At 39.3% G+C, this 288,358-nt stretch overlaps 1 protein-coding gene and 2 pseudogenes across 3 annotated transcripts; 2 read left to right on the top strand and 1 right to left on the bottom strand.

The window, feature by feature from the left end:
* Positions 1 to 133,234: 133,234 nt before the first annotated feature.
* Positions 133,235 to 287,287, top strand: CTTNBP2 (cortactin binding protein 2). 3 transcript variants are annotated; one of them, XM_068549358.1, is made up of 23 exons: positions 133,235 to 133,329; positions 144,860 to 144,967; positions 192,964 to 193,188; positions 207,394 to 209,023; positions 214,495 to 214,698; positions 216,128 to 216,227; positions 223,625 to 223,775; positions 226,826 to 227,077; positions 236,824 to 236,941; positions 240,358 to 240,633; positions 243,246 to 243,341; positions 244,565 to 244,644; positions 261,406 to 261,492; positions 261,570 to 261,669; positions 271,510 to 271,662; positions 271,834 to 272,021; positions 275,323 to 275,501; positions 277,782 to 277,981; positions 278,339 to 278,521; positions 281,613 to 281,676; positions 282,681 to 282,813; positions 283,856 to 283,957; positions 287,068 to 287,287. In XM_068549358.1, the coding sequence occupies exons 1-23, from the start codon at positions 133,249 to 133,251 to the stop codon at positions 287,266 to 287,268; spliced, it is 4,911 nt and encodes a 1,636-aa protein (XP_068405459.1). In that variant the 5' UTR covers positions 133,235 to 133,248; the 3' UTR covers positions 287,269 to 287,287. The 3 variants fall into 3 exon arrangements, with proteins under 3 accessions (XP_068405459.1, XP_068405460.1, XP_068405461.1); XM_068549360.1 differs by lacking the exons at positions 133,235 to 133,329; positions 144,860 to 144,967; positions 192,964 to 193,188 and having other exon boundaries at positions 208,787 to 208,860; XM_068549359.1 differs by lacking the exons at positions 278,339 to 278,521; positions 281,613 to 281,676; positions 282,681 to 282,813; positions 283,856 to 283,957; positions 287,068 to 287,287 and having other exon boundaries at positions 277,720 to 277,802.
* On the top strand, positions 259,502 to 260,158 carry LOC137768527 (hypoxanthine-guanine phosphoribosyltransferase pseudogene; annotated as a pseudogene).
* LOC137768927 (U6 spliceosomal RNA) lies at positions 273,706 to 273,768 on the bottom strand (annotated as a pseudogene).
* Positions 287,288 to 288,358: the final 1,071 nt, after the last annotated feature.

Raw genomic sequence — 288,358 nt, 5'->3', positions numbered from 1 at the left:
GTGTGGACAAAGGGAGACAGGGAGGAATGGGCAGTGACAATATGAATACACTCTACCATGGGAGACAAATGGTTTAAAAAATGAGTTCTGCATTGATCGTGTGGATGTATGTTCATATGGAGAAGAAAGAGGAAGAAGACTTGACCTCAGCTGAACAGAGAAATAGAGTCTAATGTTCTATTCCTAATTCTTGTATATAGAAGTGAGAGAGAAGGTCCAAAAGGTCTCAGGGACCATTGGCTACAAATGAACCTGATAAGCAGTGATTTTAAGGCTAAGCAGATCAGCAAAGAATGCTGTTACAGCATTTATGCTTCTGAGATAGAACTGGCTGACAAGTTAGAGAATAATATTTATGAGAATGAAAACAGTTGGAATTGGGAATACATGGAAAACTCAGGATTTACAGAACCCATAGTCTGAAGAATACTTTAAATGATCTTAAACCTCACTAACCTAGCATAGAACTCTAGACTCCCAAGTCGAAAGGTCTCTTAAAAGTCCTTAAGTCTAATAATACCCAATGCTTGAATTTTCTCTGTAACATGCAGCCTCTATTTAAACATTTCCTGTGACCATCCTTTCCAAATCCTTTTCGAATAGCTGTCTTCCTTGTTCTTGTCATTATAATGTATCCCATGTATCCACACTGCCTTTGGGTGAGCTAGCAAGTAAAAGCCACCCAAAGATGATAAACCCAGGAATGCTCCTTCCCTTCCTGCTGATGAACCATTCCTGCGCAGGGCCGGCTTCACAGGGTCTTGTGCTTAGCAGGGTCCCAAGCCTGACTTAATACTCTACAGATGCCATCTTGAAATTCTTAATAATTTTTTAACAAGTGACTCTGCATTTTCATTTTGTTTTTAAATGTATTTCTTTCTTTATTTATTTATGGCTGAGTTGGGTCTTCGTTGCTGCGCGTGGGGTTTCTCTAGTTGCGGTGCGCGGGCTTCTCATTGCAGTGGCTTCTCTTGTTTGCAGAGCACGGGCTCTAGGCGTGCAGGCTTCAATAGTTGTGGCTCGCGGGCCCTAGAGCACAGGCTCAGTAGTTGTGGCGCACCGGCCTAGTTGCTCCGCGGCATGTGGGATCTTCCCAGACCAGGGATCGAACCCGTGTCCCCTGTGTTGGCAGGTGGTTTCCCAACCACTGTGCCACCAGGGAAGCCCCAGGGCTTAAAATGTTAAGTTCTATACTGTTTTAATAAACACTGGGGTATTTTGGATCCTTTTTTTATACTTTTCAGTTAAGACTAGGGGTTTTGATTTTAAAGGGTTCAGTTCAGAAGGGAAGATTCTTATCTTCTTTAATGAGTTGCAGAAACATGCCAAATAACATCCTGAGGCTATTGAAATTAAAGTTTCTAAGCCTGAAAGGGTCAAAAAAAAACCCAGGAGTATTTTGATTTAGCTGAGATTTTTTTGTTTGATGTTGCCCGGAGTTACACATTTTATAACTAAATGCCCTTTCTTTCCCTCCTAAGCTTTTCATCTTCAAAGATTCAGCAGCATGTAATTATTCCAGTACTAATTTTTCTGTCTGCCAGTAAAGAGCTGTTCATTTAAAAATATATTTTAAAAGGACCTGAATCCATTGTGAATTTAGTGACCATACTTTAATCGTATAACTGCAGATGATAAATCTGTATTCAGAGAAGGAGTCCTGTGACTGATAAGATAGAAACTAGTAACACAGGTCCCATGAATATTGTTATTCTCTCTCTCTCTCTCTCTCTCTCTCTGTCACACACACACACACACACACACACACGCACACACACACACACACACACACACAGTACAGAGTGCATTTCAAACTCGTTCCTGGAATATTTTCTAAGCCTGCATTCACAAGCACCCTTCAAAGAGTTAGATGTGTTGATTTCATTTAGTGAAAGTGAGAAGCGACTTAACATTTGTAGAGCCCATCTATATTCCAAAATCTGTTGAGCTTTGTTGGTTTTTTATTTTGTTTTTGTTTTGGGGGTTTTTAACTAACTTTACATTGTTCTTCAAATTTGACTCAAAGATGGGTATGATACAAGTGGTCTACAGTAGACCATTGGCAGTACATGAATTTGTGAGTTCTAGTGATCCTTAGGGTAACCATAAAGTAAACAAAAACAAAAGTAAAACTCAAAATTTCTGGACACTAATTTCTGTATTCATGTTTTATTCTATCAGGTTCTATGAAAAATAGAAAATTGAAACATGTGACAGATACATTCTCTAATCTTGATACTGAGCCTCAAGTTCTTCTTTCCTCCCTATCCTTTCTTGCATTCTTAATGTAGATTTCTTCGATAAAATGAGAGGTGACAATAAACTGCTTTCCTCAATGTCTCTAAGGTAATTCATTAAAACTTTCGTGCTTATTTGCTAAGTGCACACTCCCAACCTATAGTTACAGATTGTCATTTTGACCTCATGCAGCCATGAAATGAGGAATCCATATTTGTCATTATATATTTTTGACTAATTTTTACCCAAGATACTACAGCCAGTGTATCCAGGTTTTGCAGAGTCTGAGTCATTCATGAAATGCCTTTATAATATTGGGTACTTACTCAAAACATCTCTAGACCTCATTTTGTGGAAGTTAGCTTGGTGTTTTAGCACACAGGTCTGGTCCCATGTATACCTGGCTTTGAATCTGAACCTTTCTCTTATGTCATTTTGGGCAAGTTTCTTTGCTTCTCTACTCACATTTTTTAAGTGGAAACAAAAATAGTACATAAATTATTTGATGGCTATGAGGATTAAGTGAAATAATGCAGGCAAAGCACATGGTGCTGATTAAAATATTAGTTCCTATTCTTATTACATCATTCCAGATCAGTTTATGAGCAAGAAGGTGAGCTCATTACTTCATAGCCATATTTTATTTTGATCTTACAATGATATTCCCCAACTTATCAGCCACTTTAATTATGAGAATTGTATTTAAATGACTTCTGACTATGTTTGAAAAGCAAATTTACTCTTAATGGTAACTACTTCCTTACATTAAAAAATATAGAAAACAAAATGTTGTGAATTTTAATGGACTCGACATAGGCATTTTGAGGAATGATTCAAATACACTCTTCAAGTCCAAGCATCTTTAAGAAAGAAATAATTGTGATATTCAGGAGGCAGGAAGTAGATGTCTCCTTTAGTGAATTAAATCCTGCAGACGTTCACTAAGCATCTGTGTTTTGGCCAGATCCCCAACTTCCTACAGCAGCATGCAAAATCCTGGAAGGTGGAGTCCAGGTCTTTTTCAGCATTTCATCCCCAGCATTTAGATATGGAGAAGAGAACGTAAGGACTTGATTTAAAGGTATTTTTCTATTTGGACAGAAAGAGAAAGCACCAGCAGTTACTTAGAGATCTGATGGGGTGATAAAGGAAACTGGAACAAAGGAGCAATGTCTCTGACCTACTGTCAGCAGAGCCTACCTTCCAGGGGTGCACCCGGCAGTGGTGATGAACTTCAAAGTTTATTGTAACAGTGGCTTAAATCTTGGGTGGGCCGGCCATGTGAGAAGTGTGGGATATGTTTGACAGACTGGCTTAAAGGAGTAATGAACTCACAGAGTTGACATCATTTGAACCATGCATCAAGCTAACCACTTTCTATCAACCCAGAAAGTTTTACTGAGCACGTACTAATTGCCCAGCACTGTACATGACCCTATGAGAGATAGAAAAGAAGTATAACTCATGGCCATCACCTTCAGCAGTGCACAGTTTTTTGCCTTTATTATCTTCTCTATCAGGGAACTGTACTTTCTCCCCACTAACAGGCTGTTGTCAAGTGCGATGAGGATATTTCTAGCCCACTCACTCGCAGTTGAAAGGACTTTTCTCTGAAGGTCCCTATCCTTTCACTCAGTTGTCCTTAACTTCCCAGCTTCACAGCTGCAAAATACCCCTGAGACTTCAGTGACTTCCCATAGGGACCAACTAAACTAACTAATAGGAAAGATGAAAAGTGGGAATGGGAGAAGACATACCACACGTACCATGCATTAATCTGAAAGTGTTTTATAATCCAACTCTCTTTGACTTTAGATATTCCATCTGTGCTTTACAATAAATGTTTATAAACATAAAATTAATACTATAAAGTTAATGAACATTAACATTCAAGAGAATGCTAAGCCCGTGGAGAAATCTGAGTTAGATTGAGCTGTGCCACCATTAAAGAACATTAAAAGCACTTGGGTTGCTTTCCATGTAGTAGCTGTAATTGAAATACTGCTTCCAATCTGTAGTACTTTTCAGTCCCCAAGTGAAAATAAACATGGCACAAGGAAAAATAAGATCACTAGCATAGCAAAAGAAATTAGAGTGATTATTAGTATATTAATTGAATACCAGATGGAAAAGCAAAACAAACAATAGCCTGCCAGGCTCCACAGGAAATATCTTCTAAATATTTTAGAAGAAAATTTAAAACAACATGTGGTGGTGAGGTATATGGATAATATATTTTCTGCTACCCTGAGCTTGATAGTGACCAAAATAGACCATGAATTATACCACTAGGAGATGTGAAGTTAGAAATTGTAGAGAAGTCCACCAGCAATTTAATTGGGAGTGACCTTTACAGGTAACAAAATACATACTAAGTTTTGGGGTAAGTGTTGTTAGTTTAATTATCTGGGAAGAGAGTGTGTATGTGTATGCATGCTTGTTAACTTCTGTTGTCTTTCTAGCCATGTGTAAAGGCCATACACTGTGGCCCCAGTGGCCCTGGGTGAAGATCAATGCAGTTCCAGTGGCTCAGAAGCCTGTGGGTAGATTTGCCCTTGGCTGGCGTGGTGGGAGACTTCAGGGTGCTTCCTGTGAGCTGTCTGTATTAAAGCCACTCACATTTGAAGCCTATGAAATGCAAGGTGTGTAACAACTCACAATTTAGCACCTATCATGAACATTGCTTGAGTCAGCTGGGTGCTAGAAAATGTGTCCAAATACATGAAAGCATTTGTTCCCTTGTTCATTTCCGTAGGGAACAATTCTTTTCTGATTTCCTCATGTATTATTGTCTAAAATGTAAAAACATTTCTGTATAATGAACACTCCAGAATGTGTTATGTCCCTACAGATGTCTTACTTATTTTAAAATGGGCCTTCAAATGTCCAAGTTGACATATTTATTCTTTGTTAAATACAGTTATTCATCAAACTCTCTTGAACACATGCTATGTGTCAGGTGTGGTTGGGCACAAAGATGGATAAAGGTCTCTTCTCTGCCTTGATGGAGCTCCTGGCTGAGAGGGACCTTCATCAATCACTGTGTTACAGTAGGGTAGGAGTAGTAATACAGGTATGGAAGATGTGCTGTGGGGCCATAGGTGAGAGAACATTTAACTCTGCCTGAGAAGGTCAGGGAAAGCCTCAAGGAATGACCTTGAAGGCCAAGTAAGAATTCTCTTGGGAAAGAGAAAATTTCTTTCAAAAGAGAGAAACTAGTTGGTACATTCTTTTGCGTAGTATACGTTCATCCTTCGGACCGTGTCTTTCCTAGTTGTGTGCTGGAAATCCATCCCTTACCTGAGGCTTCCAAGCTGGACTAGTTTTTCTCCTAGGCTACCTTTTAACCATTAGTCATAGCTCTCATCACTGTTTTAATTATTTGCTTTTCCATACCCCTTCTAGATATTACTGTTCGAGTGTCAAAATTCATCATTGTGGAATCCCTAGCCCGATGTCTGGCATATAGCAGGCACTCCCAGAATATTAAATAAAACAATGAATATCTGGGATAATCTAACATGACATCAATGTAGGGGACATGGTAGTCTGAGCCAGGTTGCAGTGGGTCTTAAGGGTGCTTCTAAGTGAGGTTACAGATGTCATCATGTGCCGGGCAGCAGGGATTCAGTGACTGCTTTGAGCAGTGGAATGACATGGTGCCTCTGGTGGCAGGTGGGATGTGGATTGTATGGGAGTGACTGGCAGCTGGGAGACGCGTCCCTGATCTGCTTCCCAGAGTGGAACAGACGAGGTGGGTAGAGATTGGAGTGCACTGCCCTGCAGTCTGGTTATGGCCTGGGGGGTGGAAGTGGTGGGGGCAGTAGGGGCCGAATTCTGAAGAGTGACATCCTATGGGATTTCCAAGTTAGTCACCAAGCTGGCATCTGAATCTAGGTTCCTGGGTTCCAGAGCGTGGAGTGGAGCATAGGAAGGCCAGGAACAGGAGGGGACCTGAAAGAATCCGCTGTGCTGAGCAGCATGCAGCCCCCATGGACATTTACTGGATGCCACCAGCCATTAAGGGTGGTGGAAGATGGGTGGGTCCAGAGAAAAGGGAGAACTCAAAAAAGACTGGTTTGGGTAACGTGGTGAGTGCTGATGACTGAACACGTTACAGAGGGAAAGGGGAGGAGCAGAGCTTGCAGAGCAGCAATCAGAATGTACAGCTGTTGGGGGTGGGTTGGAACAGGTGGCAGGTAATAAACGGATTTTGTTGAGTTCCAGTTGGGGCACTTAGAGGAAAATCAAGATTTTGCATTGTGTTTTAAAGCTATCTGTGAGAATCATTTTATTTTACTTGTAAAAGTAACTTTTTATGAGCAGGAGTGCCTTATTTGTGTTCCTAGTTTTAAGAGAGTTTGTTCAAACATTTTATACCAATTTAGTTAATTAGAACCAGACCAGGGAGGTCTGAGCCAGTGGTGTGAGAATTTTCAGGTTGGTAAGTAAGATCAGCGTCCTAGGGCAAATGATTTATATATTTAAGTAAACGTTTCTCTACAATAAATATTTTCTATGTAATTTCCTGGCAGTCATAGTCTCACGATTATAAATCAGCAGAACTTGGAACCACCTACACAAACTGTTCAGTTTAAGAAGAAAGAAAATAGATTGGAACCTAATCTTATAATGATAAGTTATAGAGTAGGTATAACTTTAAGATACATTTTATGGTAACTGGTACATATTCTCAGATCTTCTCTCTTATCTGTGCAAAGAAAGGTTAATTGTTAAGCCAGTGCTTTGAGTTTTCAAAGTTATGTGCATCAAGAGCTTTGTAAACTATCTCTTAATGTTTTTGCCAAAATAATAATGGCCTATGGATTTGAATTGGATTTTTTACTGTTTTGATCATTAGCTAGTCAAAGATATTTGGGGCCGATCATACTCTACCCTTACTGAATGAAATATTCTGTTATTCTATTTCTTTTTTCTTGTGGTGGTTTTTTTTTTTTTGTTTTGTTTTGTTTTTTCCTTGGCTTAAAATAGGAGTACTCGTTCTTGTGCCAAAGAGTATGAAAAGTCCCAGGAAGAATTTGGCATTTTTTCCTAGAGTATACATTTTACTTGAGGAACTTGTCAGTTGTGAAATGGGGGAGGCTAATTAATTTAACACATTTTTGTATTAAAATAAATATGCTATATTATGCTAGAATAAAAAAACATGAGAATTTATACATATTAAAAAAGAACAACACACAAAACTTCAAATAGCTATTGAGCTGGCTGCCAGCATTTTCAACTTCTCACTCCATCTCTGCGTGAGGTTTCATACTTTCTAAAGCTGGTCTTGCAGATGGGGGCATTTATACCCATCATTCTGGGTGCTGTTTTAAACAGACTTCAAGAAGATGTCATAACAGAATCAAGAGCCCAGAAATAAACCCATGCATGTATGGTCAGCTAATATTTGGCAAAGGAGCCAAGAATACTCAATGGAGAAAAGACAGTCTCTTCAATAAATGATGATGGGAAAATCGGATATTCACATGCAAAAGAATGAAACTAGACCCCTATCTTACACCACTCACAAAAACTAACTCAAAATGGATTAAACACTTAAATGTAAGACCTAAAACCATAATACTCCTAGAAGAAAATGTATAGAAACAGCTTATTGACATGGGTCTTGGCAATGACTTTTTGGATATAATATCTAAAGCACAAGCAGCAAAATAAAAAATAAACAAGTAGAACTATATCAAAGTAAAAAGCTTCTGCATCACAGAAGAAACAATCAAAAAATGAAATGGCGTCCTATGGAACAGGAGAAAATATTTGCAAAGCATGCTCATAAGGAGTTAATATCCAAAATATATGACACTCATTCAATTCAATACTAAAAAACACAAATAATCCAATTGAAAAATGGGCAAAGACCTGAATAGATAATTTCCAGTGAAGATATTCAAGTGCCCAACAGGTACATGAAAAGGTATTCAACATCACTAATCATCAAGAAAATGCAAATCAAAACCACAGTGAGATATCACCTCACACCTGTTAGAATATCTGTCATCAAAAAGACAAGAGATAACAAGTATTGGTGGAGAAGAGGGAACCCTTGTGCTTTGTTGGGAGGAATGTGAGTTGGTATAGCCACCATGGGAGTTCCTTAAAAAAAAAAAAAAAAAAGTAGAACCATGTAATCCAGCAATTCCACTTTTGGGTAAATATCCGAAGGAAACAAAAATCACTATCCTGAAGAGATATCTGCTTCCCTGTGTTCACTGCAGCATTATTTACAATAGCCAAGACATGGGAACAACCTAAGTGTTCATCGACAGATGTACGGATAAAGAAAATGTGGTGTATATATACAATGGAATATTATTCAGCCTCAAAAAAAGAAGAAAATCCTGCCATTTTTACAACATAGATGGACCTTGAGAGCATTGTGCTAAGTGAAAAAATTCAAGCAGAGAAAGACAAATACTATATGATCTCACTTATATGTGGAATCTAAAAAAAACCAAATTCATAGAAGCAGAGATCAAACCAGTGATTGCCAGAGGTGGTGCTCAGTCGGGGGGTCGTGGGGGGCAGGATTGTGGGGGAATGAGTAAAGGTGGCCAAAAGGGACAAACTTCCAGTTATAGGTTCTGAGATGTAATGTAAAGCATGATGAGTATGATTAAAATACTGTATTATTTTTTTGAAAATTGCTAATGGTGAATCTTAAAAGTTCTCATTACAAGGAAAACAAATCTGTGACTATGTGAGGTAATGGATATTAACCAAACTTGTGGTAATCATTTTGCAATATATACATTTATCAAATCATTTTGTTATACACCTTAAACATACAATTTTGTTTATCATTATATCTCATTAAAACTAGAAATAAAGATGTCAAACAGCCCAAAGTAGTGCTTTTTACTATGTTCACCATCTCACCCCTATCACACCCTCCTCATAGGATCTGAGCACCTATAAAATGACTGTTTACTTCACCACATAACAATTATTTCATGTCTCTCCAAAGTGTGAGTGCCCTGAGAGCAGGCTTCTCTCCCTAATTATTTCTATATCCACAGCTCCTAGCTCCTGTCATAGAGTATTTGATGTATGTGTTGAAGGAATGAACGCATGAATGAGTTTTAGGGACTCTCCAGGACAGACCATAATTCATACACTCATACACACAGCACTCTGACAGTGACCCTGGGGTTACCCTCATGGTTAGTCTGGGGTGGAACTTATCATTACCATGAGGTGATACACTAGGCTTCAGAGTTACAAGAGAACAGCTCTTGTCATGGGGCAGGAACAAGGAGAGCCTCCTGGAAAATCAAATCTTCAATAACTGAAGGAACTAGATTTGTTGCATTAAAGGAGTGTATGAACTGCAGACTCACTGGAAGGAGAGACCCAGTCCATGATCATCCACCCTCTGGCAGCTAAGACCAAGGGCAGAAAAATAGTACAGTGAAAATAATGTGCTTCAGAGGCTCTGTCTACTGACCACAACTGAATTAACCTCCTGCAGTCAGCACATTGTCATTATTCCAGTAACTCGTTAGGACCAAAGACACTGCATCATTCAGATCATAAGAATATTAGTCCATCTTTGCCACAGCGCATTTTATCCAGCATCCAGGCATGGTCTGAAAATTAGTGCATTTTTTTTAACTGGTGAAGAATGAATTGACAATGAAAATAAAGTGAGTTTTGCACATGGAAGATCAACCTAACCTGCCACCTACGGGGCAGGTGACTATGTCTAAGCTTGAAAGAGGAGAGGATTCATCCATTCAACAAACACTGAAGTGCTATGTATGTGCCAAGCACTGTTCCAAGCAAAAAAAAAAAAAAAAAAAAAAAAGCCAAATGAAACGTGAGTAATATACCAAATAAATATCAAAATATTTGCTTTCCAATAACATGTCTATTTAAGAAATTCAAAGTCTGAACAACTTTATACTTTGTCATTTGCTCCTTTATAATAGATATTATATGGTAGGTGTTCAGTAAGTGATGTGGTAGTCTATATCTCCCTGAAGAGTGAAGGGGAACTATCTATTCTGTACTTGTCTGATGAAAGATCTGAGGCATCAGTGCAGTAATAGAATGGTAACTTTCACATTCCTACTGCAAACTTAAGTTTCAGGCAATGTGAGGATGGACCATGGGCTTGGTATGCCCCTGTTAGTACCCTATTTCTACCACTTACCACTGGTATGACCCTTGGGCAATGTACTTCAGCTCTCGGTGACTTAGTTTCCTCGTTAGTAAGCAGAAATAATCTGTTTATTATCGCACCTACCGTCCTACAATCATTACGATGAAGTGAGATGATCTGTATACAATGTTTAGAGCAGTACTTGGCACCCGAGTTATAAAGGCAAACTATCATGTGCCTGTAATCATAGTAGACACCAGAAACATAAGACTAAATAGATTTTTTAAAAATACCTTTCTTGGAAGTGGATTTATAAAAACTAACAAATAGACAATATTTTGGGATGGGACGTTAAGTCCAGAATGGTTGATCAAAGAGCTAAAATCCACAAACATTATTGGGCATTCACCATGTCCTCAGAACTGTGCTAGATGCTAAGGAGGATAGAAATGGCCCCGAAGCTCATTTCTGTCCTGCAGAAATTTACATTTTATTTAGGGCATCAAGGCTGTAACAGATGGAAATAATTAAATAGTAAAAGACTGATAAAACCGTTTAAGGCCACGATAAAAGAAATGTCACAATATAGTATTATATTAAAATAAATAATTAAAATATATTCGTATTTTAGGACTTCCCTGGTGGCACAGTGGTTAAGAATCCACCTGCCAATGCAGGGGACACGGGTTCGAGTCCTGGTCCGTGACGATCCCACATGCCACAGAGCAACTAAGCCCATGTGCCACAACCACTGAGCCTGTGCTCTAGAGCCTGGGAGCCACAACTACTGAGCCCATGTGCCACAACTACTAAGCCTGTGTGCCTAGAGCCCATGCTCTTTAACAAGAGAAGCCACCGCAATGAGAAGCCCCCACACCACAACAAAGAGTAGCCCCGGCTCGCCGCAACTAGAGAAAGCCCGTGTGCAGCAACAAAAACCCAATGCAGCCAAAAATAAAACTAAATAAATTTATTTTAAAAAAAAAAAGAATTTATGTTTTCTCCCCTGTGGTACAATTAGGCAGTGGCTCTGGCTGATTCATAAGCAGCTCATTTTAGGGAAAACTGTGTGTTCAAGGGAATATTCCTGATGTGACAAGAAAGATTTAGTCTTTATTGGACTCACTAGCCTTGAAATGCCCTTGTTATTGACCAAATGAGAAAATGTTTGCTTCCCGACTGCAGATCCTAATGGTCCTTCACTATATTTATTTCCCACTTCTCTAACATATGTTGAAAGTTTTGAAGCCAGTAAGAACACTAGTATACAATGTATTTACAATTCAGAATTCTTAAACTAAAAGGATATAACTGCTGAATAACTATAGAAGGTAGCTTACAAGATGTTAGTTATGAACTGAATTATGCCTCCCCCTCAGTTCATATGTTGAACCCCCAGTGTGACCATATCTGGAGATAGAGTCTTTATGAGGTGATTAAAGTTAACTGAGATCATAAGGGTGGAGCCCTAATCTCATAGGATTGGTGGCTTTACAAGAAGAGGAAGATCTCTCTCTCTCTCTCTCTCTCTCCCACCGCCCCTTCCTCCCCCTGTTCCACTCTCCCCCTCTCCCTCCCTCTCTCTGTCTCTCCTTGCCATGTGAGGACAAAGCAAGAAGGCAGAAGGCAGCCATCTGCAAGCCAAGAAGAGAGAGCCTTCACTAGAAACTCACTATGTTGGCGCTCTGATCTTGTATTTCCAGCCTCCAGAACTGTGAGAAATAAATGTCTGTTGCCTAAGCCACCCAAGCTATGATATTTCATTATGGCAGCCTGAACTGGCTAATACAGTGTTAAACAAAATTACTTCTGACCTGCACTATTTTCTCTCATTTTCATTTTTTTGATACATTCTTTTGTCTAGTAACAAGGCCTCTCAGCTGAGAGTATGGACGGTGGTATGAGAATTTTTCTGGTTTGGTTTTATTCCAGACTGTCTTAAGGAAGGCAAGAAGCTACATTTCAATTGACCTCTAGAATGTTATTTGCAGTACAATTTCTAGGCTGCATAAACCTGTATTCACTGGTGAAACCTGATTCTTGTTTCTGGCAACATTTGCAAAATTGCTCCAGGTGCCGGGCGAGTTCTTTCATCCAAGGAGAAGAGGAATTTCACAGGTTTCATTTTACATGTGAAACTTAATTCATGCCTCTAAAAACTATAAAATACGGAGACTAAAGATAGTCCGTCAAGGGTATGAAATGTGAATGAACTGCAGCAGAAACCAAATTTGTAAAAGAAGAGAAAATGGGCTGAACCAGAAGCCTTCAGCTTATTTAAATTCTCTGTATTACATTCCCAGACATCTGCCTGGACAACAGAATGAAATTCATGATTATGGAAATGGGAAGGATGCGAGTGTGGGGCATGCTCTTCTGGGTGCTTTCAGCGAGGAGTTGTCACAGGTTTAATTGACCTTTTCTCTGGCTGTGGACTGTCACAGCACTGTCAGAGTGACTTCTGACGGGAAGCCACAGGAACCTTTGTGGAGGAGGGGCAGGGCTCTGTCCAAAGATAAACAGCCCTGAGGCTGCAGGCCTTGCCCACCCTCACCTTTAACACGTTTCAATTCACTTCATTACACACAATTTGATCGACACAGGGTGACTTTTCAAGTTTGGATTTAGGTTGTTTCTGAAATTTACAACAGGTCGATAGTGTGTTATTTCCATCCTTGAAAAGCAGAGCAGAGCAGAGCAAAGAGACGCAACAGGGCTCTGGCTTCCAGCCCAGGGAGGTGTTCCTGATGGAGGGTTTTAGGTTAAGGTCAATCAGGATGTGACAAAAGGTGGGTGTTTTTCCAGTTATGAAATTTAGTCCATCAATGAAGCTCCCATTGTACCACGAGATTGAAACAGTCCCTTACACTGAGGTTGTATCTAATTCTGGGCCCTTATTTAGTGTTAAAGCATAATCTGAGGGGCTTGTATCTGATAAAGGTGGTCCTTTACAGGTAGTCTTTTATTAGTGTTTAGGTTTATCTTTCCCACCGGATTTTCAGTAGAGGCCATTCAGGAACCCATTCTGAGGTCTGGGTTTCCCTAGTTTCATCATCATGACCGGCTCAAGGGCACAGGTCTCGCTTCTGTGCTGTGCCCGTGAAGCGTGAGGCTGTGCAAAGCTTGGTGGCCCTTTGTAGCCCTTCATCACCTCCCCTCTGCGCCTAGGCACACAGGAACTATTCCCCTGCTCCACGGACGGGGCTGTGCAGGCCTGTGTGCCAAGGGTATTTGTACTCAGAGGTCTTGCTGCTTCTCTGATTCTACATTGAAAGGCATTGGTCCCCTGTGAATTCAGATCACCCCGAACCAACGCAGTATGTCTTCTCACTCTGCCTTATCTCTGGATTTACAGTTCATAATCCCACTCCTAATTCTCATCCCCAGCTCCCCAGGATACCTATTCATTATGTGCTTCCTCTCTGACTATCTTCCTTCCCCGCAGTTCTGCAAAACAACCAGTCTTAATACCCATGGTTTTTCTATTTGCTGAATCTTTTCAGGGTCGAGTCCCCTTTGTCAAAGGCTTTTCCTCTATATTTTGTAAAAGCACCCTTCCCTACAGCATAGATGCCTCATGATTTAGCTGATAAATTATTGCCTTGCTTCATTATCCTGCTTTATGTTCATTATTTCAAACAGATAATTCTGATGCCACCTACCATAGTAACTGCAATCAATTTTCCAAGTTTCCTCTAAAATGCCACTCCATTTTCTGGGAAAAGAACAAAACAAGGGCTGGGCCTCAGCACAACTGTGACATCGATTACGTTCATCTTCAGTATTCCTAATCTGTCTCCTGTACTCTCTCCCTCTCCATTAAATTTCCCAAGTGCTCATTAAGATCCGGGTCCCTCTCCTCTTGTGGTTCCTCTCCTCTTCCCACCAGTGGGTCAGTAGACAGGGAAACGCCTCCTTTATCCAGAGCCCTTGGGTAGTGATGTGCTTCACATAAGCATAAATTTTCCAGGCTATTGAAGCTTAACTTAGGTGGAAAATTTCCTGTAATGGCTTTGAATAGACAGTTTCTCAACCTCCTTTACATTGTTTCCTATCTTTGAAAACATGAATTCAAATTCTTGTCTCTTTCTCATGCGGTATCTTGAATCAATAATCATTCATTCAACAAGCATATATAGAGCATCCATCATTACGTGAGAGGCTCAGAGATACAAAGATGAAGGCAGTAGTAATGCTCTTGCCGTTTCAAGAGCTTAAGGTCAAATTAGGATGAGGATACGGAAGACAAATTGCTACAGTCCAGAGCAAAAGAGACTGTATGAGGGAAGTGAACAGGGCATGGATGGGGCATCGAGGGGACACAGAGGAATAGCAGCAACTCTGCCAAAACGGATGATGAGGTGCCAGGATAGGCTTCTGAGAGGGCTAGTAATCTATTGTTAAGGACTCTGCCCTCCTCAGAGAGTCCAGGCTGGTCTGCATTTTGAGTTCTCCTGTCTGGCTGTTAAGGGGGTTCCGTTTCTCCTACTGCAGCTAGACTGTCAGCTGTCACATCTTGCTCCTAGCCGACTCTTCCCGTCTTAATTTGCATTTCTAATCATCTGTGAGCTGGGAAGCCTTATAACCAAGCCCCTTAAAACCAGGGCTCCCTTGGAGTAAATAGGCTCTCAGCAAGGCTCCCGGGGGCTCTGTCAGGATAATGGGCAAGAGGGTTGTTTGACTGCTTGTTTTGATTAGACTATTTTGATTGCTTTGTGCTTCTTTCCTGGTTCTGGTTGGCTTGGAGGTTTGGTAGATAAGTAACCTCTAAATAAAATGAGTCATTATGGATTCATGTCAGGAGGAGAAGGGATTTTAATATAAAGGAATTATTAATATCTCTCTATAATGGGCATCTACCATGTGCCAGATTCTTTACCTTTATTATTTATTTAACCCTCACAATAGCCCTGCAATATAAGTAAAATGATCCCCATTTTATGAAAAAAGAAACTAATACTCAGAGACTACACAATTTACTGCCCTTTGTGATGTTAGACAAATTTCCTGGTCTCGCTGTCCCTCATATCCTTCGCCTGTAAAATGGGAACAGTACTACTGTGTATCTCTAAGAGTTGTGAGGGTTAAAGAGGTGAATAAGTGTAATTATAACTAAAGTGCCTGATATATAGTAGAATTCAGTGGTAGCTGCTGTTATGTCATGTTGTTGTTATTAAAGTCATATAGGCATTGTACTTAGAAGCAGAACCAAATTCTAAAGTCCATCCCACAGCAGGTTCTCTGATACCAGGGAGAATTACTTTATAGCAGTGATTTTGCTCAGCATGGCTCAGACTACATTTGGAGGCTGCCACGTGCCCTGTCTCTGAGCCATAGGAGGACAGGGACGGGGTTATACTCTTACCCTGGCTGTCCTTATCACTGACTCCCCGAGACCCACTCCAAGGGCAATGAATTGTGACATTTTAAGAGAAGGTTGTAAGGAATGACTTCATGCTACTTTTGAAGTCTGTCTCAAGGTCAAGTTTTGTTTTGAAAAAGCAGAAGAAGTACCAAAGCCTCGATCACCACAGCTTTTCCCCTCTTAGGGAGATATTGTCCCAGAGATTTCTTATACTACTTTGGAACTTAAAGATGCATCATTCCAAGCAGAAAATTTCTTCATGTTGGCCCCTTTTATTAGAAAATAACCTCCCACCATGATGTGCTAACTGATCACATTCATGACTGAGACTGACAGATTAAGAACAAACAGCATGTTTCCAGTCATCTCAAATTTCTCTCTTTAGAACTGACTGTTTACGGTATGGACAGAACTTGGAATAATCATTTGCATGGATTTTACTTGGTTGTTCACTTTCATTTCTTGAAACTTAAAAAAGGAATGTTAGCATGAAATACACCATTCCACGAGGAGAATGCTTTCTTCCACTGTGTTGTTTTCCAATGTAAAAAAAAAAAAAAAAAAAAAAAGAAGAGTGTCTAGAAGTTCTTTGAAACATAGTCATTTGAAATTTCAATAAAATCCTGATTTGAGATGGGAGAACGATGATTACTTTCTCCTCTCTTTTCAAAAACTCCCGTAACAAAAATTAAAGGTCTCTCAATATGATATAAAATATGATTCTCATCAAAGAGCACTTATTAGCTATAATAATTCTTGCATGATTCTATGCAAAGATGTTACCGTGCATATAGCCCTTGACAAGTATTCATTAAATTGAATTAAATCTTGTTACCCTGCCCTATCTATCTCTGCTTTCTAGAAACCTGGTATAAATTAAGGAAACTCTGAATACAGCTAACAAACATGACATGAATATCAACATTTACATTATGAATTTAACATGGAGTCAGTGTGTTCCCACAGCACTGAGTTGCAGAGATTCATGGAATTTGTCTTATTTAAGCATTCAGTAATATCACTCCCCCCCCACCTTTTTTTTATAGTCTGTGAGGAATTCTAAGATGAAATGGGACTTAAAGCCATACCTGAATGAAGCAAGGAACGCCCCTTGGCAAACAGGATGAAAGGCAAGTGTTGGAGGTAAAGAAAGCTGGGCTGTCAATACAAATCAAAAAAACCCTTTGTATGTTTTATCCTTCTCACTACAAATACCAATTTTATCTGGGGGCGGGGGGGGGGGGGTGGTTGGTGAATCGGTATGTTATTTGGTGGGCAAGGACCAAAGTAATTTTCACAAGGATTCAGCCACCTGTAGAAGACAACTGACTATTCCTAAAGGTCCGGGGAAGTAGAATCTGACCTTTCTGATGGGCTACTTTGATACGTGGCCACACACTTTTTTTCTGGGTTATGGGACTGCTTGATGTTAGATGCCGGTAGACTTGGGAGGTAAGAGAATATAGGGCAGAGGAAGCAAAGAGGCGTTTTGCGTTGGAGAATGCCTTATGCCAAACTTTAGGAGTCCATTTCCCTGCAGCATTTGCTGCAGAAGGAAGGATGCTTCCGTGGAGGGAGATGCCGCCAAGAAAGGGGTGCCCCAGGCTGCACCTCTGCCAGTCACTTCCGCGGCAGCTTGAGCCGTGATAGGGAACTGGTTGGGGGTGGGGTGGGGCCAGGAACGCCTCAAAGCCAGCCAAGAGGAAGAAACTTAAAGCAGGGTGTGTTTTTTTCAGTTTCCTGCTAATCACCTGCTTTGTTGAAGGCAAGCTGGGCTGGGGACCCAGTTCTGCAGATTTGTGATTTAGTGAGTAGAACAGTATCATTAGCGTAGCTGAGGAATGGTGCCTCTTGCACTAACTCGAAACATTAGTCAGCAAACACCAAGAGCTTAGGAACATGAGATGAAACCAGGTCCCTTTCACCTTAAATAACACCAGGCTGAGCAGGCAGAAACGTGGGGATCTCTGGACCGAAGGGACGGTTGCTGGAGGCAGCAGAAGTGATCAGGTAAAGAAGAGCAGATGATGGACAGTCGGCTCCCTTTGTTAGTCGCTGATCTTCTCACTGCCTGATCTGTGTGACCGGATGACCTGGGTACACAGCGCTGCCCCCTAAGCCCCATCAGGACCCTGCCTTTGTAATGACTCATCAGAAACATCACCCTCAGCCAAATTATTTAGAGTGCAAGGAACCACTTTTGTACAGGTGAGAAATCCCAAGGTATCCTACTGCCAACCGGTCAGCGCGTTACAGGTTCAGGTCGGCACTGTTAGATGATAGCGTGGTTATTTTTAGCCCATTGTGCTCTTCTGCCCTTGAGCAATCATTCTGAGCTTGAGAATGTGAGGAAAGCAGACTTTCTGCCGGCACGTTCTCCTGGGTGGCAGGCTTTAGCTGTCTTCCCAGTCCTTCTCCAGCAACTTAGGTTGGATGCTCGCCTGGTCCTCATGCCCTCAAGTCTCTAGATACAGTTTCTTTTCTAGGAACTGAACTTAATTCAGCTTTGTAATCTAGTCACTTCCAACTCCTGCTTTAATCAACTCAGTACTCTTCCTTCTGCACTCATTAGTCTCCTTTCATCATCCACTTCTTTTTTCTGATCTGTTTCACTTTTGGCCTCATGGTTTCATTTCCCTCCCAAAACCTTTCTTGTTCCCAAAAAAAAAGAGCACACCCATGACACACATGACATTGGAGGGGTGGAGTGGTCATCACAGTGACAGCGGCGGGTAAGAGGAATAAACAAGTTCTTGGTATTTGAGTGTTAAGCATTGTGAGAGAGATGTTAACAGAATCCAAGAACTACAAAACTGGAAAAGACTTTTTTAACCACAGTCAAATATTTGACTTGTTATTTTGAACATCTCCCAAAGATCGTTTAGCTTGTGCTTAAACCTCTTACGTGACTGGGAATTCATTACCTTTAATAAGTTTATGTGATATTTGGGAGCTTTGGCAAAATAGTCTTTCATAGAGAGAGCTGAAACTTGTCTCCTTGTGGCTCCCGTTTTTTGATCTTTGAAGGTTAAGTAAGTGTGGGATCCTAAAGAGGGGACAGGATTTCTTTCCCTACTAATTGGGTACAGAAGTTAGAACCTTCTTTGGGAAAAATATAGGAAAAAATAAATAAGGGCCAACTTGTGAGGAAAGGAACTGAGGGGCTCTTGGTAATCTAGCCCAGGTTCCTAATATAGGCTACCTGTTACCGTAGGTACATGCTATTAAAATTGCTGCTGCAATGAATGTTTGTGTCCCCCCAGATTCATATGTTGACACTTTAATCCCCAATGTGATGGTATTTGGAAATCTATATTAGAGATGGATTTCTCTCATGCAGCAAAAGCCCAGAGGTGATGCAGGTATACGTTGCTGGCATTGGTACTGCGGCCCATGGATGTCAGGGCAACGTCTCTGCTACTCTTCTGGCCTTTCCATGATGGTCTCAAGATGGATGCTGAAGCTCCAGCTGCTTCTTCTGTGTTTCAGGCAGAAAAGAAACAAAAGGGGAGTGCTGCTTACATAGGGAAGCAGAGTTTCCTCAGATACCCTTGGCCGACATCCTTTGGACTAGAATTATGTCCACAGCCATGCTGAGTTGCAGAAGAAGCTAGGAAATGAATTTTTTAGCTGGAGCCATTGCTATCCTCTAAAAATAGGGTCTGTTAATGAGAAAGAGAAGAAAAGGCTATTGGGTAGGCAACTAGCAGTGTTTGCCAAAGTGTATCAACAGATCTGTGTCCTCCCTGGTTAAAACCCCATGCAGTGTTAACTACAAATGTCAGGACTCTTGCAGCCAACAGAATTTGGCTCTGGCTAGTTTAAGCAGAGAAGGGTTTATTAAAGGATGCTAGGTAGCTCACAGACTTCTCTGGGAGGGCCAGAAAAACAAGCTTGTATATAATCAGCCACCCATGTAACAAGTATGAAAAATGCACAATGGCCTCATAGGATTGTTTTTTTGCTAAAAGGACCGTGTGGCCTAACCCACTAGGACCAGACACCAGAAACTCTACCATGGCTGTCACAAAAGAACCAGGCCCCCTTGTCCCTGCCTGCTTAGAGAGCACTCTTTCCACACTCACGTCCACATCCAGGTCTCTCCCACCTGGGACTGCATGGGGATCTGGTGGTTACATGGCTGCATCCTCGCCACTGAGCATCTGGGAAACATAGGTCCAAACTTTCCAGCCTCTCTAGTACAGGAAGACTAACTAGTAATGGGTTGGATGGGTGTTGAGTGAGATAATCTCTAGTATCTATCACTGTTTTTGAAATAGAGGCAGGTAGGAATCACATGGTCACTAATTGACCAATAGTTTCCCATGGCTTTGAAGGGAGATTTGATCGGGGAAAAAAAAAAACAAAACGGCATTGTCTGGTTCCAAAAAAGACTGGCTTCCTGTGAAAGAAAGAGAATGACACAATCTTTTAATTTCTGTTTTTTCTCTGCATTTCACGGTACGTTTTTGTAAAGATAACAGATGGGATTCCTATATACATTAAGGAGAAAAAAAAGAACTCTTCATCTGCTAGTGTTTTAAATAAGGGAAATACATAGTATTTACTGCTACCCTTTGAAGACCCTTTGAAGATTTTAATTAGCACTGAACGTTTTATTCCATCTACTTAAATGAGTAGGCCACATGGTCACAAGGCCTCTCATTTCAGTCTGGTGAACCAATTCATTGGGTCTCCTTGGTTGGAACTAGTAGAAAAATCCTCAACTCAAAAGACCCCATAAATTACCCAAAAGTTATCTTCACTTTAAAAAGATTTATAATAAAAGAGCATATATGTATATACATGTGTAGATTCAAAAATTCAAAAGAAGCGATTCAATACTGTCTGTTTGACTTCAACCCAATCTCCCACAGTGCAGTGATTCCTGATATGTCTGTTTTTTTGAAATTTTATGGCACTTTATATCTCATAGAACACTTTCACATATTGTTTTATGATTCTCTCTACCCTGTGAGATAAAACAGAGTAGATCATATTTTCTTTAATTAAAGATAAGAAAATGAAGGCACAGAGAGCTCCAATGATTTGCCCCAGGTCACAAAGTTCCAAAGAGACTTGCCTGACCCTGTAATCTAAATCTTTTCGTTTCTATCCTGGTACTCTAGCCAGCAATGAAAGCTTAATTATCAAAGGGAGACTCTTTCCTTCTTTAGGAAGATTATTTTGTATCAGTTGGGCTTTACAGAGGATAGATCTGAAATGTAATGCATGTTACAAAAGCAACTTCAGTAATATGGCAGTATGACGGGATGCTTCTGACCATTGGGAGGAGACAGATGTGGGAATGAATTCCACATCAGCTTCCTTTTAGCTGAGTGATCTTGAGCAAGTAACTACTTAATCTCTATGAGGATGAATATTCTCCTCCAAGTAGGATATAAATAAAACTTACTCATATATATACGCAGCACACATTCTATGTTCCCTGGAAAATCAAATCACTCTATTATTGGACTCTTTGAATAAATTGAGGTCCATTTGTTTATTTTAAGAATATTAAACATCTACCCTGAGAGGACTACTGTTCTAGACACTGGAGATACAAAGATTAATAAAACCAATTCCTGCCTTTATGGCACCAAAAAGGTGTGGTGGGGACAGGGGAGGCTAGAATGTCTCTGTAGGTGATTTATTCCTTGAGCTAAGTCTTGAAAACTTGACTACATAAGTCTCCGTGGGCCAGAGTTCTGGAGCCATTATCTTATCTAGGTCAGTTTACAGGATAAAGGAAAAACTGAAACATAAAGCCGCCTGATAAAAATATTAAAATGACTTTTCATTTGGGTTGAGTTAGACTTTTAACTACTTCAAAAGTATTTTTGGTCTATCATGTTGTTTGTAGTACACACTTAGGGAAGTCGGATATTAATTCCATTATATTGATGAAGGAACTGAAGAAGTTAAGGCTTCTTCAAAGTTATTCGAATACTTCAAGGTAAGAGTCAGTTCAAGCACTGAGCTAGATGCTCAGGACGTAAATGTAAACATGACAAAATCCCTACTTCTATAGAGCTTTGGATTTCACCATTGGACTCACAGGTAGACATGTTGATTAACCAGATTTGTTATAATTTAGGGGCAGTTAATTCATATATAACTGATTATGTATATCAGTGGTCATTTAAAATTTTTCCAATTTTAATGTCAAATACATTGGAAGAACCAAAGTACATTTTATTTCTTAGGCCTTTAAAGTACTTTCTTGAGAATGCAGATTATTGGTTTGCATTTTTGACCTTCATCTTTATTGAGGTATAATTTATCTATAGTAAAAGACACTGATCTCAAGTGTTCGTTCAATGCATTTTGACAAATCTATGTACCTGGATTGAAATCACCCAAATCAAGGTACAGGACACTTCCTGCACCCCAAAAAGTTTCCTCATGGTCCTTTCCAATCACTGCCCCATCCATATCCCTGTCCTGAGACCATCACCGTTCAGATTTCTAGCTAAGGATCATATATTAGTTTTGCCTCTTTTTGAATTTCACTTAAATGGAACCATAGAATATGAATTCTTTTGTTCAACATAATGTCTATGAGATTCAGCCATGTTATTGCTCATATCAGTAATTCCTTTTTAATGCTGAGTCACGTTCTGTTACATGAATATGTACCTTACATCTATTGTCTTGTTGATGAGCATTTGGGTTGTTTCCAGTTTGGAGTTGTTATGAATGAGGCAGCCATGAACATTCTCATACAAGTCTCTTTTGTTGAAATATGTATCCATTTCTTTTGGAGATATATATATATATATATATATATATATATATATATATATGCTGGGTCTAATGTGGTTTAAATAAAAGGAGTATTGCTAATAATACTATCATATAGCTGGCTCTCAATTAGCTGTACTAATATGCTTATATATATCAAAGAGTATTGTAGGTAGTCCAAAGCAGCCAAAAAATAATTCTAGATTTGAGTCTGGAATTTTCTCATTGTGTTTGTGTTCTCTAACCGCGCCCAAGCTTCGACGTCATCTTGCATTTTATTTCGTTTGAAAATAAGTTGGCCCAAGATCAAAATTTGTCAAGGATAATATATATAGATGCATGAGAGTTGGCTATCATTTCATTTATCCCAAATAACTAATAACTATCTGCTACACTACCTAAATTTTCTGTTTGTACACTAGAAAAGAGAAGTTATCAGATTTTAATTTAGCTAAAATGGAAAGATTTATCCCAATCAGACTTTTAACAAGATAGTACCCATCTTTTTTTCCTCCCAAGGAGAGAAGTATAGTGTTTTTAGCTTGAAATGTTTATTTACTTGTTTCTACCCTTTTCTACATTTTGTCTATAGACACCCTATGTTTTCCAACCCAAACTGATCCTTTCATCCTATATTCAACAAGTAACTTTTGAGCATTTACTATGAGCAAGGCTCTGTAGAACATCCTGAAAATAAAGCATTGATGTAAGATGGCTCAAATCTCTTCCATCATGGAGCTTGCAATCTAATGGAAATAGGTGTTAAACAACTAATTACACAATCATTTATCAAAATAAAATTGTAATGGGCTTTAAAAAATATATGGTGTAAAAGAGCATGTAACAGGGCTGTGAAATAAGACCTAAGACTTGGGCAGGAGTCACCTTTCATGTCTTCATCCTCACGTAATGAGAAGCCACTGAAGTAATCGGAGGAACGGCATGATTGGAATCGAATTTGAAAAGTTTACTCTGACTGCAGGGCAAAAACTATGAAGTAGATGGTGACTTTCATTCCCTTTCTGGACATCACGCTTTCCTTGCCACAGTCTACCACACCCAAGACCAGGCACGATTATCTTCATGCTGCTATCTGGGCTTGCCCTTCCAGACCTACCCTGATTATTCTGCATCAGAGCCCGTCCAGGTGAAGGGACCTAAAGTAATAAACAGCTTTAAGCTAAGGCTCCAGTGGCAGAGAGTAGGTTACGATGTTACCACTATCCCCTCCCTCTTTCCTCTGCTCCAAATATGGAACATCTTATGGAAAAACCCAAACGAACTTTTTGGCCAACCCAATATAATAGGAACCTTCTTTTCTAAGTACAAAGGAGTGAAGAAACGGGAAGTTTTAGTCATCCAGGTCAGCTCAGGTGGAAAGATAATTTGACTATGGGTGGTCAGGATGTTCATCATGCCATATATTCTATCAGAATAACTAGATAAGTCATTTAATCTGCATTCTATGATCCTGGAATATGTTTCTTTCTCATTTCAAGAAGGTTCTAGTGGCAGGATCAGTTTCCATAGTGGATTCTCATCGTAGCAGCTGGCTACCCACTTTTTTTACCACATCCAAAGCATGCGGTACATTTCAGAGCATGTACAAACTCCATCTGTCATGCAGCGTAAGGGTATCTGCTTTCCCTCATTCCTGGAGTGGGGTGAGCAGAGCCCATGATTTTTTTTATTTATTTATTTATTTTATTTATTTATTTTTGGCTGTGATGGGTCTTCATTACTGCGCGCGGGCTTTCTCTAGTTGCAGCGAGCGGGGGCTACTCTTCGTTGCTGTGCGCGGGCTTCTCATTGCAGTGGCTTCTCTTCTTGCGGAGCACAGGCTCTAGGCATGCGGACTTCAGTAGTTGTGGTGCATGGGCTCAGTGGTTGTGGCCCACGGGCTTAGTTGCTCCACAGCATGTGGGATCTTCCTGGACCAGGGATCGAACCCATGTCCCCTGCATTGGCAGGCGGATTCTTAACCACTGAGCCACCAGGGAAGCCCAGAGCCCATGATTTTATTTGCAGTCTCATTTTCTGTCTGGATTTTTTTTTTTTTTTTTTTGTCTTCAAGAATTTTGCAATGATTTATCTAGTTAAGCTAATCCTTAGTAATCTTGGAAAGATGAAGACTAAGTAAGCAGAGAGAGAGATGGTCAGTGAGAAATCTACCCCAACAGTGCCACAATCCTGCCTTTTAAAAGAGTGACAACGGCTGAGAATTTCAGCCACCAAGGACCAAGAGGGAGAAGGGAGGGAATCTTTGTTGAGCAAGTCCTTGCACTGCCCTTCAAAGCTGCTGCTGCCACCCCTACAGGAAAGCCATTGAGATGTGCACCAATTAGGCCCCTGTGATCTGGGAGGAAAGCTCTCCAGCGCACCCCTGGCAGGAGAGGATATTGCAGGCACAGCCCTTTAGGCCAATATAGAGCCGTAGCCTCATTTCTCCCTGGGGCCTGGGAGAGTGATGCATTCTAGAGAATGATGCCAGAAACAGGCCGGAGCTAGAGAAGTAGCATCCACCTCCAGCAGCAGCTTTTGGCTTATTTGTTAGAGACCCTATCCAAGGGGAGGCATGATTCACTTCTGAGCAGCTTGAACTAATATCACTGTTTCTCTCTAGCTTATATATCAACTTCACGTTAGAATTAGAGGAGATGATCTTTCCTTCTTTCTCTAGCAAGCCAATCACAACAGTCCTGCCAGTGCCTGGGCATTCTCAGCATGATAAAATGTCTAAGAATGGAGAGGATGCACCTTGCATTCTGAGAAGTTGTGAAGTTTCCAGATGGTGCTGGGGAGGAGGTGCAGAGAATAGCAACCCTTGGCTTCTAGCAGGAGACTGTTCACCTGCAGTACATGGAACATCATCCAGGAAAAGGCAGGCATCCCCTAATTGGATTGAGCAGGCCATTAGTGACCCACTCACTGGTAAATTAAAGGAAAACAAATGTACGTGCTAATCTGTTACCAATGAAATTTAATAAATAGCCTCTCCACTTTACCACCTTTGAATTAGAGGTGGAAGTCACAGAAGTGAAAATAGCACACTTGTCAAAACACCCAGTGATTTAGTGTTTGGAGCAATATAAATGAGGCTGAGAAAGGAAATTGCTAGGGCAGCAGTTCAGAAAATCACACTATTTGCTGCTCTTCTATCCCTGATATAACAAACTTTCTTAGCAAGGGCTAGTAGAATAGATTTATCCTTAGGTCTTAGTAGAGGGAAGTATGTTGGCATCAGATCACCTGCATTTAATTCTATAAGAGAAAACCATTCATACATTATATAATTTATTATTTAATTTATTCATGTATTGACTATGATTATTATTGATTAGTCACTTGTTGATTCAAGTATCTGTTATGCTTACTAGACACTATGCAGTATCTGGATACAAGGATTAACCCTCATGGACTTTCTACTAGGTAGCAGTTCTTAAACTTTAACCTGCATCAGAATCACTTGGAGAGATTCTAATTGAGTAGGCCTATGGTGGGGCCTGAGAATTTGCATTTCTAACAAATTCACAAGTGATGCTGCTATTGTTGATTGGGAATCACACTTTGAGAAGCACTGGTGCAGAGTGCTGGGCTGCCCATTAAAATCACCCAGGGAGCAATTAAAAATCTTGATACTCAGGCTTCACCCCAGACAACACAAACCAAAATATCTTGAGTGGGACCCAAGCATCCAAATTTAAAGGCTCTCTAAACCAACAGTCTTGTGGGAGAGACAAACAAACGAGAAAACCAACCATAAGTTATAGAGGAATCAAAGAGAAGGCAGTGGTAGAGAATGGAAATGGGAGCCTCAGATGATGAGGAAAGACCATTCTGATGACCTGAAGAAAAAGAAAACAAAAATGTAATGAACCATAGAATGAATATTTCAGGTGGAAGAACTAGCATGTGCAAAGGCCCTAAGACTGGAGAAAGTTTGTACATTTAATGGATTAAGAAAGAGCTAGCATGGGGTTGGATCATATTGAGTGAATGGTAGAGTTGTCAAGTTGTAGTTGTAAAGCAGTAATGTAGAGACTTGTAGGCCAAGACCAAGCTTTTAGGAAGAATAAGAAGCTATTACCTAATCAGATTTGCATTTAAAAGGTCACTCTAGCTACTGAAAATAGATTGAAAGGGGATGAGAGGAAGGAGGGAGACTAATTAGGACTTTATGAAAGTTCACCAGGCACAAGGTGACGCTGGCCTGGATAGGGTGGCAGTAGAGATGGAGAATGGGTAGATTATAATTTATGTTAGGGATAGAATGAATAGAATTTGCTAAGAGACAGAAAGTAGAGAATGAGAGTTAAAATAAGAATGATTGACAGATTTCTTGGTTTGGCAGCTGAGAAAATGGTGATACCATTTATTTGTATGGGGATGGGATATATTTTAGGGGAAAAACCAAATTTTCTCTTTTGAACATATTAAATATGTTTCCTGAGAGATAATCAGCTGGAAGTATTAAATAAGCATTCTTCTATCTGAGCCTGGAACAGAGAGGGGAGTTTGAAAATGGAAAAAAAAATTGTAAGTCTTCTGTTGTTATAGCCATGGGATTGGGTGATAGAGAGTAGAGAAGGGGGGTGGGGTGAGGCTAAACCCTGTGGGATCCATTTTATTAATGGGTGAACAGAGGAAAAGGAGTCAGTCAAGGAGACTGAAAAGGAGAAGCATGATGGCTAAGAGGTAAACCAGGCAAACATGGAATCAGAAACCAAGATAAGCCATGTATCCAGAAATAAGGACATGATCAGCTTGTCAGATGCTGGTAAGAAGTCAAGGAAGAGGAGGAGAGAAAAGTGCCCGTTGGATTTTACAACATGGAGATCACTGGTGCTTTTGATAAATTTTTTCAGTGGTAGAATGCAGGGAAAAGGAGAATTGTAATGGGTTGAAGAGTTACTTGAAGGTGGGGAAATGGAAACAGCATGAACAGGCCTTTAAAAAAATTCTGTTTGGGGAATTCCCTGGCAGTCCAGTGGTTAGGACTCCAGGCTTTCATTGCCGAGGGCCCGGGTTCAATCCCTGGTCAAGGAACTAAGGTCCTACAAGCTGCGCGGTGCAGCAAAAAAAAAAGTAAATAAAATAAAATAAAAATTCTGTCTGTAAAGAATAAAGATCTGGGTTGTCAGCTAGAGAGGAACATAAGTTAGTTTACAATTTTGTTTCAGATGGTAGATGCAAGAGAATTTATGTACTTATGGGGAAGATGCAGTTAACCAGGAGAAATTAGTGATGCTGGAGAGAGGAATAACAGAGTAAAAAAGTTTAAGAAAGCAAAGGAGGAGGGACTCAGAGAACATGATGATCTTTTAGTTTTTGTGAGCAGAGAAACTTTTTCATCATAATAGGAAAAAAGGGAGGCAAAGATCAATGCCAACCTGGGTAAGTTTATTAAACTGATCATGGGAAGATAAGGGAGCTTCCTTGTGAGGGCTCCTGTTTTTCTCAATGGAAGTATGAAAAAAGTGAGGTATTAGAGAAAGATGTGAAATAATAAACTCCAAGTATGGGAAAGATGCTTACATTGAGGGTGAACAAAATTCCTATTGTAAGGTGAGAAACATAGTCATCAAACTCCTCTTAGAGCACTGTATTTGGTAGAAAATGCTTGGGGAACAGAATGAGCTCTTCAAAAACTGAATGCTACAGGGCTATGCATTAGAAAAAGGGAGAATTTTATGTGGTTCCAGAGAAGGGAAGAATGGAAAGAGAGACTGCAGCCAAGATGAGGGCAGAAGGCTGTTTGTGCTGTGTGAACTGTTCCTGTGATTCCTAACCCCCTACCCTACCCTAAAGCTCTAGTAGAGACTGTTGAACTCATGTGTATGGGTTCCTTCTGGAGACAGAAGAGCCTGAGGCAGCCAATTCCTTAAAAATATGAGTTCTCAGGGATGAACATAAATTGTGGGGAGAATTTGGACATCTCTAGGAATAGATGGGGTTTAAAACAATCTTTTCTAGATCTCCATATCTTGATATCAGATGATATTTATGTTTCAAACCAAGGATGCAAGAAGGAAGGACGAGTGAAAGTCATACCCTGGATGGAGTGTAAAGTGAAGTGCATCTCCCACACTGGGTCTTGGGAATACTTTCAATCTTTTCTCCTATTTCTGAGTTCTGAAATCCACCATGGAGTGCCTCTTCTACCTTCACCTTCAACGCCAGTAAGATTTCTGCCAAGTTCTGAAGGAAGCATTATTACCCAAAAAACTTCCTTTCATTTTGTGGGATTCTGAACTTCTCATCTTAGATTTACTGGAGAAGCCTCAGAATATAGAAATGATGTCAATAGGATGAGAAACTTACAAGGAGAAAAACAAGGGAACTCAACCTGCCAACCACCAAAAAGTCACACCCAAATCAATGGTGTGAATGGGTCCCATTCATATTCCATTTTGGATATCCAGGCAAAACCAATGTATAAATATACTAAGTGAAATGGGTCAAATGAATTATTCAATATCCTAGTACTTGCCTGTTCAGGGTTTTTAAGACAGCAGATCATTTTGTTGATACAGACAGTAGGAAAAGGAAAACTTTCAATAATTACTTGCCCTTTGCTGGCAATGAAGTACCTAGAATTTTCTACTGCTGTGAATGCTCCCTTTTTTTTTTTTCCTCATCCGAGCTTTCCACTTCTCTACTCTACTGGTATGATAACTATTCCTTTCAGATTTGGAGTCAAGACCTAAATGTGATCTCAGCTGTTTGTTTTATTCAGTTGCTTGACCCACAAGGAATAAAACTCCACAAATGACTCCAATAGTCACATAGCTTTATCTACATCCTCACACAAACCCCATATTCCAGCCATACTGAAACACTGGCTATTTCCTAAACATAAAAGGAGTAGGACATGAAAGGGATTCCTCCCCACCTCCCCGTCTTGCCCCCTGCCACCTTCCATGATCACTCTTATTTGTCCTTTAGACATGGTTCGTGGCTCAGATTCTCCTAGTTACCTTCCCTTGTCCTCTTATACCCCTTCCAGTTAGATTATCCTTTGTATTTCTATAATATCTTATAGTGTCTATGACAGCATTTCTTCCACTGTTAAAAGACATTATTTTCCATATCTTCTACTAGACTATGTACTCTTTGAAAGCAGATACTATGGATTGTTCATTTTTTCACAAATCTACTCCCTGGTATATACTCTATATGCAAATATCACAATAAATAAATAAGAACCATGAATTAGCTAGGATAGTGAATAAGGAAAATTGATTTGTATATTATTAGAACATGCCAATAGCAAGCTTTTTCAGTATGTTCTTAGCCTAGAATTAAATGCTCAGATACTGTAATTAACTAGTACTCTTCTTCAAGAAAAGAAGGGATATAGTTACTTTCATGGAAAACAGATGCCTGGCATGTAAAGGTAACAAATGTCTTCTATAGACCCTTATTGTCTTCCAGGTAAAGATCTCAGTGGGGCAGTCAATGACATCTAAAATCTGGTTCTTACTTGCTTCTCTATTATTTTCTTATTACTCTCTTGTTTCCTCTGCCTGGACAACCCTTCCTTCATTCTTCAACTAACTCCTATTTGTCCTTCAAGACAACTCAGGAAATCTTCCTGGATAGCGTGAGCTCTGTGACGCCCTATGTGCTCCCCATAAACTATGAGTGTACCTCATAAGCATAGCCCTTATCACACTTGCTTAGGAGCAATATTAAACCCAATGATAACTCTCATAGCCAATTTTAGTAATTGTGCTGAAGGAAACATGTAAACTTGATATCATAAGCAAAACAGAATATTAGCTATTTTTGTAAGCCTTGTTTCCATGGAAATAACCATCAACATGGCAGGAGGGATTCATTATGACTATATTTGATATAGTTCAACAAACTGGTATTTCTCTCCCATTTCTTTCTCTGAAAAGATTCAGGATTTACTTAGCAATCGACTCCTTACATGATAATTGATAGAATTATTACTTGACCTTGATGGAATGAGAAACTATTGCTGCCCATGGATACAGTAGCTTTCATTTTCTGCCATGACTCCTAGACACAATTGCTATTTACTTTAGACTGTAATTTAAGAAAAAAAACTCTAATGTTAATATTGAGGTGCTGATTAGATATTACTTCAATCCCTGCTGCTTAGAAAAGAATATCTTAGGTCAGAAAAGGGATGTTTAAGTCTGGTTCCTGTTTCCTAATATAAATTGATCTGCTTCATGTCAGTAAAACCTCTTGACATTTTATAGTCATGGCACTAAATCACTAACGCATCAATGTCAAATGAAAAAGCTACTGAAAGTAATGCTATTAAATGATGATTTTTAGGTCCTGTCACCAACTTTGACATGTATTCTTGATAAGGCATTGGATTTATATGGTAATGGCTGTATTTCACCAGTCCCACCTAATACATCTGCTGCAGTCTATAGCGGAAAGTTATTAAACCTCCAAGGACCCTTTGACTGAGAGAAGTTTTGAAATAAATCGGTGAAAATGAGCGCAGCCTACTTTCTGAGTGTGGCGCATCATGGCTCTTTGACAGAATGAGCACAGCGTTTGCTTGTTTTTAACCCAATAATATCCTTTAATTTGTTCTGCAGGTTGTGGAAAGCAGTTTGATAGACCACAGGAAATCTACTCAGCTATTTCATGCACAGAACAGGCATGAAAGTGCTAAAAGGGAACAAGGGCATCTTCACGAGTCCATTGCCCTTCTTTTTCAAAAATGAGGCTTTCCTTTTTCCCTTTTAACACCAAATCTAGATTTCTCTAAGGAGTTTTACATAACATCAGTGCCAATTAGTCTGATGTGACTGTCCTTATACATATTTGTTCTATATTATTATTATTACTGAACTCATAAATCAAAAAATGTTTAAAATTCAAGGATGTGAATGAATAAGTAGCTATATTTTGTCCCACCAGCTCTGAAGTACTTCTAAAGAACACAAGTAATTCTTTACGAAGTTATTCAACCCTGGGACCTAAAGATAGCTGGAGCTAATTCACCTCCTCTTACGGTACCCTGCCTTTCCTCCGCCCCCAAGCTTGGCCTACATGCTGCACTCAGTAGCTGTACCTCTTTGCTCTGTACCTCTGCTTCAGGAGAGCACAACTTGACCCGGGCTAAGACACAACTTCCTCAGACTCTTGATAATTATTTTGATGTTGAAATGCTTTGTAAAGTCACAAAAGGAGGGTTTTACAATGTTTTTCTCTGTGGAGATTTCAAAAAAGGATCGTCACAGGACTGTCTTTGTGGTTCCTTGCCTGAGAAAGGAAGGGCCTAAACGCAGATGCAGATTTTTTTTTTTTTTTTTTTTTTTTTTACAATTTCTGACACTTCTAGTAGTACACTGGTAAAAACTTTGTAGCCTTTGCTTGTTTATCCAGAGACATCCTGCTAGAAAGTCACACTCTCGTCATCCTTTGTAAGTCATCTCAAAATGTAGAGCAACATTCCCTTCGATGTGAAGAAGGAGCTCTTCCCCAGAAGAGTGGATTATTTTAGGTTCAGGGTCACAAACAGTAACAAACAGTAACTCGATTAAATTCATTTTCTTATTCCCCATGACATGATAGAAAATATACTTAATTCTTGGTTTAGAGTTACGTGCCTGAGTTCAAAGAATTTCAATGCCATAGGTAGATTCTTAGTTCAAAAGTAGTTTAGCCAAGGGTCAGGTTTCCTGAGGTTACAACACAGACACTATTAAGATGTGAAGGAAACCAGTTTAGCAAAACACGAACATAATTTGAAGCATGGTTTATGAAAGCAGCTTTGCTGGAGAGCTCTATCTGGTGTGGGTAGAAGCTGGATGCCTGTAAACAGGTGGCTGGAAGTTTCTGTGGGTGATCCATGAATCAGGCAGGGATCACGGTGGGGATGGCCAGTCTGGAAAGAAGGCTCAGCAGCCTCAGGAAGAACGAGGCTTTGCAAGGGAGCCCCGAGTCAAGGCAGGACTCATCAAGCTGTAAAAGAGGTTATTTTAGGAACAAGCAAAACTTAGTTATTTGGAAACAGGCAGAGCCTCCTCAGACTGAAAGCACCAGGCTTGAGACATCCACTGCTGTCCCCAGTGGCATAGCTGCAACCTCCACCCAGGACACTTTGTCCCACTGCATGGGGTGAGGGCTTCCTGGAGCAGTGGCAGGTTACAGTTTATTCTGTTTCCCCCACCTGGAGTTCCACAGTCCTCAAGCTCTGGGTTTAAATACAGAAACTCTAGTTCAGGCAGAGAGTGAAATGTGAATGAAGCTCTGGTAGCAGTTATGACATGGGGGTCCTGGAGATGGCTGGGAAGTTGGGCACCAGGGACCATAGTGCAAGGGGAGCCTAGAGACAAAGATGGGGGTTGGGCCCCACATGCAGGGTTGACAGATAAAATACAGGACACCCAGTTAAACTTGAATTTTAGAGAAACAATGAATAATTTTTAAGTATAAGTATATCCCAAATATTGGACAGAACATACTTATGTCTTTAAAAAGTCCATTGTTTAAAATTCACATTTAATTGGGAGTCCTGTACATGTTTTTATTTGCTAAATCTGGCAACCCTACTCATATGCCATACTAGGGAATGGACCTATCCTATAGGTAGTGAAGCATTAGTGCATTTTATTTTATATTTTATTTTTATTTTTTGGCCACACCACACAGCACGTGGGATCTTAGTTCCCTGACCAGGGATCTAACCCACGCCCCCTGCAGTGGAAGCATCGAGTCTTAACCACTGGACCGCACTTAACCACTTCCCACTAATGTGGCCGCACCATGTCCCACGTTAGTGGATATTAAACATGGGTATATCATGATGAAATCTGTGTCATATACAGAGCTTTCTGTCACTAGGGTGGAAGGTGGACTCATGTTAACATAGAGGGTCTTGGAGCGGGGAAGGGGAGTGAAGGACTTTGTCACAAAAACATAAACCAAAAAATATGCATTTTGGATCAGACCAGTCATCTACTCAGTCCAGCATTCTGTCTGCCAGTAGCACCAAGCAGTGGTTTGTAAAAAAGAATGACGTGGTTAAAAAAAACATCAGTCTCAAGTCTGGAGACCTAGCTCTCAGCCTTTATGGAGGCCACTTGACTTGTACAGATTACTTAACCTCCAAGCATCTGAGAGACTTCTATATACAGGTCTGATTCTATTCTCAAATATTAGGGATATTTCCCCAAAGCCCCTAACACATTACAGTTTCGTGGTCTAAAGACACAAATGAGATAAGGCTAGAAGAAAATTATTTATCTTCACTCTCAGAATCCTCTTTGTCTCCAAAATCAAATCTCTTCTTCTCTCTTCTTTGCTTTTATTCTGACTCTGCACCCAGTGTCTGTGTCTCCCCGTCTCCCCTCTCTGCTTCATAATTGATTCCCTTCTCTTTGCTCCTGCATTGGAAGTCCATTTTCTCTTTACTTCATGTAACTTAAGACTCTGTATATGCTTTTTCCCTACTGAAAATGCCATTTTACTCCTCCTTCTCCACCAAAGCTGCTCGGTCTCTTTGTTCTGCTTAAAACTCATTTTTTGTACAAAGTGTTTCTTAACCATCCTCACCTGGTTATAATATTGGTCTGCTCACATACTCATCTCAGGATGTGATGTCCCTCACACAGCATGTAACTGTGAATCCCTCTAGGTGACTGCATTTTCTTCAATAGCTATTACTTGTGTCTTCATGTATCTTTGTCCCTTGCAGGCCAAATGGTCCTCCTCTCCCCAGCCACTGGGTAGGGGCTCATGTGCTCCTTCCTGTTTGCCTTCCCATAATACGTGTTACAGAGCTGTAGACTGTGGGCACCGAATAAACATTGCTGAGCCCCTAAGAGCAATGGTTCGTTTACTGCATAAAAAAATGTACCTGCTTGAATGGGTTAAACAAATCCTAATGTAGTCCAAAGCACAGTTTTCCTTTGATGCTGACTTGGAAAGAGGACATATTAGCAAAATGAGAAAGAGAAGCTTAGGCCAAAGATGAAATGGCCGAGAACAAAAGCATGACAATAAGCTGAAACATTGGGAAAATGAAATATCAATTTTTGTTTCTCCTAAAGAGGATTTAAAAAGCTTGCATAAAATTTCAATGCTTCAGACATAGTGTTGAGAGAGAGAGAGAGCTATATGAGAAACATTAAACTGTAGGTGGAAAAATGAAACTTGTTCTGAGGTGATTTTAATTTCAAATTCAAGGGATTCAACAAACAAATGATGTTAGTATATTTTTTAAGTGGTACTCTTAGATTTTTTTCTCTGGCCATAAATAATATATCTAGAAGAAACAAAAAAATATCATTGCATTATTTGGGTTTTTCTGAATATCCAGAATGTCTGCTGTGATCGAACCAGGAAGACAGAAACCACTTTGAATATTTAGAACAGATGAAATTAAATACAGGGAATTGGTTACACAGAGGATAAGACTGAAAGGGACCAGTGAGGCAACCTAGGGCTTAATGACCTCAGGAAGGCTCTCACCCCTAGACTGAAGGGACAAAGGGAAGTCACAGTGTTAGCAGAGCCCAGGGCTGGCACTATCCAGAGGACACTGGGACTGTGAGGGCCTGTCCAGTGGGAACCGGGGCCATGAAACCAAAGTGGCATCTGTCCAACCTGTACTCAAAGCAGAGTGGGGAGGGTGGAGAAATGCTCTGGCTTCTTCCTTCCTCTTGCCCTCCAACCTCCTGCCGGATTCTCTATTGCCCTAACCCATCTGTAAATCAGCAGACACAGAAGCCTAGCTAATGTTTCCGTATCTGGGACACAGAGCTGAGCAGGAAATGGTGGGAAATTGATCTGAGAACAAACAGGTCTTGAACTGACATACAGGTTTCTTGTGTAGTCTCTCTTGATTCATGACTAATTTGTTTATTAATTTACTTCATTTCTTGTTTCTCAGAGGATTAGAGACAGAATCATCAACTATTATTTTTCCCCTATTTTCATATGGCATCACAGAGACACACCTTAAAATCATAAAGGGAAATAAAGAAAAGAAACAGAAATGCAGTCATTTATAAGTAAAGCACAATGACCTTGAAAGTAAAGCTTCTTTGCATAAAGGAAGCTTCAGCATGTGTTAGCTTGAGTATAGGCAGTTACTTCCAGTTGAAGATATAGCTGTAGATCTTTCATCCTCTAGCCGTTTCTATACAGAATGTTTAGAATGTTTCATTTCTCTGAGTTTGTGTGAGTGCATGTGTATCAAGAGAGGGGTGGAAAAGCATCTGGCTTTCAAAAACAAGGGAAAAATGAATTTCTGGGGAGACATGAACAATTTGATATAAGTGTGACTTTGTTGATAAGATTTTTTATGCTGTTTTCATTAAACATCAATAAAGCATGAAGTCCCCAAAAGAAAACCTTCTGGTTAAGTACATTTCCATTTTACACTGGAGAAAAGAAAACCTATCATGTATGAGACTTGAGACCTCACGTAAGAGAGGGGGCCTCTGTAATTAGGGCCTACAAAGGTCTATTCACATCATGTTGTGGTTTACAATTGTGCCTTTAACTGCTCTGCACAGATCATTAGAAAAAGTCACATTGCCAACTGAGGATGCGGTGTTGAGCAGGAGAGCCTCCCTAAGTGCCGCAGGAGTTGATTCCCAGTGTCCAGACTAGCATACAGTGGGGAGGAGAAAGAACAGAGCAGAAGCTAAAGTCAAGTTTTAATCACTTGTTGGAACCATTTTCATGAAGAATTCCACATAAAAAATATTCATTTATTCCTAAGATGGTGAAAGTTGACATTATTGGGGAAAAATATTCTGCAAATGTTCATTAAACCAAGACATTGTTTAATGCACAATAGCTACTCAATAAATGGTGCTGATTAATATTGCAGACAGAGAGATCAGGAATAATGAGAAATAATAGTATAGCACCAAATTTATTGATTAGGACACCAAACACTTCACCAGTGTGTGTAGGGAAGAGGAGCAGGGTGCAATCTAAGATTTCAAGGAGGGAATAGATGGTACGATGATAGACTGGAGGCCATTTGTTCTAAAAGTGTGTTTAGGTAAGGAAGGAGAAAAGAGAACAGTAGTCAAATGCTAGTAGCAGGATCAAGAGATGTTTTTCTTTTCCCTTTAGCTTGGGAAACCAGTGCATATTTGAAGGCAGAGTTGAAAGATCCCACAGAAAAAGAGAGAATGAGAGAGTGAATAATTGAAAGATCAAAACCCTGGGTAAGCTAAAAGAGGTGGTATCAGAGAGGATTAAAGACACAGGTTTCAAGGATTCTAAGAGTTGGCCTTGGAAAGATGTGAAAGCACTTTTTTTTTTCTGATAGTGATGAAAAGGGAAAAGAATAAGCTTATAGCAGATAACGTTTCAGAACAGAGCTCATCACCTTGGTGAGACTTGGCCTCATCAAGAGATTGGAGATTGGACATAATGATCAGGAGATGGCAGGGCTGTGGGTCAGAACCAGGTACAGAGAGAGGGATGAAGTCTATACAGGACAGTAGAGCATGGTACCCAACTGATGGTGACAAAAAGAAGGTAACGGTCCAGCACACGGCTACTGTAAGGGATGTAGCAAGGGAGAGAAGATTGGAATTCAGGTATATAGAGAACACTAGTGGAGAGTCTGGGGGCAGGTGCACATGGCAATGTACTTGCCAGCATTGGGGTGTCTAGACAAGGTTTTAGCAATGGGATGGTGGTTTAGACAGAGCTTTAATAATCAGGGCTAGTAAGGAGGAGAAGTGATTGCTGAGTAAGACAGTGTCCACCATGGACAGAAGGACAAAGCAGAAGTTCAATTAGTCAAACTAGCCATAAAGTCAGAGTGGGATCAACAGCACATTCATTTACCTTGGTGCACTGTTGCTTGAGCGACAGCCTCTGACTTGATTTGGGATCTATTCCAGAGCCTCAGGTAGGGCTGAGCTGGGATCACATGAACTTTCATGAGCGTAGAGGGGAAGACAGAGTCAGAAGAAGCAGGAGTAGAAGGCTTTCCTTCGGTCAGAAAAGCAAGAGTAGATGCCAACTGTCAAGACCTAGAGAGGTGGTGGGATTCAATTTTGAGACCAGATAAGATCTAGAAAATCTCTTTCAGTGAGAGAGCACAAGCAGTCTCTCAGAGAGGCCTGAAAGGATTGTCAAATAGCAGAGACAGTTGGCATAAGATGCATGAATTTATAGTGGGCCAAACTCACCCTCCTTTCATGGAATAAAATAAATCATTTTATCCTCATAAAGCCTCCCCTCATAATCTTTTTAAGAAATTTATTGGCGTCAGTTTAAACCCTTTAGTTAGCTTTGCATCTACTTTGATTCAATATTAAGAAATATTTCAGTCCTGGAATGATTCTTCTAATATTCTCGGTACAATGCGTCATGTCACTGAACAACAAAAACCAAACTGTTTAGATTTTCATTTTGTAAACAAGTGAAATGTATCCTTATTTCCTAATATTCAGGTTCTCAACCTAAAGTATGCTCTTTTTTTCTTTCAAAAACTAAATTCCATTTGGGAAAGGGCAAGAGCTTGATGCCTAAAAACAAAGCATAAAGAGTAATGTGCTAACATGGAAATAGAGTGGAAAGAAATTAGTGTAAAAGAAATCAGATGTTAAATAAGAGAAGAATGCTGAGTGCTCGCAGCCTCACAGTTTGAGGAACAGTTGGCTGGAGTGTGTCTTCTAGCTGATTGATTTGAATGTCACAGGAATGGAATTAAATTATTTGCAGGCTCAATGGCTCATCACTCAGTTGTAGCAAGAAATAAAATTGGTTGGGTATGAATTCTTCACAAAGTTGTGCCAGTTATTACAATAGGACATGATCTTATGATCATTTCCTTTCCAGCAGACAGTGGTATTGTGCTCAACCAGTTTGGCCTTCACGGAAATCAAGCAATTTGATCTTATTATTTTAGTTAATTGATGACAAAAACTAGTGACTGCTATGCCACTAATTGGCTAATATTTATTAAAAACAAAACCAAAGCAGACAGGAAAATAACTAACTCAGTCATGTTGAATGTTATATACATCCATCCTACATCTTAATTTCCTTGTCATTAAATAAGTGAATTGACACTTTGTCAAAACATCAGTGAAGTCCTTTAAAATCTTTTTGTAAAAGTCTGTGTAAAAATGCCAAAAATTGTTGTTAGGAGAAACCCACAGTTTTGACTCTCCTTCAGAGTTTTCAATAACAACGCTTTGTACTTAGGTCAAAATTTTCTTCTAAGGAATTGAAGAGCTGATGAATAACAATTTGCCTATTTCACAGAGAAGAATGAACATATGAAGTTACTTCTTTCTCATACCAACCCAATTAACTAGATTTATTGTTTGAGAAATAAACCAAGGGAATATTAAGAATAAAGATGAGTATTAAATTTAATTTAAGCTCTCATTCTGTGGTAAATGTCAGTTATTCCTTTTTAAGGGACATCAACAGACAGATAATGGAAGCCAGTATGTCACCAAAGGCCTTTTTGTCCCACTCATTAAATGCTCTAAAGATATATATTTTCCAGACTGCAAGTTTTAGTGATTAATATGTTTACATTAAAAACAGGCCTATTTTGTTGCAGAAATAATATATACATCATAGAACGACTGACTATGTGAGTAGGAAATATTAACTTGAATATAATTCTGACAATTTTAAGTTGGTTTTGGTATTGTTCCTATCTCTGGCTTCTCTGAAAGGTAGTTATACTTTATTTTTTTAATATGATATGAACATTCTGTTCCATTACTTAAATACCTTTATGGTTTCCTCTTACCTATCAGACAAAGTCTAAAAATATTTAACTTTAGATTCTTCATGGTCTGTCTACCACCTACCTTTCTAGCATCGATTCATGCCACTACCCTCCACAGACACTGTGGTTGTTTCCAATATCCATTCTCCCCTTCTCCATTATTAATAGAACCTTGAGTTCTAGCTGGCACCACCTAGCCATCTTCCAATCATAGCAGCTAAACCTATATCTTAACTAATATAGATATCACATTTTTAAGACAGAAAAGGTGTACATAGAGAAAAAAGCCCTGAATTTTTAACCCAAAACTTACCCACATCCTCCTTATTACCTTGCCCCAGGATCAGATTGTAGTCTTGTTTCTTTCCCACCAAAACTCAAGAAGCCATTAGACTTCTTCTTGTTATAACAATACATGGACAGTATTTCAAAATAAAGTGATTCATGAGTGTGAGGCAGCTGCACGTTAGTTCACCTCCAGCACATACACAATATATGAAGTAACAAAGTCAACAGAATCGCTAGAACTTTGGCTTATAGTCAATGGAGACTAAAATTGGATCCATTACTGACATAAAGACTGCAAGTCCTCAGAAACTAAAATATCCACTAGTGTGGATCAGCAGTGTTAAAAGGGAAAAAATCAGTGGGCACCACGGAATTGTCATTACAACTGAAGACTTTTTCAGCCACTCCTGGTAAAAATTCACCAATACCATAGCACCGTGGGATTATTCTCTAGCTTTATCTGCATATTTTTCAGTTGTCTGTACATATGTTTATATTTAAGGTAAACATTTAGAAAAATTTTTATAGTTCTTAACCAATCTTCTTATATTTATCAAGTCCAGAACTGAAAGACCCTCCCCCATTAGATGACATTAAGAAAATGTACCTGGCAGTCTCCCAAGGCAATAGAAACAAAAGCAAAAATAAACGAATGAACCTAATCAAACTTATAAGCTTTTGCACAGCAAAGGAAACCATGAACAAAACAAAGTGTACCAGAGTTTGCAATGCCTCCATATGCTTAGTAGAAGCAAAGCAAATTCTTTCCAGAAGAATGCCTCCTCAATCCAGACCTTAAAGTATTCCCATGTATAATATTACAGTGAATAGAACTCATAGTAAAAAACAAAGTTCTAAAACATAATAGCACCATGATTAAGAATTAGCAAAAAAAGAACATCAGAACTAAACATTTTTAGACTTCAGATATTAAAATTATTGGACAAAGCACATAAAATAAGTGTATTTAATATGCTTAAGACATAATAGAGAACTGAAACTGTAAGCTTATTTTTTTTTAAAAAGCAGTCATTTGAAGAAATCAAATATAACTTTTCAAAATGAAATACAAAGTCATCAAAATTGTAAAACGTGATGGACAATTACAGTAAATATGACTTAGCTATAATGGCAAATTACAAACCAGATGATAGATCCTAAAAATTTTCCTAGAATGCAGCACAGAGAGAGAGAGAGGGATTAAAAACTATGAAGGAGAAGTTGAAACATGGAGGACAACTGCCTAAAATATCTCCTATTGGAGCTCTAATAGGAGAGAGTAAAAAACGAGGAAGAGAAAATATTTTAAAACATAATGATTGAGCACTTTGCAGAATTGAAAATGCATCTATCTTTAGATTGTATAAACCTAATGAATTCAAAACAGGGCAAATAAAAAGAAATTCCATTTCAAAACATATCACAGTGAAATCCAAAGAGAAAATAAAAGATCTTACCAACAGAGAGAAAAGACATGCTAGCTAAAAGGAAATAATTAACCTAATGGCCTGCCTTCTCGATAGCAAAAATGGAAGGCAAAAGACAAGGGAATTAGTAGCATTAATTTGCTGAGAGAAAATAACTCTTAATTTAGAACTGTATACTCAAACACTCAAAAAGTAGAGTTAAAGAAACACATTTTTAGAAGAACAAAAACTGAGAGTTTAATACCAGTAGAATCTCAGTAAAGCAAAAATCTAAAGGATGGATTTTATAAAGATAAAAATATTTTCCCAGAGAAAAGGTCTCAGATGCAAGGACTAATAAAGAAAAAGCTTTAAATGAGAATAAATCTAAACAAATACTGAACAAAGCAAAAATAGTTATGTTCAATTTGGAGAATAAAAATAATTGAAAGTTGCAAAGAACCATGAATTGTCAAACTGGATTTAAGAAAATAGTCCAGCTCTAGCTGTATATAAGAGCCATACCTAAAACATAAAGGCACAGACAAGTTGGAAAGGATGAAAAAAAGATATACCTGAAAAATGCTAATTAAATGAAAGCTGGTGAAGTTGATTTATACTACACAAATACAAGTTAAGGCAAAAAGCATTACTAGAGATAGAGAAGTTCACTGTATAATGATCAAACTTTCAGTTCACCAGAAAGATATAACACTTCCAAGCTTTTAGGCACTAATAATATTGATAATATATCTTGAATTCTATTATGAAACTAGTAAAATAATTATACCACTAATAAAATAAAATTATAAAAATAACTTGTCACTCAAAAAATCAGTGGATTAATATTCATAAATAAGACTGTCCCTAAGTGCCTTTTCACAGGTTATCCATATCTGCTTTGGTCCTCAAAGTTATTGAGCCTCACAAGATGAGTTGTGGACTGTTGTCTCTTTTTCTATGCCAGGATTAGAATGCTCTCCCTCAAATGTTTGCTAGAATTTATCTCTAAAACTCTCTGTACGTGGCATCTTCCTTCTGTGAAGATTTTTTAAACTATTTAATGGTTTTAATAGTTATAGAGGTACTCACAATTTCTGTTTTGTCTTGAGCCAATTTAGATAAATTGTATTATTTTATGAAAAGAACCATTTCTTCAGAGTTTTCAAAATTTGGGGAATCAGAACATTTTAAAAAATCTCTGCAGTATCTGCAGTTTTCATCCTTTAAAGTGTTTCTTTGAACCCTATCTCTTGTTTTCTTGATCAGACTGTCCAGAGAGCTGTCAATTTTTTGATCTCTTCAAAAACCAATTTTTAGCTTTCATGTCTTTTTCTAGTTCATTATTTTTACTTTATTTTTACTCTTTTCTTCTACTTTCTTTGAATTTATTCTGTTATTCTTTACCAGCTTTTTAAGATAGATGCCTAGTTCATTAATCTTTTCTCATAAAAAATTTCAATCTAAAAATTTCCCACTGCATACCACACACCGATATTTCCAAAGTTTCAAGTTATAATATTTTCTTTATTATGCAATTCTAAGTAACTTTTAATTTCCAATTTGTTTTTTTCTTTAAAACGTGAGCTATTAAAATGTTTTTTTAATTTCCCAAATTATCTTTGTTTTGTTCTGTATGTACATATGTGATTGTGAAATTTATTTTTCTTTTTTCATTTCAGTTTAATTGTGGTCAGAGGTGGAATTTCATGTGAAATCAATTCTTTGGAAATTACTCTAACTTCCTATATGGCCAAAGCATTGTTGTATTTTGGTAAATGTTCCTTGTAGCTTGAAAAGAACTAGGTTCAGGATTTTCTATGTATTCATTAGATCAGTGTTTACCAAACTTCCTGTATGATAAGAGTCATCTGAGGCTCTTTTTAAAAATACAACTTTCTGAGTCTCTCTTCTGGAAATTCTCATTCAGTAGGTTTGATCAGAGAGGTTTGGGAAATCCTACAGTAAGCCAAGCAATTTTGTTGTTCCATTCAAATTTTTCTTATTTGTACTGATCTATGTCAATTTGATCTATCACTTATTGAGAGAGCTGTGTTCAAATATGTCAGTATGATGGTGGTTTTTTTTATTTTTACTTTTAATTTTGTCAATTTTAAATATACACTTTACACACACACACACACACACACACACACACACACACGCACACACACACACACCCCTTCTGTAGGTCTATTAAATTCTCTTCAGCTTCTATGTCCTCAGTTTGTAAAATACAGAAGCAGAAATAGTAATTATTTGAAAGAATCTTAGGACAAATAAATGGAAAATGCATGTAAACAAAGTGCCTGGTCTGCTCCTGTAACTGCTATTAGTTCATGGCAGTTACTTTCTATCAGGTTGCTTTCAACACTAGAATTATCTGCCAGGTATGTTCATTTAGTCCATATTACAGACAGTCTGTTTTATCCTGAGATCAAACCACCCATCAAAACTCCACGTGCGTGGACTATATTACCTTCCCTTCCCACAAACATGTCAATAACTATTTTCCCTGAATTAAGATGAGAGATTATGCTGTTGGCTTCCCTTAGGACACACTCCCGGGCAAGGCTTACTGTGCTTGTCCTGAGGACGTTGTCCACATCTTCCACCAGTGGCCCCAACACAAAGACCCCAGAGAGAATACTTTAGGAGCTGTTAAGCAGAATCTGTGATCCTCCTGAGGACCCTTGGTGCCTTTTTCTTGACCTTCAGGTATACTGAAAACAATTTAACTGTCTCTGTTTACATTATTATTTTGTCATTCCTAAAGCTCAGAACTAAGTTTGTGGCTTGGTGATAAGCAGCTAAGTGGAAATTTGTAAACTACTTAGGCATAATATAGTCTCCCTAACACTTTCCCCAGTCCGTTTAAATTTTTACGATAATTGAGATTTTTCCTGTCTTATTGCCTTACTTCTTAATTTTTGCTTTGCTAATTTGTTGCATGTATTTGCCATTAGCACCTAAAGTCTTTGTGGAATAAGCAGAGATATAAGCACATACACAGGTACATAAATGATAAATACACATAATGTGCAGATAGATGCATAACTGTGTACATATGTATGAATTTAATTTATAGACCAAATGGAGAAGATGGCTGGACCTGAGGCCTTCATGCCAGTATCAAAACCCTGTACTAGAAAAGACAAACCATAGAGCTGTTACATATAATATTTATATTATTCAAAGAGATAGAAAAGAAGTGCCTCCCTTAATTCAGTGGTATATTAATACAACTATAGTTTTTAGAGCAAGGTTAAAAACTTACAGGATTTATGAGTTTTCTTCTTCTATAGGTATTGCTTCTAGAGTCGTAGAAGGATTATGTCACTCTTTGTATTGAAGACTTACTTATGGCTCTGTGTTTAGCCAAAATGTCATTTTAAAAAGAAATGGCTTATTTTCAGAATAGTATCTTGTTTGCATAAATATATCTACTGGGAAAAAAGGAAGAAATCTTACGTGCTTCACTAGAGTCTGCATTATTCTGGCAGTTTCTCTAAATGCATTCTTGGAGAACCATGTAGCCTGCTTCTCTTATTCCAAGTCTAAGATACTCTCCTCTGAAACATCCTGTTGGTGATTATGTAGGCCCAGCTGTTTAGAGTGGTTTACTGGATATGTTTGTAAAACAATTGAAACTTTCATCATGCCTCCTAATCTCCTGTCTTCTTAACATTAAAACCACCCTTTGTAATTTCCTTGTTTTTCTCACATTGACTGGATCTGAAGGGAACATTTATTTATGCCATAGCAAACACAGCTTAACTGGTATTTTGGCTGACAGAACAGCTTTGTTTCTTTGCTCGTATAGCCTCTTCTTCTGACAGCAGAACTTGGGGAGCTAGCCTTCTTAGCAAACTGCCTTTGCAATGCCAGGGGAAGACAGAGACATCCTGTTATTACAGGAATACAAAATTGGTTGAGGGTTACTTCATTTTTCATTTATTGACTTAAGGAGAAAATGGCCCAATGTAATATTACTTCAGAAATCAATAGAGATTGCACTGTAGTCAGCTTTCAAAAAATAAAAATAAAATTCAAAAACCAATTCTTTCATCTGGTAGTGGTGGCTTTAGGGCACTATAAATTGTCTTCCAGGATCTTCATAGGGTCCACAAAGACTGAGAAGGGTAATGAAGCATGTCTGTCCAGAGGGAGGCTAGATAAACATGGTTTAAGATTAAATTGTTTCCTAGCAAAACAAGAGTTATTAGATCACCTCTTGCAGAATCAATCATTTTTATAAATACAAATACAGAACAGATAAAACGTTGGACGTTCTTCTTCAACTAGAAACAGTATGGTTTGCAATTTCTGTTGAAAAGGGTCTTGATTTTAAAACAAACAAAAAATTAAAACCCAACAACCAAATGAAAACTGTGAAGGCTCTTCTCCACTTAGATAATTCTGTTTCAGATACTTCTGGAGTATTTATGGGAAACAATATTCTGTTTTGAAAGTCCATTGTTGGGCTATTTTTCGTCTTGTTTATAACTCCCTCATGGCATTGTTCAGATTACTGTCCCTAGAACAAAAGAGATGTAACACCATTTTTAAAATGACAGTATCTCCCTAATTCCCTGTTATGCCCTTAACAATACACATCATTCTCTGTATTCTATAATTTTGAGCAGAAAATTATGATAAAGGAGTTAATGGTCTTTGTAGCACCTGACAAATATAAGTCTTAAGTGGCACTTGAAGCCAGTTAAACCCCCTTCAGTCTTCTTTGTAAGCTGTACCGTCCTGGCAAAATGAGGGGGAAGGGAAAATGAGACGAAGCCTCTGTGTCTTTCTAAAGAGTGTATGAGTCGACCTTACAGCCAGAGAGCAGAGCTGTGGGTTCGTTTAGTCCCTCTGTTCTCCCATAACTACACTGCAAGCTTGTTATCACATTTGTCATGTGGTTGATGAGTGTCTGTCTTTATACCAGAGGCACTTAATAGGTTTCTGTAGGAAGGCAAATCACTCGGGAGATGGATTACATTAATTTAGGGGTTTGCAAGCTTGGCCCTGTCCCGACTCTTTCCCTGTGTAATCTTGAGCCTCAAATTCTCCAAAGATAGGGAAACTAATCCTTACCAGCTGCTTATGAGGAGGGGAAGATCAAATGTATAAAGTAATTTGAGCTCCTCATTAACAAAAATCATCTATCAATGTATAATACTCATTATGAAAAAGAATTAGCCTGTCCACAATTTGCTTTCATTTTGCTTTCCATTAATTGTATCGTGTATAGTCGACCAGGACTCCACAAGGAAATGCAATTAGCATTGTCAATGTTAATGATGACTGAGGGTTGACAGGGAGCCAGATGTCTATAAGGAATTCAGAAAAAAAACCTCACTGACTCTAATAAACTTATGATCTAATTTAAAGAAAGTAACAATCGCTCAATTTCACTGAAATGTTAAACGTTAAAGAGCTGACTTATAATGTGATCAAAAACAAGAAGTCAAGATGATAAAGGAGTGAAAAATGTATACACAAGGCAAAGTTAAAGAAATCAAATATTTGACAGGAAAAGTGGAGAACTGAGACTGAACTAGTAATAATGGTTTGCAGGCTTGTAATGAGTCCATGTTTTGGGGCCAAGTTAAGCAATTCTGGGCTTTTTTTCTCTTGGTTCTCTCTTCCCATGCTTACTCTTTTGAATAGGCCCAAGCCACTCCTTTCATTTATTCATTTATGTACTTCTTTCATATACTTTTTATTATCTACTATATATAAAAACTATGCTAGGTGTGTGGGTGATAGAAAAATACACATGACATAGTCACCTGTTCTCAAAGAAAACAGTGTCTCAGTAGGAAGAATAAGACATAAACACAAATCCCTCCTATTTAAGAAAGTATGAGAAAAACTAATGCAAGAGAGAAAGGAAAGGAAAAAAGTTCATTTCCAGCTAGTATGATCAGGGAAGCCTTTGAAGAAAGTTGTTTCCATCTGACGCATGCTTATTTCCCATCACTACTGAAAAACTCATTACTTCTTATACAGATAAATTGAGTAATGCCGAAATTAAGATAAATTGGTATGACAACACCAAGTTTCAGATTATCTCTATTTCTTCCAAGCAGCAAAAACATTCTGTCCTCTTGGCTGGTCTCTGTTTTGTGAAGTCAGTCTTCAGCTCCCCTAGACATGTCCTAATAAACAAGTGTCACTTCTTGCACACTGGCTTGGGTCGCTATCCTAATAGACCTGGATGCTTTAATGACTTCTTGCTCCCTACTGGATCTTGTTTGGGAATTAACATAGAAGGTTAATGTTACTGGCCACCTGCATTTATCATTTCTTAGGGTTGTGTTGGAAAACTAAATGACCAAGTCAGATTATGACAATGATGGTAAAACAAAGGAGATTATTTAGCCACTAAGCCTCTGGATGAGAGCAGGACTTGATAAAACAAAGACCCCCAAAGGATGGTGACTCAGACTGCATATCAAATATCTAGGGATTACAATTTTTTTCCCTTTTAAAAAGTCTGTCTTACTCTTTTTAACAGGAAGAAATGGTAAGTGAAATAAACCAGTACAATGATTTTTCCAGAATAACAATAACATGGTTTCTTTGGACCTTGTTCGTGACCTCACTGAACACTCATGTCAATAAACTGAGAGACAGAGTTTTCTCATAGAAAAAAGTATACAGTGTGCCCAGAAATAAACCCATGCATATGTAGTTAACTAATCTTTGACAAGAGCACCAAGAGTACACAATGGAGAAAAGATAGTTTCTTCAATAAACAGTGTTGGAAAAACTGGATATCTACATGCAAAAGAAGGAAATTGAACCCTTATCTTACATTATACACAAAAATCAATTCAAAATGAATTAAACCTTAAGTGTAGGACCTGAAACCATAAAACTCCTAGAAGAAAACATAAGGAAAAATCTCCTAGATAATGATTGTCTTAGGTATGATTTTTTTGGATATGCAAAAGTACAGGCAACAGAAACAAAAATCAACAAGTGGGACTACAACAAACTAAAAAGCTTCTGTACAGCAAAGGAAACAATCAGAAAAATGAAAAGACAACCTATGAAATAGGAGAAAACATCTACATACTATGTATCTGATAAGGGGTTAATATCTAAAATATACAAGAAACGCATACAGCTCAATAGCAAAAAAACAAATAGCCTGATTTAAAAATGGGAAAGGGACCTGAATAGACATCTTTCCAAAGAAGATATACAAATGGCCAATAGGGGCTTCCCTGGTGGTGCAGTGGTTGAGAATCTGCCTGCCAATGCAGGGGACACAGGTTCGAGCCCTGGTCTGGGAAGATTCCACATGCTGCGGAACAACTGGGCCCATGAGCCACAGCTACTGAGCCTGCGCTCCGCAACAAGAGAGGCCGCGACAGTGAGAGGCCCGCGCACCGCAATGAAGAGTGGCCCCCGCTCGCCACAACTAGAGAAAGCCCTCGCACAGAAACGAAGACCCAACACAGCCAAAACTAAATAAATAAATTTATTTTTTAAAAAAAAGAAATGGCCAATAGATAGATGAAAAAGTGCTCAATGTTGCTAATCATCAGGGAAATGTAAATCTAAACCACAGTGAGATATCACCTTACACCTGTTAGGATAGCTATTATCATAAGACATAAATGGTGGTGGTGGTGTGGAGAAAAGGAGAAATGTGTACACTGTTGGTGAGAATGTAAATTGGTACAGTAATTATGAAAAACAATCTGGAGGCTCCTCACCTCAAAAAATTAAAAATAGTTCTATCATTTGATCCAGCAATTTCACTTCTGGATATGTATCTGAAGGAAATGAGATCACTATCTCAAAGAGCTATCTGCACTCCTGTGTTCATTGCAGCATTATTCACAATAGCCAAGACATGGACACAGCCTAAATGTGTCAAAAGATGAATGGGTAAAGAAAATGTGGTATGTGTATACAATGGAATATTATTTAGCCATAAAAAGAAGAAAATCCTGCCATTGTGACCACATGGATGAACCTGGAGGGTATTATGCTAGATGAAATAAACCAGACACAAAAGGACAAATACTGTATTGATATTATCTCACTTATATGTGGAATCTAAAAAAGCTGAGCTCCAACATAGCAATTAGCAGAGACATGCAAATCAAAACTACAACGAGGGATCACCTGGCACTGGTGTGAATAACCATTATCAAAAATCAACAATGAAAAAATAGTGTAGAGGGCATGGAGAAAAGTAAACCCTTTTATGGTGATGGTGGGATGTAATGGTAACAGCCGTTACAGAGAACATTATGGAAGTGCGTTTAGCAGGTAAAAATAGAGCTACCATGTGATCTGGCAGTGCTACCCCAAGACTATATGCAGAGAATAGCGGAATTCATAATGACACATGCACCCAAGCGTGTACTGCAGCACCATTTACAGTACCCAAGATGTGGAGATATACATAATGTCCATGGAAAGATGAACAGATAAAAAAGATGTGATACATGTACACAATGTTATATGACACTGCCATGTAAATGAATGAAATAATGCCATTTGCAGGAACATAGAGGAAACTGGAGATAATCATACTAAGTAAAGTAAATCAGAATCAGAAAGACAAATATTATATGATATCACTTAGAGTTGGAATCTAAAAATATACACCACTGAAATAATTTAGAAAACATAAACAGATTCAGGGGCTTAAAAAGCAAACATATGGTTACTAAGTGGATAAAAGGGGATAAGGGATAAATTAGAAGGATGGGATTAACAAATAAAAACTATTTCATATAAAACATATTCAACTAGGATTTATGTATACCAAGGAAGGGCTATCAACACTCTCTAATAACCTATATGGGAAGAGAAGCGGGACATGCATAGATATATGTATATGTATAAATGAAAATGATTCTGTATACCTGCAACATACACAGCATTGTATATCCATGTTACTCCAATAAAAACTAAAAATTACTCTAAAAAAATAAATAAATAAATAAAAATAAATTAAAAAGCTGAACTCATAGAACTAGAGAGTAGAATGGTGGCTACCAAGGCCTGGGGTGGAGAAAATAGACAGATGTTGGTCGAAGGGTATAAACTTTCACTTATAAGATGAATAAGCTCTAAGGATCTAATGTATAGCATGGTGACTATAGTTAATAATACTATATTCTAGAGTTGAAATTTGCTGAGAGTAGATCTTAAGTATTCCCACAACAAAAAAAAAAAAAAGTTTTTTAAACGGTAGCTATGTGAGGTGATAGATGAGTTCTGTAACTTGATTGTGGTAATCATTTTACAATGTATATGCATATTAAATCATCATGTACACTTTAAAGTAAAGCACATTGTACAACCTAACCATATTTAATTTGTATTTGCCAATCATACCTCAATAAAGCTGGAAATAAAAAGAAAAAAATATACAATGTGATCTGAAAGGTGCTACCAAAAAAAGGCAGAAGGGCAGAGATAATCATGAAATAAGACAAATCACTCTATTTGAACAGGATTTTTTTCTATGGAAGAGTCATTCCTCTTCTTTCTGAAGTTGATATTTCTTCTCTTTGAAGAAAATGAGAAATTTTTGGTATGTTGAAGCTAAAGAGTTACTATTTATTGAGTGCCTACTTCATACTAAGCACTTTATATGCTTTATTTAATCCTTACATCTACTGTGCAGTATTATCTTCATTTTACAGGAGAGGAAATAGAGGCCCGAGAATGGGTGTCTTGAATCAGGGTATCATCTGATTAGTAAGTGCTTGAGGCACTATTCACACGCAGAACTATCTCACTTGAAATTTGTACATGTTCCTGTAGGTCATAGTGCCACAGAGACCCTTCAGGATAATGGCTGTACCTTAATACTTGGGAGTTAAATGTGATCATAGTGGAAGGTAAATTTAAAAATCAAAGAAAATCATGCAGTCCTCCAAAAGTAGAAATAAAACCAAGAGAATGGCTTGCTAGCATACAATTAAAATTTGATGGTTATTAGTACATTGCACATTATTTTTCTAAAGTCTGTTGAAAATGTCGAAGTATAGAGTTCACATCCTCCTATGCTCTTTCGTGGCCTTATGTATTTATTCTGGAGTCCTTCCAGGAACAGTCACTAAAAGAGCTCTGGTGTTTGTGACGTTTCTGAGGAGTTTGGCAAGGCTCGAGTTCATGAACTGTCTGTTTTTCAGCTGTCCTTGCTCTGCTGACCTATTCTTAACTGGCTTTCGACTTTCCTGCCTCAAGTTCCATTTTCTTCATGACACAGGCTTGACTTTACACAAATCACTTAACCTTTTACAATTTCCACTTCAAAAGAAAGAATGGAAATCATCTTCAAAGTTTCTGCAGCTCTAACATTTGGTAAATTAGAACTTAAAGTTCTCTTTATATTTTTATAGAACAGATATTTATGTGTTAATTTTGGTTGGCTAACCAGTTATTTTGAAAATTATCAGTGAAATTCCAGCAACCATGGAACAACTGTGAAGATTCTCAAATAGGTTATTCATCTATTGTGAAAAAAAAGAGATTATTCAATGGATGTAAACTCAGTTTATTATTTAAAAACTAGCTTGCATAACTATTGAATACATAATATTTGGTTAAAAATAAGCCACTGTTTAAGTCTATAGAGATTTAACTGAACACAAATCTATTTTTTGTGGATTAAAGACAGCACACTCCAAACTGCAGTATTATGTAATCTAAATATAAAACCAAGCAGTTAAGAAAAATAATATGAGAAAGTCTTTATAATCTTTATGTAAGGTTTTTGTTTTTCTTCCTTTCTTTTTTTTGTATTTTGCTTATCCTTCTCAATGAAATAAATATTAACAACATCTTATACGTGTATGGTCTCTATGGTTTGCAAAACACTTCCATATGCAGTGGAGTTATATCTTATGTGGGGATTATGTCCTGAAGTCATTTCATAAAGTAAAAATCACATATGGATAAAATTACCCATGAAAATCTTAGCCCATAAAGAATAGCATGCATGGTTTTATACTTTTAAAATATATATATGTATGAAGGTAATATCTATAGTGTGATTATACAGTAAAATATAGTATACACAATTCATTTCTCTAAGTATTAATTGCATAAAAGAGGCACATAGTTATGTATTTCAATTTCATGGGAGAATGAACATTATTTGTATAACATAAACTCAAACATGGCACTGCTCCACTGTATGAATTTCACAAGATGTGTAGCCCTTAGGTAAGCTACAGATTATTATACACCTATATAGAGGAAAATAAGGCTTGGAGTAGTTTTAAAGCTTGTCTAAAGCCTCAAAGCTAATAAGTGAAAGCTACAATTCAAATCTTTAAAACTTAGAAGCAGTTGTCTGTCTACTACCTCATAATTGGCTCCGTATTTATTTTACTTTCTGGCTGAAGTATACAAACTTTTTTTTCAGGTTTATAAACTGAATTTTTCATGTTTTTTTCACTACAATTTATTTTCTCAGAAAAAGTTCTCTTCTTCAAATCATCCATTTCACTGATAATTCAGGTTAAGAAAAGGTCAAAAAATGCTATTATATTTGATACGAAAAGTCTGTTAGTTAGATTTAATCTGGCTCACCTATGAACTGACATTCTAAGTTTGCTATTAGGCTACTTTATTATTTGTTTTAATTTTTATTTATTTATTTATATTTTTGGCTGCATTGGGTCTTTGTTGCTGCCGTGTGCGGGCTTCTCATTGCGGTGGCTTCTCTTGTTGCAGAGCACGAGCTCTAGGTGCGCGGGCTTCAGTAGTTGTGGCACGCGGGCTTAGTTGCTGCACGTATTAGGCTACTTTAAATGTGTGAGACTTTATTGGGGAAAATTTTTTGTCAGTTATATCTCCACTTCTGAGGCAAGAGTGGGTAAAGTAGATATTTAACTTCAAATAAAGAGGTCACTATTTCCTCTCCTCAGCTCTGGCCCAAAAGTGAATTTTAAAATTTCCAAGAAAATATGGGTCGGCTGATATGAATAACGGTGATTAACATCTTGATTCTTATCTGTTGATACATAAAGATTCATTTCAGGAGAAACTTTTTGTTTAAGCTTTATACTGAACCCCCTACAATGCCATTTGCTTTCTTGGTCATTTGCTTACTTCCATTGTTCTTTCTCTTGGAAATAACAGCAGTTTGTATGCTTTGGAGGTACACACTGAGATATGGCTTATGAGAACAACCAACTTTGGTCTGCCCAAAGGCTGAGACATAGAGTTATAAACTTTGACTGCAATTCGTATCAATTAATAGTCTGGATTCACAACTAAGTAAAGTCACACCCTAACCTCCTTAGTCATTATCTCCCGCATAGGAAATAGCATAGTGGCAGATTTGAAATGTAGACGAAATAGATAATGCAGTTGTGAATGTATTAAGGTGGAAGTTATAAATACATTTATTAATTGACTCTGTGTTGGAAATCAAGAAATTGTGTTTATGGAATTTTTCTTGTTCAAACATCTTGTATGTTGCTTTTCCAAAGCAGAGCAAACACCTTTTGGAAGTAAGCCCTTGCTATCCTTTCAGTTCTTTCTCTTTTTAAATGTTATCTTTCTGCACATTGAACCACACAGATATTTTTAGACTTAATAATTATCTCAGCCTATTATTTTTCAGAAGAGAAGCTGAGGTCTCTCAGTGGTAAATGACCTCTCCAGGAACATTCAGAATTGAGACTAGAATGAAATTATTATTAATTTATTGATTCATGAAAAGGTAATGAGAATCTACAGTGTGCCAGGAATTTTTGCTCTTTTTTTACCACACTGCTCCTAGGACAGTTAGGTAGGATTACAGTTTTATTGGAAATGTGAAATGATAAGTGAATGGTGTAATTTGAGCTAGTGTATGAGAGAGTTCAGGTTTTGATCAATGTGAGAGACTTGCTAAGGGTGATTCCCCAGAATAAAATTCCCAGGAGCTGCCTTTCACACGGCCTGGCTGAAACTGGGCAAGGATAGATGGTAAGAAAGGAGATCTGGGACAAGTAAACCTTAACTGTCTCACTGCGTATTTTCTTTGGAAGAAAAGAGACATTTTCCCCAAAAAAGTTGGCAAATAACAGAAAAAGAGAAAAACATACAATGAGGCACAGGAATTGTAGATTGTGTCCTGTTAGGGCCAGCTTCATGGACATGTGATTTGTGCAGCCTCACAGGACCTGGAATTTAGAAGGCCCCCGTGCATAATTTCATCTTGAAATTCTGCACGGGCCATCTTGAAATTCTCAATAATTTTTCAACAGGAGGTTCCAGATTTCCATTTTTACTGGGCCCAGCAAATTATGCAGCCTTCCCTGCTCTTATTTCTCTTTGCAGGGTCTGTTCTGCCTCACTCCTCCACAACTCTGGCGTTCCTCACCCTTTCCTGCTCTCTTTGACATGGGCTCCACTGCCAGGACCTGCTTCTTGTATCCAAACTCATCCCTAATTTAGATCAGGTTTGCATAATAAATTCTCCCTCTGGAATTCAACTTCAGGTAGACTCATTTGGAAAAATGGAATACTGAATATACAGCTGCCTTTTTCTATTTAATACTATTTTGAGGATATGTTTTTATATCAGTAAATACGTCTGTCCTGTTCTTTTTTTACACCAGTAAAATCCATATGTAACCCAGATGATGTGCCCATTGGGGGGTTCCCTAACCCCGAGAGATCTGGTTAAATTTGGTCCAAACCCCAATTCCACAGTCCTGTGAGAGAACTCCCATGGTTTCTTCTAGCTCCTGTGCATACTTCTTCAGGATCCTCATCTGCATATGTCTTTGTGCTGTATTAGTCCAGGACAAAGGTCTGGCTACTTTACCAGTTTCACAAGGTATCTGATAACATACATTTTGTGATTTGTGTGTGCATTTTGCTAAAGATTTGAGGAGACTAGGGCTGAGGGGTGAAGTTCTTGAAATGGAATAAACAGTTGTTTGCAATCTAGCTGTTCTTTGTTCTCCTTCTCTCTCATCTCCCTTCTTTCTCCAAAGTAACAAGTACATTTTTGCGCTTGCTTTACAATAAAAATATTCATCAGTATCAATATTCTGTTAAGGTCTTACATTCTACCTGAAGTACTTTCCCCATCAAACATAGTTCCCATCCTAAGAGAAATGTTTGTTAAAAACGTCTTATAAAAACACTTTAAATTGTTAGCAGTAGTTTTTCCAGAGAGGTGAAAATGCATTTTTCCTTATGACTTACATTTTATGATTTTTGGAATTTTTATACAAAATTGGCAAAAAATGACCTACATTTTTCAAACTGGGCATGAATATGTATTTCAGACGTTAACTGCCTTATTCTGAAGTCCTTTGTTTTCTTTTTTCTTTCTCTTCTAAAAATATTTGTTAGTTATGAAAGAAGCTTCTTTCTGTGGGTCACAGAGAGACTTATTCTTTATTTTCTCTTAAGAAAAGTGTAAATGAATTTCTGCATTTTTCAATATTAGACATTTGGTGGGAAAATATATTATAGTTCAAAGCAATATTAGAAAACCCTTAACCCGTCAGTTCCCATCAATAACATGTGTATTCATTAAATATTTTTCCTAAATACCATATTTTGAAGGGATGCTTTCATGAGTTGACAGTGTATTTTCAATTCACTGATCACCTTGGCACTGATTTATTTAGACCCTATCGATACATGCTACTTAATTACAAATATGCATTTGATAATGTATGGGTTTGATTTCATTATGCAAATAACTTTCCCAATGCAGTTGTTTATGAGAATCAAGCACTCTGTTGAGAGTCAGAAAGAATGATTTATAAACTGTTCCGCACTAACCAGTACTTCATGCATGGACAGTCATTTCCTTCTCTTAATTGGAAACTAACCAATTAGCCTACATATAATTAGTTTGCACGTCAAGCAAATGAGCTATTGAATAAAAACACCATATAATGTAGGACCAATTAAGGGTCAATCTGCTGGAGTAAACAAGCTCATAACCAGGCCCCTCCACTCCAAAGAAAAAGGAGAAATAAAATATTGTTTAAAATACAGTTATAAATTCATACTAGCCTTATGCCATATCTAAAAACTAACTTAAATCATAGGCTTAAAATTAGCAAGCTTTTTTTAAAAAGCATAAGAGAAAATCTTTGTGAACATGGGTTAGGCAAAGATTTTGTAGATATAACACAAAAAACACAAGCCACAAAAGAATATATTAAAAAATTGGAATTTGTCAAATATTTTTAAATTCTGCTCTTTGAAAGACAATGAAAAGATAAGCCATAGATTAGGAGAAAGTATTTGCAAATGATATAGTTGATAATGGAGTAGAATCTAGAATGTATAAAGAATCTAAAATCCCAACAATAAGAAAACAACCCAAATTTTAAATAATGGGCAAAAGTTTCAAGCAGATACTTCACAAGAAAACAGACAAACAAAACAAAACAAAAAAAAGAAAAAAGCATACAGAATGCAAATAAGCACATGAAAAGACGTTCAACCTCATGAGTCATTAGGAAATGCAAATTAAAACCACAGTGAGCTACTACTATATACCGTAAGAATGGTTATATCACTTATCTATGACCCAAGCAAAAATTATCAAGATAATTATAACTGGTGCTATACTGCAAGAGGGAGAAACATATAGAATTTTTCTACCCACATGAAATAGAACCTCCAAACCTCTAACCCAGAGTTTTTAATTAGGAACCTAAGTACCCCTACAGGATGAATGACTGGACTTTGAGAAGCCTATAAACGTCCTGAAGTTATAAATAAAATAGTATGTGCATACCTGTATATGTATTTTGAGGGGAAAGGAAACAAGGATATCATTAAGTTTTCAATGAGGTCATTTTAACAAAAATGGCAACAACAACCAAAAAGATTAAGAACTCACCCTAACCAATAGCCTAATTGAGCCAAACAACCCAGAGAGCTGAATGCGGCAACCACGAAACCACTGAAGAGGGAGAGGTGTTGATAAAAATAAGGTCCCTTGGAAGATAAACTCACAGTTGAAAATTATAAAGCACACAAGGAAATCCCTGCCATTTCAAATAGTCAAAAGATTCATACACTGGAAGGACTCACAAATGATAAAATGTAAGATACCATACTGCATTTAAAATAAGTATGTTCAAATTTCTCAGAGAGATATAGAAGTGAGTAGCATCCTGGAAACAAGAATATAAAGTTATAAAACAAGAGCATGAATATATGAAAAAAGACCAACTATAAATAATAGAAATAGAAAAAAAAATGGTTACTGAAAGTAAAACAGGATCTTAGATAAAATAAAAAGTAAACTAGACATAGGAAAATAAAAGTAGGCCTTAAAAGATAGGACAGAAGGAATCTCTCAGAATACAACATAGGAAGAGAAGGAGATGGAAAATATGAGACATTAAAGAAAACGGAGGATAGATTGAGAAGTTCCAAAATACAGGTAAGAATACAAGAGAAGAGATAATGGAATGAAAAAATATCTGCAAAAATGATATCTGAAATTTTTTCAAGAATTAAGGAAAGGCATGAATCCTCAGATTGAAAGAAATCTTATCAAATGTTGAACAAGGTAAATAAATTTTTTCAAAAATACACTACTAGACATATCACAGTGAAATTTCAAACTATCAAGTAAATATAAAATGAAAATATGGGGCTTCCCTGGTGGCGCAGTGGTTAAGAATCCGCCTGCCAATGCAGGGGACACGGGTTCGTGCCCCGGTCCGGGAAGATCCCACATGCCGCGGAGCGGCAAGGCCCGTGAGCCACAACTACTGAGCCTGCGCATCTGGAGCCTGTGCTCCACAACGGGAAAGGGCGTGACACTGAGAGGCCCGTGCACCGTGATGAAGAGTGGCCCCCGCTCTCCGCAACTGGAGAAAGCCCTCTCACAGAAACAAAGACCCAACACAGCCATAAATTAATTAATTAATTAATTAAAATGAAAATATGAAATTTAAATATGAAAAGCTACTAGAGAGAAATTATAGACTACCTATAATGCAATGACACTAGACTGAACACAGGCTTCTTATTAGCAGAAATAAATAAACGTCCAAAGATAACGAAATAATATACTCAAAGTGCTAAGGGAGACTAATTCTTATTCAAGACCAAGTGCAAAATAAATACATTTTCAGGCACATAAAGACTAAGACCTCTCACTGGAAGAATTAGTAGCAAAAATAACAACAACAACAAAATGAATTCAAAAAGAAGATGCAAAGAGCAACAGTGGACAAAGAAATTATTTAAAGATGTAAATTCAAATAAATATTAACCAGGAAAAAATATACTGACAATAATTTATGAAGGATGAAAATGGGCCTTAACTGCAATTCTAGGTTACCCTCACGCCAGTTGCGAGGAGGTAGTTTTGTAGGACACTAGAATTCCTTGTCTTGTTTTGCAGAAGGCTAGAAATACTTATTAACTTGAGGCTTTTTTACAAAACAAGGGAGTAGCTCACATTACACTCATGTAATTTGTGAATACTTGATTTGAGGAAGAATTTTTTGTACAGTGATTTCTAAAAATGCCTTTATTTTTTCCTTTAGAAAATAGTAATCTCTTTCCAAGTGAAAGAAACAGTTGATCTATGGAAAGTAAGATATTAGTTGAGGTACACACACAGAATATGTCATTTCAGTTATCTTCTGGATTTTCCAAGTGCACAGGATGGTGTTGTTTTCAATATTTATTAAATGAGCTGTCTCCTAGCATTAAATAGAAGTTACTTAATCAGAATATATATGGATTAATCACCAAAATGCTATTAAAAGTCATTTCCAGGGCTTCCCTTCTGGAGCAGTGGTTAAGAATCTGCCTGCCAATGCAGGGGACACGGGTTCAAGCCCTGGTCCGAGAAGATCCCACATGCTGCAGAGCAACTAAGCCCATGCGCCACAACTACCGAGCCTGTGCTCTAGAGCCCGCATGCCACAACTACTGAAGCCCGCGTGCCTGGAGCCCGTGCTCCGCAACAAGAGAAACCACCGCAATGAGAAGCCCGCACACCGCAACAAAGAGTAGCCCCCGCTCGCCGCAACTAGAGAAAGCCCGTGTGCAGCAATGAAGACCCAATGCAGCCATAAATAAATAAATAAATAAAAACATATTAAAAACAATCATTTCCAGATACAAAAATTAGTTTTAATGGTTTGTTTACATAAATAGGAAACAGTAAATAATTCTGCATGAAAGTTCTGCACTGTAAATTATTACCATGATCTGTGGTCAGTGTTGCTAGGTACATAAAGAATGCTATGGCAGCATAGCCCACATGGGACAGGGTTGGGGAGATTCCTGGATATGAGGACATGTGGACCTGGTGCTGAACCATATAGGAAAGCAGAAGCCAGGCCTGGGGAGAGGGGAGTTGTTCTGTGAAAGAGGAAAAATATATCAAAATAGGTTTAAGTGGAAATTCCCAGGGCATTACTGAGGAGAGGGAGCAATTGTCTTCCATCATTTTACTCTTAACAGAAGGGAAATTGACCCTTTCTGGAACTTGTTTGCATGTCAGGGAAGCATTACTAACCTCTTACTTTTAACCTTGCTTTGCTCCTAGTGGTTTCCTCCTCTCCCATCCTCACTTCCACTTAAAGCAACTTAACCAACTTGTGATTTATAACTGACATCTCACAACTTACCTGCTTTGTATAGAGCTTTGGACTAATTAACTGATCAGGGAGAAGAAAGGAAAAAATAAAAACACAACTGTGATTCCTAGTATAACTTCTAGGGAAAAAAAACTATCTGTCTTTGTCCTGTATTGATTATCTATCAAAGGGAATATGCCTGACCAGAGTTTAGAACTGTGTATCCCTGAGAACCTAACTTTTATACCACGTGCTCTATCCCTAGAATTCAATGGTTGTAGTGAAAAAGCAAAATAAATACGACTGTCCTTTAAACTTCTTTGGATAGAATGGGCACCATCCCAGGTATAAAAGATAATTTTTTTATAAACCAGGATGGTTTTAGTAATTAAAAAATGGAAAATAAAATCTTTACCCATGTGTATAAAAAAGCACAATGATAACCTCCCTAGTCTATTTTGGAATCCAATAAGAAATGTAACACTTTTTTTCATGTGCAGACAGTAGAAGACAAATCATTAAGCTGATGGTTGGATGCCACTCAAAATGCATTTTGGTTTCTGTGGGATGACAAGAAGACTGGCATCCAGGGAGGGACTGTTAACTATATACGAGTCCACCGTCTAATACGTGAAGCCCTTGGGACCGGATGTGTTTTGAAATGTGGAGTTTTGTCAATATTAGAAAGGTAAAATGGGCAGATAGCAGACACTGTTACCAAACTTGGGTCTGCTTGCCCACCATACAGCAAAGGTAACCTACTGACACCAGGTTGTGGTGAAGGAAAGTACAGCATTTATTTGCAGGGCATCAAGCAAGGAGAAAGGGCAACTCATGCTCAAAATATCCAAACTCCCCTATGGCTTTCAAGGGAAGGTTTTTAAAGGCAACATTTGCATTGAGTGTTGCAGCTCATGGACTTTCTTCTCATTGGTTGGTGTTGAGGTAACAGAGTGATGTTTTGGTAACCTTAACCATCAACCTTCTGGTTCCACCCGGTCTAGAGTCTGTGTGCTTGTGGTCAGCATGTGGTCAGGATCCTCCATCTGAATGGGGGGTCTTAGTTCCTGCAGAAAAACTCAAAGATATGCATCAGATTGTTACATATATTCCTTGAGGAGGAACTAGGACTCTGTTTCATTGCTGAACTGTTGTTTAGACTAACATTACTTTTCTTGCTTAACTGCTTTGCGTTCCCTCACTTCCCTTATTAGTAATTGCTTGAGTCTGCTATTTGGAACTCAGGGAAGGCCTAAAAGACTAAAGTCATTTTCTACAAACAAGAAATGGGGGGAAATGAAGGGGCTTTTATATCCGGGAGGGCCCCACAGGGCCCTGCTCAGTTTCAATCCCCCCTTTCCTTTGACACGCCTCAATCTTGAGGGGAACAAGGACATAACAAGAAAAGGAATGAAGTTTTGGATAAAGAGGTTAATCATAAAGTCGGCAGAGGAACTCGGTTTTAGGAAGACAGTTTCAACACCTTCTTCCAAATCAAGAGTGGCACCCCCAAATTAAACATATTCATATTTCTGCTAAGAAATATATAGATAATTCACACTGAGTGGAATAATTTAAGACTATAAACAGCTTTGTATCCATTCAGAGCTGATTTTGCTCCCCAAAGAGTTCGGATCAGATATTGCCACCAATATGAAAAACTTTTGATTTCCAAAATTGTGGATAAAGAATTGTGCACTTGTATTACCTTCAGGGAAGCAGAACAATGAGTAGAGTTTACACATTCTTCAGTTTGAGAAAAATTGGTATTTGAACCTACTGTCATAGAATAGTCACTTCTTATCCTAAAATAAGCCCTCAATGTATTCTGAATGGGCTTTAGTGGAAGTCTAAAAGTCAACCAATAGTTTAATAATGGTATTTTTTGTCTACTTTATTATTATTATTATTATTGTTTAGCCATGAATCACATGTTAGTTCTTACTGGCTTGTAATAAATCAAATAAAACAAAATTAAATGTTGATATCAATCTGCCTTTTTCACTAGGCTACAGATTCAGTTGTTTGCATTATTTATGTGTGCTCTTCAGCCTGTTTCCCATGTTGGTTTTCCTCTCTTGAGGAGGAGGAACACCAAGGAGCACATTCTGTCCCAGCTAGACTCCACTGGCTCCTCATCACTTCTCTGGGCACAACAAAGTGTCAGACAGACACGGCTGTAGCATATTATACTCAGGTCTCCACTCCTGGTTTAGAAGGCAGTGCGAATACCCGGCCAGACCTGCCTCAGTCCAGTCCTACCTGCAGTAGAGGGATCTCCCATTGGCCAAGCTTTGCTCTCAAGAACAGCATAAGGTCAAGTGGATCCTTTTCACGGGATAAGTTTTGAGTCATCTCTCTGTGACCCTCCTGTAGATCCTAGATAAACTTAAGCCATCTGGTACTGTGAGCACCCTTAAATTCCAAAATGCTTACAGCAGGGTATATACATTTCTTCCAGCTAGACATTGTACTATCAGAGGGGAATGACAATTAGGTACTTGACACTTTGTGACAAATCACATTGGGCTACGCACAATAACATAAATTTATTTTTATCATGAAATTTTTTATTGTATTACCTTTGTATGTATTTCTTGCCTTGCTGGTTGAAGGCCTTAGAGAAAAATTAAGAGGATTAAGAGTTGTCAGATTAGGACAACTCTCCCCTAAGAAGAATTAGGAACGTTTTAAATACCAGATACACTTAAAAGGGTTTTCCTCACATTTCAGCTTTTCTTGGTAAAATATTTATAAGATAAATGAGTGTCTTTATTGCATTAAGTCTTATAGGAAATGACCCATAGAAGAATAAAACATTGTTATATCCTTCAGGGACAGTTCAATCTAAAGATGGCAAAGGACACATCGATAACTTATTAGAATGTTCCTACTTAAGGGCTAGAATGGTAGGGCTAGAAGGATGAAATATATTCCCTAGGTATGGAAGGGAAGGAAGGGCAGTAGGAAGAGCACAGGCGAAGCACGGTAAAGTGCTGCAGGACTTCAGGTATGGCTGGAACATGGAGTGTTGGAAGGCTGCAGACGAGTTTGAAGCTGCAGATGAAGAATAAATGAGTCAATAAAATAGGCACACAGAGTAACCCCCAGCAGTCCAAAGTAAAGTAGTGCTGTTAGGAACCAGCAACTTCACTGCAAATGTCTTTCAGACTCGTAAATGAGTGAAAAGCTGATTGAGGTGCTTTGGGTTGAGCCAATCATTTTTAGTGATCTTTTTAAACAAATAAGCACACGGTTAACCAAGACTGGGAAGTAAGGAGCATGTGCAGTTTATGGCTTTAACTGGTAACTGAACAGCATTGTGGCTATGGGTATGTACTCCTGAGCCAGGCTGCTTGAGTTCAAGCCCTGGCCCCAAAATGTACTTACTGTGTGACCCAAGATATTTATTTAACTTTTTTGCATATCAGTTTGTTCATCTATAAAATGAGGATAGCAAATATACCTTTCTCAGGGTTGTTATGAGGATTAAATTATAAAATATATATAGTCCTTAGCACTGTGCCTGGTATATAGCAAGCATGAGATGGGGGGAAAGGGAGGAGGGAAAGGGGGAAAGGGAGAAAGCCAATGCCTTAGTTAGGAGAAAAATTAAGTATTCCCTGTGAGTGATCAGATAGTTGGGCCTAAGGGATCACTTCTTTCTCCAAGTAATACCTGAATTATGACTATGCTACAATGACAGTATCCAGGCTCCCCATAGACAGTGTAACTGGCCAGCATAAGCCAATTAATCTCAACCACCACAGGCAAAGAGCTCGGGATGCTCACTGTGACCTGCTTCCATCTCCTGAAGCATCTGCACTGCTTGTGTTTGCCCTGGGTCAGTATTTCAGTGAGACTGCGCCCTCCCCATTGGTGTTGCTGTTTTTGGAAGTTTTATAGCTTGGCATTAAAAAGAAAAGAAAAGAAAAGAAAGGAAAAGAAAACTGTGCAGGCCTGTAGTGGTTGGTTTTTTGTTTGTTTGTCTGTTTTGTTTTGTTTTAGAGCTGGAAAGAACCTTGAATACCCAGGAGCCAAATGCCCTCATTTTACACCAGGAGATCCTGGGGTGGGAAGACTTTGGTGCCTCTGACCCAGGCAGTGAGGACATTGGGAAATGTGTCTTTCCTGAATGTTTCTGCTCCCTTTTATGTCAAAGTTTTATTGATTCAAACAGAAAGTTAAGCTTTTATGAACTTGGGGCAAGCCATTGTTCTATCATCTTTGATGTTTTTAGCTCACTTAAAATGAAAAGGAAGTGGAAACAGCATATTAACATGAAAATATGATTTCCTTTTTCTTGGCTTGGGTAATCTTTAACTGCTTCACTTCTGGAGTCAGTGTGATGCTGTTGTACGAACATGATATTTAGGGTCAGAAATCAGGGCTTGATTCCAGGAACTACTAATTATTAATCTGGCCTTGTCCAGGGTACTAAACTTCTTAATTATAGTTGTAATGATATCTACCTCCTAGGATTTTGTGAAGATTAATCAGTTAATTAGAGGAAATAATAAGTGTGAAATCCATAGAACATAATAGGAATTCAGTAAAGGTAAGTCTCCACCCAAGCCTTTCCTTTCCTAAGAGACAAAGTTTTAATGAGGACATCACTTAATTTTAACATGAATACAGTCACTTCTTTGTTAATCATTTCCTCCTAAATCAAAAGCTGACACAGAGCTCATTTTCCCTCTCTCGATCTGCTTCCTAATTTATAAAGTGAAGTGGTTGGATTAGATTTCACCTCCAATGTCCTTCAATATCTGGGCTTCTGTGGCTTCTTCCTAGCCTTCCTCTGGCCTAGCAGAATCCACTGTATCCCAGCCATCAAATTGTCCCCTTTGCTAAAAGAGAATAAGTTGAAATGCTGTGGGTGACTAGAAAGAAAATGTCTCACAGTTTCTCCTCTATGAAAGCATATTTTTTCCATTTTTGTTAGCTGTAGAGCACTATGCAATCCCACAATTTATTATTATTAATATACTATTATTATTTTTGCCACTCTCACTTTTTCCTTCCTCTCCTACAGATAAGAGAAGTAAATACTTTGTAATAAGATAAATATATAACTAGGTCCATCCGAAAAAAAAAAAAAGATATATGTGTATATACATCCCCACCAATGGGACTGATCATTGTTTATGTTCCATTGCGCCTCTGTTCAGCCCTATCTACTCAGTCACTTGCTCTCCCTTCTGACTGGAGCGGTACTATTGATGGCTCACGGCATGCCTGTGGTCAGAAATTCTGGCTGCTGTTGCTACCACCACTACAGAATTGGGAGCCTCCTGTGAACTCCTGACTGACAAGGAGAACTCTGTACCTAAGCACGGGCTGGATTGAACAAGAGAAGGATCTGGCTCCCCCAGTTGTCACCTGGAGTGGCTGAGGGACTCAACTTAGAAGTATGGAGATGTTGTCGCCCAATGGGGCAGACTTTGGCCAGTGGGAGAGAGGATGGAGCCAGGAGATAAAGTGCTCTGTCTTCCTCACCTTATCCCCATGGACAGTTTTGGGAGGCAGTCCCTTCATACAGTCTCTCTGGAGATGACCTGTGAAATCTGAGCAACCAGACATATTTGGGGACTGATGTGGTCACCTTGGTAATGCACACCCTTGTATTTGCTCTCTGTCACTGATCGGATTCCCTGAGAAGCAGACTCTAAGGCAAAGTTTGGTGATCTACATTTGGTAATACTCTTGTGATCAATGTCTGTAGAAGGGAAGGAAGAAGCAGTTTGAGCAGAGAAAGAAATTGAGTTGTGATATAGTCTCAAGGAAGACATCAGCCACACCTACAGATAGTTTTGAAGCTTTGATGACCCTCCAGAATTATCCCAGATTGGTACAAGGGGACTGGTCGCTTTTACTCATACATCAAGCAACCATTGGATGTGGGCTGTCCTGGGAAAACTGTGTGACCTTGAGAGAGGCAAATGCTGAAGAGGTGGACAGTTGAGAGTGCACTCCCAGCAGCTAAGGGAACGAGTCCACCGTTCCTGAAGGAGGATCTGGGGATGCATCACGGCATCTATTTCAATGCACCCCTGTACTGTTCAGATCCTATTATTTGTGTAAGTACTAGGAACAGCTCCTTTAGGACTCTGGGGGCCTCTTTTTCTGGGAGAAACTTATAAGAGGAAGGTTAATGGGGTTAACTGTAGCCACCACTGCTGCAGCTGGTCTCAGGACCTCAACTTATACTCATCATCTCCCTCCTCTATCGTCCATCCTAGGTTCCTCTCACCCTCCGCTAGCACCTCTGCTGTTCTCAGTGGCTAACTCAGCGGCATAGCTCAGTCCCTTAACCCTGAGTCATCAGAGCCTCTTGAGCACCTTGCCTTTTGCAGACTCTGGTTACTGCTCAAAGAGACATTCAAGTGGATCACTTGGAAGTCAAATGTATTTCTTCCTGTCCTCCTTGTGTAGCATTAGCCCAACCTCAGTTTCATAATCCTAACAGGATGGTGACTCCAAAGTGCCCAGGCAGCAGTCATCACTTAGGGTTCAGCGTGACTCTTGGTGTGTCCTCTGGTGGAAATATTTCTTTTTTGGAACTAAAACCTCTAGACACACAGAGTTTAGAGTTGTGAGGATGGGAAATACAAAATTCCTCCACCGGGTCCTTGGGAGTGAATGGTAAACAGGCAACTCCTGCTTCCACTCCTTGGGTCCTGGATCCATGTATTCTACCTACCGGGGACACAACATCATAAACAATTCTTAATTTTGGGTGCATGCTGTATCCTGGAGGAAGGTTTTCCATCGTGGCAAGATATCACTTCTGAGCTGGTGCTTCCACTGGGCCTTTGTCAGGACGATCCATGTCTCTCTGAAGCCAGCACCTTCTGAGTGGTGAAGTACACGATATGGGCATGCGCCCATTCTTGTGCCTCTTTTGGTATAAAGTAGGTTTCTTGGTCTGATGCAATATTGTGTGGGATTACATGCTAGTGGACCAAATCCACTCTGTAAGACCTGGGGTAGGTCCTGTGGGCAGGTATTTCATGCCAGGAATATGTGTCTATTCCTGTTGAATGAATTGCTGAACCATCCAGACTGAAGGAGACTAATGTAGTCAATTTGCCAACAACTAGCTTGTTCAACGATGATGCTGTGTCAGGGACATAGAGTTGGTCTCTGTTGATGGCAGGCTGGACATTTGGCAATGGTAATAGTAGATCAGTCAAGGTAAGCGGAAGCAGTTGCTGTTGGGCTCGTATTGTTGGGCCCTGCTACCAGGGCTACTCCACTCATGTGCTCCTTATGCCAGGACTAAGTGGCCAATGACAGAAGGTGATTGATGTCAACTGTCTGAATTGTTTTCTCTACATGGTTGTTTAGTGCCTCTTCTGTGATAGGTGCTCTCCAGTGGATATTGCACGTGATACAAAAATCTTCATACATTGTGTCCACTCCCATATACTCAACCACATGCCTCCTTGTCTCCTTACAATCTTTCTCCTTCAGGACCCCTTATCAGCTGGCCAAGACATTTCCCACTGCCCATGCATATGGATATATTATAACCTTGGACAAGTTCTCTTTGTTCATAAAGTCGATTAACCATGTGCTACCCACTGACCACACTCAAGTCAGGCTGTAAAACAGCCACCATCCACTTTTGACTTACATACCAAGCCATTCCATCTATGAACCAAGCCTGAGGTCTTTCCTCCATCAGCTGGTCATGAGATTCCCCTCTGCAGCTATAAGAGTGAACTCATGGAGAGGCCCTGGAGCAACAGTGGTGGATGATATGAGGGGTCTGGGCCACCTGTTGCATGGCTTGCTTGTATGCTCTGGTGTTGCTTGGGCTTAACTTGGGATGTACCACTTCTACCTTATGATGGATTACAGCTGGACCCTCTTGAACCTATGGCTTAGTAGGTTTGACCAAGCCCAGCACATGATGGCAATTCTGGTCACTTAATATCCCATGATCAGGTATTCCATCTCTACCTAGCAGTATGACAGAAACTCTTTTTTGATAAGTGTATAATTCTTCTCTGCACATGGCATGGCCTTAGGGGTCTTCATTATCATTCCCATTGGGACTTACCATAGATTCCCTATGGCATCTTTCCCACCATTGATGCCTTTAATACCATAGGGTTAATTAATTTGTGTGGCCAAAATAGCAGGCCACTTGCCTGTACCAGCTGAAGAGCCCTTTCTTATTCTGGGCCTCTCTCAGAGCCTCTCATGTCACCTGGTATACAAGTCAGAGCAGTATTCCCAGGTGTGCAATATGCTGCCTCAGAATCTGAGGAGGTCTGTCAGACACAGTGATTCTTTTCTTGTAGTAGGGGGTGAAAGACAATAATTTCTCCTTTATTTGGATGGGATGTCTTAGGTCACTGGACCCCCAAAAGGACATCGATGTGATAGATCCTTGAGTCTTGTAGGGGTTATCTCCCACCTGCTAGGGCACATGTGTCTTACAAAAGCATCCAAAATATTTACCACTTCTCATTCTTATGGTCCAGTTGGCATGATGTCCTCAATATAATGAGCCAGTATAATGTTCTGCAGGATGTTCAGATGATCCAGAGCTCTTTGGACTATATTAGGAGAGTTAACATAGCCCTAGTACAAGATGTAAACGTGTATTTTTGTAAGATGGGTTCCCTGGGAAGTAGACTAAGACAGAGATAAACATGCAGAAAGCTTATTAGGAAGTGATATCGGGAAGGGGTGGAAACAGGTGGGCCAAGGGGAAAGCTGGGCTGTAATGAGCCACTACGAAGACCTCATTTGACTCCATGAGGGATCATGGAACTAAAATGGCCCTTCAAAGTTGCCTCGAATTGAGGCAAGAGGGCCAGGCCTTGATGCTGCTGCATTGATTATGATCTGCTCTGGAAAGAGGCTACTGCATCTCTCTTCAGCCAAGGCAATTCCTGAAGAGGCCTGACAGCTAAGGATTGTCCCCCAGCACCAGTTCCAGGAGCTGGGGGAATAATCCCATCATTCCTGAAGTGAGATCTGATGGTGTATCACAGCATGCACTAAACTTTTCTTCCTTCCCTGCCTCATTTCCTTCTTTCTTTTACTTCCTAGGATACTCCCCTAATAAAGTATTAATACCTAAGTGTTTGCCTCAGGCTCTGTTTTCTAGAGAGCTGGGGCTAAAAGACCAAAAAGCTATATATGTTTGTTTTGGCTTCTATTTCATAGCCCTTAGTGAACTGCTCCAAAATGGGACTCTCTACTACAAAAGAACATATAGAGTTAATACCAGGAAAAAAAGGCTTAGAACAAGATGGATTAAGGGGCAGGACACTTGACTTCTAGTGAAGCTCAACTGTTCACTTGTGAATATTAAGAATGTAGCTAGGTCTCTCAGATTTAGTTTCCAATTTGACGTAGTTGACACAATGTCTGATTTTTCCAGCCCCATAATGATGTCAAGAATCTGAAAGAATATACAGGCATACCTGGGAGATATTGCAAGTGTGGTTCCAGATCACCACAATAAAGCAAGTCACACACATTTTTTAGTTTTACAGTTCATATAAAGTTATGTTTACACTATACTGTAGTCTATTGCGTGTGCAACAGCATTATGTCTAAAAGAACAGTATACATACCTTAGTTAAAAATACTTTATTGCTAAAAAATGCTAACCATCGGGGCTTCCCTGGTGGTGCAGTGGTTGAGAGTCTGCCTGCCAATGCAGGGGACACGGGTTCGAGCCCTGGTCTGGGAAGATCCCACATGCCGCGGAACAACTAGGCCCGTGAGCCACAACTACTGAGCCTGCGCGTCTGGAGCCTGTGCTCCGCAACAAGAGAGGCCGCGATAGTGAGAGGCCCGCGCACCGCGATGAAGAGTGGCCCCCACTTGCTGCAACTAGAGAAAGCCCTCGCACAGAAACGAAGACCCAACACAGCGAAAAATAAATAATAAATAAATAATAAATAAAAATAAAAAATAAAAAAATGCTAACCATCATCTGAGCCTTCAGCAAGTCATAATCTTATTACACTGGTAACAATGAAGATCACTGATCACAGATCACCAAAACAAATATAATGATGATTTTAAAAGTTTGAAATATTGCAAGAATTACCAAAATGCAATACAAAGACATGAAGTGAGAAAATGCTGTGGGAAAAATGGTACCGATAGACTTGCTTGATGTAGTCTTGCCACAAACCTTCAATTTGTAAGAAACGCAATATCTGCAAAGCTCAACAAAGTAAAGCACGATAAAGCGAGGTATGCCTGTAATGCATGTCAAGCACTTTCTAGATATCACAAGATCTCTAGTAGTAAATTCTTGTCCTTTCCCTTCATGTTCTCTAGAAAATATGCTGAGCAATGCAGCAGTGATACCATCCTTCGAGATTCATTGCCAGGGCTGTATGGTGCACAATCCCTTACAAGCGCAGTGATACTAGAACACTAGGAAGCTACCAGTTCAAATGTCTCTCTTGTCCCCTGCCAGGTTTCCTGATGCTTCACCACTGGAGAGTGACTTTCTTCTGCCTTAAAGCTTTTAGATCCTTCAGTGAAAGCAATAGGGCCATAGTATTGCCCAACCCCAGGCACCATTGCCAGTTGAACTTCTAAGTGGGGCCTCCTGGGGTTATGCTGTGTCATGGCCTTGTTGATAGGTACCTGAGAGGAAGAAAGGCACCTTATCTGTAGTAAGAAGAGAAGAATGGAAGGAAAAACATTGGGAGTCAGGGCAATGAAAGGGGGAACTAAGATGTGAAGTCAAAGGAAAAAGATTTCTCCTACTTGATTTCAATACGTTTAGCCCTGGTTAATTATATAGTCTAGGTCTACACCAAGGACTATAAGAGTAACACACCACACGCCATAAGATAGCTAACATCAGAGCAGTATCACTCCTGCTTATGACCTCTTGCTATTCTACTTTCCTTTCCATCTTCTTCCCTCTGAAATCATTGGTGGCTTCCCTTAGTGGAATTTGTTTCTCTTTTTACCTATGTATGAGAGGGTGATGTTGATAATTATTAGAATAAAAGTTTTAGTCCCCTAACTTAAGACTTATGATTAAAAAGACCTTCATTCTGACTAAGAATGGGAAATTAGAACATGGCCTACTCTTACTTAATTAGGCCCCTCTTTTTCTGCCAAGATTTAATACTCCAAGTCTTTTGAAATGCAACACGTTAGAAATGAAATAACACAGAGTCCTCAAGCACTCTCAGGGGAGGGATGAGTAAAAGTCTTTTTTAAAAAAGTAAAAAGTAATGGGAAAATAATTAAAGGAAACATCTCTGACATATTAAAACTAAAACAAACCATATGCTGTGGCAGAAAATTATTTCCTGTAGCCCTGAGTGAAGGCTGAATAGGGCAATCTTCCTTTCCCTTTTGAAGACTGTGCTTTGGCTAGCCCCTCTAGGCATCACAAGGCCTGATTCCCTCTGACCTCAGGGTTCTGGGTGGCTGTCCTGCCCCTCAGTATCTGCCACTGAGCCTGCCGCAGAGCCAACAGCAATTACTGGGATGTCGGGCAATGACCTACTTTCCAGTTTTGTGAACCAGTAAAACTAATTTAGTGCTCTCTTTTCCAAAGCACGAACTTCATCGATTTTTCAACAGATCAATGCCAGCCACCCTAGACCAAGGCAGCATTGAACAGTCCCTAAGCAGTTCTCCTGTGATGAACTGAATTGCATAGACAACTAAATATATCCATCTACAGTGTATTCTTTATTGGATCTGTGCATTCACTCTGAAATGAAATATTTGTAGGTTAATCAACAGAGAGTTCCATTTCTAATCCATCAATTGAAAGGAAATGGCAAGTTGCCAAGGAACCAACCCTAGGGATTTGTCAGTGCTGGCTGAAGAGGTGGTTGCAGATGTGAGCTAATCTGAAGAACACCCAAATATTCATTCTGCATAAAATAGAAAATCATAAAATGTCATAGATGGAAGGGGCCATAGAAACGATCTAGTTCAGTGGTCTTCAGCTGGTGGGTAGGATGTAGAGTTGGGGGTGGGGAGGCTGATTATCACTGGGGAGCTTTTTCAAAGTATATACTCAGGTTATGTAGAATCTTCCAACTCAGCCTGAGAGTATATTAGAGTCTGAGACGGTGGTGAGGTGGTCTCAAAAATATTTTTAAATTCTGATAAATGACTACTCATCTCCCTAGAGAAACCACTGCTTTAGAAAAAAAGAAATTGAGTCCCAGAGAGGTATGCTTTATCAAAAACCACGAAGCTAATGTAGAACTGGGAGTACCTACCCACATGTTCTGATTCCAAATTCAGAACTCTATAAATTTCCTTCATTCTTCTTGGAATATGATCAATCTATTGAGAAATTTAGAGACAATGTGCTATGATCCTTTGTATCTCTTCATTTCAGGGCCTAGCTGAACTCCTTATAGGTGGTATGAACTGACTAACTGTTAATTGAAACCACAGATACGAAGTTTCTTCAAATGTTAAGATTTTATATGCACAAATCATCAATGGCTTCCCTCAGTGGGATTTGTACAAGTATCTCATTTGACATATTATGAGAGGGTTACCAATGTACAAGTGGGTTTCTTAAAAACAGCATATAGTTGGATCTTCTTTTAAATGCAATCTGACAACCTCTACCTTATAACTGGAATGATTAGACTATTTAAATTTTATGTAATAATCAATATGGTTGGGCTACCTATTTTGTGCTTCCTATTTTGTTTCTTTTTTCCTCTCTCCCTGCCTTTGTTGGGGAACAAGGAGATTAGTGAAGTAATTTACGTGTAATTCTATTTTTCTCCACTCATTTTATTAGCTGTGTCTCTTTGTTATCATTGTTGTTATTGCTTTTTAGTGGTTACTCTAGGGCTTACAGTAGACATTGTTATTATTTTGCTTTAGGTATCAGTTATCTTTTAAAGCAAAATATTTAGTTAGAAAAAAGTATTTTCTTTTTACCCGTATATTTTACACTTCTAGTGCTTTTTATTCACTTATGTAGATTCAGACTTCCATCTGATACCACTTTTCTTCTACCTGAAGGACTTCCTGTAATATTGCTTATAGTATAGGCAATGGAGTGCTGAAGCTGACTCACATAAGCTTACAAGAGCCAATTATGTGCATGTCTTCCCCCACTCTGTGTTCAGAGATGACTGGTTGATAGCTTGAAATTGGCCATAGTAGGATTATTTACATCATGGAAATCAGAAAACACAACACATCTTGTTTTCCTGACAAGCTATTTGTTAAATATTTGCAGTCATACACTTTAGTGCAGGCCTAGTTTGCAATAAACTCTCCCAGCTTTTATATGTCTGAAAAATGTCTTTATTTCCTCTTAATTTTTTGCAAGAAGCTCATAACCCCAAAAAGGATAAATATAAATAAAATAACATTACAGTATATCATATCCAAGTTACTAAAAACTAGTGATAAGAGAAAATCTTAAGGACTCCCAAAGAAAATAAGACGCATGTACAGAGGAGCAAATGTAAGAATGACAGCAGACTTCTCATCAGAAACGTTGCAAGCCAGAAGAAAATGGGGTGACATCTTTAAATTACTGAAAGAAATAAACTATCAATCTAGAGTTCTATACCTAGAAAATTTCTTTCAGACAATGAAGTGAAATTAAGACGTTTCAGATTTAAAGCTGAAAAAACATGGTAGTACAGATTTATCCAGCAGTAAAATTCAGTGACAGTGGGTGCAGGGACAGTACCAGTATAAGTGCAGTGATTGTACAGTACTTAGATTTTGCACAGGGTCCAGTACCCATGGGATTCATATCTGAGGCCAGTGATGAAGACACACACCTGGCTTCAATTGAAAACTGAAAAGTATGTTTTCCTAAAAGTTAAATGAGATTTTTGGGAGTAATCAACACTGTTGGCACTCTTTTAAAAGAATATAGCACCAGAAATGTTGAGAGATATTTTGTCCAGATTCACCCCCATTTGCTAATGGTTTAGATTTTTTTATGAGCATGGATGAGACCCATCTGGAAGTCCCACAAAATATTAAAAGTGTCTTTGCTGGGGCTGAAATCCTGCATTAGCTGAGGGGAAAGAGCAGGTAAAAACATTTTATTTGTTATGAACTTTTGTCATGGATGTGACCCGTATCTTTTAAATTTTCTTTCTATTATTTGAGTGTTTTCCTTATTGTGTCCCATGTCCCTAGGGTAGAAGTCAGAAACTCTTTCCTAGTGTTTTTTTTTTTTTTGCATATTTAGTTCCTTTTTTACTATTGAGATAAAATTCACATAACATGAAAATCACCATTTTAACTATTTTAAAGTGTACAATTCAGTGGCATTTAGTATACCAAAATGTTGTGCAACTACTGACTCCATGTGGTTCCAGACATTTTCATCACTTCCTTTCATAAAGGAAGCTCTGTACCCAGTTAGGCAGCCACGCCTCACTCTCCCTCTCCACCCCTGGCAACCATTATCATTTGTTTCCTGTGTGTACAAATTTTCCTTTTCTGGGTTTTTCGTATACAATGAATCATACAGTGTGGCCTTTTGAGACTGGCTTCTTTCACTTACCATCTTGTTTCCAAGGTTCCTGCATGTTGTAGCCTGTATAACTACTTCATTCCTTTTTATGGCTAAATAACATCTCATTGTACAGACAGACTGCAATTTGTTTATCCATTCATCAGTTGATGGACATCTGGGTTGTTTCCAGCTTTTGGCTCTTTTGTATTGTGCAGTTATCAACATTTATGTACATGTTTTTATTTGAATACCTGTTTTCAATTCTTTTAGGTATATAAGTAGATGTGGAATTTCTGGGTCCTGTGGTAGTTCTGTGTTTAACTTTTTGAGGAACAGCCGAATTGTTTTCCACAGTGGCTGCATCATTTTACATTCCCACTAGCAAGTGTTTAAGCATTCAAATTTCTCCACATCCTTAACAACACTTGTTATTTTCAGTTTATTATTATTACTATTATTATGCTAGTTGATGTGAAGTCATATCGTGGTTTTGATTTACATTTTCTAATGATTAATAATACTGAACATCTTTATGTGTGTTTTGGGCCTTGGTATATCCGACTTCGAGAAATGTCTATTCAAGTCCTTTGCTCATTATTTAATTGAGTTTTTTTTGTTGTTATAGAGTTAGAAGTGTTCTTTATATATTCTGGATTTATCATGTATATGATTTGCAAATATTTTCTCCCATTCTGTGAGTTGTTTTTTCTTTTTTTTTTGAATTTTATTATTTTTTTTAATATAGCAGGTTCTTATTAGTTATCTATTTTATACATATTAGTATATATATGTCAATCCCAACCTCCCAATTCATCCCACCACCACCACCACTCCTCATCCTGCGTTCCCCCCTTGGTGTCCATATGTTTGTCCTCTACATCTGTGTCTCTATTTCTGCCTTGCAAACCAGTTCATCTGTACCATTTTTCTAGGTTCCACATATATGTGTTAATATACGATATTTGTTTTTCTCTTTCTGACTTCACTCTGTATGACAGTCTCTAGGTCCATCCACATCTCTACAAATGACCCAATTTCTTTCCCTTTTATGGCTGAGTAATATTCCACTGTATATATGTACCACATCTTCTTTATCCATTTGTCTGTCGATGGGCATTTAGGTTGCTTCCATGACCTGGTTATTGTAAATAGTGCTGCAATGGACATTGGGGTATATGACTCTTTTTGAATTATGGTTTTCTCAAGGTATATGCCCAGTAGTGGGATTGCTGGGTCATATGGTAGTTCTATTTTTAGTTTTTTAAGGAACTTCCATAGTGGCTGTATCAATTTACATTCCCACCAACAGTGCAAGAGGGTTCCCTTTTCTCCACATCCTCTCCAGCATTTGTTGTTTTAGATTTTTTGATGATGGCCATTCTGACTGGTGTGAGATGATACCTCATTGTAGTTTTGATTTGCATTTCTCTGATAATTAGTGATGTTGAGCAGCTTTTCATGTGCCTCTTGGCCATCTGTATGTCTTCTTTGAAGAAATGTCTATTTAGGTCTTCTGCCCATTTTTGGATTGGGTTTTTTTTTTTTTTTTTTTTTTTTTTAACGTGGAGCTTCATGAGCTGTTTATATATTTTGGAGATTAATCCTTTGTCCGTTGATTCATTTGCAAATACTTTCTCCCATTCTGAGGGTTGTCTTTTCGTCTTATTTATAATTTCCTTTGCTGTGCAAAAGCTCTTAAGCTTCAGTAGGTCCCATTTGTTTATTTTAGTTTTTATTTCCATTTCTCTAGGAGGTGGGTCAAAAAAGATCTTGCTGTGATTTATGTCAAAGAGTGTTCTTCCTATGTTTTCCTCTAAGAGTTTTATCGTGTCTGGCCTTACATCTAGGTCTTTAATCCATTTTGAGTTTATTTTTGTGTATGGTGTTAGGAAGTGTTCTAATTTCATTCTTTTACGTGTAGCTGTCCAGTTTTCCCAGCACCACTTATTGAAGAGACTGTCTTTTCTCCATTGTATATCCTTGCCTCCTTTGTCATAGCTTAGTTGTCCATAGGTGCATGAGTTTATTTCTGGACTTTCTATCCTGTTCCATTCATCTATATTTCTGTTTTTGTGCCAGTACCCCATTGTCTTGATTACTGTAGCTTTGTGGTATAGTCTGAAGTCAGAGAGTCTCATTCCTCCAGCTCCGTTTTTCGTTCTCAGGATTGCTTTGGCTATTCGGGGTCTTTTGTGTCTTCATACAAATTTTAAGACTTTTTGTTCTAGTTCTGTAAAAATTCCTGTTGCTAGTTTGATAGGGATTGCATTGAATCTGTAGATTACTTTGGGTAGTATAGTCATTTTCACAATATTGATTCTTCCAATCCAAGAACATGGTATGTCTCTTCATCTGTTTGTGTCATCTTTGATTTCCTTCATAAGTGTCTTACAGTTTTCTGCATACAGGTCTTTTGTCTCCTTCGGTAGGTTTATTCCTAAGTATTTTATTCTTTTTGTTGCAATGGTGAATGGGATTGTTTCCTTAATTTCGCTTTCAGATTTTTCATCATTAGTGTATAGGAATGCAAGATATTTCTGTGCATTAATTTTGTATCCTGCTACTTTACCAAATTCATTGATTAGCTCCAGTAGTTTATTGGTGGCATCTTTAGGATTATCTATGTATAGTATCATGTCATCTGCAAACAGTGACAGTTTTACTTCTTCTTTTCCAATTTATATTCCTTTTATTTCTTTTTTCCTTCTCTGATTGCCATAGCTAGGACTTCCAAATCTATGTTCAATAATAGTGGTGAGAGTGGACATCCTTGTCTTGTTCCTGATCTTAGAGGAAATGCTTTCAGTTTTTCACCATTGAGAATGATGTTTGCTGTGGGTTTGTCATATGTGGCCTTTATTATGTTGAGGTAGGTTCCCTCTATGCCCACTTTCTGGAGAGTTTTTATCATAAATGGGTGTTGAATTTTGTCAGAAGCTTTTTCTGCATCTATTGAGATGAGCATATGGTTTTTCTCCTTCAGTTTGTTAATATGGTGTATCACATTGATTGATTTGCGTATATTGAAGAATCCTTGCATCCCTGGGATAAATCCCACTTGATCATGGTGTGTGATCCTTTTAGTGTGTTGTTGGATTCTGTTTGCTAGTATTTTGTTGAGGATTTTTGCGTCTATATTCATCAGTGATATTGGTCTGTAATTTTCTTTTTTTGTAGTATCTTTGTCTGGTTTTGGTATCAGGGTGATGGTGGCCTCATAGAATGAGTTTAGGAGTGTTCCTCCCTCCGCAATTTTTTGGAAGAGTTTGAGAAGGGTGGGTGTTAGCTCTTCTCGAAATGTTTCATAGAATTCACCTGTGAAGCCATCTGTTCCTGGACTTTTGTTTGTTGGAAGATTTTTAATCACAGTTTCAATTTCATTACTTGTGATTGGTCTGTTCGTATTTTCTATTTCTCCCTGGTTCAGTCTTGGAAGGTTATACCTTTCTAAGAATTTGTCCATTTCTCCCAGGTTGTCCATTTTTTTGACATAGAGTTGCTTGTAGTAGTCTCTTAGGATGCTTTGTATTTCTGCGGTGTCTGTTGTAACTTCTTCTTTTTCATTTCTAATTTAATGATTTGAGTCCTCTCCCTCTTTTTCTTGATGAGTCTGGCTAATGGTTTATCAATTTTGTTTATCTTCTCAAAGAACCAGCTTTTCTTTTTATAGATCTTTGCTATTGTTTTCTTTGTTTCTATTTCATTTATTTCTGCTCTGATCTTTATGATTTCTTTCCTTCTGCTAACTTTGGGTTTTGTTTGTTCTTTCTCTAGTTCCTTCAGGTGTAAGGTTAGATTGTTTATTTGAGATTTTTCTTGTTTCTTGAGGTAGGCTTGTATAGCTATAAACTTCCCTCTTAGAACTGCTTTTGCTGCATCCCATAGGTTTTGGATCATTGTGTTTTCCTTGTCATTTGTCTCTAGGTATTTTTTGATTTCCTCTTTGATTTCTTCAGTGATCTCTTGGTTATTTAGTAACGTATTGTTTAGCCTTCATGTGTTTGTGTTTTTTACGGTTTTTTTCCTGTAATTGGTTTCTAATCTCATAGCGTTGTGGTCAGAAAAGATGCTTGATATGATTTCAATGTTCTTAAATTTACTGAGACTTAATTTGTGACCCAAGATGTGATCTCTCCTGGGGAATGTTCCTTGTGCACTTGAGAAGAAAGTGTATTCTGCTGTTTTTGGATGGAATGTCCTATAAATATCAATTAAATCTATCTGTTCGGTTGTGTCATTTTAAAGCTTCTGTCTGTTTATTTTCATTTTGGATGATCTGTCCATTGGCATAAATGAGGTGTTATAGTCCCCCACTATTATTGTGTTACTGTCAATTTCCTCTTTTATAGCTGTTAGCAGTTGCCTTATGTATTGAGGTGCTCCTATGTTGGGTGCATATATATTTATAATTGTTATATCTTCTTCTTGGATTGATCCCCTGATCATTAGGTAGTGTCCTTCCTTGTCTCTTGTAACATTCTTTATTTTAAAGTCTATTTTATCTGACATGAGAATTGCTTCTCCAGCTTTCTTTTGATTTCCATTTGCATGGAATATCTTTTTCCATCCCCTCACTTTCAGTCTGTATGTGTCCCTAGGTCTAAAGTGGGTCTCTTGTAGACAGCATATATATGGGTCTTGTTTTTGTATCCATTCAGCGAGCCTGTGTCTTTTGGTTGGAGCATTTAATCCATTCACGTTTAAGGTAATTATCGATATGTATGTTCCTATTACCATTTTCTTAATTGTTTTGGGATTTTTTGGTAGGTCCTTTTCTTCTCTTGTGTTTCCCACTTAGAGAAGTTCCTTTAGCATTTGTTGCAGAGCTGGTTTGGTGGTGCTGAATTCTCTTAGCTTTTGCTTGTCTGTAAAGCTTTTGATTTCTCCATGGAATCTGAATGAGAGCCTTGCCGGGTAGAGTAATCTTGGTTGTAGGTTCTTCCCTTTTATCAGTTTAAGTATATCATGCCACTCCCTTCTGGCTTGTAGAGTTTCTGCTGAGAAATCAGCTGTTAACCTTAAGGGAGTTCCCTTGTATGTTATTTGTCGTTTTCCCCTTGCTGCTTTTAATAATTTTTCTTTTTCTTTGATGTTTGCCAATTTGATTACTATGTGTCTCGGCCTGTTTCTCCTTGGGTTTATCCTGTATGGGACTCGCTGTGCTTCCTGGACTCGGGTGGCTATTTCCTTTCCCATGTTAGGGAAGTTTTTGACTATAATCTCTTCAAATATTTTTTCTGGTCGTTTCTCTCTCTCTTTTCCTTCTGGGACCCCTATAAAGCGAATGTTGTTGCATTTAATGTTGTCCCAGAGGTCTCTTAGGCTGTCTTCATTTCTTTTCATTCTTTTTTCTGTTTCATAGCAGTGAATTCCACCATTCTGTCTTCCAGGTCACTTATCCGTTCTTCTGCCTCAGTTATTCTGCTATTGATTCCTTCTAGTGTAGTTTTCATTTCAGTTATTGTATCGTTCATCTCTGTTTGTTTGTTCTTTATTTCTTCTAGGTCTTTGTTAAAGATTTCTTCCATCTTGTCCATCTTTGCCTCCATTCTTTTTCCGAGGTCTTGGATCATCTTCACTATCATTATTCTGAATTCTTCTTCTGGAAGGTTGCCTATCTCCATTTCATTTAGTTGTTTTTCTGGGGTTTTATCTTGTTCCTTCATCTGGTACATATGCCTCTGCCTTTTCATCTTGTCTGTCTTTCTGTGAATGTGGTTTTTGTTCCACAGGCTGCAGGATTGTAATTCTTGCTTCTGCTGTCTGCCCTCTGGTGGATGAGGCTATCTAAGAGGATTATGCAAGTTTCCTGATAGGAGAGACTAGTGGTAGGTAGAGCTGACTGTTGCTCTGGTGGGCGGAGCTCAGTAAAACTTTAATCTGCTTGACTGCTGATGGGTGGGGCTGGGTTCCCTCCCAGTTGGTTGTTTGGCCTGAGGCAACCCAACACTGGAGCCTACCTGGGCTCTTTGGTGGGGCTAATGGCGGACTCTGGGAGGGTTCACGCCAAGGAGTACTTCCCAGAACTTCCACTGCCAGTGTCCTTGTCCCCACGGTGAGCCACAGCCACCTCCGCCTCTGCAGGAGACCCTCCAGCACAGACAGGTGGGTCTGGTTCAGTGTCTCCTGGGGTCACTGTTCCTTCCCCTGGGTCTCGATGCACACAGTACTTTGTGTGTGCCCTCCAGGAGTGGAGTCTCTGTTTCTCCCAGTTCTTTTGAAGTCCTGCAATCAAATCCCAGTAGCCTTCAAAGTCTGATTCTCTAGGAATTCCTCCTCCCATTGCTGGACCCCCAGGTTGGGAAGCCTGACGTGGGGCTCAGAACCTTCACTCCAGTGGGTGGACTTCTGTGGTGTTAGTGTTCTCCAGTCTGTGAGTCACCCACCCAGCAGTTATGGAATTTGATTTTACTGTGATTGTGCCCCTCCTACCATCTCATTTTGGCTTCTCCTTTGTCTTTGGATGTGGGGTATCTTTTTTGGTGTGTTCCAGTGTCTTCCTGTCGATGATTGTTTAGCAGCTAATTGTGATTCTAGTGTTCTTGCAAGAGGGAGTGAGAGCACGCCCTTCTACTCCACCATCTTGGTTCCAAATCTCCTCCTTCATAAGCATTCTAGTAGCTCTCATCGGTCAGTGGAACGCTCAGTGGTCAAGATGGCTCACCAAAAAGCTCAGGAGCATGGCCTTTTCACCCATCCTGACTCTGGATTTGGAATAACAATTATTTACATTTGTTACATTATCTGATAGTTTATAAACAATTGCATTTCCAGCAGTTTTGGGAGGATAGCAGGAGAGGAAGTATTCCTACTTTGTAGGTGGGTCTCAGAGTTAATAGACTTACCCAGGTTACACAACTAGGAACTCTGGAGAAGGGACTCGAACTGATTATAAATCTAGCATTCTTTCTGCCACACCCCTCTCTCTGTCATGCATCTCCTCTGGAGGGGACACACACGCATACACGTGCGCGCGCACACACACACACGCACGCACACACACACACACACTATAAGAGGTTGATAAATACTGACTGAACTAGCCTTTGTACAAAGTATATGTTTATAAGGAGCCGCAGAAGCGTCAGGATGTGTTAGTAAGACAACAAAACTTTCACTAGGTAGGGAAGGATCCAACCCTTCATCCCACAAATATGTGTTGCATAACTACTGTGTGCTAGGCACTGGACTGGGGGCTGGGATACAACAGTGCATAAGGTTGATAGGGTCCTAGCCCTCCTGGAGCTAATCTAACCATTGAGAGAATGAGAACAGTTAAGCATTTTAGCAGCTAAGGTTTAAGCTCATGGTTGATTATGACTGGAGCTGACTGCTTCATCCATCACATTCTGCCTTATGCTGTAATTTTCTTATTAAAAGTCTCTTCTGTTGCTGACTGTAAATCCTAGAGGGCAAAGATCACACATTTTTATAACCACCATGTCACAACTCAAGGGAGGACAAGGCAGGACATTGTGTGAAAAATTCCAGAGAGAGCTCTCTGTAAAAGGAGTCAATGGCCATCTGCTGCATTCGTTAGTTTTGACCCCCTAAATCACTCCACCAGGTCCCACTGGGGTCATGTTTTCTTTATATAAAAAGATCTACCCACAGAAATTTTGGGAAGGTTGTACATTCAAAATGTGTTTGGGTCCATCACAATTGCTTGGAAATGTTTTTATGTTTGAGTTACTCATTCTGTGTAGGCAGAGACACAGTACCTGGCAACTACTACCTCAAGATACCTGTATGCTGTCCTGTGGCCATGCATGGTGTAAACACCTGCATGTGCATTGCAGCTTTTATTTCTCTGAAAGCAGGAAAGAGCAAACAGCCTCCAGATGCACAATGTGAGGAAGGGCTAGCTGGCCTTCTGCATCTTTTTTTCTACCCTGTTTCCAGCATCTATCATATCCATATCCTATAATGAAACAGGAAATAATTTTTTTTTAATATATTTATTTATTTATTTATTTGGCTGTGTTGGATCTTCGTTTCTGTGCGAGGGCTTTTTCCAGTTGCGGCAAGCGGGAGCCACTCTTCATCGCGGTGCGCGGGCCTATCACTATCGCGGCCTCTCCTATTGCAGAGCACAGGCTCCAGACGCGCAGGCTCAGTAGCTGTGGCTCACGGGCCCAGTTGCTCCGCGGCATATGGGATCTTCCCAGACCAGGGCTTGAACCCGTGTCCCCTGCATTGGCAGGCAGATTCTCAACCACTGCGCCACCAGGGAAGCCCAGGAAATAATTTGATAGGAGTATTTTACACTTCAGTATTTAAATTCAGCAAACATTTATGCATATCTACTATGTACCAGCAGCCATAATACTGACTGTGTTTCATAAAGAGCTTCTAATCTATAAGAGAGGTATGAGACCTACACAGAAAGGTATAGTTTATAAGTTACTAACAAAGTGGCATAGAGGCACATAGGAAATGGATAAAAAGGATGTTAGAGGCAGGTAAATCAAGTAATTCATAGATAATTAATTTATTTGTTATCCAATATATATTTATCCCACATTTTAGTACTTTGGTAGTTGCTGGAGATACAGAAGAAAATAAAACAGGTTAAGTCCTTGCCCTGATGAAATGTAAATTCTAGTGGGAGAAATAGGCAATAAAGAAATTAATTAATTAATTAATTAATTAATTGAAAAATATCTTATTTCCCAGCCACCCCTCACATGTTTTCTATGTTGCATCCTTCCTGAACTACCAGCTATTCAATATCTGAGCCATTTTCATTCATATCTCTCAGATGTTTTTAACTTGCTTACAAAAATTTCCTCCACTTTCTGGTCTGATTTATAAGATTCCCTCCCATCCTTCAAGGCTCAGCTTAAAAACTTGCTCCCCCTCCAAGCTTTTCCTGCTAATCCCAGGAAATGTTAACACTGTCCCCTCTGGGTTGCCATAACACTCTGTACACGGGCCTCGTTTTCTGTAGGTATAACCATGAAGTGCAATTAAATGTTTATCTGGTTTTTCACCCGTTAGATAAGGAATTTCTCAAGAGAAGACACCATGGCTGATCTATTCGTTCCATGCCCTGTGCCTAGGAGACATGGAGCTATAATAATATTATCAACCCCAGTGATAACAGTGACACAAGTTAATAATACCAACAATGCTCCAGGTACTCGGCTAAGTGAGTTAATTCCAAATAATCCTTTAACTTACATATTTTATTATTATCTCCATTTTAAAAATGAAAAAAACTGAGACCCATAGCATTTACATGATTTACCCAAAGTCGGAAATCTAGTAAGGGATAAATATCTGATGAATAAATAAATACACTGATTTTTATTTTATTATAACAAAGAACTCTGTGCACAGAGACTCATCCTTAAAAATTAGATATTCATAAGGCGTAAGCATCTGCTCAGACTTTTTTGAAAATTGAGAAATATTGATCATTATCATCATCATAAGTCATAGCAGCAAAATCTGGTTACATATCAAGTTTCATGGTCCTGAATGCTGTACTGTATATGATTTTTAAAGTAAAGAATAAATGATCTGCATGAAGGAACTCTGTTGCATACAATTCCCAGAGGAACATTTGAAAGCCTTGGCCTTTATTTTCTCTTGGACACATATTGTCTCCAATTTTAAAGACAGCTGTTAGAAGGAAATGAGGCAAGGGATTTAGGGGCAGTCATGAGACTTAAAAATAGAAATGGCATTTTGTTTCCATCATGTAATATCTCCTTTGCTTCCATAGCACAGTTCACCACGCCTGTGACCACATAGCTGATACCCAGCAGCTCTTGGAAAATCATCATGGACACAGTAGCTCACTTCCATAGTTAAGACAGAAAAGTTGGATCAAAAATATTCACCTTTGGATGACTTAACCAATTTGTCTATATTACGAAATCTCAGGATTCACCAGCTTATCGTGCACTCTTTTGCTTATTGAGCTTGAATGGGGAAAAGCAAAATCTGAACATGTTAATTCCTATTGTCTGCAATACTATGATGCTAAATTTATCTGTAAAAATCTTTGAGTCTCATGTAGTGAAGATGTCACCAAAAGGTAGAACACTGCTGCATTTCTGTTTAACAAAGTCTTCCTGGTATCCATTTTTTTTTTTTTGCAATAAAATTATCTTTCTTGATATAGAAGGAGGAAATAAAGCAGATTTTGCCCATTCTATCTAAGGTCATTTTAATCAGCCTACTGCCTTAGCATTCATGATACCAACGGTATTCATTTTGAAAAGTTCCTTTCAGTCATTCTAAATAAATGAACCATTAGAAATCTAATCAATGACGATGAGCTTGGGTATTATAAACAGTCATGCTTTGAATCTTGATATTTTTTAAAATATTCATATTATCAGACTAGAAAAAAAATGTTACTAGCAACATTAAGGTGGCTATAATTTAAAATCCATATAACTTTGCCTGTCAGCTAAGGACATGAGAAATAGGTACTCAGGCATCTCTCAGCGTAGAAGGGGGCTGGCCAGGAATTCACTACCTCTGGTCAACCTTAAAATTAGTAAGAAAGCCTTTAGAGAAAAAAAGATTAATCGAAGGGGTGTTTAGTGAACCCCTTTTTCAAGTACATTAAAGCCCTGAAGAATCCTATTTCTTGTTTGAGAAGGATCTAAGAACTCTGAGTCAAGGACCATGACTGTTAAGATTTTGCAACCCTCTGAAATGTTTGTAAAATCTCTATGTTGGTTACATTTGTTATCCTCTGTTTGTTTTTTGTTCTGAATTGTAGTAAAACCCTTAAAACTAGGTGGGAGGCATAAAGGAAAGTGGAGGGTTATAGAAAAGCCTCAAAGAGAGAGCAAGTGGTGGCAGCTACTATGATGGTGAGGAGGGAACATAAACCAAACTCCATAAGGCAGGCTATTAAGAAGCGCTGACTGAAAACTCTTAAGCAGGGGCTGATGCTGCTTCCACAGGCAGGATTTCTTCTTCCTCAGGAAGCTTCAATTCTGCTCTTTTTTTTTTTTTTTAACATCTTTATTGGAGTATAATTGCTTTACAATGGTGTGTTAGTTTCTCCTGTATAACAAAGTGAATCAGCCATACATATACATATATCCCCATTTCTCCTCCCTCTTGCGTCTCCCTCCCACCCTCCCTATCCCACCCCTCTAGGTGGTCACAAAGCACCCAGCTGATCTCCCTGATCTCCCAGCTGCTTCCCACTAGCTATCTATTTTACATTTGGTAGTGTATATATGTCCATGCCACTCTCTCACTTTGTCACATCTTACCCTTCCCCCTCCCCATATCCTCAAGTCCATTCTCTAGTAGGTCTGTGTCTTTATTCCCGTCTTGGCACTAGGTTCTTCATGACCTTTTTTTTTTTTTTTTCCCTTAGATTCCATATATATGTGTTAGCATACTGTATTTGTTTTTCTCTTTCTGACTTACTTCACTCTGTATGACAGACTCTAGGTCCATCCGCCTCACTACAAATAACTCAATTTCGTTTCTTTTTATGGCTGAGTAATATTCCATTGTATATATGTGCCACATCTTCTTTATCCATTCATCTGTCGATGGACACTTAGGTTGCTTCCATGTCCTGGGTATTGTAAATAGAGCTGCAATGAACATTGTAGTACATGACTCTTTTTGAATTACAGTTTTCTCAGGGTATATGCCCAGTGGTGGGATTTCTGGGTCGTATGTTTTTTTTTTTTTGGTTGTTTTTTTGTTTTGTTTTGTTTTTAACATCTTTATTGGAGTATAATTGCTTTACAATGGTGTGTTAGTTTCCAGTTTATAACAAAGCGAATCAGTTATACATATACATATGTTCCCATACCCCTTCCCCCTTGCATCTACCTCCCTCCCACCCTCCCTATCCCACCCCTCTAGGTGGTCACAGAGCACAGAGCTGATCTCCCTGTACTATGCGGTTGCTTCCCACTAGCTATCTATTTTACATTTGGTAGTGTATATATGTCCATGCCACTCTCTCACTTTGTCACATCTTACCCTTCCCCCTCCCCATATCCTCAAGTCCATTCTCTAGTAGGTCTGTGTCTTTATTCCCGTCTTGGCACTAGGTTCTTCATGACCTTTTTTTTTTTTTTTTCCCTTAGATTCCATATATATGTGTTAGCATACTGTATTTGTTTTTCTCTTTCTGACTTACTTCACTCTGTATGACAGACTCTAGGTCCATCCGCCTCACTACAAATAACTCAATTTCGTTTCTTTTTATGGCTGAGTAATATTCCATTGTATATATGTGCCACATCTTCTTTATCCATTCATCTGTCGATGGACACTTAGGTTGCTTCCATGTCCTGGGTATTGTAAATAGAGCTGCAATGAACATTGTAGTACATGACTCTTTTTGAATTACAGTTTTCTCAGGGTATATGCCCAGTGGTGGGATTTCTGGGTCGTATGTTTTTTTTTTTTTGGTTGTTTTTTTGTTTTGTTTTGTTTTTAACATCTTTATTGGAGTATAATTGCTTTACAATGGTGTGTTAGTTTCCAGTTTATAACAAAGCGAATCAGTTATACATATACATATGTTCCCATACCCCTTCCCCCTTGCATCTACCTCCCTCCCACCCTCCCTATCCCACCCCTCTAGGTGGTCACAGAGCACAGAGCTGATCTCCCTGTACTATGCGGTTGCTTCCCACTAGCTATCTATTTTACATTTGGTAGTGTATATATGTCCATGCCACTCTCTCACTTTGTCACATCTTACCCTTCCCCCTCCCCATATCCTCAAGTCCATTCTCTAGTAGGTCTGTGTCTTTATTCCCGTCTTGGCACTAGGTTCTTCATGACCTTTTTTTTTTTTTTTTCCCTTAGATTCCATATATATGTGTTAGCATACTGTATTTGTTTTTCTCTTTCTGACTTACTTCACTCTGTATGACAGACTCTAGGTCCATCCGCCTCACTACAAATAACTCAATTTCGTTTCTTTTTATGGCTGAGTAATATTCCATTGTATATATGTGCCACATCTTCTTTATCCATTCATCTGTCGATGGACACTTAGGTTGCTTCCATGTCCTGGGTATTGTAAATAGAGCTGCAATGAACATCGTGGTACAAGACTCTTTTTGAATTATGGTTTTCTCAGGGTATATGCCCAGTAGTGGGATTGCTGGGTCGTATGTTTTTTAAGGAACCTCCATACTGTTGTCCATAGTGGCTGTATCAATTTACATTCCCACCAACAGTGCAAGAGGGTTCCCTTTTCTCCACACCCTCTCCAGCATTTCTTGTTTGTAGATTTTTTGATGATGGCCATTCTGACTGGTATGAGGTGATACCTCATTGTGGTTGTGATTTGCATTTCTCTAATGATTAGTGATGTTGAGCATTCTTTCATGTGTTTGTTGGCCATCTGTATATCTTCTTTGGAGAAATGTCTATTTAGGTCTTCTGCCCATTTTTGGATTGGGTTGTTTGTTTTTTTGATATTGAGCTGCATGAGCTGCTTGCAAATTTTGGAGATTAATCCTGACAAAGTTGCTTCATTTGCAAATATTTTCTCCCATTCTGAGGGTTGTCTTTTGGTCTTGTTTATGGTTTCCTTTGCTGTGCAAAAGCTTTGAATTTTCACCAGGTCCCATTTGTTTATTTTTGTTTTTATTTCCATTTCTCTAGGAGGTGGGTCCAAAAGGATCTTGCTGTGATTTATGTCATAGAGTGTTCTGCCTATGTTTTCCTCTAAGAGTTTTACAGTGTCTGGACTTACATTTAGGTCTTTAATCCATTTTGAGTTTATTTTTGTGTATGGTGTTAGGGAGTGTTCTAATTTCATTCTTGTACATGTAGCTGTACAGTTTTCCCAGTATCACTTATTGAAGAGGCTGTCTTTTCGCCATTGTATATTCTTGCCTCCTTTATCAAAAATAAGGTGACCATATGTGTGTGGGTTTATCTCTGGGCTTTCTATCCTGTTCCATTGGTCTATGGATTAGATTACAGTAGCTTTGTAGTATAGTCTGAAGTCTGGGAGTCTGATTCCTCCAGCTCTGTTTTTCTTTCTCAAAATTGCTTTGGCTATTCAGGGTCTTTTGTGTTTCCATACAAATTGTGAAATTTTTTGTTTAGTTCTGTGAAAAATGCCATTGGCAGATTTTTTTTTTTTTTTTTTTTTTTTGGCTGTGTTGGGTCTTTGTTGCTGTGTGTGGGCTTTCTCTAGTTGCAGCGTGTGGGGACTACTCTTCGTTGCGGTGTGCGGGCTTCTCATTGCAGTGGCTTCTCTTGTTGCAGAGCATGGGCTCTAGGCGCATGGGCTTCAGTAATTGTGGCACGCGGGCTCAGTAGTTGTGGCTCGTGAGCTCTAGAGCACAGGCTCAGTAGTTGTGGCTCACGAGCTCTAGAGCACAGGCTCAGTAGTTGTGGCGCATGGGCTTAGTTGCTCCATGACATGTGGGATCTTCCTGGACCAGGGCTCGAACCCGTGTCCCCTGCATTGGCAGGCGGATTCTTAACCACTGCACCACCAGGGAAGCCCCCATTGGTAGTTTGATAGGGATTGCATTGAATCTTTAGATTGCTTTGGGTAGTAGAGTCATTTTCACAATATTGATTCCTCCAATCCAAGAACATGGTATATCTCTCCATCTGTTTGCATCATCTTTAATTTCTTTCATCAGTGTCTTATAGTTTTCTGCCTACAGGTCTTTTGTCTCCTTAGGTAGGTTTATTCCTAGGTTTTTTATTCTTTTTGTTGCAATGGTAAATGGGAGTGTTTCCTTAATTTCTTTTTCAGATTTTTCATCATTAGTGTATAGGAATGCAGGAGATTTCTGTGCATTAATTTTGTATCCTGCTACTTTACCAAATTCATTGATTAGCTCTAGTAGTTTTCTGGTAACATCTTTAGGATTCTCTATGTATAATATCATGTCATCTGCAAACAGTGACAGCTTTACTTCTTTCAATTCTGCTCTTAAGGCAACTGATTGGATCAGGCCCACCTAAATTTTGGAGGATAACCTCCCTTATTTAAAGTCAATTGATTGTACATGTTAATCACATCTACAGAAACCCACAAGGTTTTTGAAACCATTGTATAAGCAGAAGCATGGCCAGCTTGGAATGAAGGTGATGGAGACAGGATAAGATAAAAGCGGGCTCTTGGATTTCCACAATTCCACACTTAGGAAATGAGCTGATAGAGCTACTAAGGTGCAGGCATGTGCTACCGTTCAAGAAAAAGGAGAAGTGACTCCAAGGATAGTAGCATGGGTGCAGAGGCAAAGGCAGAGGCCAGAGGCTCAGAGTCAGAGACAAGAGCTGTAGGCAGATGTGCACAGAGCTACAGTGGGCCCAGAGCTGCCTTGAGCCACAGAAACTCAATGGAATTTGCTCTGCTGGATTTTGAACTTGTTTGGGCTGGTTATTCTTTTATTCCTTTCCTTTTCTCCCTTTTGGAATGTGACTGTCTATCCTATGCCTATCCCATCACTGTCTTTTGGAAGCAGATAACTTGTGTTCTAGTCTCCTAGGTCTACAGATGGAGAGGCATTTTGTCTCAGGATCAGTAATATCCAGAGTCCCACCCATACCTGATTGGGTTGATTTAGATTATAAGATGTGGAACTTTATGAGCTGATGATAATTAGATGAAAATTTTAACTTAGACTTGATGCTGTAATTGATTGAGGTATTGGTGGGTGTTGGGATGGGGTGAATGTATTTCACACATAGGACAGATGTGAATTTTGGGAAGCCAGGGAGTGGACTGCAGTGGACTGAATGGTGGCCCACCAAAAGATATGCTCACATCCTAATACCTGGAACCTGTGAGTGTGACCTTATTTGGAAAAAGCATCTATGTAGATATAACTAAGGACTTCGAGATTAGATCATCCTGGATTATCCTAAATTCATTGACAAGCATCCTTATAAAATGCACACATAGGAGAGACACACAGAAAAGAGAAGGGCATGTGAAGATGGAGACAGAGTGATACAGTCACAAGGCCAGGAATGCTAATAGCCACCAGAACCATGAAAAGGCAAGAAATGGAATTTTCCCTAGAGCCTCTAGAGGGATCACAGCCCTGCTGACGCTTTGATTTTAGAATTCTACAACTGTGAGAGAATAAATTGTTGTTGTCTTAAGCCTCCAAGTCTGTGGTAATTTGCTACAGCAGCCTTAGGAAATGAATACAGTCACCAAGCAGTACAAAATGTATATGGGGTTCCCTGATGCACTTTTTCAGTAATGTGCCAGAATGTGCACTTAAGAGTGATGTCCTCTTTGTAAAAGTCACCTTCGATCTCAAAAACATTATGCTAAGTAAAAGAATCCAGACTCACTCATGACAAACTATATAATTCCATTCATATAACATTATAATTTACCCTAGAGAAAGCTGGCAAAACTATAATGCCAGGAAACTGATGAGTGGTTGTCAGGGACTTGGAGTGGAGATAGAGGATTCTCTAATGGGGCACAGGGAACTATTGAGTGTGATGGATGTAATCAATATCTTGATTACTGTGGTAGTTACACAACTGTATAAGTTTCTCAAAACTTGAACTATACACCTAAAAAGGGTATATTTTACTGTATGTATATTATACCTCAATAACCTTGACTTCTGGTGCTATAGGTTTATATAACTCTGCTTTAAAATGTTTAGAGCAAGTATTTTGAAACGATGTGAAGATCAGTCTCACACTGATATTTATCTACAGCTGCAACTGACTTGGTTTTCCTTGAATTTTTATCTGTTTTCTGATATCAATTCATTCTCAAAGAACAATTATTTTCCACCACTGAAGATATACAAAACAAACAAACCACTACATGTTCTGCCTTTAGTTCCTAAAGAAGAGTTGAAAAAGTGTTTTGCTTATTGAAATAAATATATAATATCCAAAAGTGACTACTTTGCTTAGTTTTAACTTAATAAATATTTAGTATCTTATGTGGAAGACATATGCTAAGTGCATGGCTGGAACAAGGAGGGGTTACAGGGATAATTAAGAAACAATTCTTCTATAGTTAGAAGTATAAAATAGGAAGCAAGTAAATCTAATACAAAACAGATTTGAACCAAATTCTTTGGGGTCTTAGAAGAGGAAGCAGTTATACCCAAATGGGAGGACCTCTTTCAAGTACATGAGATGGAATTGAAAATAGAAAATGGACGATTGTGAATTTCAACAAAAGGAGGAATCCCAGGTGGAAGAAACTGCATGGGTGAAGGCGCATGCCATGGACTAAATGTTTGTGTCCCTGCCCCGCCTCCAATTCACATGTTGAGGGCGACTCCTCAATGTGACGATATTTGAAGAAGGGGCCTTTGGAAGGTAATTAGGTCATGAGAGTGGAACCCTCATGAGTGGGATTATTTCCCTTGTAAGAGAAGGAGACAGGAGATTTCCCTCTCTGCTCTCCACCATGTGAGACTACAATGAGAGGACCACTGTCTGCAAACCAGAAAGTTATCTTACCAGACAGCTGGCTCTACTTGTCCCTTGGTCTTGGACTTCCCAGCCTTCAAAACTGTGAGAAATAAATGTTTGTTGTGTAAGCCACCAGTCTTTGCTATAGCAGCCCAAACTGACTAAGACAGTACAGAAGTAGGAACAAATTCAGGGAACAGTCAGTAGTCTCTGACTAGTTAGAATATGTGCAGAGGAGTGGGAGAAAAACTAGAAAGGGAATTTAGGATAGTTTTCTGTATGTCTTAAATGCCAAGTTGGGGGATTTGTACTTAATTCAGTGGTCAGTGGGCAGCTGTTAATGTTGTGCTTGAGAATTTTGAGAATCTTGTGAAAGTTACAAATGCATTGCTCCAGAAAAGTGCACAAGTGTACAAAGTGCTATGTACCATCTCAGGACTTTCACAGACACCTAGAGCTCCTCCAGGGCCTTCCTTCCCTGGGAACCCCCGGATTAAAGAAGTTTTGAGAAAGAGCCTGACATCAAGGGAATTATCATTTCATGTCATTTTAGTTAATTCCTCCATACATGATCAGAATGGAGAATTACATTGATACAACTTATGAGCTAAAGTTGGTTTTCTTAAAGTGTGATCTATATTAGAATCACCTGCAGGGCTTATCACACATCCATGTTCCTAAATCCTACCCAGATATACTCAGGGTCTCTAATAGTGGGGCCAGCTGAGATACACTTTCTTAAAATTTTTATTGGAGTATAGTTGGTTTACAATGTTATGTTAGTTTCAGGTGTACAGCAAAGTGAATCAGTTATACATATACATATAGCTACTCATTTTTTAGATTCTTTTCCCATATAGGTCATTACAGAATATTGAGTAGAGGTTCCTGTGCTATTCAGTAGGTCCTTATTAGTTATCTATTTTATATATAGTAGTTTGTATATGTCATTCCCAATCTCCCAATTTATCCCTCCCCCCCTTTTTAACCAGCACCAAGCTGATGCTGTTGCCCACTTAGCTTAGAGAACAGCACCAAGTTGATGCTGTTGCCCACTTAGCTTAGAGAACAGCTTAACTAGTGATGAAGAGGGTACAGTCATTCCTCAGTCTCAGCGGTGGGAGAGGATTGGTTCCAGGCCCCCCTCAGATACCAAAATATACAGATGCTCAAGTCCCTTGTATAAAATGATGCAGCAGAGTCGGCCCTCCATATCCACAGGTGCCACGTCCTTGGATGCAGAGAGCCGGAGAGCTGACAGTATCGTGGTAGACATTTCCTTTTGACTTCCCAGCAAAGCATGTAAGAGACAGAAAGAACTCAAGGGAAAAAATTATATAAAAGATTTTTTTTCAACTCCACCAATTCTCAAGACACTCTCTGCAGTCAGTACCAATTTAAACTAAGCATAGGAGCATCTTCAGCTACAGTGTGTTAGGACAGCATTTATCCTGGGGAAAACTGGCTCCTTTACATTAGCCAGAACATTTACGAGGAACATTAGCATCACATAGTCATACTGTTGGAAGCTACTGATGGGTCCCGTGGATGAAGATAAACAGTGATCATCCTTAACCTTAAAATGATTAACTGCCATAGCAGCCAGAGTAGTTTCTGTTCTGTCTTGACCTGAAGAGATCCAAGGTTTCACTATGTATCCGTCAATCTTTCCAAGAAGGATTTTGCAAAATGACAGTAATTGGCAAGGTTCTGGAATTGGTAGGATCTGTTGCTTATCAGAATTGTATGGTTTTCTGACATCTTTTTCTTTTTTTGTAAAACAATCACCAGGACTGTATTCTAAAAAAAAAAAAAATGCTGTTGATCCCAAATTTGTTTCTTGATTCAGACATTCCACACATTCATTCCTAGTTAGGGACACAACATTTTATGATTTAATATTAAACTACCAAATCAACGTATTTCACTTCCTGATTATTTTTTAATGAAGGAACAAAAAGGAGAGTGAATCATAGGTTGATTGAGGAGTTAGCTGTTAAATGAAGCTATTAATTTCATTTTCCTGACATCCCAAACATGTTTGTGGAATCTTTACATAGCAACCACACATACTACTATCTGTGCTCGTGTTCAGTTCATCCAAGAATAAAGACTCATAGTGGGACTTCCCTGGTGGTCCAGTGGTAAAGAATCTGCCTTCCAATGCAGGGGAGGCAGGTTTGGTCCCTGGTCGGGGAACTGAGATCCCACATGCCGCGGGGCAACTAACACTGTGTGCCACAAACTACAGAGCCCACGTGCTCTGGACCCCATGCGCCACAACTACAGAGCCCACACGCCCTGGAGCCTGCACCCCACAACTAGAGAGAAGCCTGCACGCCACAACGAAGAGCCCATGCCGGAACAAAAGATCCTGCACGCCTCAACAAAGACCCTGAACGTCACAACTAAGACCCAACGCAGCCAAAAATAAAAATAAAAATAAAATAAATAAATAAATAAAATTTTTTTAAAAGCTGATGCTTGAAATTTAAAAAAAAAGACTCATAGTACTTGCATAAATAGCCATTTTTATTCTTCCTTAGGTATGGTAGTATGTATCTAATTGTTTTTGACTTCCCAGCACTTCTTTTCCTCTTCTTCTGGTTACAGCAACCCCTCTTCTTTTGAACAGCTCTTCCTTCCCTGCTCTAGTCATGAGGTTTGCTTGGAAGCTGTCAATCAGAGTACTCCACTGCCATCCCAAGCTGGACCAATCACATTACCTCACCTCATCAAGGGGCCCCCTGATTGTCCTGGAAATGGGCACAGTCAGAGTTCTTTCCAAAGATTTTTTTTGACCTACAGCTGGGGTAGTTAGGAGAATAGTAGTAGGGAAGTGAAAAGGAGTTCTCTCCTCTCTGATGATGAAGTTTTGAGTGCATGAAACCAGAGAGGCTGATAGCCATGTACCCTGGCACACTGAGAAACCAGATCAGAAGCAAACAACAATGAAGCCATCATACCAAAGGAGAGATGGTTTTAAGCAATTCCTTGGACGCAAAGAGCCACCCTAATATGCTTCAGTGCTATGCTATCTAATGTTGGTGGCCACTGACCACATGTGGCTATTGAGCACTGGAAACGTGGTTAGTCCAAATTGAATTGTTCTGTATGTTTAAAATAACACTGGATTTTGAAGACTTGGCATGGGTAAAAAAAGACTATAAAATATCTCAGTAATGATTTTTTATAATGAATACATGTGAAATTATAATATATTGAATATTTGTCTAAATTTAGATTTTTAAATTAATTTCATTTATTTCTTCTTATTTTTTAATGTGGCTTCTAGAAATGTTTATATTACATATGAGCCTCAAGTTATGTTGCTATTGAAATAGAACTGCTCTCTAGTGAATCTGTGTTTTTGGTTTGTTTAGCTACTTAGGGCAGGGTTTGTACCATTGGCAACCTATGGAGCCCTAACTGATGCTGAAATCAGTAACTGGAACAGAGGCAGTGAGAGGGATAGATCCAAAATGTGGAACTGGCTACATTCAGGTGCAGAGGGGGCAGGGAGGTTTTCTCCATTCTGAGTTAGGAAACTCAGTAGCAAAGCCGTTAGTTAATTGTTACAAGTTATTTAGATGATGTGCCTATCCTCCCTGAGCTCCAGCTTTACAGGGAAAAAAATTGGAGATTTTGGAGGGTTGGCTACTTCTTGCAACCTTCAATAAGGTGCTGCAAGAGGGAAAAAAAATGTGGTCTAAGCAGAGCCTTCTGAAAGTGGAGCAGGAGTAGCAGCCTGGCACCGCTGCGTAAAGAGGCCATTCTGCCACTGGGCACGCTCTGGATTTCAAAAGGTCCCCACAGCACTGAAATCCAGCCAGTGTGCCGCCAGAATGAAGACGTCAGATCCCCTAAATGTCCACAAAACACTGCTACCTGACTACGGCAATTCCCCTGTCCCCAGGTTACAAAGGAGATTGGGAGCCCCTGGGACAGAAGGACATTTAGCCCTGTGCCATCACTGCAGCCCACCATACAGAAACAGAGACCAAAGTGAGACGCACTAAGATGAGGCCCAGAAGGATGGGCAGTGTCTGCTGAAGAGTCACCAAGAAGTGAAGCTGTGAAATGGGAGCGGATCCAGATTCAAATATCTTGACTGGCAAGATTACTGGCTTTAGTTACTAGCAAACAGAGTTCCTACCAGGCAGTCTCCTAGGGTTTTAAGGAGGTTCTGTTGTCACCACCACCATTCCCAAACAAGAAAGAAAGAAAACACAAAAACAAGGAATCTACGACTGCCCACCGCCTGGGGCCATTCTTCATGCTCCGTGAAGGAAATGCATGGCTGAGGAGGTATAGCCCAATGGCAAAGATAACCCAGCTCTCCCCAAGATATTTTTTCCCCTTCATCAGGTACCCACCTAGATTCCCTTACAAGTGAGTTGTAGTTCTTTGACTAAATTATCTGTAATGGCATATGAGAGGAAGTGATGTCTCCCTCTTTCAGCCCTGGCTCATAAAAAATCCTCCTACATGTGCATCTCCCTGCTCTTTCCCCCTTCTACCAGACAGAGGTGGAGAAAACCACCAGGACAACTTTGGAAACCATGTGTTGAAGAAGACAAAACTGGAGCTTTCCTGGACTATTACATAAGCAAGGTATAAACTTCTAACTTGTTGAGCCTTTACATGTTTGGTTCTATTTGCTATCACAGCCTAACTGAATACATCTCCCAATAGAAAGATCTTCCCAAATGTCCCTGATAACCAAAACCGCATAGAACACTGAGCAAATCAAATCTCTCTGGTACATAGCAGTCAGACCAGCCAAACTGACTAACTTGGTAGATTAGCCATTGCCATAAAGGAAAGTCTCCCAACAGAAGTAACCTACTTTCTAATACAACAAGGCAAGGATAGTGCCGTTGTGTGCTGCTTCCCTGCCCCCTGCTCCTATGCAATAATCTTTTTTAAATGGAAGCTTTTGTTAAGCAATATTTCTTCTATTTGTATATTGGATGTGTTAGGGGTGGTTAAATTTCTCATTTGGAACATAGTAGCAGGGATTACAAGGAGCCATATCAAGACCTGATTGAGAAAAATGGACATTAGACGGACATCATGGACTCAGAGATGGCTGTAATAACTGGGAAGAAGTATGGCTTGTGTCCTACTGGAATATATGTGGAATTGTAGGTGTAATCATTGCAATAAGTTAGAAGAGGGAATTTAGAGAATTATTTATAATTGTAGAGGAGTGCATTTGTGTATTAGACACTAAGCTACAAGAGTCCAAGCTTAGTAGTAGCATTTGGGTCAAGACCTACATAAACATTGCTAGGCATCATCAAGAAACTAGACTTAAAAACCATGAAAGAAATAATCAATATTGAAGATAAATATTTTAATCTAACATCCTTTTTTTAATGACTTGAGTATAACCTAATGATGCTATTTGTCTAGCTATGTTACAATATGTCACAGCACGTGATAAGTTAGTACTAAGTAAAACAAAAGGAGCTGCACTGCCCCTCTCAAACTAGCCTCTTCAAGGTATCATGACATAGTTGGTGAATACAGTGAGGAAAATCATATTGTCATTAAATTGACGGGGGATCATTGTAGACATCAACCTTTATTTGTGTAATAACAGTATCTTTTGCTTGGGTATCGTATTGAATTTTTTTAAAAAGAGAAATGCATATTGTTTCAATTTTAAAACTTTGTTTTAGCAGAATTATCATCAGAGATAGTAAAAGAAAACATCCATCTTATGAAAAATTATTAGACCAAAGACTTCCAAATTATATTTGGAACTTGAGTTTCAACAAAAATAAGTCTTTCCTACTCTTGAAATAAAGCCAGCAGCTTTCCCTGATTGGTATTTCAGGATCAAAGGCAATTTCTGCAAATCTAATTCTCCTTTTCTCAAGTTCTTAAAGTCTTGAATACAATTATCAAGACTGCTAAACTAAGAAACTCCTCTTTTTGAGAGTAGTAGACTAAATTAAAAGGCTATACTTTTGTGGTCAAGCATCTCCAAGACACTTTACTGAATGAACGTTCAATTAGCAATAGAACAAAGAAGCCAATGAAGATCTGTAAAATCAATGTTATGAAACTCCAATTGTTCCCCCATTGTCCAGCCCCCTCAACTTAACTTACCCAGGTTCTGCTATAGGATGCAATTTCTTTCTGGCCTTCCTGGGTGCAATATGGTAGAGAAGAAAGAGAATTGAATAATCATTTTAATTCTACCTCATACTTACTTTGGTCAAGTTAAGTAAACTTCTCTGAGCCCATTTATTCCTTGCTAATGTAGAGACAATAAGTTTTGCCCTGAATTCCTCATAAAGTTATTGGGTTGAACATGAAAGTTACTTATAAACTGCAGGTTGTTTTACAAATATGAAATATCTTTATTATATAAAGAAACTTCTAGAGATCTTTTACTACTTGACATGATAAACAGAAAACACATAAAAATAGGAAGCAGTATAACATGAAATAAAGAACATGAGCTCTATTTCTGGCAGTTTGACAGAATAGATACCCTGCACAGGCATCCCAACTCAAATAACTAAAATTTTTGATAAACTATAAATAAGAAACATCCTTTAAATGCATCTCTGAGCTGACACAAAAAGAAAAATGTTGAAGAGGACAAAACTGAATTGAAAGCAGTAATGCCTGGAGGGAAACAGGAACATAAATGCAAAAATTCTTAGCAAAAGATTAGTGTATCAAATCTAGCAATATGTATGTATAGATAGGTAGATAGATATGACATACATATTTTATATATTGATATATGTATATCAAGGATAATATATAATGGCCAATTGCTGTTTATTCTAGGAACATGAGGTTAGTTTAACATTCAGAAATCAATGAATGTGGCAAACTTCCAGTTCTAGTCAATAGGAGTAAGAACACTGCAGCTTATGTCTCCTATTGATGACATGTAAAAACTGAAAAATGTACAAAAAGAAACTACTTAGGACTTAGAATATTAAATAGTAGTTGGAATATTGGGAAGTCAGAACTTGAAAAACGACCAGTATGGTAGTAGTGAGTTTCTGAGATTTTTTTTCTCCCTCCTTTAGCTTTTCTTTTTGATCCAAGGGTGGATTGAATCAGGAAACTGCAAAATCAGCACAGTCAGCAAAAATTCAAAGAGGAGCCCATTTTTTAGCCATAGAGGGAGAACAAAAGACCTCTGCAAATTATAAAGTGAGGAAAGAAGCCTCTCTCTGTCCCTCCCTCTCTCTCCCTCTCCCTCTCACTCTCTCCCTCTCTCCCTCTCCCTCTCTCCCTCTCTCTCTCTCTCTCTCTCTCTCTCTCTCTCTCTCTCCTTCTCCCTCCCTCCTCCCCAGCCCTCTGTATACTACTACAGAAATTTACATTGTCATAGATTGAAAGTCTTACAGTTATAGATTCTGAGACCCACATCTCAATGAGAATGATTGCATTGGAAAAAATGAAAAATGAAGTTTCTGTTCACTGCAGCTTCTCTTTCTGATATTACTGTATGAAGAATTAACTTTTAGAACATTATTCACATAAGAATTCATTTATACAAAAACTGTTTAGATTGGTTGACGATGTAGAAGTGGGACCTCATTGCTCTCTGATAAGGGCAGATCTGTGTAGACTTTAGCTTCTTAGAACATGGTTTAGTCTCTGAAATAAAAATGACAGTAGACTCGATGGGGAGAAAGGTTTGAAACAATTAAATACAGCAAAATAATCTAGAAAGTGGGGCTATAGAATAAAATTCCAAATATTTTGCTTATATTAGGCCTCCTTCAAATTATTCCTAATACTAGTCAAGGACATAGCAGAAAACAGAATTTACTTCCAAATAGTTCAAATGAAGAGACTTTAAGGGCTCCTTACAGAAATGCAAGCAAGACTAAAGGAACAAATATGATTTAGTGAAGCATCCAAAGCTGCCCTTCCCACCCATCTGAGGAGAATGGGGAGGAAAAAGTGTTGCCTGACCTGAGCCCCATGAGAACGGGGGCCATGGTGAGGGGCTGCCTGCCAGGAGCTGCAGTCACAGAGGGGTGTGGCTCCTGCCGCAGTCTCAGGGCCAAAGCAGGAAGGATTGGGGAATAAAATACCCCCGCTCTCTCCTCCCACCCTCCCATCTTCTGCTGGTGCCTCCCATTGACTGAACCCAAACTGAAAGTAGACAGCAAGAGGAAGGCAGAGATTGGAGTGGGATGGGGGTGGCAAATAGAAAATGACAGGTACACGCCCTACCGCATCACCCTGTTTCAGGACAGCTCTTTTTCAACCTGTAATTGCCTTATAGTTGTGTTTGTCTTTTGTGCATTATTCATCTCTCCTTCAATCCTATGGAATCTAGAGTTGGGATATAAGGTTTGGAAACTTCTGCCTCCAGTCCTAGGACAGAGATAAAGTAAACAAGATGTGCACAGGTTTCTGCTATATATTGGTATTTCCCTGTCCTGAAATATCAGTAAAGGGGGCAAACAGGAGGAAATTTTAGCTTGATTCTCCCCATCCCTGCTTCTGCATTATATATATTACCGAGAGGAAGCACAATTGCCCTCTCCCTCTTTCTCTGTCTCTGTCTCTGTCTGTCTCTGTCTCTGTCTCTGTCTCTGTCTCTCTCTCTCTCTCTCTCACACACACACACACACACACACACACACACGAATACAAATACACTGAAGGTCAACATGTGTCCTTTAAAGACAGTATTAGATGCGTGCCACAGGTTTACATACAAATTATTTTTTAATGATACCAAAAAGCCATAAGAAGAGAGTTTCATTTTCTTTTATATCACTGAAAACTTGGGGACAAAGACTAACTGGTAATGAATGATTGTAAAGATGAGGAAGCTATTTGTAGACTATGGGATCAATTATTTGGAATAGCCACAAGCCTTTCACCTCAGTATTGGAGCCAATTATTAGCATTCAACATCTAGATTCAGTTTTCCTTTTTATTTCTAGTAAAACAGAGATCCACACCTTGAGGCAGAAGACATCAGGGAGAAGAGACACATCATCGTTTTTGCAAACATTTCTTGAGTAGTTAGCAAGTGCCAGGTCTGTGCTATGTATGTACTTTATGTGCAGGCTTAGAAAGGTTTAAGAACCGTGCACACAGCTAGGAAGTGGCAGAGTGCAGCTACCAACTCAAACACTCTGTGGCCATAGATTTCTCTACCATTCCATATCCATCTGAAAGCAGCAATAACAACTACCTTAAAACAGGCTTGCCATTTTTTAAAATAAAGCAGAACTTTAATAAAGAGCCATGAAATTGAAATTTGTGTGTAGGGCTCTGATTTTCCTTGTTTCTAATGTTTTTAGAGAAAAAAAAAATCACAATTTATCAGTTTGGACAATAAAACTGTTGTGCGAAACTTTGCTTGTTGGTTTCAATGCAAAGATTTATAGCACCTTTTTTGCATTATCTATATTTGAGTCTGGATCTCAATCCTCCCAGCTAAGATTGCAATTCCAAATTGTACGAACACAGTTCCATAGCTGCCAAAAGTTTTTCTGAGCCTTCACAGTTTGATGCCACAAATTGCCAGACAGCCTACTTCTAAAGTTTAAATAGATCACCTCCTTTTGAACTCTTATCACATCCAGTTAAACAGCGGGACTATAGCTAGGTAGCACAAAAATAATCTTGATAGGACTAAAATGCTATCAGTCTCCATCATTTATCTACATTCTGCTAATCATCTAGGTATTTCCAAATATCTGGGTTGATAACATTTGTAAGGAATATATCTGGATACTTTAAAGCAGGTGTCAACTAACTACGGTCCATGGGCCAATTCTGGCCCACCACTTGCTTTTGTAAATAAAGTTTTATTAAAACACAGTCACACCCATCCATTTACATCTTGCCCAGGGCTGCTTTCACATTATAACAGCAGAGTTAAATAGGACAGAGACCACAAAGCCAACATCCAAAATACTTACCATCTTATCCTTTAAAAAAACAGTTTGCCAGTGCTGCTTTACCTGAAATTTCTCCATTTTCTTGAGTTTGGTTTTGTTTTGCTATTTCTCAATAATATGATCAGGAAGTAAAAAAGTTCCACCTTATTCCCTTTATTTTCTTTGGAGAATTTAACCACTCTGAGCCAGTTATTACATCTCACAAACCAGAATCAGTACCACTAGCTATAAACCCGCCTACTTTATAAAGTATGTGTAAAGGGTCATCTAATAATAATAGGATATGTGCAATTCTTGTTAAGCAGAATGTGAGGTGGTTCAAAGGGAGATGGAATAATTTTCCATCTCACAAATTTCAACCATGCTTTGGATGAGGTGGGCCACAAAGTGTTATAAGCAAGGTTTTGGAATCACACCTGGGTTCAAGCCCTGGCTTTACCAATTATGAGCTGTGTGACTCCCCTGCCTATGTCAGTTTCCTCCTCTGTTACATGGAGATGATAATAGTAGTATCCATCTCACTGGGCTGTTAAGAGGATTAAATTGGATTAAAATGACTGTGCTTGTCTAGTGCTGGCACATAGTAAATTCGCATACCCTGCCATTGGTGACTTAAGAAAGGAATTGAAAAGACAAAGAAGGGAATGAATGAAGAAGGAAAGAAAAAAGAATTAAAACCACCAAAAGAATGAGGGCGTTTTTCTGCTATTTTGCCTTACACTCCAATTTCTAGAGTTAAGAAATAGTTCTCTCTTTAGAGACAAGAGAAAATGCTTCAAATGTGATATGCCTTCATAACTCAAATTATTCAGAAACTTAAGGGTTTGCTTGTTAACTTGAACAAGCAGAATTTGTGAAACCTACAGATGTCGTGCTCACTCTCAGGGCTCATTTCAAACCTCATGGATCCTGAATGAGATGTGAATTCATCCTCAGTGCATGTGTACACATAAGCAATAGGTGATTTCATAAGCTTGAGAAGCATATTTACTTTCAGCAAGAAATGAGCTCTTGCTTGGAAAATTGGCCTAAAAACCCATTACTGCAGTGGATTCATTTTCATTTATTTCCCAACAGGTAATGGAGTTTATTTGGAGTATTGAGAGAGAGTGCTTCACTGAGGCTGGGTATTGTCTCATTTACATGCAAATATTTTTATCTTCATCTTAGATAGAAATATAATCATGCTCTATAATGCTTGTCATGCACCCAGAATTTAATTAATGACGTGTCTGCACAGAGTCAAGATAAAAAGTTGAAATGGGAAAAGTTTGGCATCGCATAGCTTCAGAGTCCTTGGCTGTTTTTGTAATTTCACTCATTTATTCATTCAGTTATTAATTGATTTAACAAATATTTATTGGGCTCCTACTATGTGTTAGACACTTGTATGTGCAAATACGTAGATGGAAACACATAACCTTGCCTCCAGGAAGGTTACAATCTAATAGGGAGACAGAGGCAAACAGAAAGGATCCTTCTGGTTATAATAAAATAAGGTCTAAGAACATTGGAAACATATGATTTCAAGGGGGAAAAAAAGATAGCTTTGCATAAAGGCAGTGTCTGACTGAGCCCTGAAAACTGGGCAGACAAACGTGCGGGGCATGCCAGGCAAGAAGCAGCATGCCTCAAGCGTTAGTGGAAACTAAAAGTGGCTCATTACTTCCAGAATGTAAAGTGTTAAGAGAGAAGAGGGGCTGAAGGTGTGAGACAGGTAGGAGTGGAGGTTGGACAGGGTCCTAATCGTGGAAGACTTTGTCAAGCAAAACTCCAGATTTTATCTGAAGGCAACCAGAAGCCACAGAAGAATTTTCAGCTGTAGAGGCAGGGATCCGATTTGCACACTAGAAATGTCACTTCAGTAGCTTTTGTGAAGGATAGTGAGGTAAGGCTGTAAGTGGGGCAATCAGAAAGTGACCTATAATGACAAATGGGCAAGGTCATGAACTATACAGGTGCCCATGGTGATAGAGATGGGAGCCTAAAATGAGAATTATTTAGGAGGCAGGATCAACAGAATATAGGGATTGACAAGATATGAGCTTTAAAGGAGAAATAGTGATGTGAGATGATACCCTGATCTCTGGCTTGGACAGCTAAGTTAAGAAAGTGTCATTTATAGGATAAATTCAGGAGAGGCATCATGGGGGTAAGGTGTAGGATCATTGTAGAAGATGATGGATTCTGTTTGGGATGCCATCGCTATGGCATTTCTAAGCAGAGATGCTTGATAGGCATATAGAAATGAAATTTGGGGACTCAAAAAAGAGGTCTGGAACAGACCTATAAATATGGGAGTCATGGACATTTAGGTGATATTTGATGTTGTGATCGTTAATTTTGTGTCAACTTAACTGGGCTAAGGGATCCCACCTAGCCTGTAAAACATTATTTCTGGGTGTGTCTGTGAGGGCGTCTCTGGAACAGATTAGCATTTGAATCCGTACTCTGAGTAAAGTAGGTCTGAGAAGAAAGATCACTCTCAACAAGGTGAATGGGCATCACTCAATCATGAGGGGCCTGGAGAGAATACAAAGGCAGAGGAAGGGTGAATTCCCTCACTCTGACTGAGCTGAGACATCCATTGCCTCCTCCTCTTAAACACTGGCACTCCTGGTTATGGAGCTTTTGGACTCAGACCGGGACTTACATCATTGCCAGACCCTCACCCCACCCGCCCACCAACCGGGTTCTCAGGACTTCAGACTCAGACTGAATTACACACCATCTTTCTTGCCCTCCAGCTTGCAAATGGCAGATCATGGGACTTCTTGGTCTCCATAACCATGTGAGCCAATTCCAATAATAAATCTCCTCAAAGGACTTCCCTGGTGGTGCAGTGGTTAGGAATCTGCCTGCCAATGCAGGGGACATGGGTTTGAGCCCTGGCCCGGGAAGATCCCACATGCTGCGGAGCAGCTAAGCCCGTGCGCCACAACTACCGAGCCTGCGCTCTAGAGCCCACGAGCCACAACTACTGAGCCCACGTGCCACAACTACTGAAGCCCACATGCCTAGAGCCCGTGCTCTGCAACAAGAGAAGCCACCACAATGAGAAGCCCCCGCTCACCGCAACTAGAGAAAGCCCGCGTGCAGCAACGAAGACCAACGCAGCCAAAAGTAAATAAATTAAAAAAAAAAAATCTCCTCATATTATCTATATGTATATATCCTGTTGGTTTTTTTCTCTAGAGAACCCTAATACAGATGTTGTGGGTATGAATGAAAACACACAAGAAAATGTAGTCTAAGGAGAGAAGAGGAACTAAAATGGAACCCTGAAATGCTTCAGGAAAAAAACAAATAAGGAGATTGAAAATTACCCAAAGGAGAGCATCTTGGAGACCATTGTTGACTTTCCAGATAAAGGTTTTAATGGAGGTAAGTCAGAAAGTGGGAGGTGGGGAGTGGTTGCAGGATGGAGTGGGGAGAGCAAGAAGCTTGACTAACGAGAAGATCAAAGGGGACAAAGAACGAGCAGAGGACTGTTTTGGCAGGGAGAGAAAAGGCCAGTGAAGAGGGAGAGGTCGAAAGATTAGAAAAAGTAAATAGCTGTTTATTAGGTCAAGAAGTATACATTTTATTTAATGTTTTAAAGAAACAGATAAGTCCAAGTTTAAAATGAACAATTTCATGGAAAAATGATTTCATGATTCCACTTGACATAATCATACTGAATATATTCTCACTTTTAACTGGAAGTTTTTCCTCACATAAGTAGGCTTTCAGTTTTTGTGTGATGAGAATGAGAGTTGGTTTGCCAAACACAAGGAGCATCTGAATGGAAGAGTCTCTCCGAGTTGAGACGGAAGCAGCTGTGTTCTTTCTGGAGCTCATAAACACTTTTTATGTAACACAAGATCCATCATAACCTTGTCAATGCATGAAGAACTTGCTTTTGAGTAATGAGTTGCCCTTTAATGAAGCCTGTTGTTCAGCATGTGGGGTATGCTCAGCCAACACTGGAGGCGAGGTCTTCAGTGAGCAGCGCTATAAGGCTCAGGACGAAGAGAAAAGATGCTCAGGGAGCCCAGTTTCTCAGATCCACTCCTGCTGCTGCTCTGACCAGCTCAGCACTGATCTCATTCCCCGAGCAGAGGTGCTGATAGTTCAGAGGCAGGACAGAGAGCCCTGGCCAGGGCCTCCCCAGCGGAGTTTTAAGTTCCTGAGGCAAGTGTAACCAGCACTGAATGGGCTCTGGTAGGTGCTAGAAGAAGAAGAGTGGGACAATAGAGAGAGGAAAAAAACTAGGATTCCTAGAGATCAGGAAGAGGATGGAGGCTGGAGCTGAAAGACAGGGGAAGATGAGAAAGCACGCAGCGCCTGTGACAAGAATATGAAAAATCCTTAGATATTAAAGCTGGGTCCCAAGCAATACAAGAATCAAATTTATACTCCAGTTCTGTGTTTTTGGAGGGCAGATAGCATATATTATTTCAGGGCTAGAAATGCAGAAGCCAATAAATTGGCAACTGAGGTTTCCTAGTCCTAGAATGTGAATTGTCCACCTATTTTTCTGAAAGCTTGCTCATGACAAGAGAAAAAAATACAAAAGGTCTTTGCTGTCTACTTCTGAATGTTCTGTGCTGCTGCAATAAATCATATCATTAAATCATTTTCTCTTATTTATACCCTGACAATTTGAGCATGTGGAGAAAATCACTCTAATTAATGAGAAAACTCAGAAAGTCACAATAATATTAAGGGTAAAGATGTAGGTTACATATGCTTCTGTCTTTTCACAGATTTATCTGACTGAGAAGACAAAATGAAAAATATTCAATTAGAGCTATGTGTAGCATTTTAATTCTCATCAAAGGTCACTCAACCAATTTATAATGTCAGCATGTCTTGTTTGCTAGATTACCTGGGTGTATTACTAGTATGTTCAACAGCTTTCCTGTTCAACTCAGAGTGTGTTGAATGGATAACTGCACTTGCCTCATTTTTTCTTGACGTGGATGTTTGCTCTTTTCCCAAACACACATGGATGCGTCCCTCCCTCTACAGCACATGGACTAACAGTATATTCCAGGTCTAACATTAGAGAAGCTCCCTTATTGGAGATCAGGGTTCAAAAGCAAGGGATCCATCCAAAGTACATTAGTTCGAGCTGGTACACTGACTAAAGCACTTTATCTGATTGAATGTGACCAATTGTAAGTTTCTGTTGGTCTTGGAAAGAGAAAGAGCTGAATCAAAAAAAGGGAGAGAGGGAAAAATAGCAAGCAGAAAAAAAAAAATGGGAATAAGAGAACAAATAAATTAAGACAAGAGGAAGGTCATGCTCACAGAACAGCAATACCTAAAAATATTAAAAGTAAATTTGTAGCATGCATACCTGCAGGTATCATTACACAGCACAAAACATTTTGAATTAATGTGTTACTCATGCCATGCACCATATTTTGTGCTACATTTAAATAATGACTAGTGAAAAATTACATGGTTGCCTTAGTCTAAGAGAAATTAGCTTGCACATGAGGAAAATAGCCCTTTTATAGACAGAAATGCCTAACTCTGATTATGATAGGAAGACACCAGCTCAACTTCAACCAACCCTCCTCCTTGGTCAACTGTCCAAAATAGTCCCATAGTTTTTAAACCTTGTAACTCTTTCAAGTAGGTACTTTTTTTTTTTTCATTGTATATAATGCAAGTCTGCAGTATTACATTATTACCAGTCAGTTAAAAATAATATTAACAAGTTGGTTTCTAATGACACCAATAATTGACAAGATATCTAAACCTCTTTTGCAAAGAGGTTACATTTAAACAGAACAAATAAATTGGAGGAGTGTAAGGCCAATGCACTGATTTTGTTTTTTCCCATTATTAGTATTGACAGATTACATTTTTGTAGCATTTCACAGCTTACAAAGTAATTCCCTATGAATGACCTCCCTTGTGCCTTACAGCAGGGGGTTCCCGGGCGGCAGACCCGGTACCTGTCCGAGGCCTGTTAAGAGTCAGGCGGCACAGCAGGAGGTGAGCAGCGGACAAGCGAGCGAAGCTTCACGTGCCGCTCCCCATCGCTCTCATTACTGCCGGAACCAGACCCCCACCCCCCCATGGAAAAATGTCTTCCACGAAGCTGGTCCCTGGTGCCAAAAAGGTTGGGGACCTCTGCCTTTATGCCCATTTTCCTTATGCGGACACCGAGGTTCAGAAGGGCATGCAAGCTGCCCAAGTTCATGGAATTAGTAAGTGGAAAAACCTAAGCACGCATCTTTTGCTTCCCAATTTCATTCTCAGCCCCTCCTCCTTCCCGGCAGAGCTGGCTCCACTGAAGGCTGAAGCCAGATAACGAGAAGAGGCTTGGGCATGGGCCACGTGAGTCCTTGAAGTCACAGGAGCATGCTCTACTTACTTCAGGGACCCTCAATGTCTTAACATTGAGGTATTGAACTTATAATAACCGTATCGTTGCATACCTTTAAATTGGAAAGTCTACACCTAGATATCTTTCCACTTTCCCAAAAGGCCATTTTCCTCTGGGTCCCTCATTGTGGTGTTTTCCTGCTCCATTGAGCCAGTTCACGATGGAGGCTGCAGGCAAAATTTCCCCCATGGGACACTTCTCAGACCTCCCTTGGACTTGTCCTGGTTGTTCAGGGCTGTTGTTCTTTGTGGGCAGCTCTGCAGCTCGGAAAACACTCACCGGGGGCAGGATGGGGTAGGAGTAAAAGACACGTGAGAAGTAGGACATCACGATGCAGTGATGTGGTCCTCCTTCTCCACAGAGCAACATGTGTAAAGCAATGGGGGCGGCGGGGGATGCACCGCAGGGTGGAGCAGGGAGCTGTGATATGCATCACGTCAAGGGGGATGCTTTATGGTTTCTAACACTCTGTACCGTGTATTGTTTCTGCATGGTTGCATGAACAATGTGAGTGCCTCCAGGATTCCTGACTCCCGACATGATAACAAAAGCACCAACAACCACTAGGGGGCCCATTTTTTCTTAATGTATATCATTTAACTTTTGCAATTTGACTACCGTGAGTAGATGCCATAAAGGAATTCTCAAAGACGTGAGTGGGAGCTGTGAATGCTGGAAACTAAAGAATCAGCTCACACACTTAACAATTCTATTCTAAACAACCAAGAAGGTGTTTGGAAAGGAACACATAGCTCTGCTTTTAAATTGCCCAATTTTCTATAAACATACAATTTTATTAATAGTCCACATGGCAGTACTGTTCTAGCAACAATGCCAACCACACTGGTTCTGACTTTCTCCCCTAAATGCACTGCACTCACTGGTCACAGGACTCAGGGAGGAAGGGGAAAAAAAGACTTCGCTGCGACTAAGAAATCTCTAAAAACCTTTTATCCTTTTCAGGAGCCCCTTAGGGACACAACCTGCAAAATCATCCCAAGACTCCTCATCTTTCACCAGGGAGTATGGCAAAAACTCTGAGCTACAGGAAAAGAACTAATATATGCAATCAAAATAAAAGCCCTCCTGGTAATCAGTGCCTTTCTAACAAAAGTTGTCAATCAAATATCAGAAAATTTATGCACGCACTCCTGTGTGTGTGGGTGCCCGCGTGCGTGCACACGTGCACCAAAAGAACTTACTCTTATAGAGAAGCCGTAGATAATCTTTTGTTAATACAGCACAAAGTCCCATTTTTCTGTTTTGAAAACTCCTATCAGTCCAAATATCTCTCTTTTATTCTTCAATAGCAAAATACATTTGTGACTCTGTATTACCATTTTATAGATAGTAAACCTGAAGGACAAAAAGGTTACCTGCCTTAACTTTAGCTGCATCCTAGCAACCACAGATCTTAATTTTGTTGTCACACGAGGAATTGGTAGGAGCTATTTGGGCCTTGCTCCTGTGCTTTCGGTCCCACCAATATGGCTTCTGAGTCACAATTGAAGTAGTGACTAAGAAGGACATGGGTATTTTCTTCCCTTTGGTGGATCTTCTCTCTCCTATAAACCAGGACGGTCAGCTCCCCTTCCACGCTGGCCCTTCAAATTTCAGAACATGATGAGGCAGCTTCATAGAGGGGTCATGTGCAAACGCTCTGGAATCAAATAGTCCAGGATAAAAACTTGGCTGTAGCACTTGGAAGCTGTGTAACCTCGAGCTGTTTGTACTTTACTAAGCCTCGTTTCTTAAACTTAAAAATGAGACAAATAACAGCAGCTACTTTATCTGGTTGTTGTGAGGATCGAAGGAAGTTATCCATGTGGTCCTGATACGGCCCACCAGACCCTCCACACCTCACCCAGCCTGCTGCTACCCGTCTGATTTTTTTTTTTTTTTAAATTTTATTTATTTATTTTTATTTATGGCTGTGTTGGGTCTTCGTTTCTGTGCGAGGGCTTTCTCTAGTTGCGGCGAGCGGGGGCCACTCTTCATCGCGGTGCGCGGGCCTCTCATTATCGCGGCCTCTCTTGTTGCGGAGCACAGGCTCCAGACGCGCAGGCTCAGTAGTTGTGGCTCACGGGCCTAGTGGCTCCGCGGCATGTGGGATCTTCCCAGACCAGGGCTCGAACCCGTGTTCCCTGCATTGGCAGGCAGATTCTCAACCACTGCGCCACCAGGGAAGCCCTGATCTTTTCTCTTACCATGCATGATTCCCCTCTCTCTCTCTCTGCGCAGGCACACTGGGCTCCTTCCCAGTCCTGAAGCAGGCTGCACCCACTCCCTCCACAGGGCCTTTGCATTGCTGCTCCCAGTGCGGAGAACCCTCATTTCCTGATATCTACAAGGCTCTCCTGCACCTTTTGGGGGGGTTGTTGCTTAAATGCCACCTTATCAAAGAATCCTGCGGTCATAGGGAGAATAACGCGCCCACCCCACACAAAGAGGTTGACATCCTAATTCTTGGAACATGTGAATATGTTACCTTACATGGCCAAATAGACTGCTGTGATCAAGTTAAGGCTGTTGAGATGAGGCAGTTATCCAAGGCTATCTGGGTGGGCCCAATAGAAACATGGGGTCCTCATAAGAAGGAGGGGTGAGTGGAGGAAGGGGAGGAGATCTGAAGATGTTCTCTTGCTGGCTTTCAGTATGGAGGAGTGGACCATGAACTGAGGGATGCAGGCAGCCTCTAGAAGCTGAAAAAGGTAAGGAAATGGATTCCCCCCAGAGCATCTAGAAGGAATGAAGCCCTGCCAATCCATTTTAGACTTTTCACCTCCAGAGCTGTAAGGTAATAAATTTGTATTGATATACACTATTAAGTTTGTGGTAACTTGTTACAGCAGCAATAGGAAACTAATAGATATTCTCTCACTATTACATAAACTTGCCCCCATCTCTGCATCCATACCATCACTTTCTCTTCTGCTTAACCCGCTGGATTTACTTTCATAGCACTTGATCAGGACCTGACATAGGTTTATTTGTCTGCTTTTGGTCTCACTTACTAGAATGTAACCTTCATGAAAGAGAGGTCTTTGTTTTATTCCCTGTTTTGTTCCTTGATTTGAAAAGTGCCTGGCACACAGCAGGTGCTCCATAAATATTTCTTGGATAAATAAAAAACCTAGCATGAAGTCATCCCTCCATGATGGTTGGAAATTGATAACACATCCACAAGTACAGAACTTCTAAACGGTGAGCTTCAGCCTAATTGCTACTTAGCAAAAGAGTTCCAGGTGTGCCTAACATACTGCTGTCCTGGACCCTTGAGTGGGCAGGTGGAGCAGCCATGTCTCTTTAACCATGTGTGCCATGCAAATAATTATCACGTTCCATGTGTGGCATAATGGAAAAGGATGTCGTAAGGCATATTTGAGGGCATCAACAATGACTACTCTGAAAAAAAATCAGGGCTTTTTTTTCGAGAGCCAAGAATTCCAGAATGCAGTTGTATAGTGAGCGTAAAGCAGGTTTTAGTTTGAAGGTGACATGAACAGATAGACCTCTTTTCATGTGGAATCCTTTTTCAGGTTGGAAGTGATTTCATATGGTAGAAGGCTTACTACTGAATAGTAAACATGAACTCAAGTGACAGGACTTCCTCTATGGCTTCCATTGGGCTTTTGGGGCTCACTTTAAACGGTTAGACTGGGCTCCCATACCTCTGCTATCTCCTCACTGGACACCCACTTTTCTTGGCTTGCAGGGCCCTCTGTTTGATATATACTGAGCAACTATTTCAAACAGGTTCCCTGACACTGATATATGGATTTTTCTTCTTTGACTTTTTTCCTATTACCTGAAGTGTTGCAGGATTATTGCTCATTAGCCGTTTCATTTGTTCTAGTCTTACTACTGTCACAGGAAGAGCTGACTGCTCTAATAATCGGGGTTGTTCAGTCCTGGAGTTTCCTGATCCAAATGTCTATGCTGATGGTGAGCATACTAGTGGAGAACCAGAGCTCATGAGATTAAAGCCATTTAGTTCTGGCCTCCTATGTTGATTCACTTATTCATTCATTGATCTATTAATTCAATAGTTATTAAGCATCTACTACATGTTAGTCCCAGGGGATAATTAGAAAAGATAGACACTCTCCCTGCTGTAATAAACATTACAGCCCAGAAAGAAGTTAGATGTTGACAACTAATGACAAGCATGTTGAGTGTACAAAGAAGAAAGCCAAGGTTCTAGATGAACACATAACCTATTCACTATTCAACAGATGTTTAATAAGTGACTACTATGCATGAAGGATATTTATTAAGGATACTTATTAAGTGCTGCAGTGAATAAGACTGGCAAAGTCTCTGGCCTGGTGGAATTTACAATCTAGTAGGGGAAAAAGAAAGAACAAACAGAAATAATATAATGTCAGGGAATGATATATCCTGTGAAAAAAAGGTAAGAAAGAAAGCTAAAGGAAATGGTGAGTGGATAGTTGTAGAAAGCCATTCTGAGATTATATCTGAGTCGGTCTCTTTCTTCTAGAACCAGCATCATCTTATCAGGCTTCCTGGGAAGCAGCCTTAGGAGCAGGAGGAACATTCGGAGATGTCCCCAAATCTTCAGGTTGGTTTGCAGTGCCAGTGCCATCATCATGTAAAGGTAGGTCTTTTGCACAACCTGGAAATGCTATTCATGTTCCCATTAATGCTCTGTAGAAGCTTGTTGCATCTTCTATGCACACACAGTACCCACACAGTAATCCCATAGTAATTCAACTTCTAAGAAGAGTTTTGGAATATCTTTTTTTTTTTTTTTAAGTCAGCACCTGTCAGAAAAGGCTAGGAAAGTTAATTCTGAGGAAAAAGAATCGGAGTGAGAGGTGCTTAAATGAGGAGCAAAATGTTAATCTATTGGCAAACCTCTAACGTAGGCAAAATTTTCTCATGCTCATTTGGGGATAATGCTGAGTGTGTGAAATCATTGGCAAGAGAGCTTTATGGTGAATGTGCTGTGGACTTAATGTTGACCAAAGAATAGATATTTATTGAGCATCTACTATGTGCATGGCTATAAGCTTGGCAACTAGAAACTGAAACCAGGAGGATTTTTCTCCTGTTGATTTTCTCTACCTGGAATGAACTTTTAAACCTTATACTCCTGGTTATCCAAGACGGATAACATCTCTCACATATGCCCTTCTCTGGGCAATGCCTCCCCTACTAAAAAAAGATTCGTTACTCCCACTTGTACACTGCATTCCAGGCATCTACACACTTGTAATTTTGTTCTTGCCACCATGAATTATAACTATTTGCTTACATGTCTCCTTGGGGGCAGGGGCTGTGTCTTGTTTCTCTCTGTATCCCTATGCCTAACCCAGTTTTTCCCAAAGTTCCCTGATGGTAAGGCTTAGCTGGGGGCACTTGTTAAATTATCTGGATTGTCTAGCCTCTCCCTGGAAATTCTGATTGAGTAGTTCTGGGTTAGGGCCTAGGAATCTGTTGTTCTAATAAGCATTCCAGGTGATCCCTATCATCAGGCAAGATTGGGAAATACTGGCCCAGCCTGTAGTAACACTAAGCAAATGTAACTGAGTGGATTAAAAACTACTGATAAGCAGAACTTTCTTTTGTCTTTTTAGATTAGATAATCATCAAATAAATATAGTATTCTAGAAATACTTGTAAGGTTTGGCTCCTAATTTTGATGAACTTGGGAAAAGGCAAATATGATGAATTGTTCCACCTCCCTGAACATGAGTAAATTTAAATTAATAAATTAACATATAAATTGACAGTTGCTGCTGATAATATAGCTATTTATCAGTAATCCATTCACAACTTTGTACATTAAGCAGTGCTTCTCACCCAGGTGATCCTACCTCCCAGGGAATACTCATGTCCGGAAACATTTAGTTGTCACAACTGGAGAGGTGCTACTAACATCTGGATGGTAGAGGCCAGAGGTGCTGCTAAACATCCTACAAAGCATAGGATGGCCCTCCTCACCAGAGAGTAATCCTCAAATGTCAATAGTATTTAGGTTGAGAAATCCTGCATTAGACTCAACAGGAAGCTTTAAAAAATCCATATGCCCAGGCCACTCCCTAGACTAGTTACCTCTGAATGTCTCAGGGTGGGACCCAGGCATCATCATTGTTCGAGCTCTTCCAGTAATTTCAATATACAACCAAGGCTGAGAACCATTGCATTAAGTCCAAAGTTTGCCATCTATCAGCTGGGAAATTAGGCACAGAACCTCCCAGTTTCTGTTTCTGTATCATCTGTAAAATAATAACACCTACATCAGAGGGTTCTTCTAAGGATTAAAGAGATAACACATGCGGCAGTGCCCTGTAACTAAATATACAAAAGTAAGGTGTCATTACTGCTTCCTGTTTGGGCAGCAATCTAAGTGGCAGAACGGGGTAAGTTACTTGCTTAACACCATGAATATATTCTTGCATGCAAATCCATTCTTATATTTTTGCCTAAAATATGTTCTACACATGCCAAAGAAGTTAGAAAATTCATATGCTTAGGTGAGTTTTTTATTGTTATGAAGCCTTCTCCCACTCTCTCTACTTGTTCTCTTTGATATGTTTGAATCTCTATCAGGTTTTAATAAAGCAATCCCTCTGTTGTTTGAAGATAATACAATTGGACCTGCAGTCCACCAGCTACCTACCTACATTTAGCGACAGAGCACATCTGGGAAGGCCACCACTAATCTTGTATAGCTAAGGTTGGGGCTAAGATCAGGAGAGGCTATAGAAATGCAGAGACCCCACATGATTCAGGAGAATGAAGGTTACAAACTTTGGAGCATGGGTTAAGATTGATGAGTTAAGGCTAAGAGTCCGCTGGTACCATGTTACTTCATGATTGATGAGTTAAGGCTAAGAGTCCGCTGGTACCATGTTACTTCATGGTGTGGTCCATAGACCAGCAGCAGCCACTGGGTGATTGCTAGAAATGCAGCCTCTCAGGACCCATCCAGATGTAGTGAATCAACATAGGTAGTTTAATAAGCTCCCCAGGTGATATGTAGGCACATTAAGACTATAGAATCATTACTCTAGAAAATCCTACATGAGAAATTAGATAGCTCAGTTCTCCCAAACATCAAGCATGCAATAGTCTTCTGTGAGTCCGTGTCTATTTCGGTTCCTTCCATGTCTCAAATGGATTCCAACTGCTGCTGACTGCATGCACAGGAATGTTCCAATAGGTGTACTCACATCCTTTGCCACCTCTGAGTTTTTAGCAGCCACTCCAGGTTATTAGGTAATGATCTTAGATCTTATTAGGTAATAAACTTAGCTTAGGTTTAGCTAGAAGATAATCACCATGTATTTTTGCCAGCCTATCACTTGAAACATGTTATTTCTTTGTTTTCATTATCCTGAAAAATAGTTTACCTGGCAATAGAAGGGTTAATTCAGGAGCTGCAGAACTGGTTTCTTTTGTGCGGAGAGAGCAAGCTGGCTTATCCTTCTTGCTGAGAGAGGCAGTTAATCAGTATATAAAGACCTGTGACTGATGTGGCATAACTTCCAAAGGTGCGTGGTTTATTTCTCAGTGCAAAACCCTCCTACTCCCTGAGAAACCAAGGGTCGGCCACATCCTCAAATCTCTTCCTATGGCCCGCCTACTTCTTTTAACATCACATCATCTGTACCCTATGGTCCTACGGCTTCTCCTACTTCAGATTCTCAGTATCCTCTTAAGAGCATGTTTGTGTTGAAGGGGACCTTATTCTAAAATGACATTGGTACCCAATACTTAGATTTAAATCAGTTATGAATTCCCTCCATTAATTCCTATTTCACCTCTTTTCAAAAGTGTTCATACATCCGCAGGCACGTCCGTTATTATTATAAATTTTATGCAGTCATTCAAATCTCTACCTGGGAAATTAAAACAGTTTCCAGGTTATCTGGTAGTTTGTTTGGAGAAAGAATGATTCCGATGTGAGGAAAAGACAAATATTTCACATGATAAAGCAAATCTAAAACCATTTAGTTCAGAAAGGAAAACACAAAGCCCTCAAGAAGAGTGGGGGGAAAAGACAAGATTTACGTTTTGAGGAATCAAGTGCTACAAAACAGGGTAGAGCTTTTTAAAAGTTGCTTAGGGGGCCAAGTAGAGAGTTTTTTAAAAAGTTCTAATCTCTTGAGTTACTTAAGAACCCAACCCCCCACTTAAATTCCTGCCTAATCCACATTTGTAGAAAGTATCAGTAAGCTGGACTCCTATGTGTTATACATGAATTAGAGTTCCTACTCACAGTTCAGTAAGCAAAGTAATCAGCCTCCAAATAGTCAAAAAATAATTTTAATGATGTAAAAATACATTGCATTTTAAACTTAGTATCTTTCTCATATTAACAATGTTAAATGTATCAATATGTGTAAGATGTAACCTTAAAGTCACACTTCTATTGATTTAAGGGCTCAGTCTCATTATTGTAAAGTCAATTCATGTCACAGTGTTTATTTTTTTTGGGGGGGGGGTCATATGTCTAGAGATCAAAGGAGCATCCTCTGGTACCAGTGCTAAGCCCCTTGTAGGATTGCTTCTTTTTTTTTTTTTTTTTTTAACATCTTTATTGGAGTATAATTGCTTTATTACGCTGTGTTAGCTTCTGCTGTATAACAAAGTGAATCAGCTATACGTATACATATATCCCCATATCCCCTCCCTCTTGCGTCTCCCTCCCAGCTTCCCTATCCCACCCCTCTAGGTCGTCACAAAGCACCGAGCTGATCTCCCTGTGCTATGCAGCTGCTTCCCACTAGCTATCTATTTTACATTTGGTAGTGTATATATGTCCATGCCACTCTCTCACTTCGTCCCAGCTTACCCTTCCCCCTCCCCTGGTCCTCAAGTCCATTCTCTACATCTGCGTCTTTATTCCTGTCCTGCCCCTAGGTTCTTCAGAACCATTTTTTTTCAATTTTGTTTTAAAAGACACATTAGTTGGTTAATAAAACTGCAGGAGGAAAAAAGTGAAAATTTATATCTAAATGACACAGCAAGAACTTTATGGAGTGATAGAAAATAAGAATGTTTTGGAAGGGCTAGTTAGATTACACAGAGCAGAAGAGTCTATTTGGTACCATGGGCTTTCAGAAGCCATTGAATATTATCAAAGGGGAGAGAAAATACAAGAGCTACTTATTGGAAATCTTACCAATAAACAGATTACTCTGACAATGTGCAAGATAATTCGGAAGAAGAATTAAAAGCAACACAGCCATATATTGAAGATGAACCTCATATATGGTAAAAATTTAGACTACTTTTTACTCTTCTCATTCAGAATTTGAGATAACCAGACCAGGTGTTGTGATTTCCCATCCTATGCATGTGTCTTAGTTCAGGCTGCTATAACAAAGTACCATAGACTGGGTGACTTATAAAGAACAGAAGTGTATTTCTCACAGTTCTGGAGGCCCAGGATCAGGGAGTGAGCATGGTCAGGTTCTTGGTGAGTGCCCTCTTTCTGATTTATGGATGGCTATCTTCTCTCTGTGTTCTCCTACGGCAGAGAGTTAGCTAGCTCTCCAACCTCTTCTTGCAATTTTAGGAGCACTAATATTCACGAGGTTCCACTCGTATGACTTAATCCCCTCCCAAAGGCCTCACCTCCAAATATCATATTGGGATAAGAATTTCAACATATGAATTTGAAGGTAACACAAACATTCAGTCCACTGGAGGTATAGGTTCTAAAGTCAGGGTTGAGATGAAAATTGCATGCAGTTAAAAATGCCATGGAGAATCCACTAGGATTCAAAGGACAAAATTTTTGTGTATGTTTTTGCTTTTTTTTTTTTTAACTCCTCCTGACAGGATTTTTTTTTTTTTAATTTTTATTTATTTATTTATTTATGGCTGTGTTGGGTCTTCGTTTCTGTGCGAGGGCTTTCTCTAATTGCAGCAAGTGGGGACCACTCTTCATCGCCGTGCACGGGCCTCTCACTATCGCGGCCTCTCTTGTTGGGGAGCACAGGCTCCAGACGCGCAGGCTCAGTAATTGTGGCTCACGGGCCCAGCTGCTCCGCGGTAAGTGGGATCCTCCCAGACCAGGGCTTGATCCCGTGTCCCCTGCATTGGCAGGCAGACTCCCAACCACTGCGCCACGAGGGAAGCCCCTGTTTTTGCATTTTTGCTGTGGTTTCCCTTTCCCTAGTGTAGTGCTCAGTAAACTTTTTCTATAAAGGGCCAGAGTAAAGATTTTAGGCTTTGCAGACCGTACAGTCTCCATTGCAACTACTCATTTCAGCTGCTAAGAGCAAGAGCAGCCATAGACAGTACATAAGTTAATGATTGTGGCTGTGTTCCACTAAAAGTTTATTTGTAAAAAGAGGCAGCAGGCTAGATTTAGGCTGTAAGTCATAATTTGATGACCCCTGACCTAGTGCATTGGAAACTAGTATTCTTTGAAGTGGAGAAAGGCCACGAAGTAAATTAAGAGTGGAGGCTATATAGTCTAATTTACATAATATAAATGTATATGAAACTCAGCTTTATTGTTTACACTGTAAATGGTTTTATGTATTTTCTGTAATTTTTAGGGCCTTACTGATGAATAAAATTAATTTTATCTAGGATCAGTAACTTTTTAAATCAAAAGGACTTAAATCTTAACCCATTAAATTCAATCTCACCTTCTCAAAATTTATTGTTTGTATAATTTTTTATGCAGTCTAAGAGGTCATTTGCCTCATTTACCTAGGGATAATGAACTATGTTATGACTGTCACAAAACTGTATTTCTTTTAAAATGTTTTCTAATTCAAACCTGTAATAGTATTTTATTTTTATATTTTTCCCAGTAACGTAAATATCAAATTCATTATATACTTTTTTTTTTTTTTTTTTTTCAATTTCCTTACTTGTCAAGATAGGCTAGGTGAAACTGGTAATAAATTCCTGCCCACACCTGAGTGGTGTAACACAATGAGCATTTTTCTCAGTCCCAGCAGCTCTCATCCAAGTGGTGACTTGAGAACACACCTTGTAGCTATGTCAGGTGGAACTGTTGACTTCTAAATCCCTGAGTAAGAGAAAAGAGATCACAGCTGTTCTCTATACTTTGGCTTGGAAGTTATATGTGTCAATTCTGTTTATGGCTAAGTTACCAGAAATAGTCACTCTACCCCAGTGGAACTACCTGTCAGGCTGAGAATGCCATCTTCCTGTGGGATCAAATGGGACTTAGAGAACACATAGCAGTGCCACATTCTATTGTATAAAAGGCCATCCAAGAACCAATTCATAGTGATTTGGTTGAGGTTTGAAATTTATGTAGGCTAAATATCCAACATAACATATAACAGCACATGGAGACATAATGTAAACCCTGTAAAAAGTCAAAGGTTATTACCAGGTTTTAGTCCCCAGTTTAGATAGCTAAGGTATAATACTTCGATGAGTCATCAAAAGAATTAGTTAAGAATTAGGGAACCTGTACTGTAGAAGAAGAAATTCTATTCAAATGTCATGATACTTGACAACCACAAATGCTATATGTGGGGTATTGATATTTTATCCAGTTCCTTCCTTTTAAGGATTTAATGATCATTCTTAGCCAGGCATAGTTAAGAGAATACCCTTAGCTCTAGGCCATCATTTTGTTTTACCCCTCAATTCCATTAATCCATTATTGTTTCCACTGATCTGCACTGTGGTGCAGTTATGAGAGCCCTTATTGCTATTTGTTGGGTATCTTAAGGCTTTGATTATGCACATACTCTGAGATCACTTTAAGCATCAAATCTTTGTCAGTAGGGGCGCTAAGGATGCTTTACTTCCCTCTAATGAACTATGTAAAACTGGCTGCCTGCTTTGTGTATGATTCCAAAAGTAGCAAAATGTTACCATAATCTGATCTCTCAAATCTGAGCCTTCGCACTCTGTAAATTTACCCTGGATTTTCTGCCAGGGTTGGAGCTATATTCAGTTCCTTTAGGCACAGTGATTCTCACCAGGGAAGCATGGATTTCTGCGTTTGGAGATGGGAATTAGTATCTCTAGAGCTATGAGCAGTGTGTGTGGTAAGAAAAGGCTTATTTGGCAAAACAATGCAATTTCATATTTTGAAAAACAATTGTTTTTATGATTTAAACTCCTGAAACTAAAATTTAACCACCTTCCTGGCTGCTGGAAATACACAAATGTTGGTGACTTTCAGCTGTTGAGAGGATGCATTTCTGAATCAGCAGGGAATTGGATTTTTACATTTATTAAAAGGCACATTGGGTTTAAACATGAGGTTTTTTATGATGGAAAACTCAGAGTAGATACTTCACTGTGCAGAGAAAAGGAAAACCATGACATGATTGGAAGATCTGAGGGCAAGAGGGTCAAAAGGTAAGTATTCAGAGCAGTTGGTAAGGGAATAACAGGAGACTGAAAATACCTCTAGGAAATCCTTAGCAATGTAAAGGTGGAGGGCACAGGACATACCTGAGTTGTGTGGGATGAGAGCTCACTTTATTTCATTTGGATGTTAACAGAAGGCTGATAAAGTTGTGATCACTAGGAGTGCATATATGCTTGAAGCATAACCTGTAACCTCTTGTATGGCTAAAATCACAAGCCCATCTGGGCCTTGGTTTCGTCTACAAAGTGAGTGGGTGGATGACAGCCAAGGTCTCTTCCGTTAAATGATTCTGTCATTTTCTGAGTCTACTCCCCTTCCCCCAACACACAAAATCAAGCAGCCAACAGTCAACGAACAAACATTCATCAAGCCCACATAATGATCCAAACATTGTTGGCCAAAGTCCTACAGGTGTTGCAAAACAGGATATAGACTTTCCTGTCTGCAGGGAACTTATGATCCATTTGGGAAGACAAGGTAAAATTGTAAATAATGCAAAAAGTACATAATTTTCTGTTAGAATGGGGTAAGCAAAATACAGCTTGCAGGACAACTCTGGCCCAGTAGCTATAGCTGCTCTCACATTGCATACGGCAAAGATGAGTTGTTGCCACAATGTATGGCCCACGAGCCTAAAATATTTACTGCTTGGCAAAAAGTTTGCCAACACTTATATTAGAATAATCAGATAATGTCACAAGGCAAAATGGGAGAGATTCCAAGTGGTAACAGAGAGGACAGAGCTATTGGAGATGAGATAAGGCCCAGCCTGCGAAAGCTTCAAGGGGTCCCAGCAATCAGAGAGGAGAGAGCAAGGAACCTCCATTTTCTGTAGAAAAAAGGACATGGGGAGCAGGGATCTTTATAATTAGTAAGACAGTGATGAATGTAACCATGTATTATATTTATTACATACTTTTCTAGTCGTTTTTACTATGCTGGCCCTCAAAATAATTTATTTGGAAAAATCTAAGCCTTTTAAATATCCTTCACAATGTTGCTCCAAAATCAACATTGATTAAAAATTCACCACCCCTCTCCTGAGAAGCAGGAAATGTTGCTGCATTGATACTTCTAATAAATGAAAATTTGTGATTCACTCTAAAGATAATTAGAGGAATATACAAATGAATTTCAAGGGATATTAACATAGGAAAATCTGGAGTTTGAAATAATATCAGTATTTATTGTATTTTGATTGAGATATTTCTATCTGTCCTTAATTCATAGATGTATTTTATTAACCACCATAATTTTGACAAATGAAAATACATGAAGCTAAATGGTAACTACAGCAGATTCTGGGCCTAATTATTTTCCACCGTGTCAAACTTTGCTTTCATGGTAAACAGTTGATTTTGATGCCTTTAAATATTTCTCAGTGCCTCTGAGCCCTTTAGATGCTATGGGGACACACACTGAAGCCCACTCACCCAGAGCTGCCCAACCCAGAAAATGTTCCATGTTCCAGAATTTTCCTTGCTCTTCTTTCCTGCCCCAATACAAATTTGTTTTCCTGAATTTACTTGGTATCTTGTATCTTGGGGGCCTTGCTAGCTACTTGAAGAGAATTAGATGAAATTGGTTAATACAGCTTTTAGTAAAAATCTATTATTATGAGTGTTATGAATCAGCCCTAGGATGTGGAAGAATTCATTCACTCCTGAAACTTCCCATGCTTGGTAGTATGCTAGGCCCAGGGGACACAAAGATGGATGTTAGCTTGCGAGTAGCTTCCTGTCTTCAGCAGTGTGCTCCAAAAGGTGGTCCCTGGGTGATCTCCACATGCATCTCCTGGTCTGCTGATTAAAATATGCAGCTGTTTAGCCTCAAAAAGGGGCTTATTTGGTGAGAATACCTGGGGAGGACATGCGGAATGCACATTTTTACCATTTACCATGCTTCTATTTTTCTGTATTTTTAGGCTAAGGGGAGATGATTCCTGGATTCAGGGCACTCATCAATCAGAACACTGGCAAACATGGCCAGATCTGACTTGCAGATGTGTTTTTAAAATTGGGAAATTTCACATAAACACTTGGTTTCTTCCTTCTCCTGAAAAATTAGAAGCTCTGACATCACTAGGTTTGTGTTTCTTGACTGAATTCAAGGAATTTTCCCCCCGTTATAGGTGGACAGAGCCTCTGTGTTCCTGTTGGTTCAAATCCCTATCATTCTCTCCTGTGTTACACACCTGGCCACCCTTATTCAGAGATCCTCCATCCCTGGCCCTTGTAATCATTTGATTGAATGACCTCTGACCTATTGATAGATTCAAGTGGATAATTACAAATTAAAAAAATTTTTTTAAAACTCTGTTAATGTTATCCCTGTTTATCTGTGTCTCAGGTAAGGCTGGGACTTAATTCTATGCAAAAACTTTGAAAGGCCTTAGGAAGTGGGAGTTATAGGTTCTAGAGCAGAGAATGGTCAAAATATTTGGGGCAGGTGGTCACTTTCAGTCATCTGGCCAGCACGGATTTGGTTTAGACTGTTGAACACAGGTAGCAGGTAACAGAATTGAGACCACCTTATTTCTTTCTAAATCTAGCATTCCTATAGCAATTGTCACCATGGTATCTTGATGTGTTCTGACAGGGGAAATTTCGCTTATTAAAAAATGTGGTAATGAGGGAAAGAGAAACTCCTTCCATGCTTTAACCCTGGAGGCATTTCCTCAATGAAGAGCTCAGAAATATGAGCGTACATAGGATGGAAGTTCCACCATGATCTGACCCAACCAAGGGCTGGTGATGTTTTTTTGTTTTTTTGTTTTAAAAAATATTTATTTATTTATTTGGCTGCACCAGGTCTTTGTTTTGGCATGCGGGATCCTTAGTTCTGGCATGCGAACTCTTAGTGGCAGCATGTGGGATCTAGTTCCCTGACCAGGGATCGAACCCGGGCCCCCGCATTGGGAGCGTGGGGTCTCAGCCACTGGACCACCAGGGAAGTCCCCTGGTGGTATTTCTTAATGATGAGGCTGCAGATATTCAGCTGAAAGAATCCTTGAACCTGAGGGCTGGCAGCTAACTCAAGGTTGTAATACTCCTTGCGTGCCTCTTTTCAGCATTTGAGGCACTTGTGCGTGTTAATCTCATCTAATCCTTACAACCACCCCGTGAAGTAAGTGATGAAATGCTCATTCCCATTTTATAGCGTCAAAAAGAGATTCACTGAAGATTAGTCACCTGCTTCAGGTCAAACAGCTCTTCTAATAACAACTCCCCTGAATTTTAAATTACAACCAGTGTTTTAAAATCTTATTCAGCGTTCACAGCTTCTGTGGAGCATGGGGCTTCTATTTACATAGACCACCCGATGAGTGGAGCCCCTAGTTGTGTGGTGTGGGCAGTTCTGAGTCCTGGCACATTGATGGGAAAAGTTTGCATGTGGGTTGCACTGCAGGCATAAATAAGACGTGTGATAAGCTTTGTGCAGTTCTTAGTGGGCTAGCCAGACTCATGAAAGCATATTCAAAATAAAGTGAATGAGATGATACAGAAATGACCTTGAATCTGATATCATTTTCAGTACCAAAAAAAAAAAAAAAAGAAAAAAGGAAAAAAAGCAAACTTTAGTACTGTGCCTATTGTTAGGGACGAATTGCTTGTGACAAACTTCAGGATTGCAGGTAACAAGCAACACTTGAACTGAGAAGCACTGATGCACCCCACACTGCCTCAAGTCTGTCCATATCTCCTTACTCTAGAGATGTGAGCTTACCCTAGAGGTGAGCTGGTTGATGTAAAAGTCACTTGTGGGAGAGCAGGGGAAGAATGAGTCCATTCAGAACAGATGCTAGATTAATTTGCTTAGGCTGCCGTAACAAAAGACCGCAGGCTAGGTGGCTTAAACAGAAATTTATTTTCTCACAATTTTGGAGGTTAGAATTCCAAGATCAAGGTGTCAGCAGGGTTGGTTTCTTCTGAAGCCTTTCCCCTTAGTTTGTAGATGGCCTCTCTCCTTGGTTTATGGATTGGTTTCTTCGGAGGCCTCTTCTCCTCTTCATTCTTCCCTCTGTGTCTGTAGCCTAATCTCTTCTTATAAGGACGCCAGTCATATTAGATTAGGGTCCACTCTACTGACTTCATTTTACCTTAATTAGCTCTGTAAAGACTATTTCTAAATATAGCCACATTCAAAGGTACTAGGGGTTAGGACTTCAACAAATGAATTTTGAGGAGGACATAATTCAGCCCATAACAGATGCTTATATTGACCTTTTTCAGAGGATTTATGAATTGTTAGCATGCTTTTTGATGGTGGATAGCAAGATACTCACATCACCAGGTCTTAGAGATGTTTTTAAGTCCAGGTTTCCTCTACCACCTTTTTTACTGAAATAAATAAAATGCATAAAATCTTATTGGGATCACACAAACGAATACAATGTTTTGCCTTAAGGATCATGAAGTTAAAACTCTATCGAAAGCTAGTGGGAAGCAACTGCATAGCACAGGGAGATCAGCTCGGTGCTCTGTGACCACCTAGAGGGGTGGGATAGGGAGAGTAGGAGGGAGATGCAAGAGGGAGGGGATATGGTGATATATGTATATGTATAACTGATTCACTTTGTTATAAAGTAGAAACTAACACACCATTGTAAAGCAATTATACTCCAATAAAGATGTTAAAAAAAAACACAAAACTGTCGAAGACAAGCAAGAAAGGAAGTAAAGTAAAATAAAACAGGTGGAGATTCTAGACAGCTGGTGAGCACATTCCTCAGGCTCAAAGGTACTCAGTGTGAGCCCAGTGATTTCAGATCTTCTGAGTCTTTGAGAGGTTGGAAAACTGCATTTTTATATAAAGTTCCCCAATTTTTAAATGTTGGCAATGTATTCCTTTTTCAAAAAAGAGAACATTATATGAGTCAAACAAAACATGTCTGCTTACTGGATTTAACCCATTGCATTGGGTTAGGCTGGTTTGGATCTAATGGCCTATACTAGATCAGAGTTTTTGACCCCCAGCTCTACATGAACCCTAGGGATATTTTTGAACCATTACTATGTAGTATTTAATTAAAACATTTCCTCATTGGACAAAATAGTCCATGCTTTAAAAGGGAGGAGATATGGGGATATATGTATATGTATAGCTGATTCACCTTGTTATAAAGCAGAAACTAACACACCATTGTAAAGCAATTATATTCCAATAAAGATGTTAAAAAAAAAAAAAATTCAAGGACCAAATTAAAAAAAAAAAGAGTCAGTGCTTTAAATCTAGCAATAATCAATTTGGCCAGAACTGACGTATAGGACCCATCCCACATTTCTCTAATTATGACTTTTGCAAGCACTTATGGAGAGTTTTTACTATTTAATCTAAAATCTTAGAATACTTGGTTTAAAATTTTAAAAATTATACAAATAGCCTTGGACTATTGTGTAGTTACAGAATCATTTTATTAAATTCAATAAATTATTTCTTTCTGAAATTCCGTGTATATTAGGCTGACTATTCATTGTGTAATATTTATATGCAGAACATGAAAATAGTAATGACTTACTAGGAGTTTTCTGGGGGCCAGACACTGTTCTAAGTACTTTAAAAGAATTAATCCATTTAATCCTCTCAACAACCCTGTAGAGGTGAGATCCATTATGACTGCCACTTAACTGATAGATAACTGAGGGAAGCCCTTGCCCAAGGTCACAGAAAGAGTTTCTTAATCATGTAACCCTGCACTTAACTACTACTCTAGGGTATGTGACCCGAGTTGTTTTGTTTTGTTTTCGGGGGGGTGGGGGCATTTGGGAGTCTTTAACTTCTCTCCTCAGAATACCCTATTCGTCCTATCATACCTAAATTTCAATCTTCCCCACCCCTCCCCCCAAAAGATCTCATTAAATGTCTCAAACTGGGCAGAAATTTCATTTTAAGAAGTATGCCTAATAGGTACAACGTGAGCTTCCTAAACCATAGTGTTTGTGAATAGAATCCCATAGGATGAACATAAAAATTAAAATTTAAAAATTGTGTTTTCATGTTCACCAACCTCTCACCGACAGTATTTACTTCAATTATGAATTTAGGCAAAAGACCACAATAGGCCTGGCAGTACCTGTGACTTTGTCACAATAGAAATTAGAGATAATTTAAAATCTCAATACGTAAAACTGTTGTAGAATTTTCAAAATATTATTTACATTCATGGAAACTCCAAAATTACATTAATTATGGGTCTACCACTATATCATCTTATTTACTATGGAAGAAAGAAACACGTCTATTTCTGCATTACAAATTCGTTTTGTAGATGCAAAATTTTTATCACTGGACTTGAACATAACTGGTTTTCTTTATGATCCTATTTTGTTGCTGTTGTTTTTTGGCCTATGTTTTGTTTTATGCGTTAAAAATTTTTTTTCTGAGAAGGAATCAATAAGTTTTACTACAATGCCAAAGGGACCAATCACGTGAAAGAGTAAGAAAGTAACATTTACTTCATCCATTTATTCATCTGTCTTTCCATCTATCCACCCATTGGTTCCATTGAATTAATTCGATTAAATATGACGGACTGCTCATCATGCGTTGGACTCAGTGATAGGTATTGCAGACTTAGAGTAATGTTCTTACATACCCACCACCAATCTTCATTTGATTTTGAAGTCTGGAAAATCTGCCGAAGGCTCCCAGAATGTACTGGAATCTTCACATTTGAAATACCTTTGTTTTTTGAAAGACATCCGATTTGCATCAGTCTCTTAGCTGAGGGAAACCCAAGGCCACCCCTCACTCTATTCTTCCTCTTCCCTTTCAATCTCTAATTTTTCTCTTATTTGCTGAAACCCACGCAGGCATGCTACTCACTAGAAATAAGAGGAACATTGATACATTTTAAAGACTGGTAATATAGTTTGTACGTCATGATATTAGTTCTACTGCTGCAATGTCATCCTTTATTGACAACATAGTTTTTCATGTTTGACTATAGATGAGGTAGCAGATATCAGTACCTGGATTCTGTTTGTCAGTGGCAACTGGAGAGTGTAACCTCGTTTCACCCCAATCCCTAGAATGAGAAAACAAACAATACGGTCCTGGATCAAAACAGTTAGGCAAGGGAACATCAGAAAGTTTTGTTAATTATAAATAGTCTTTCTAAAAGTAAGCACATGTGTTTTTCAGTTCCAGTCATGACAGGGTACCTAGTATTGGGCCAACCCTCCTACTGAAAATTAAACCAGTGAAACAACATATATGAAACAACTGTTAGAAGGCATTGGCAAGTAGTGAATGCAGGCAGGACTTGAGGAGCAATGATTCTTGAGTGAAGGGCTAGGAATGGGGTAGAGGTCAGCTGGGGAATAAAGATGAGTTTTATTTGGGGATTGCCAAAGTGTCTGGGATTTGAAGGACAAAGCCCCAGAGGGGAAGAAGCTTAAGAGAAAGAGTCCAAAAGATCTGTATACAATTTCCTCTTAAATTTTAGGCTGAATTCTAAGCAGGGCATGTGCAGGATGAGACTTCAAGAAACCAACAGAAAACAGCATCTGGGAGGGGAAGGAGCTGAGCAAAGATTTAATAAACAGGACACAAAATGCTAATCATAGAGGCAAAAAATTGATAAATTAATTGCATTGAAAGTAAGGACTTAAGTTCTGATTTACAGTTTATGAAGCTATTTTCCTTTTAGAAGCTTTATTGCTTTACCTCTCCCATTTGAATTTATGATTATGTTTTTGTTTGGTTCTATGGCTCTAACAATGATTCTGTAGAGGAAACAGAACCATACAATGTGGTATTTGTAAATGGGGTGCCTTTACCCACTGCTAACGCTCAGGGGTTTTGAGCAGATTCGGTTCAACTCCTCATATTTTAAATTTTGGGAACGGGGTTCCCCACCGCTATTCCAGTGGGTATCTATGGCCACATTGGGTGAGGGTGGAGGCCTGATCAAAGCAGAAAATGTCAAGCAAACGTGTCTTGTGACCCAGATAGCATCATGCCTTTTGGATAGTCAATGGTCAGCAGTTGGAGGCTGAAAGCTGACAATGTGAGGTCCTTAACAGATACTGAAGGGAAGACAAGTAGTAGTAAAATACATCCCAACTGAATTGATTCTTAACAAAGAAGATGTTAATGCTGAAAGTAATAACTCATGAAAATTAAGTGATGATGTAATAATAAAGGGATGTTGACTCTGATAGTAATGGCCAGTAGACGGCTATTTCTGTTTTCCATAAGGAAAAAAATATTGTATTGCTAACATAAAACTGCCTCAGTGGTTAAGTGTTTCTTTAATTGTCAGAATAAAATTCCAGACTACTTAAACCTTAATGCTGGTTTTTCAGAAGTATTTCTCTTTATTACTCTACAGGTGACTTCACTTTCCCTAGGATGAAAATAGCAACACCAATGCTTTTTTTCTTTAAATTCTTGAATCATAAATGTAACTAAGCCTTCAAGTCTAGCTGTGACATTGTTTTATTCATGTTATGAATTAAATTTTATTTTGTATTTGTTGGTTAATCGAATAACATCTGCTACTTATATTCAGAGTATGTCTTTTCAAATAATGACATCACATTTCCAGTCAATTTTAAATAAGTCCAACTGATTTGAAACAATCAAAAAATGTAGACCAAAAAACTATTGTCATCAAGTGAGATTTTAGACAGTATAAGGTAGAATTTATGTCTCAAAAATTCCAAAGGTATTTGAAACTCCATTAACTTGGTATATGGCTACAGATTATAATTGTCTGGGAAATGTTGATGTATCATTTATTTCACAACTTTACATTGACGAGCTATTCATTTATGGCTTTTCTCTTGCATTTTGTATCACAAGTAAATCATCACTAAGTCAATCATAAATGCCATCTACATATTTGTCAGAATTTAAGGTCATCATCTTTAGTTTCCTTATCAATTCTTCAAATGTTACATTTCCCTTTGAACTGAATAATACATAGCCCACAGTGAAAAGAAAATCTCAGCTCTGATTTTATAGCTAGTTCTACACTCCTCATCAGAGGAGAAAAGGGTCTGATCTCACAACCTATTTATATAGATTTTAAACTTTCTAAGAAAAATAAAGTTCTCTATAATTAATGCCTAGTGGTATAAACATCCCTGCTTTAGTGGTTGCCTGGTAACTACATACTGCAGGCTTGTGGGGTTGCTAAAGAGGCTGAATAAACGGAAATACTTAGATTATTTCTAATTCAGGTGGATGAGGGGCAGCAGCGGCCTAGATTTCTTTGTTAAAATTGTTTTTCCGTAATGGTTTTGCACTAAAACATCCTTCTGCAGTAAAACTTACTCTTGTAAATGACTTCTGCAGATAAGAGTCCAATCAGCAAGTAATGGTTTAAGATTTTAAAAACATTAAATAGAACTGAACCAACACTGCTTCATTGTCCTGTATTAGCCCTAGTTTCTGTTCTTTGAGTGAGCAAACTGGGGAATAATGTTCTTACTGAACCTTTAACTCTTCAAAAATATTTTATATTTGGACATTCCTTTAGCATTGAATGACCAAATGCAATTACCAGCTAGAGGTGGTGGTAAAAGGGGCTGGGAGTGATTATAGTAATATATTTATGTTTAGCTTTGGCTTGCTTCTACCTGGCAGATTTAATTTTCTAATTATGTTTTGCTTTCGTTTAGGTAAAATTAGCTTGCATTCCCTTGGCACACACCAACTGCAGTTGGTCCAGGAGGCCTTCCAAAACCATAGGCTGTTGACAAGAGTGGCTAACTAGATTAGGATTAAATTTACTGAGTGAAATCCACAAAGAGCCTAAGCACATGCAGATAATGACAAGTTGACTAAGAGGGAATGTAGTTAGGTCATATAAAAACTCATTTCTGGCAATGTCTTGGTTTCAAAAACATGTGATAGATACAGGGCACTCAAAGCTCATCTGTGCTCTTTTGTTAGAGTTCCTTATGTCAAGATTTGGGGCTTCCCAGGTTGGTCACCGCGGTGTAGACAGGGATAAGCATGGTCTGGAATATTTAAATTGTATAACTATAGCCTTGTGGATAGAGTCAGAAATGATTTGCTACTCAGTAATTTTGTCATTTGGCAATACTTAGGCATGATAACATATGGTTTGCTCTTTGGAGTTAACATAAATGTTGTCATTGACTGAAATAAAGAATTCTCTTATTCTACCAGGGAAACTGTTTTAGGATATGTGTAAGTTCCTTCATCTTTTCACATGGAAGGAAGCGTCCCATTGCATCATTGTGTATAACTCTTTGGGTTTTTGGTTTAGCGGGTTGGAGGATGTGGCTAGTGAGGTCAAGGCCATGGTTTAATCAGAAAACCACTTGGCTCCCCAAGCTAAGTCTGCATTTCTAGCTGCAGAAACCCATTTCATTGGTCTTAAAAGAGAATCTTGAAGAGTGTGCTATGGCTCAGCACAAATACCTCTATTCCAAGATTCAGAAAATAATGAAACCAATAGTTTTCTCTGTTTGTAGAATATTCAGTATCTCTCCTTCCTTTTTTTTTTTTTTTTTTTGGCTACACCGTGCAGCATGTGGGATCTTAGTTCCCCGACCAGGGATCGAACCCATTCCCCCTACAGTGGAAACGCTGAGTCTTAACCACTGGATCACCAGGGAAAGCCGTCTCTCCTTCCATTTAAATGATGAAAGAAATTTACTGATTAACGATCATGATTCATTTTGTTATATATATTAGTTTCTTTTCTTCCTGTGTATACTTCCATCTCTCTTCTTTTCCCCACCTTCCAGAATTTTTCACTCTAACCCTGGGATGTCTTTTTTTTTTTTTTTTTTTTTAGCTGTTTATGAAGCTTCAAAAGATTTAATTTCTAGAGCCATCAGTCACTACCCTTTCAGATCTATTTTGGTTTGGTGCTAATAGAACCTGTCTTTGTGCAAAGGAAGTCTTTCAGAAAGAGTTAATTTGCAATCTCAACAGAGGCTAATTCTCAGGAGAGTAAAAAAAAACCCAAAAAACCCAGCAAGTGTCCTCCAGTTGGAGAAGCAGCCTGGGCCAGGCAGCTGGTGAGGGAGTTAACTCCTCGTATTCTACTTCTGTGCAGTAGGGTGGGATATTCCTTCAGCCCTCAGCAGTGGGCAGTGGCAGCTTTAAGGTAGAGACAAAATGCTGTTTGTTTTCCTTCCCAGGTCCTAGATTTTGGCAGTTAGAAAATGTGCTGTCCTGTTTTTTCTTCCTTTTTTTTTTTTTAACCTGTTTATTTTTCATTAAAAAAAAAAAAAGGTGAAAGGGAAGAAACCACTCAGGGATTGATTCCTTTGTGATGTGATTCTGCTTTAATTTTATTTAGACTAATAGAAGCTATTTCTTCCCAATGGCCATTTTTTAAAATTGAGCTGCATGTATAAACTGAATGGGATTTGCTTCCCAGAAATACTGTCATGTCATATTCCCAGTTCTTAACTCCCAAGTGAAGTTTATTCTTTTATTCTTTTTTATTTCCCCCCCAGAAGTGGGCTGGTTAATTTCTTGGGTAGTAATTCAACATCAGTAGCAAGTATCAGTATCAAGAAAATGTATTACCTTGTGATGTGAAAATGCATTTTGAAAAGAACAAGGAATGCTTTAGGTTTCAACTTAAAATTTTTACTATCAGTTCAGCACCTAAGTTTTACTGTCAAATGCTTTTCTTTCATCTTATAAGGAATCTAGTTATTCTAATATTGAGCAATTTCAGAGAGAATATTTGATAAAAGAAAGTGTTACAATGAACAGGGATGGAAAACATAGGGCTAAGAGAGGGAGTAGCTATCAGAGTGAAGTCAAAGAAAAATAAATGAGCACCTCTGGTTATACGATACCCTGGAGGTGATTTCTAAACCTTTGACCCTTAACCCCAGGGTTCCAGGTGAAACTTCTTTCTTGATGTAGACCTTTTCTGGAAGGGAACTTTTTACAATGTATTGATTCCCCCCCCCCCCCTTTCAGGGCCTTTGCAGAAAAGATTTTTCTCTGCCCCGTTTTGTGTCATATTTAGATCCAATTTGGAAAGTGAAGCAATTAAAGTGCCGAAACCTTTCATTAGGAGTCTACCATTTTAAAGAATGAACTCTGATCTGTAACCCTCAGACTAAACATTCATCTTCCAGAAATTCAAGTCCAGGATTTGGTTATGGTTTGCTTTTACTTCTTTGAGACACAGCTTGAATGCCTCCATTTGATTTTGTGCTTTCAACACATTTTTGGGATCTGGTGATTTGGGAAGGCATGTACCATACGGTCTTGATAAGGTGATAGATTTTCACATCCTAGGAATTGGCAGGAAAGGGTAGGAACTGAATCCGATTTGGGAAGGGAAAATTAAGAGCTTGAGCCTAACTCACTCATCTCATGAAATACCTTCTGAGACCTATAATTCCCATAAAATCAATTTTTAGGCAAGTTTTTGTTTTCTTTTTGTTTTTTGGTGTGTGTGTCCCCACCACATGGGAGTAATTCTTTTAAATTCTCTTAAAAGTAGAGAGCTTTCTTTTACAAGCGATGACACTTAACACTTCTCGGTTAGCCCTTCAGAAAATCACTCAGCTTTGCGGTAAAGAACAAAAAAGTGCCTTGCTTCACCTTTCTTGAAAAGAGATTGTATAGAAAGGTAGGGCTGAGGGGCCGGGTGTAACGTAATAAAGGGTAGCAGCACGCATTTTGATCTGGAAGTTGATGGTTTTGGGAGAAGGAGAATCAAACAAAGGCAAGCATATACACCAAATGGGTAAAAACGCCCTGGCGGCAGTGTTGGATGTAAAAAAAAAATGTTTTCTTTCTTTTTTTTTTTTTTTAAAAGCAAAGGGTGCCTTCTGGGTTTTCTAGAGGTGGGCTAGAGAGGGGGCTGAAGTGAAGGACTTTCCTGGCTCTAACAGAGAATTCGGATTCAGGAGGCCGGACATTTAATCGGTCCGTCGTTGCACCGCCGGCCCGGTGGGGCCGTGTCAGGCGAATCAGCTCTTAGGCGCCTTCTTTCCTTCGCCTCGCCCTGGAGCTTTGATTCTCGCCTCTGCGCCCCGGGCCTTAACCCGGCCTGGGCACGTGCCCAGTTCTCTCACCTCAAGGAGCGGGCTGATGGCTGGCAGCCCGGGGCGGGGACCAGGCGGCGGCTGGCGGCGCACCGGCGCGCAGCGGGTTAAGGCGGCGGGGGCGGCGGCGAAGGGGCGGAGGGAGCGCGGCGGCGGCGGCCCGGCTGCGAGCGGCCGCGTCCCCGGACCGCCGCGGGTTAAGCGCCGCCCGCCGCCGGGAGGGCTGAACCCGGAGCTACCGCTCCGAGCTCGCATTCGGATCCGCTAGAGCAGGAAGATGGCGACGGACGGCGCGAGCTGCGAGCCCGACTTCTCCCGCGCCGCAGAGGAGGCGGCGAGGGCCCCGGCGGAGGCGGCGGTAACCGAGGTCCCAGGGTGGGCGCGGGGTTCCGGGGTGGGAGCCCCCGGGGCGCTCTGCCAGCCGGGGCTCTTCCGGGTGCGCTCTCCTCGGGGTGCCCCCTCCTCGGGGTGCCTCATCCCCCGAGGCCGGGGCGAGGCGGCCGCCTGGGTTGGGGATCCCGCCTGTCCTTTCCGAGCCTCGCGGGAAGCAGCCCCGGTCCGCCCGGTTCTCGGGGCTCCCCGCGTGTGGCCTCTGCACCCACTCCCTCCGCTTCGGTCGGGTTTGGCCAGGGGTGAGGGCTGGGGTGTGTTTCCTGCCGAACTGGACCCCCCCCCATTGTTCGCCTCTCGCTGCGCGCGTGGCTGTGGGTGCGTGTCTCGGGGGTGCCTGGCACCTCTCAGCGGACCCAGAGAGCAGCGAGGGGGAGGCGGGTTGGCGCCGAGCAGGTGTTGGGATGCCCATTGTGTGTGTGTGTATTCATTCGTGTGCCCGAGACCCCCTGGGAGAGGCCCCATGCCCAGCTGTAGGCGCTGCTGCCGCTGAGCGCCGGCGCTTTGGGTCCCAGCTGCCTGCTACCCCATCTCTTGGTGATGGGGATTGGGGTTGGGGCGGGGGAGGTGTCCTCGTTCTTCCCGAGACGATGCCCGTGCGAGGTGGAGGTTCAACACCTGGTATCAACACAGTGTGTTTCTTCCCTGGGGTCTAGAAGCCAAATGAGCTTCTATCCATCGCTGGTCCCTACTTTCACCCCCAGAATCTCCCCGTGCACAGAGGCTCAACGGTTGGTTTCCAGCCCGTACCTTAGGGGAAGGCTGGTCCCACATGTCCTGCGTGGAAATGTTTTTGGGGTTTGGGAAGCAGCTTGGCAGGAGCTGCAAGAATCTGCAAAGAAAGGCAGCTCTGGGAGCGCCTCCCACCCTTGGCGCGATTCTGCTGCTCCCCCAGGAGATTCCGGGTAGGATGGAGTGAGCCGAGTGTGGACGCCCCTCCGTTTTTCCCACTCATGACCTGACCGGCGTCGGTGAAGGAGCAGCTGAGGGCAGGGCCAGGTGTGAATAGCCAGGGCTGCTTGAACTTCCTCCCCTTCCGTTTGGAGGTAGGGCTTTCTGGAGAGGTAGAGGAGAGATGTGGAGGAAAGCTACTTGGGCATGAGAGGAGCTGAGCCTGGGAAGGAAAGAGAGAAACAGGGAGAGAAGGAAACACGCAGGCGGAGGGCTGCTGATTTCCACTTGTGAAACTGACAAGTTTTGATTTGAAACTTTTAGGAAAATAGATTTTTCATTCTTTACGTAGAAAATGTGATCTTAAGATTTCGTATGAAACCTGTCTACTTGTGATGCAGGAAATCAGTTCCCCTATGTGAAGTAAAATAAAGAAGCTAGCTATTAAGACAACAAACCTCTCCGAGAAGTTGAAGTGATTGGGTACCTTCATCCCCAAGAGATGGTAAGGGGAGGGGAGTGAGAGAAAAAAGAAAGAGGGGTGTGTTTCTTGTTTCCCAGGAAGGTTGAATTTGTTTGCTTAATTGACTTAAAATGGGTTTTTCTATTACCCTCAGTATTTTAATCACCTGACTGTTAAACCAAACAAAAACAGCTGAGTTATGCTCTGTAGCTGACCTATAGTTTTATTTGGTTAGATTATAAACAGAGCCTTAGACACTAGGCAGATTTTTGTGTTAACAAGTTCAGTGTTCCCTTTCTGCTGTTTAAAATTTGCAGGAGCCTGATTTTTAACTGCTTATAGGTAGAAGTTTGATCATTTCACCCTGGTTGATTTGAATAGCCATGAAAAAACTGTGAAAGTGAAACCCCTTTTCTATTTCCATAAAATCCTATAGGGTTCTGAGGAGATGCAATAAGAATTCTTAATCTAGTATTTAAAAAATGTTTGGTACTTTAGTGAAATTTTAATGATGGCTTCTTATGCAGTAAACTGGACATTTAACTTTTCACTTAGTAAAGTACGGTCCACCTATGTCAGCCACTTGACCTATAGACTGATTTTTTAATGAAAGAAAAGCTAGGTTGAAGAATATTTGTCATTATAACTGCCTCTTATCTAATGATTAAAATTTAAAGGCATGTTGACGCATTTTGAGTTTATGGCAGCCGAGGACTTAATTTTTTAGTGGATAATTCTTTTTTGAATTTTAGAAATCTATTTCATTTCAAGTTGGTTTACTTATTATGCATTTTATATGTGTATTTGGTAGTAATGAGTCAATGGAGACCCAAAGCAGTAGACTATTTTTGAAAGTGAATGTTTTCACTAAGTTTTGACTATTTAGATTGTTGCTTAGAGACAAGTTTAATTTATAGTTTTCAGCTTAATATGATTTTCAGTGGAGTGTTTTAAATTTAGTTTGTGGTCCTTGTTCTTAGCTGCTTAAATCCTGAAAGCATCCCAAGTATAAGGCTAAGGTAACAGCTACATTATTCAGTAGGGTCATATTAATAGTCTTTGCTGTGAACCATGCTGGAGACCTGGGTTATTTTCAGCGCCTTAGCCAAATGTGATGACTCTTAGACTATATTGCTATTTCTACTCTGAAAATAACTCCTAATGGACAAGGCACTATGGAAAACAGAAATCTTCCAGCTTTTTATTGTCACCAAAGAATTTAAGAGTGAAAGGAAAATGTAGATCTTTTTAGAACTATGTTTGGGAAGCTGACCAACATTCTTGTCATTCTGGGCTTTTCTGGAGCAACTAATATATAAAAAGTAGATATAAATTTTGTGGTCATGGTGATAGTGACAAGAAAAAACTTGGACAATTTTTTTGTTAAAAATGCACAATAGTGATGCTAAACAAATTAGCAGCTGGCACCTTGAAAATTGTGTTTCCAGGTGACAGTACTCAACGTAAATGCAAAAAAAAAGAAACGTTTTAGCCAATTTTGCTAAGCTTTCTTTAAAAAATTAAATTACAGTTATGTGGCAGCTCTAGAGTATTGAAAGTTTCACAGTATAATTTAGGTAAGAAATATTGTAGATTTAACACACATTACCAAATACATACTGAAGTGGAGACATTGTAACATCTTTGCTGTCCTAAAGTAAAACATTTCAGTGCTAGAACCCCACATGCACCAAGGAATCAAATCAAAGACCATGGTGTCATGAGAGGCACAAAAAATTTGCATTAGTAATCTGGAGAAGAAGAGTCACAGGCAGGATTCCTAGTGGAAAGATCTGGAAACATTCCACAGAAGGATGGAGGACTTGGGCAGGGAGACTGCAGGTAGCTGTGTACAAGTGCGGTGGGTTTCTAGGGTTCCCTGAGAGGGGGCCTGGGGCAAAGATGAGCATAGAAGTTTCAGTCTCAAGTATGTGCTTTAGAAAATCTGCTTAACCATTGAAGAAATACACAAAAATATTCCCCAAAGATCAGAATATAACTGAGTTTATCATGATGCTTCTTACTTTGTTTATTCTTAAATAGGTTATATATCTCTGTTTGCATCTGTTTTTTGGACTTTGTTATTGTTGCTATCACTGTTATATTTCCCACAGGAGCAATTTTGTTTAGAGAAAAATATTTGTCCTCTTCTATGATTGAATAGATGCCTAGGCTAGACTGCCAGTTGGTTTTATCCTCTTGTGTTTCACATAACTTTATGAGGTGAGAAAATGGTTCACAGACTTAGTACTTAGCCATTTACAAATATCTGCTGTTGATCATATGCACAGCAAGGCCCTGGCTGGGAGAGAGCAGCCTCTTCTTTCAAGAAGAGCAGTGCGGGTTTCATTTGTAAAAGCTAAGGTTTCTTAGCACAGTTCCAGGCACATTGTAGATGTTCCACCAATATTTATTGAGTGAAGAAAATGAACACTCACCAAGAGGCTGTGTCATAATTCTTAATGTTGATTGGCTAACTAGAAATTTTACTTCACGTGTTACTAGATTGTGATGAAACTGTTGGCCTGCAGTTTGTAGTAATTAACATTATAGATGTTAGAGGGCTCTTCTTGTTTGAGAACAATGACCCTGATTCTTATGGTTTTGGGTTTTCATTTTTATATTGTCCCCTTCTAAGCTGCTTTTCTCAATGATATTTCAGATACTTCACAGATTTTTTTTTTTAATTTTAATTTAATTTCCAACATGGTTAGTTTTCCCTTTAAATTTTCCCTCTTCAAAACAATGGTTGAGGCTGGGGATGCGTGGTGGAGGGATGGAAACTGCACCCCTCCCGTCCCAAATTCTTCTAACAATAGAGTCAAGGCCAAATCACCCACTGGGGTGTGGAGGAGGGGATGGTTGAGAGGGGATCAAGAGGGAGATGCAGGGAAGTTTGGAAACAGGAAAAGGAAGTAGAAGGAAAGATTGGGCAGGAAGGAGGTTTGCAATAGTCTGCACATGTCTAGAAATGTGGGACTAGAATTCAGCTTTGAAGGTGCCCAGGAAGGATGGACAGTTTCTCTCCCTTCTGCCCCCGCATACTTTACCACCTAAGCACCGTCTAAGTATTGCTTTAGAAGGAGACTTTATTTGAATGCACTTGATTGTATTCTTCTCTGTTGGAGCTCCTTTGCAGGACTAATATAACATGGAAAAGGAAACTTGTCTTTGATGGTTAGGTAAAGAAATGGAGAACGGTTACAAGAGAGATGATGATAATGATGACATTGAAAGCAGAGGATTTTAAAAATTTTACTTTAATTTGTTAAAATAACTTGCACAAAATGATGAGATCATATTATTAATGCTGTGCACAGTGTGGTGCCATCCATGTAGAAATCCTGGTTTTAGAAAAAAAAAATTGCTGTCTTGGAATAAATTGTTAGTAAATAACCAAATAGGTTGAACATGGATTTAAAATGTTATTATAGTAAGTGTAGTAGAGGCAACATTGTTATGTGGAATGGACACTTGTTTGCAAATGATTTGGTTTTGACATTTTTATATTTCATTGAAAAGGCAACAAGGTAATGCCAAAGGCCTGAGTTCTTCTACAGAAGGGCCTTGTAACTGTAAGAAGATCATTTAGTCACTCATGTCTCAGGTCTTCACTTGAAAATCAGCGTGCTGACCTTTGCCACCTGCAGATAATTGAAGTGATAGTCTTTAATGCATTCTAAGCTCCTTAAAGGACAATTACTGGATCTGGGTGCCAGCTCACACGTGAAAATGATCCATGTCCCACATAGGGGTGTTGTTAACATTGAAAAACTGAGTTAGATGGAAATAGACATTTGCTTTATCTGAGATGTGGTCCTTTTCTTTTTCCGAAGGAAAATTGGAGGCTGAGAGGAGATCTAAAGGGAGGAAAAGGGAGGTAGCTGCACTTAATTACCAGAGGCTGCCGCCCCTAACTGAGCCACGTTTGGGCTTTTCATTCCCATTTTCTCGAACTTGAAATTAATTACATCCATTACCAGGTTTCCTTCCTGACAGTCTGTTTACTTGTTGGTTTTACTTCCTTCTAATACACTGAGTTGCTTGTCTTGCATGACAGACCCCGGGTGGCGTGGTTGATTTGAGGTGCATGGCCATGGAGAGTTGATCCCGAGTTCTCAGCATGTGGCTTTAAAGGCACACGCCAAGTTGCCCTACTTTAGGTTACTGTAAATGGTTTTTGAAAAATGAATGAAAATGATTGATCAGTTACTTAGTTGCCCCTAGAGTGGGCCATAACATTGTATCTTAGTAAGACTAGTATATCCGTTTACACATCATTTACATGGTTTGTGTTATACTGAGAGAAAGAGGCATTTTCACACCAAAAGCGGGAGGAGTATATGTTAGGTAAAACCATGTAAAGATGTAATACTCTTGCTGTCCTGACACTTCTAGTAGAGGTGAGAAAATAGAGTAAATATGGATAAGTAAGTTTAATATAGTGAGGAAATACACAAAGCAGGGCATGATTAATTGTAAATAAATGAATAGAACCGACTCTAAGACTGAATTGAGAAAATGAGAGATTTATGTGTCTGGAAAGACATAAGGAAGTGGGATTCGAGCTGTGTCCTGAAGAAAATGGGATTCAGATGAATTAGAGGAGAAAGGAGGATTAGGAAGAACGAAATTAGAGGTGTGCAGCCCTGGTCAGGAAAACACTTACCTCCCTGTGGAGAGAAATCAGGAGGAATAATCTCAAAGCAAGACATAACTGCAGAGATTTGAAATAGTTTTAGACCATGGAAACACATGCTTTTCATCGTGAAAATCCTTATAACTGGTCAAATTCACATTTTAAAAATACTGTAAGTGTTCTTTTTAATTTTTTCATGTTAATGATAGTGTTCAAATTTTGCTTTTTCTGCTTAATCTCAAGATGAGTTTCATTGCTTTTCCCTTCCCTGCAGCCTTTTTTATTCATTCCCAAAGCGTAAACCTTGCTTACACAGAAAGTTCTAAATGCATTATTAATTATTAGTACCCACTATTAAACTGGGAGGAAAATACATTTCTGTTACTTCTGAGTAAAGAGGCAAAATCAATTTTCTTCAAATATTTCTCAAAGGCTTCAACGCATGACCTAAATTTCCTCAGTCCAGTAATCCAGTTACTCTGATGGTATGTGAAATCAGGACATTTGGTGTCTGGAAGAGATTTTAAAGATCACTTAGTACAGCATTCTCATTTTACCGCTGAGAAACCTGAGATCCAGAGAGATGAAATAAGGTTCTTTCAGTCCATCTGCTTTCTCAGGTACCCCTCCTCCCTCCCTTGTAAATTCATTGATCAAATGTAGGCACAACCCACTAGATTTGAAACTGGAGGAGATGCTCTTGGTGTCTGTGGGAGAAGCCAGAGCACATGTTTGGCTTTGTGTCTGGTCACTAGATTTTCACCATAGCTGATGTGTTTGGGTAAAGATCTGAGGGACACTTCTGCCACTGTGACTCATAATAACTCCTGAAGGCTTTTATGGTACCCATCAATGTGCTCACCCCATTAATTCCTAAAGGATACAGGTAAGGGTCTTCTGGCCCTTTTTGGCTGTGACTGTTGAATTCCCTACATAAACCAAGTATTTTAGATTTGTTTCTTTCAGGAAGAGGTGGGGGGAGAGTGATAGTGGAGGAATCCTATGGCCTATGTTCAGTTCTGGCAATTTAAGATGACAGTTCAGCCAGGTTCTATTTTGTCATCTTCCTCCCTTTCCCTCCCTCTCTCCGAGCCTATAGGAGAATATCCAGAAGAATGCCATCCCCACACCTGCCCCACATAATTCAGAGCTGTTGCAGACTGCTGTGTTGAACAGGAAGAGTTTGAGGTTGTGTCTCCTCTTTCATGTATATATGCCCCAAAGAAGTTTTTCTATCTGATGGCCAGACTCTGGATTAGTTTAAGCTGCCTGTGCCAGATTTTTAAAACTAGGTGTTAAGAAGTGCTTTTCCTAGAGTACTTTTCCTGGCAGACATCAAACATGACAGGCAGGGGAGTGGCCTGTGGAGCTGAAATTTACCAGTTTCTTTTTTTCCCTTTACTTTCTGAGTGCCTTGCCATCACTAAAAAATGAGATTTGGATTTTTCTCTGTTAATTAGGAAAAGCTGTTGCAGTAGTAATAAAGCTTAGTCTCTGTACATGTTTGCTTTGTTTTTTTGGGGGGTGGGGGGCATGGGTATCATGTTTGCTTTAGGTGCCTTTATGGAGATCCTAATTTTTTATGTGAGTGTGGCATTTAGATCTATCCAGTCTTGTCTCTTCTTTTGAAAATTAGGTTTTCTAGTTAGTCTTTTAAAATATTACATGATTTATCACAAAAATGAGAGGAAACTTTTGTAGGTGATGGATTAGTTTATGGCATAGATTGTGGTGAAGCTTTCCTGATTATATACTTATCTTCAAACTCATCAAATTGTATACATTAAATATGTACAGCATTTTTATATCAATTTTACCTCGAAGTGGTTTAAAAACTATACAAGTTAGAACAATTATTTTGCTCTTAAACCAAGAAACTTTAGTAATTGCTTTTTCTATATCTAAGTACTTTTGTACTATAAGGGTGTCAGGTCAGATAAATGACACTTAATATGAAACAATAATAGAGTTTCTTTAATGGGATTTTTGCTTCTGAGCTTCTTTATTTTTCTAAAAATACCAAAACGCTTTGAATTTATTTGTAAAATACTGAGAGTCCTAAGACCTGTAACATAATTCATGTACTTTCTTTTATCCTGTTTTGCCAGAATAGGGGATGAAAACATCAAGTATTGGAGAATGACCCTTTGAAAATATTCTTATAATATTTTTATGATTGAAGGCCAGGATTAGAAGTGTATTTAGTGAGGAAGTGGGGGTGAGACGTAGGGGAGAGAGAAGCAGGCAGACAGATGCACTCTATGTTTAAAATAATACATCACTTAATATATTTTGATGGGAGACAGATTTTTTTTTAACATTCTCTGTAACATAATTTATGGTTTAGCAAGAATCCTTGTAACAGTGTTTCTTTAATGAATATTCCTTTTTATTGACGGTGATATATTAAAAAATAGAAGTGTTGGTTGCAGGTCACATGTTGTGATGTTGATGATGGAACCAGGGCAAGCTCTCCTGACTCTAATGTGAATCAGAATCTTGGCAATGTCTTTCATAATTTATTAGTTTTTAAAGTGAAGTGCTTTGCTTATGAAGCTTCAGGGAAACAAGGACAATAAAATGTACAATTAATTAAAATCTTTAGAACCACCAGCAGCAGCATTAATAAAACGTTACCATCTAAAGCACATAAGAATTGCAGCTAACTCTCCCATCTCAGTGGGAAAAACCAGGATAAAAGAGTCTTTCATCATAGTCAATAAACTGAGTTTATTGGACTTGGGCTGATAGATTTTCAAAGAAATAGGCTCATAGCCAATAGCCCTCCTCCCTACATAAAACATCTGGGTGCTGTCAGCTTTAATAATAACAGTCACCTGCCTTTATTTAGCACTTCATTGACATGTTCTTTTTTTTTTAATCGAAGTATAGTTGATTTACAGTGTTATGTTAATTTCTACTATACAACAAAGTGATTCAAAGTGAATGTATATGTATATACATTCTTTTTTTATATTCTTTTCCATTATGGTTTTTCATAAGATACTGAATATAGTTCTCTGAGCTATACATATACAGTAGGATCTTGTTGTTTATTCATTCTATATATAATAGCTTACATCTGCTAATCCCAAAATCCCACTCCATCCCTCCCCCAACCCCCTCGCCCTTGGCAACCTCAAGTCTGTTCTCTGTGTCCCTGAGTCTGTTTCTGTTTCGTAGATAGGTTCATTTGTGTCATGTTTTAGATTCCACATATAAGTGATATCATATTGCCTTTCCCTTTCTGATTTACTTCACTTAGTATGATGATCTCTAGTTGCATCCATGTTGCTGCAGATGGCATTATTTCATTCTTTTTTATGGCTGAGTAGCTTTCCATTGTATATATGTACCACATCTTTATCCATTCATCTGTCGATGGACATTTAGGTTGTTTCCATGTCTTGGCTATTGTGAATAGTGCTGCTGTGAACATGGGGGTGCATGTCATTGATAAGTTCTTGTTTAATCCTCACAAGAACTTTGTGGGATAGATGTTGGGGTTTCTTTTATATAGATGAGAAAACAGACTCAGATAAGTTACAGAATGCTTCTCCAAGTATCGTCTTTGGACCAGAACCACCAACAGCAGCAGGAACACACAGAAAGGCAGATTCACAGCCCCACCTCAGAATCAAACTTCAAGGAGGGAGCCCAGCAATCTGTGTTAACAGATTGTTAATCTCCAGCTGATTCTTATGCCTGAATTTGAAAAGAACTGGGTTATAAGACTTAGGTGAAACAACTATGAATGGGAGCAGAATTTAAGCCCTAGTATATTGGACTTTACTATTCACAGGAACATCCATAAGTTAACCTTCCGAACAGGGGTCTCCCAGAACTATCCATCCTGTAGGCTTGCTATAGGTTTTTTTCTTTTTTTCCATCCTTAGCCCCTGCCTTTACAAACAACTGCTCTGTTGAATGTATGTGCAAAAAGAAACAGTTTTAAGAGGAAGATCCTTTTAAAATCTTTCTTCAGAGAGCCAGCTAGCTCTGGTCTCTTTCCCCTTTATACCATCATCTTCTTCCAGAAGGTTCTTTGGAAACTGAGAAGTGACCAGTTCTGGCCACACCTGTTTGGAAGTCCCTGGAATCATTTATAGGCTTTGTTATGTTTACTTCTGTGTCATCACAATGATAGTACGATGTCAGATACATAGGTGCTGAACTAGTTCTCACTGGATCATTGATAGAATAGCACTGTTTTCATCTCTAGAATGTTGGCACCATGCTGACAAAGTGTGCAGACAAATCACAGTACTTGGTTGCCGTTTTGCCATTGCCTGGTTGTGTGACCTGTGTGCATTATCCGACTCCTGAGTTGTGGTTTCCTAATCCGAAAAATAGAGGGGATGATATCTATCTTATTAGATTAGATTTGGTTCTTTGAGAGTTCTTTGGAAACCACTGGGTGCTAGGCAGATGCGAAGGCATGTTCGGAAATGTCCTGAAGACTGGCTTCTGAGGTCGGGTGTCCTGAGACGTTTGGGGATGAACCTGTGTTCCCCTCCCTCTGATGGTGACTGGGTTTGTCAAATGAGTCTCCACGGAAGGGAGAAGTGGGCTGTGTGCTGTAGAGGAAGCTGGGGCTGTGGACTCACCCAGGCCCGGCTGTGAGCACGCTAACCCGTCATCTCTCAGCTTCATCTATAAGATGGCTATCAGGAGACCTGCTTGTAGAAGTTGTTGTGAGGAAAGAGGGCAGAGTTGGAGACAAGAGAGTTGGGAACCAGACTCGCCTGACCACAGGCCCAGATGACTACATGTGGGTGGCAGGCCAGGCCTCTTACAAGCACACTACATGTGCGTGTGTGTGTTCGGTTGGGGGTAGCACAGAGCGTGCTTCTTCTAAAGGGGCAGCTGCTACTTGGCTCTACGGATTATTACCCTGTGGGAATGTGAATCTGGGGTTACCCGGTCATCTGAGTTTTGAGGGGAAGCCAGCGATCTGGATTTTTGGGTGACATCTTTAGATTTTCTTAGCACTGACTGAATAAAACAAAACACTTTGTGGCACAAGTAACACACATCTGTGGGCCAGATTTGGCTGTAGGCTGCTAGCTGCTGGCCTCTGCTGCCGAGTGTTCTATAAACATGACCCGTTATTATTGGAAGTCCTGGAATTTATAATAACCTCACAGGAGCCTTTATGTTGGGGCCCTTCGAGCAATACGTTCGTGCTCTCTTTGCTACCCTCGCAACTTCTCCCCAACACACACTGGGCCTGTTTTGATACAAACTCCAGGGACTTTAAATTTGTATTGCACAGTATAATTTGAAGAGATCCTGAAGCCAGGTGGGTAGGCAGGCTGGGAAAATAGATCTCCTTAGTGGAGAGATTTGGGATATTGGCACTGTGGTTTCTACCTCTCCTCCTAGAAGGTCAGACCGTGGATTGCTGCCCAACGGGGCCCCTCGGGTTTGCTGAGCCACTGGGATAAAAATGGTCCATTGCATACCTTTAGGAAGTTTTTTCATTTTTTAAAATTTGTGTTACAGAAGAAAGACTTTGATGTGGACAACCTCAGTAAATCAGAGCTTCGGATGCTCTTCAGCGTGATGGAAGGGGAGCTGGAGGCCAGAGACCTCGTCATCGAGGCCCTGCGGGTAAGAACCTTCTAGGGCCGAGTCCCATTTCTGTATCATTTTGTTTTCTCAAATGGCCAGTGGCAAAGCTGCTGCTTCTTAATTTTTGAGTCATATAGATTTAAAATGTTACCTCAGGTTAAAATGTGCCCCTTACCCCAAATACCAACCCATAACCTTGATAAGCCCAAACACACACTGAGGTCAGATGGTCATTGAAAGGAGGGGGAATGATTCTAAACCGTTTAATTTGGGGAACTCGAGAATTAAGCTGTATGGCTTCTGAAATCCTTTTGTGTTTCCCATATGTATTTGGTTAAAGACATAAGTTCTCAGAGAATTGGTAGCTTGGTATCCTAAACATATGTGAGGCCAGTGAGGAAAAACTAAGAGAACCATTTATAAAAGAAATTGCTGATAATAGAGGTTTTTTCCTTCCTGTATAAATTATGATTTCTTATTTTCAGAGACTCTTGAGTTAAAAACTAAACATTTATATGTACATATGTATCTTCGAATAGTTTTATTACTTTTTTCATCTGATCTTACAGTAATTTTTAACTTTCCGTAATTTGCAGAGAATTATCTTCCAGTAAATTAGAATATCTCAGTAGAGTTTTGTTTCCTTAAAAATTATGTTAGAAAATCCTACATCAAGAAAGCTTAACTGGTCACTCCCAAGATTGCGCTTGTTTTGGTATGTGAGCCAAACTTAAGGTTTTATTTTGCTCTTTTATATTTAATACTTTGTATGTAATCAGGTGTTTCCTGACTCTTGGTCATTTGACCGAGAGGGATATATTTATTACACAGGAAGTACGGATTTATTTTTTTCACCAGGGAATATTTCCTCAAACTTTGTCTTAGGGAGTTTATTTTAACAAGTGAAACTCTGTGGAATGGATCGATAAAAACAAGGTTACCCCCATGGGTGCTAATATGGTGGGGAAAGAGATAACAACGGTGGACGGTCAGACATAATGGAGATGGTGGACATGTTGAGAATCCAGTGGGGCAAGGGGCAACAGTTCCTGAAATAATGAGTTAAGTACATTTTCACAACCTGGAAATTGGTATAGTGGGGATAATAATTATTCTTCAATCTGTTGACAGAGAATGATGGCCTCAGAAAAAGTGGAGTGTGGTTATACCACGCCAGTGATGAATTGAGGGTGTTGCTTTTTGACGGATAAGAATTGCTAAGTAGACTTGTGCACAGTTTGATAGTGAGAGGTATTCTTCCTGTTCCACTTTTGGGACATTTGCACTGTTTGCCAGTGTGTATTTTCTTGAATGAACTTTGGGGGAGACAGGCTAAGGCAGTGCATCACTCAGATCTGTGACCCTCAGCCCAAGGAGAGAACAAGGCAACAGTCACCTGTGAGGCCAGTAGTGTAGCTTCTTGAGACCAAAGAGATGTGAGGGCTTCAGTTCTCCCTTAGGTATTTCTCTGTCCCTCTCTATTCACCTGTAAAAGGCATCAGCGCCGTGGCATTTCCCTCTGCTCACACAAATGTTGGAGCATTTAGCAGAGTCTGTGTTTTTATGTAGCACCTTAGCAACCACGTGTATTTCTCATTTTTACTTAATTGCGATACTTTCCAACTTGAGCAGAGGTAAAGGCTTGCTAATGATCAGGGCTTGCCGAACTGAAAGTTTTTCATAGAATCAAAGCATGTTGGAGCTGCAAGGAGACTTAGGTGATATTCTAGGTCAGGATTTGCATATCTATCAGACCTAGTTTTTCATTTTCATAAAATACTTTGTATTACCCTTTTACTATGCTGAAATGAAATGTATGGAAAATTGTATATGTAAGTAGGCTATGTTAAAAATAACCAATACATTGCTCTAATTGTGATAAAAAGTAACAGAGTAATTTATAATAAAATATTAGGTGTTTCAACGTATAACTGCTCAGGCATGACTATAGTGGAAGACATGATAAAATAGATGGCTGTTCCCACCTATTCTTATAACATTGACATGAGTGCAATCGTTGCAAAAGAATCCTGATCCACACATGCCATGTCATTGACTTGGGTACAGGGAGCAGATTTACTATTGGTGAGGTGATTTTTCTGAAATGGTGAATGACACTTGGTAAAGTTCCCAACAAAAGCAGACATTTACATGAGAGTTGAATGGCTGAAAAATTTAGTGTTCGTTAGAACTGAATTAAAACAGCTTGTTTATGTGTGAAAAGAAGTTACTCTTTAGGCTCAGATAGTCATACTGAAGGTTCTAATGAAAGGAATGAGCAGAGGGACATTTGAAAATTCTGGGGACTTCGGACAGTTCCTGACTGTGTAGCAAACCCCTAGCCCTGTTCCCTAAGTGCCAATCACTGTGAAAACTGATTGTTCTTGCTTATTTCCAAGACATCTAGGGTACTGCCCCTGTGGAGGACCACTGGCTGATACCAGTCTCTTTTATTTATAGACTGAAATCAAACAAACAATAAGGAAGCCCAAAGAGATTGAGACTTCTCAGGTTGAAAATGTGGCATGCCAGAACTTGGCATGTTTGGAGATTCTTAAAGCCTTTCGTCCCTTTTTAAAATTGAGAATTGTGATTGATTTGTTTAGATCATTGCATTTTTAGGAGTAGGTAATAATGTCATTTTCATATACCTGTCGTAGCTGTGGTAGACTCACCGTGGTGATTTACTGATTGACTATTCCCTTGGGGGCATTAGTTGGAACTGGTGAAACTAGTGAAATATTTACTTGGGTCCAGATGTGTCCTTTAGTTACCTTTTCCTTTAACAGTAGAATATAATTTAGTGACTGGCTAGTGCCCCAGAAAGAAATTGGGAAGGAGAGAGAATGTGAAACTTTTATTTTTACTTCATATTATAAGATAAACTTATTCTTAAATTAAAAGTCAAAATCTAAATTAGTAAACAGTATTCAGTTGGGAGAAATACATTTTGTTTAAAGAAAAAGTCAAAAGTACTTTCTCAGTATAGTAAAGATTTTTGAATTTAATATGTAAATTGTGATTTTTTTTTTGAGATACAAGATGCCTAATTTGTGCCCTGAATTTTATTAAAATTTAGAAATGATTTCTGTTGTGAGGCATTCAAATTCTTTAGAATTTTAGAAACTTTAGAAAGGTATTTGAGACCAAGCTATTTTACTTTTTTAATCATGTTATCCTGATGCTCTTGATTGTCAGGTTACCATGAAAAGTTGCATAGATCCTTGAATTAATGGCCATAGACTTGTCAGGACAATGTATAAATATGATTTTGGGGGAAGGGTGTTAGGAAATTACAATATATATTTTGGCATTTTTACTGTTTTCAGATGTTTAAGGTAAAAATATTTCTCAGTAAGTTTATGACTTTATAACAGATACAATATTCAAGACATTAATTTTTATTGGGGGGAAATTATATTTTAAAAAGAGCAATATTAGTGGAAAATCCGAATTGCATAAAGCTGCTTAAATGTAATATGTTTTAATTTCATCGCATAAGAAATATTTTGTTTCTCAGTGATTTCCCCCTCATTCACATAAAGTAGGAATAAATTGTTGAATGAATATATTCTATATCAAATAAAATCTAGAAAATACTTTGGAGTTTAATAAAGAATGTGTGCAACAAGAAGCAGCTATGTTTTCTGAAAACCAAGATAGACACACAGCCTTTTTTTTTTTTTTAACTTTTTGGGTTTATTTATTTATTTATTTATTTATGACTGTGTTGGGTCTTCGTTTCTGTGCGAGGGCTTTCTCTAGTTGCGGCAAGTGGGGACCAGTCCTCATCGCGGTGCGCGGGCCTCTCATTATCGCGGCCTCTCTTGTTGCGGAGCACAGGCTCCAGACGCGCAGGCTCAGTAATTGTGGCTCACGGGCCTAGTGGCTCCGCGGCATGTGGGATCTTTCCAGACCAGGGCTCGAACCCGTGTTCCCTGCATTGGCAGGCAGATTCTCAACCACTGCGCCACCAGGGAAGCCCCAGACACACAGCCTTTTGAATCAAATTTAATTGAATGTTAAAGATATGAATATACAACTTAATCCAGAAATCATTATTTCAATGCTCAGTGTTTAGTTTGTGGAATCCTCTGGGCCTCACTCCCTTTTCCCTCTTGCTATTAGTATTTTTACCAGCGTCTTACTCAAAGGGGAGACAGAGGCAGGAAGATGAAAATGCTGTAATTATAAAATTTTAAGAGTTAAAATTGTTTTAGCCTCCATTTTTACAGGGTCTAACCCGCTATCCTTAGCATGAGTTTATGTAAATATTATAACATTGAAACAATGAATTCCTTCGGCAGGTAGCTCCAGATTTGCCTTCTTTTTCCATTTGGATTAGATAAATGAGAATTAACACTATTAACAGACATGGCAGTTCTTCATCCTAACCAATAGTCACTATAGAGTGACCGTATAATCCAGATTTTCAAGTCTTATTCACACTGAAACTTTAAGAAGTTAGCCAGTTTCACATTTCCTCAGATAGAAAGCATTTGTAGCCCTTGTATCATAGGGGATATCAGATGATAGAATTGACTTGTGCAAGCAGCTGCAACAAAGAGACCCAAAGTATAAAAGATTAAATAAGTAGTTCATTTCTCACGTACCATTCTGGAGGTGATTGATCTCTGCTGGAGGGGCAGCTCTGTGCCAAGTGGTCGTTCAGCTACCCAGGTGGCTTATTGCTCTCCATAGGGAATTAGCGTCCTCTGTACGGTTGAAACTTGGTTAATGCCACCTCCACATCCCAACCTACGGTGAAGGGTGGGGGCAAGGCAGGAAATGAAGGAGAAGCAACTTCCTGTAAGCAGCGCACACATGTGCATTGGTGAGAACTTTTGTGGACGCACCTAGCTGCATAGGAAACTGGGAAATGTCACCCGCTGGCTGGCTACATGCTAGTGCTGTGGGGGAAGGGAGGAGCTTAGAGGACCCCTAACAACCTAATACAGCCCATTATCTTGGTGTAATGTTAGCATGTACAGTGTCCTGGGATATGGCACAAGAAGATCCTTCTTCCTCCTTCCCTCAGTAAATATTTGTTAAGTGCCTACTTTGTACCAGGCACAGAAAGTTTGAACTGAATGTCAGTGGAGCTTTATTACAATGCCAAGATCGTACCCATTTAGAAAATTCTTCTATCTTGACTTTATATATTTAAAATTAATTGTTCTGAGTAGTGTCATTTGGGCCGAAGTTATACTTTCTCAGGCGGTGACTCAGTATATATTTTGCCTAGAATATCTTCCTTTTTGAAAACCTGACCTTTCCATTGGGTTCAAAACTCAATTAAAAAAATTTTTTTTAGAGGTTTTGTTTTAAAGCAGGGTTTTTCGCCCTCAGCACGATTGACACTTGGGGCCAGGTGTTTGCTGCTGCTGCTGTTGCAGGGAAGGGGCTATCTTCTGCACTGCAGGACGCGTTGTAGCCTCCCTGGCCTCTGTTTGCTCACTGGATGCCAGCAGCACCTCCCTAGTTGTGACAGCCAAAAAGGTCTCCAAATCACCCCCATTTGGGAAACACTGCTGTAAAGTAATACTGGTTAAGGAAATGCCACTTTCAAAACTATATTTGCTGAAATAAATGTAAGAACTTTAATGATTCAAATATATTTTATGATCCAGTGATTTTCCTGTGAAATATTTTTTCTCAGAGCTAAAAATTAATCTGAAAATGCCCATTTTAACAAATTTCATGACTCTTTCAAAACACGCCACATATTTAAAATTGCATTACAGTTTCTTAGGCAGAACTTAAATGTTTTATTTTTAAAATTCAAAAACCTTCATGGCTGTATAGCTCAGTGCTGGAAACTTTACATAGAACAAAGTCAATCTTTTTAAATAAAATGAAAGCATTAAATAGAATAATGTTTCCACTCGTTTTGAAAGCAGCTGCGAGTATACTACAGAGTACTGTGAGGGTTTTCCTCATATGACTTGTCTGCTAAATAATGATAAAAGAATAACATTCTGGTTTCAGCTAAGTAAAACACGCAGCCTTTTGTATTTCAAAATTCTCCTATGATTGCAGGCAATTGATTGACCAAAACGTACCCTTTTTTGTGCCGTTTATTTTAATTAGCGAATGAATTTGCTGAGCAGAGCTGAATTCGTGAAACATAAATTGTTTTCTTCCCCGTCTGCTGAGATAACGCCTTTGTTCTATGTCTAGAAAAAGGAAGAGAGTTGACCAGACGTTGTGTTTTTTCTGCAAGCAAATGAGTTTTTCATAATATACAATAGCTGATGATTTTTAAATAGCATTGTATTTGGTCTAGTAGGGCAAACAGGAAATATCAATTTTGATTTTTCGGAGAGACTTTATTTTCCCTGTTGAACATTTGCTATTAGTGAAGGAAAAAAATAGAAGAATATCAGGCAAAATACTGCTTGCTTGTTAATATTAGGGATAGGGGATGAAGAGATACAAACTATTAGGTATAAAATAAGCTACAAGGATACATTGTACAACACAACAGGGGATATAGTCAATATTTTGTAATAACTATAAATGGAGTATAACCTTTAAAAATTGTGAATCACTGTATCGTACTTATAGAATATTGTACAGCAATGGTACTTCAATAAAAAAAATATATAAATGGAATCATATGGTAAAAAAAAAAATGAAGGTAATGATGCCATGAAAGCAAAGCGTTTATCACTACCATTTAATACGCAACTGACGTCACTCAAGTAACATTTTCTTCCTGATTATTAATAAATTATCAGGATATCTGTGAGAACAAACTAAAGATGAAGCTTTCCCAGCTCAGTGATGTACCATTTGATCCACACTGGGTGCAGGATAGGTTCAGGGTTACAAATGGTATGAAACCAGGAATGTACTTTTGTACACTTTGAAGATTATCATAATTTGTGGGACTGTCAGTTCAATTAACCGTTACTTTAGAATTAGTTCCTTGTGAGCTGAAAATAAAAGGTGTTCCTTTGAGGCATTCTGATAATATTTCAGCCATCTCATCTTAACCCTCAGTGGCTAAGCTACGAGTCATGGGTTCTTGTGGGAATTTCCTTTGCCACGTATATGACTAATTCTATCTTGATTATAAGAAGAAACAAGGGTCTAAAGCAGTACCCAGAGTTCTACCCTCCTTCTCTTTGGTTGTGGTTACTTTGGGAAGAAAAGAGGTTTCAGGTTCTGCTTTTCAGTTTTCTGAGTCAAAATATAAATAGTTGTTGAACAAATAAGAAAGGAAAGGCTATATCCCACATTTCAAATGTAGTTGGACAGGGTGGGGAAAGGTGAGGGGATCCAGCATCCGTTTCTTCAGCAGATGTTTATTGTCTTCAGGCATGTCCTGGGCTTCGAAGGTCATGACCAAGGGGTATGCTTTCTTTCTCATGGATCTTAGAGTCTAGTGGGAGAGATTGACATTAAACCAATAAACACAGTATCTAAGTACAAATTATGATTATGAAAGAAAAGGAAAGAACGTTAACGAGATTAAGGGTAGCTTATATTGGGTCAGAAAAGACTTCCCTGTGGAAGTGATGGTCCCTGAGACTTGAAGGAGGGATATCCTGAGCCCAGTTGGAAGAAGGGTGTTCAGGCAAAGGGAGTGGCACATTCAAAGGCCCTTGGAGAGGAAGGAGCTTGATACTTGATAGGAACTGCAGGAAATCAGAGAGCAAGCAAGAGTGGCACAAGATCAGATGCAGATGGTGGCTGGGGCCAGACCATGCTGGAGGGCGAAGGCCGTGGAAAGGCTGGATTTCATCCTACCTGAGGTGGTCAGCTGTTGATGTGTTTAAGCTGGAGAATCCCAGTGATTTGATGTGCTGTTAAAGTCATCTTTTAAGAAAATGCAAAATTATAGTGTATTCTATTTTTTTGTATCAGAAGTTTAATTTATTAAATGTAAATATTTTTAGCTTATCACCACTTTCAAGGGAAAGATGACAAAGAACACCCTAACTGTTGGGCAGACAAAAGTTTGTAGGAGAGCCATAGTAAAGAGGTAGAATGTCATAATGGTTGTCTTAGAAATGTGAATATCTCAGATGCTTCCAAATATTGCCCTTGAAGAGGGCATGGAAAATGTGCTTCCTCGTTACTTTTGTCTCTTAGCAATGAACAGTGTTTTCCTTCAAACGGTTAAGATGAGCTGATTATGGTTTTTAGTTAAGGGCTTGTGCACCTGAGATAAGATTGATAAGGTAAATCCTCCACATGAAATTTTTTAAAAGGCAAAATTCTATCTTCAGTTGTATTTTTTTCCCCCAATCCAGTTCTCCTCAGTTCAGCTTAGATTTTTAAATTAAATGAATTTTTTGGTTAAAAGACCTCTTCTTTCATAACTTAAGATTACTGTAAGTATCTAAAGACCTATCTGTTATAAAATCAAATTCCTTTTCAACTTTTTCACAGAGGGTTGGGAAAAGTAGCAGAAGATTGCTTCACATAGTGCTAAAGATGACCTGGCAAGAATGTAAAATACATTTCAACGCGGTCGGAATTTGTTCTGCTCCAGGACCTCTATGTTGGCCTATTTTAAGTGGACCATTACAGGGCTTATGCTCACATAGTTACCCCTTACAAAAATAAAATGCTAAAGCCGACAAGCTCTCCAGCAGCCCCGACCCCTTCTCATGACATTCTTCCATGGAAAACAGACCGTGGACAGAGTCTTCTCTTGGTGTCAGGCACTGCACTAGGCACCTTACCAGATAGTAAGCCCTTGGGAAGCTCTTAACTTACCAGTAAAGTACATGAGACATAGTTTTGTATATACAAGCCTGAGTAGTAATTTTTATGCACAGCATAGGTTGATTCTCACCAAGTTAGAAGGAAAGGACCATCTGTGTGCTGGTGTCTGGGCATTGCAGCTCTTCTGCCTTTAAGGAAGACTTTAAATCCCTAGGTAAATGGGGCTGGGTGGGTGCTTTAGTAGCACATCTCTCTGGCCTTAATGCAAAGTCATAGGTTTGTCTGAATTCTAAGGATTAAACAAGGTAATATGCTACAGCACCTAGCAAAGGATCTGGCACATAATAGGTGCTTGAAAAAAGTATTTGCATTTGAATCTCAATCTGTGTTGGTAGAAAATATTTCCCCCTGCGCTTTCTCCTCCTCCTCACACTTTGAAAGTTATAGGACAGACCTTGGTCACCTGCTTCCTATCTAATAAAGTGGGCATTGCTTCTTATTTCTTAGGGTAGAACTCTCACTCCTCAAGTCAGAATTGGCCAGATGGAAACTAAAGCTAATCTAGGCTACTAATTCATCCTTGCAGCCCCTAAGGCAGGCAGGAAAATAAGCAGTGGTAGGAAATCAGATGGAAATTTTGAACGATCAGACCACAGGCTGAAAAGAGGTAGAGTCAGCAGCATTTCTGGGGGCTCCTGGGGTGGCTGTGTGGGTCCTGAGTGGAGAGAAATGACTTGTCAGGTATCGTCCAGACAACGTTTTCTAAAGTAAAATTATCCCCCGCCAAAAGAGGGCTTAGCAATTTTGGAAATTTCTAAAGTGTTTTGGGAATAGGATAATACGTACTATTAATTATTTTTAAAAGTGACGTTTTAAGTGTATAGAAATGGTGGGATAACAGACCTATGAACCCTTATAAATACTTATCCTACAGCTTGTCAGTCTGTTTCCCACATCTTCATATTTAGGCAGCATACTCTTTTTTATGTTAAATCTTTGATTTTCGGTGTCATTGCTTTAAACTTGGCATGAATAATTCTGTTTACAGCCACCTTTGTTCCTGGCCATCTAAAAGTGAAGAGGAGGGAGGTGGTTCAATCCTTTCAAACTATCATATGATATCACTTATAGGTGGAATCTAAAAATGGATACAAATGAACTAACTTACAAAACAGAAACAGAATTACAGATTTAGAAAACAAATTTATGGCTACCAAAGGGGAAAGGTGGGAGGGGGTGAGGCATAAACCAGGAGGTGGAAATTAGCAGGCATACCCTTCCGTAGAGAAAATAGGTAATCGATAAGGAACAACTGTATAGCACATAGAACTCGACTCTCAATACACTGTAATCACCGGAAGAGAATATATAAGACTGGTAAGAGTCTGAAAAAGAATATATAGACGTCTCTCTCTGTAAGTGAATCAAGGGAAAGTACACCAGAAAGAAACACAGCATTGTAAATCAGCTATACTCCACTATAAAAATAAAGATAAATTACAAAAAAAAAAAAAATCCTTTCAAACTAAAACAATTTCCTTTCTACAACCTCCTTCCTTCACCCCATGATTGTGGTCTAGGCAGTAGGCAAACTGAAATCAAGAAAAGGGTCAATTCCATTTGACTCATGCTTCCAAGGAATCCTGAGGTTTGTTGCAGTTTCCAGCAGGCAGAATTTGGAGCAGGACGTGGGGATGGAATGGGACTTAACATTATTGAGTTTTTATTACGTGTTGGGCACTTCACATACATTATCTCCTGTCATCTGTATGAAATCGCTTGATCAGTTATAGTTGCCCACTTTAGGAATAGAGAAACAGCCTCTGAGAATCAATAAGCCATTTTCTCTCTGACTCCTAACCTTGGCTCTCACCATGCCTCTGCTTCAAAGGAAACGTTAATGACACTAATCATTTTCCTGGAGCTGGAAGTTGTCATTCATGGAACCTTTATCTTACTTTAAATGCTGTGAATTCCCAGAACATTTCCCACACACCTGTAGTCAATTGTAAATATCAAAAGCTGCACAGAAATTGAAACTACACAGAAATTGTTGTTGGAAAGTCTTCTGTTTAATCATGTGCTGTTCCCTCCCAATTGACTGCAGGTAATTATAAACAGAAGTAAATCCGGCAAGACTTCTAAGATCTTATTGAATGGCAATTATGAAAATATAGAAGAGCATCATTGATTTTTTTTTGAAATGTTTTCTTCTTCTCACTAATTATCACACCAAGTACAGAAAAGTTCTGTAATAAGGACATTCTCATCTTCTGGATGAGAACCTTCTGGAGCATGTGTGAATGCTGCATGACCCAAATTTCCATTAAGGAAATGGAGATTTCTGAAACAGACAAGGATGCGGTACCTAAGGAACTGCTAACTCTATCCTGATCATCTTCCCACGTTTCAGTCATTGTTAAATCTGTCTCTTGTAGTTACATTTCATTTTTTGATATTTTTTTCTCTATTTGATCAACTTGTTTTTCTTTTTTCATTTGCATCTGAAAAAAATGGCAGGAGGTAAACTGAGCCTTTAAATAGGAATTTAGTTTGGTTTCCATGAAAGGCTGTTGTACTGATTTCCTTGAGTTATATAATCCTTTGATTTTTTTTTTTTCCAATTAATAGAAGTTGCAGGGAATTCATGAGAATGGATTATGCAGCCAGGTATTGATAGGTTCGCTACCAGTGAAGAGTGTAATATTCTTAATAACTAACGTATTAAAAGGCAGATGTATCATTGTCCTTGTTAAAAAGTTTAGGTTTCCTTTCACAAAGGCTAAATCAACAGAATCTAATAGTTTTAGATTTATTTTAAATAAACCTCTAAATAATCCCTAAAAATTAGAGTTGACAATGATTTTCTATTAATGTGTCTCTCTCCATGAGTGCCTGGGGGTAAATCTTTCATAGACATTCTGAAAAGTGCATTGGGCTTCCTTCTGTAGTGTCTTGACAAAATAGTGAGACCTCACCGGTGGAGTTCAGAAGAAACCTTCCATCATCTCTGCTTGGTTAGATCCATGCATTTTGTGCCTGTTTGGGGAATGGTAATGCGATGGGAGTTAGGTTTGAAGGAATGGTGGGTCGGACAATTAATGGAAGGACTTCAGAAACCCTTAACGGGAATTGTTAATATGTTAACTTCTTAATAAGTTTAAATGTCAAACAGTTGCCTATTGAGATTAACTGTAGGCTCTGAGGTAGGAAAGGATATGATAAAAGCAGTGTTTAAGGGACATTATGTTAACCACTTTTGGAAGTAGATTGACAGAAAAAGGGAGAGAAATTATCTGAGGAAGCAATTACAATTGATATTTATTAAAGTATGGGTTCTGTAAAACTCTGAATTCTAGGTTATGGCTCTAAATGTAGCTGAAATGCTGTTGAGTATTAAAGGGACTCGAATAGATGGAGAAGAGATTGTGAATAAAAAGAACTCTTCCAGCATAATAGAGCATTCTCTAACTTGTGACAGCAACCAGTTATTTCTAAAACAATTTCAGTGTCAGGGTATAAACCTTTTTTTTTTTTTTTTAATTTTAATAAGGATATTGTGTTTATGCCCCATGTGAATCATACTTAAGTAATTCAGACATCAACTCCAGTTCTCCTAGTAGCCTTTTTAGTGCTAGTCTTTCAACATTCATCCAACAAATATTTATTGAGCGTATTCTATCATGCCTTGTGCTGGACACTGGAAAGAGTGTAAACTAGCCAGTTCCTGTACTCATGGAATTTATTGTCTAGGAGAGGAGAGTAACCGTGATTAACAAGTCCCGTTTGTGGTTAAGTGTAGCAAAGGAGAGGTACTGGGCACTGATTATGTACCATAACTGTTATTTTTCTAAGACCCGTTATAGAAGGTCATGTAAAAATAGGGTCAGAGTAAGAGTACTAATAACTTAGCAAAATATTAACATCTGTAATATATTAAATAAAAGGAAAATAACCATGTTTCTCTGGTTTGGTCCCTATCTACTGTGTGTCCCTAGACTTTGTGCAACTCCCCACGAAAAGTTGTTTCGCTTTGTGTGTCAGCTGCTATGCTCTGTCTCCTTCTCCTCTTTCCTTAGATGCAGATGGTGACCTCATGAATGTCTTGCTTTTCAAAGTGGATATTAGTCTCCCCTATATAGCATTCATTGGGTTACTTGAGATTACAAAGCAGTACTGCTACTTGTACCGCTGACTTTATAGAGGTGTTTTTTTTTTTTTTAAAGCTCCTTTTATATTTATTGAAGCCTCAGTTCCTTAGGGTTCTGCCACAACTTTAGTGGGGGTTAGGGGAGATGAGGACTAAAGTTGTGTTTTTCTTAGGTTAAATTGAATTCTTTCCTGGGGAGTTCTGTGTTGACTCACAAAGAGAGATCCCTTGGGAGGATTTTCCCTCTAGAGGTGTCTGAATCTTGTGATCAACACTCTAGAAGGTCCTAACCTATGATCCTCTCTGCTGGAGAGGAGAAAGGATGCAAAGATAATAACACGTTCCTGCTTTGTCATCTCTTGCTGTGTTACAAACCACCCGGAGACGTAATGGTTTTAAAGAACAACAGTCATTTATTTTGCTCACATATCTGCAGTTGAGGCTGGGCTTTGTAGGGCCAGCTCACCATCTGCACCTCACGTGGCAATGGGAGTAGGGTAGGGGGGCGGTTGGAGGAGCTACTTCAAGATGCCTCCCTCATGTTCTCGCTGCCTGCTGGGAGATCAGTGGAGACTATGGGCTGGGGGCTTGGGTTCCTCTCCATGGGCTGCTTGGGCTTTCTCGTCACAAGGTGGCTAGGATCCATCAGTGAACATCCTAGGAGACAGGAAATAGAATCTTCTAGTGCCTTAAAGTTTGGGTCACAAAGTCACTTTCCATTATGTTCTGTCAAGCAGTCACAGGAATCAGATTCAAGGGGAAGAGACAGAGAACTGACCACCTGGGAGGAGTGTCAAAGAATTTGGGGATAATGTTTCAGAAACTCCAGAAAAATGATACTTACTGAGCCCTATGTGCCAGGATTACTATTTAGGACTTTATGGAGCTTATCTCATCTATCCTCAGCAGTCTCCCTTGAAGGAGATGTAGTGTTATCTCACTTGAAGGCTCGTGGTTAAGAAATGTGTTCTGTGTCACACAGCTGATAAGTGTGGAGCCAAAACTTGGACCCAGGCCTTTCTGACTCTAAGTGCATCTTCCTAACCAGTCTCCTGTATAATGTAGTGGAAGAGAGCTGTGCAATGGCTACTAATTATAATGCAAGGCAGGCTTGTATATTGGAGTAAAGCATAAATGAAAGAGTTTTAATGAAGATGGATGGCTTCTGGGAAGAGGTGGCATTCCAGGAGTCCGTTGAAGAATGATTAATTTCTAGAGCAATTAATAATTAGAGCAATGAGAAGTGGGTATGAGTCAGAAAGACAGCATGAGCACAGGATGTGTGTGTGCTCTGGGCAGAGTGAGGAGGTAAGGGGGCCTGGAGCACAGGCTATGGACTGATGTAGTAGGAGCTGGGACAGGCTCTGTCAAGGAGGTTTTGAAGGCCAAGCTGAAACATCTGTGTGACTAATAGGATAGACAGGGCAGAGTCCCTAAAGATTTTTAAGCAGGGAAATGGACTGACCCTGAGGCATTGGTTTTCTTTTTTTTAAAAAATACATTTATTTATTTATTTTTGGCTGCGTTGGGTCTTTGTTGCTGCACGCAGGCTTTCTCTAGTTGTGGCGAGCGGGGGCTACTCTTCATTGTGGTGCGCGGGCTTCTCATTGTGGTGGCTTCTCTTGTTGTGGAGCACGGGCTCTAGGCACGCAGGCTTCAGTAGTTGTGACACGCGGGCTCAGTAGTTGTGGCTCACGGGCTCTAGAGCGCTGGCTCAGTAGTTGTGGCACACGGGCTTTGTTGCTCCGCGGCATGTGGGATCTTCCCAGACCAGGGCTCGAACCCATGTCCCCTGCATTGGCAGGTGGATTCTTAACCACTGCGCCACCAGGGAAGCCCCCAAGGCATTGGTTTTCAAAGTGTGGTTTCTAGGCCAGCAGCATCTGCATCACCTAGGAACTTGTTAGAAAAGTTATTGTGTTAATTGAAAAAGTCAGACAGAGAAAGACAAATACCAAATGATTTCACTCATATGTGGAATCTAAAACAAATGAGCAAACAAAAGAAAAACCTCATAGATACAGAGACCAGATTGGTGGTTACCAGAGGGGAAGAGGAAGGGCATTGGTGGGTGGGCAAAATGGGTGAAGGGGGTCAGCTATATGTTGGTGGGTAACAACTAGATTTGTGGTGGTGATCACACTGTAATGTAGACAGATGTTGAATTATAATGCTGTACACCTGAAGCTTATATAAGAAAGGCATGCAAATATTTAGCCCTGCACTATAGACCAACTGACTCAGAAACTTTGGGGGTGGAACAAGGTATGTTCTCTGGTCTCACAAGCCCTTCAGGTGATTGATTAGTGCTCAAGTTTTAGAACCACTGATCTAAGGGGTGGGTGGGCACTCACTGTAAAGCAGGTATGTTTTATGTAACATAAAATCAGGGTGCACTTAAATCCCTGGTGCTGATTAATATCCCTGAAAGCTGGAAAGGCTTTCTGCTCAGTAAGCAGAATGGCCAGCAAATTGGTGGCTATTGCTGATTCTAGTTGTAAAGAGACTTTGATGAGAAAAAGACAGCCAATGGCTGGTCTCAGGACAGCTTCTCCAAAAGCCGCCATCAAGTGACTCAGCCCAGACATGTTTTCAAAGAAGCTGTGGGAATCATGCTAAAGGAGCTTTTGTGAATTGTTGGACTAAAGTAAAACACATTATCAAGACATTAAGAACCGTGTGTAAAAAATGGATATTCTGTTACAGTCAATGTGATTGTTTTATTTACTTCTTACACCCCTGATTGTTCCACAGATGATGTGAGGTGGCTTACAAGAATAAAAAGAGCAAGATGGAAAAATATAAGTACGCAAAAATCAAGATTAGGAGTTAAAACAGGGGCACACAACCCTTGTAGTTATAAGACCCTTTCCTCTAATGAAATCTTTCTTGGGGGCCCAGTACATAAAACAGAAGCTGAGCCGCTGAGTTGAAGCAGAAGTTGGGGTTCTGTGCTGCCTGATGGGAAAAATAAAACAGTAATGGGCAAGTTACATGATTTGTGTTGTTCATAAGGAAAACTGCCATGGTGGTTACTTCCTCAGGGAAGGCAGACTCTTGGTTACCGCGGTCGAAAATTTCTGTAGTGCCTCTTCAGATGGGAGGTGTTTTCAACAGTGTCCACATAAAATGTGATAACTGGATGTAAATGACTGCTTTTGCCTACCATCCAGAGACGTAAGTGAGAGGCAGGATGCTTAGGTGAGGTAGCCAGGGTGGAAGTGAAGGGGGTTGGGGGGTGGGAGTGGGGCAGGGCAGCAGTGGGTTAATGCACAGCTTCCCTGGGGGTTTGCTGTGAAGGAGGCAGTCAGTAGACCCTCTAAATAAGCAGATGGGCTGTGTCACCTTCAAACCATTTGCCAGTGTGATCTCATATCATTTGCTGCTGTTCCTTGTTTAATCAGTTCATGTACACGTTTTTCAGACTGAACAAGTCATTTATATTCAAATATGGTTAGGCAAAGCAGTAGCTCTAAAAATTTGAACATGGGACAAAAAAGTGTGAAAATGGTTTATATCGGTGTTTCCAAAAGAAAAGGAGAATTAATGTTAAATAATTATGGCTTATAACATTTTCTAAGAATGTCTGATGACTGCCTGTAACGCACATTTTTGTGTCACAAATTTATGAATGTCCTTTGTAGTTTAAGTACTGTTAGTTGACATTAAGCACTTGTATGTACCACATTTATAGCACTGTAATAATTTCGCTAAATATTTCCTCTAATCAACTGACTTCAGTTTGGAAGTTCATCAGTTTGAAAGCTTATCAGTTTTCCACATGCTTGGTTTTGGACTTTCCAGTTCCCTTTATTGTACTTTTCATGCTTTGAAGACCAGTTTGTGCCACATTTTTTTCCAGCACACCTCAAATGGTTTAAAATGTTACAAGCACTTTGGTAACCCTGCAGTCTAGAATTTCGTTACTCATTTCTTTTCTTCCTGCCAGTGGATTGTGTATGGATTTTTATAGGGCCTTGTTGCTACTCTCTACTGTGTCTCTAAATGGATAGTATGTTTTCAAATTGAACTAACCAAGTATAACTGTTGGTAAATATTCACTATCATTTTTGCTTCATAGCAAGTTAGGCTACATTACCTTAACTAAACTAACTACTGTACCCTGACTAAAAATGAGAGTATTTTTAGTGAGACAAAGAAGCTAGCTTTTAAATCTTGACATTTTTAACAAAAGAGTGAAGATTCCCCAATAGGAATAATAATGGAGCAGCTTTTAAACATTTTTATTAGTAAAAATAATTATTAGAATTGGAAGTTTATACCAGCTTTGTAAAATGTAACAATTTACAGGCTATTCAAATGTCTCTTCATTAATCATTGTCCTAACTGTATAGATAACATTATATGATATTTTAAAGCCACAGTTTTTGTTTTGTTTTTGTTTTGTGTATGATCTATAGGACCCATATGGGATTAGTCTTTCTCTGTGACAGTTTTCCTCACTAATAAGTGAGTTTCAATTCTTCATGTACTAGAAAGTTATACTACTTTTTCTTAATAGAAGCATATATCTTTTGATAAATTCTGACTTTAAAATTCATCCATAATCTTATCCCCATAATATAGCTGTAACTAGGTTATTCAACACAGTTTTTTTTTTTTAACACAGTTTTATGTTCTCCATTTTTATCAAACATTTTCAATATTTTTAGTGGTCCTAGTGCTTATCATTTATAGCCTTTTTAACCGTACTGTATTTCATAGGCTTGAAGAAGTAAAACCTAATTATTCCTGTATATTCTCTCATCTGCAGTTTTTCTTTTAGTGGTGGGCAGGGACGATTTTCAAAATGTTTAATAACACTACACAGGCACCAGTGAATCAAGAATGCCTAACTAATTAGGACACATGACAATCGTTACACCATCTTATGCATACTGGCTGGACAAGAGCCTTCTTGATGGGTGTCTTTTGGAAATGTTTTAGCTTGGAAAGGCTTCCACGGAGATGTGTAGTCCAGTCAAATGCATTTGCTGTAAAAATCTGTCATCGTAATGCATCTTGGTAACACCTGTTAATGATTTTAGGTTGACCTATTCGTATAAACTAAAACCTGTAATTTAATTGGGTGCACTTTTAAATGATGTAATTTACAAAGAATTTTAAGTTATGCTATTTAAAATAGCATGTATATTTTCCGAATTATTAAAGCAATACATGTTCTTTGTAGAATACCTTTAAAAGGCACAAAAAAGGAAACTTTATCATCATTCAGAAGTAACCAGTTTTCTCTGCATTAATGAGCCTACATAGTATATATCTCTCAAAATGGGATCATGCTCTACATAATAATTTGTTTAACCTGTTTGTTTTCTCAGTATACTGTGAACATGTCACTAGATATTTATCAACATTGTGATTTTTAACCACGGTATATTTGATGAAACCTCAATTGCCGGAAATCTCCGTACCCATTTTAGATTACGGGAGGTATCACCGCAATTCCTCCTCTCCAGATCCCCCCAGTTCCCTCCTCTCAGTTTGCCCCATTCACTTGGCAAAAAAACCCCAATGCTTGCTAAGTTCAGCTCTCTGCCTACCTCATGTTCACACCCATAGGGTAGTACAGGCTGGAGAAAGACCATCCCACCTTGCTGACTTGACTCGCTTTAAATTCATGACCATATGTACCTCTCGTTGGCCCTTGGTTCTGGTTGGCAGTGATAGCACATTTCTTAGTGCTTTACTCGCCTGTTCCCCTAGATTCTTTTACACTTTCTTCTCCTTCTGAGACCTTTCTTCAGCACCTCCTCCCTTTGCTTCATTCTCAGCTGCTTTCAATTTCACTGAGAGCGTAGAAGCAATCAGAAGGAACTTTCATCCTCTTTCACCATCACATCGACCAACTCACAGGCATCTGTACCCACATACTCATTTTTCCTCCTCTCACTGTGGAAAGACTGCCCATGTCCCTGGCTCAGGCTCAGCTGGCCCATGTGCACCCAGTTCTGTGTCTTCTCAAATATTCAGGGACACCTCTTCAGCAGTTACCCCATCCTTCTGTGTCATCAAATCTTTCCTCAGATTGGCCCTGCCTCCCACTGTTGCTTCATTGCTTTCTGCCATGTTACAGCAAAACTCCTTGACATAGCTGTCTACCAGCTGATGCCATTACTTTTCTTCCACTCTCCCTTAGAACTACTCTCATCAGGCTTTTCCTAGCGCTATCCCTTCTAAAAGTCAACCCCATTTTGTAGTTGTCGGGAAACAAAAAAAAGAAATCAAAACAAACCAAAAAACAACTTTGGAGTAAGACTTGGTTCCTCTTTTTCTTTCACACTTTCCGTATCCAGTCTTTGTAAATCTTGTTGGCACTAACTGTAAGATATACGTACAACCTAACTGTTTCTCCCATCTCCACCGACACTTCTCTGTATTAGTTTCCAGCCAGAGTGCTCCTATTAAAACAGGAGTCAGATCATGTCACCCTTCAGTTCACATCCATTTAGTGGCCACCTTCCTTCTGAGTCAAAGGCCAAGGCCTTTCAGTGGCCTCAAGACTGCGTGATGCGCAGCCCCCCGCCCTAATCTCATACTCCCTTTTCCCTCCTCCTCTGCAGCTCTGCCGGCCCCCTTGCCTGTTCCGCCTTGGAGCTTCTGCATTTGTTTTCTCTGCCTAGAAAGCTCTTCTGAATGGACCTGTGGCCTCCTCCCCTTGCCTTTGAAGGTCTTTGCTGAAATGTCATCCATCCTGTTTATATTGCCACCCTGTTGACATCGCAAGTGGTCCCCTTCCTCCTTTCTTGCTTTATTTAGGTCCATTACACATATTACCATTTGAGATGCTATATATTTTTACATGTTTAAAATACTTACTTGTTTGTTTTCATTTTCCCACTAGAACACAAGCTCCTTGAGGGCAGGGATTTTGTTTTGTTTCACTGCTTTATGGCGCCTGGCTCGATAAATATTTGTTGAATGAATTGATTTAGATGGACTCCAAATTTCCCCTGTGAAATAAACATGTACTTTTATATCAGAGAGGTGAGATTAATCAATATTGTATAGAAATAGATGTATCCTGTTTTTACTTTTTTCATGTCATACAGAAATACTCATTTTTTGATTTTAGGTTTATACATTTTTTTGCTCTTTTCTTTTTCCATAGGTGATAGAGCCATTGGGGAGGACAGTTTTTTTGTATTGCTTTGTTCTGGGGTGTTACTTGAGTCTGCATTTCTCGGGAGCCTGGAGTACTTTCCTATATTTCATGGTGCCTTCTCCCCACCCCCTCTTCACTCTGTGGTATATAGAGATTAGTTAGTGGTTAGTGTGGTACCATGAAGCCTGCAAGAGCACTTGAGAAATTGTGCTCTGATCAGGTGTCCCTTTTCCCCTGTTCACCAAGCCAGGGGAGCTGTTGGTTCTTTTATTTATTCTCTGCATGTAGCATTCCTGCCATTTGCTGTTCTGGTTGTGATTCTAATGGCAGCTACTTCTAAATTGTTACTGTTCTGCTTTTTTCTCTTTTATGCCTTGATTTTCTATTCTTCTGTACTCCATCATTTTTCAACCATCATGCCGGAAAAACGTGATCTTTTATCTGACCACACCAGTTAGAATCTGTATGTGGCATATAATCATGTATTCATCAAGCCTTTTTTTCGTTTTTTGTGTTCTTGAGCACGTCATTTCTGGTGGAAAGAAGGGGTTCCACAGAAAGTCTGTCTTCTTGTATTTGAGACTTAATTTATCCTTGGAGAGGTATGGGACAGACTATTTTAGGCTCCTGAGGCTACCGCCACATTGCCATTTGATGTTTGGAAGTTGCTGTTCTCTCATTAATTTTCTGGCACAAGTGTCTATAGAGGGTTCTTCATTCTCTGTAGCTAAGCTGGTACAAGTCTGAAATGTTCCAAAGACTTAATGAAAGGGTGAGGATGACAGGGAAATAAAGACAGAGGAGTAGAGTCTGAACGAGCAGCTCTCAAGGTGTGGTCTGGTTTCCCTAGAATCCACAAGACCCTTCTAAGTAGTTCAGGAGATAGCAACAATTTTCTTAATAATAGGAGACATTTTCTTTTTTTTTTTTTCACTCTCATCCTGTCATAAGCATACATTAAGAGTTTTCCAGAGGCTTTATGACGTACGATTTTGTAACAGATTAAATGAAGAAGCAGATATGAAAATCGGGCTGTTTTCTATTAAGCCAGACATTAAAGAAATTTGCAGAAGTGTAAGACAATGCCATTTTTCTGTGTTTGATTTGGAAAATACAGTGATTTTTTTTTCCATAAAAATTTGTTTATGTTGACATTCAGTGGCTTTATTATTGTCTCAAAATAAATTAATGAATAGACGTTAACTTTGTGTCTTAATTTTTTTTAAGATACATAGCAGAAGCTACAACCTGCATAAACAAAAGCTCTTTGGGTCTTTACTAATTTTTAAGAGCATACAGGAGTCCTGAGATCAAGACCTCATAAAGCCACTGGTCAGATAATTTGGGCTCGTTCACGTTCAGCTGTGTCCTCCCTAGACCCATTCTTCCTGCGAAGCCCGTGCTGAGAAGTCTCTCTTGATTACTTAGGGTTTGCCCTCACAACTGAAATTCCCTTCTGGAAAACTTAGCTTTGTCCAGTGATACTAGAAATAATTGCCTACAGGAGAAGCCCAGATTCCTTTCCAAAGAGAGCGAGCCATACTCTTTGCAGCTGCAGGAAGCTATAACTGTAGAAGATGATGGTGCAGGATCCGTGGCATGTGCTTTTAAGTGATGCACCTGTGTGATAATAATTGACACGTGTGGGCAGGGCGTGGGAAGAGGGCAGGGGAAGAATTTGTTGTTTTGTTTTGATCTTGTGATGTGCCTGACCTCGACTTGACACTTGGGGTACTGACAGGAATCAGAAATGTCTCCTCCCCTTGAGTCTTTGACGGGGGTTGGGGCTTGCCAAATGTTCCGCTTTTCACAAAAGAAAAAATGTTCCCCTTCTAGCCTATTTCTGGAACTAGAAATGTTTCGAAAGCCTATGGGTTCAGTAGAGCTGTGATGCTTAGTTGTGGGTTTGTACGTTTCAGTCTTCAGAAACCTCTAAAATATGCCCTAAATATTTATGGAATGTATGAACAGCTGTTTTTGTGTGTATGTGTATATACTTGTCTGTATATGTACATATGTGTATAAACATATGTGTTTATTAATTTCTATACTCCACATAAATTGGGAGGAGTGACTCAGTTGGGAGAATAATTTGAGTCATAACTTTCGAAGTTTAGACTAATCGGATTTGATTACTTGGTAATTGATTATTACTATTATATAGTAATTAATGGTCATAAAATATTGTATAGGTAAAGCCTGTTTTTAAAACCGTTTTAGGGTAATTTTGTAGAAGTAAAGATGGGTTGCTCTGTGGACCACTGAGGTAATAGTGCTCTAGGTGATAAAGCTGAGGTGTAGGGAGATGCGGCCACGTGACCAGGGTCCTGCAGGGTTTGGCAGGACTGGTACCGAGCGTAGAACCAAGACCAGGCTCTAGGTTCTTGCCCATCTACCATGTGGCTCCTAAAGTCAGAGGTTTGATCGTACTTCTTTTTTAGATAGAAGTAGCATTCTTATTAAATTAACCATGTCGCTGACATGCTCACAAGAAGACGTTAACAAGAGTAAAGTGCTTGGATCCCATTAAAGTGAGTACTTTACTAGCATAATGAATATAATGATTTGTCACATTATGTGTGTTGAAGTTTTTCACTTACTGTGATACCTTTAGCTGTTACTGGAGGATTTTACTAAACTACAAGATGCATTATTAAGGCAGTTGCGGGGTATTAATGCAGACTTTGCCTTTATTAGCTGTGTGACTTTAGGAAATTTATTCCCATACCTTCAGTCTCAGTTTACCACTCTGACAAATGGGGTATAAAATAGCTCTCTTAATGTGGTTGTCAGGATTTAATGAGGCTACGTATATAAACTCTAACAGTAATAGACCTTATCAGATGTGCCAGACAGGGAGATGGGGTGAGGGGAACAAACTGTGGGGAAAAATTACTAATTGTGACCAGATTTTGTATTAAGAGAATAATAGACAGGTTCTTATTTTAGATAGGGTGGTTAGAAAAGGCCTGAAAATGAATTTTAATGTTTCTCTGGGAAATGACCATGACCTTGTGGAAATTGCATTTTGGAGGATTTTTTTTTTTTTAAACTCCCATTTGGAACATTAGTATACATTATATAACAAGAATGTGGAAAACACTTTAAAAAAATGAAGAGATTCTAAATAATAAAATGGTACAGTGGTTCCCAGATGCTTCTTAAATGCTTATTATTAAAAAGATTTATATAAACAAGCCTAGAGAAACTATAGTAAGTCCTGAAATCTTTACTCTAGTGCAGTTTCTTTCAATATTTTATATGCCACTGTTCTCATTAACATTTTGGTAAAAGCAGAATCAAAGGTGATATATAAAAGTTGAACCCCATAAATGAAATAGTAGATTTTGGAGAATCTCTGCATCACATCTTCCAAGCTGGATCACTTGTTAAGTACCTGGCCATTTGTTTAAAAAAAGTCTGAATTCGGATATATAAATCCTTTTAGTAGCTAGGATAGTTTTCAAAGATTGGGCCTGTGATTAATGCAGAGTTAATACATGTTAATGAATTTTTAAAATTCTTCTTTCTATTCTTTTTGTAATGATTGAATCGTGTCTAAAGGGAACAATTGCCTGTAGTCTAAGTTGCACCCCCAAACAAGGTGTCAGATACAACATTAAGCTCTTTAATAATATTAGCATTAGAGACCATGCTCCTGTTTTGTGCTATGTATTCTTTATAACATTCCCATATACTAGACGGGAAACTGCAGCTCAGCGGGTCAACTGTCTGCTGATCTTAGTGGCAGATCTCTGATCTTTGGGCTCAGAGTCTACTTTTTGCACATTTCACCATGGTGGTAGCTCACACCAAAGGTGGACTCTGGTGCTTGAGAGGGTTCGTAGAAAGCAGTAAACTGCTGAGTGTTTGTAGAGAGCATTAAACTAAGCATCTTGTTACCTGATGCTTACCTCTAGGTAGAGTCTATGTATCTCCCCTCAGGAGACTGTGTCCCTTAGACCCATATTACAGTTATCTCTTGCCACATAACACACTTCGCCAAAATTTTGTGATTTTAAACACTGATTGGTTCTTGTCATGATCTCTGTGGGTTGGCTGGGTTCAACTGGGCTAGTGTGAGGGATAGGGCAATAAGAGGTGAGGCTGGGAAGGCAGACAGACGTCAGATGATGAGGGACACTGTGGACCACAGCTTCAGGTGGATGTCCCTTTCTAGGTCTTTTAGGCCATCCTTTTTATACAGGTAGTTGGCATTTCTATAACTGGGAGAGACTGGTTAGAGCCATTGACAGGAAGAGTATAAGGGCAAAGGAGGTAGCCAGGGTATACCAAGACAAGAGAAGTAGAAATCAGAAAGAATCTGGAAAAGATGCTGTCAGAGAGGATTCATGGTGGTGAGAAAAGTTTGTGAGGCTAGCAGATGTTAAAAAAGAACATTTTGTTGGTGGTGGCAGGGGGGGTGTTACCAAAGTGTGGAGTTCAGTGCCTTGTTATTGAGAAATGTTTTTGGTTGCAAGTGAGAGAAACCAAATAACTCCCAAGAAATAGATGGGCTCATGTAATTGAAGAATTACAGGAGTAAGTCTAGCTTGCAGGTCTGGCTAGACCCAAGGACTCAAATGATGTCAATCAGAACGCAGTCTCACTCTCTCCATTTCTCAACTATGATCTATTTCTTCCGGTTAACTCTACTCAGGAGAAGACTGGCTCTGGTTTCTCTGAAAACTACGACATTGGCTGAATTGGAGGATTAGGGTGTCTTCTACAAGAGTGACATTTATTAACCTTCCCAGCTGTGTTCTTAAAGATCACCCTCTTCAGTTTTAATACAAAGAGAAACATAAGGGGGAAAACACCCCATGAAATGATAAAAATTTAGCAGCATTACACACCTATTAGAATGGCCAAAATCCAAACACTGGCGATACCAAATGCTGGTGAGGATGTGGAACAACAGGAATTCTCATTTATTGGTAATAAGACTACAAAATGGTACAGTCGCTTTTGGTACTCCAGTTTGGAGGTTTCTTACAAAAATAAACATACGTGGACCATACAGTCCAGGAATTGTGCTCCTTGGTATTTACCCAAAGGAAAACTTATGTTCACACAGATGTTTGCAGAAGTTTTATTCATAATTTTGAAAACTTGGCAGCAACCAAGATGCCCTTCAATAGGTGAATGGATAAATAAACTGGGGGATATTTATGGAATATTATTCAGTACTGAAAAGAAATGAGCGGTCAGGCCATAGAAAGACATGGAGGAACCTTAAGTGCAGATTACTAAGCGAAAGAAGCCAATCTGATTCCAACTACACAAGATTCTGGAAAAGGCAAAACAGAGGCAGTCAAAAGATCAGTGGTTGTGGCAGGGTTGAGGAGAGAGAGACGAACAGCTGGAGCACAGGGGAATTTTAGGGCAGCCAGGCTACTCTGTATGATGCTGTAATGGTGGGTTTATGCCGTACATTTGTCCAAACCCATAAAATGCGCAAGACCAAGAGTGACCCCTTGGGTAAACTGTGTACACTCCTTGAGGATGTGTCAATATAAGGTTATTAGTTGTACCAGATACACAACTATGGTGGGGTTTGTTGCTAATGGGGGAAGCTGTGCCTGTGTGGGGGGCAGAAGGTAGATGGGAAATCTCTGTACCTTCCTCTCCATTTTGCTGTGAATCTAAAACTGCTCTAAAAAATAGTCTTTTTCAAAAAAAAAGTTAGCAGGTTTTAGCTTGCTAATGCAAGAACATGGCTTGTGTTTAAAACCTGAAGTAGCAGGAAGAAGTAGAAGCATCACCTTGGTAATGAAGCCTCCCGTGACCATCCCTCTGACCCAGACTTAGCCTGGGTAGTTTATAAGTGGTATATAAATTATCCTCTTTTACTAAGAGCGACAGAACTGCATACTTGTCATTGTGTCAGGCAACATGCTATGCACCACACATTAATTATCTCTTTAAACCTTACAACAGTCCTATGACTTAGGTATCATCTCCATTTAACACATGAGAAACTGAGGCTTAGAGTGGTTAGTAACCTGAGAGAAGTCACAGAACTAGGAAATTTTAGAGCCCAAATTCAAATCCAGGCAGCTGGAAACCAGAGCCTCCATCCTGGACTGAATTATGTGGCTTTGCCTCCCTAGAATCTTCAATCTCTTTCCAGATGCTCAGGCAGACCCTCTAGCTCTAAGCAAGGAGAGCCGTGTGAGTTACTGTGCCCATTTTCTTGAGGACAAGGCACCCTGATAACTCACTGTGGTGTCCCTGGGGCTCAGAGGGCGGTTCGCTCCTACAAGCACCATTCAAATGCAGCTTCAGCCGTCCCTTGTGGGAGGCTGGACGGTTAGGGCATCCACCCACGCATGGCAGCTGGCCCTCCTGGGTTCAGAATTCCACCTGAGGATGTGAGTATTGTAAGCTGTTTTTCCTTTTATTGATGCTGGCAATTACCTGAAGAGAGGAGGAAAATTGGAACACTGTTGTGTAACTCTGAAGCATTCCCAAGAGGCAACTCTGAATAAGTAAAACCTGAACCTTTTGCTTGTGTAGCTTTTAAAGGGCCAGAATTATTTGGTTCTGAGAAGATAAGTAAACCCAACCTAATACCTTCCACGTGGACCAAAGAATTAACGTTCCTGTGTTGAAAAGAAAATAGAACAAATTATAAAATCTCATCACTTCTTGAAAGCAACAGACTTGAATGCTCTAAATGATTTTTCTCCAAATGTTAAGATGGAGAAATTTATGATCAACACTTTAGAAAGTAATGCTTGTTCATTTTAAATGTTAATTTTATACAGTACTTCTTTACTAAGTTGACATAAGTAAATATTCTTTCCCTCAAACTGTGTACTTACCTTACATTCTTACAACTTAGCATTGACATTTTAAATTGCTTCTCATTAGGAAGAAAAGAGAGATCAGCTTTATATCTTTTCCTAACTGGAGTGGATCATAAGAATCTTGGGTAGGGAGATAAAAAGGAAATTAGCATAAGTTCCTGTTAGTTCAGAATCAGATTGTCGTCTCTGTTTTTTGGAGGTATTGTATTTTGGATTCTTAAGTTATATCACATACTTTTAGCCAAGTATATGTACGAGATACATTCTAAAGACAATATATTTGATTGAGCCACCATTAAGATGTCATTTCCCTTCCTCCCTTCCTCCCTTCCTCCCTCCCTCTCTACCTCTTTGAATACTTTCAATGGCTGAGAGTAAGCTGTGTGCAAGGTTGTTACTGATTAGCTTTTTTTTTTTTTTTCAGCTGGAAATTCTTAATCAGAAAGCTTTATTTCAAAGTAGCAAAGCTAGTCATTAGCACTATTCAATACTAACACTATTGTTGTACATTTAAATTAATTCATAAAGAATTCATTGTTTATTGTGTACTAAGCTCAGTACTCATGATAACCAAGAGTAGGGCCCAGTCTCTACCTTGTAGTTTACAGCCTAGCCTAGGAGGAGAGAGAGGAGAGAAGGACTTTCCAGCAATCAACTGTGTTGTGTTGGAATCGCAAATGTTCAGCGAAGACCTATATACAAAATATGGTGGTGGCACAGAGAGAAAGGGTTCAGCATTGGAGGATCAGGAAAGGCTTTACAGAGAAAGACAAACTAGAACTCAGTCTCATTGGAAAAATACAGCTTACCAGCTCTACATACAGTGGCATGAAACAGCATGGTGAATTAAAGGCCTGTAAGTAGTTTTGTAGTTGAAACTTGTTTTAAAATGTACCCAGGATTTGTTTTAATCAGATATGGTAAGACACAGACATGGCAATGACGGAAGAAGTTTTTATACTCAGATCCTGAGAAATAGAAGGCACGGCGTTGCCACACAGGGCCACGTGGGGAGTCACCAGGGTCGGTCTGGAGGCAGAAGGAGCAAGGAGAAGGGATGGGCAGAAAGCCTTTTATTATGGTTTCTGTGGGAAGGGATGGGTAAGGTGACTAGTTTGAATAATTTCAAAAAGCTCCAGGAGGTAGGAACTGCCCCTTGTTGGCTGATACCTGTCCCTGGAGTGATTAGGACAGGGGATAGTGGGTTTAATGAGGGAGAGTTTGATAAAGGAGGTGATAAAGGCAGGGGAGGGGTGGGGCATGGGCTTCAGGTTGGTTGGTTTGCATATGAAAGGCACATTTGCAGAAGAGTAATTTGCTATCTCTACAAATTGGCTAGCCCTGAAAGGGACTGTCTTCCCCTCGTCAGTGAGGCCTCAGATGCTAGAACAGCAAGAATACGGAAAATAAGAAAATATAGTTAATAAAAAGCTTAGGAGATGAAGAGGAGGAGGGTGGGTGGTAGTATGTAAAAAAAAAAAACAAAAAACAAAAAGAAAACACGAGAGGAGAGACAATAAGGGGTCAGCTCATGGAAGACCTTGATGAGGGTTTGTGCTTCACTGTTACATAATAAAGAGCTCTTGACAGCTTTTGAGCAATGCAGTAATACCTTCGACCTGCATTTTGGGGTAGTTCTTCTGGTCAGCAAAGAGAAGGATTGATTGGAGAGGTATCAGGCCTGGAGATGCGGAAACCAAGCAGGATACTGTTGCAAGTGTTAGTGAGAAAGATGACAAGCAGCTAGAGTAAGGCAGTGGTGCCTGGGATGGAGAGGAGGTGATAAATGTGAACAATATTTAGGATGTGGCAATGATAAGTCTCGACTGATACGCTGTGGGAACGAGAGTGGTGAAAGTGGCATCTGCCGACACTCAGGTTTCAGGCGAGTTGTGGTGATGCCACAACCAAGGCAGAGAGTGTGTGAGGTGAGAGGTGTTTGGTGGAGAAGATGAAGACTTCAGTTTGGTACCTACTGATTTTTCTGGGCTGGAAAGACCCAGGGTAAGTTATTTAGCGGCAGTTGAATTTAAGGGTCTGTAAGAAGTAGTTTTGATCACAGAGTACTGTTTGTGGCAGCTTAGAGATAAAAGGAATTAGAGAGGGAAAGCAAAGCATAGACAGAATACATAACCTTAGAGAGGGGCAAAGAAATGGTTTCCTTTGAAAAAGGTCATAAGGGAGGGAACAGAATTTTGAGAGTGCTGTGGGAAAAAATGATCACCAGCATGAAGAGGAAAGCAAGGCTTGAGTGCCATGAGGGGGATATGGATGGATTAGGAGCACAGAGAAGGTTTGGAATGTTCATCATGGAACCAGAGACACATGGTGAATAGGCCTCCTCCGAGCCAATATCATTCACTGAACCTGTAGTAGCCTTGGCTCCTTGGGCCAAGGTGAGTTTGGAGACTTCAAATGTGTATTGGCTTTAAAATAAGCTGTTGGGCGTTTCAGCACAGTTCAGTCTCCTGAGAGACACAGATGGCAGATTCTAGGTGGATCCAAGCTGATGGTACTGAGAAATAATGGCTTGAAAAAAAGAAGCATCTGGACAAACATGAGCTCTACACTGCAAGGAGAGAAAAAGTGGTTGGGGAGTGGGAGATGAGCTGAGGGAGAAGGAAGGCTCTGAGATCTTGGCATGGTTACGATGAAGTCCGAGGACATGAGGATGTCGAGGGAGGGTTCTGGTGAAGGCTGCTGGAGCCAAGGATATTAGGAAATCGTGAGCTCCCATCCTCCTGCTCATCCACACAATTCACGGCCTCCTGGATGATGGCAGAGTTCTCAGTGAACAGGGGGCACTAAAGTCGTAGAGAAACCATTTTATCTTTTATCTTTCTCTAAGTGTTGGAATTTAAAATGCAAGTGTCCTAACTGGCACATATTTCATCCACAGTTAGAATTATACCTTACCTTACCCTAAGGTTCATTACTTAAAAAAAAAAAAAAAAAAAAAGCTTACATGTGGAAACATCATTAGCCTTTTCCTAGCCAATAGGATTCTTGGACTATTTGGTAATCTAGGCTGTTCATTCCTAAAGAGTAGTTCAAATACAAGTTCCTATTATCTTGTTATGAAACAAAACCAATGATTACTTTTTCAATTCATTCAGACTGAGAGGTGTTTATTTCCTGGGAGGAGCAGGCAGCCTCCAGGCCATCGAGCCAGCGGAAGAGTGGTGCTGATGCTGCCTGTGGGGCTTTGTGATGAAGGAAGAATGAGCCGGTACTGTTGGAAAACCATCAGCAGTTCAGTGACTTTTTTTTTTTTTTTTAATATTGATTGATTGATTGACTGATTGCTGTGTTGGGTCTTCGTTTCTGTGCGAGGGCTTTCCCTAGTTGTGGCAAGCGGGGGCCACTCTTCATCGCGGTGCGCGGGCCTCTCACTATCGCGGCCTCTCTTGTTGCAGAGCACAGGCTCCAGACGCGCAGGCTCAGTAGTTGTGGCTCACGGGCCTAGCCGCTCCGCGGCACGTGGGATCTTCCCAGACCAGGGCTCGAACCCGTGTCCCCTGCATTGGCAGGCGGATTCTCAACCACTGCGCCACCAGGGAAGCCCCAGTTCAGTGACTCTTAACGCCTCCCTGGGCCCCTCTCCCTCTCCTTCCAAATAACGCATCAGCTCTGAGGACAGCATTCCTCCCAGTGGCTGTATGTTTCGAGTTCTAATTCTTTACTCTTATTTTCAAATCTGGTTCTTGACTCTTGAAGAAGAGGAAGACAGGAAGAGGAATAACAGATGCATAGTGTGTTTTGCTGTGTCTCTGTCCTTTCACTCAGACGTGGGCACACAGGTTTATTAATCCTAGGGTAGGTTCTTAATGCGTCATAGTGCTGATGATTGACCTTAGAAGATATCCACCGAGCACTTGCTCGTGGCCTCCTAGCGTGACTTTGGCTCAATAGAATCGTAGCAAAAGCAGTGTAACGTAGATCACCTATAGAGGTGCATTTATTCCATTATTATCCTCCTGGACATAAAGAGAATTTGATTGCCTTTTGTACACTCCATATGTGTTGTGTGTGTGTTTAAAAATAATCTGTTGTCTGCTGGGGTCATTTTAGCATTGAGAAATAGTAATAAAATTAAGATGGTACTAAATCAACTTCAAAAAGAACTGTTTTGGAAATGGGCTATTAAGATTTTTCCTTGCATAAATTGATTTTTTGGTCATTTTGGTGGACTTTTCTGTTGATACTGTTATTTATATGTAATGGAGTAGGAGTTGTTTCTGCGGATGCCAGGCTTGATCTCAAGTGCACGTTATCCTTTACTTCTCAAACACAGCTGCGAGTATCCATGTGCCTGGTACCAATATTTAAAAAGAGTCTACACAGGCAAAGCCGTGTGTCCGTCCACTGGCAAGCATGATGTTGTTCTAGAGGGATCTCCTAAATGCACAGCTGTACCAAGTCAGCTCAGACAACTATCATGATGCCTCAGCTGGACTCTTGACAACTCCTCTTTTATAAGTTCTGGTGCGCAGTAAGGTCAGTCAGTTCGAGGGTGGGGCTACTGTGAACCAGGGCTGTGGATGTGATTCCTATGTGGGGCATTTACTCTGGAGGCAGTTAAAGTATACCCACATCCTTTCCTGCTGGCTAGCCAAATGGGGAGACAGCCGCTTGCAACAGTGGTTGAACGAGCGCGTGTGGATGCCCATTCCTCGTCCTATAGCTCCTAGGGATGTGTGTCTTCCGGGAGTTTGATAGCATCATCTGATCTTGTATTCATCATCAGATGAGAATGACTGTCTTTAGTATGAATGATAGTGTTGTCTACTCTGGCTGAGAGACTGTGACCACGGGCTTTAGTTCTACTTAAACAACACTCTGTCTAACCGACCAGAGTTTAAGAACTGACATGTTTTTGGCAGAGGGGGACAACCTTAGTCCCATCCTAACTTTGTTATTTTTGCTGTTCTTATGTTCTCCGGGAATACTAATGGGAGACTAAGGGTATTAAAGGACAGAAACAGATGCCTTCAGTAGCTGCTCCAGGATAGAGGGGGTGGGAATGGCAGGGTCCTGACCTCCTTCCTGCAGCAACCTCCATCGAGCGCTGTCATGCGCCACCTACACAGAAGAGTGGTGTCATCTAGTCTGAGCCCACAGAGGCTTTCAGACCCGTGCTCACTTTCACTAAGAAAGTGGGTGGCATAGCTTGGAGAAGAGAAAATGGATTTTTACAAGAATAGGCTTTAAAAATAGAGTTAAGGTTTACTCTTTTCAGAAATTGACCATAGCCAGTCATAAATCATGTTGGAGACTCTGGAAATGATTATCATTCATCTTGGCCTAAACTCCTTTGGAGGAGACGCCACATTTTAACTGTTTCATAATGTGTAGCACATGCTTACAGTATTCTATAATTTATTCTCTATTACAGACTATTTAAGATACACTACCCCTTCCCCATCCTGCCCACAAAGCAGAATAAAGAAGACAAAGGCAGCTGATTGCTACAGAAAAATGGCCCATGCACAGACATTGCCTGATGAATTCTCATTGAATAAATGATGTAAAGCAAAAAGAAAAGTCTAGCAGAAACATAAATAGTTGAGCATTTTCACCAATGTGAACCAACACAAACCTCTGATAAATGACCTATTCGATTTTATATTAGTGATACCAAACAACCTATGCACCACAGTTAATCGTGTATAAAGTATTTTCACAGCTGTTGTTGCATCATATGCAATGAAGGAAGACAAAATTGCATGGTCTGAAATGGATTCTTACCGTCTTCCTGCAAATGACACTTGTCCTGCTGAGATCTGCCACTCCCTTGAATAAGATCAGCTCTTCCCCCTCACCTTTTCCTTGCTAGGTCCCTGACTCTGACTTGAGAGGAGCTAGGAGTGTCCGACCTGAGGTTTGCACATCTGCCACCATCTGTGGGGCACACACACCGTCTTTATTGCTGGCATGTGATGAAGTTACCCTCCAAGGACTCTGCTTTCTCCCAGGGCTGCCCAGTGATCTGTGTAGTGAGTGATCCTTTTCTTGCAGCTGCGGTGGTTTTCTGGTTTGCTGCGAGGAGTACAGGAGGTACATTCTTTTAGGGACTGGGGAACATTTAATGGTGGTCAAATTACTGACGGGGTTTAAATAAAGACTGCTTTCAAACTGTCGACATTCCATTTCCCTTGATGGTTGTTGATACGGAGTGAGTCATCTTCAGCTGGTAGACGGTGAGAATGTTGAGATCTTTCTGTTTATGTTTTCCAGATGCTCAGCAGGCCTTGTGATTGGTGAGTTCCTCTCAATGACCAGGGCTAGTTCTGTAAGGAGGTGGGAGGGGATGCAGCACTGAGAGCAAATCGTCACCACCATTCTCCCTTTATGTCCTGGGGAATTTTATTTTTGACTGAGTCAACTTATGTTTCCTGCAGCTCTTAAGAGGGACCATATTTTAAATTTTTAATCACAACCTCTGCCCACAGAAGTTATCTATTATATTGTCCCCAGGAGACAACACTGCCTTTCTTTGTTTTTCACTTTTTAAATTTTTCACGTGGGGATGTTTATGTTAACACTGTTCCCACACCCACTACTGTTTCCACATTTCTTTGCTTGAGTCACAGATAAGTAAGCTTTTCCGGAATTATCATATTGGTGAACTACATTATTCCCAAAATACTGAAATCTTTCAAGGAAGCTACCTTGCTTTCTCTTGAGGCTCTCTTTGTTTGTTTGTTTGGATACCTACTTGTATGTTCATCTTAGACAAGGCTTTTAATGCTGGTTTTGTTTTTCTTGTTATGAGTCAAAAGTTCTAGGTGATTAAAGCCAAATCAGAAAATGCTTCTGTGTAGCCATGATAATGTGAATAACATGCAAATGGGGGGAAAACCTGTTTGAGAATTTTCAGAACAGGAATTTGGTCCAGCAAACATGAAGAGCGTACCTGCCAAATCCCTGCCAGTGTGCTTGGTACGTGAATATTCAGTACCCAGAAGTGGTAATTGCTTCCCTGGATAGTATCAGACCACTCTACAGAAGCCTTATTTTTCAAACACTTGTTTTAAAATCAATGGTTGAGTAAAATTTTACTTTCTTTTTAATCATCAGAAGCATATCTTCTTTTTTTAAATTTTTATTGGAGTATAGTTGATTTACAATGTTGTTAGTTTGTGCTGTACAGAAAGTGAATCATTTATACATATACATATATCTACATATATCCACTCTTTTAGATTCTGTTCCCATATAGGTCATTAAAGAGTACTGATTAGAGTTCCCTGTGCTATACATTAGGTTCTTATTAGTTATCTGTTTTATATATAGTAGCGTGTATGTGTCAATCCCAATCTCCCAGTTTATCCCTCTCCTCCCCTTCACCCTTGGTAACTATAAGTTTGTTTTCTACATCTGTGACTCTATTTCTGTTTTGTAAATAGGTTTGTTTGTACCATTTTCTTAGATTCCACATATAAGCGATATCATATGATATCTGTCTTTCTCCGTCTGACTTATGTCACTCAGTATGACAATCTTTAGGTCCATCCATGTCGCTGCAAATGGCATTATTTCGTTCTTTTTTTATGGCTGAGTAGTATTCCATTGTACATATGTACCACATCTTCTTTATCCATTCTTCCATTGATGGACATTTAGGTTGCTTCTATGTCTTGGCTATTGTAAATAGTGCTGCAATGAACATTAGGGTATATGTATCTTTTCTCCAGATATATGCCCAGGAGTGGGATTGCTGGATAATATGATAGCTCTATTTTTAGTTTTTTAAGGAACCTCCATACTGTTCTCCATAGTGGCTGTATCGGTTTACATTCCCACCAATAGTGTAGGAGGGTTCCCTTTTCTCCACACCCTCTCTAGCATTTATTGTTGTAGAGTTTTTGATGATGGCCATTCTGACCTCTGTGAGGTGATACCTCACTGTAGTTTTGATTTGCATCAGAAGCATATTTTCTTACAGATGTTCTAAGTAGTCTGTTTACCAGAAGCTACTCTTCCGCTAGTTTACTATACTGCAACAAACTTTGATAGGTTTTTTGATGGTTATATATTTTGTTGGAAAAGTTCTACCAATTTATTCAGTATCTAGAAATTTTAGCAAACAATGTGATTTAGAGCTTCAGCAAATGAGTGGCTAGTGCACATTTGTTATTTTAAGGCTACAAATAGAATATATACATGTTGACATCTAAATTTACCCTGAGAGCTGAAAAACACATCCATTAATAAGGCAAAGCTTATAAAGTTAATGGCACAACAGTATCTCCTTTCTGTAAATGTGCTGTTTGAGAACACATCATTGGACTTACGTTAGAACTGATTTCATGTATCAAAGAGTGGTATTGAAATAAGATTCTGTTGTATTTTGTTCTAGGTCTTTGTATTTTGCTTTGTAATCCTTTAAAAAAATCTCTCAAAGGACTTTATATCTTCTCTATCCCTGGACTGTCATATTCATGTGCATTTCTGTAAGTGTCGGATGATGAGTTCATTTCCATCCACGGGCATGTTGATTCTATTTTACTGCACATGTAGCATCTCATGAGCGCACCCTCAGTGCTTGGCCTTCCACTACACTGAGGGGTGTCTAGAATAATGGACCATTAGGAGCACAGGGCTTTTCCCTTAAGGAGTATGATGCAACCGAAGAGGCAGGATAGTTCTAAGTGTGTGAATGCACACATGAACACAATCACCCAGCATGCTAGAAGCTTGATAAACTTCTCCTGGGAGCTCTAAATAACATGGTGACTTTGGCACTGGCCTCCCAACTTCTCATTTCTCTGATGAGATAGGCTAAAGGATCTAAAAATAAGCAAAAACTTACAAGCTAGAAAGAATGTCATCATTAGTAAAATGATAGCTATCATTTATTACGCTTGCACTATTGTCCAGGCACCCAGCTAAGTGCCTTACGTGCATTATTTCATTAATCCTTCAAAACAACAGCGACAACTCTCTGGGTTAGGTACTCTGTTAACTTCATATAACTGGAGAAGACCCAGGGGAGTAAAGTAACCAGCCCGAGTGTACATACCTTGGAAGTGGCAGAGTCACTACTCACATCCTTTTTGTCTGATCTCTGAGCCCACTCTCTCAACTGTTGTACTTCCCATGTCCTGAAAAGTAAAGCAATATCTTCTAGGTAGAATGTTTGTGTGACCAGACAGAGGGATGAATGAGGACCGACCAACTCACTTCCTGGGTCCCTGTGATGCTCTCTCAGGAGGTGGACCTGTGATGTGCAAAGAGCCAGCCAACTCCTACCTCCTAGGAGTTGGAGAGGCGAGGGCAGGCTAAGGGATAGGTAGGGAGTTGCCACTTGAAATCCCTCTCTATGACTGTGAAGGAGAAGCATCAGAAAGAAAGGTTGCTGCAACAACCAGAGAGCTGTCTGGGCAATGGGGCCCACTACCTAACATTCTGTCAGGACAGAGGATGCCGCAGACATGCGCTCATGCCTAGTGGGCAGGTTCAGCCAAAGAGGCTTCTCATCCTTAACACACAGGCTGGGGGGCACCTAACAGGAGCCCATATCTCTCGCGGGGGCTGTGGCTCTGACTTCCTGTCACTCCTCTCAGCTGAAAGCAGCCTTGCGATGTAAATTTGCACCAGTCTGCTCACTGCTCCTGATATTAGAGGAGCACTTTAATGGCAACTGGCTGGAGAGTCAAGATATTCAGGGAGCTTCTACCTTACCTACTTATGGATAAACACCAGATCTGGGTTGACTCCTACTGACCCAAAGATGGAGTAAACAGAAAAAAAGAAAAGAAAGAGAAAAACCCATAGGGCCTATGAAAGATTTTGCAGCGTAGAACAAGGAAGATAACACTTAAAACGCAAAGGGACAACCTACATCTGACAAAAATTATTATGAGAAACGAGTAAATTTTAGAAAGTAATTTTTAGATAGCATCTGCTTTGTGTCTTAAAATTCAAGGAAACATAGGCTCTGAAGTGAGACGACACGGTGGGTGAGCCAGATTGTGATGGAGAGCTGACTGGCTGCACAGCTGAGGGGAAGAAAGCAGAGGATGGGGCGTGGATCTTGGAGGCAGATGGCTGGAGTGAGTCCCGGCTGCACCCCTTGTAGCCACACAGCCGTTGACAAGCCCCTTGCCCTCTCTGCTGCAGTGCTCTTACCTGTAATGTGAGGACAGTGGTACCTACCTAATATGGTCATTACGAGACTTTAAAGTGCACCAGGAGAATTAAAGTATCTATTAGAAATAAGAGTGAAAAAAATCAGCACTATAAAAACATTGAATCCATGACAAATTTAAGATATCCCAGAACCCAGAGGAAGGCATTAAAGTGACAAATTAGAAATGAAGATACATGTGTGTAGAACATAGAGAATGGAGATCCACTGGGAGAAAAATTGGTGCTCCTCAGAGAGACTAGGACGAGTGAAATGGTTGCTGTAACCAAGGCGTAGCAGAGTCTTTAGATGAAAAAGCTACATGCCAGGAAAATACCAGCCAGCACCAGGAATAATCTTAAATGTTATTTATTAATTTTAAGGTTAGAAAATTGATTTAATCAGGCAGAAGAGCAGGCGGCTTACCTGATAGGGAGCAAAATCCACCTGGCCGTGGACTTGTTCCTGTGCACTGTTGGATACAGGAGTCTTGGGATACCCCCTAAGAATGTTTTTACCCAGACAAAGTGAATGTTAGAAGGAAATAGAAGTCATCTTCAGATGAGCAAAGATAGAAAATATTCCCATCCGAAAGCTGCTTGAAAAGTAAATGACCTAAAGATTTACCTAGTTGGGAATAAGCATAAAGATATTAAGTGTGGAAATAATGGTAGAAAAGTGTACAGAGAAGCAGGAAATTGGTTATTCGTATCTTTGGCTGAGGCATCAAAGTGCTTAGGAGAATCTTTATAGACTTACTGATTGTGTTGGGCCAGAGCTGTGTTTGAAGAGTTACATAGATGATTCTGATGAGCAGCTAGGATTGAGAACTACTGCTTCAGCAATTTTAGTCAAGATAAAGTATGTACTGTACAGAGATAATTAGGGAAGTGGGGATATTAACAAAGATTTGTAATAAGTATCCCTTTATTCTCAAATTTATGGTAATTGATTTGAAAATAGAAAACTATAATATATAAAAGCAAATTTTAATAAAAGATTATTTTCCAATGGCAAGAGTTAATTTTATGAAAAAGTTCCCTTTCCTCAAATGTGTTTCTAATGTATACATAATTTCAATCAGAGGTATCATTGCTTAAATTTTTAGAAGTTGTAAGCCTAAATTTCATCTAGAAGAATAAGCTGGTAGCATAGCAAAGAAATTCTTAGAAACTGATATTGTGAAGGAGGCTTGTCCTTTTGGTGGATAGCATTTAATAATACAAATGAAAACATTTGTACTGGAGAATTATGAATAGGAAGATAAACGAAACAGAATAAAAGATATAAAAAAGACCCAGTATTATAGAAGTAAGGCAATTCATAATAATAAAAGGATACTTCTTCACAAAGACATATTATAAATGTGTGTGCAACTAATAACAGATCTCAAAATATCTGAAACAAAAATGGATAGAATTGAAGGGAGAAATAGGCAATTTCATAATCATAGTAGATTTTAATATCTCTCTCAGTAGTTGATAGAACAATTAGTAGTTGATAGGGAAAAAGAACATAGATAATATGAACAACACTATCAACCACTTTAATTGACATTTGTATTCAGTGACCTCAATAGAATTAAATGAGAAATCAGTAACAATAAGCTATTTGGGAAAATTCCAAATATCTGGAATTTTTGGGAAAAAAAAAAAAAAACTTCAATGTGACAAAGACAGAATCTCAAATTTAGAAAATGAATGGCAGCAAAATACATCAAAATATTTGAAATACAGCTAAAACAATGTTGAGAGGGAAATTGAGAGATTTAAGTGCTTATATTAAAAAGAAGAAAGATCTAAAAATCAATGACCTAAGATTCTACAGTAAGAAACTACAAGGAGGAGAACAAAGTAAACACTAAGTAGAAGGAGATTTTTTTGTTGTTGTTAAAGATCAGCAATTAAGAAAATACAAAATAGACACTACAGAAAATTAATGAAGCCAAAAGCTGGCTATTGAAAAAAATCAACAAAATTGACATATTCCTGGCTAAAATGAGCAAGAACAAAAGAACACAAATCACCAATATTAGGAATGAAAAAAAGGATTATCACTACAGATCCTACAGGTAGTAAAGTGATATTAAGTGAATACTGTGAACAACTTCAACAGTGTTCACATTTCTTGAAAAATACAGCTTACAAAATTGATACAAGAAGAAATAAAAAATCCAGATGGCTCTGTATCTATTTTAAAAATTCATTATTAAAAACCTTCCCCTAAAGAAAACTTCAGACCGAAATGGTTTCACTGGTAAATTCTATCAAACATTCAAAAAATAAATAATACTAATATACACAAAACTTTTCAGAAAATACAGGAGGGGGCATCATGGCCCAACTCATTTTTTGAGGTTGGCGGTATCCTAATCTCCAAACTGACAAAGATTTTTTTAAAATACAGAAGAAAAATATGGACCAATCTCCCTCATAACTGTAGATGCAAAAACACTACTGCTGGTGGGAATAAAATTGGCAAACACCCTCTGACGAGGAATTTGGTAATGTATTTCAAAAGTCTTCATTATGGTGAGGTATGTTCCCTCAATGCCCACTTTCTGGAGAGTTTTTTTGTTTTTTAATCGCAAATGGATGTTGGATTTTGTCAAAAGCTTTTTCTGCATCTATTGAGATGATCATATGGTTTTTATTCAATCTGTTAACGAGGTGTATCACACTGATTGATTTGTGGATACTGAAAAACCCTTTCATACCAAAATGTTTTTATTTTTTAACCCAGTAATACTACCTCAGTGAATTTTATAAATATTCCCACAGGTTTACCTCCAGGTATGTTAGAACAATTGAAAGGGAAATAAGTGATAAACAATGAGCTTTTTTAGTATGTAAGGGTTCATTTATGGAATACTATTAAAATATTGATATAGATCATTGAAATGGGAACTGTTTAGCAAACTAAATGAGAAAGTTTGCTTAAAACATATTCCCTTAAGTCCTTGATAGCTATTTTTAGTACGTGCTTGGAAAAAATAAGTTGTAGAGTACCAGGCAAACTTAATAGTAACTACTTTCTGACGATTGAATCATGAATTTTTTTTCTTCTTTTTCCCTTTTATCATATTTTCCCAAGTTCAGCAAACATGTATTATTTTAAATAAAAAAATAGTTCAAATATGCTTATAGATGTGGATAAACACACTTCTTTAGTTTTTTATTAATGTTGAGTAATAGTGCCTCTTTTATGAAATTTAATATTATTGATTTTTGATATGAAAAGTTTGTTTCTAGTTAAGGGTCACTGAGAATGACTAATCCCAGTAATAGAAGCTATTACTTCTATCAGCCTTAAATAAGTAATTGGTACATGTGGTGTATTGTACTGGTAGTACAGAGACATAAAAGGCATGGTTTTAACTGTCTAGCAGAGGTAAAGGTATAGCTAATTGTAGCAATTAAGTGCCCAGGGCAGAGTTGGCAGGTCGTTCATCTGTGCTCCAGTTCTGATTGATGGGTGGTGACTGCCTGGAGAGATGTATTAAGACAAATTGGGAGGCCATTCCTGGATTCAGCTTAAAGTGTGCTGATAGTTTAATAAATGTCTACTCCGAGCAAGAGAGCAGAACAGTGAGGCATAGTGTACGATTCTTGACCTAGTTAGGCAATAAAGGTAATCTTATTTTTACAGATGAGCGTGGGCCACTGAGATGAGCACCGATGGGTGTGTGCAAGGTGGTAAGTTGCAGGCAAGGTAGTGTAAAGGATTAGGAGATTACTTCTGGCTCTGGCTTCTGTGAAATGAAGCCATTTCATAGATTCTGTTAGAATGGTCTACATTTCTGTGAGAAAATTGGTGGTTTATTGAAGTATGACTTCGAGATTTTCGCCTCAGGAACCAGATAAATCTAAGTCAGTCTTGATACATGATTCACGATATTCATTATGTAAATGTATTCCTGGCATGACAGTTTCCGCACATCCAGATTATTTTGTCCATGAGCAGGTAGGATGTTATGGCCGCAAGGTTGGGGCATAAGAGTGGGAGGGGAGAGAGCAGGGAAAACCTGCCTCTTCTCTGACATACTCCTCCTGCATTGCAGGAAAGGTCACGTGATGCCATGACGTGCCTTCATTTCTGTGTCCCGTGTATGTCTTGCCACATATAAGCAATGTCTGAAATGTGTTCACTCAACTGAACTATTTAGACTTTTGGACATTTTATTCTTATTCCAGGAAGTTACATCTTGTTCCTGGCTAGTGAATTTCGAAGCCTTTGTGATCATCCAAGGGCAGTGACTATCCTTCTCCAAAAGACTGTGTAACTTTCACATAGCTGTTCCCATCCTCTGGGCTCTACTTAACCAGTGTGTGTGTGTGTGTGTGTGTGTGTGTGTGTGTGTGTGTGTGTGTGTGTGTGTGTGTGTGTGTGTGTGTGTGTGTGTGTGTGTGTGTGTGTGTGTGTGTGTGTGTGTGTGTGTGTGTGTGTGTGTGTGTGGTATATGAATGTGTAAACCGGCTCCTAGAGTGTGTGTGTGTGTGTGTGTGTGTGTGTGTGTGTGTGTGTGTGTGTGTGTGTGTGTGTGTGTGTGTGTGTGTGTGTGTGTGTGTGTGTGGTATATGAATGTGTAAACCGGCTCCTAGAATATTTCACCCCTCTTAGAGTGAGATTTATTTGCAAGTAGGATTTTTTTCCACTTACTTCTTAGAAGAGCTCTTAATTTTAGTTTCAAAAAAATTTTGGGTCTACTGGAACTTCTTACCACTAAGACAGAGATTTAGAACTAGATAGATGAATTTTTATGTTGGCTTCTTGGAAAAATATGTATTTTCCATCCCTCTTGATTTAGAAGCCAAAGGCCTTCCTGATTTTTGAGATCCTTGCTCCCCATTTCTACCATTTCAGCCGATGTTTGAAACACAGCCAGAGGCAGATTTCACTCCAGTCCAGTGCAGCCTATTGTATCTTTTTTTTTTTTTTTTAATTTATTTCTTTTTTCTTTTTTTTTTTGGCTGTGTTGGGTCTTCGTTGCTGTGTGCGGGCTTTCTCTAGTCGAGGCGAGTGGGAGCTACTCTTCCTTGCTGTGCGCGGGCTTCTCATTGCGGTGGCTTCTCCTGTTGCGGAGCATGGGCTCTAGGCGCACAGGCTTCAGTAGTGACTCGTGGGCTCTAGAGTGCAGGCTCAGCAGCTGTGGCTCACGGGCTTAGTTACTCCGTGGCATGTGGGATCTTCCCGGACCAGGGCTCGAACCCGTGTCCCCTGCATTGGCAGGCGGATTCTTAACCACTGCGCCACCAGGGAAGCCCCCAGCCTATTGTATCTTTGGAACAGCTTTGACCCTTAAACATTCCTGATTATAATGGTGATAATTCTGTTCCTTGGGAATCAGGTAAATAGTTAAATACCTCTTTAAACATGAAATGACTCCAGATATTGAAAGAATGCTATCATGCTGCTCTAAGTCTTTTAAGCATTCCTATTTTCTTTTTATATTCAGTTCTGTTTTCAGGTCCTTTTTCTGTTGATCATTCTTTAACTATTTCACCCAGAAGTGAGCCCAGTAGTCCAGGGATTGTCTAGTTCTGACAGCTATTTTCTATTAATTAATGAAGCCTGATGTGGAGTCCTGGTTTGAGGTGTGGTGGAGGAACAGTGTTCATTTCATGGTTCAATCCTTGAATGTAGTATTGATTGCAGCCCCTAAGTGATTTTCATACTTGCCTCTGTGTTTCTACTCAAGAACTGACTCATATTTATTCCTGTGAAAGTCCGTCTTGTCAGATTGGGCTCATCATTTCGACCATCCCTCCCTTGCAGTTTTGTATCATTGGCATCCATGACAGTGGCCACTGTGTTGAGTAGGCTGGAGCTGAGGACAGAGTTCATCTGCAGTCTTCTTGCAGTTAGATCTGTATTAATGCTAGTGGGTTTTGGGTTTGGTTTTTTAATTTTTAGGTAGTCAGTGCTTTTTGATAATATGCTTTTGGGGAAAAGCATATTTAGAAACCATTTTTCTTATTGAACTGTATTTTGCACTTGCATAAAATCTCTGAAGAATCTTGGGGAAAAAACGCTTAAGTTTGATTACATTATGTTAGTATATGGTCAGTAACAATGAAAGTACATATAGAGCATATGGAAAGCTGTTAACTACTTAGAATATTGTCATATTTTTGTCTTTCAAACTTTATTTCTATGTATCGGTTTGAATAGTGTTGTAAACAAGACTTATTTTTGAAGCCTTTTCTAGTGTTCCAAAATACTCTAGTCATAATTACAAAATACTTCATTGAGTAGGCTTTGGAGAAAGACTGCCTAGGTTGAATACCAGCTCCTGTTGAAATGACCTTGGGAGAGTAAGTTAATCTTTCTGAGCCTCAGTCTGCTTGTCTATAAAATGAGAATGTAAAAAGTGGCTATCTTCTGGACTTAGGTTTAGGAGAAAGTGAGTATGAAAACCTAGCAATAAAAAATATGCTCTCAGTAAAAGTTATCTTTTATAAGTATTGATATTTTTTAATGTTACAAAATCATTCCAGCTTTTCATAAGACAAAATAATTTTAGCTACAAGTCTGTCAATATGTTTTAAAATTAATCGGTGATATGTTTTAATTGTGACTTACAATCCAAGTTGTAGGGTTTTTTTCCTAAGAGGATTACACGCTATAGAAAAAGTTGAATAGCTAAATACTTTTCTTTTTATTATTACTGGTCGGGTCCAACCTACTTCAGTTGATCTTACAAAACAATGAAAGCCAAAAGTAGGAACTCTGTATCGGTCAAATCCTCCATTAATAACGGCCATGTTTTTATTTCTTGCTTGTGATTTTCTCAAGATTCTATAAAGCTTCACATTCTGATGAAATTATATTTTTACTTATCAGTGTAGCTGGTTTTAAGAATTTGAGTCTGTTTTCATACTTATAGTTAGCCTGTGTCTTCAAATGACTCATTACCCTGAAATGCATTTCATTCTCAAGTAATTCTGATGCATAAACCAAGAAGTTATCTGCACATTCAGCTCTTCCTTTTTTTTTTTTAAGGAACGGCCTCTTCAAACGCAGTATGATACACATTTGAAGTCCTTTTTTTATTACAGTCTCCTTAAATATTAATACTTGTATATATTGTTGATCTGCCCTTTTTAAAAGTAATGTGGTACATTCAAAATTAAGCACTCTGTTACAAAGAAAGATATGCTAAGAAAGGTATACTTCTTACAAGAATGTTATAAGAAATAAACATTAATAGTTGAAAAATGAGAACCCCTGCTTCTAACTTTAAGACAAGGATATAAAAAATGCATGTTGAATATATGTAACATGTATAAAGAAATTCCTATATGGCTATAGAGTAGAATTATTACCTGGCATCTCTTAAAGCAGGGGTCGCCAACCCCCAGGCTGCACAGCAGGAGGTGAGTGAGGGTGAGCGAGCGAAGCTTCCTCTGCCACTCCGCATTGCTCCCATTACTGCCTGAACCATCCATTTCCCCCGCCACCCCCCCAGTCCGTGGAAAAATTGTCTTCCACAAAGCCAGTCCCTGGTGCCAAAGAGGTTGGGGACCACTGTCTTAAAGCAATAAATATGGGATCAGGGGTCAGTTTAATGGAATGCATAAAATCTTCACATTCATTTTACCTGAGGCTTCCAGGCTTTTAGGAACTTTAAAAGAAAATGAAATCATATTTGTTGTGTATACTCTAGGGGTCTTGGAGACAAATGAGGCTGCTTCATTGATCTCGTTTTGAAAATGAAAGATACCGGGGACAAAGTTGCATAGCTTGTTAGCCATACTTCTTCCCTTAAAAGAAGCTAATGTATGTGTCTTGAACTGCGTCATAAAGGTTAAGCGTCAGTCTATATTGACAAAGCAAACCAGTTGGCAGTTTTATGTTTATGATCCTGTAGACATATAATTATACAACATTTCCAGCAGAAAAAAAAATTGCCCATACTTGACAATGCCACAGTTAAAAGCTAGTAATTTTAAAATAAAGCCAAAATACAACAAAAAATACATGCAAAACTTTCACAGTAGTAAAAAAAAAAAGAAAAAAAGGTATTAAAATTTTTCAGGGGACTTCCCTGGTGGCACAGTGGTTAAAAATCCGCCTGCCAATGCAGGGGACACAGGTTCAACCCCTAGTCCGGGAGGATCCCACATGCCGCGGAGCAACTAAGCCCGTGCGCCACAACTACTGAGCCTGTGCTCTACAGCCCACGAGCCACAACTACTGAGCCTAAGTGCCACAACTACTGAGCCCACACACCTAGAGCCCGTGCTCCGCAACAAGAGAAGCCACTGCAATGAGAAGCCCGCGCACCACAACAAAGAGTAACCCCCGCTCGCCGCAACTAGAGAAAGCCTGCGTGCAGCAACGAAGACCCAATGCAGCCAAAAATAAATAAATAAATTAATTTAAAAAGTTTTTTCAGACCATAAAATCTGTTTAAACTGGAAATAGTCTATGATATATGTATTTACCTCTTATATAAAAGTTAATTTTAACCCATTTATCAAAAGTTCACTCTGATTTAAGAATAACATGTGTGGTTAAGAAATGGCTTTGAGTTAGTGTTACAGATATTGTACATCATAAAATATGTTGGATGTGTAAGTAGACATCAGGTAATTTTAACCGGTTTTTAAAATGTAAGTTTCAGCAGGGGACCCATAGTGATAAATATTAGTTACTAAAATGAGGTCCAAGATGCAAAATTTTCAGAAGACAGTTTGAAATCCAGCTTTGACTTTTAAATTCCTTACCCACATTAAGGGTATAAAAAAACCTAATTGTTGGCGATTAAAGAGAGAAAGGTTTTTATGAAAGCATTTCTCTGGAGAGAATGCTGTGCACCCCCCCATTTAGTTGCTTTTCCCTTCACCTCAAGAGGAAGGCGCTTCAGCCAGACTATTTAATGGCTTACTAGGTCTCTCCTTATTAGGTCCTGGTGCTCTGAGTGGAGGTGGGGCTGAAAAAGCAGGCATTGTGTGGAAATGACAGAAAGATGGTTGCAGTGGTCATCTTGCACTCCCAGATTTTCTTTAAATGAAGATTCAGGAGTGTTTCCCATAGACTAGGTTGGGCCATAGGCGTCAAAGAGTAGGAATGAGATTGATTCAGATCCTGTTCAGTAGAGAAGTCTGGAGAACATGGGACCTCAGCCAACAAAAAACTGGATTCTAGATGCTACAGAAGATGTGTATGCAAGGCTGGCTTCATGGGTGGTCACAAAGGGCCATGCACTTAGAAGGACCCTAGACTTGGTTAAAGGATATGCTGTTACCATCTTGAAATTCTTAATAACTTTTAGCAAAGAGCCCATGTTTTCATTTTGTAGTGGGCTCTGCAGGTTATGTAGTCTGTCCTAAATTTATGATTTATATTGGGGAAACTGTAGATGAAGGGTCCCCAGCAGTGAGAACGGGGGTGTGGCTTTCTCAAGCCACCAAGCACTTCATGGGAAAAGAGTAGGCTTTAAGTATTTGCCACACCCAGTTGGTAAGGCTAGTTTCTCGACTGAACCAGTCAGGTAGAATGCTCCTGTTCCTCTCACCTCCATCTTCATCATCCTCTACCTCTGGTCCTTTCCAACCTAGAGAGGACTAAAACAGCTAAGAAAGAGGGGCAGAAGATTGGATAAAAGAGAGGTTTTCTTAAACACTTCCTTCCCAGGTGGTGCAGATCTTAGCTGGGGAAGGGAAGCCATCATACCACTGAAGTTGGATATTCTAATAACCAAATTGAGACTTTTATATTTTAAAGTGACTATAGGAATTATATTAGATAAAAGTAATTAGAAAAACCATGGGGGCTACCCCAAGTTTTCATCCAGAGGTGGGGGGGATGAACTACTACATTGAATAAAAATTAATAGAAAAGTGAAGGACAAAATGAAATTGCTTTTGTAATTGCATCCCTGAAGTGATACTTATTCAGCTTATTGATTACATAATTGAATTTGAAGAATCTAGAAATACGAAATGCTTTTTGATTCATAAACCACTTTGACTTTTAAGTCTAAAATGATCCTCTGAAAGCTAGCTTAAATTTATGGTGAAATTGGACTTTTCTTAAATTGTATTTCCTAATCTAGTTTGGTAATAGGAAAAAAAAACATTAGATTTCCCCACATTGTACTTGTGTTTATCTACTTTTTGGCTTGCTGATAGTGGTCTTAAAATGGAAAAGTTGAGTTAGTCAACGCAGTTGCCTTTAAATTAAGGAAATGTATGTAATATTTCTTTAGAAAGCATGTTTAACATTTTGGACAATTAAGCTTGATTTATTGTAATTTAGTTTTTCCACTGGCAGTGACATAGAATAATTTTTTCTGGTAGCTATTCCAAATGACCTGAGTTAGGAAAATGTTGCTTGTTTTCAATATATCTCTACTGCTATTTTCCATTTTATGCAAAGGCCATTCACTGTAGGCTAATTATAGAAAATTGCATTTAGTGCCAAGTGGATGTGAAATTTACTTTAACGCTGATGGACTGACATTTAAAGTAAAATGAGGTTACGTTCTTTCCTGGTACTCTGTGAACTATATTTTAATGTCCTTCAATGATGAGAAGACTTTTACATCTTCCTAATTTTCTGGAGGTTTTTTTTGTAGTTGGTCACACTTCACAAAATGTGAATGTTGTGATTTTTGACATAAAAAAATTCATGAAATATTTTCTTCAAATATTTATGAAATTCTTTCTGTCTGTACAAAACTTGGAGATTTATATTTTGTGACTTAACGTGACGAGGATTATGTGTAATGTAAGTTCTATAAGCATATTATTTTGTTTTTGAAATTTTCGCTGAAAGTTATTTTAATTGTTGTTGATATTTTTTATTTTACTCTAAATGAGAAAAGACTGTACCTAAAATTCAGATCCTTGAAGGAGTAGGCGTCATGGGAAAAAAAAACTATATTTGCGGCTTTTGTAATTTAAAAGACAGTATTCCAAAGGAAGAAAATTTGAAAGTAGACTGAGTGGCATGGCAGGCTGGTCAGAGTTTGGGGTCCCCTTACCTCTCACTCACCACCTGACATCACATGTAAGCTGTTACTCATGACAGTTGTGAATACCATTTGGAGCAGTAATCACAGAACCTTCATATAAACAGCCTTCTGTATATTTTCATTTCTTTCTTGAATACATTCCTCTGATTTTGTTCTAGGCTCGCAGGAAGGAGGTATTTATCCAGGAACGGTATGGGAGATTTAATTTAAATGACCCATTCCTGGCACTGCAGAGAGACTATGAAGCAGGTGCTGGTGATGAAGAGAAGAAGCCAGTTTGTACCAACCCCCTCTCCATCCTGGAAGCAGTCATGGCCCACTGCAGAAAAATGCAAGAAAGGATGTCCACACAACTGGCTGCTGCTGAGAGCAGACAAAAGAAGGTATTGAGACTTTCAGACAATTCTTTTTCCCATAACACAGTGTAGAATGAAAAGACCATCTCTGAGGTTGTTGTTTTGTTCTTAACTATTTTCAAGAAGGGTTGGGATAAGGACTTAAAAATTCAAACTACCGACAAATTCTGGTGGCCCTTCTCAGATGTAACTCAAATAAATATAACACTAAATCATAAAAGAAGTATGACAAATTATGTTTCCCATAATGTTTACTGTGATGCTTTCATTAAAATAATGGATTTTTTTTGGGGGGGTGGGGGTGGATTTCCCTTTCCTAGTGCCCTAAACATGCTTAACTGTTAGATGAGTGATCCAGTAATGCAACCAGGACTGATCATATGGTGGCATCCCCAACTTACTTTATGCAGCTTTTGTCCCCAGTATTTCTTTGCAACTAGAAATTATTTATTTTTTTTTTTTGAAAATGAAAAGAGTATGAGAATAGAATGAAAGTTTGCATAGGATATGCTATCTCACAACATGTCATCTTGAAGTTCTGGTTCATCTCAGACTCACCTCTGGGGTCTGATGATGTGTCTGCTGCAGACCTCCAGGCTCCTATTCACATGTGTTTCATTTAAACCAGCCTCCTCCCCCCTCCTCACCTCCCACACCACACACATACATATTACTGCACATGAGCACATGCTTCAAAGATTCCTAAGTGATAAAAGCTTACTGCGATCAGCCATAAGGAAATAGAAGTTTAAATTTTGCCCTTCCGATATGCTGCTGAGACTGCTGATTCCCTTTATTAGAAAAGAGAGTGAGGAAGTCAGAGAAGGTAATGATGTCTAATTACTAGAATTAAAAGTAACATGTTCTTCCAACCATTATTAAAGCATAAATTAAAACGTTTCTTCTGTTTGTCCTTTTCAGAGAACTTATTATAGCTCACATTTAGCACCTGGTTAACAATTAACCTGAATGCACTATACTGTATAAATGTCTATGATACTGTCATTGAATGTGTAGGCTTTCTCCCTGTAATTGTATCCTTGCATTAACGTATATATGCCAGCATTCTGGTATAGGTGTTGAATAAAAGCAAACCTTTTGCTCAGTATGCCACAGGGTAGAAAACTAAAGCACTGGGTAAAATAGTAAAGAATAGAAGGCCTTCCCTGCATGGGAGACCGAATCACACAATTTTACACTGGACTCTGCACACCCTCTACAAAGCCCTGCAGACAACCACTGAGGTCTCTGGAGCTTTTCAAAAATTCCCACAAACCGCATAAGCAAGAGCCAGTGTGTTTCTGCTGATGTCACTAAAGCTCATTTGTATGTCTTGGATGAGACACATTTCAATTATGTTCTTAATGTGTCAAATGAGCTATTTCATAATAAAGTACATCTGCTGGGTTTTATGCTGTGTTATCAAAAATCAAGAAAATATTTTTTTTATTGTAGTTTTCGTTCAATACATAAAATGCATGCTTTCCTAAATTTTACTTCTGTTTTGCATTTTATCTATCATTCCTCTTACAAGAGAGAAAAAAAGAAATTCATTTCGAGTTGAATCAAAGATTTTATTATCTAGTTGATTTTTTTTTAATCAGCTTACATCCTGTTTATTTCTGAATGACTGGGTCATTTCCAACCTGGCTGGAAGTGAAAGGAAATTGTTTCTGTCCTAGGGGTCCTGAGAGGCTAGTATGAAATGAGCCAGTGATCTGTCTCCTGCCTATAATGGGGATACAGGGGTCCTTTATGGCCAAATTCACCGGCTGTGCAGTCTCAGTGAAGGGTCTGTCCGAGAGGCAGTGCTACCCTTTGTCCCTAAAGGATATTCTATTACGGTGGATTGTAACATGTGAGAAGAGTTACAGTTTGTACTCTTATCCCAAATCTTTATTTATAAAGAAAGTATTAGAGCAGCTAATAAGGCCAGGAACAACAAAGTCATTTTAGCAACAAAATTACCTGTCACGTTTACTCTTGAAAGTAAATATATTAACCAAACATCTTCAGTTCTCTTGCATGTAGAATAAATTGGAGCTTTAGAAATCTGAAAGCGTTAAGACACAAAAATCCATTATTTTAAATGAGTCCAGGTCTTTAAATCACTGCCACAGCAAAAGTCAGGGAAAGCAAAGTTCCCATTATCTACAATTCAAGTATTTATTATCTGACACTGGGCATAGCTCTGTGGTGATTCTAAGACATTTGGCCTGAACGCTGCTCTGGTTGCCCTCTCAAGGCGGGAGAAGAGACTTCGTGCTCATTCATGCGTTGGTTCCTGCTGAGACTACTAATAGGAGGGTTAACTGTTTGGTAATTTGTGTGCCAGGAAAATTTGGGCAAGAGTCAATTTGGCAAATGGCCTGAGCCTCAAGCCACTTTGAATAAGCTAATGAGTAATCATCATGGGGAACTTTGCCTCTGGTAATATACTCCCCCGTTTAGAACCAGTAACCTAGGGTGCTTGTTATTTGGGTTTTTATTATTTATCTTATGCATCATCTGTTAATACAGCTTCTTTTCTAATTTATTTTCAGTCATTTTATTCATACATAGTATAATTTCTAGCCCTGAAATAGGAAAGATCTTTTAATTTGATCAGAGCCTTTAAAAGAAAGAAGCCAAAATAACAACTAGGAAATTCAGAAGGGGACAGTGTTTTTCACCAGAGGAAAAACTAAATGTAGCTCTGTGTATTAGACAGAGCTCCTTCTAGGCGGCCGCTCAGTATGATGTGGTCAGTTGCGTGCTGGTAGCTGCGTCAGGCAGAATTTGTAGTTGCGAGCAAGTGAATCCAGTATTCTCGAGTTAAGCAGAAACGGCATTTATTTGTTCGCCTGCAGCATGGTAGAGCATGGCTGGGAGAACTAGGGGACAAGCTCTTAGCAGCCAGCATCACTGACAAATGCTCACCGTAGATCTAGTCTGCCGTGGCTGATCCTTCTGCCGAGAGCTAGATACTGAAGCTTGTTGACACCAGACAGCACCACTGTCATCACTGCTCTGGGTCTTGAGTGGTACCTCCCCCGGCCCTGCTTCTTTGCGTTACTCATTTCCTAGTTGAAGCCTAAGAGCAGGTGCATTTGATTGGCCAACCTTAAGCTCCATGCCCTCTCCTTAGCTACAAGACTGGGAAAGCAACTATTGGCCATATTTAACTACTATAGGAGAGAACCAGAGGTGGAGAATTCTCCTGACATTGGAAGGAGTTTCAGGTGCTAGACAACCAAAGAAATGACAAGTGGACGAGACAAAGAGCAATCAAAATATGTGTTCTGTTTATTTCATATGCCTTTTTCTTCCCATTATAAATAATTGTAATTTGTTTTGCCGTTTGTATTCACTGTTTTCTACTTCATTATATAATGGTTATAACATACAAATATAATTTAATTTTAAATTGTTTTCATGATTTTCATTCAAGGATAACATGGTAGAGAAACAGCTAAAATAACATTTTTGGGAAGAATGTTTAGGACGCTTTGTACATGAATGATTGTGTTTTTAGCTCCTTCCTGAGTCTTTTTTGTATAACTCATTATTACGTTTCAAGATGCATTTGGACTCCCCAGGAGCACTGCAGAGTGAGCATTAAGGGGAGCTGGAGACTGAGGTCTGCAGCTCTGAGCAGGGATTTAGAGGAGAGAACAACTTGCCTTATCCATGTCTTCCATTCTCTCTTTTGAAACTAGATCAAGAAGAAGGGGTACTTCGTCCCAGCTTACCCTTCCCCCTCCCCGTGTCCTCAAGTCCATTCTCTATGTCTGCGCCTTTATTCTTGTCTGGCCCCTAGGTTCATGAGAACCACTTTTTTAGAGGGGTGGGATAGGGAGGGTGGGAGGGAGACGAGACGCAAGAGGGAGGGGATATGGGGATATATGTATACGTATAGCTGACTCACTTTGTTATACAGCAGAAACTAACACACTATTGTAAAGCAATTGTACTCCAATAAAGATGTTAAAAAAAAAAAGAGGAAGGGGCAGATGAGAACTACAGAGCCCAACTGCTGACTGGTAGCTCTAGCCCCTATAAAGAAGAAAATCTCAATATATCTCATCATTATGTATTTGTTTACCAGGATTGGGCAGGTGCCGGTGAGGGTGACCGTGTGGAAAAGAGGACAAGGGTGCAGTGAGTGTTAAAAGACGTGAGAGAGTAATAAAGAATATAATAAAATGTCATAAGAGTATTTTGTGGTTGTGACAGACATGCAGTCTGCTTTCTCATTTTACAAATGACCATAATTGCTTGCCTCTCTCTTTTACCCTTTGATTGAGAACTGATCGCCTTTACATTGCTGCTCTGCTCCACCTACAGAGCTTTTCCTTTCATTCTGGAAAAACAGTTGTTTGGAGCTCCCTTCATTCAGAGCTCCCAGTCTGGGTGCTATTCTTGGGGTAACCACCCACTTCCTCACTACCAGTGAAGTTGTGTTAGTTCTTCTAAGCTCTTCCACGTAATCCGCTGCTTTTTGCAAAAGGCTTTGGTAATACTGCTTCACGCAAAATTCCCCTTCAGCCATTACTTGGAAGTGGTTGTGAGTACATATAAATTGGACAGTAGTAGAACAGAGTCAGCTGGAACTCGGTAGTCTTTATACACAAGAGGCTGTGGTTCCTTTATAATCTCCGCAGTGTGCAGTTTAGTTGGGGGTGTCTGTTCCTACCCCTACCCATCAGGTCCACGGTCCCTGGATCACTGCTCTAAATTGTCCGAGATTTAGCCAGTGAGAGCCCTTTCAAGCTACTCCTTTTGATATATTCCCATCATCCTTTGAGCACTTAATTTTCTTTCTTTTTTTTTTTTTTTTAAATAAATTTATTCATTTATTTATTTATTTTTGGCTGTGTTGGGTCTTCGTTTTTGTGCGAGGGCTTTCTCTAGTTGCGGTGAGCGGGGGCCACTCTTCATCGCGATGCGCGGGCCTCTCACTGTCGCGGCCTCTCTTGTTGCGGAGCACAAGCTCCAGACGCGCAGGCTCAGTAGTTGTGGCTCACGGGCCTAGCTGCTCCACGGTATGTGGGATCTTCCCAGACCAGGGCTCAAACCCGTGTCCCCTGCATTGGCAGGCAGATTCTCAATCCCTGCGCCACCAGGGAAGCCCCTTATTTTCTTACAGCAAGGTGTTTTTTTTCTTGCAGGCTCATCGTACACTTTTCTTTTCCCAACCCCTGCAGTTAGCTCTTACTCCCAGAAGCTGTTACTTCCATTCCTTTTTAATGGAAAATGGTGTTTAGAAATGAAACTAAAGCTAGGAAATTATGTATAATTATCATATTTATATACACACAAATCTATATTTTATTTATTTATAGTTCTGTCTGTATGAAACCATGAGTTCATACTTATATTGACACCTCTGATTCTAATCCAAAACCATAGGGGGTACATTCTTGTCCTTTCTCTATTTAAAACTAACTTCTCCAACACTGAGAAAGCTGGAACCCATTATACTTCAATATATTACTCATGTACTCCAGCCTAGAACACACAGAGAGTAGTTTCAGAATTGTTAATCCATAGCACTATAAAAAGCAAACATGCAAACCTGGAATTCACTATTGTTTATAGCTTTTAAAGAGATATTTACATTAAAGTGAAATTCACATCTTAAGCACACAAATTGATGTTTTAAAAATGCATATACTTGTGTAAGCTGTACCCCTTACAAGATAGAAAATGTTGCCATTACCACAGAGAGTTTCCTGGAGTGTCTTCTCCATAAATCCCTCCCCCACTTCAGGCAGCCACTGAACACTCTTCTGATTTTCTCATCATGGATTAGTCTTACCTCTATACTGCAACTTCAGGTAAATGATGACTGTAGTTAAATAATAAGCCTTAAATGTACAAACCGCAAGTCTTTCAACTTTGTTATTTTATTTTATTTTATTTTAATTTATTTATTTACGGCTGTGTTGGTCTTCGTTTCCGTGCGAGGGCTTTCTCCAGTTGCAGCGAGCGGGGGCCACTCTCAATCGCGGTGCGCGGGCCTCTCACTGTCGCGGCCTCTCCGGTTGCAGAGCACAGGCTCCAGACGCGCAGGCTCAGTAGTTGTGGCTCACGGGCCTAGCCGCTCCGTGGCATGTGGGATCTTCCCAGACCGGGGCTCGAACCCGTGTCCCCTGCATTGGCAGGCAGACTCTCAACCACTGCGCCACCAGGGAAACCCAACTTTGTTATTATTTATAAAAATTGTTCTGGCTGTTCTAGATCGTTTGCATTTCCATAAAAATTTAAAATCAGTTTGTTGGTTTCTCTCAGAGTTTTCAGGGATTGACGTTTCATTGACCCTTTAATATGTTGAGAATTGACATCTTTAACAAAATTGAGTCTTCCAACCCATGATTATAGTATTTTTCTTCATTTTGTTCAGGTCTTCATGGTTTCTTTTAGCAGTGTTTTACTGTTTTTAGTTTAGTAGTCTTAAATGTCTTTTGTTGGGTTTATTTCTAAATATTTGATGCTATTATAAACACAATTAAGTTTTTGCCAAACATTTGTTGCTAGTATACAGGTATTCAATTGATTTTTTGTATGTTGACATTGTATCCTGTGATCTTGCTAATCTTGCTTATTAGTTTTAGCAGTTGTTTTGTATGTTTTATATGATTTTGTAGGTAAACAAGCATGTTACCTATGAACAGAACCCATTTGACTTTTCCTTTCCAAATTGCCTGCCTTCCTCTTTTCCTTTTTTTCCCCAATCATTGCGCTGACTAGAACCTCCAATACAATGTTGAACAGAAATAGTGAGAGCAGACTTCAGAGGCTTTTCCTGTTTACTTAGGGAGAAAACAGTCTGTTTCATGGTTAAGTATGATGTTAGCTGTACTTTGTTATAGATGCCCTTTATCTCATTAAGGTTTCATTCTATTCTTTGTTGAGTGGTTTTTATCATGATTGAGTTTTGAATTTTGCAAAATGGTTTATCTGCATCTATTGCTGTGGTCATGGTTTTGAGCTTTATTCTTTTAATATGATGAATCACACTAATTGATTTTCAAATATTAAACCAACTTGGATTCCTGAGGTGAACTTCAGTGGGTCACCTTTTATTACTCTTTTTAAATATTGCTGGATTCAGTTTGCCTATATTTTGCTAAGGAGTTTTGTGTGTGTGTTCATGAGTGATAATTTTTCTGTAAATTTTAAAATAATACTTGACTGGTTTTGATATGAAAGTAATCCTGGGTTCATAAAGGAAAATGGAAGCATTTTCTTCTTTATTTTCTGAAAGGGCATGTATAAATTTGGCTTTCTTTAATGTTTGGTAGAAGTCACTAGTAAATCCATATGAGTTAGAGGTTTTCTTTAGGGGAAAATTTTTCTTTGTGAATTCAGTTTCTCATAATGATATAAAGCTATTTCAATCTTTTATTCCATTTTATGTCAATTCTGAAAGTTGTGTGTTTCAGAGGAATTTGATTTGTTGAATTTATTGGCACAAGGTTTTCATTATTATCCTTTTAATATTCATTCCATAGTGGTACCCCATGCTTTATTCCTTTTATTTGTAATTTGTGCTTTTCTGTATTTCTTAATCTGTTCTTTAAATGTTTAACAATATTAATGATATTTTATTTGAAAAACAACTTTTGGCCTTGTTAATTTCTCTATCATTTGTCTCTTGTATTTCATTGATTTTTACCTTTGTTATTTCTTTCCTTTTACTTTGTCTTTCATTCACCTAACTTTTCCTCGCTTCTTAAGGTAACACTTAGATGATTGATTTGAGACAACTCTTGTTTTCTAAAAAATTTTATTTAAGTGTAGTTGATTTACAATGTTGTGTTTAATTTCTTCTGTACAGCAAAGTGACTCAGTTATACATTTATATATTCTTTCCCATTATGGCTTATCACAGGATATTGAATATAGTTCCCTGTGATATACAGTAGGACCTTGTTGTTTATCCATCCTGTATATAATAGTTTGCATCTGCTAATTCCAAACTCCAGTCCTCCACTCCCACCCGCTTCCCCACCCCCAGCAAACACAAGTCTGTTTTCTATATCTGTGAGTCTGTTTTTGTTTTGTAGACAGGTTCATTTGTGTCATATTTTAGATTGCACATGTAAGTGATATCATATGGTATTTATCTTTCTCTTTCTGACTTACTTCACTTAGTATGATAATCTCTAGGTCCATCCATGTTGTTGCAAGTAGCATTATTTCATTCTTTTTAATGGCTGAGTAATATTCCATTGTGTGTATGTATGTATATACACACACACACACACACACACACGCACGCACACACACCCCACATCTTCTTTATCTATTTGTCTGTCGATGGATCTTCTTTATCTATTCATCTGTCGATGGACATTTAGGTTGCTTCCATGTCTTGGTTATTGTAAATAGTGCTGCTGTGAACATAGGGGTGCATGTATCTTTTCAAAATATAGTTTTTTCTGGGTATATGCCCAGGAGTGGGATTGCTGGGTCATATGGCAACTCTCTTTTTAGTTTTTTGAGGAACCTCCATACTGTTCTCCATATTGGCTGCACCAATTTACATCCCCACCAGCAGTGCACGAGGGCTCCCTTTTTTCCACACGCTCTTCAGCATTTATTATTTGTAGACTTTTTAATGATATCCATTCTGACTGGTGTGAGGTGGTACCTCATTATTGTTTTGATTTGCATTTCTCTAATTAGTGGTGATGAGCATCTTTTCATCTGCCTATTGGCCATCTGTATGTCTTCTTTGGGAGAAAACTCTTCTGATGTAAGCAATTAAAGATATGTTTGTCTGTATCCTCTGCTTTATCTGCCTTTAAATACTCCTCTTTCACTGCATCCCACAAATTTTGATATTTTTTATTTTCAATCAGCCCAAAATATATTCTAACTTCCTTTGTGATTTCTTCTTAAACTTTTGTACTATTTAGAACTATGTTTTATTTTTGAATTTTGGGGTATTATTAATATCTTATTGTGATTTATTTACAATTTAATTCTGCTGTGGTCAGAGAACATATTCTGTAACATTTTAGTCTTTTGTAATTTTTTGGTGGTTTTTAATAGCTCAGCAAGGGCATCTGGAAAGACTGCATCATCTGTAGTCCTAGGGTAATCTGTTCCATAGTGTCAGTTAGGCCAGGTGATTTTCTTAGTGTTATTTGGAGCTACTGTATTCTTGCTGATTTTTTAATCTAGATGAGAGAAAATTGTTATTATTTATGAGAGAAAATTGTTATAGATTTGTCTTTCTCCCTTCTGTCAGTTCTCGCTTCATGTATTTTGGAGATAATAATTCAGCCATCATTTATATTGTAGTTTCTCTGTATGTAATGTGTCTTTTTCTCTGGCTGCTTTCAATATCATTTCTTATCTTTGTTTTCATCAGTTTTACTATGATGTGCCTAGGTATGGTTTTCTTTATATTTATCCTGTTTTGGGATTTCTGAGCTTCGTGGATATGTAAGTTTGTTTTCTACCAAATTTTTGAATTTTGGGGCCATGTTTTTCTTTTAATATATTTTTCTTCCCCATTCTCTCTTTCTTCACCCTTTGGAAATCCAGTTATGTGGAATTTAGACCACTTTATATTGTCCTACAGGTTACTGAAGTGCTCTTCACTTTTTCCGTCCTTCTTTTCTGTGTTCCGCAAATTGGATACTTTCTTTTGCTCTATTTTCAAATTCATTGTTTTTTCTTTTCTTTTTAAGTTTTCCTCTCTCAAATCTTCTATTAAGCTCATTCAGTCAACTTTTTTTTTTTTTTCATTTTAGATATTATGCTTTTCAGTTTTAGACTTTCCATTTGTTTCTAGTTTGCATTTCTATGCTAAGACTCCTATCCTGTTCAGTCACTGTGACTATATTTTCTTAGAAAATGGCTGCTTTAAGATTCTTGTCTGCTAATTCCAGTATAGATCATCTTAAGATCAGTTTCTGTTTGAGTACATTTCTCTTGACAATGGATCACCTAAAATACGTTTTTTGCATGCCCAGTAATTTTTTATTGCATACTAGACATTATGGATGATGTGGTACAGAGACTGTGGATTCTGTTATCTTCTGAAGAGTGTATTTCTAGTAAGTGGTTAACCTGGTTAGATTCATACTCCGAACTCTGGCTTTTTGCAGTTGGCAGTAGCTGAAGTATTTGCTCAGTTCTCCATTCAGCAGCCACCTCTGTCATTCAGTATGGAATCTCTCCTACGAATGTGTAATTCAAGAGTTAACCAGTGATGCTGGTGAGGTTAGTTGCAGTAGCTCCAGTTTCATCCTCTGGCTCCTCAGGCCACTGTAAGGGGTGCTTTGTGCTTGAGCTCCTGCTGCCAGAGCTGTCAGCACAGGGAACAGCCCTCACTTGAAAAGCTATACAAGGGGAAATCTCATCCAGTGCTGTTGACTTCTTCCTAATGGGAAGGTGTTCTCCTCTCCTATTTTTATCACTTTTATTGCTCTCCAGAGCCTTCAAATAGTTATTTTCTTAATATGTTTTCAAATGTTTATCGTTATTATCTGCAGGAGAAGATAGTCTAATAAAAGTTGTTTCACCATTACTGGTAGTGGAACTTTCTCTGATGTACTTTGTATTGTTATATTATAATTGCTATCAAACTTATAAAAACATCATCTGTATGTTTAATATGGTCAACTCTCTAGATCTTTGTTTGCCTGTAAATGTGTTTTCAGAGGAAAAACACTGTGTAAAACTGACATTTTTAAATAGCACAAATAGTTATTATGTTATGAAATGAAAACTTAACATTTTTTAGTGCCAGGCACAATGGTAAATACTTTATATGTGTTTGCCTCATTTAATCCTATAATGTAATGACTATCATTGCTCTATTGTGCAGATAAGAGAACCAAACAGAACTGATCTTTAGAGGGAAAACTTATCAAAGTGACACGGCCAAGAAGTTGGGATTAGAACTTAGTACTATAGTTCTTACTCTTTCAAGGACAAGAACTTTGTCTCTGGGCCAGAATAGTCAAGGAATTTTTTTTAATATAAAAATTATGTTTTAAGTATGGGAATATGTTTATATACTGATTGGAAGGAGCTGATACAGAGGAAGACGTTTAATATTTATAAAGAGCAGTGTGATCACTGATGGAGCAAGTCAGAGGTGACAGGGAGTAATGAAGTTAATTGTTGAAGAAAGTCTGACCTTCAGCAGATGGAAACCTCTCTCCCTTAGAGTGAAGGGAAGGACATATGGATTGGAGTGGCTATAAAAAAGCTTAAGGGATGAGACAGGATGTAGAGGGAGTGAGTTAGTCTGAATTTTCTTGATAAAAGAGTCTATTAGGGTAGACTGAGAGTCTCTTGAGTTGTCATTGGGTGAAGTATTGGGGAGAGTAGCAGAGGTTTAAATATTCCCTGACGTAGTAAATGGTAGAGGAGGCTAAACAGAGTTAGGTAGAGTGATTGATGATTGGGGCTCAGAGCTCAATTGAGTTTGGAACCATGTGTTGTAGGTGCATCAGTTATGTGGTTTCCTCTGTGCTATGCTATCTGTAATGAGATTAAAAAGGCTCATGTTCCTCCAAGATAGGATTTATAAGGCACGAATGATGGAAGGACAAAGATGCAGAAGAATTACGGGTGCTTTTATAGGAGTATAGTTTTCTGTATAAATATCTGAGATTCGTTGAGTTGATCTCCTGTTGGAAGTCTTTAATTTGATTCTAAAATGTAAGATGAAAGTTATTTCAAAAGTAAAGTGTAATGACCCATAGTATAGAAATACCATGGGCAGCATGTGTGATGTGGTGGGAAAAACTTGAGACAGTAGGAGACCTGAATGAGTGCCGGGATCCTGACACGGAATAACTGGATGACATCAGGGAAGTCGCCAACTTGGCCTGGCCTCTAGTTAGTTGTTTTATAAAGTGCAGGTAGCCCTTAAATTCTACAAGAAAACTTTTTTTTTCCACCTTCAGAGATAAATTAGGAAAATCATATTTTAAAAATAAGCTGAAAATTGACCTGATATGTGCTTTTTCCTATGTTGCTATAAGAATTTGGAAGGGGAGGGGGTAATACAAAACATATTTAATATTTTCTTTATAGTTCTAATTTTCTGTATGCCTTCCATAGCAACCTATTGCTTGATGCATTTAGAAGAGTTAAAAGTGCTTTAACTATTAATAAGTCCAATTTTCTGTGAGGCACCCAGATGAATAAAATATACATATACATCTAGTATAGGACAGAACTATTGTTTCCCAAATCTTACGTAATCTACTTATGAAGTCACCCCCAAATTTCGTATAGTAGAATAGAGTGTATGTGTATGGACAGTTGTCTCTAATTATTCTTGGGGAATTATCTGTATTCCTGAACACCTCTTTATAGGACCCATTGCATTGCTATTCGGCGACTTCCTCAAAGCAGGAAGAATCCCAAAGTAGATGAATAATACCTCTGACTGCTCGTTGGGCAGTGAGCCGTTCTCTGCTTTTGGTCTCGTGCGTGACTGAGGGGGATGGGGTAATGGATTTCATGGTGAGGAACAGGAGCACATTCTCAATTGATGGATCATGCGAGCATCTCCTTCCTCTGTTACTGATGCCTTGGAACTGGCTTGAATAATTCCTGTCTCTCTTGAGAGTATATTTGTGTTTAACATCTGGGGGTTGGGGGAGTCCTTTCCATGTCTTTAATCAGGTAGATCTACTTTAACCTTAAACTGTAAAGCCCTTTATGGACCACCAAGGGAAAGTTTCTCTAGTTGAGAAGGTAAGGCATGTGGACCGGCCTGACTACTACAGCCCAGCTTGGGATGTATCCCTCACAAGCACCTCATGGCAGACGTTTCCTGGAGAGAAGTGAGAAACCTGGGCGAACATGTTAGAATAGTGCATCTGTAAGGCCTTCGTATCGAAAAAGTCCATCAGCCTTTGGAAGTTTGATGTCTTTGTGAACTGTGTTAATTTCATTCATTCAATCAATAATTTATTAAGCACCACTGTGTGCCAGAGACTGTTCTAGGTCTTGGGGACACAGCAGCAAAGAAGACACAGTCCCTGCCCTCGTGGAGTCCTGTTCTAGTCGAGGTAGGCAGGTGCTCACCAAAGAGTGATAAGTACAAGGGTGGGAAGGACTGTTGTCTTCCACAGGATGGTGAGGGCAGCCTCGCTGTGAAGGTGACAGTTGAGCAGAGTCCTGAAGGAAGTAAAAGAGCCAGCCTTTTGTGCCGTTGGGTGTTTTTGTGCATATTAGAAAACCCCACCTGGAGGTTTAAAAGTTTTTAAAAGCTTCTTATCTATGTTGATCAGTTAAGCAAATGTTGCTTTGGAAAGCCTAAATCCTAGGGACCTGTGGCTCACTGAGCAGACAGAGCCTTTTCCTAAAGGAAAACGCGCCCTTCTTTCCAGGCAGATACAAGCCCAGGCCTGGGCAGATGCGTGGTGAGAAGGCAGAGCTGGATTTCGGTCCCTCTCACCCCTGCAGCCGGTCACCCTTGTGCAGTGCAGACTCCTCAGTGCAGGCGCCCTGTGTGATGGGTTGTGGTGGAATTTCTCGGCAGGGAGAGCAGCAAGATCAGAGACGCTGAGGCAGGATGATGTTCAAGAAACACCGGGGAGACCAGCGTCATGGGAGCCAAGTGGGCAAAGTGGGATTGAAGGAGATGAGGTCAGACTTGGGGTTCACTGATACTGATTGTATTTCTAATAAGATATTTCTTATATATTAGTTCAAAGAACTTTCATATATGATTTTACATGATTTTTACAGCAACCTATCATAAGCTCAAAGAAGTTTACAAAATAAGTAATATGATTAGCAAGTATAGGAGTTTAGAAATTAACTGAAGTCCTCTGTTTTCAGCACTTTTTATTATACAGTGCCTCAAAGATTAGTAATTTTAAGGCATTAAACCTTAAAAAAAAAACAAAAAAAAAACAGTTCCCTAACAGAGTTCTGTTTTTACAAAAGCAGACCTTGCTGAATTCTGTGTTGTGATTTGAAGCATCAGGTAACTGTTCTCCTTTTCTACAGTGAACTTTAATACATTAAAATTTTTTTTTTCTGTTGCTGTAATTTAGATGTTCTTTGTGAAACCGTTTACATCTATTTTCTCATTTTAATGAGTCTCTAAAATATTATCTGTCATCTCACAACACATCTCAGAAATGTGGCACTTTAACCCAAACCATGTAATTGTTACAAAATTAATAAAAATCTCTCCACTTCTTTGGCTGAAAGAATCCTCTGCCTATTAATCAGGGCTGTCCTGTGCATTTCTTTCAGCTGGAGATGGAAAAGCTTCAGCTCCAAGCCCTTGAGCAAGAACACAAGAAGCTGGCCACCCGCCTGGAGGAGGAGCGAGGCAAGAACAAGCACGTGGTCCTGATGCTGGTCAAGGAGTGCAAGCAGCTCTCGGGCAAAGTCCTAGAGGAGGCCCAGAAGCTAGAAGAGGTGATGGCCAAACTGGAAGAGGAGAAGAAAAAGACGAGCGCGTTAGAAGAGGAACTCGCCGCTGAGAAACGAAGAAGCACAGAAATGGAAGCTCAGATGGAAAAACAGCTCTCAGAGTTTGACACAGAGCGGGAACAGCTTCGTGCCAAGCTGCACCGAGAAGAAGCACACACCACTGACCTCAAAGAGGAGATAGACAAGATGAAGAAGATGATCGAGCAACTGAAAAGGGGAAATGACAGCAAACCCAGCCTCTCTCTCCCCCGGAAGACAAAAGATAGACGTTTGGTCTCTATATCTGTGGGAACAGAGGGACCGATGACAAGATCTGTTGCATGCCAGACAGACCTAGTGATAGAGAGCACTGACCCCGTGAAGAAGTCACCTTTGACCGTGCCTGTAAAGCCTGCCATGGGGAGCCCCCTAGTTTCCGCCAATGCGAAGGGGAATGCGTGTGCCAGTGCCGACTTGGTCAGGCCAGGTATCGAGAGGCAGGCTTCCCACGGTGACTTGACTGGCTCCTCTCTGCCCACTGTCCCACCTCCAAGCACGAACAGAATTGAGGAGAATGGACCGAGCAGCGGCTCAACACCAGATTTAACCAGTAGCGCATCCCCACTTCCCAGCACCGCCGCCGCGGCCGCCGGGCACACACCCGCCCCACCTCCTCACAGTTTACATTCACCGTGTGCCAACGCGCCTCTGCATCCAGGCCTGAACCCGCGAATCCAAGCGGCTCGGTTTCGATTTCAGGGCAATGCTAATGACCCAGACCAAAACGGAAACACCCCCCAAAGTCCTCCATCCAGAGATGTATCTCCTACAAGTCGTGACAACCTAGTGGCCAAACAGCTAGCTCGGAATACTGTGACCCAAGCACTGTCAAGATTCACGAGCCCTCCAGCGGGAGCGCCCCCGAGACCTGGAGTGCCCCCCGCGGGGGACGTTGGCACCTACCCCCCGGTCGGTCGGACCAGTTTAAAGACTCCCGGTGCCGCACGAGTTGACAGAGGAAACCCTCCTCCCATCCCTCCCAAAAAGCCAGGGCTCTCCCACACTCCTTCTCCGCCGCACCCGCAGCTCAAGGTTGTCATGGATAGCAGCAGGGCCTCCGGTGCAGGGGCCAAAGTTGATAACAAAACTGTGGCTTCGCCTCCTTCCAGTTTGCCACAAGGGAACAGGGTAATAAGTGAGGAGAATCTCCTTAAGTCTTCCTCCCCTCAGCTGCCACCAAAACCATCCATAGATTTAACTGTGGCCCCTGCAGGCTGTGCCGTTTCAGCCCTGGCCACGTCTCAGGTGGGTGCCTGGCCTGCTGAAACCCCTGGACTGAACCAACCTGCATGTTCAGAAAGTTCCCTTGTCATTCCCACCACCATTGCCTTTTGCTCTTCCATAAACCCTGTTAGTGCCTCATCCTGTAGAGCAGGTGCCTCAGACAGCCTCCTGGTAACAGCATCAGGTAAAGGGATTGGAATGTTATACCCTTCTTTAAGAATGTGGCCTGTCCTCTCACTTGCCTTTGTTTCCTTCACATTGCCTTGAAACTTTTATTTTAATTTGATACTTTTTTTTTTTTTTTCCTATTTCTTTCCTCTCTCTTTTTTTTTTTTTTTTTTCCTCTAAAGGCTCCGGGGTATGGTGATTCATCTTGCTATATGAATTGTGGTTTTGTTACGCTAAGTGTTGTCTTCTTTTAAAAATAACCTGAAAGTAGTGGTTTGGCGCACACAGAGACCATTAATTTAGAGAGACTGAAGCATTTCCATGGGAGGAAGGGCTCGTCCTTCTTATTAAATATCTATCTCAGAAGACTTCACTATCAGTGAGCCATCGCCAGACAGTATGTGTTCAGTTCTGTCCCTTCTGAGATGACATTTGAAAGAATGCTTTCAAGTAGTTATTAACACTACAGTCAACCTTGGATTATCAAATTGATTAGAGGTGTTCTGTAATTGGTATATCCTAAGTTTTAATATCAGTTTGGTGTTTACTTTTTTTAACCTCAAAAATAGTGTGTATATTTGTAAATCTCTGTTCTAAGTTTAGTTTATTTCAGAAGTTATTTAGAGCTGTCATCTTCTAACGCTTGAGCACAGATGGATAACATAGCAAGTGGGCTATATTAGAGAAGGTTTCCATTGCAGATGTGGTTTATGAAGTCACCAAATCTGGGACTCTTGAACAAAGAATCGATAAAGAACTGGATTTTTCCCTTTCGTTATATAGTGCTAGAGGAAGCATTGCTTTTTATTGGCATTCATCTTTCACTGAGTAAATGTGGCTCTAAAATAATATTATGGTGTCACAGTTCTGTTGAAACTTTGCAGGGTCTCTTCTACCCCAGGATCTTAGTGGTTAGTAGAGACTATTGGTTCTAATGAGAGAGAACTTTAAGAGTTAAAGGAAGATTTGAGCTGTGTTATATTTAAAATTTAGGGAGAAGCATGGGAATAGGAAAAACAGTACTGTATTGCTAATTATCAGGTAATGAGAGCAGTATAACGGGACTTATTTATCCAATTATAAGCTGTCTCCTTGAAATTAAGCTCTTTGAGAGGCTAGATTCATATTTTAAGGGGCAAAATTGGGAATTGGAAACAGCATGGACTTTGATGTCAGTCAGATCTGCCTTGGAATCTAGGCCCTGCCATTTACAGCTGTGTGTTTTGGGGGATTTTTCTTGAACTGAGCAACTTTTCTCATCCTTAACATGGAGCTTATGCTGCTCATATTGGGGAGGGTGGCTGTTAGGAGGATTTAATATCATAACGTACAAAGAGCATGGTATTGAGCTTAGAGCAGCATGAGTGATGAACAATAAGAGGTGATATTACTGCTTCAATTTACTGTTGCTGAAAGCATTTTTGAAAATTTGCTTTAGAATTGACTCTGGTATTGCTTTGGGATGTCTTTCCAGGCATTGAGCAGTCCATATTTTTTTTTAATCTAAAATGGTATTACTGAGCTGGATGGCCTTTCTCATGGCCTAAAATGATGTTAGCTGTTTCCCACAAGTTAAATCCACCCTCAAAAGAGGAATTTTTTCTACCATTCAGAAGCATCAGAGAATGTGCTGTAAGGACTTAAGGTAGTTGCAAAACACAAGTTCCAAAAATGTTTGGGGACGTGGCAGTGCTGTTGACCTAAATGCATAGACTATAAAACAGAAAACACTTCCTGGGATATATGAATTTTGCCAGTTTTTAAAAAAATACAAAGCCATCTTTGCTTTATACCCCAATGCTTTGCCAGTAGTTAGTTGCCTTGGTCATTACTGTGCTCCAGGGTTCAGCTCCAAATGCCCTTTGTTTTCCGTGGAAAAGCTTTAAAATCAGGATCCGTGACTGAAGAACTTTTGACAGCAGGATTTTAAGTTAACCTTTAAAGTCAGAGAATTCCTAGTCCATTATTTATTCACTAAAATGCCCTGCCTAGGATACAGTGGGATTTTGGATAAAGGAACCAAAGCATCGGCTCAGTGAAGGATATTCATCTTGTAAATAACCATTCATGTCATTGTGATTGGTAAGAGCAGGACATGGGGACAGAGCATGTCTATCAAATACCTGGTTGATGTGTTTTCCAATGTCGGTGGTGAAAAGAGCACTGGACTGAGTATAAAAAGGCAGCGTTAGTCCATTTCTGCTCCTTGCCATGTATTACCCTAAAGAGCAAATTCTCTCTGAGCTATGAGTTTTTCCATCTAAAAATGAAAGCACTGAACCAAAAAAGTAATAATAGTTCCAAACCAAAAAGATGTGTTAAACTTGCCTGTTGAATTTTTCAAATAGCAGTTCACTACCTCTCCCTCTTTGGAAATCTAGATCCCATGATCTTTCAAACTCTAAAAATCTGTTTCTATGTCAGCTTATATGTATGATAAACAATTATGGTTAAATTAAAGCACTGAGGAGAATTGCAATGACGAAAGATACCACTTTAATGAATTATGTTGTAAATTACTCTAACTCGATTAGCAGTTTTATAGCCAAATGTTAAATTTTTAAATAACCTTTAAAATTCTAAACAAATTAGAATTTCTTGCTGCTGCTGACCCTGTCAAATGAACACATTTTAATTGTTAGATGAACAGAAGCCTAAACCAGAAATCACCCCAGGCAACTGAGTTTCCATACCCTTGCAAATGTTTTTTCTGTTTTTTTAAAAAATTATTATTTGATACATTTTATTTAATTTGGTTCAGATTTGTTTCCTTAGGTAAACATATATTTAAAAAATTATCCTCCGTGTTTAATTGGCTTAAAGGCTAAGTCAGAAAACGAGATTGATCTGAGCTATGAATGAGATTAACCTTCTCCACACTCTGAAGCTGATGCCAGAAGCTGTTCTCCGCTCCTCTGCCATTGCATGTTCTGTCTGTTCCCTTCATCATTGCACGTTCTGCCAGATGCTCACTTTTACTAATGTTTGCACATGATACTGCAAAGCTGAATGACCTTTTTCTAACATCATTAAAGTAGCTGTATGACTGCAGGTCTGTACTATCATTACTTAACCAGTCAACTAAATATTATCACTTTTATCATTGTCGGGAATTTCAAATGAACAATAAAGTCTCATGGTGAAGTTTTATTTTTCCCATCTTTATAGCAGGATTTATTATAATAACTTAAGCTTGCCTGTGCTGGGGAAAATTGAAAATGATAGTGGAGATAAAAAATGTAGTTAAACTTTAAGAATACTTGGTATTTATAAAGCATTTTTCACTTTTAAAAGATTACTAAGTGTATTTAAAATAAAATAAAATTGATATATATTCTTCTGGAGTTTTGTATAACAGAACTGTAAGACTCTTGAGTGGTCTAGAGATTGAGAAAATTTTTGAATAAGATATTTTGTCTTAAGATAGCTTAACATTAGAAATGGAGTTTCCCAGGAAATTATCTCCATAATGGAATATTTCCATTAAAAAAGTTAAAATATATTTATATTTTAATTGTCCCCCAAGCCTAGAATTGTATTAAAAAAAGAAAAATGAAAGCAAAACCCAAAAGAATAGCAAACCATTTAATATATACCAGTTGATGTTCTTAAAAGGGTATCAAGAACTGAGACCCCTGGGGTGAGGTAGAGGGATTGAGAGAGACAGACAGAGGGAAAGACAGAGAAAGGGGACTGGGGTCAAGGTCGGGAGGGAGGAAAGGGAGAGAGACAGACTGACTGAGCATGACCCACAGTCCCTCCTATTCCACAGAGGACCACAGTGCCAATGCGTTCGAATTGCTTTTGTGTTTGCTTTGCAGTCAAGGTTTCATACCTTGGTGTTTATAATTTCTCTGTTTATCATCTATTTCTAATAAGTACTGATTTAATTTTTGTGGGCTTGTTTTTTTGTTTGTTTTTAAGAAAATACAAAAGGTAAAATGTACCAGAGAGGAGCCTTCTTGTAAGTATGAAGTAAAAAATCTTACTTTTGTAAGAAGAGCTAATGAATATCAATGGGAAAATATCGTAAAGTTTAGATAAATATTTAATTTTGTGTGCATTGAATTTTATGTTATTGCAGTCTAATAGGGTAAAAGCAATAAATTACTCAGAGACCCAAATAATTGATTCTGAAGATATAATATCCAGTTTTTAATAAGCAGTTTCATTTGTAGAAACTGCTTTGTTTTTTTTTCCCAAAGAATCTTTAAAATACTGAGAAATACTTTGATATGCACTTTTTTTTTAATACTTAGTGAAATAATTTAAGGACAATAATTCAAGATCCAATTATAAGAGTTTATTACATATTAATATAGCACCCACGTACTTAGAATATTATCCTGTTACCAAGGTGCAGGGAATATAAAAGCTCCACTATTGTATCTTACTACAGAGAATGTTACCAGACAGAGGTAGAAAGTGTACCCCAGGAGTGAATATGTGTACATATGCCCCATATACACACCAACTTTCCGGTTTTTGGGGCTCCATAAGGAAGAAATAAAAATGACTTATTTTGAAAGTAATTGTATTTAAGCCTAAAATACACTAAATACCTATATATCATGTTAAATAAACATTTTTACTTTACTATTTTTACAGCCTTTTGATCAAGGAAGAATTCAGAAAATTTTCCATGCTCTATGCAGCCGACTTCACATACTTAACAGATTCTCTTCTAAAGCTGCTAAATACTGATGAGAAATCTCTAACTATGATAACTCTTAATGACTTTTGTTAAAACTATATGGTGGAGTGTTCTGTTTTGTTGGCTGATTAAAAGTTTTTGGTACAAAATGTGAAGATGGCCAGATGACATAGTCTTCAAAATTGTGTATTGAATATTTGTGCTGGTATAGTCTATATATGTTGTGCTTCTGTTAGCTCTTGACACTGAATAGAAGTTGGCTGCCCATTATTTTTCTTCCCAAATAAGGGAATTCAAGGAATGTAAGTAGATTCCTTGACAGTATTTGATCCATTTCAGTGGTTTATGTAAAATTTATAATTAAGTACCTTGGAAACATTGTAGAAAAAGGAAAATTTCTATTTTTTAGAATTATCTCTATCTTATACCTAAAGATATCTATCAGTTGATACCCAAAATTGAGGAAATCTGTACATAATTTTAAAATTCACATTGTTTTGAAACCCTGAGGAAGAGTTTGGACTTTCAAATCGAGACAGCCTTCTTAGTTTCCTAAAACCAATCACCACTTTAACACTTACCTGTGCAAGACTGACGACTAAAATTAATGTGTCACCATGTATGTTAATTTAACTAGCAGCAGATATAAGATTGAAATAACAGTACAGATTTACGCTAAAGTAAATATTAACAGATTGATAATGTTAGAAACCCCATAATCCTCTAGGGGTACATGTTCATGTGTCTGTGTGTGTGTAATTCAGAAAGGAGTGGGTAATATCTGTCTCTTGACCTTGCTCCTACTGTCTAACTAGGGTCACTTTAACCCACAGGCTGGTCACCCTCCCTAACCCCTTTGCTAATGAGTGGTGGTCCTGCCCCCCTGGCTGGCAGGCCCACCCTTCTTCAGCAAGCTGCTGCCCAGGGAAATGTCACTTTATTATCAATGCTGCTTAATGAAGAAGGACTGGACATTAATTACTCCTGTGAAGATGGCCATTCTGCCTTGTATTCTGCTGCTAAGAATGGACATACAGGTAAGATGGTGCCATCTTACCTCACTGTATCACCCTCTTGCAAAAGGATGCAGAATCAAAAGCACCTGTAACCACTGTTATGCGCAAAAGGTGAATTTAGGTTTCAAATTTTCTCTTTCAGGTAGAATAACTTTTTTACATGATTTAAAGATTTTATAAGCATTTTAAAAATCCAAATTGGACAGTTCCGTAATAATCTAAACTTTTACTGCAGCTAGCAAAAAGTTATCTCTGTTTTATGCACAATGAAATGTATTCGGTTTGTAGAAATTTGGGGTCTAGTAACTGTAAAGCACATTTTCGAATAAAGCCCCCCCATCTGTTATCGCTTTGGCCAGGACAAAATAGCTCTAATTTGTCTGTTAGAAATAGCTGGTGTCTGTGAAAGCAAAGCCTTAGGGCTTTAGCACATGCTGCAGTGAGGGAAAGTTTTAGTAGTTAGGAAAGGTCATGGGTCTGAAATTGTTCTGTAGTTGGAACAATTTATAGTTATTTGGATATTTTAAGAGAACGGAGAGGTTGTACAATTATAAACGACATATCGATGAAGTCGGGGAATTAATCTTGTTCCTTAAAAAGCAAATCTTATAGTCAAATATACTAAAACATACAGTAGTGCAGATAAAGAGATGATTCGATGGCAAACGCAAAGTCAAATAGTATTGCATATGTAAGCCATGTGATCCTCGGATAATTCACATAATGTGGCTTCCTTGGAAGTTTTCAGAGCTTCACTGTGTTCGAGTGGACTACATGCAAGATTCTAGTGAACTACAAGATGATAGTTCATTATTTTAAAAGTATTTTGGAGTACCTCTTCAAAAGTACTGTGGGAATTTTCTCTAATGTAAAGAAATTCAGTCTAGTTAATAACATGTGGAATGTGAGGTCTAGGTGATATTTTTGCCCGAGTCTGATGACTTTGTGTGGGTTCTCCTTGATCTTCATTCAGGGAGTTAAGTATAAGATGACCACAACATGAAAGCATTTTAAAGATTAAATTAAACATCATAAATTAAGAATTTAACTATTTAAATACAAAGAATGGTATATCAATTTGGTGAATGGATTTTGTTCTCCATCCAGTAATATTATTTTTGGGGATTGGCTGATGGGAAAATCTGCTAAAACAGTTTCTGACATATGACAGTCCTTTCACTCATCAGCAACTCCTCTCCCCCGGCCCCGCCAAAAAAAAAAGAAAGAAATCATGTCTTGGTGAGTCTGGGGTATTACAATCCTGGGGGAAAGGGGCTGCTTTCCCTTTATAATAGTCTGTGGAGTCTCACAGCGGCCCTGAAAAAATTGTCAGACGAGCTGTGCATGAGAGAGGTCCCTTGGGGTTAGTGTTTGTCTACAGCTCGTAATGAATTTGGTTCATCATGACTCTAAGTGGGGAATTAAAATGGCTTTCTATTAAAATCCATAGACTGTGTGAGATTGCTGCTGAATGCAGAAGCCCAAGTCAATGCTGCTGATAAAAATGGCTTCACACCCTTGTGTGCTGCAGCTGCTCAGGGACATTTCAAGTAAGTGATGCTCTTAATTCTTTTTTTTTCCCCTATGAAAAGAGCCTCTTTATAATTTGCACACATATTTTAGTTCTGGCTGAATGTGTAAACTAGTGCTTAAGATCCGTTGGCAAATAAATTCAACTAAACATATCTGAGAATTTAAATGCAAAGTAGGATCCTAAATTTGCTCTTCTTTTTTTTTGTTGTTGTTGTTTGTTTTTTATACAGCAGGTTCTTATTAGTCATCAGTTTTATACACATCAGTGTATACATGTCAATCCCAATCACCCAATTCATCCCACCACCACCCCCATCCCCCCGCCGCTTTCCCCGCTTGGTGTCCATACGTTTGTTCTCTACACCTGTGTCTCAACTTCTGCCCTGCAAACCGGTTCATCTGTACCATTTTTCTAGGTTCCACATACATGCGTTAATATACGATATTTGTTTTTCTCTTTCTGACTTACTTCACTCTGTATGACAGTCTCTGGATGCATCCACGTCTCAACAAATAACTCAATTTCGTTCCTTTTTATGGCTGAGTAATATTCCATTGTATATATGTACCATGTCTTCTTTATCCATTTGTCGTCAATGGGCATTTAGGTTGCTTCCATGACCTGGTTATTGTAAATACTGCTGCAGTGAACATTGGGGTGCATGTATCTTTTTGAATTATGGTTTTCTCTGGATAAATGCCCAGTAGTGGGATTGCTGGATCATATGGTAATTCTATTTTTAGTTTTTTAAGGAACCTCCATACTGTTCTCCATAGTGGCTGTATCAATTTACATTCCCACCAACAATGCAAGAGGGTTCCCTTTTCTCCACACCCTCTCCAGCATTTGTTGTTTGTAGATTTTCTGATGATGCCCATTCTAACTGGTGTGAGGTGATACCTCATTGTAGTTTTGATTTTCATTTCTCTAATAATTAGTGATGTTGAGCAGCTTTTCATGTGCTTCTTGGCCATCTGTATGTCTTCTTTGGAGAAATGTCTATTTAGGTCTTCTGCCCGTTTTTGGATTGAGTTGTTTGTTTCTTTAATATTGAGCTGCATGAGCTGTTTATATATTTTGGAGATTAATCCTTTGTTGATTCGTTTGCAAATATTTTCTCCCATTCTGAGGGTTGTCTTTTCGTCTTGTTTATGGTTTCCTTTGCTGTGCAAAAGCTTTGAAGTTTCATTAGGTCCCATTTGTTTATTTTTGTTTTTATTTCCATTACTCTAGGAGGTGGATCAAAAAAGATCTTGCTGTGATTTATGTCAAAGAGTGTTCTTCCTATGTTTTCCTCTAAGAGTTTTATAGTGTCCGATCTTACATTTAAGTCTCGATTCCATTTTGAGTTTATTTTTGTGTATGGTGTTAGGGAGTGTTCTAATTTCATTCTTTTACATGTACCTGTCCAGTTTTCCCAGCACCACTTGTTGAAAAGGCTGTCTTTTCTGCATTGTATATCTTTGCCTCCTTTGTCGTAGATTAGTTGACCATAGGTGCGTGGGTTTATCTCTGGGCTTTCTGTCTTGTTCCATTGATCTATGTTTCTGTTTTTGTACCAGTACCATATTGTCTTGATTACTGTAGCTTTGTAGTATAGTCTGAAGTCAGGGAGTCTGATTCCTCCAGCTCCGTTTTTTTCCCTCAAGACTGCTTTGGCTATTCGGGGTCTTTTGTGTCTCCATACAAATTTTAAGATTATTTGTTCTAGTGCTGTAAAAAATGCCATTGAAGTTTGATAGGGATTGCATTGAATCTGTAGATTACTTTGGGTAGTATAGTCATTTTCACAATGTTGATTCTTCCAATCCAAGAACATGGTCTATCTCTCCATCTGTTGGTATCATCTGTAATTTCTTTCATCAGTGTCTTATAGTTTTCTGCATACAGGTCTTTTGTCTCCCTATGTAGGTTTATTCCTAGGTATTTTATTCTTTTTGTTGCAATGGTAAATGGGAGTGTTTCCTTAATTTCTCTTTCAGATTTTTCATCATTAGTGTATAGGAATGCAAGAGATTTCTGTGCATTAATTTTGTATCCTGCAACTTTACCAAATTGATTGATTAGCTCTAGTAGTTTTCTGGTGGCATTTTTAGGATTCTCTATGTATAGTATCATGTCATCTGCAAACAGTGACAGTTTTACTTCTTCTTTTCCAATTTGTATTCCTTTTATTTCTTTTTCTTCTCTGATTGCCATGGCTAGGACTTCCAAAACCATGTTGAATAATAGTGGTGAGAGTGGACATCCTTGTCTTGTTCCTGATCTTAGTGGAAATGCTTTCAGTTTTTCACCACTGAGAATGTTGTTTGCCGTGGGTTTGTCATATATGGCCTTTATTATGTTGAGGTAGGTTCCCTCTATGGCCACTTTCTGGGGAGTTTTTATCATAAATGGGTGTTGAATTTTGTCAAAAGCTTTTTCTGCATCTATTGAGATGATCATATGGTTTTTCTTCTTCAATTTGTTAATATGGTGTATCACATTGATTGATTTGCGTATATTGAAGAATCCTTGCATCCCTGGGATAAATCCCACTTGATCATGTTGTGTGATCCTATTAATGTGGTGTTGGATTCTGTTTGTTTAGTATTTTGTTGAGGAGTTTTGCATCTGTATTCATCAGTGATATTGGTCTGTAATTTTCTTTTTTTGTAGTATCTTTGTCTGGTTTTGGTATCAGGGTGATGGTGGCCTCATAGAATGAGTTTGGGAGTGTTCCTTCCTCTGCAATTTTTTGGAAGAGTTTGAGAAGGATGGGTGTTAGCTCTTCTCTAAATGTTTGATAGAATTCACCTGTGAAGCCATCTGGTCCTGGACTTTTGTTTGTTGGAAGATTTTTAATCACAGTTTCAACTTCATTACTTGTGATTGGTCTGTTCATATTTTCTGTTTCTTCCTGGTTCAGTCTTGGAAGGTTATCCCTTTCTGAGAATTTGTCCATTTCTTCCAGGTTGTCCGTTTTATTGGCATAGAGTTGCCTGTAGTAGTCTCTTAGGATGCTTTGTATTTCTGCGGTGTCTGTTGTAACTTCTCCTTTTTCATTTCCGATTTTATTTATTTGAGTCCTCTTCCTCCTTTTCTTGATGAGCCTGGCTAATGGTTTATCAATTTTGTTTATCTTCTCAAAGAACCAGCTTTTAGTTTTATTGATCTTTGCTATTGTTTTCTTTGTTTCTATTTCATTTATTTCTGCTCTGATCTTTATGATTTCTTTCCTTCTGCTAACTTTGGGTTTTGTTTGTTCTTCTTTCTCCAGTTCCTTCAGGTGTAAGCTTAGATTGTTTATTTGAGATTTTTCTTGTTTCTTGAGGTAGGTTTGTATAGCTATAAACTTCCCTCTTAGAACTGCTTTTGCTGCATCCATGGGTTTTGGGTCGTCGTGTTTTCATTGTCATTTGTCTCTAGGTATTTTTTGATTTCCTCTTTAATTTCTTCAGTCATCTCTTGGTTATTTAGTAACGTATTGTTTAGCTTCCATGTGTTTGTGTTTTTTACATTTTTTTCCTTGTAATTGGTTTCTAATCTCATAGCGTTGTGGTCAGAAAAGATGCTTGATATAATTTCAGTTTTCTTAAATTTACTGAGGCTTGATTTGTGACCCAGGATGTGATCTATCCTGGAGAATGTTCCGTGCGCACTTGGAAGAAAGTGTAATCTGCTGTTTTTGGCTGGAATGGCCTATAAATATCAATTAAATCTATCTGGTCTGTTGTGTCATTTAAAGCTTCTGTTTCATTATTTATTTTCATTTTGGATGATGTGTCCATTGGTGTAAGTGAGGTGTTAAAGTCCCCCATTATTATTGTGTTACTGTCGATTTCCTCTTTTAGAGCTGTTAGCAGTTGCCTTATGTATTGAGGTGCTCCTATGTTGGGTGCATATATATTTATAATTGTTATATCTTCTTCTTGGATTGACTCCTTGATCATTATGTAGTGTCCTTCTTTGTCTCTTATAATAGTCTTTATTTTAAAGTCTATTTTGTCTGATATGAGAATTGCTACTCCAGCTTTCGTTTGATTTCCATTTGCATGGAATATCTTTTTCCATCCCCTCACTTTCAGTCTGTATGTGTCCCTAGGTCTGAAGTGGGTCTCTTGTAGACAGCATATATATGGGTCTTGTTTTTGTATCCATTCAGCAAGCCTGTGTCTTTTGGTTGGAGCATTTAATCCATTTATATTTAAGGTAAGTATCATTATGTATGTTCCTATGACCATTTTCTTAATTGTTTTGGGTTTGTTTTTGTAGGTCCCTTTCTCCTCTTGTGTTTCGCACTTAGAGAAGTTCCTTTAGCATTTGTTGTAAAGCTGGTTTGGTGGTGCTGAATTCTCTTAGCTTTTGTTTGTCTGTAAAGCTTTTGATTTCTCCATCAAATCTGAATGAGATCCTTGCCGGGTAGAGTAATCTTGGTTGTAGGTTCTTCCCTTTCATCACTTTAAGTATATCATGCCACTCCCTTCTGGCTTGTAGAGTTTCTGCTGAGAAATCAGCTGTTAACCTTATGGGAGTTCCCTTGTATGTTATTTGTTGTTTTTCCCTTGCTGCTTTTAATAATTTTTCTGTGTCTTTAATTTTTGCCAGTTTGGTTACTATGTGTCTTGGCGTTTTTCTTCTTGGGTTTATCCTGTATGGGACTCTCTGCGCTTCCTGGACTTGGGTTGCTATTTCCTTTCCCATGTTAGGGAAGTTTTCGACTATAGTCTCTTCAAATATTTTCTCTGGTCCTTTCTCTCTCTCTTCTCCTTCTGGGACCCCTATAATGCGAATGTTGTTGCGTTTATTGTTGTCCCAGAGGTCTCTTAGGCTGTCTTCATTTCTTTTCATTCTTTTTTCTTTATTCTGTTCCATAGCAGTGAATTCCACCATTCCGTCTTCCAGGTCACTTATCCGTTCTTCTGCCTCAGTTATTCTGCTGTTGATTCCTTCTAGTGTAGTTTTCAATTCAGTTATTGTAGCGTTCATCTCTGTTTGTTTGTTCTTTAATTCTTCTAGGTCTTTGTTAAATATTTCTTGCATCTTCTCCATCTTTGCCTCCATTCTTTTTCCGTGGTCCTAGATCATCTTTGCTATCATTATTCTGAATTCTTTTTCTGGAAGGTTGCCTATCTCCACTTCATTTAGTTGTTTTTCTGGGGTTTTATCTTTTTCCTTCATCTGGTACATAGCCCTCTGCCTTTTCATCTTGTCTATCTTCCTGTGGATGTGGTTTTTGTTCCACAGGCTGCAGGACTGTAGTTCTCCTTGCTTTTGCTGTCTGCCCTCTGGTGGATGAGGCTATCTAAGAGGCTTGTGTAAGTTCCCTAAATTTGCTCTTCTTAATAATAGATGGTTGTATATGAGGGAAATGAAGAAGAGGAGTATGCTGTTTCCAAACTTCATGTGAATGAACTTGGTTCCGAAGAAGAAGATCATTTTTAGCATATCAGCATAAAGTCATCCCTCCTGTCTATGGGGGATTGGTTCCAGGACCTCCTACAGATACCAAAATCGAGGATGCTCTAAGTCCGTTATATAAAATGGTGCAGTATTTGCATATAACCCACGCACGTCCTCCCGTATAGTTTAAACCATCTTTAGGTTACTTATAATACCTAATACAATGTAAATGCTATGTAAATAGCTGCGAGCATGTGGTAAGTTCACGTTTTGGTTTTTGCAACTTCCTAGGATTTTTTTCTAAGTATTTTCCATCTGGGGTTGGTTGAATCCACAGATGTGAAACCTGCAGATATGGATGGCCGACTGTGTATGTGGTTATATAACGGATTGTTAAACAGTTTGCTGTTCACTATTTTCCACCATGCAACCCCAAAACCTTTTTTATGTGTGATGGCATTAAAAGTAAAACAGAGTTATATTAATTGTAATACTCTTAACTTCCTACTGGCAGTTTATTCAGTATTAAATCCCAGTTATTCGCTTTGCTTTATCATTAAAAAAAAAAATTGAAGCAAAACTTACATACTGAAAGAAATGAGAGCACAAAACCAAAAAGAGCCTATCAAGTAAAATATATGTAAGTTTAGCAGTGATTTCTTCAGTAGCTTAATAAGTCAGTTGACTATAGATATAACTTTCCAAAATCAAGTCATATTTTAATAATAGAATATAGCTAAATTGCTTTCTTTGCCTGTGATGAATTGGCAGGCTCTGGAGAATGAAAGCTGTGTTCAACTTTTTTATTTTACCATCCCGATAGAAATGTTTCCTTTAACAAATCTCAGAATTCTTGAAATACGGGTTTTACATTTTACACTAATGTTACTAGTCATAGAGGTAAATTTTTTAAAATTCAAAATGCATCCATAAAGTGCAGTATTTTTTTTTTTTCTGCGTGTCTAACATATCTCATCACCCTGAGTTTATTGTTGAGGATCAGAGCTACTGATTTTGCTGGTACTTTTTGCATGTATCCTAAGTCCTCCAAGAGAGATTCTTCTTCTGGGCTATAATTTTACCTTTACTGCCAGCAGGCAATCTGTAGGGCCACTTGCTTGGATAGTATAACAGTCATGGGAACAGAGGCATGGATGGGTTTGCAAAAAGGGAGAACCCTGGGGAAATGCAGGGGCTTGATTAATTTAAATGTGTATTAGATACACATCAGTATGTAACTTATTTTAAAAATATGCATAAACAAACCAAATGCTGCCAAGGGAAGCCAAGAAAAAACATGCATCTGAGCAAGGAAACAAAGATGTGTGTTCCTTCTTAATTTGATGATTTATCACTCTTTTTTAAGTTTATTCTCATCTAATTTTGCAAACTGAAGTTAGTTCCTAAGTGCTGTGAAGTCTTGAATTTACCTCATTGCTTTCCTTCTTGATTCTCAGGGCAATGTGTTTCTGCTTAGCTGTGTCTTTTTCCTCATAAACTAGCCCCTCTTCAGGAGACAGGACAGCCTCTGCTGTCTTTTCTCCCCAAGATGGCCCTTTTCTGTCTCCGTACTGCCTTTTATAGTGGAGGCAAATGGTGCCCTGCTGTCTGTGCTATTTATAATTATTTTCTCAAGTGGAAATCTCAGAATGACTCAGCCGCCTGACTTTTTTCAAGGTTCAAACTATTTTGAACCACAAATAATATATATGTCAAGCACAGTTAAACATATTCCAAGGACTCTACTTTCACAATTTGGTTGCAGAGAACTGTCATAAACCACGTATTCACACTTGATCAAAGCTGCTATTTTAAATTTTCATGGGAGTAGTTAAAATACATCTTCCAGCCTTGTTAAAAGCAGTATCTATATAATAAGACCAGGAATAATTGATACCTATATTTAATAATTCATGTAAATAAAGATGCAGAATTGCTCTAGCATTATTTTCTCTATTTAATATCTTGGTCAGGTGGTACTTCAGAAGTCAAACCCAGTTTGTATGTAATTAATCATAATCTTCCATTTAGGTGTGTAGAATTATTAATTGCATATGATGCTAATATTAATCATGCTGCTGATGGAGGACAGACACCTCTATACCTGGCCTGTAAAAATGGAAATAAAGAATGTATTCAACTCTTGTTGGAAGCTGGAACTGACCGAAGTGTAAAAACCAGAGTGAGTACCTGTATGTTGGGTTTTGTCCTATAATTTACAATATGTCTGCAAACTCTACAGCTCGAAAAGTAAAATCGGTTAAAATACAGGTTGCTTTGTTTTGTTTTGCTTTGAGGATATTGGATAAGGACATTGTCTTATCTGTTTGAGCATCTGATTATTAGAAGCTTGTTCATTAGCCTTTCTTTTTAAAGGTAGTTGGTGTAGTGCCTGGGAATTGTAAGCAATGGACAAAGGTCAGCTGTCATCGAGGTCGTCTTCACTATCCACAGTAGTGCTCATTTGTAGTATGTGTAAACAGGAGGGAGTTTGTGGCAAGACAGTGCCCATTGCCAGCACTTAGAGGAAGGTCATTTGTGCTCACTGTTCCTCCCACGACTGATGTTTGTTGTTGCTAAGATTATGCAACACCTCACAGAGTTCAAGGTCATTGTCTAATTTGAGTCAGAACTTGAAGCACTGTGTGTGGAAACCCACTATGGAGCCCAACAGGCTGAGGTAGCTGTTGACTCCGTCCCACACAGATCTGATACCTCCTGTACAGGGTGCACAGGTGAAGTCAGGGATTTAGAAACTGAAGAAATTTGGAGTCTGATCCACAGAAGAGTCCTTGGATAATACTTCTGGCTCAGCCACACAGAAATGCATTTGAAACAAACTTCTCAATTCAGCTTCCCAAACTGGTCTTCATCAACCTATCATGATAGATTTAAAGACCAAGAAATCAGCCTTCATACACTGGCATGCATTTCTCCAGTGGGGGCCCATCTACGGACTGGTGGTGGGTTTAACGGAGCCCACTCTTCACTGGGATCAGGATTTTTTTTTTTTTTTTTTTGCAGCTTCCCAGAATGTGGAAAGTGTAATAATCACCACCCTCCAGGATATTCCTGATGAAAGTCAAGTGTAGACATCTTAATCTCCAAAGGTTATCTGAACCTTGGATCTCTTCTGTTAATAGAAAATTGACTATACTCTGCATCCATTTCGTAGGAAACACCCTTAAAATTTTCTAGGATAAAAAGGTGCATTACCTACTTTAAGGTCACTCTTAGATCTTGGATTTTCTCAATTTCTCAAAAGAAAACAAACAATTAATGGTATAACCAGAGATATAAGCTAGGTATAGACATTTTCCATTGAGTCCTATTGCAAGGGCTTTTTTTCTTTAATTTCCTTTCTATTTATTTTTTGAAAATCTGAGAAAATAGTCCAGATTCATGTTGTTTTATATATTTTATTTAAGAAATCTGTGGTATTACACATATTCATTATAAAATTCTACCTTGCATATGAAAAAGGAATGAATTTTACATCATTATCTGAATGAAAAATAAGTAGTTCAACATAAAAAGTCACATCCTATATGTTAGAGAACACAGAAATCCATGCTCTCAAGCTAGTTGTTGATAAACTGAATGAAATCGTTAGAAGTACAGAGGCTCCAAAGTACAGAGATAAATAGCATAATTGATAAAGGACCTTAAGGGAATAATTATTTCTCATGACTTTTGATAAGAAATCAAAGGAGAATGAAAGATTTTAAGTTTTTCAGAAATAACTGCCTGGCATTTGTAATATAAATTAAGGAAGGTCAAGAGCACTTACACTCTGGTGCCTAATTAAGGCTGATACCCATGTAAAGGTACCTACAGCCCAACAAAGAACAAGCCAGGAAACACTTTATTTGCCTGGGGTACAGCGGAGGACTATATGGTATTCCGGCGACTGCCCAGCCATGGTCTGCTGTTAGCCCAAGTCGATTCCCTTGATAGGAAGTACAGAACCAGAGAAAAAGCCACATCATTCAATGAGAGCTTTAGCAAATGATCAGATGACTCAGTCTAAATGTAGATGGTTACCATTTATTGTCTGTTTTTCTCCCTGTCTTCTACCCCGTTATTTTTTTTTTTAAGTGTACTGTAACTCACTGAAAAAATATTTAGTGTAGCTGTATGAAATACCAAATGAAAGAAATAAGCCAAAGGGAAAATAAAATGAAGCCAAAATATGTATCACCGAAATAATTCTCAATTCTTTTATGAAAGTCTTAAAAATCTAATGAAGGTGGATACCTGAGTAGAAGGCAGACCTATCTTTATATAACAATGAGAGACTACAGAGGGGATCAGGATTTCCCCTAGAATAGTGTTTGTCAAACTTTAGTGCAGCAGAGTTGCCCAGAGGGCTGTTAAGACGGATTGCGGAGCCCCAACCTTGAGGTTTCTGATTCAGTAGGTCTGGGATGAGGCTCAACAATTTACATTTCTAACAAGTTCACAGGTGGTGCTTATGCTGCTGGTCAGGGGACCACACTTGGAGAACCACTATCCCAGAAAAGAGTTGTGAGTCTGCTCTAGCAACCAGCTAAGTGGACAGTTGAGGCTTCAAAGTATTATAATGTGTTCTCGAGAATGGGCCCAAGCATTTTAGTTGGAATATTTTCTAAGCTTGCATTTATCAATATCCAGCTGCAGTCACAGAGAGCTCCATAGAGGCTGATAGGGATCTCATGAAGTTACTTGACTTTGTTTTTCCTTTATGTCTGCCTTTTCCCTGGTATCTAGAATCTTTCCTTCTGATATCAGTGGCATAAAATTTTAAGATACCTAGAATTAGGACTCTTCCCTGTAAGTTAAACTGGCTTATAACAGCATTCATTTAGTACAGTACTGATAACTTTATACTTGCATATACATTTTTTAAAATCTTTATGCTAAAGTTCATTCTCTTTCATAATATTAAATTGAGATTTTGTTTAACCATATATAATGCTTAGTTACCATCCTGGGCAGTACCTGTTCACTCCAAATGGTCAACTGTTAAGAGGAAATTCTTACCAAATAGCAAACATGAGTCGTAGCAATGGAAAATACACTAATTGGCAGTGGTCTGAGAACTTAGCTCATCTATGATATTCAGGATCGGAAGCCTGCTTTTCCCAGCTCAGTGGTCCATGCCCAAGAACATTTAGAGGTGAACTTTAAATAACGCAGTTCTCAACATTGATGTTGTAATCAACCCTTTCCCCCTGGTCGTTTTATTTTCAGGATGGCTGGACACCAGTTCATGCAGCTGTGGACACTGGTAATGTGGACAGCCTCAAGCTTCTTATGTACCATAGGGCCCTAGCTCATGGAAACTCGTTGCATGAGGAGCCCGAGTCGGGCGTCTTTGACTTGGACGGAGGAGAAGAGAGTCGTGAGGGCACATCCAAGCCTGTTGTTCCTGCAGACCTCATCAACCACGCCGACAGCAAAGGCTGGACTGCTGCCCATATTGCTGCTTCAAAAGGTTTTAAGGTGTGTCTGGTAGCAGCTGGCCTCATTACACAGTTGCAATTTGATGAGTGGCGAAGTTGTCTGCCATTGACTGAGTGTGTTTCACCTGAATAATTGGGGACTGAGCAGTACCATTGCAGGAGATGATCTGCTTCCAATAAGAACCAACTTTTTTTGTCCAGCAGATATTTACGGTCAAGCGTATATGAGACTTAATCACAAAAATGAGTTTGGAGTTTGTTAACAAATGTGGGAGTAATTCCAGACATTTTGTCTCATGTCAGATTAGAGGAAAAGTTGGATATTGATTGAGTCCACAGGGTTGTTTGATTCCGTACCAAGACCATGCCATGAGTTAGAGGGAGGGCCAGGATTCAAGTACACATGCCCTGTACTCTGAACTCCCTCACTAGCCCTACCTGTGCTGTCTTATGATACATAAGAGGGCATTCTAGATTTCACTCATCAGAAGAGAGAAAGATTCTGATTATTAAGGAAATAACATGAAATAGTAAACCATCCATTCATGCTTCTTTTTCTATTTAAATCACTTTAGCAATAATATTGTTTTAACAATGAAAATCTATCAGGTAGCCCCTGAGTGCAAGGCATTGTGTAAGCTAACATTTGCAGGAATCATTTATGCGATTAGTTAACTCCTAGTTCAGGGGCAAGGGTGCAAGATACAAGACAAGTGTAGGATAAGAGAAGCTCAAAAAATTTAAAACAAGGGTAATAGACACGTGGTTGGAACAGTACAAAAATGCAAATTTTTATTTTTTGGAAGAGAGAATGCACGTATTTCAGAGAGCAGAGTTGCGGAATATTAGGCTAGGGAAGGGCTCATTCTGGAGGAGATGGAAACGATTTTGGCCTTGCAGGGTGGGTTAAATTTGTCACCCGTCACTGGAGAGGAGAGTAGTTCAGATGGAGAGAGCAGTAGGAACAGACCAGAAGTAGGGAGGTGGGTAACGGCTCCAATTGAGCTAATGAAGAGCAGTGAGAAGTTTCACAGTATGGCACCGGCCTTCAGTGATGTATTAAGAAGTTTGAGCTTTATTTACTAGTCAGAGTAAAACCATTGAAAGGTTTTGTACAAAGGAGCAAAAGAATCAGCTCTGTAGTTTAGATTGATTGACTTAGCAATAACATTTAGAAGACTGGGGATTATGAAAACATTGGTGGCAGGGGAGAGACTAGGTGAAAGATGGTGGGAGTGGTAGAAATAATAAGAGAGATCACAGAGTACACATGTCCAAGAACTGAAGACAGATTGGATACAGGAAATGAGCGAGCTAAATAGAAGGATCATAGTGACATTCCCAGAAAGAGGAAAGAAGAGGCGTCATTGTGATCAAGGAGATAGAATGTGGATTTAAGCATGCTGAATTTAATTCTGGGATATGTTCAACCAGATGGAGATATCTGGAAATAGCTAGAAATGTGCATTTGGAGCTCTCGGTTGGGTAACTTCCTGTTGTTGTGATCTAGAGCAGAAGCTGTTCATTTTGGACTTTGGGTTTTTTTTAAAACTAGTGAGAAAAAGGCATGATTCAGTTCAACGTGGAGGTATTGCTTGCTAGTAGTAGTTTACTCCTATTTTATCCTTAAAAAAAAAACCTACAGAAATTCTGTGAACTTGATATATATATATTGGTTTGAATGGAAGGCAGTGACATTTGACATAAAAGTGTTTGGAAGACAAAGATGGAAAATATGAAAGCTTAAATTTGAAAGTGCATAGTTAATCTAAGACAGTGAATCTCATTTGATGGAGGAAAGGTGCATGGAAGGGGTAGTTCTCAACTTACCTCCCCCTTCAGGCAAATCTGAGGATAATGCAAGAGGTTACTGACAGTGGTAGGTTGTTCATGCACTCAACCTGAAGGCCAAAAAAAAAAGGCAAAACAAAAAACAAAACCTGAGCATCACTGATCTAGAATGTTCAGCCACTGAGCCTCTGATGCTAGGCAGAGAGAGTAGCCCACGCTCCAGGGCGAGTTACCCTGCAGGGTGGGGGGCTTGTGTTGCCACTCAGCTCCTTCGTTATGAACTCCTCGTAAGTCCTGGTGTTTTCATAGCCGAGGATGGCGTCTTCATGGCTTCCCAGGCCCCTGGCAACGTAGATGCTCTGTCATCATTGAGTAAAGGGAAATAGGATTTCTTTCTCACATGTAATATGACTCCCTCTGTATTCTCTTATGTTAAGAAGCTTAAGATAAATTTTGAACAAGAAGAGAGAGATTTTAGAAAGTGAGCGTGACTGACAACATCCACACACTGCAAAGAAAAATAATAAAATAATAGATTTTTTTTTTTTGCCCTGGAGTAGATATGTCATCTTCCAGGCTAACCTCTTCATTTTATGGTTAGGATATTTAAACCCTGGAGGGATTAATAGATAGAAGTTGGAAATGAAGCCCAGAATGCCTGGTTTCATTACTTGTGCGGCCTGCCTTCCTAGTCAGTCGTGGGTATTGGAAAATATTTTTCATCCTTTGCCTGATACAGTGTTTACATCCTGGCTGACTCCATAGAGATAATCCATTCACAGCTAAGTTGCTAAGACCAGTTTTCTGAAAAAATAAATTGCAATTCTGAGTTAATCATTGTGTGGGTGAAGAGGTTCTACACTGACCACAAGTAGAGCTTAAAAGATGTATTTTTTTTCTCTTTGCAGTAGCATATATGTGTCCAATCCACATAAGGTAGTAGTACCATTGTTACCCAAGAAGATGACTTCAGTTTCCACGCGTTTTTCAATGTAAAAAAAAAGTAGGATTTCAGAGCTTGAAGACACGTAGCTCATCTAGTCCAGCTGCCTTGCCTTGCAGATGAAAAAATTACGTTTTGGGAAATAGTGTAACTAACTCCCCAAGGTCAATTCATAGAAGACCAGATTCCCAAATCAGTCCTTTTTCCACTTAGTTCTTGGTCTTTTTCCCAATGTTTAAGCAATTTATGCAAATCACCATTTAGCGTTTGGTAACAAGGGTAGCTCTCTCTAAAGCTGGTCTGTGACTGCTCCGAAGCTGAACTCGTCACTGAGGATAAACTTGTTTTCATCACTTAGGGTGAGTGGACAGAAGAGTTTCTTAGTGAAACTCTGTGTTCTGTCATGAGAACTCTGACATGTCAAGTTCCTGCCGCAGAAATAGATTAGGGAGAGTGTCTGGATTTGAGCCGCTAGTTGTTGAAGCTCTCGTACAAACAGATTCTTTATTTGGGGGATTATGTGTTTTGAGTAGATGATAATTCTAGCTTACGTATTGCCCAAGCCAGTGGCTTCCTGTCACTCATGCTCTTACTCAGCCTTTCTGGGTTGTTTAACATGTTGACTCTAATGCAGACTCCTCCTCAGCTTCTAGAACACTGCTCCTTCCTCGCTTCCCTTCTGAATTTGTTGACCAGGCTTTCTCCTTGTTTTTCTGGTTTTTCTCTTTTGTTTTTTAACCCTCAGCAACTCCCATGCTCCTTCCTAGCTGCCTAGTCCTATTTTTAAGAGTTTTTCCAGTCTTTCAACTTTAACTGTGGCTTCTACAGTACCTCTTCCCAAACCCAGATCTCACACCTGGCTTTTTACCTGTCTTCCAGCCATTTATTTCCACCATCCTAGAGGTCATCTCTAGGCAGGCCCACAGTCTTCTGGTCAGGCAGTGGCCTTCTTGTTGCCATCTTTACGCCATCCTCACAGTGTGTAGGGACCGTGGACTGACGGATGCATTTTTAGCTCTTAGCCAGGCGAGTGTCAGGCATTCCCTCCCACACTCCAGCATCCACCTGACTGGATAGTCTGGATGCGGTACGTGTCTTAAGCACAGAGGCCCACATGGAGCCCCAAGATTTAGATTTCCTCTCCCTAGGTTATGGCTGCAAAGAGAAAAAAAATGATGGGAGTCCCTAAGTTTCTTCCTTGTCACAGAGTTGGGTAGCTGGCTAGGAGAAGACACAGACAGGATAACCTGTGAGGTTGGACCAAGTCTTTGGGACTAGATGATAAATAGAAATCTGTGCTTTTGATTCTCTGTGATAATCTTTTCCCCTTAATTTTTATAAAATTATTTTCAAAAAAGTCAGAGTGTGTGTAGATAAAGGGAAGGCTATTTTTTAAAACTCTCATTCCAGAATGTTCAGTGCAGAGTATTGCATCCTTGCTTAATTTGAACAGCAATGACTCACAGAACCCTAAAGGATTCTCACATAAACTTGGCCAACCAGAGCCTTGCTCCACCCCTCCTCACCCAAGACATACACTTTCTGGTGTTTTCCACTAACACCTTTCATGGGTCTGGTTTTGACCCTTTTTCTCCTCTCGCTCTCTACTTTCCCCCTTGAATGATCTTTTTGGTCTCCAGAATATAATCTATAGAGATTCCAAAATCTTCTCTCTAGCCCACCTAACCATGTCCTGAGTCCATTCAGGAAGGTCTTATCCAGGACGCCCACGGTTTTACATGGCATCTCCTTGACAACCCAGTTGGCCCAGTACAGTCCTTGTTTATGCCCGTCATCCCAATGTAACCATTAACAGTGCCCCTTTTTACTCTTAAAAGTGTCCCAGTTTAGCCAATTATATGGTAACCCTATTGATGACCATATTCATGTTTACTTCCACCGAACAGCTCCATGAGGGTGCATGCCTGGGCTCCCGTGTTTAGGCTGCATCTCTTGTTCCTCCTCTCTTAATCCACTAACATCACCTGACATTTCTGTTTATTGCTCCATCTCCCTAAGATAATGAATTCAAATGATTGATAAAACTCTAGATTTTATTCCCTTATAAATGAATGTGTAAACAAAGGGAAGGCTATTTTTTTAAATGTCCCTTGGGGAGCCCTCATCACGGGCTGTCTGGACTTGTGTAGGCCCTGCTGTGATCTCCTCATCTCCAGTCTCTCCAGCTCCTTTACACTGTCTTGAGAGGGGCCTTCCTAACAGGAAGTTGGTCATGTAATTTACCTTTTGTCTTTACAAGGATAAGTGACCTTTCTGTCGCTTCAAGGATAAGTGCCAGATCTTTACATGACAGACAAGTCCCGTCCAGATCTGGCCTCAGCCTCTCTCCACAAGCACGCTTGTCTCCTTTCCTCATGCACTCTCTGCTCTAACCCTGCACCGCTGGCTGCTGTGCAGACATCCTGTGCTGTCTCTTCTCTCCCTGCCTTTGCATCTGCTCGTCTCATTACCTCAAATGGCCTCTACTGTCCTGACCCCTCCCTGCCTGGGAAACATCTCAGCTTAAGTCTTGGCTTCCAGGAGTTCATTGGTCCCCAGAGCACCTCTTCACACTTCACTTAGGGAGCTTGTTCTTTACTGTGATTATTTGTATGCCTCCCTCCCTTTCCACCTCCTCCAAAAAATCACTTTTCATCATTGTGTATATTGTGCTCAGCAGTCTCTGGCCCACAGGTACTAAATGTTTGTTGAATCAGTGAGTGAATGGGCTATTTTATGAGCGTTCTCTCGTAACTGGTCTCCTTTCTGCCACTCTCTTTTTCTGTATGTCTTCCAAATGCACCAGTTGGTTTTCAGAACTGAGCTGATCGTGGCACTTCCTACCCGAACAAATCCTCATGCCTCCAGAAAGACATCCAAGCTCCCTAGCACTCAGCCCTGCACGGCTGACTCTAGCTGTCTTCATCTCACCCCTAAGTCTCCCTGCTTCCTCATGCTGTTATTTCCCATGGTGATAGCCTCCATCTCCCCTGCCCTGCAAAACAGTGAGCACACCCACACCCCAGGTTGTTCCCAGCAAGTGTGCCAGACCCCACCGGTGCATTTGCAGACTGCTTTCCCTCCCACTGCCTCTGCCCAGTGTCAGACCCTCAGCTCCCTGCCCTGACTAGGATCTTATCTCTAGCTCTTTGGACTTGGGTTTCAACTTAGTCTCCCTGGCACTGGTACCTTGCTTCTCAGCTCTCAGAGGCCCCTGGCAGAGGTGGTTCATTGTCCCTCAACATCTTTTCTACCCTCCTCTACAATAACAGACCTCTCAGAGTTCAGCTGGGCTCATGACCACCCAAAATAAAGACTGCGTTCTCCAGCCTCCGTAGCAGGTGACCATGGACACCTACCTAAGTTCTGGCGATTGGGATGTGAGTGGAAGCAGAAGCTGAAGCCTAAGCCACTGCTTTTTGAAGTCTCTGCTCTAGGGAATTCCCTGGTGGTCCAGTGGTTAGGACTCCACGCTTTCACTGCTGAGGGCCCGGGTTTGATCCCTGGTCGGGGAACTTAGATCCCTCAGCTGTGCGGCGTGACCAAAAATAATAATAAATTTAAAAATAAAGTCTCTGCTCTAGCACATGTATCTGTATCATAGTTAATAGCATTTTGATTCAGACTCATTCATCTAGACCTCTTGCTCTGCATCACTTGGAACAGCCTGCCCACTTTAGGTCCCCTGAGAATCCATTTCCAGAAGAAGCAACTAGCATCACAGCATTTGTTCTCTTCACTCGAATCCCACCCTTCAAGGAGAGAGCTTAGATTCTTTTCTCTACCTTTCCCACCTCCTCCTCCTCCTCCACTTAGTAAAACTTTGCTCCTCACTTCAACAGCCCCCTTTTCTGGGCACATTTTCCCCGTGGCTCTTGACTATACTTTGCATTTCTGCCAGAGAAGCAGAAACTGTTACCGTATTTGTTGTCACAACCCTGGGCTCTAACACAGCGCCTGGCACAGAGGTGCTTAGTATCTCTTTCATAAAGTTGTGAGGATGTGTGAGCACTAAATATTTGTGCTGTGTTGGAACAGTGCCTAGAGCTTAGTATGTGCTCCAGTAGTTATTGTAGCTGCTGCTGTTAAGTGTCAGTCGGGTAAAGTTTTCATCTTCTTTGTGTTCCCCATGGAGCCCAGCATAGTGCTGTGGAACTCACAGCTGTGACCCTGTTTGGATACGCGTTATCCTGCTATCTTTCCAACATTTCTTGCTTCCTTGTAGAGAAAGCTACTGCTTATGTTATTGCCTACTGACCTACCTGAGTGTAATAAAAATTATATACAACCCACTTTATAGGTGAGACTTAAAAGAATCTTGCAGATTTTGGTTGCATCTTTTATCATTTCTGTTTGTAATTTGAAGTACCATCACCTAGAATTATGATGTTTGCTGATGTGCTGTAATTCCTCACCACTTACCTGAATATTTGGGCTGTTTTCTAACTGGTGATGATTATGTTGATTATAACAAAAACAGCAGCTAATAAATATTGAGAACGTTTTACGTGCCAAGAATGTAAAAGCTTTTTACCCATCTTTTCATTTAAGTCATGTAACAGCCCTATGAAATACAGATATTTGAGACACAGATATGGAAACTGAGCAGGAAAAGGTTAAATGATTTACCAAAATTCATGGATAAAATCATTTATATTGGCAGGCTTAGACCTCCCCCACCCCCCAGTCTGTTTTGGCTCTTACCTGCTTTTGCTGCAAGTACTAACTTGCGTAATAAATGTATTATTTTTATCTCTTATCATCTGGGAATTCATAAAGTTCAGTGCTCAGATTGCATTCTACTTAAATCTTTCATTAGAGTTAATTTTATTAAATATCTTATATATTTACTGATTTTGTACAAATTAGTAATAACAATTGGATAAAAAATTTATGTATTTGACTTAGTTTTCAGTTCATTTCTTGGCTTAGTGATTTTTTTAAACCTGAACCCCAGACCCATGAAAGCTAGACTTTGATTACAATTGTTAGAGAAGATCCCTCCGACTTGAGCAGGAGCAGTGAGAAGCCAACGTCCAAGTCAGTCCCTTTGCAGAAGACAGATTTTCTTGATTCAAAGGTCCTCTGGCTCGGCGGCTCCATTGTGCAGGTACCAAGACCTAGTTTCCCATCCCCCAGCATCCGAAAAGATTCCCTACATTGGCTTTGTCCTCAAACCAGCACTGGCTTCCTGTTCAAATTTCAGTTAACTGGTGGTCTCAGCTTACTCTCTGTTTTTCTTTCTGACCCTTAGGGATTTCCTGTATTTCCTTGTGAACTCATGATTTAAAGTATATTTTGGGGCCAATATGAAGCAACTGGAACTCAAGTATACTCCTGGTGGGAGTAGAAATTGGTATAGCCACTTTTGAAAGCTCTTTGCAGTCTATACTAATACAGAACATGTGCATACCCCGTGACCCAGAACACCAACTCTGTACATATACCCAACAGAAATATGTACATGTGTCTGCCAAAGGACACGTACCAGAATGTCCATAGTAGAACCCAAATGTCCACCAATAAGAAAATAGATGGGTAAATTGTGGTATATCCATATGATAGAATACCACCCAGTAATTTTAAAAGAGAACGAATTGAATTATAACTGTTCCTAACACATGGATGAATTTTACAGACATTACGTTGAATGAAAAGGAGCCAAACATAAAAGTGTATCTGAAAAAAAAGAAAAAGAAAAAGAAAAAAAAAAAGTGTATCTGTAATATGGTTCCATTTATATAAAATTCATAAATAGGCTAAACCAATCTCTGATCTTAGAAATCATAGTAGTAGCTACCTTTGGGGGGAGAAGGGGAGGGGCTGGTGATTGAGATGGAACATTAAGGAGGCTTCCAGAGTGCTCCTTACACAAGTATGTTCACTTTGTGATAATTCTTCAAGCTGCACACTTATTTGTGTACTTTTCTATATGGATATTATACATCAGTAAGAAAAACATATGTTTTACAAAACAGAAAAAAAGTGTTTTACAGCACGATTAGAGAAAGCTGTTCAGACTGAGTAGTTTACTATGTTGTCAGAAGTGGAAGTCAGCCCAGAGCCTCTGTGTGTGTGTGTGTGTGTGTGTGTGTGTGTGTGTGTGTGTGTGTGTGTGTGTGTGTGTGTGTGTGTGTGTGTAGGGGAGCGAAGAGAAGGACAGTGCTTGTTTTGGTTGTTAGTTCCTTTTCATGGTTTCTGGTTTATTCAGTTTTGTGCTTACTGTGGTGGGAAATCAGACAAATCATGAAGTGGTAGAAGTTGAAATAGCAGAGTTCCTTGATAAATATCCTGATGTAATATCCTGCCATGCAGTTCCTTATTTGAAAATGTTTGCATATAAATTGTCTACCACTTTGAATTGAAAATTTTTTGAAAACTACGACCTTTCAGTTCATAGGTTAGTGATATTTTTTAAATGGAGATTTCCTGGAGCAACACAAGAAAAAACTGAAAAAGAGAGGGCACGTAACTTCAATATCTGTTGAGAATGTTTTTCTAAAACCTCAGTCAACATGGTGTTCACACATATTTCTCAAATAAAAAAAGTAAGACAGTGTAAGATCTCAAATATATATTTGCTTACAAGGACTCTGGGACAGACTTGTTACAATTGGAGCCCAGCACTCGCATGACCAGGAAAGCAGTGCCTGATCTAGAAGATAGCAAGGTGCATCTGGTTGTAGCAGAAGTCTTTTTGCTTTATATTTCCAAATTACAGTAAAAGGATACTGTCTGCTGAAGTCTTTTTTCCTTAGTTTCACTCTGCAAACTGCGTGCTTAGTAAGCTAATTTTTTTCTCTTGAAACCTAAGAGGCTGTTCTGTGGAGCAGTGTTTTGATCCTGTGAATCACATGTCAATGAAGCACTGCTTGCTTTTCATTTGGAGACAGTGTTTAGATTAATCTGTGTATTTGGGTTGCTGGGAAAGAAAGAAGCTTTCTGGCTGAGAATTCCTGATTTGCTTGCTACAGGCAACTGAATTTTCCCTTGGAGTTTTCGCTTGAGTTTATTCACTTGGACGTGAGGTAATGGATTTCGTGTCTTTACAGAACTGCCTACAAGTCTTGTGTAGGCATGGAGGGCTGGAGCCGGAAAAAAGAGATAAGTGTAATCGGACTGCACACGATGTCGCCACTGATGACTGCAAGCACCTGCTGGAGAATCTGAGTGAGTGCCCTTTGCAGCTGCATTGCTCATCCTGCATCCACACTGCTGGGGCCTCTGGGACTGTGGGAAAGATATTAATGCAACTACAGTTTTCTCACTCTCTTCTTAACCTTCTTTGAACCCTAGCTGCTACAAAAACACCTAATTGGTTATAAATGGGGTAATTATATTTTTCCACGTAGAATGGCTTTTTACAGAATTAGTTGTTATTGAAATAATGCTAGGTCTTCCTTGTATTTGACTGACCTTGGACAGCTTTTAAATAATTACTGCTCTTTTCTTATGACTTAGATTGTCTTTCTAGACATGAGACTAGGAAGCTATGAGAAATCATGGCCGTCTAGTGTGCTATTAGCTGATCATATGAATGTAGGCAGGCAGGTCAGTTTATCTCTCAATGTCTGGTTGCCTACCTGTCTAGGAAGATAATTGATGATCTTTTGGGTCCCTTCCATCTTTAAGAGTATATACTTCTCAACATGTATGAAAAGTTCACTTGTGGGTTTATGAATATGGAGTGCTAGATCAGATGAAATATTGTGACCTCTTATATCAGGATTATCACTCAGTCCATCCAGTCAGCCAGCTGTATCAGTAGTTGGATTTGAGCTAACATTCTAACATTGAGTCAGAAAATGAACAATAAACGTAATCAATAATTCATTGTATGGTATGTGAGATGGTAATACGTGCTATGGAAAAGACTAAGAGGGATGGGGAGTGAGAGGGTGGGTTTCAGTTTTTAAAACGATAGACAGGGTAGCCTCACTGATAAGACATCTGAGCAAACACTTGGAGGGGAGGAAGGGGCAGCTCTGTAGATCTCTCAGGTAAGAACTTTCCAGGCAGAGCATCAAGTGGACAGAGGCCCTAACAGGTAGCAGCATATCTGTTGTGTCTGAGGAACTGCAAGCAGGGCAGAGTGACTGGGTTATAATGAGTGAGGGGAGAAAAGTAGGAAAACAGGTCAGAGAAGTTGCAGGAGGGGATGGGGATTGAGCCTGATCTTACTGGAATTTGTAGGCCATTGTTGGGACTTAAGGTAAGCATTTCAGTGTTTGAGCTTACCAGTGACGGGACCTGGTGTACATTTTTTTTTAAAGAATTTTTGTCATTTTTAAATTCAGGAACATTGTAAGTATTCCTACCCTGTAAAAAAAAAAAAAAAAGACATTTGTTAGCTATCATTTTATTTTATTTTATTTTTTATTTTTATTTTTTTTAGCTATCTCATTTTAAATTTTGCTTTTATCAACTTAGTAAACATAAGTGAGCTTCTAAATAACACAATATTGTAAATCAACTATATGCCAATAAAAAGTTTTTTAAAATAACTATTAAGAAAAGATAAAATCAAAGATATCTCATACTAATTGTAAAAGGCCAACCCTGGCAATGTTCCTAATTAAGAATAGTGTACGTTTTAATGGTATCTCTGGCTGCTTTGTCAAAAAGAAAAACTAGGAAGTCACAGGCCTAATGTTAGGCCATTAATGTAGTGTTCCAGGTGAGAGCCAGTAATGGCAGCTCAGTTCAGGATTGTAGTAAATGAGGACATTTCGGTTCTGGATATAGCCAAAGATGAGCCAACAGAACTTTCTGATGGGTTGGGTGTGAGGTACAAGAGAGGGGATTCATGGATAATTCCAAGGTTTTCAGTCTGAACAACTGGCAGGATGGCAACAGCTGGCAGGATGGCATTGCCATCAGCTGTCTAGGGGAAGGCTGTGGGTGAAGCAGATTTTGCTAATGAAGATCAGGAGTTATGTTTTGAATTATGAATTTGAGATGTCTGTTAGGGCATCTATGTAGGAGATGTCAAGTCAGCAAGAATTCTGGAGTGAGTATGAGCTGGATTTATAAATCTGAGAGTCAGCAGTCTAGAGATGGTATTTAAAGTCATGGGACTGTATGAGGTCTCAAAGGCAGTGAACACAGATAGAAAAACTAAGAGAAACAAGCCTTGCAAGACTCTGTCATTAAGAAATCTAGAAGAAGGGGAGGGACCAGCAAAGGAACAACAATAGAGGGTGACCAGTGAGGTGTGAGGAAATCCAGGAGGAGTGTATCAGAGAGCAGAGAGATTAGCTGTGTCACAAGCTGCTAAGTAACATGAAGACCAAAAATAAAATCTAGTTAGGTGATCAGTTAATGGAAAAAAGTCAGTTCAAGAAGAGGATCATAAAAATAACATATTTTTAAACATTTCGTTTTAATTTAAAACACACCAAGTAATTGTTTCATCAACTTTTAGGTGAAGCTCTTTATATTGATATGGTTCTGCTGATTGAAGTGCCATGTATTCTTATTTGAACAAACCACATCTTTAATGCTTTGTCTGTGGTTTCTGTTGTTTGAGGACTTAAACATATTTATGAAGCAAACTGAAGGCAGTATCTGTCTAGAGATAATTAAATTTTTTTCTAATTTTATGTAGTTGTCTCATCCATATCTCACTAAAAACTTGTTTATAGCAACTCCTCTGTTCAGTCTCAAAAGTGTTCTAATTTTCATAGGAATAGTAACTCATTTCATCAGTATCTGGAATATTTAATTTACTAATTATAGTAATGAGTTCAACGGACATAGAAGATTTGGGATTAAACACAAGTGGCTCTTGGTAAGCATATAATTCAGTTCATGAAAACAAGTACATGGGGAGCTATCCACCTGGGAGGGGGCCCCAGTCAGCTGGTGTCATAGAGAGATTGGAAAGATCATTTTAAAAGCTTCTACTGCACTGTTCACCAGTTATCAAGTACTTACTAGTTCTTGTGAGATAGTGTGTTGACAGATAATGTGTTAAACAAATAGTGTGTTAAATCCCTTCCAAACATGAGTTCATTTATTCTTCATAGCAACTCAGTTGTACGTTCCTTCCATTTTATGGAAGAAATTGGGGCATAGAGAGATCAAGGCCATCTACCAAGTACACATGGCTAGTAGAAAAAGCTGACCCTGAGGCCCAGCCCAAGGTCTGTATGAGTCTGAAACCACTGTCCTAAGCACACTGACCTACGCAGCTGTAACCTGCCTTCTTCATGATGTTATCAATGAAGGTGAGGAGAAAAGGTGATATAGAGAGGTCAAGAGAGGGCTCTAGTTTTCTCAGATGCTTTTTGAAAGAATTTGAGAACCTTGCTGAAGGGAAAGAATCAAGGAAGTAGAACCGGCCAAAGAGACAAGGAAAGATAAACAGTTCAAGCAACATGGTTCCAAAGAAACTGTGAAGAGATGGGGAGACCAAAATTTACTCCAGTAGACGAATATTCAATTGATGATATTTAAAAAAAAATAGGATAGCTGCCCTTTGCTTTGTTTTTAAAATGTTTATATCTGTTTGTTTTACGTGAGATTTTTGCTGGTTTTTTTCCTGTCAGGATTTTTTTCCCCTAATTCTTTCATTCTTCCAACAGATGCTCTTAAAATACCCTTAAGGATTTCAGTGGGTGAGATTCAACCAGGCAACTACGGTGCCGACGATTTTGAATGTGAAAACACAATATGTGCTTTAAATATTCGCAAACAGACATCATGGGATGATTTTTCAAAAGCAGTGAGTCAAGCTCTGACAAATCATTTCCAAGCAATCTCTTCTGATGGATGGTGGAGTCTGGAAGACGTGACGTTTAATAGCACCACTGACTCTAGCATTGGCCTCGGTGCAAGCAGCGTGCGATCCATCACGTTAGGTATCAGCAGTCCTGCAATGAAGGGAAAGTTAAATTTCTGGGTTTATTTATGTTCATGGGCTCCCTAACCTGATACGTAGTTCACTGATTAAATACATTCAAAGCTCACTTGTGGCAGCTGCTGGTGCTGAAAAACTTGAGTATTCATAATGCAACCATTACATAATATTGCCTGTTGGTATAAAAATGCTTTTATGCCTCAAATAATACCCAGAGAGTAAAGAATATGAAAGCCCTTGATGAGGCTTTGTGATTGCACTTGCTATTTTGATAAATGCAAGAAACTAACCACATTGCAGCTGCTTGCTAATATACAAGCTCTGAACACAGCTCGAAGTTTGTACTTGGGCTATGCCAGAGATGCAGTAGTGTATGAACACCTTACCTTTGGATGGGAGTCCTAATAAAGTCCAGAGTTAGAAGAAGCACTTTAATGAAGATACAGTCAAAGCTCCCACTTGGGATGAGTCAGGGTGATACCTGCTTGTTTCTGTTTGATAGGACTCCAAAGAACTTAAAAAGATAAGATTTGCTTTCTGGTAAACATAGTAAGTGTACTATAAATGTTAGTTGTCCCTGGTTAGTTTCTTTCCTGTCGAACTAGGAGAACTGACATCTTTGGGGAACCTCCCGTGATGTCAGGACTGTGCTGGGAGCTTTATTTATATACAGACCTTAGTGAGTCCTTACAGCAGGCTCATTTACACATAACTAGTTACAGGTTAACTTGCCTGAGGTCACACAGGACTCAAATTCCAGTCTGTCTGATAGGAAAGCCTGTGTATTTTCAATAGCACCAGGTTGCAAAAGAATAGTCAAGATTGAGGGAAGGGCAATTTTCCCCATGCGATTAATGTATCAGCTTATTATATTAGAAAGTATTTTATTTTGTTCACAAATATATGCTAAATCACTTTCAAAACGTATATTATCAATAACTTTTAAAGCAAATTATTCGCAACTTAATTTTATGGATCATTGTTATAATCATAAAATAATTATTACAGAAGAATTATTATATAATTTTAGAAGTGCCTTAAAAAAATAAGTCATAAATGATTCTCAGGAACACATTTGTCCAGAAAATGCAGTATTATTTAAGGTGTGGTTCTGCCCAGGGGTCTAATAAACGAAGTCCTCACGGCTATGTTTTGAAGGAAATGGCCCTCCACCCTCAGCCCTCATCCAGCTAATCTGGAAACTGGGGAAGGCAAATGGGGATTCACCAGCATCAGATCCGGGTACTTCCGTGAGCAGTGGCTGCTAAGGCCTGACCGTTCCGGTGTTCATTCTTGTCCCCGAGGTGCGGGGCACCCAAGTAGCATTTCAGATCTAAAAATCATTGAGTTTTGTGGGTAAAGGCTTTCGTTTAGTACCTGGCTGTGGCCAGTTGATAACTGGTAATACCTCAGGGATATTGCGGGTTCAGTTCCAGACCACCGCAATAAACAGAATACACCAGTAAAGCGAGTCACATGTATTGGTTTCTCAGTGCATATACAAATTATTTATAATGTATTGCAGTCTATTAAGTGTACAATAGCATTGTCTAAAAAAACTATGTACATACCTGAATTAAAAAACTTTTTTTGCTAAAAAATGCGAACTATCATCTGAGCCTTCGGCAAGTCATAATCTTTTTGCAATAGTAACATCAAAGATCACTGATCACAGATCACCATAACAAATATAATAAGAATGAAAACGTTTGAAATATTGTGAGAATTACCAAAATGTTACACAGGCACAGAGTGAGCAATTGCTGTTGGAAAAATGGCGCTGATAGACTTGGTCCATGCAGGGTCAAGAGCTTTCAGTTTGTAAATAACACAAGCTCTGCAATGGGCAATAAAGCAAAGCACAATAAAAGGAGGTATGCCTGCATACCATTGTTATTATGTATGTATGTAAGTAACTTTATTGATAACCTCAACTGGATTAAAGGGACCAAGGGCAACAGAGAAGCAGTGAGTTACAGGTAGGGTATGCATGTGTGTTGGAGGTGTGCTGAGAATAGGTATTTGAGAATTGATCTGTGGAAGGAAGAGATGGAAACAAGTACTGAGGACTGATACCTCCCCAGAGTGGACACTTACGAAGTGGGACCCTTTTTTGAGCAAGAGTGAGCAGGGGGCACAGACTGTGAAAAGGTTTGCTTTATTCTGAGCCCCTGAAGTTCACTCTTTTTATTAGAATCCAAAAATTTGGTGGAAAGTGGGGCAGGGACCAGATCATAAAGGACCTGTTATCTCATCCAAAGTGCTCGGGCTTTGTGAAGCAGGCACTGCAAGAACCATGAAAGGTTATGATCTGCTTTGTTCTTGAAAACTTCACCCTGGGCGTGTTTGGTTGTATTTTCACCCTCCAGGTTTCTTTCAATCCCTTGTAAGAAAAGCTTTGGAGAAGGCTGTAGCTTGAAGGCCTCCTCTTGACCATCCACAAAAATTGGGAGTTAACCCTTTGTGTGACTCTTTCCATAGTCTGTCTGTGTCTCTGACAGCCTAAGCTCTGGAGTCCTTTGGGGTCTCACACAGGAGATCGTTCATTGACTCTTATAAGAAGAATTACTTTTAAGCTTCTCTTGATATTTCATTTTATCTTTTTTGAACTAGGAAATGTGCCGTGGTCAGCAGGTCAGAGCTTCACCCAGTCCCCGTGGGACTTTATGAGAACGAATAAAGCAGAGCAGGTCACTGCACTTTTGTCAGGTAAGGGTATTCCAGACTGAGGTGAGGTTGAGAGACTTTGCATCATGAGTGTTTCACAGCACAGGCTCTGAATCTGCATGATTTTGTCCTGTGTCCTCAGGCCATGCATGTGTGACTCCCACTACTAAGTAATTAGATGTTTTTTGAAATGTTTAAGAAGAGGAAAAATCAAAAGTCATGTTTCTTATGCCTGTGGTGACGTCTGTCCTGATCATTGATTGCTGAGATTCTGATTGCATTTCTCTTTAGGAACAAACTGATGTGCTTATAAGAGAGTGACAGATACCATGTTAAGAGCAGTGTCTTTCTTTTATTGCTGTCAAGTCCATGTATGACCAATGTGATTATTAGGGTACAGGCTAATTTCAGTGAGCATCTACTCTGTGCTAGGCTCTGTCGTTTACAGCGCAATACAAGTGTAAATTCATGTAATCCTTACAACAGCCCGATTAAGATAGGTATTTATTTTATCCTCATTTTACGTACAAGGAAATTGAGGCTCAGAGAGATTGATTTTCTTGTCTGAGTACATAAAGCTAGTAAGTAGTATAGAAATTCTCAATTTCTCAGCCTTTAACTCTAAAAGGCTACTGATTTCATCATGCATTTCCCAGATTTGGGAATGGAGCTTTTAAAAATTCAGTTTGAACTAATAAAGTTTTATTTTATTGCTTGAATGATACTTAAGTTTAAAAAAAGTGTGAGACCATTCCAGAAAATTCCTTCAGGCTGAAACACCATATTGAGAGAGTGGCTGAACACGGAAGGGGGTCGGGGGCAGGGGACAGAGTTTGGGAATGCACCCGTACATTAATGCTGGCAAGGCTAGAACTTTCTGAGGATTGGGATTATCTCTGATGACATTTGCTTATAAACAGTAAAATATTGAATCCAGCAATCAGAGCAAATACAAGCTATAGTTTTGGAGCCTGGATCTGAATGCCCTGGTAGTGATTGACAGGAGATGGGTGGGCTCCCGGGGGAAGGTAGGGGCAGCTGGGAGCTCTTGGGAGGCCAGCGACAGGGGCTCTCAGTAAATACAAAGTGTTACAGTATTTTCACGATGGTAAAGGCACACTGGTGCCTCTTGGCCAAATGTCAGCTCTGCCTACATAAGTCAATGAACATATTGTATCTTTTATGATAGGCTCTTTTATGTTTTGATCATTTATACAGTTCACAAGACGAGCCCATTTTTCCTTCCATTTGCTTCTTTCTCACAGGGCCGCAGGAAGGCTGCCTCAGTAGCGTGACCTATGCCTCTATGATCCCTCTGCAGATGCTACAGAACTACCTCAGGCTGGTAGGTGGACCTGCCAAGTGGGGTCTTACACTGCCAGCCCTGACACACACCCTGTGCTCTGACCTCATGACCTTCCTGAACAGCCCCCTCCCTGGACAACTGCTGGTATCTTCCTTCTGGATTTCTGTCACAGTCATCCAGGTGTCCATTGCCAGGACCCAGACACTACCTGTGACCTGCCAAGTGTTTTAATTTGGGCAGGAGGAGGGTGTCTTCCCCTAACAAGGACTTGACATCAAGTAATTGATCATCAATATGGAAGAGAATGACTATAGATTTCAAGATGCCTGGCTGTGAACTTTTATAATTTAAAATTGAGTAAATATGCTAGCATGAGTTAGTGTATTAATTTGGCCACTTCAACAGAAACAATTATAGCTTAAACAGTATAGAAGTTTATTTTTCTCAAACACAGAAGTCCCAGCAGATGAGGGGCCCAGGGAGGAGGAAGGCGCAGGGTGAGCCCTGCGGGTCTTAGCACCTTCCCTCTCCAGGGCTGCTACCCCTGGGCGTCATGTGTGTGGGCTTGGTCCGACAGTCACCACTCCTGCTCTCAGGTTCCAGCCTGAGGGAGGAGAGCCAGGAGGGCAAGTTCCTTCCTTTCAGAGGAGCCATACACACCTTTACTGCCCACATCCCATTGACCAGAATTTAGACACTTGTCCACGCCTAGTGGGAGTGTGGTCTTGCTGGGCAACCATGCACCAAGCTAAAAGCCGTAGTTCTGTTATGAAAAGGAAGGAGGAGAATATGATTATCAGGAGAGAGTAGTAAATTCTAGATACAAAATGGATAAATTCAATGCTTTGCATTTGTCCAGTACTTATTACATGGCAGGCAATATGAGGTAGAAAACACCATCCATTTTATAGATGAGGAACTTGAAGCAGAGAGGTAAGATAGCATGCTCAAGGCCACAGAGCCAGTGAGCGATAAAGCCAGGACTGTGCAAGTCCCTGACACACATGTGTGTCTCTGTGTGTGAGACACATCTAAAACTAATATTGAAGGTATAAAACATTAAGTAAACAATCATTTTGCCTTAATTTGGAAAGCTTTTTAAAAAATGAATGGGTTTGACCTTTTACAAAAGTTGTTTCTAGTAACTGTGAATTGATGTCTTTGTTCCTGATATAAAGAAGTTTTCAAAATTATTCAGTTGATCTCGGGAGGCTCACCATTGGGAATGACCTTTGTACAAGCAGCCACAGTAGCATATAAACATTCAGAGGCTTTGCAGTTTAGGAAAGATGGTGTCTTCTAAATCTGATACATTCACTCTTTTTTTTGCTTTTGCAATTTGCTTCCTTCGTCTTGAAGCATCACAGTAAGCCTGAGTGTTACATAGAAATGGGAAGGAGAGCTGTCATTCCTTTGCTTCAGTGAAGGTTGAAGTTGTGTGACCAACTGGTTTTCAGGAATGTGAGCCTAGGCTTTCAGTAGAATCAGCTGGTAGAATCAGGGCTTTTCACTTACCTGTTTAGATGATAAAATGACTACAAAGGTGATGCAGCTGATTACAACTGCACCTTAGCCTTGACTGAGTAGGTCTGTCAAATGAAATGTCTGCTAGTCACGCTATATACGGCACATTCCAAGTACATTTATGTGTGTGCCTCGTAAGGCAGAAAACATAGTTTAGCTCCTGATGACCAGCAAACCAGAGGCTAAATTACTCAGCTGTGAGTTCTATTGTCAACTTAATGAGTATACCCAAAGGGCTTTTTTAAATCCAACAATTAACCCTTGGATGCAGATAATGAAAATTTGTCACTCATTAGCAATCACTTTAAAGTGATTCAGGCAATAATAACACAGAATCGTTGTGACTGTTTCTTCTTCCATACAAGATAATAAACCCCTCATGGAGATCAACCATGTGTGATGCATTTTTGTATTCGGTTTAGTTATTTAATTCAGTTGTTTAACACCTGTTTGTTGAGAGCCTCCTAAATGCAAGCAATGTTTTAGAAACTTACAGGATATAGCTATGTATACGATGCATTCCCTGACCTCATGGAGCTTACATTCTAGTGGAGGGAGACAGATAAAAAACAAATGAATAAATACATCTGTAATGTGATACCCAGTACTAATTATAAATATAAAGAGAAATAAAGCAGATAAGGAGGTAAAGAGCTAATGGAAGGGGTGGCAGAAAGCTTTTGAATGGAGTTGTTAGGAAAAACCTTCCTATGATGATATGTAAACAGAAAGCTAGATGAAGTGAAGGTTGTAGCCTTGGGGAGGGTGTTTGAAGCAGAGGGAACAGCTGGTACAAAAGTGTCTAGACTGGCAGTGAGGTCTGAGAGGCGACCAGAAGCCTGATCATGCAGGACCAAGGTGGGGACTTTGAATTTTATTCCAGTTATGATAGGAAGCCACTGGTAGAACTTGAGCTAGAGTGACATATCCACCCAGTGGCACAGTAACTATAGTCATACTGATGTGTCTTTGAATTGTTGAAAATCTATATGATAGATATGCAAACCTAGTAATACCTGACTTTTATTGAGTATTTATTGCAGGCATACCTCATTTTATTGCACTTCACTTTATCACACTTCATAGGCACTGCCTTTTTTTTTTTTTTTTTAACAAATTGAAAGTTTGTTGGCAATTCTGTGTAGAGCAAATCTGTTGGTGCCATTTTTTCCACCAGCATTTGCTCACTTCGTGTCTCTGTGTCATATTTTGGTAATTCTCCCAATATTTCAAATTTTTTCATTATTATATTTGTTGTGGTCATCGATCTGTGGTCAGTGACCATTGATATTACTACTACCACTCACTGAAGGCTCAGATAATGGTTAGCATTTTTTAGCAATAAACTATTTTTTAATTAAGGTATGTACATTGCTTTTTAAACAATGCTATAGCACACTTAATAGACTACAGTATAGTATAAACATAAACATAACCTTTAAATGCACTGGAAACCAGAATAGTCATGTGACTCACTTTATAGCGATACTCACTTTATTGCAGTGGTCTGGAAGCAGACCTTCAGTGTCTCCGAGATATGCCTGTATATGCCAAGCTCTCTTCTAAGTATATAGATTGTCTCATTTAAACCTGCTATGAGGTAGCTACTTATACCAGTTACTTCCATTTTACAGGTGAATAAACCAAGACTCAAAGTAATTTGCCCAAGGTCCTCAGCAAGAAAGTGGTAGAATCTAAGGAATTGAACCTAGGCTGTCTTCTATTCTCATGCGTGTTATCAGAGTTTATGCTAGTTATTAACCTATTGGTTAAGGCATAATTGTAGTAAGCAGTTTTTACTATGTGCTAAATAAAATGCACGTATTAAAGTCCTTATGCAGGAAACCAAACGCAGTGAAACCTTTAAATCAGGCTTTTTGGTTTTGTTTAAATGATGTTAATTTTAAATACTTTCATTGAATAGTTACGTAATACAAGTGAATTTTAAGTCTCCATCCTTGAGTAATAGGAGACATTTAACTTAATTGAGTTTGAATCACTAATAACATTATAATAGTTGAACTTTTTATTAACTCAAACTTTTCTCTTAGCCAGTTTGCAACTTTTATTAGCTTATTAATAACCCTGTAAGTTAATAATTCAATGAATGTGAATAATTATTATATTTAGAAAAATACATGAGTAGATCACCCTGATCTGAGCCCTATTTTTTTTATTCTTTTTTTTTTTTTTTAACATCTTTATTGGAATATATTTGCTTTACAATGGTGTGTTACTTTCTGCTTTATAACAAACTGAATCAGCTATACATATAAATATATCACCATATCTCCTCCCTCTTGCATCTCCCTCCCACCCTCCCTATCCCACCCCTCTAGGTGAACACACAGCACTGAGCTGATCTCCCTGTGCTATGCGGCTGCTTCCCACTAGCTATCCATTTTACATTTGGTAGAGGATATATGTCCATGCCACTCTCTCACTTCGGCCCAGCTTACTCTTCCCCCTCCCCATGTCCTCAAGTCCATTCTCCATGTCTGTGTCTTTATTCCTGTCCTGCCCCTAGGTTCTTCAGAACCATTTTTTTTTTTTTTTTTTTTTTAGATTCCATATATATGTGTTCGCATATGGTATTTGTTTTTCTCTTTCTGACTTTCTTCAGTCTGTATGACAGACTCTAGGTCTATCCACCTCACTACAAATAACTCAATTTCGTTTCTTTTTATGGCTGAGTAGTATTCCGTTGTATACATGTGCCACATCTTTATCTATTCATCTGTCGATGGACACTTAGGTTGCTTCCATGTCCTGGCTATTGTAAATAGAGCTGCAGTGAACATTGTGGTACATGACTCTTTTTGAATTATGGTTTTCTCAGCGTATGTGTCCGGTAGTGGGATTGCTGGATCACGTGGTAGTTCTATTTTTAGTTTTTTAAGGAACCTCCATGCTATTCTCCATAGTGGCTGTATCAATTTACATTCCCACCAACAGTGCAAGAGGGTTCCTTTTTCTCCACACCCTCTCCAGCATTTACTGTTTGTAGATTTTTTGATGGTGGCCATTCTGACTGGTGTGACGTGAGACCTCATTGTAGTTTTGATTTGCATTTCTCTAATGATTAGTGATGTTGAACATTCTTTCATGTGTTTGTTGGCAATCTGTATATCTTCTTTGGAGAAATGTCTATTTAGGTCTTCTGCCCATTTTTGGATTGGGTTGTTTGCTTTTTGATATTGAGCTGCATGAGCTGCTTGTAAATTTTGGAGATTAATCCTTTGTCAGTTGCTTCATTTGCAAATATTTTCTCCCAGTCTGAGGGCTGTCTTTTTGTTTTGTTTGTGGTTTCCTTTGCTGTGCAAAAGCTTTTAAGTTTCATTAAGTCCCATTTGTTTGTTCTTGTTTTTATTTCCATTTCTCTAGGAGGTGAGTCAAAAAGGATCTTGCTGTGATTTATGTCATAGAGTGTTCTGCCTGTGTTTTCCTCTAAGAGTTTTATGGTGTCTGGCCTTACATTTAGGTCTTTAATCCATTTTGAGTTTATTTTTGTGTATGGTGTTAGGGAGTGTTCTAATTTCATTCTTTTACATCTACCTGTCCAGTTTTCCCAGCACCACTTATTGAAAAGGCTGTCGTTCTCCATTGTATATTCTTGCCTCCTTTATCAAAGATAAGGTGACCATATGTGCATAGGTTTACCTCTGGGCTTTCTATCCTATTCCATTGATCTATATTTCTGTTTTTGTGCCAGTACCATAGTGTCTTGATTACTGTAGCTTTGTAATATAGTCTGAAGTCTGGGAGCCTGATTCCTCCAGCTCCGTTTTTCTTTCTTAAGATTGCTTTTGCAATTCGGGGTCTTTTGTGTTTCCATACAAATTGTGAAATTTTTTGTTCTAGTTCTGTGAAAAATGCCATTGGTAGTTTGATAGGGATTGCACTGAATCTGTAGATTGCTTTGGGTAGTGTAATCATTTTCACAATGTTGATTCTTCCATTCCAAGAATATGGTATATCTCTCCATCTGTTTGTATCATCTTTAATTTCTTTCATCAGTGTCCTATAGTTTTCTGCATACAGGTCTTTTGTCTCCCTAGGTAGGTTTATTCCTAGGTATTTTATTCTTTTTGTTGCAGTGGTAAATGGGAGTGTTTCCATAATTTCTCTTTCAGATTTTTCATCACTAGTGCATAGGAATGCAAGAGATTTCTGTGCATTAATTATGTATCCTGCAACTTTACCAAACTGATTGATTAGCTCTAGTAGTTTTCTGGTAGCATCTTTAGGATTCTCTATGTATAGTATCATGTCTGCAAACAGTGACAGTTTTACTTCTTCTTTTGCAATTTGGATTCCTGTTATTTCTTTTTCTTCTCTGATTGCTGTGGCTAACACTTCCAAAACTATGTTGAATAATAGTGGTGAGAGTGGGCAACCTTGTCTTGTTCCTGATCTTAGTGGAAATGGTTTCAGTTTTTCACCATTGAGGACAATGTTGGCTGTGGGTTTGTCATATATGGCCTTTATTTGTTGAGGTAAGTTCCCTCTATGCCTGCTTTCTAGAGGGTTTTTATCATAAATGGGTGTTGAATTATGTCGAAAGCTTTTTCTGCATCTATTAAGATGATCATATGATTTTTGTTCTTCAATTTGTTAATATGGTGTATCACATGGATTGATTTGCAGATATTGAAGAATCCTTGCATCTCTGGGATAAACCCCACTTGATCATGCTGTATGATCCTTCTGGTGTGCTGTTGGATTCTGTTTGCTAGTATTTTGTTGAGGATTTTTGCATCTGTGTTCATCAGTGATATTGGCCTGTAGTTTTCTTTTTTTGTGGCATCTTTGTCTGGTTTCGGTATCAGGGTTATTATGGCCTCGTAGATTGAGTTTGGGAGTGTTCCTCCCTTTGCTATATTTTGGAAGAGTTTGAGAAGGATAGGTGTTAGGTCTTCTCTAAATGTTTGATAGAATTCGCCTGTGAAGCCATCTGGTCCTGGGCTTTTGTTTGTTGGAAGATTTTTAATCACAGTTTCAATTACAGTGCTTGTGATTGGTCTCTTCATGTTTTCTGTTTCTTCGTGGTTCAGTCTCAGAAGGTTGTGCTTTCCTAAGAATTTGTCCATTTCTTCCAGGTTGTCCATTTTATTGGCATATAGTCGCTTGTAGTAATCCCTCATGATTCTTTGTATTTCTGCAGTGTCAGTTGTTACTTCTCCTTTTTCATTTCTAATTCTGTTTATTTGAGTCTTTTCCATTCATTTCTTGATGAGTCTGGCTAGTGGTTTATCAATTTTGTTTATCTTCTCAAAGAAGCAGCTTTTAGTTTTATTGATCTTTGCTATCATTTCCTTCATTTCTTTTTCATTTACTTCTGATCTGATCTTTATGATTTCCTTCCTTCTGCTAACTTTGGGGTTTTTTTGTTCTTCTTTCTCTAATTGCTTTAGGTGTAAGGTTAGGTTGTTTATTTGAGATGTTTCTTGTTTCTTAAGGTAGGATTGTATTGCTATAAACTTCCCTCCTAGAACTGCTTTTCCTGCATCCCATAGGTTTTGGGTCATCACGTTTTCATTGTCATTTGTTTCCGGGTATTTTTTGATTTCCTCTGATTTCTTCAGTGATCTCTTGGTTATTCAGTAGTGTATTGTTTAGCCTCCATGTGTTTGTATTTTTTACAGATTTTTTCCTGTAATTGATATCTAGTCTCATAGTGTTGTGGTCGGAAAAGATACTTGATATGATTTCAGTTTTCTTAAATTTACCAGGGTTTTATTTGTGACCCAAGGTATGATCTGTCCTGGAGAATGTTCCATGAGCACTTGAGAAGAAAGTGTATTCCGTTGTTTTTGTATAGAATGTCCTATAAATACCAATTAAGTCCATCTTGTTTAATGTATCATTTAAAGCTTGTGTTTCCTTATTTATTTTCATTTTGGATGACCTGTCCATTGGTGAAAGTGGGGTGTTAAAGTCCCCTACTGTGACTGTGTTACTGTTGACTTCCCCTTTTTATGGCTGTCAGCATTTGCCTTATGTATTGAGGTGCTCCTATTTTGGGTGCATAAATATTTACAATATTATATATTCTTCTTGGTTTAATCCCTTGATCATTATGTAATGTCCTTCTTTGTCTCTTGTAGTAGTCTTTGTTTTAAAGTCTATTTTGTCTTATATGAGAATTGCTTCTCCAGCTTTCTTTTGATTTCCATTTGCCCCGAATATCTGTTTCCATCCCCTCACTTTCAGTCTGTATGTGTCCCTAGGTCTGAAGTGGGTCTTTTGTAGGCAGCATATATACGGGTTTTGTTTTTGTATCCATTCAACCAGTGTATGTCTTTTGGTTGGAGCATTTAATCCATTTACATTTAAGGTAATTATCGAAATGTATGTTCCTATTACCATTTTCCTAATTGTTTGGGTTTGTTATTGTAGGTCTTTTCCTTCTCTTGTGTTTCCTGACTAGAGAAGTGCGTTTAGCATTTGTTGTAAAGCTGGTTTGGTGGTGCTGAATTCTCTTAGCTTTTGGTTGTCTCTAAAGCTTTTAATTTCTCCGTCCAATCTCAATGAGATCCTTGCTGGGTAGAGTAATCTTGGTTGTAGGTTTTTCCACTTCATCACTTTAAATATGTCTTGCCACTCCCTTCTGGGTTGCAGAGTTTCTGCTGAAAGATCAGCTGTTAACCTTATGGGGATTCCCTTGTATGTTATTTGTTCCTTTTCCCTTGCTGCTCTTAATAGTTTTTCTTTTTATTTAATTTTTTATAGTTTGATTAACATGTGTGTTGGTGTATTTCTCCTTGTATTTATCCTGTATGGGACTCTGTGCTTCCTGGACTTGATTGACTCTTTCCTTTCCCATATTAGGGAAGTTTTCAACTATAATGTCTTCAAATATTTTCTCAGTCCCTTTCTTTTTCTCTTCTTCTTCTGGGACCCCTATAATTTGAATGTTGGTGTGTTTAATGTTGTCCCAGAGGTCTCTGAGACTGTCCTCAATTCTTTTCCTTCTTTTTTCTTTATTCTGCTCTGTGGTAGTTATTTCTACTATTTTATCTTCCAGGTCACTTATCCTTTCTTCTGCCTCAGTTATTCTGCTATTGATTCCTTCTAGAGAAATTTTAGTTTCATTTATTGTGTTGTCCATCATTATTTGTTTGCTCTTCAGTTCTTCTAGGTCCTTTTTAAACATTTCTTGTATTTTCTGCTTTCTATTTCCAAGATTTTGGATCATCTTTACTATCATTACTCTGAATTCCTTTTCAGGTAGACTGCCTATTTCCTCTCATTTGTTTGGTCTGGTGGGTTTTTACCTTGCTCCTTCATCTGCTGCATATTTCTGTGTCTTCTCATTTTGCTTAACTTACTGTGTTTGGGGTCTCCTTTTTGCAGGCTGCAGGTTCATAGTTCCCATTGATTTTGGTGTCTGCCCCCAGTGGCTAAGGTTGGTTCAGTGGGTTGTGTAGGTTTCCTGGTGGAGGGGACTGGTGCCTGTGTTCTGGTGGATGAGGCTGGATCTTGTCTTTCTGGTGGGCAGGACCGCATCCGGTGGTGTGTTTTGGGGTGTCTGTGACCTTACCATGTTTTTAGGCAGGCTCTCTGCTAATGGGTGGGGTTGTGTTCCTGTCTCGCTAGTTGTTTGGCGTAGGGTGTCCAGCACTGTAGGTTGCTGGTCGTTCAGTGGAGCTGGGTCTTAGCGTTTTGATGGAGATCTCTGGGAGAGCTTTCACCATTTGATATTACATGTATCTGGGAGGTCTCTGGTGGACCACTGTCCTGAACTTGGCTCTCCCAACTCAGAGGCTCAGGCCTGACACCCAGCTGGATCACCAAGACCCTGTCAGACACACGGCCAGGTACGTGGGCAGTTTCTTGCATTTGGGGAAGTCTGAGGTCTTCTGCCAGCATTCAGTAGGTGTCCCGTAGGAGTTGTTGTACATGTAGATGTATTTCTGATGTATTTGTGGGAAGGAAGGTGATCTCCAAGTCTTACTCCTCCTCCATCTGGAAGGTCCCTTGAGCCCTATTTTTAAATGTAGAACTCTGAATCCCCATGGACAGAATTCTTGAGAATTATATTGGCTGTCCACTCAAGTATGTGCCATGCTCATCATGAAGAATCATCACTAGGAGATTCTACTTAGCTTCATACATTCCCAAAATAAGTTTGCCATGTTCCCATAGAAGTAATGTTGTAAATGATGGTTACGTATCTAAGATGGCCCACAAAAGCTCATCAAACCCTTTAGCAAATGACCCAGTTTAGCCTGAGATTATTCAGAGCATGGAGGGGCAATGCTGGGAAAGGTCCTAGTGGAAGAAGGAAGCCAGTTTCCTGGTATGAGGAAGAGGTGATTCCAACACCAGTGGATCCTTGGCTTCCCTGGTTACAGTGCAAGAAGATTCTGGCCAGTAGGGCAAGTGTCAGCCCAGAGGAGGTCTGGAGCAGGAAGCGTTCATGAGTGCCAGAGGTGAGGTGACAAGGGGGAAATTATATCCAAGAATTATATCTTATAGTTTTACTTTTTAAATAGTTATAACACCCAAGTTACTACTTCTCTGTTAATAAGTGAGGGCCTATCTTTATTTGGAGTTAGTAACCAAGTCTGATCTTGGCTTTTATGGTTTCACTAAGCTAATTTTAAAAAGCATATAGTATGGGTGTCCCTCTGTGTGTGAACTTAATTTCTCTTGAATTCCATTATTCTCTTACACCTATTCTATAAAGAGGGACCTCAGCAAATGCCTAAAACCCCTAACATGAAAGACTCTGGTTTTGTGTATCCCTGATGCTGGATGTGCCAATATTGTTTGGGGGGATTTTACATGAATAAGTTGACAGTAACTGTATGTGGCTCTAAAGTCATATATAAATCAGTTCTTTAAAAATTAAGTTCCAGAAGAGGTTGGAATGAACATCTTAGCTATAAAGCATGTCCCTTTATTCTGTAAGCATTCCAATTTTATTAGCTTGGTAAAGACCTTTTATTTTTCATTCTTTTTTGAGTTCAGCATCTCAACACAACTTGGCCTAAAACCGTCTCAGGGTAGTAGAAGCTTTTCCTCAGACTCTGACAAGTGAAACTCCAAACAAAAGTTGAAGCTTATTGCTTTAAAATAATGCCACAAGTCTGAAAACACATTGCAGGTGCTACATTGACCCTAGTGGAGACTGTAGCTCCTCTGGTAAACTCCATTCTGCAGAAAAACACTGTGGAGGGAAAAAAATAAAGGGATGGATGGGATTTTGTGGAGGTCATTGTTTCCATTTAATCCAGAATTCATTTGCCTCACAAAGCACTAATTGCCATGTGATAAGAGCTTCCTGAATAGGCTGTGAAGACACAAGAATAAAAGGGATTGGTACCAACTGTGATAAAAAAGCCCAGTGTCTGTTTCCTAATGAGCAGAAATGTCACACTGTAAGCATGCACTTAGAAGATAATTCTGGTGACTACAATTCACATTTTAGAAGTTGAATTTGTTTTTCAAAAAATAGATCTCCTTTCAACAGAATTCAGATATTTACCTCCTCCTCCCCCCAAAAAATCTGTCTGCCTTCCTGTCTGTCCATCTATAATACCTACCTACCTGTCCATCTTTAGAGCCCTCTGCTGGAAGCATGGAGCATGTATATTTATTATACCTCAGATCTTGCTATTTGGAGAAATAATATGGTAGCACTAGAACAGGTAAATACGTTTTCTTGGCATAGCTTTGCATGTTTGCACCAGTCTCAGTAGAGCAAAAGGCTTCCATAATTAATTTTTTGTTCAGATCTTAAATGGTAACCAACACAACTGTATCATTTGATGAGGTAGAACAAAATACCATTAACAAAAAATTGATAATGCCTGAAATGAGGAGAAACCTACTAATAGGATGCATGCATTAGAATGTCTGAATGATCGGGAAGTCTTTTACCGTGATTTACTTACTGAATTCATTTATTTATATTTTACCTTATTCCAGAAAGGATAATAGAGTGTGTGAACAGAAATGCTTACTGCTGGTGAATGGCCTTTCAATGAAATTTTAAATGGAATGTTTAAAATTCCTGTCTTTCCTGAGAACCGACAATCTGAGAAAAAATGAGGTGTTGGAATTGAAGACAGCTTATCTATGAAGTTGGGTCTCTTGCTGTTATATGATTTCAAAATCAATCTTAAGAAAATGTAGGCAGTTTGACACGATGGCTATAAAGAGCACTCGTGTTTTCAAAAGTGAGACAGGACTAAATAGCAGTGCTAGTTGAAAATCTCAGGGCTGGAATATTCAGTAAATCTTGAAAAGCTGTATCCTGTTCCACTGGTGTGAAACAATCCATTCCTTGTGAGAGAATTTCTACACTGTAAGTCATGGCAGTTTGGGATTAATTTGGAGAGCTCAAGATTTCTGGTTTAAAATTGTACCTGGCAAGTACCTAACACACAAGTTCCCACTAAAGTACTTTTTAAAAGTGATAAAACTTCACAATAACAGAGAAAACTAGAACTGAGGTCTTCCTTTGTCAAGAATCTAGAAAAAAATTTCACTAACTTTAGGGGCAAGAGAGTGTTGGGTTTACTTTATTTGAGGCCTACCTGAGATTTAGTAGGAAAACACTTTTATCTTTCTCTTACCATCTTACCAATGATTCAAAGAAGCAAGATTTACAGCAGTTAGAAAATTGGGCATGTATCCTTTACTGCCTCTGCTTTTTGCTGCACCATGATATTATCCTCTACCCCCTGTCAACACAGGTCCTTCCACAGCCATTCAGAGTTTGGATCCAAGAAATCCCTGAGCAGGAAGTCGGCAGGCTTTGGTGAGACCGTGCTGCATCCAGGAAGTATATTATATCAGCACTCTCGGTGGGACGGGTACCAGAGCATCCTGCTTCCGGTACTGCAGTTCATCTCATGCATTTGTCCGCCAAGGCGGACAGCAGGAGTTCCGTCCACTGCAGCCAGTACTGGATCCTGGAGTTTAACTAGAAATTATAGACACCAGCCCGCCATTTGTCCAGTGACCTAAGGCAGGAATTCAGCTGGAAAATCAGTGGACAGCGAGTAAAATCAGTGATGGTCCACGCATCCTGCTTTACTGCAGAATTCTTCCTGTGGTTTCAAAGGATATGAATACCAATGGCAAGTTAACATTATACCTATGGAAGAATACTGCAGAACAGAACAGAGTTATCCTTCTGAAAACTCAGAAGAACACAGGTTAAGAATAACTTAAAGAGCAAAGAAGTTTGGAAAATTATGTTCATTCTCTAGAGAATGCAAGGAGATAGACTATGAAAGCAGGGCAAGAAAGCCATGATAGAGTGCAGGCTAAGCTTAAAAGGAAGAGTGTTGGAAAGGAGACGGATGAAGCAAGGAACTATAAGAACAACTAAAAATGCAATGGCATCATTAAAATTGTCCTTGAGATCATAGAGAGCAAAAGTGAGATGGTAAATGAATGTTCCATTCAGGGTTATGAAAGACTAACGTGAGGAGTTCACTCCCAGAATGCAGAAGAGAAGGACAGAGAGAGAGAAATGAAGAGATAAGGGGACAGATGTCCTTACAGAGAACAGCAAGGGAACTTAAGCCTTGTAGGTGTTCCTTAGAATTAGAACTAGAAGAGGAGAAATTAACAAAAACATAACGGAAGAAAAATTTCCCAAGCCAAAAAAAGTTTGTGCATATCAAAAGGATTTACCATATTGCATTTAAAATTGGGAGAAAGAGGCCCTAACTAGATAAATCTGGGCAACATTTTTTAATGAAAAGTATAATCTGTGTATCCCCAAGCTTCCCCATCACATAGGTACAAATGAGAACATATTATTCTTTAATAATTCTTCTTTAATAATAACTTAGCCCTGAAGTCTTATGGCTCTATGGCCTCACTGTCTAAGAAGTAGAACGTCAACTGAACTTTTTAGGATACTATCTCTCCCATGTCTCTGGAAGAGGCCGTGTCCCAGTCTTGGTCCTGGCCGGCATCTCTACCGTTGCTTGGCTCACAGATTCTCAGTACCACGGAAAACAGCCCAGACCAGCCACTGCTGAGTTCATCCTGTGGCTTTAGGATCCTGACGTTCCTCAGGCAGCTACAGCCACTGTCATGTGTCTTCCAGCCACGACTCTCCGTGTTGCCGCCCTACCCCCAGTGTGAATCCAGCTCTTACCTTTTTCATTGAAGGCTTAGCAATGGTGGAATAATATTTAAACTCAGAGAAAATCACTGGTGGCTACCAGATAAATTGTCTTTCAGAGCCTAAAACCCAGTCCCAAGTGCAACATCAAGGGACCCCTTTAAGAATCACTTCCCTCCTTAGCTCATTTTCAGACACTCAGTGGTCAAGACTAGTTTTCTTCCACTTTCTAGGAGTTCCTCTAAGTTTATGTCATAGTCTCCTGGGAGGCCAAAGACCTGGGGTCTTAAAGTCCCCAGGTAAGGAAGCAGTTCCCTCTTCCTTCCATGCTAAGGGCTTTCCCTCAAGCCTTCCTTTCATATCTCAGAACCTGCCTTTTCCTGTAAGGAGCCAGGGGCATAGTCACTGTCTTCATAGAAGTCTACTCCGGCTACCCTCAAGGATGTGCCCTTCCCCTGTTATGTAAAAGGGACAAACTCATCAGAGCACAGCAGAGAAACAGTAGGACAAAGATATACATGTTCTTACATTGTCCCATTCCAAATTATAAAGAGGGAACAGACCCTGTTGTGTCTAACACTTACTCTAAGTATGGGTGGCTCAATCCTCATATATGAGCTTTGTCAACTGTACTCGTTAGGTAGGTGCTACACCTGCACAGGTGCTTTTCTGCAAGACCTTTCCAAGAAGAAATCTTCTCCCCAGCATGTGGGCTGGGAGTGGGAACTCAGCCCTGGGATCATGGAGGTGGGAGGCTGACCTCCCCTCCACATTTTACTCCAAACATCATGGCCCTTGACATACATAAAAGGGCATGGCTTTCTGTCCCAGCACCCACTACATCTCCACATGTTGTTAGGCGAGATATCCTTATACGTGAGGATAAAGATTTTTTTAAAACCTTATAGGCTTCCAGGCAAGAGATTTTCATTTTCACGAAGTAAAAGTATCAGTCAGTCTCTACCTGGATTTCTGGAATTCAGTGCTTCCAGAAGAATGGGATCACATAGTTGATACAAGAATTGAATACTCATGAAGATGTCTTTTATGCAAAAAGTCAACACAAAGATATCCTCTGATATACAATAGCTGTAAGAAGATTACACCCCTGTATCCTTCTTAAAAACCAAATACAGGCGCCTGGGCTTTGAGCGGCGGCGGCGGCGAAGAGCGCTCGGGCGGACCACTCTGCTTTCCTGCGCGGCGCCGCCTCCTGTTCGGCCCCGCCGGCTTCTCCTCCCCAGACTGCCCTCAGCCCGCGCACCAGCCGGCTCTATTATGGCAACCCGCAGCCCCAGCGTCGTGGTTAATGATGATGAACCAGGTTATGACCTAGGTGTATGTTGTATACCTAATCATTTATGCTGAGGATTTGGAAAAGGTGTTTATTCCTCATGGACTAATTATGGACAGGACCGAACGGCTGGCTCGAGATGTGATGAAGGAGATGGGAGGCCATCACATCGTGGCCCTCTGTGTGCTCAAGGGGGGCGATAAATTCTTTGCTGACCTGCTGGATTACAGCAAAGCACTGAAGAGAAATAGTGACAGATCTATACCTATGACTGTAGATTTTATTAGACTGAAGAGCTACCGTAATGACCAGTCAACAGGTGACATAAAAGTAATTGGGGGAGATGATCTCTCAACTTTAACTGGAAAGAATGTCTTGATTGTTGAAGATATAATTGACACTGGCAAAACAATGCAAACCTCGCTTTCCTTGGTCAAGCAGAATAATCCAGAGATGCTCAAGGTTGCAAGCTTGCCTGTTAAAAGGACCCCTCAAAGTGTTGCATATAGACCAGACTTTGTTGGATTTGAAATTCCAGACAGGTTTGTTGTAGGATATGCCCTTGACTATAATGACTACTCAAGGATTTGAATCATGTTTGTGTCATTAGCGAAACTGCAAAAGCAAAATACAAAGCCTAAGATGAGGGTTCAAGTTGAGTTTGGAGACATCTGGAGTCCCAGTGAATCACCAGGAAAATTATCAGATGTTCTAGTTCTGTGGCCAGCTGCTTAGTAGAGCTTGTTACATGTATCTTCTAAGAATTTCATCCGTTTTGTATTTTAGAAAGGTCAGTTGCTGCATTCCCGAACTCTTTATTTGCACTATGAGCCTATAGACTATCAGTTCCCTTTGGGTAGATTGTTGTTTGACTTGTGAATGAAAAATCTCTTAAACCACACCACTATTGAATGAAAATATTGAAATTGTATCTGTAAGAAACATTGAAAGAGAAGAATATATTAGTGTTTTAATTGGTATTTTAATTTTTATATATTCAGGAAAGAACAGAAGTGATTGAATATTGTTAATTATACCACTGTGTGTTTAGAAAAGAAGCAGTCAGTTTCATATCAGTGACACCATTTAGAGGTATCGTTATGTTGGATAAACCATATGTCCTGGAGTTATTTTAGTAGGTTTCAGAAGTATTAACTGTATTTTCCCGCTTGTTCAGATTATTTCTGGCGAATCTTTGTCAACAGTTCCTTTTAAATACAGGTCAATAAGTTCTAAAAACCTACCACTTTTTGAAGTCTTCAATGTAAAAATCCTTAAAATAAAGGCTGTCTCTTTAAAAGAAAAAAAAACCAAATACACACACATCAACTATGCAGAGAAAAACACTGGAAGGAAACATAAAAATATTTACAGTGGTTGCTTCAGTGATTTCTATTCTTCTTTATTTTTCTTTGTATTTTCCAAAATTTCCTGAAAAACATTCATTGCTATTTTAACCTCTGAAAAGTAAAATATGCATTGGGAAAATTCAAATTAAAGAGCATCTGTAAGGGATAATAAAGAAAAAAATTATGGAACATCTGCAGAGGACAAAAACATGCTAGGAATTGTGTTCCCAGCTAATATACTGAACCTCAGTGTAGAAAATGGAGGGGGAAGGAGTATGCTCTTTAAAACAATGCCATCTCTTGCTATAAATATGTAAGTACTATATAAAATGTAAAATACTATATAAATAATATGTTTGCCAGTGTTTCACCTTAAAATGAAAGACTTCACATGCCCAATGAATGAAGCTAACCCCTAAAATAATATTTTTAATCTTTTGAAAGGCTGGTGACAATCAGAAAGGAAATTCTACACTCGTGTACCACTTTTTTCCCTTCATAGCATTTTTACCTAAGGTTTCTTCTTGTTTTGTTAATAGGTCGAGCAATATCATAATGTCATTTTCCACGGCCCAGAAGGAAGCTTGCAAGACTACATAGCCCATCAGCTTGCACTCTGCATGAAGGTAGGGATCACTCACGTACCCTCTCCTTTTCTTTGAAAACACAAAAGCGTATAGAACTAATCACTCTCTTATCACAGCACAGACAAATGGCTGCAGGAGTCCCCTGTGAAATAGTGAGAGCTGAAGTGGATACTGGTTTCTCCAAGGACCAGCTAGTAGATCTGTTCATCAGTAGCGGTAAGACCATCTCAGCAAACTGAATTGTGATAACCGAAAGGCATGCCCTTCAAGTAAGCCGTTATACGGAAATAAATGTTGTTGCTTGGGGATAAATTTAAGTTGACTTTTCAGTTACGGAGCAGCTGTGGGATGAAAACTGGGAACCCAGGTGAGCACTTGCAAAAAATTATTTTCATGTACATACCATTGCATCTATTGCACATCCTATATTTTTCTTCTTTTGTTTATAAATTATCTGTTGGGAGCATACTACGTAACTGGCACTAGAGGATACCAAGGGAGGGGGTGGTGGGAGCAGTCCACCTTAGCAGAACTAAGCATTGCGTTATTGGTGCAGTTAAAAATTGCACGGTGATAATAAGGAGATAGGTTTTTGGTTTTTTTTGTTTTTTTAAAAAATTATTTATTTATTTATTTATTTATGGCTGTGTTGGGTCTTCATTTCTGTGCGAGGGCTTTCTCTAGTTGCGGCGAGCGGGGGCCACTCTTCATCGCGGTGCGCGGGCCTCTCACTATCGCGGCCTCTCTTGTCGCGGAGCACAGGCTCCAGACGCGCAGGCTCAGTAGTTGTGGCTCACGGGCCTAGTTGCTCCGCGGCATGTGGGATCTTCCCAGACCAGGGCTCGAACCCACGTCCCCTGCACTGGCAGGCAGACTCCCAACCACTGCGCCACCAGGGAAGCCCCAGGAGATAGGTTTTTAGTAAATATTATTATTATTCATAAATTCTGTACAGCGAAAGCACCCCTATTGCTGCACCTGGGGTGCACTGCTTTCTCCACGTCATTCTTAGTATGCCATTGACTGGCACTTTGCTAAACACATGACATGCATTAACTAACTCATTTAGTCTCCACAACAGCCCTATGCAAGTTGGTATTATCTCCATTTCAAAGGTGAGGAAACAGGCATAGATAGTTTCAGTAACTTACCACAACTACGCAGTGGCAGAACCGTGATTAAACATGTTTATTAATATAAAGTTTTCATAAATTTTCTATCTTAGGCTCCAGAGCGTAACACCCCAAGCTTCAGCACAGGTGGAGTTAGTGTAACTCTGCATAGTATATAGCATGACTAGTGAAATAAAACTGAAATGGACCAACCTCTGGTCTCCAGAGGCTCAAAACCGCAGGGACCCTGGGGAGCAGGTGAAGGAGGGAGCTGTGAGCTGGGTGAAGGGTGAGTTGAAATGTGAATTCAAATCTCTTTTTTAGGGAGAGGGGTGATTCTTAACTTTGGAGCTGTGATCAAGGGAGATACCTTGTGGCTGGGACAGCTGGTGACCAGGTTGAGGAAGAGGGAAATTACCAGGAGTTCCTAAGTCAAGAAATAAAATTAAGAGGCAGGTTTAGAGGGGAACTGAGGAATCCACAAGCCTAGAAGCACATTTTGGGGACAAGAAAATCCCACCAGAATCTGAATGTTGCTCTAGTACTCAGGCCAGTCTTTGGCCAGAAACTAGTGAGAGTAAGCTACAGAGAAAAGCTGTTTTCTCTGATGATGATACTAACACTAGCTAATGTTTATTAAGCTTTGACTCTGTAAACACCCTGATTTATAAACACTTGAGACAAGAGGTTAAGTACCCTGCAGTGAGGACGCAGCAGAGTAGGACTCAAACTAGGCATTCCGGCTCCTCAACCTGACCCGAATCACTGCCCACCGCTGCTCCTCAAAAACTCACCTGCCAAAATTTTTTTTTCTCCCCTTAGTTTTATAACAAAAGCCCCCTATGGTTTTCAACGTTCAGTCTTGCTTCATTTCAAAGTAAGAAATTAAAATATTGTGCTCTCACCCTATCAGAGTAGATAGCAATTAGACTGAATTCTGCTCTAAACTTAGAGAGCTAGAAAAAAAAAAATCTGAGAACAGTGAATTAGGTCAAGAAGGATGCGAAGGTGACCAACTCAGCATTTCTGAGTCCTTGGGGAGCATCTTCTTAGAAAGAACTCTTCTTCCTAATTTCTCAGTTTGGTGAGTCTCTTGGCACCCCACACTTGGAACTCAGGTCTCCCTGGCAGACTTGAAAACCTAAACGCCCACGGGTGCCAAAAAGCCACCTTAAGGGGTGAAGCAGGCTGGTTGGGGCTGGAGGAGGGGAAGCCTGTCTCCATCGCCATGAGGGCAGCAGCTCCCAGCTGCGAGCAGCTGAGTGTAGACTCAGTGACGTGCGGTCTTGTGACTTGGAAGAAGAAGCCAGACATCCTGGTTTTTAAGTGAAAATTTGGGAGGTTGTTCTGTCAATGTTTCAATGTTTTCAACTGTCTTAATTTTTAAGCCATGTTAGGACCATCTAGAACCCCCAGGTCCTCTGAGTCATGGACCCCTCACTCCTGTCCCACAGCCAGTCCATGGTCATGTCCTGCCAAATGGATCTCAGTGTGCCTTTTTCATCCATCCGCATTGGTACCATCCCACTTTATGCCTCCTTTTACTATATTTTGTCTACTTTCCTGTAAGTGGCTGCTCTGCCTACCTCTTGCGCTCCCTGAACATCCTTCACAGACCACCAGAGCCCTGATTAAAAGCGCTCTGTGATTCTTGACTCCCATATGCCCCAGTCACCCACTGAACTACGTCAGTCCCATTCAGGGTCTTCCATTCTAGGACATTGATCCACTTAATTTGCTTATCGGACCCTTTTTAATTTAATTTAATTTAATTTAATTTTTTGAGATACAACATAGAGTAAGTTCAAGGTATACAATTCGTTGATTTGATACACTTCTATATTGCAAAATGATTACCACTGTAGCATTAGCTAACATCTCCATCACGTCACATAATTACCATTCCTTTCTTACAGTGAGAACATTTAATATTTACTCTTAGCAACTTTCAAGTATACAATAGATACAGTATTAACCGCTGAAACTTATTCGACTTACAGCTGAAAGTTTGTACCCTGTGACTGACATCTCATTTCCCTCACCCTCCAGCCCCTGACAACCACCATTCTACTCTGTTTCATCAGTTTGGCCTTTTTAGATTCTACATAAAAGTGATATCACGCAGCATTTGTCCTCCTCTGTCTGACTTATCTCACTTAACATAATGCCCTCAAGGTCCATCCATGTTGTTGCAAATGGCAGGATTTCCTTTTTTCTCATGGCTGAATGACATTACATTGTATATGTATGCCACATTTTCTTTATCCATTCATCTCTTGATGGATAGTTAGATTGTTTCCGTATTTTGGCTCTTGTGAATTATGTTGCAATGAACACAGGTGTGGGGATAATCTCTTTAAGATCCTGATTTCATTTGCTTGGGATATATACCCAGAAGTGGGATTGCTGGATCATATGGTAGTTCTATTTTTTGTTTTTTGAGGACCCTCCATACTGTTTTTCTTAGTGGCTGCACCAATTTATATTCCCACCAACAGTGTGAAAGGGTTCCCTTTCCTACACATTCCCACCAACATTTGTTAACTCTTATTGATGATAGCCATTCTAACAGTTATGAAGTGATATTTCATTGTGGTTTTGATTTGCATTTCGCTGATCGTTAGTGATGTTGAACCTGTTTTCCTGTACCTGTTGGTCATTTGTATATCTTCTTTGGAATATCTGACCCTTTTTAAAAATAGATATCTAAGCTCCAGCAGAATACAGTATTTCTTCCTCACATGTCCTTTGCTTTCCCACTCTCTATGTCTTTGTTTATGCTGCAGCTTTCATCTAGAATTACTCTAAAATTTCACCTAGAATAAGCACACAAACTGCCCCCTCCCCATAACTACTGCGTGGCAGGTACTATGTAAAGTACTGTGTTGTACAGGACTGGTTAAAATAGACATGGAAGCCCCTGTTTAAATACTCTGAGGACACCCCCAAATGAAGGCTTGTCTGATCCCTCCAGGTATGCCAGCTACCTCTAATGAACAGCAGTAGGCTTTGTTTACCTCTGTGCCCCACCTAACTATAGTTCAAGGCGGTGAGGGTATTATTTGGGCTTTTGTGTTGGCCCACACACGTTATGAGCTCCTTGAAGGCTAGTAATATAGCTTATTCTTCCATTTCACCTTGTACACTGATTGCCAATAATTACTTGTTGAATGAGTGGATGAACCTGATACAAGAAGTAACATGCACAAAGAAAAAGGGAATGTTAATCATATTTAGTTTCAGCAAGTGGAAGAACTTGCTTACAGTGGAGGTAGAAAGAAGTAAGATTAGAGAGTGCAGAAGTTGCTGAGACAGTAGTTGATGATAGGGCATAAAAATAGAGTGAATTGGATTTGAAAAAGGAAGTTTTCAAATGACAGACTGAGGCCAAAAAATCTCCACTCTACTCTCTTATGTAGGAAATCGTGTAGCATCTCCAAATATTAAAGGATTTTTATTCTGTATTTGGCTCAGTAATTTATATGTGTGAAATCCCTCTTTCTTTTTTTAATAACAAAAGTAAGATATAAACACAAGATTCACCTGCTAAGACCTTGAGTGCAGTTACCCAAGTTAGCAAGTGGAGCTTATCATAGATCCCTCATTTGGCTTATTCCCCACGTCTGGTCAGTCCTGAGTTCTTTTGAATCTGCTTCCTGTATCTCATCTCCACATCCTGCTCTCCAGTCCCCCTACCACCTATCATTTCTTGCTCAAGGGCCTATGGAGGCCTCATCACTAATCCTTCTTATTTCCTCTGCTCTCGCTCCTTCCCAAGCCCTCTGCAGGTTTCCAGAGGGCTCACCCTAGAATAAAAAACTGCTCATGACAATTTCCTGCTGTTATACTCCAGTGGCTCCAGAATAAACGCTGAAGGTCTCTGAATGTTATGTCAGGAACATTACCGTCTGGCTTTGGACCTTTCCCTTGCTGCTGTCCATCCTCATCTTCTAAAACTCCATCCACCGTCACCATCATTTTCATAGCAGTAGGCCCCACTGCTGCTGACTGGTGGCCAATGAAGAGATCATGGAGAACGGAGAACGTACACTTTGAGTACATGGGGACACCAGAAGCTTCTGAGCAGTGCCAGGGAATCACAAGTGAGCCAGAGGGAAGGATCTAGGGATGGTGTGGTGTCACTTCTTTTGTAGTGCAGAAAGCCCCTAGCAGGGAATTTTCTTTTGGTCAAAGGGTGATGGAAAAGGACAGAATGTAGAGAAAGCTGAGATCTGGATCAGAGAAAAGGAGTTTCTAGGCTGTTCCACTTAAGCTTTTAGAATAATTAGAGGACAGGAATTATGTATCAGCTACTGTCTTGCTTTTTTTTTTTTACGAAGAAAGTAAACTGATCAAATCATATGACTACCAAGTGAGGAATATACTGATTCATATGGTGTTCTAAACTTATTCCTGGTTTCTAACTTTATTTTCTAAAAAAAAAGAAATAGAGATTTAAACTACTTACGTTCAGCTGGAGGTTAGAATGTTGAACTTTCATCTTCCAATGGGCGTAGCACATACATTACCTTATATGTTCCTCTCTATGACTCTGTAGAAGAAAGCCAGTGAAAAGAGACACAGAGAATGAATAAAAGAAGTGTATGAGTGAAAAAATACAAGAAGGAAGAGTAGCAGATTTTTTTAAAAATAATCAGCTTCAAGAATCGAAAACTTATATGGAGACTAAAATGGTGCCAGTGAAGAAAAGAATGTAGAACAGAAGATCAGTTCAAAAAGAATGGCGTAGCACTTATGCAAGCAATGAGTATTTTGTGTTTATTTTAAAATAACATCTTCCTTCTCATATTGACTTTTGAGAGAGACCATCACATCACATGGCTCCATTATTTGGTAAGGAGGGTCTGAACGTATATTAGAATTGGGTCATATTTCTTCTCAGTATAAGGTATTGAGTTAGGTTAGCAAGACAGATAGTTTTTAAAATTACATGTGACAGTGGTAGTAAAAAAAAAAAATTAAACACTAGATTGGTATTTTAAAATAATACTTAGGATTCCTGAGAGAACTTTCTACTTCAGAAGTAATAAAGATAGAATTACTGTAATAATATGTAATTGAAGTCTACATAATTGAGTTTCCTCCTTGGACGCTGCGTTACTGGAGGCTCTTTGGAGGTCTGTCCCTTGCTTCTCATCTGGACTCAAGAGTGTCATCCCTGCAGAGCCTTGTTTTAAGTGGACAATGTAAAAGATGGGCTGCTTCCATCTCCAAAGAGGAGATTATGGACTTGGGGTCACCTTAGACATAAAGGAGTTCGGATTTAACTATAAATGTGATATGTTCATTATTTTTAAGCCAATGAGTCTTGCTCTAGAACTAGCTATCCAGAACTTTTAATACAAGGGTATGCAAAACTGGACTATAGCCCTGAGCCTAGCCAAGCGGGTGTCTGATTAAGATTACTAACCTCTGGAGAGGGGCAGAGCTGACATACCTATAAAGCTGGAAGCAGGGAAAAATAAGGGTAGATTAGTTTCAGAAATAGGGCTTTGAATTAGCATGGGGCAAAGGGAATCCAAATGGCTGACTTTCCAACAATAGGCCGAAAGGAATCTCCAGCTATAACATGGGGTGAGAGGCCATCTTATGTCTCCACGAACCCTGATCAGAGGCTGAATAATCCTTCAAACCCAAAGGTGTAATGAGTTTCTGTTTCTACGGTTGGTTAATATTTTAGAATTGAAACCATGTTAAATAACTTGAACTAGACGTGCTATTTCACAACTAAAATGAAATTTACATTTGGACCAACTTGCTTTAGGATGTTGAACTTAAGTGGTCAGATGGAGAAGCAGATGTTACTGAAAAAATTGAACATATGAGGCCAGCAGCGTTGAAGACAAAGCTTTTCACCAAAAAAAACCAGTCTGTTTGACCCTTGATTGGTACCTCAGAGGAGACCAAGATGAACAAAGATGAAGTGGAAACCCAACCCAACTGTTATGAACAGCACCCCACACCCCTTTTGTCTAGGACACAAGCTGTCCATTAAATGTGGGATTAATTAAGGCACTGACAATACAGTCCTTGCTTGTGGACTCAGGAGAATGAGTTTGTGTCTCTTTCCAAGAGACCTCCTGCAATCCTATAAACTCGTTTATTTCCAGCCTGAATCCTCCCTTGCTGCCTCCATGCTTTCGTCCCAGCCCCTGCCGGACATCTCAAGAGCGATGCCTCACTCATCACTCAGGCCTGAAGCATAACCCGTCACCACCTCCCCTGCCTCAAGTGTACTCCTGCTCATGTGCTCTCTGTCTCCATTCACTGCATGGCCTCTTCTCCGGTAGGAACTTCTGAGTCGTCTCTGCTATTCCCTCTCCGCCCCTCTCTCAAGACATCAGCCACTGAGCTTTGCTCACTCCATCTCAGACTGTCCTTTTGTTCTGTGCCTGGGCCCTGGATGAGCCTCCTGTTACCTCTTGTCCCCACCTCAGCAGTAAGAGCCCGTAGATGTGTCTTCTTGTTTCTTCGCTCTCTTGTCAATTCTTCACACCAGAGTGAGATCTCAAAGCAGGAGTCAAATCCTGTTTATCCCCTCCTTAAAGGCTTCCACTGATCCCCAGAGCTGGTAGTTACTCCCTTCTGACATGACATCGTGGGCCTTCCACTTTTCATTTGTGGCTGGGTTCTGAGACTTCATATCAGCAAGTCTCACCCTGGCTGCACATAAAATGCCAATGCCCCAGGCCCAGCACTGACCAACTACATCACAACCTCTGGGGTTGGATCCCTGGTGACTGTAATGTGTAGCCCAGAGTGAGGACACAGCCTGCTGCCCTACTGCCCACAGATGGGGCTCCTGGCTTCCATTCCACTGATGTGACTCTGTACCCAAGCTCCCAGCCTGTGCTGACTAGACACATGTATCAGCTTTGAGCTGTCTGTCATGCCACTCTTGCAACTAGTCTCACCTTGGTTTGAAGCCCTGGTCCCTTCTAGGACTGAGCTCTGCCTGGCCTCCATTCTTCTGCCTATGCCATTTCTTAAACCTAGAAAGCCTTCTTCTGATCTGTCAAGATGCCATTCCGCGTAACGGGTCCAGTTTAAAATGCCACATCCCCCCAGTTGGAATCAGTCATCTTCAGCATGCCGTAGTGCTTAGCATTGTATGTACAGCAAGGGGGCACTGGAAAACATTTGTTGAGATGCAATTACATGTTCCTGGAGACACGTTCTAGCTGGAACTAGCCATACACTTAACACAAATCAAGGCAAAACTGGAGACCTTCAGTCCTTAGTTACAGAAAAGCAGATACATAGACCAACCTGGTCTGGTTTTGTTGTTGTTACTGGGTTTTGTTTTGTTTTTTTAAATCACTGGGTATAAAAGATTTGTTAGTTTATCATTGTTGTTTTAAAAAACGATAGGTTTATCATACTTCATAACAAACATATTTTTGAAATAACACTTGAACCTGAGAAGCATAGAACTGTAGCACTCTTTACTAAATAGCTCTGTGGAAGGGGACGCAGCACACGCCAGACACTAGTGTAATAGCCCCAACAAATACAACTCAGTGGAGAGGTGGCTGGCTTTGTTTCCTGTCTTCTAGTTTTTAAAGCTTTATAGCATCCAGAAGAGCTATTTCAATCTCAGAAGAGATTCATTTACAGGGACTTCTTTTGAAAGTGAAAATGTGTTTGTGTCTATAGTAACTAGGAGGTGGAATAGAGTATAATGTACTATCATAAGTGTTTGTGAAAAGTGGAATACTTGACAAAATCACTCTCAAGTATTTTAAATTAATCTTTTTTGCAAGGTTAACTTAGCTAAGACTAGGGCATCTTAGAATCTTCTAAAATATTAAAAAGTGATTTTAATTTTTTATTCATTGGTATATAGGAAGTATTATTTATAAATATGTGTGTATATATATATATATATTTCAACTACAATATTAACAACATTTGACTGCTTTCCAGGTGCCCAGGCACTGTTTCAGTTACATTTTATCCACTGACTTGCCTTCTATATATAATAGCAATCTTCCATTTACTTTCCATCTTTCACTTTGGGTTGACATGCAGTTCAGCCCCCCGTCTTTAGTGTGAGGACCCCTAAAATAAGACTCACAAGTCCAAGATTGCGGTCCTTCCTTAACACTATTTCTGAAACCTGAGTCAAATCTCTTTAACCTCTCTGAGGTCTGTAAAATGAAAGGAGGGATCTGCTGGCCCCTGAGGTCCTGTCTCCATAATTTTATGAATATTTTACATATGTGTAATTTAAAGATCATTTAAGGATTTTAACATTTTGTATTCTGAAATATCCATCTATAAAATACATACCGCCTATTTTTACAGATCAATGAATAATTTAAAATAAAATTGTCATTTAACCACTGACCGGGTCACAAAATAGAACATACCCAGCTTCCAGAATGGGCCCATGTGCCCCACCCCTGTTCACAAACCCTTCCTTCTGGAGGTAACCACTAGTCTATCTTCTGTGATAATCATTTCTTTGCTTTTTTAAAATAGTTTTACTATCTATGAATCCCTAAATTATAAGGTTAGTGTTGCCCCTTTTTGAACTTCAAATGATGGCATCATATTGTGTGTAGCCTTTTGTGATTTGTTTCTTAATATATTGCTTGTGACAAGTCTTCATGCGGTTGCTTGTAGCTGTAATTTGTTCACTTTCATATCCGTTGTATGAATATACTCCTATCTAGTCTGTTGTTGGTAGAGATTTGAGTTGATTCCATTTGGAATCTGTTGTGGAACTAATGTTGGATCATTGTGTGTGTGTGTCTTCAACTGTATTCAGTAATGCCAAACTGTTTTCCAGAATCCTATACTCTCCCAGCAATGTCAGAGCATTCCCATTGTGTCACGTCTTTGCTAACACTTAAATCTTTGCCAGCTTGTATAGGTTTTTGTAAAATCTTTAATCACTGAATTTCCTTTTTGACCACAGCATGTCTGATCCCAGTGAAACAATCTCCTGCTAACAAGAAAATCATCATCATCTTAGAGAATTTGGAAAAATCTTCATTGTCTGAGTTACTGGGGGACTTTTTGGGACCTCTGGAAAATCGCAGCACTGAAAGCCCCTGTAGTTTCCAAAAAGGTAAAGATGGTGGAGAGACCATGCTGAGAAGCAGACTGCTTTGAGATCCTTCTCATCTTTCTGTTTCACAGAGCACATGCTATGCTTCAGGGTCGTCTCTCTTTCACTTATTTGAACTTGTCCCCTATTGTGGCTTGCTGAGGTTGGACTGCTGCTTTTGGTTTGTTTCAGGAAACGGAACATCTGAATGTTATTACTTCCACGAGAACTGCTTTTTGTTGGGAACCATTGCCAAGGCCTGTCTCCAAGGCTCCGACTTGCTGGTGCAACAGCATTTCCGCTGGGTCCAGCTGCGGTGGGATGGCGAGCCCATGCAGGGGCTGCTGCAGAGGTTCCTAAGGAGGAAAGTCGTGAATAAGGTAACAAACCACAGGCACGGCCTAGTGCTGGGAGAGGGGCCTTTAGTGTCAGGCGACCCAGGCTTGAGCTGTACCACTTACTGTGTGGCTTCCAGCAAGTAAAATTTGGGGATGTGCAAGGGTTAAATAGGATAATGCATGTAAAACCCATAGCAGTTTCTGGACTATATTAAGTATTTTAAAAAGCAAATAGGTTTTACTTTTTTTATGAACTATTCTCGAGGAGTCTCTCCAAGTTCTAAATGCTGTGGGAAACAAGATTAGAAAATTAATCACTCTTCTTAAGGAAAAGCTACTGCTTCCTTGGAGCCTTCGTTATCCATCACTCAAGGCAGTTTTAATATTTGTTACAGTGCGCTATTAAAAAGTCACATGGAAAAAATTAGAAATCTCTATATGTTGACAGATTTTCAAGAATAATAATCACTTCTAGTGATTTTTCAGAATAATAAAATATTCTGTATTCTATCAAGATAACAAAATTAATTCAGTGCTGACCAACTGGAGTATATCACTATTTAATATTCATAAATTGGGCCAGTAGCTGAGTGTCTGGGTGGACTTGAAATAAAAGAGCTCGATTTAGCAAGACTTTATCATTTAATCCTGCACAGTTGGGCCACACTTGGAGGACAGGATCTTCATTGTATCAGCACAGGATTTTAAGCTGTAGGTAACACAACACCCCACTGCTAGCTGCTTCACACACACACACAAAGGCTTTTTTCCCTTGTATAACCAGATGCCTTGCAGTAGGTGTTGATGATGTCCATTCACACCTTTGTGATGTCAGGTCCCAGGTCTGGGTGAGTCTCTTGGCCTCCCTTCAGGATTGCAGGACTTTGGGCGTCACGCCCTCACACAAACTTGTTCATAGGCAGGAAGCAGGATGTTGTGCAGAGAGGGAACTTCGGCTTCCTTTGTCTCCTCCTTATCAGGGGGAAAGAATCTTTTTCTGAAACTCCCAGAAAGAAGATTTCCCCGTAATGGTTCATTAACCAGACTGGTTTCATGCACACCTCTCCGCCAGAGACCTTGGCTAGAATTACCTTCCCAAGGCCAAAGCTCTCCACCAAGTTCCTGAACAAAATTCAGTGTCTGTTATGTTAGAGTGTGTGAACGTACATGCATTTGTGGAGTTGGGGCCGTGGGAGGCGGGTGGAGGGAGAAGTGTGGGATGGGAATGCCTTTGGTAATTCAGTGAACAGTGCCTGCTAGTGGTGATTTGCATTAGTATCTGAAATTCCTAACTGAATCAGAAATCCTCTGTCCCAAGCTCTGCTAAAGTCAGTTGCCTGGTCGTAAATATATTCTTTTGACCAAAGCACGTCTATTATATGACCTCAACCAGTAGGAAGAAAGGTGAGGCAAAGACAGTCATAGGTATACAGCTTTTCAGATTATTGATACTTCCATTAACTTCATCACTATTAATATTTAAATCTTATTGCCAAAAAATTCACCTAAATAATTGCAAAAGATACCAGTTTTTTATCTTAAAGACTTCGTTATTTTTAGAGCAGTTTTAGGTTTACAATAAAATTGAAAGGAGGGTACAGAGATTTCCCATCTACCTCTTGCTCCCCACACATGCATAGTCTCCTCCATTATCACCAGAACGGTGCCTTTTCTTATCAAGGAGGAACCTACACTGACACATCAAAATCCCTGGTTTACCCAAGAGAAAAACATGGAACGCTTCACGAATTTGCGTGTCTTTCTTGCACAGGGGCCATGCTAATTTTCCTCGAAAGGTACATCTTACCTGGTAAAGTGTACCTCCTTTTCCCTCCTCTGGCTCTCTGGTAAACGTAGTTTGAAAAGGATTGATTTTACTTATTTTGAAAGGAAAGTTCCAAGCTTCAGGCTCTACACTTTCCTCCATTGTGTTTGTGAATGGGCAAGTGGGGTGTGCTGTGAAGAATAGAAAGGGGAGGGGAGGTAATGCCTTTCATTTATCAGGAGTCACTTCAAGTAGGTTAATAAAACGGATTCCTGGGGTTAGGGGTACAATGGGAATGAATGACTCGTGCAAAACGCCAGAAATCTTGTAACTGCAGGACGGAACCAAATATTTGGGGGCGCTTAGAAGCACACTGGCAACGTGATCAAAATTTCTTCTTCCAGCTCCTTACAGGGATATAAGTAAGCAGACCTTTTTTGGACAATACCAGGCTTTCTAGTATTTAATAAAAAATAATTATACTTTCTTTAGTAGGAAATTAATATTCAGCTATTAATTGTAGCACATGATCTCATTCTCGCTGGAAGAGGATCAGAGAAAGTGGGAGAAATATGATTGTTCCTCTTTTGATGAAAAGGGAAACTATGATAACAGATCCCAAAGCCTCATGTAACACAGTGATGTTACTTTAACGGAGCTGCTAGAATCACTGAACCACTCTTTCATTTTTTCTAGGCCAAATTCTCTCCCCTCATGTAGGACATAAAAACATTCATGTATTTTCCTCAGTCTTAATATCATAATTCCTTGGTAAAGTAGAGATTTATGTGAATCTGCTTTCTTATAAAATACAGAGTCAGTTGCTGTATCTGACTTCTAAATATTTGAGAGATTTCTCCTCATAGTAAATAAATCTTTGTCCTATTGTGACCCCTCTGTACTACCAAAAAGGGACCTTTTATAAGATATAATTCAACTATCCAACTATAAGATATAATTCTCCCATTCAACTGTATGTTATACAGTATTACTTAAAATTTGCACATTTTAAAATTTGAAAACATACTTCTTTATGCTGTCAGAGCATTTTGATGAAGTTAGCATTTTATCTGAGCCTTCCTTCTAGGGAAATTAGAAGTAATACAAGGTGAACATGCCACAGATCCAGGTATGCCATCTTATAACTTTCCCAAGATATTAAAATACTTAATGTAATTTTAATTTCATTTATTCAGAATCCTTTTTTGAACACCTACTATTTGCAAGACCTTGTGAGGAATTCTATACACATGTGAAAAATGATTGCTTCCCGAATTGATGTTTAAGAATTCATCCAAGTAAGACACCTCATCCAAGGTGTCTTACTGCGCTATCGTGTCTGAATCCTTTTATTGCATGTAATAAGCTACAGATCTGTATCTCGTGCTAACACACGTCATAGAGTATGTTATTACCTAGCCCTCTTCCAGCCACCCCAAGTGAAGGTAAAATCAGATTTGGCTACAGTTTTGTTTTACAGTTTGAATTTTTATATTCTTAGTTTTGGAGTGTTCGAAACAAAAGGACAAGAAGCACCGTTGTAAACCAAGCCCCCGTCTTCCCCCTCCCTGTCTCTAGTTCAGGGGTCAGGTGCCCTCTCCCTGCGACCCCGTGTGCAAGACGGTCGACTGGGCCCTGGCTGTCTGGCGCCAGCTCAACTCGTGCCTGGCCCGCTTGGGCACACCGGAAGCACTTCTTGGGCCAAAGTATTTCCTGTCTTGTCCTGTAATCCCAGGGCACGCCCAAGCGACAGTGAAGTAAGTGTCATTGATCCTTCTTTGCCTGTTTAAAGTAGAGCCCTGGCTGATCGGGAATGTTTGGGGGTGAGAAAGCTGAAGGGGCCACCTTGTGCCACCTCTTGTGATGAACATGGAAAGCCAGTGCCCTGTGATCCTGTCAGAGGACGACCGTGACTCGTGTGGTGGGTACTTCCTAAGGAAACTATTTTTGCTAAGGCTAGATAGATCCCAATTTCCCTCTGTTTGCAAAACTTTCATCAGACTCATGTGCGACTTGCTGGGCAGTGTCTCCTGGGGAAGGCCCACGTGAGACATTAGGTCAAGTATCCTGTAACCATCCCCCTACCCCACCCCCCAAAAAACCCACTTACATTCTGTTGATGAATTGAAAAGCTTCCTCTTTTATTAAAGAGACTTATGTACTTACTGTGTTTTAGAGCAGCGTATGAAAACAGACGTATATACAGTAAGGTCAATGAAATAGAAAACTAGAAGGAAATTGAAAGGAGGAAAAAATCTTTACCATCCAGCCAACTTAGTAAGGGTTCTGTGATTCGCCGTTAGATTTGATTCTGTACTTTCTGGCATCCTGGACAGAAATCTATTTTGAAAAGCAGGGTATGCAGATAATATGCCTTCTCTATTGTAAGACAAACTATCAATTTAATAATAGCTAATTGAGGGAACACAAGAAGTGCTATATTAAAAAGTATACAGCAATTTCTTGTTAAAAAGCAGAAACACATTTATTCATATAATTACCCCTTTCTTTATCAGTATCATGATTAAATTTAAGCCTTTTTTTTAAACATCCAGAGCCTCAAGATTCTTAGGAACCAGTTTTGGCCTTGCCTGTCTGCTGCATGGTCATGTCAAGAGCTAGGGGCTCTGAGATTTTTACCTTATCTGCAAGCTGACAAGTTAGCCTGCCACAATCAGGATGTGGCCTCTGACCCAGCACTTCATCGCTCAGAGCACAGCCACAGCCTAGGCTTCATATTTGCATTGGTTTCCCCACCTCCTCAGATCCTACGGGGTGATGCATAGTGGCCCAGGTGGATGCTGGCCTTGCATCAAAGCTGTGGAACTGTGAGCTTGGGAATCACCCAGTTTTCTAACGGCGATGCTGGCAAATCTGCCCACCCTTTGCCCAGGAAGGAAATATAACTTTCATTATCGTCAGGAAACAAATCTGCCCTCTGCTCCAGAAGGAGACACTGTCTCTGTTTTTCCAAGTCGATTTACGATACTAAAGCAGCCTTGAAAAGATAATCCAGAGCAACAGCTGACACAAGAGGTACAGAAATGCCATGGAAAGTTATCTCCCAACAGCCATATAAAGGAATTGCCTTTTTAAAAAAAATTATATATTGTTTTAGCCAAAGCTTATATCATCTTTACCCCTTCAGCACCTTTAGGAGTAACTGTGTACTTTTTTTTCCTGAATTACGTGTCACTAGACATTAACAAAGCAGCTGACAGTAGATGCTTGATACTGAGTAAATAGTTTTAACGGTCTTGAAAGGCTTATGTCAGTATCTAATAACTTTGAAAACTTTCCTATTCTGGGAGGTGGAGTTTTGTCTACAGCCTTTAACTGTATTAACTGTTTTTTAATGCTGCAACAAAGTGTAGTATTTTTTGAAGGAATTTTGATTGGCACTGAGTGCTCCACATTGGGGCTGAAGTCCCGCAGCAACTACAGCTATTAATGCAAAGAGTCCACCTGAGGCCGTGGCTGGTTGATCCCATCCCCTCTCCACAGGGCTAACCCACCACGTGTAGACGCTGAGCCCCTGCCTTGGGGCAGGCAGATTTAATTTGCCGGGGATCATAAAATGTATCCCAATTGCAGAAATACTAAAATACAGTATATGTGTCTTATTAAGGAAAATGACAAATAAGTTTAAGCTATTTAGACACAGACTTTCAGGAAATCTTTTTCCAGACTTCTTTAGTCTATAAAGTTTTCCACGTATTTTTTCCCTTTTCATATACTTAATTTTATTTGTGCATTCATTTATTCAACACTCCAGCTCTCCAGGATCTTATAAAGAAAAAAGGTGAGGGACATGTTAGCAGTTTGATTTGAAATGCGTTGTATTTTTAAGGCAAATTCAAACTACTTTGGTGTTTGTTGGATAATTTCACGTATTCCAAAATGACCTGGGAAAGGTAGCCTGTCCATAGAAACACTTAGGTTTTGTTTCACAGTCTTCCAACCTGTTCCCCGTAGAGTTGTGTGTGATTCCTGAGAGGCTTGGTCCTAACTGTGAAACCCACCCCTCTTCTCGGAAGGTGGATGTCTAAGCTGTGGAATGCTGTCATTGCACCCAGAGTTCAAGAAGCAATATTGTCAAGAGCCTCTGTGAAAAGACAACCCAGCCTTGGGCAAACAACTAAAAACCCCAGCCAGGGGCAGCAGGCTGTGGTTAGAGCTGCTCTCAGCATCTTGCTTAATAAAGCTGTTCTGCATGGCTGTCCCCTCCAGAGAGCAGGTATGTGGGTTCCTGCTGGGAGGAGAGGACATTCACACTCTTACGCAATGCTTGCTTGGATTTGTTTTTAGGGCGCTCTATTTTCTCTCTTTGTAATGAGAGAAGTTATCTCCATGTAATGGATGTTGCACAACACAGCTTTGGAACTCTCTCTTTTTTCATCACTGGCTCGTGTTTAAATACCAGACTTCAAAGTAAAGTTTGCTGGTTGACAAAACGCCTGCTTGGGTATTAACAAGCCTGTGATTTTGAAGAGGCTGTTTCTTTAAGTATTGGCAATGTTGGATTTTGCTTGACTCTGTGAAACTGCATTATTGCTTCTGTCCTTTTGACAGAACATGGTTTATGTTATTTCAGAGCTAGACCAGCACACAGCTGATTTCAAAGGAGGAAGTTTCCCTTTATCCATAGTTTCAAGTTACAACAGTTGCAGCAAGAAGAAAGAGAGTGGTGCCTGGAGAAAGGTGAGCACCAGTCCTCGCAAGAAGTCTGGCCGGTTCTCTTCACCCACCTGGAACAAGCCGGACCTGAGTGAGGAAGGTAAGGGGGGCAGGCATGTCACCCACACGTATGTGGGCACCCATGAGGTGGCTTCTGAATGCAAACGTGCTTTATTTTTATCACTCTGCATTCAACAAAGCAAAATTCTGAGTATTTCAGATGCATATTTTCATGGAATAAAACACGTGGTAGTTACACTCCAAAAATATTTGAGAGCCCCCTACCTGAAAAAATAATCTTTCATACTAGAATTCTGAAATTAAATTTAATCTTTACCATGTTAATGGTCATCTGCTTTTTATTAATTTGATTTTCTTGGGATGCACACAATTATATTTATGTAATACAAATTGACACATAAAAGGAAAGAAATATGCCAACATGCATTCCTAAGCCAACCTTAAATTTTTAGAAGTATGAGTTATAGACATATTTGATTATAGGCATATTTGATACCAGTTTAAGTTCTTTACAAGTGAGTCAGCTTTACACATTTTTTTCATACATGGGATGTACTGTGTACCAAGTTTTATTCTAAGCACTGGAAATATAGCAGTGAAAACAGGAGATAAAAATACCTCCCCTCATACAGTTTACATTCTAATAAATTATTAGACCTCTTCCTTTTGGCTTTGATAATAGCATAATCAATTGTACAAATTTTAAATGTCCTCCCTAAAGGCAGTCATATTTGAAAAGATGTTCCAACCTCATATGCATTGTGGATTTCTGTTACGTGTAATTTAGGTCTTCAAGAGCCCCCTTGCACCCCAAAATGTTCTGTTTTATGTAATTTTATGGCAAGTTGACAGCAGTGGGGTTGCTAAATAAAAGAATATGATGCCTAAAATCTAATCTTATCTTAAAACAGAAAAAGTTGCTTTTGTTACTATATTTTTATATTGAAGCTTGTATTGATTTTTTTTTTAATTTAATATGGTTTTAACCATATCAGTACATGCCAGAGTTTTGTAATTACCCCAAGTATGTGATAATAAATTGTGAGCACTTTTTTAAATGACTGAATGGACAGTCACTGAAAAAAAATATAAACTCTCATTGTAAAGATAAGTTTTATGTATTTATAATAGGATACATTCTGATCCCAAAGGCTTGTCCCTTACTTCCTAAAGTTAGAGTGTTCGATTCAGGGAATAAAATCATGAGACTCTAGCCCCACCAGTAGAGCAAAGATGACTTTCTGTAACAAGGATTATACCTTTTACCTGTTTATCCCTTGAGATTATCCAAAAGAGCTCTACGATGAGGATTATCATCTCCATTTACAGAGAGCAAAACTGAGGCTCAGAAACCCTTGGTTACCTGCTCCAAATCACTTCTACAAACAGGGGGTTCTGCAATCCATGTTTTCATTCCTTGCAAGTCCAATGCTGTTTTCTTCAGTCTGTGCCACTCATAATAATCCATGGCACTCAAAGAAGGGCACCCATGCAGGCTCTTCACTGTATCATTTCCAAGTTCATTAGAATTCCTATAGGGTTCAGGACCAGCTGCTTTCCTGAACAATAAGGCATTGTCAATATATATCAATACTTTAGAGTTGACAAACAAAATCCATAAAGTGAATATGAACTTAAAACAATATTATGGAAATAAGTCTAACTTGGCAGACTGTATCAGGCAAAATTGAGTTATAAATTATTTTAAATTCATTTAAATAATTATTAGTTGTACAACTATTGGACATATCAAATATTCTTTGAAACATGAAAACGTAGATGAATAAAATTGTGTGCAACCATAGTTTACACTGACTTCAATGCAGAGACTTATAAAATGCATTGGCCAGTGTTTAGGTGCATGAACCACTGATTGGTTAAGGACCAAAGGTGGACATGCCTCTAGTTTTTAATTTTTTTTATAATAGTAACTTTTTCTGATAATTACATTTGATATAAAAATTATTACAACAATGTTTGGGTTGATTTTTGATTTTTTGACATCATTGGTTTAAAAAAAAAAAAATAGAACCCTTTTGCATTCCATTCAGACCACTATGGAAACTCCTAAAATTTAATAAAGACACAGCCTTTTTCTTTCCTGACCTAAACCAAGGCTGAGGGGTTGGTCACAGGCTTCCGGAGAGCAGGGCCCAAGGCTGTGCACGTACATGGTAATTAGGGGAAACCTACTAGTCATTGCTTTCTAACAATAATGACGAAAGTATGGATGAGGAAACATACAGAGAGTCTTTGATGATCTGCTTTTAATCAGGATATATCAAATTCGACTTACTTTTCAAAATCATTCTTTAGAGATTAATCTGTGCTAGCACCATTCGTACAATTTTAGAATTCCCTCAGAAGCAACTGTGTTAATGAACTTATAAAATTTAGAGTGTGTATTATAGAAACAGACATTTTGAGTCTAAAATGGTTTAGTGTTTCTCAAAGCCTGACCAGTACACACAAAAAACCTATGCATTTGCATGTATCTATAACTGATACAAATTTATATATTTACTTCAACCTGTACAATCTGATATTTCCTATTCTGTTTTTTTTAAATGGGTTGAAATATGCAGTTTGAAGAACATTGGTATGATATGCAGTATTTGTTTTAATGCTGTGACTTTTTGTATACTGTTCCTATTTTGTTTTCTGTAAAACGCAAAGCAATTAAAAGTTAAATTTCTACACGACTAAGGCCACCCGCACTGTAATATATCATGGGGCCCAGACATCCAAAACTGCTCCAGATCTACATAGTCAGTAACTAGTCAGTAACGTTGGAAGGCAAACAAAGGGAGAGACAGGGAAATTACCATCATCAAAAGGCATGTATTAACCCCTTTTTAGGTACTTTGAGAACAAAGACCTAAGGATGTGGGGACTTGACTGGTTAGAATAGGGTCCATTGATGAAAGCAGAGCTGAGGATTCCTGAATTGAGCCTCAGGTGGTGTGAGCTGTACTGTCTTTAGTCATAAATATATCAATACATGAGGTTGTTGGTCATTCCCTGACCTTCCACAGGGCTTCAAGAGATGGATTTAATCCAAGAACAATATGAAAATACAACAGAGTCCATAGCCTGTTTCTTTTAAATACAGAGTTCAAGATGCACAGGGACATTCTGTTGAAATGATTGCATTTTTTTTCTTTAAACAGGTATGAAAAATAAGACTATATTACAGCTGAATTGTAACAGGAATGCTTCTCTGTCAAAACAAAAGTAAGTTTGCCTTGTAGATTTAACTCATAACAAACAATACACATTCTCATTATGAGTCTGTGCAACTATTACACTGTTAATTTTTTAAAAAGCAAGAGGTAATTCAAATGCTAGTATTAAACTGAAATCTAATGAATGAATTTTAAAAAAAAGTTGACAGAAAGCCTATTTTGCTTTTAGTTTGTTAAAAGGTTAGAAATATCATTGGCTTCATTTTGTATCAAATTTGATAGTTATTATTAATGCATTTGACAAAGATATGGTAAAATCCTGCATCTGTGAACTTTTAAACAGACTTTTAGATAACTGTTTTGTTTTTTTTTTTTAATGATAGATTTACAGAAACATAGCATGACTTATTTTTTTCTTATTTTGCTCCTAGGGAATTGTTGATTATACCTCCAAACTTGTAAGCTGAAATAAGGAATTATTTATCATAGAATAAAAATGCTTGGTAGTTTGTAAATAGGTCCCCAGTGTAGCCCAGTAAATTGTGTGCTCAGTCACTTGGCAGGTAACATTTAGGACCCTGTGCCCTGGTTCACAGAATTACAGAAGGGGGTGGGGGGGGTGGGGTCACTGAATCTGCATCACATGCTTGTTTCTGCCAGGTCCACTGTTAGATCTGTTGTATTCAACAGCCTATATAATATTTGTAATAACTCTATGTTGTAGGTATAAGGAATTTGTTAGAGAGAAGGGAACCCAGGAACTGAGTGAGGTGTTGAGGACAAAAGGAAAACCTGACCTGTGGTCATATTGCTAATATGTGGTAAATTCATATTTACTCCATTATCATACTGCCCCCTGCACACAGTGTCTTAGCTTTATCTTTGGAGACAGAGAAGAAGAGGGAAATGTTTTAAGTGAAAGTAGATTTCTTTGTGTAATAAAATTTTACCCTATTGAGAATTTTAAGTGGGAGTTTTCAAAATCCAGTGGGAGTGGGTTGTTGCATAAGTGACATTGATGGATGCCTTTAAAGGATGTTAAAAACTTTTTAGGTCTCTAGAGAATGATCTATCATTGACATTGAATTTGGATCAAAGACTCTCTCTGGGTTCGGATGATGACGCGGACCTTGTCAAGGAACTTCAGAGCATGTGCTCCAGCAAATCTGAATCTGATATAAGCAAGGTAAGCAAGCAGGACGCTTGGGGGAGGACATTGAATGGTTCCACCCAGCAGCTGAGAGACTTCTTAGAGCCACATCGTAACTCTCACTCCCTGACAGAAATTCCTTATCAAATAGCATGTTAATGCTCCAAATCAGAACATCCCTTACCTTGCTTAGAAAAGCCCTTTCTTCCAAAATACCCCTTCTACAATAAGGGAGCTCTATTTAGCATAGCTTCTCTGAAAAAACCTGAAGTGAAAATTGCATATGTTAATTGCGTTACCACAAATTACACCAATACATCCTTTTCCTTTTTGTATTCCTAACTTTGGCCCATAAGTCACCGATCAGTAAGAGAGCATTACAGCAGCCTTGTGTTCTGGATAGAACGGCAACTTTCCTTACAAATAAAAAAAATAAGTGGCCTGTGTAATTTGTTGAGTCAGAGTCTTCAAGCTGTGAAATTTGAGATCCAAATATGGAAATCAGTGACCCAAAATCTCGAAGTATTAACAGCATCAAGTTCAACCTGTTTTGGCACCCTGATATCTGCAGCAAATTTGACCAGACTTCCTTGATAAATAAATGCCTTTTACTTGAAAGGGAGCATAAGAAGGTAGTTATAACTTGTGCAGCTTCCACCCAAAGACTCACCTATTGTATTTAGACAGTCATAATCTCTGGACAAAGTAGAACTGACTGACTAGCTTATTTAATGTCGCTGGAAATGAGTCGAAATACTTAACCTCTGGAAAAATAAGGTAACAATGAAAAATCTTGCAAATTTTATATCCTTTCATTTTGTGCCAAGTGATTTTTTTTTTTTAATAGGGCTCATTTGGTTGTCTTCTGACTTTAAAAGACTTTTTCCTTAGAGGCTATTTCTCATGCATTTGCCGTTAGTTTCACATGAAGACTTCAAGTCTTTATAAAGACGTCAAGTCTTTATATGAACATTATAGGACTTGAAGGTCTGTTCTGTAGAGCTTCTGACAGTAAGAGAAGGACCACACTTCTGTTGTGGGTTTTCCACAGTGACTTGATAAACTGTGTATTTTCCAGATTGCTGATTCCGGGGATGATTTAGGGAGGTTTGATCGTTCAGGAAACAACCCTGCATTTTCAGCAACTGTAAATAATCCAAGAATGCCAGTGTCACAAAAGGTAAGTGTCCCCTTTCCCTCCTAAATGGGACAAAGAAGGATTGTTGTGGAATTTGACTTCACAAATCTTTCAATGTGCATCACAAAGTTACTTTTAAACCGTAGTTGGGAAATAAATAGGATAAAGGCAAAAGTGTTCACTAGGTAATCAAGGTTAGAAAAATTATTGTTTGGATAATAGCTTGAAAGAATCACATAGAAAAGCATTCTTTTTCCTTCTATTTGATGCCTAAAAATTTGATTCCAAAATTTTGGGTGTCTTGTCCATTTGTTTATGCTGAAACTAGAACTAATGTAACTTTGTCTTCTTTGCTGTATTTTAAAATGGGATATTGAATTTCATTTGAGCACTATTTTGGAAAATTGGAGTTAATCTTAGCAAAGTGCTGAGTGATAACAAAGATCTACACACACAAAAAATCTCACTCTGGTTTACTTTAACTTGCCGTATCATGCGTATGTTTCAGTGAGAGACTTTCCTTTAAAAACAAATCAGAATGTCAAATAGAAGAGCCAGGATTCCAATAGAGTTCCTTAACCTCTTGAAGTAACTTAAACGATTGGTTAATAAATGCCAAGAGTTGAGATGGCCCAGCATGGTACTCCTGGGTGAACAGAAACAATAACACTACTTCTTATCCGGTAGTGATTGTAGGAGGATGCATATTTTGTAAGAGGCATTTAGTAACGTGTGGTTTGCTCACCAAGCCACGTCGATTGTGGCTCACATCCTGTTCTCATCCCCTCGCATGGCAGCTGACACAAACCTGTTGGGGGGCAGTGCAGAAAGCAGAATTATAAAGTCAGCGTGGTGAGACTGTTACATCATTAACCCTCCTCTGATCACTGGACAGCCCCGGGCTCCCCTGCCCTGCTCTCTCACGGCTTCGTTAGGTTTCAGTCCTGATTAGTTACCCGCGAAGCTGTGTGTGTTGGGGGGAATATTAACAAGGCTGAGTTCTTGTATAAAAAATATATAACATGATGATCTGTGAAGACGAGCATGACCTGTCTGGCTTACTCGGTATAGTATTTGCTTTTTTTCCCCAATTGGGAACAGTTTAGAAGCACAGCAAAAGCATAGTTTGGAGAGCAGGTAAGGGAGGATGACTAAGGAGGTGACCTGGGGTCCCTGCGGAGAATTCTGGCTGGAAAATATTTGTTCAGGAGCTGTGGTTCAGAACACCGATCTGGGGCCTCCAGGACCCCTCGCACAGCAATCAACCAGTGGGAAGGGGTGCGATGAGCTACTCTTTGTCCACTACAAAAAGGTTGACCGGTAGTGACGACTGGCAGCTATTGTACTATGGCTAATGAGGACAGTTTTGTACCTCTTTTTCTCTGTCACAGGACCCTAGTGGGTTGCTACAATAAGGTACTGTCCAGAAAAATAGTACTGAAAGTAGGCTAAGCTTTGTTTTAAAAGGGACCTTTTTAAAAAATGGATCATTTTGTACTTTCTGGGCTCTTCAGAAAGAACCATAGAGTTGTTTAAATGTGCGGTTTGATGCAGGTATTAGGACAGCTGCCCCCTATTGCTTTGCCCACTGAACGCATTGTGAGGACTGTTCCCCGTGGCTAGATGTTCTTCTCAGAACCTGCCAGCAGAGGGTGAAGTGTACTCATTTGGCATTTGCCAGCCTCCTGAGAGCGTCACAGGCTCATACCTCTTCTACCGTGATAAACGCAGCGAGCATTTCTTGGTTAGATGCCCAGTCTCTTCTGTTATCAGGAAGTAATTCCCTTTAGAAGTAAGAGCTGTCTGTGAAATCACTTTCTCCTGTGCGGCCAGAGAGGGGCCTATTAATCAGGTAGCATGTCAGCCAGCCTTCTTAAAACAAACAAAAAACCCCATATTTACATAAATACAGATTTAAATCATCAGGAGAGTAGATACTAATAAATGTTTTCTTCTCATTAAGATGCAGATTAAACCCCCTAAAGCAGAAGTTCTCATTTTGGTGGCATAATGAAATCCACTTGAGGATTTTTTTTTTCCCATCCCCGGTACCTGGACCACATGCCCTAGAGGTTCTGATGTAATTGGTCCAAGGTACAACCTGGATGTTGGGGTTTTTAAAAGCTCCTTGGTGATTCTCATGTGCAGCCAGGGCTTAGACCCACTCTCCAACACATACCTCTGATCTCTCATCCTCCTTATTTTCCACCCCATTTCTTTCCAAATATGTCCTTAAACTTCACATAACTTATTTTTACATGTAATTTACTATTTCAACACCATACCCTACACCTCCCCATGTCCATCTTCACCCTTCCTTCTTCCCATGGAACCCTTTCCTCTTCACCTGTCACACTTCATACTCACTTGAGTTCAGTTCTGCCACCTGGCAAATATGAAGTGAGGCTACCCAAGTGAACTCAAGATCAGGGAAAAGGTCTTATCCCAGCATCATCACTCTCACCTACCCAACTCTGGTTCCTCGGGGGCAAAATGAGAGACCTAGACCAGGTGATCAGAAGAGTTCTGAAACACTAGAAAAACAAGAGCATGCAGTTTCCAAGAATGGAAGATCTTGAGCTCCTTAGTCATAGAGAATTGCTACGCAGGAACTTTAATTCACTACAACAGAAGCTCCATCAGAGCAAGGATGGTGCTCTTTTACGTTCTCTACTGTAAGCCAGGCACCTAGAACAGTGCTTGTCTTGTAAACATTCAAAATAGGTGTTGAGTAATAGTCCAATTAGATCTAAAGGCAGAAAAATTAAGTGACATGCTCAAGGTCAAAGAGTTGAATTGTAGAACTGCTTAAAAATGGTTGGAGTAGTCCAGTTTGATTTCCTCAGGCCTAGGACTTCTTCATACAACTCCAGCTGGTGAGGAGACCCCAGATTCTGGCACTTGATTCACTGACTCCTGTGTCTAGCACTTTTGTGATACTGCAAAGGACCTAATGAAAATCAGCCAGTGGGTTTATAGGACATTAAGCATTGGCTTCTCCCCTCCATTGTCTTTTGTTCGTTTTTTCATGAGAACTTAAGAGAGAAACTCCTACATGCTTGTTCAGGGACGGAGAGGAGGAAGTTAGGACTGATCACAGAAGTTGGGAACAATGTCAAATTGACAACCTATTTTGTTTGCCTTTCTTACAGGAGGTCAGTCCTCTCAGCAGCCATCAAGCTACCGAATGCAGCAACAGTAAATCAAAGACTGAGTTGGGTGTTTCAAGAGTTAAATCTTTTCTTCCTGTTCCTAGAAGTAAAGTCACCCAGTGTTCCCAGAACACCAAAAGAAGCAGCAGCAGCAGTAATACAAGGCAAATAGAAATAAACAATTCAAAAGAAGAGATTTGAAACTTACACAACAATGAACAAGTAGAAAAACCTAACAAATAGGCCTGCCTGCAATATTCTCATTCTTCTTCTGTATATTTCACACAGAAACCAAGGACAACAAGATGTAAATACCTTTAAATGAATCAGATGTTTTCACTGCAATATAAAGTGCGGGACCACTATTCAGTTTTTTGTAAAATGTATTTATAATCAACATTTTGGGTTTTTTTTTCAATTCTGTAGGATTGAACTGCAATACCAAGAAGTTATACCCACTTTTCAAGTAGTTTTATAATAGAAAAGTCGTAATAGTTTTACTCAAGATGTTCAGGGGTATTAAAACAACTGTCTGTGTACTGTATATCTATATATATGTACATATGTATTTAAGAAACCCTGAATCATTGCATACTACATGTGTGCAACATTGGCTTAGATAACAGGTACCATTTTAAAGAGATCATAATTTTATGTTCACTTGATGAGAAATGACTAGAATGGGGCAATAACAAATCATTTCTCAACAGTTACTTTTCTTAAAAGCCATATTAAGTATTTTGCCTGTTAAAATTCTAGTTTCCAGTTTTAAATCTTTTAATGGTTGCATCATGTATATTTATGCTTATGAGTTTGCATTATGACTCCTGTAAAATATGAAATTATATAATGCAATAAAAAGTGTTATCTTTCTTAACAAAAGTTTTATACAAATGTAAATGCTTCAATAAATAAATGAGACTTAACTCCTCTTCAATTCTAGTGGCACAATGGAGGATAATATTTTCTAGATGGTTTGTTTCACTAATGAAATGACTTATAACTCAAAAAGTTAATATGCCTTGATACCAAATAAAATATTGAATTAGTGAAATAATTTTGCCGTAGTTTCTATCTATTGCTCTTAGTAGTTTATCCATGCAAAAGATATTTGTGTTCAATTTAAGGACATTTATAAAACTGGTCCTCCATGTTGGTATTTCAGTAGCTATTCAGAGAAAGACTCACGCTTGTTAGAAAGTATTAGTTGGTTTAAACTAAAATAAAACAAACATTTCAGTGGAGCTCTAGGAATTAGGTGCTCATTGAAAAAAATGTTTTCATACATACA

Source organism: Eschrichtius robustus, chromosome 8 (genome assembly GCF_028021215.1).
Source record: "Eschrichtius robustus isolate mEscRob2 chromosome 8, mEscRob2.pri, whole genome shotgun sequence".
NCBI classification, from domain to species: Eukaryota; Metazoa; Chordata; class Mammalia; order Artiodactyla; family Eschrichtiidae; genus Eschrichtius; species Eschrichtius robustus.
This window is presented reverse-complemented; position numbering and strand designations above follow the sequence as displayed.

Excerpts from the sequence above, each read along its gene's own strand:
- CTTNBP2 (XM_068549358.1), top strand. The coding sequence starts at position 133,249 with ATGGCGACGGACGGCGCGAGCTGCGAGCCCGACTTCTCCCGCGCCGCA. Across the intron at positions 275,502-277,781 it reads CACGCCCAAGCGACAGTGAA|GTGGATGTCTAAGCTGTGGA; the intron begins GTAAGTGTCATT and ends TCTTCTCGGAAG. Across the intron at positions 277,982-278,338 it reads CTGTCCCCTCCAGAGAGCAG|AGCTAGACCAGCACACAGCT; the intron begins GTATGTGGGTTC and ends ATGTTATTTCAG.